This window comes from Lemur catta, chromosome 14 (assembly GCF_020740605.2).
Source record: "Lemur catta isolate mLemCat1 chromosome 14, mLemCat1.pri, whole genome shotgun sequence".
NCBI classification, from domain to species: domain Eukaryota; kingdom Metazoa; phylum Chordata; class Mammalia; order Primates; family Lemuridae; genus Lemur; species Lemur catta.
The window spans coordinates 7678925-7955384 of NC_059141.1; the positions used below are offsets into that span (position 1 = coordinate 7678925).

The window sequence follows — 276460 nt, forward strand, 5'->3', positions numbered from 1 at the left end:
GAGGCTGAGGCAGGAGGATCATGTGAGCTCCGGAGTTTAAAGTTGCAGTGAGCTATGATGATGCCACTGCACTCTAGCCCTGGCAACAGAGTGAAACCCTGTCTCAAAAAGTACAATAAAATAAAAATGTGGCATGATAAATAAGTCACTCTGAACCTTATAATTGCTTCCTTCCCTTCCAACCTCTTGTTCTGTCTGAGCCCTAGCTTCCAGGGACCATGGGCAGGTATGTTGCTCTGAGTAGCAGGCAGAGCTGCATCCTAAGAGAAGTCCTTGGTGCTCCCAGTGGGAGTCTGTTGTCACTGCTGGTGCTCCCACCAACACCTGGAGAGGGCAGAAGGTTAGGGCTGGACGCAGGGTGCTGTAGGGTTGGTAATGGCAAATGGACTCGGCTCTGGTACTTTCCACCCTCAAATGATACAAGTGTAGGCAAAAGTTCGAATAAGACCATCACTATCTAGCAAGGTCAGCTGAATACTTGAGTGTTTCCTTTCATGTTATTTTATTTTCTTTTATGCAGACCGGTGGGGAGAAATCCCATAGATTCTTCTGGAAACTGTCAAGATCCTGGGAAGATGAAAGCAAAACTTGCATATATTGGGGTGCCCACAGTTTGGATTTTCAAGGTCTAAAATATGAAACAAAACAAAGCAAATGGGACTTTTAGGATAAGAATTATCCTCTAGAGGGGGACAAGGAAGGCCTAACAATTGCAGGAGCTGGTGGTTTTCAGCTCTGCCTGCATGTCAGAATCACCTACAGACAGTATTTAAAATAAACTTTAAAAAATAGGTATAACTACAATACAATAAAGTGTACAAATCTTAAGAGTCCAGCTTGCTGAATTTTCACAAAGAGTTCCTGTGTCACCACCATCACCCTTCTCTAGATAAAAGATACTTCCAACCTGGTAGAAATCTCCTTCATGTTCCCTCTGTGTTCATATCCCAGGCCCTCCGCAAAGGAAATTGCTATTCTGATTTCTGACATCATAGAAAATAACCTGAGAAGCTTTTTAAAATACTGATACTCAGGCCTGTCCCACGGAGTATCTGGTCTGGTGATCTGGGGGTGCTCTGGCCTGGGGAGCAGTAAGGCCCCCATGGTCCTGACGAGCAGTCAGGACTGGGAACTCCTCGCTGGCTTATGGCAAAGTCCCATTCCCTGCAGGACGGCAAGGGACGCCCTCAGACCTCCTTGAATTCACAGCCTAAAGAGTTCCTCCTAGGCTTTCTGGAAACTTCTAGGTTGTGGCTGTCAAAGCCAGGCCAGGCACTGAATCACCTGGATGCTGGCACTGCCCACTGAGGTCGGTGGGCCCAGTCCTCCCGTGGGCCAGGGCAAGCAGGTGCGGGTTGTGGGTTTCAGGAGGAGTAACGGGCTGTGCACAGGCACCGGTGCAGGTGATGCAAGCACACCCCACTGAGCGCCCCCCGTGTCTGTCCACCCTCCAAATACCCTTGGAACTTGCAAAACGCATCTGGTGTGAGCCAAGTCAGGCAGTCAGATGTGGGTTATAGTTATCAGTGTCCCTGCTTTTCATTCCAGAACGTTTCTCTTCAGTATTATTTGAAGCTGTAATAATCCTTGAGAAGCTAAACAAGCTTCCCCGGTAAACTCCAGTGTCGACCACTGGAGATTAGAAGCCAGTCATCCCCCAAAGGGGATGGGGGGGAGAAAGAGCAAGAAAGGAAATAAACAAAAAGAGAAGCAAAGACCAACACTTGCGTTGCTCTTGCGGGACGACTTGGTGAGCCCAAACTTGTGTACCACCTGGTTTGTCCCGAACTCCTGCCACTTGCCGTCGACCAGGGTCTGGGCTCTGATCTCGTATCTCACCAAGCGCTCTGCTTTCAGGCTGATGGGGCCGTCCTTGTAGCCCAGGTCGGGGAATTCCAGGTCTGTGTGCCTTAGTCTCTGCAGAGAGAGTGACCATCTCAGGGGGCACTGTGCCCGAGGTGGCCCAGGGTTAGCAAAATCCGATTCCTGGCACATAGACCCTCCTGTATAATGTTTGCAGGAAGCAAGAGGGTGTTTCTGAAATGGCTCCGTTTCCCGAGAGCCACTGCTGCTGAGACAGCTGATATTTGAGCTCTCACCACACATAAACCACTGGCCGAGGGACTGGGCTGCGGCCAACCCCGAAAAATACCATTAAGTCAAGCTTCGTTATCACTTTGCCAGAATTAAAAACATAGCACTCGGATGGGCATTTTGACTGGGGATGTTACCTAGTTCATCTCTTCCACCCAGAAAAATCCACTGTGTAGGGAGATGCCTGACTCACTGGAGACCAAGAGCTGAGGCCCAAGGAGGAGAAATGACTTGCTCAAGGGCACAAGGTAGTGGCGAAGGTGAGACCCAAACCCAGGTGTCTTCATTCACGCATTCATCCACGGATCCATTCATTCCCAGTCAGCCCATCATTTAAAGCACCCCTATGTTCCAGCTACTGTGACTGGCAGTAGTAATAAACATTAATAAAAGACAGTTTCTCAAATGCTTGCGGTTTGGAGAAAAGACACTTATAAGCAAATCCTAAGGGGAGCACAGCAGTCCTTCATCATAGTTGTCATCATCGTCGTCATCATCATCATCATCATCGCTAATGCATATGGTGCTTTATGTGTCAGGCCCTTTTCCAAGCCCTTTGCACAAATTAACACATTTAATATGTGCGACAACCCGGGAGGTATGTCCTATTGCCTACTCCCTCTTAAAGGGGAGGAAACTGGACAGAGGGAGGTTCATGGGACATGCCAAGGTCATACGGTTCGCCAGGCCATTTGACTGCAGACTCTCTGCTCCTGAATGTGCTATTCTCTTACCTCTCTTAAAAGTCCAGCAAGAGCACTGGTGGGAACTCGGGCACCCTCCTGACCCCTCTGGGGTCATGCCCATGGCTCTGCTTTGCCACACTAAACAAGATCACCCCCTCTCCCACCTAAGGGCACTACCTGTTACCTTCATGGAAGAATGACCATCTGTGTACAGCATCACCCATGATGTTTGAAATGAAGATGAGCTGAGCCCCACGTGTGGAGACAGAAGCCTAGAATTTAACCCTGGCTTTCCCAGTAGAGGCTACGTGAAGATGAGGATACTCAGTTTTGAAATCCTCATCTGCTAAGTGGACTGACGGTACTAACCTTCTAAGGTTGTTACAAAAATCAAATGACATCACCTGTCTAAGCATGATTAGCACTTGCAGTATGGTTCCTATTAATCATTAATTAATGATTAATCAATTATGAACACAATATGAATTGATTCTGAATCTAAAAGACTTTCAGAGACACATCTTTCACGTGGTCTGTCCTTCTTACCTGCATATAAAAACTGTAAGAGGTAGTATCATGTCTGATTCCCTTTATCTCAAAGAAGAATCCGTACATAGCAATCGTTTGTGAATGAGTTGTGTGCTCCTAAATTGGGAAAGAGAAATAACAAAGTGAAGGGAGAAAAAATCTTTAGTATTCAAGGTCAAGAGGACATAGGGAAATAAATTATAGCAACAACAACAAAAGTCACTCATTTGGAGGCTGATTTAGCAATGAAACTATAGCAGCAATGTTAGCCTAGGAGGCACAGGAAAAGCCAAACTGTGGTGACTCCACAGATCCTTAGCAGTGAGAACTGCTGCTCACAGTTAGTACAGTCGGCAGAAGTTCCTAGTAGAGTTGGTAGTAGTTACTGAGCAGTGACAATATTATTCACTCCGCATGTTCCTTAGTAAGGAAAAGAATGGGTTAAGTATGTTCTTAGATGACCTGTGGTCTGTAGACCTTTGAAACAAAGCATTTTGTTCCAATCTAATGGGGCCTAAGAGACACTTTCTACTCATGGTACTTGCAGAAGTCCTGGCCCCTGCGGTCTATATCTGCCTACTTGGACACGTCTCTGCAACCAAGGAGCTGGGCCAGCCCACCCAGGCCTGACCCAGAGGGACTCTCTTATGATAGATTCAGGCCCTGAGTCCCTGAAACATGAACTCTTTTGAGATCGCTACTGGAGTGCCTTTAAAGAATCAAAGGGGACCAGTGATTTCTTGGAGACTTGTGCCTATCACAGGGAACCCAAGATAGAGCACAGCCACCAACCCCAGACATCCCTCTGATGACTGGGCACCAAGATGTCTTGGAATCAAGCTCCTTGACCCACCACAGTTTGATTCTGGGACCCATTAAAATATTAATAGCTGCCCAGAATGGTTCACCACTGCAACTTTAAACATGGACTTGGCAGGAAGTCTCTTGTTGAGCCAGTTGGTGGCTGTTGATGTTTGTGGGAAATGGGATGACCACCCACCCCAGGTTGCATAGGCCTTCCCTGGTTTTAGAGCCAATAGTCCCACATCCCAGGGAAAGTCCTCCATGCTGGGAAAACCAGGACAGTTGGTCACGTTAGCGGGGAAATTTGGGACACACATCAGATTACTGAATAGCTGGTCCCAGGCCCCTTCTTGTGGATTCTGTTTGCTGGGAGCTGGTGAGCACATGGGAGAGACTCCCACGACGCCCTCTTCTCCCCTGACCTTCCCACCAGAGGTCAGAAGGTGAACATGGCCCACTCTACAGAGGTCGTTAACCAAGCACAAGAAGGGTGGTTCCTCCCATTGTTCAGGCCCAGTGTTTGGTACCTGGCTGAAGAGCAGCCCGAATCTCACAGCATGGGTGTTAAGATCTTGCAGGTGGACCATGTCACCCCCATTCTCCAACTGCAAGGAAAACACACACAGGTCACCAGCAGCCTGATCTGCTGGACACGAGGGCCTCTCATCGTCTCTACGGCCGTTCCTAGATCCCCACATCTCCCACGGTGCTCGAAAGAGAAGTCGGCCTCTAGACTCTAGGTGCAGCCATTCCTGCAGTCCGCAGGTGTTCACTGACAGCCTGCTCTGTGCCAGCTACTGCGCTCAGAGCTTTCAGAGGGTGCCAAGAGGACAAAAAGTACCCAAGCAGTCTTACCTGGGAAAGAAAATGTGTACACAGTGGCCCCATCATGAGGCAGAGATGACCATGGTCACAAAGTCAAGAGCCAGTAAGGTCCCCGCATGGCAGGCCCCAAGGTGAGGGTGTGGGAGGGGTGGGAGCAGATTTTGGGAGGATGGCAGCAGGGGGAAAAGGAAAGAGGTGGGCAGGGTCAGAGGGCAGAGAGGGAGGTGGGGGGCTTCCTGAGGTGTCAGCACAGACACTGTCCCCTCTCTCTGTCACCCCTCCACCACTCTGTTAGAGCACAGTTCTGAGTGATGACCCAGAGCAGCGGCTTCCGGCTTCCGTGGAGTCATTTTCTACTGGGTGGGGAGCGCTGAGCCTGTGGTTTGCGCATTACAATAGGTATTTGTTGAGCTGGACTGAATTTTACCCAGTGACTCATACATCTTCAGAACTCACACACTGCCCCACTTCATCGCCAAAAATGCAAGATTGGAAACACAGAAGAAGTACAACAGTTTGCACAGACAATTCACAAAGGGGGAAATAGTGCATGGAAAAATATTCGTATTTAATGAGAATAAAGGAAATGCATATTAAAAAATGAGATGTGATTGTTCCCTTCTCAATTAACAAAAGTGATTTGAAATTAAAATGCTCTCCATTGCTGAGGATGTGCGAAGTGAGGCATGCTCATTTATTAGTGGGGGAAGAGCAATTTGGTCCCAATATGTATCAAAACAAAAACGCTCATTCCTTTTTGTGCCAGCATTTCTACTCTTGAGAATATCCTATTAAAAAATAATTCAAAGTATAATAAAATAAACCATTAGGTACAAATATGTTCACCATACTGTTATTTATAATATTAATAGTAAACAATTAGAAATACTATACATTTTCTACAGTAAAAGAATGACAGACTAGCATTCTCTTGGTGGAAGAGTTTAAAGCCATTAAAAATGGTGTTAGGAAGCACATTTAATTGAGTGCATTGTATATATAATATATGTAAAGATTGGAAGGCAGTAAATATGAGATATTAACAGTGGTTGTATTTGGGAGGAGGGTCTGAGGGTATTTCTTTTCTTTCTTTCAATTTCTCTGCATTTTGAAAATTTTCAATAGTAAGCACACGTTATGTTTGGGTCTGTCAGGGGTCTTGGTTTGGGGGCCCTTGTGACCGGTGCCGTTGTACCCCATCGAACCCTCCAAATCAACGTGGCAGATCCTTGAAGCACTCCGATTCCAGGGCTGGGTCTCCTCTCTCCTTCCCCAGGAGGAGGATCCAGATGTGTCCTGACCTCAAAGGCCCAGAGGTTTCAAATGTGAAACACATCTCCAGAAAAGGCAAAGTCAGAGAGGCAATAAATTTTGATAATTGTTTCCTTGCTGAGCTGGTGACTTACTGCATGGTAATGGTTGGCTGCAACCCGGACCAGCCATGACTCTGGGAAAAGGTTAATGTGCCTTAACTGCTCCAGATCCTTGCCTTGGAAGAAACACAGAGGGAACATTTTTACATTTATTTATTCATAATGGAACTTCTAACGTCTCATTTACAGAAAGAAAAAAGAAGTCAAATGCTGAGGGAAGGAAAAAAGGCGGGTGGTCTCATTTAAGGTTTGGTTGATAAAATGGGAATAAAACATCTCAGATTCACTGTGCTTGTGTTCAGAGTCAACAACTTTTGTCCTCCAAATTCACTCCTTTTTAAAAACTTATACAAATCAACTTCCAAAGGAATGAATGAATTCACTCCAAATTGGGTGGCCATTTCAACTTTAGTAGGAAATTTTCTGTACTACATATTAATGTTTAATATAAGTTTAGCTTATATTATTTTGAGTGAAATATATTCCCCACAACCCTGCAAGAAGATATCACTGCCCAGTGAACTCTGGAGGGGACCTTGGGAACTATTATTGAAGGAGAAGCCATCAGTGGCCCTCAAAGTTCAGCTTAGACCAATCAACCATACTCTTCAAAGATATTTTGGTTCTTACAATATTACAAAAAAAAAAATCACAAAGAAAAAAGGAAGAAGATATTTAGACTGCACATTGGTCCAATTAAAAGTTGCTTCTGTTGTTATTTTTTTGCTCATACTTTTTTCTAGGTCACCTTCCCAGGGCCCTGGGCATCTGTAAGTTATGCACAAGTAACTTCCTCCCCCAGCCATGTGTTCCCAGCCCCCTGGCAGAAATCCTGCCTGGAAAGGGAAGTTTGAGATCAGATATTCAGTGCTTTTGGACTGTCTAGAAGCAACGTGGACAAAACTACCTGAGTTCTAGAGCTACTTTATATCTGGATAGCTGAAATGGCTTTGAGAAGGTTCTCAGAGTTCCCTCCGGATGCGAAGATCACACCGAGTGGGCTCCTGGACTGCCCAGTATTACTCACCTCTTTCCAAGTGACAGTTGCCCTCCCCTGTGCCCAGAGCACGAGGGGCACAAGCCTGGGTCTAGGGCACAGACCTAGAGTTTTGTCCCAAACTGCCAAGCAAGAGGCCTAGGAGTGAATCCCAGGCTGAGAGGCAGGGCACACATCGTATGCCAATAAAACTGCCCTTGGCAGCGTGTGCTGCTGCACAATACATAAGCCCCTTCTCATCATCGTGTTTCATAGAATCTCTGATTTCCTTCATTCTATGGACAAGGAAACGAAGACCCAGCAGTTATATGACTTCCCCAAAGTCACACAGCTTGGAAGCTGACAATACCAGATCTCAGCTGATTCCTTTAGAAACATCTGGTGGGGCTGTCCCCCACCCCGGTGGCTGAGGGGTGGGGCAAACCCCAAGGGCTTTCTGGGGGAGGCTCTCACAGGGGCTGGGACTTACTTCTGGTGATGCTGTGCAGATGCAAGCAACGGAAGAGCGGCATCAATCTCTGTCCTACATCCCGGTCCAGAAAGCAACATTCCTTGGAAAAGCTTAGCAGGGGCACAAAGAAAAATAAAAGGCCTTCAGAAAACTGCTCTGTGGAATTAGCCTGGGCTAGTAAAAGTCATGCCGTACGGAGCCGGGTTCTCCCTGAGGGTGAGGTGTGTGGAAGCAGAGGCGGCGGCGATGCCCTTTGTGAAGTCTAACCCCAGACGCTGTACTGGGGACAAGTGGTTTTATCCCCTCAACGTCTGCCTCTGAGCTGTGCATATAGTAGGTGCCCAACAGATGTGTACTAAGTGAGATGGTAATGCACGTTACTTTACGGAGGACTTCGATGTACATTTTCTCACTTGCGTCCCACAGACTGTCTGTGGGGCAGATGGAGCAAGTGTGGTCAGCTTCAGATTTTACAGCTGGGAAACCGAGGCTCAGCCAAGGCACGAACCCTTCCAGTAAGTGCCTGCACTAGACGCTTCAAACGTGCTTTCTGCTGGAATTAAAAAGAAGAAAAGAACAGATGCGGGGGTAACTAGTTTTAGCAGCTGGTTTCACCATCATTTCTGCTGCCATCAGTGTTAATGCTAAACTCCAGTTAATTTCCCCCAGGGCTGGCGGTCAGGGGTGGCTCGGGAAGATGAGGTTTTCCTTGAGGAGACACGTGTGCACAGACAGGCACCCCCGCCCTTGTTTAGAAATAATTTTCACAAATGAGGACAATGGGGATGATTTTTCCAAGTCTGTTTGAAAATGCAGAGTCACTCCAGCTGAGGGTGCTTTTAGATTATTTTTCCGTGAATCAAGAGTGATGTCCAAGTCACGCCCTGTCCCAGCTGGATGGGCACACCATTGGCCCGTGTCCCACCTCTGTCGGAGATGCCCGCCAGCCTTCCCGGAACCACTTGCTTTCATAAGATCTCGGAATTCCTGGGTCTGCCGGGCCCCTCTCTATGGCAGTGGTCCCCAGGTCTAGGGGCACTGAGGAGCTGGGGGACAGGAGACAGGTGCAAAGGCAAGAGTCTGACTCAATGCAAGGATTATTTATGGGCACCTACCACGTGTCTGTGGCTGGAGCTGGACAGAGCAGGCATCCATAAAGCCAGGTCGATACTCCAGGAGTGCAGGGCTATTGATCTGGAACCGGCCCTCCATTACCCAGGGCAAGTGGAGCCGGGGCTAGTGGGTGCTGTGCAGGGCCCTAGGGACACGCTGTCTTAGTGGGACAAGCAGCTGCCGTGTGCTTCCTTTTCTCAGGCTGGTCTGCATGCCCCTCCCTCTCTGCCTCTCTCTCACCATTTAATGGAGGAACAGCTGAGGTGGCATCACGGCTGGGCAGCAGGTGTCGATGGGGGAGAAAGGGCCAAGCTGACGCTGTTCTGTCCTCCCCAGCCTAGCCTGGTGCCCTGGGAATGAGCCCATACCTGTGGCAAGGGCCCCCATGGCCTGGCGCTGCCCCTGAGCAGTGAGCACCTGCTGTCGCTGCCCCTCACATACAATCAGATTCCACCACAGGGAAAGGCCAGGCCTAGAGGCAAGCAGTGCCCTCCGCCCAGAAGCCACGAGGCACCGCTTCTGTCTGCTTGGAGTGCGAACGCTCCCAGGTAGTGAGAGGAACCAAGGTATGAGTCTCCCTCTGAGAGGCACTCAGGCCCGCAGGCCACTCACCTGGACCTCTCTGGACAACCCTCCTCTCCCAGAGGACTTGGAAACGACTTTGTTGAGACAGGTGGTTGGAAGTGGCAATGATGTCCACTACTGGGGCTCACTCAGAGAGGCCATGGGTCAGCTCATTGCCCAACCACGCTGGGCCCGGGGGCAGACGGACCAGGGTCCAGTCTCGGCCCAGCCAGCCATTGATCGGGCTGCCGGGCCTCTCTGAGCTTCACTCTCCTTCTCTACCAAATGGGAGCAGTAGCTACAGGTGCATCCTACGGGACATGGGAAGGGCAGAGGGGGAAGTGCTTGGAGGCATGTGGCACAGCTGCTGGGCCAATAAGTCCTCCACACCTCGTGAGAACCACCGTTGACCTCCCGTCCCAGGAAAAGTGACTGGGACTCAAGTGGGTCAAGTACAGGGAATTGTTCTTGGTGGCATTCATTGTCACTGCCACCCCTAAATCACCCAAGCCACGGTCCACCTCGAAGAAAGGAAATGGTGTCCTCAGCTTCTGATTTTCTAAAATCTCAAAGGATCTGAGGGGTGGAGTCCATTCCCTGGATCCAATTGTATAACCTGCTCCTAGAGCCTGGCGGGTCTATTGTCATGGCGCCAGCATTCTACACACCTCTCAGGCCCACACCTTTTCCATCTCACTTTTCAACACATGGCACTAGAATAAAGGAGTATCTATATGTAAAATATGAACCTTAATTCTTAACTCACACGTGTACAAAACTGAACTCAAAATTAATCTTAACTGCCAATGTGAGAGCTAAAGCTGTAAATCTCTCAGAAGAAAACAAAGAAGAAAAATCTTAGTAATCTTGGCTTTGACAAGATTATCAAATAGCACACAAAAGGCATGAACTCAAAAGAAAATAATCAATAAGCTGAACTTTATCAAAGTTTAAAACTTCCAATATTCGAAAGATGCTTATGAAAATGAAAATATGAAATATATATCCAATAAAGAACTTATATCCAGAATATATAAAGAATATTTACAATTCAACAATAAAACAACCCAATTTTTAAAAATGAGCCAGAGGTTTGAACAGACTTTTCACCACAGAAGATAAATGAATAACAAATGAGCCTATGAAAAGATGTCTAACATCAGTAGTCGCTGGGGAAATGCAAGTTAAAAATTGCAAGATACCATTAAGTGTGCATTAAATTGGCAAAAATTAAAGACTTATCCCAAATGGTAGCAAATATGTGAAGCAAATGAAACCCTCCTGTGTACTTCCAGCGGGGACGTAAAATGGTACAGCCACTCTGGAAAACAGTTTGGCGGTTTCTTAAAAAGTTAAATGTGCACTTACCATATTGCCCAGCCATTCCACCCTAGGCATTTAGTTACCTAAAAGAAATGGAAGCATGTCTCTGCCCTTCTGACAAACTTATACATGAATGTTTATAGTAGCTTTATTTATCATAGCACCAAACTGAAACCAACCCAGATGTCTGTCAAAAAGCTGAACAGGAAAACAAATTTTGGTAATCCATAAATGGAATATTGCTCAACAATAAACCAAAGACCTATTGGGACATGCAAGAATATGGATTAACCTCAAAATGATTATGCTGAATGAGAGAATCAAGACAAAAGAAGTATATACTCCATGCTTTTATCCATACACATTCTACAAATACAGTCACGTGCCACATGACAACGTTTCGGTCAACAAGGGTTTACATATGTTATGGTGATTCCAAAAGATTATAATGGAGCTGAAAAATTCCTATCACCTAGTGATGTCATAACACAATGCATTAGTTATGTGTGTATGCTGGTGTAAACACACTTACTACACTACCAGTTGTGTAAAAGTACAGCATATACAATTCCATACAGTACACAATAATTATGATTACAAACAACTGTTACTAGCTTATGTACTTACTATACTTCTTATCATTATTTTAGAATACACTCCTTCTACTTATTAAAAAAAAAGGTAACTGTAAAAAGCCTCACACAGGTCCTTCAGAAGGGACTCTAGAAAAAAACATTGTCCTAGCAGATAACACTTCCACGCACGTTATTGCCCCTGAAGACCTTGCAGTGGGACAAGATGTGGAGGTGGAAGACAGTGATGTTGATGATCCTGACCCCTGTGTAGGCCTAGGCCAGTGTGTCTTAATTTTTAACAAAAAAAATATAAAAACCAAAAGAAGTTTGAAAATGTTTAAAATAGAAGAAAGCTTATAGAATAAATATATAAAAATATTTTTGTATAGCTGTACAATGTGTTTATGTTTTAGGCCAAGTTTTATTACAGAAGAGTCAAAAAGATTCACTCATAATTAAAAACTCTAGGAATATAGAGAATTTCCCAAATTTGGTAAAGAGTATCGACACAAAGCCCGCAGCCAACGTCATACACACTTTGGGGAATTATGGAAAGCCTTTCCCTTGGGAATGGACTCCAGAAAAAGATGTTCATTATCAGCACGTCTACTCAGCATGATAGTAGATTCTACCTACTCACTATTCACGATACTGGAAGTTCACTTGCCTTAGTTAAATAAGGCAAGAAAGATAAATGAAAAACATTAAGATTCGGAAAGGAAGAGATATATCTATTATTATTCTTAAACTGGCATGATTATACATTAAAAAGAATCAATTGATTATTAGATGTAATAATTATTAGATGTAATTCCAAAAGAATCAATTGATTATTAGATGTAATAAGGAAATCTATTAATATATGGATCCAAAGTCAATATACAAAAACTGTTGTTCTTCTATATGCCTGCAACAAATAATTAAAATATAAAAATTTCAAAATGATACCATTTACAATAGAGACAACAAATATTACACATGGTTAATAAATAAGGAGATGTTCAGATCCATCAGTAGGCAGAAGTAAATTAAAAGAAAATAGGCAAACTAGCCCCACTATCCATCCATCAGAAAAGTGAAAGATTTAAAATACCAAGGTTGGCAAGGATATGGAAAAACCAGAATTCTAATATACTGCTGATTAGGGAATAAATTCACACAACCACTTTGCAAAACTGTTTGGCAGTATTTACTAACGTTGAACTCCTTCATGCCCTATGACACAGTAATTCTACTCCTAGGTTATACGCAATGGAAGCACATAATTACATGTACCAAAAGACGTGTACACGGTTGTATATGCAGCCAGCACTATTCCTAGTAGCCTAAAATGTCCATTAACATCAGAATAGATAGATGAATTGTGGTGTAATCATATAATAAAATATTTGAGAATGAACAAGCTATCGCTACATGCAACCACATGAATAGATTTTACAGATATACTGTTGAGTGAAAGAAGCCAGACATTAAAAAACGTATCCTATAGGATTCTCTTGACATAAAGTTCAAAAGCAGGACAGACACATGGATGGCAAAGCAAGTCAGGGTATTGTTTACCTTCGGGCGAGGGGGTAGTGACTGAGCTGAGCCTCTTTAAGGGGCTGGTCATGTTCCATACCTTGGTCTGGGTTCTGGTTACACTGGTGTGTTCACTTTTCGGAAATTCATTGAGCTGTTCATTTAAGGTTTTGTGCACTTTTCTTTATGTATTTTATACTTTGATTAAAAAGGTACTTTTAAAAAGTTAAAAATTTGCCTGCTAATGGACCTTTTCCAATTATGAGTTTTTACAACTTTCCTGAACTTCTCAGACCGCTAAGTGGAACGAAATGATGACTTTTCCTCCAGGGTGAAGGCAACAGCTTTGCTTACTTTTTTTGTTTTTCCTGCAAGGAGATGTTAAATTTAATTCTGGACAGCCTATTTGTTTTTCTAAAATAACCACTGCCAGGAAAACAGGCTGTGAGGTGCAGAGGGGTGTGTGTGTGTGTGTGTGTGTGTGTGTGTGTGTGTGTGCGCGCGCGCGCGTGCTAATGTGTGTGTAATTGTATATGTATTTGTGCACACACGTGTGTGCTTATGTGTTCCCTTCCTATATTGATGTTCTAAGACAGCAACAAAAATAGGCTCAAAGTTGTTCCAAAACATCTGGCCAGGTAGAGAACCTGCCCCGTCAACGTTCCATTAGTGTCTCGGGCACACAGTGTGTGTTCGATAAATATTTGTTGAATGAATGAAAGATTGAAAAAAAATCAATAAACAAAGGAAAATGGGAGAGGCTCGGATGTATGTGTTTATTTGCAGGTAGAGCTGCAGTGGGAGGAGTCAACTATTCAGCTACATTCGCTCCTGGCCTGTCTTCCAGACGCTGCCGAGACAGACAGGGACAGGGGCCGCTGACTTCCGGGTGCTGGGCAGGCCAGGGCCACGCCCTCAGCGGTAGCTCAGCCTCACTCCTCAGCCCCTGCTGCCACGTTATGAAGGTACATCCCATCTTGGAGGTCCCCATAGTGTGGTGGCCTCAACATGTCCCTCTCCCTGGAAGGTAGCTTATAGATCACTGTATCTAAATAATTAAATAATTAATAATAATTATTTCATCAGTATTTGTAACTTTAATAATTGGGCCAAATAGTCAACTTCCTCTGTTTTCATTCCTGAGGCTGTTTACTGTCTCTCTGGGGGCTAGCTCATCTCTCCCACCTTTAAATCCTTCTGGCACTTTCCAGGCAGCGACCTCTGAAACTCCCTTGATTAGCTGTTCCCCTTGCCCACTGAACGCTGTAGCTCAACTCCCTGGACCCGATGCTGGCCCAGGCTGACCCTGACTCCATGCAGGCTCCCTCGGCCTCTGTGGGGGGCAGCTCTTGCCTCAGCCAGAGCCCTCCAGCCACCGGCCAGCCAGGCCAGCAGTTACAAGGCCCCGCATGGCCGCTGGTCAGACCTGGGGCTCTTCGGGAAGGGGTGGCACACACTGGGCACAGATGCCACCAATCCCCACTCTCGGGTTCAGAGTAGACGCCACTAACCTATCACAACATTCTTCCTCACTGGGCCTAGAGAAGAGCTTAGGCTCCTTCTCGGTCTACTGCACCCACAGGCACTACCCATCATTAGCAATAGAAATTTGTCCACGGTCCCTATTAGTACAAGTGGCCATAGTCACGGTGTTCTCTGAACTTTGCATGAACATATCAAGACCCACTTCTCTGTGGGGCACCGAGCTATTGATACATAGAAATGTTTAGTGGAAGCTCATCATTCACTAAGCTATTATGTGTCCAGCAAAGTGCCAGGCAAGTTGGGGTTGTAAGATAAAGGACCATGAACTCTTTCTTTAAGCTGCTTATGATGAACCAAGGGAGGCAGGACATAAATGAGCCCAGGAGCTCATGGGGGCCGCAGAGAGGCTCTGTTGAGCTGCCCCCATCACGGGCCAACTGAGAGAGGAGGCAGAGCAGGCTAAGGGGGCTTCAGGGGCAGGATCCTGGGGCTCAGGAGTCGTGTTTGGGAGGTGGAGGCCGTTGACAAGGGCACACCTTACAGATGCCACCACTCTGGAGCAGGAAGAGTGGGCAGGACGGGAGAACCAGCTACAATCTAAAAATGGGCCACATGGTCCTCTGAGCAGGGAGGCCGAGGGCAGAGTGGGCCTGGATGGCTGCAGGGGAGAATGTCCGAGCTCCATGCTTTCCCATCTTTTCCCCCAGTCAGCCCCAAAGCTTGCTGGAGGGTGAGCCGCGAGGCAGGCAGAGGGAGAAGGAGGGGAGGGACACCGCGGGCACTGGCCGTCTGGAGCCACCCCTGCTGCGGCGAGAGGACTCGGGCCCTTTTGGAAGATACTAAGCGTTGCTTAGGTTGGAGCAGTGACAGGACTTGGGAACAAGTAAATGGTTTCTAACAAGGAAAGTCATGCAGGATCAGGGCCTTGGAGAAATGCTGCCTGGAGGTGTGAGGTTTGGAGGTCAAAATCCAGTCAGTACAGATTCAGGAGAAAATGGAAAAGCCATGGTGGTGAGAAATAGCCATGTGCCTGACCCTCCGGGGCAGAGCCCTGGAGTCCCGGCTCAGGAGTGCTGTGGAAGGCAGCGGAAGCCACACACCGTAACTCCCTCCTTCCCACTTGCTTCCTCCGCGTTAAAAACACGGCTCCAATGAATTACCACATTCTAGCTCTTTTCCTGTCTCCCAGGGCTAAGACGCTTCCAGGACGAGAGCTGCCCTGGAGCCAAATGGCAATTTCTCCTGGTGTGCATGACTCATTGGAAAAAGTGTCTCATGGGCTATTAAAAGAGTGGGGGCGGGGGTAAAACATTTGGGTTCAAAGCAAATTATATAGAAACTGAGCAAAGTACACATAATTCCGGCACTGAATACTACTTTCCTCAAATAACGAGACAGAATAAAATGGGCTCTTTAGTTAACACGGCACACAGATGTTCCAGGAATGGATTAGATGCTTCAAAACAGTACAGATGAAACTTGGCTTCAACAGGTCAGTTTGATGATTAATATGTGAAGATGTGCTTATCTGCTAACCGTCACATGTGCAGAAGAAATGGAGTGTCTTTACTTCCTTGAAGATGCCTTATCAGGCTTGGAAGCCCCCATTCCTGCTGAGGTGGGGAACAGAGACACAAACTTGACACGAACCTAATGCTCCCCGTCACTTCCAGTCCAGGGCAGACCCTCTGAGGCCACCTGGGACTGGCATCGGCTACAGGCTATCACACTCTACAGCAGCTTTGCTCAGGGGTCCTCTCCACTGCACAGACAGCAAACGTGCTCGGGCAAAGACACAGGCAGGAGGCACAAGGTGCGCTGCAAGGCAATTTCAGAAGTCCTCGCCTAACGACAACAGCACTGAATCTTGAGGCAGCCTCAGGATCTTTTCTAAACCCTGTGCCCAAAAAGCTGCTACTGAACCAACCTGCATGGGCACCAGAGAGGAATCCCATCTGCCGCACTAGGAATCGGCAGCAGAGCATCTGGGGCTTCGGCAGGTCTGGGTTCAAGTCAGGCTCCCTTCCTCACCACTTGCACAATCTCTGACAATGTATTTCATCTCTACCTTAGTTTCCTCATCTGTAAAATGGGAATAATAAAACCAGCCCCTTAGCATTATGCAGATTAAATGAGATGACGAATAGACAGGGTTTATGAGCGACTGTATTTAGCAAAGCATATTTAAATGGTGCCCACTGTTATTACTGTAATTGTTATTTTTCTTTTAGAATTTATAAGTTTAGACAGTATAAGAAACTGGATTAATGCTATGAAACCTTTGTACATTCAAGTGCTTTTTCATTTGTCAAAAAAACCCAGAATTTTTTTATGTGTGATCTGGTGAAATATAAATGAGAGTGATACGGTCTGATTTAAGTACATTTAAAAAATGAAGTTTTTAAGGCCAGTGCAGTATGGTAATTTTCCTGAAAGAAAGGAGTACCTTTTGCATCATGCCTATGACTGGACACACAACAAGTTCCCAGAAGCATGTGATCATCTCATACTGTAACACCTACATGTTATTTACTTTTCCAAGTAATTTAGTGGTTCAAAGACTTCCCACAGTCTTAGGCCCCATAAAGAAAACTGCACTCTGGATGATGCTATGAAAAATCACATGCCTGATGCCTTTCCCCCCATGATATTAGGAGCAAAAAAAAAAAAAAGAAGAACAGTGCAAGTACATTTCATCAATCAACTCTAAGTCGTCTTACCTGGTAAAAAATGACAGCACGGTCTCATGAATTGGAATTGTCTGAACTCTGTTGTTCAGTTGCAAGAAGACCCACAGGAGCATTGTTTTCAGAAGATGAAATTCACTAAAGGTGAACAGACTGCCCAAAATAAAAAATTGAGAAGAAATGTTAGGAATAGCAAAACAAAAACAAAAAAACCCCAAACCACGCCGTTGGTAAGAAAACAGAGTTAAAGTGTGTTTAGGAGTGAGGCGCCACTGTGGAGTCTGCAGGTTGCCTCAAACAAAAAGAAGTTAAATGACTTGCTCAAGGGCACTCAACTGCTGTCCGACGGAGCTGGGATCTGAATCTTAGCAGCCTGACACTGGGGCCTGTGTTTTCACCCACCTACCGTTCCCCTGCCAGAAAAGAAAAAAGAAAAAAAGGTCATCATTTAATGAGTTATTACTACGTGCCAGGTCTTCAAAGATGTTTTCTGTAGATTCTTTGGTTTAATTCCACACAAAAGCCGTGCAAAGTTGGGATATAGTCCTTACTTTTATTGATGTAAAAATAGAGACTAACCCTATGTTTATTTAAAATTTTAGTATTCTGTTCATCATGATTTTTTGTACTAATTTAGATTTTAAAATATGCACTAAAATATACTTTATCTTGACGACTGAGTTTTGTCGGTGCCCCCTTACATTTGACACCCCAGGTGAGTGCCTCCTGGCCCTGACCAAGGGGCTGAAACCCCAATAACTTGTCCAGGCTCACACCATTCGGGCTCAGGCCTGTACAGGACAGGCTAGAATCTCAGTCCTGGCCCACACTGGTTGCAGAAGCCCCTGCAAGTTGCTTAGCTGCCCTGCAGGTCCAGTTTCCTCCTCCGTGAAGAGTGATCATAGCAGCTGCTCAGAGTACAGCGTGGAAGAACGGATGAGGTGACGTTACGTGGGTTTCCTGTTGCTGCTGTAACAAATTGTCATAAACCAAGTGGCTTAAAACAACACGAATTTATTATCTCATAGTTATGGAGGTCAGAAGTACAAGATGAGCCAAGATCAAGGTGGCAGCAGGGCTGTGTTCCTTCTGGAGGCTCCAGGGAGCATCATGTCCTTGCCTTTCCCAGCAGCTAGAAGCCACCCGTATTCCTTGGCTTGAGGCCTCTTCCTCAATCAATGCTCTGCAGCACAGCGCCATCAAATCTCTCTCTGGTCTGACCCTTCTGCCTCCCTCTTCACATGTAAAGGTTGCTTGTGACCCGTTGGGCCACAATAATCCAGGATAATCTCTTTTAAAGTCATCTGATTATCGACCTTGGTTCCATCCACAACCTTACTTCTCCTTTGCTATAGAAACTGACATAATCACAGGTTGTGGGGAGTGGGACATGGACATCTCTGGGGTCATTATTGTGCTGACCACACAGAGACAAAGTACGCAGCGCAGTGCCCGGCTCCGCAAATGGCAGTCCTTGTTCACGAGGAGCCAGGCTGAGTCCTGGCTCCCGAGCCTGCATGGTGCCTGCAGCAGCCTTAGGCCTGTCCTCAGCAGACAAGGGGTGCCCAGGAGTAGCTGCTGCCCCGAAATGTCAGCTCTGCACGGTACAGATGTTTCCCACGCACCTTCTCTAACAACCGCTGATGGTTGTCTATGAAGCCATTTTGACATTTCTGAAACCTGTTGATATTTTTGGTCCCTGATCATGGACATAGCACCTTGGCTTTAAAATATGTCATAGCCTCTTCATTACCACTTTCAGTGCTTGTGGTGGGTGGAATCCAAGCCAAACTGTGACTCTGAAGGTCAGGGGAAATGTCACCCACCTCTCATGCTATTTCTGGACACAGTAGCACCATCTCTTTCCTCTAATGTGGTGTTCAGGCCATCTACAAATGCATGCGCTTTGACTCTGGCCAGACAGGACCAAGTCTGTCACTGTCTGGTCAACCACAGTTGGCGGGAAGGGGAGACCTTGCAGAGCCTTTGGTGCGATACTCCCACGGAGGGCTTCGTCAGCTGGGCTGGGAAGTGACGTGACTTCCAGTGTAGACTCCACACTTGACGTCCTCAGACGCAGAAGGTTCTCTGAGATCTCCCTACAGAGGGGCCAGCAGCAATGCAGGGGCCATCCGTGAATCAGAATCCTGGTTTTATTTATGAAGGATAAATAGTGAAGTAAAGCCCTCTGCCTTGAGGCCAATATCAATACGTGAAAGTATTAGTTCCTGCAACAAGTAACACGCCAAGGACATCCAAGCACATTTGCATTTACCTAAGAGCTCTGACGGCCTCAATCAAGAGAGAACTCACAGCAGCTCCAAACCTCCCCCCAACACAGGTGAACCCCTGCACTATCCACTCTCTGTTGAGTGGTGCTCACTAGCAACCGCTGGAACATAACTGGTCTTGTTCTTTAGGAGAAAAAAATGTTTTTCACAAGACCCTGTCCTCTACTTTTTACTGAGAAAATTGTATATAAATAACAAAAGCCCCCTTTTGAATATAGACCAATAGAGAAAGCTGTGCCTGTGTGAGTAAGACATGAACAAGGATGCCCACAGCAGCACCGTTTGTCATAGTGAAAAAACAAACAAGACAAAATAAAACAAAGGCTATTAGGAAGGGAATGAAAAAAGATTGCTGTGTATTCATTTGGTAGAAACCTGTACAATGAAATTTTAAATGCTAATTAGATATGTAAGTATCAACATGGAGAGAATGCAGCACTGGATGCTAGTGAATAAGTTGCAGAATGTTACAATCACTGAGAACAATTATTTGAAGTTTAAACATTGTACATTATTTAAGGGTGCACACATATGTATTACAGTAAGAGAATAATCACATGGACTGGAGCCAAGCAAGTTCCTAACAGTGGTTTGGTTGTCTTTAGGAAGGAAGGGAGGGAGGCGGAGAGTGAGCAAGGGGACAGGATGGAGGAAGGGAACATCGGTGATTTCTGCTTTCTTGGTAATGTTTGTTTTCTTTTTAAGACAAAATGTTACTATTTGTTCATTTGGAGAGATGAATACAATTGTATTATTCTATAATTTGTTTTACAGTAAAAAATAATATCAATATCCTTATTGATCTTGACTGTCAATGAGGAAAAAGAAGGCCTCGGGCAGAGCACACCAGTTGGGCTGGCAATGACCATGGGGTCTCAAGTCACTCAGACCGGGTTCGAATCCCAACTCTCATGTCGCATGGGGGGACCTTAGACTAACCCTTCATTTCCTGTAATCTCCACTCCACAGGCAAATGGTAGCAGTACTCACCACATTGGGTTGCCACGGGAATTCGTCTGGATGACCCACTCAGCATGCGCCGTATACAACTAGCGTCAATAATTGGTAGGTACTGTATTATTAGTAGAGAAGCTTCAGGAGCTATTACATTTGAGATGGATGCCCAGGGGTATTCCTGACAACAATGGGAACCGCGTCCCACGCTGAAGGACAAACCGTGGGACAGGCGTGACAATCGGACATGGGTAGCTCTTCTTAGGGAATTCCTGAGGCCAGAGACCCCTTGAATCATCGACAGGAAGTCAAGGAGAATTGGAAACACAAGTGACACAGAGCCCTGGTTGCCAGGTAGCCTTCTGAGTAGATAGGACCTAGATAGCCCTCTGAGGGCTCCATCCTCCTAAGTCCACAAGGAGCTTGGCGTCCAGAAAAACTGAACTTGGAATGACGATTTCTTAATATTAGCGTTAGTAGAACAGGGTAACCTAACAGTGACCTCTCAGAAGAAAATTAACTGAAAATCAAATGCCTGGGCAAATAACTTAAAACCAGAGGCCCAGCTCAGGACAGCTGTGTATATTTTACCCCAGGTTGTTTACAAAATGAAAAAAAAAAAAAAAAAACAGAGGAAGATGAAGTCAAAGGAGTTCAGACAGGGATGGCCAAATGGCCTGGAAGTGGAAGCATCTGCTAAGAAATGGATGCTGTTCGGAACACCTGTGACCACAAACCGAGGGGCCGGCCACAGTCTCTGGCTGGAAGGGCAGTGGGGTGGGGCCAAGGGATGCTCCACCCCAGACATTGGGATGTTGGGATGTTGGCATCTGGCATTTCTATGCATCCTCAGGACCACCCAGTTCTCACTGTGTTCTTCCAGTCGCTGGAAGCCTGGGCCTCCCTCACAGACGAGGAGGGTGCAGCGCAGGGGGCAGCACGTGGACTTTGGAGCCAGCAGAGGCCCCCCCCCTGGCCATTGTTAGCCCCTCTTATCTCAGGGATAGTAACTGCACCTGCAGCACGAGGCTGCGGGGATAGAAAGGCCAGTGCACACAGCACACCACACACGCCAGGCAGGGAGCTGGCCGGAAGGTGCATTCTGAATCCGGTATGGGCCGTGGCAGCCTGAAACTCAGCAAGCACCCTAAGATGAGAAGCCCTGGCCTGGTTAAACTTCTAACAAGCCCCCCTCTTTCTGCGCCGTCTCCCACCTTCCTCAAGCTGTAAAGCAGGCGGCCACTGGAGATCAGCCTCGGATGATGTGAACCTGAGTTGGGGGAGCCATCAGCGAGGGCACACAGGTGGTAACATGCCCGCAGCCATGCAGGGCTCTTCCCTCTCCAGCCAGGATAGCCCTGGACTGTCTGTGCAGACAGCTCCCGGGGAGGGGCCGGAGGAGCAGGACCCATTTTCCACATCAGTCATGTCTGCCAAGCTTCTGAGTCTAGACACTTGACACGTAATGTTCTTGACCTCTTTTCCTGCCCTGCGTTCACTTTGTCAGGCTTATCCCACCACTAACGTTCTGCTTGTGGTCAGACACTTTTTTCTCCTTTCTTGGTTAAATGCTACCAGCGTGGGACAGCTCAGCCTTTCCAAGGGAGGGACAGTGTTATGAAAAGTCTAAGGGGTGCCATGTTTATCTTTTCTTCTATGATTGCGTAACCTTTGCTCTGTTGGAGGGAGAAGTGCCCGAGTGGGGAAAAGCAGAGAGGAGCACAGTGGAATGACTCTGGATGCACCCCGCACCCTGGGCTGGGGCTTCTGGGGCCTTCCTAGGTGATACGGTCTCCCCCAACACCAGAACCCTGTTCTGCCACCCTTGCCTCTCTGTAAGCGTGAGGGCGCTGCATGCTACTTAGCAAATTCAAACCTACAGTAGAATAAATCTTTCCAGATCGAATTTCTAAAATCAGAATGCTTTCCATCACATAAACATGAGTAAACACTTATTTTCTAATATACCACTAAGATTTTTAGTAGAATTTAGTTTTCACTTTTGAAATTCCCCCAGAAGGAGTGAAATCTTGGTAACTGGCAATGGGTACCAAGAACCTTTTGAAATGAGTCCTGAAGAGACATGACAACTAAATGCAACATGTGATCCTAAACATTGCAGGGAAGCAACATGCTACAAAGGACAGTATTGGATAGACGATGTCAAAGTATTACACTGATGTTAAATTTCTTGAAGTTGATAACCACACTGTGGTTATAGTAAAAATTTCTTTTTCTTAGGAAATAAAGACTGAAGCATATGGAGTAAAGGAGCATGAGGTATAAACAACTTACCCCCAGATAGTTCAGGAAAAAAAAAAAAAGATGTGTATATGTAAATGAGATGCAAATGAGAAACACAGCAAAAATTGAATAGGGTGACTCAGGGTACAGAATATATATTAATAGGTATTCTTTATACTATTCTTGCCATTTTTCTTTAAGTTTGAAATTATTTTCAAATAAAATACTTTTTAAAAGACTAATATAAACAAACGCCAAGTCCTTCTGACTTAGTCATTTCACTTCTAGGAATTTAATGCGGGGAAATAATCTGAGATGAAGGTAAATGAACATTGAAGGATGTTCACTGAGGTGCTATTTATCTTGGTAAGACATTGGAAATGACCTAAAAAGCCCAGCATGGGGGAATGATTGGGACAGGCATTTCAGGCAGGAGGGTGGGCGTGCACAGAGGCCCCGGGCAGGTGAGGGCTCAGCACGGACATCCTGGGAAGGGCCCTGTGGCTGCCACACGGTGCGTGAGATGCCGCCAGATCACAGAGGGAAACCCCTGGCTCAACGTGTGATTGGAGCGGGGTCCAGACCAGAAGTGAGACAGAGTAGAGATCCCCGTGGTGGGCCACCTGAGACCATGGAGGTTTGGCCTCTGGCTGGGGCTGGTGCCCATGGGAAGAGGCCTAGAGAGCCAGGTTCCATCTGGAAGTAGAACTGACCTCAGGGTCGGGGGCCAGAAGGACTCTCAAGGTTCTTACTTGAGCAGCTGGTCAGATGGTCAAGGAACACTGGGGGAGGGGTGGAGGTGCAGCAAAGGTCAGGGGTCATCAAGAGTTGGGCTTTAGCCTTAATAGCCAGAGGGGTTGAGTAGGTCCCTCTGGCCATTGAATGTTTGAGTCTAGAGAGGAATTGGGGCTGGAGATGTAAACTGATCTAGGGTGAGAGGTTTTATACATATAATGAATGTGTATTAATGTCAGGATTTTTTCTAAAAATTGCTTAGGCAATAAAGTCTTTCACTTTTTGCACTCAGGGAGGCGAGAGACAGTGGGAACCCAGAAGGTCCCTACCCAGAAGGAGGGACTCGAAAGGAGCCCCTTCCCCAACTCAAGCGTTTCCCTGAGGTTGGGCCCCCAGGCAAGGCCCAACTGTCCAGGAGGGCAGGAAGTCTGGGATCAGGAAGGACTCAGCACGTCCAGCAGGGGTGTGGGTGCAGCCCCACTGGAGCACCTCCCGCCCCACGCTGGCCCCCACTTCTTCCCATGCCCACCCCAGGGCAGCACCCTGGAAGCAGCTCTGACCTGGGAGACATCAGCACTTTGTGGAGCAGGTCCTGTGGGATTTTCCGGAGGTGGATCTGTGTCCCCACCAGAGGGACCAAGTTCATCTCCAGCCACTTCTCACAGGCGGCGGTGAGCTGCTCTTCCTTGTACTGACAAGGCAAGAAAAGCCAGTTGATGAAGGAAGTCCTGAGCTCTTGGCACCCTCTGCTGGCCTGCCCTGATGCTACACGCGGGCTCCGAGAAGGAGTGTCCCACTGCAGATGTGCTCAAACCTTTTCTACAAAATACACACGTTATAGCAGATACTCTTTCCTGAGTGTTTGCTGTGCTCAAGGCACTGCATTCGGTTGATTTAAATCAATACTCATCGCAACCTTATGAAGTTGGTCCACTATTATCTATTTTACTGTTGGGGAAACTGAGGCTTCTAGGTTTCTACTCTTACCTGTGGTCACAAGTAGTTAGGGACAGAGCTGGATGCAAACCCAGGTAGCCTGACTACAAGCCTTGTATGCTGGCTAAAGTCAGTGACGGGTCACGCAAAGGCTGGAGGGGCATACCCCATGGGGAGTTCTGAGGTTTTGGGGGCACACACCCCAAAAGCAAGGATAAAAGGGCAAGGAAAGTGGAAAAGGCTTCCTGGGGCCAGGGACCTTAAGAGGGTCTTAGTACACCTCGAATGTCCTCACGGCCCGGGGCCCAAAAGTTGCCGAGAAATGCCAACAGAGTGCAGGTGCTACAGAGAGTGGCTTGCAGATGCCCATGGGCGAAGCCGAGGCCGTGACGGCAGGAACACTGCAACATGCTGGCTGTGTGCGGACCAAGTGTTAGGAGTCTGTTCACGGTGTGAGTGTCCCTCCAGGTCACTGGGGCCACACTGAGGACGCCAGAATCAGGAGGCCTGAGGTTTGGACCCAGCCCTGCCCCTCAGCAGCTGGCCCCCGGGCAAGTTGCTGTCAGCCTTGGCTCTCCATTTTCCCCTTTGTTAATGACAATTGGATTATGTCATTTAATCCCAAAGCTGGCACACTGTCTGGACCCCGGTGGGGCAAGGTCTTACAACTTCAGCAGGAATGTCCTGGAAGGTTGCCTGCTATTTTGGTGAGAAAGGCTGTGCTGCTTTTTTCCTCCCCTAAAATTAAGGTCTTTCTGCATTTTTGATGTTAAAACATCCTTTTAAAAATAAAATAATGTTTTTTTTAAAAAATAAATGTGTTCACTTGGCAAAATAAAATACTGCTACCCTTCAGTTGGTGCCTTTAAATAGATTTTTTTGGAGCTGGGCCTGGTGGATGAAATCCCAGCATCTGTGGTGCTCTCGAAGGTCCCCCAGGGGCCACGTGCCCTGCCCAGGTTGTTCTCACCTTGCAGCCTGCCAGGTAGAAGTTCTTGATGGTGGTTGGTGACAGCCCGTTCATCATCATGGCCACGCACCTGCAGAGAGAGAACTGCAGTTCCTGGAGCAGTCAGGGCTGTGCCCAGAGATGCGGGAAGCCCCAGAGGTTGTCCTTCAACTCCAGGATGGCAGCAGAGACCTCTCACGTGGAAGGGATCCCCGATTTAGGGATGTGGACATCTGTCCAAAGGACATGACCAACATGGCCTGTTACAAAGAGCTCTGGGCTGGGAGAGATGAACATTATGTCACTTGGGGTCATCCGATGAAGACACCTATGGCATTAACACCAATAGCAGCTGTGCTTCTCCCAAGTGATTTATTCTGTAAACTTTTATCTAATTCTTATTTTTATCTAATGTTACTAATCAAGTTTCCCCTTTCATCTCAGCTGCTAGGAGGTTCAGAGCTGAATGTGGCCCACCTCAGCAACAGTGTAGGCTGTTATGTGTACAATTTTAGCCTCTCCATCCTTGTTTTTATTTCTTCTTAATAAAAAAAACCAATTTGGTGTCCTATTGTTTTATTTTATGTATTTGCTTAAGCCACCTAAAACAAGGTAAGAAATAATAAATGAATAAATACTCTGGCCATGTCCAAGGCAGCTTTAGGTGTGTGTGGTTCAGACCTCAACAGTCATCTAGGCAATTCCCCACTGATTGGGAGCTCAGGTAAGATAAACTTTGGGGTCTCATCTAGGGCCTGGATGTTATGATGCTATCAGAGTGGCCCCGGGCATTTCTGTTCCACTCCACACACACACACACACACACACACACACACATACACACACGCTCATGCATGCACACACACACAGGCCTGCACGCACACATGCGCACACACTCCACACAGCCCTGCACGCATGCACAAACACACACACACACACACACACACACACACACTCTGAAGCTCGTGCTGCCATGCCCCTGCCAACTGCACCATCTCATAGGCAGGCCAGGCCCAGCCCAACTGGTGCAGCCCTCCCTGGCCTCTGCCCTGGATTCCCAGGCCCTCCACAATTATCTGTCGAATCTCAGGCAGGTCCCGTCAGACTCAGGCAGGTCTAAGTTTGCTCATCAGTGGAATGGTAGGTTTGGCTCATTATCTGCAAAGCCCTTCTGCGCTGGCGTTCAAAACAAGGTGGGGGGAGGAGAAAGGAAACCTGCCATGTTTCGTGCATCCCTAGAGAGCGAGGACAAGCATTTGGAAAGTAAGACAGGGATTCTAATCTGGGCCCGAGGTAGGGCAGCCGAGGCCCGGGAAAGAAGTGGCCGGAGGCCCTGCTTCCAGAGGAAATTGCCCTTCCGGCATACGGGCAAGGGCCAGGGATGTCTTCCTGGACAGCACCAGGAAATAGCTGCTCAGAAATGCTCTGAGTACGGAAGCTGTGGTTTAGCAGTTGTTACACATCACAAAGCTATGCTGGGCGGCAGACGGGAGATATATGCAATGGAAGGATGTGGGGAATCTCAGGAAAACCCAGACTTTCCACCCCATCATCTTCAGGGTCAAGGCCAGTTTCCTTAGATGGCTCCAAGACCCTATGCCAGCTGGCTCTGCCTATGACTGCTCATCTCCTGTCTGCCACGGCCACCCAGCCCCGCAGTTCCGCCCGTGCTGACGTGCTAAAGCGCCTTTTCAAGGCTCTGGTCCCCTCTTCAGTGTGTGTCCTCCGCAGACAGGCCCAGGCCTGGGCACTGGCATCCCCCAGCTCACGAGGCATCCATCTGCATCCTCAAAGAGGCTGCGAGATGGTCCAGGTCGAGGGCCGAGCAGGGGCAAGGAACCTGCTGCCTTAAGGCCACATGCGGCCTTCTAGGTCCTTAAGTGAGGCCTTTTGACTGAATCCAAATCATACAGAACAAATCCTTTTATTAAAAGGGGTGCAAGCAGAGAAAGATGAAGCTTTTCTTGCCTCCTCTGGAGCTTAAAAAAGAACAATCTTGAAATCAGAAGGCCACAGGTTCCCCACCCCTGCCAGGAATGAGGCTACAGCTCAAAAAATGTTTATGGGATTGAATCCGGATGTGTGGACCCTACACAAAGTGAGTTGAAACCTGTAAGGTCCCAGGAGAGGTCCTGTCTCTGCCTTCTATAGAGCAGCTAATGGCTCTCTTGGCTTGGATGGGATATTCGTTCAGTCACTCAGGTGAAGAAACTCAGGTAAGAGATAAAACAAGCCAGCCAGACAGTCAGCTCCTGCCCTAAGTCCCCTCTGCATATGGAATTACATCAGGAATTAGGAACTCTAAAGCCATGAAACGCAACCTCTGTCTTCAGGACATCAGTGCAGTAGGCTCACATTCCTGCAAAAGCCCAGGAGAAGGGAAAACAAATTCTAGAAAAATGAATCCCATTAATGATTTTCCACTTAGTTCACAAACCCTTGCACAGGCACTAATGGAATGGAGGAATATTATAGGATACACAAAAGGGGGGGAGGAGTTCCAAGAAATGTGCTTTCTTATCATAGGTGCTAGTTTTACTTGAAATCAATCACACACAGCACAACGCTGTCCATTCGGGAATCCCCACCCTTCACGCCAGCCACCTTTGCTCATTTCCGGTGTCTTGGAGACTGCTGGGCAGGAGGCCTCAGAGGGCAGGGACCCTGCCCACCTGGTCCCTCACTGTCTCCCTGACATCCTGGAGAAGTCCAAGAAATGGTCCTTGAAGGAGCAGACGAATGAATGAGAGTGTGATTGAATAAAGTGACAAGCAAGTGCCCACCTGACCAAATGCCATCAAAGGCAGGGTTAGGGCCACAAACGAGCAGGTGACAACGTTACTGCCTCATCTGAGCAAAGCAGAATAGTACAGTGTTGGGGTACAGGTTCTCGGGCCCCTTGACCTCCTTCAAGTCCTGGCTTCTCTGCTTGGAAGCTGTGTGGCCTTGGGAAAGTTTCTTACCTCTCATCTGTAAAATGAGCATAGTAACGGTACTACCTCCCAGGGCCGCAGGGAAGATGACGGGAGGTCATCCCTGCTGGGAGCAGAGAACAGTGTCTGACTGTGGCAGACTCTCCAGCCATGGAGCCCTTGTGCCAACACCCCCGAGCCCCAGCAAAGTTCTGGGAAGTAGACGGGACAGAATTATGAGCCACATTTTACCACGGAGACCGCTGAGGTACGTGGAGCCCAAGGGGCAGCTTACTGCAGGGCTGAGCACAGACCTTGCATCTCACGTGCAAGGTTGCTTTTGACTCTGCAGAAACATCCAAGCACACTGGGAGCTCTGGCCACCACCCTGCCGGGCTGCTTGGACACAGGCAGAAGCACTCAGATTCTCCCAGTCCTCACACTTTCGGCGTCCACGAGCTCGCTAGGTGCCTAGGAGCACAGGCAGCCCTTGTCAGGATGAGGACGCTTTCGCCCTGAATGCCTCCTGGTCCCTCCTGACGGGCAGCCCAGGGGAGAGGCTGTGTCCCCAAATGGGCAATGGGATTGACGGACAATTTTGATTTTGATCTTCTCGTTTTCCTCTCTTCCAAAAGATCTACAACGGCCGTGCATAACATTTGTAACAATAAAAATATTATTTATAAGAAAAAAGGCTTTATCTGAATGAGCAGGAAAAGTGAGGCCTGCCAGTGCTGGGAAAAGTCAGCGTGTCCTCCGGTGGCCAGTTTCTGTGGCTACAACTCAACGGAGACAGACTTTTCAGCCAACAGTGGAGAGAGGTGACGTTGACAGACAAGCCTGGTTGGAGGGCTACTGGGCAGTCACCCTGCGTACCCACAAAACCTCTCCCAGTGGCAGAAATCCCCCCGTTTGCAGTCCATTCCTGTGAGTGGAGAGAGGGCTCAGTTATGAGCCTGTAATGCGTTAGTGTGAATTAGCATCTCACTTCTTTTCCAGGTTTCAAAGCCATGCTTGACGCAAAGAAACCCAAGATGTATTAGCCCAGGGAAGAGGAATGTTCCATCGGATGGGCCGGGAAGCGCCCTTCTGACTTCGTCCAGGAATGGCCCCAGCCAGGCCTCACGCTGTCCCTTACCTTTGAGACAGGCTGCTGAACTGCAGGATGTGAGCGGACGCCAGAACCCCCAGCACGTCGTCCTCGTTCATCTCCACCTCGCTCAGGTAGAGGCTCTTCAGGGCCATGGAGAAGGCTGGGGAGGCAGCAGCCAGAGACCGTCAGCATAGGGCCCTGCATGCAGGACACCCCCCGGCCCTCACCCACACCTGCCGCTGGGTGGACAGAGATGCCCTTAGTTTAGGCACCGGCCCTAACCTGGGTGCAGACAGCACCCGAGACCCGACCTTCCCCAGGGAGCTGAGGACGAAGTTAAAGAGAGCAGAGCCCCTGCAGAAAGGGTCCTGCTTTAAGCCCATCCTCATCTGCGCCTTGTGGTCACCTCATGGATGACACCATCTGGGGCCCTCTCCTAACCTGGGGCCCGTGGCCTGTGCAGAAAGGTGACCGCCGCAGTACGTGCAGTGTTGTGTGCAGGTAGGTGCACTTTTGCCTCTGCAGATGACATAGAGTTTACAGCAGATTCTCCTTGGAGTTTGGGGGCTTCAAAAAAGGTTAAGGACTCTTGGAAAGAGCCAGAATAATTTGACAGTTCAGGAAGTGAACTGCCTTGGCTAGGGCCCAGAGGGACATGATCCCAGACAGTGCACTGTGACACCGCAGTGTGCTCTGAGAACAACAGCCAAACCAGCACTTAGGTGGATTATTTCCTGACCCAGCGATTCTTAAACCCATGTCGTCATGTGACATCATGCATGTTGCATACACAGAAGTCTGTTTCTGGGTGGCTGGGAAGACATGGGGGTCCCCTGGGGCGGCTTCTGCTGCTAGAAGCCAGCAGGGGTGGGCGTGGGGGTCCCTGGCAGGAAGGGGCAGTCAAGTGCTGTCTGGGAGCAAGGCTGGGCCTGGGGGCTGCCCGGGCGGGCGGTGTGAGCCCCGGGAGGGGAGTTGCTCTGTCGCTCCTCCATCTGAGAACCTGCTGTTCCCTCCCGTCTCTGCGGCCCTCACGCCCTTCCCAAGTACAAGCCCCTTCCTTAGTAGCTTCCATTTCTCCAAGTCTCCCTTGTTTTTTTACCCCATTCAGGCATTTTCGATACTAACAGGAAAGGACTGAATGAACTCTGTGTACTACGTGTTTGTTCTGTTTGCTTTTGAATCTGGGAGGACCATTTGCTCAAAGGCATTCTCAGAATTATGAAGACGGGTGCATACATTACCAGCTTTAGTGACCTGCGGGTCGTTGATCTTCAAGAAAATGATTATCTTTTTCACAGGGTCTCTTTCTTTGGTCTTCCCAGGCAACTGAGCTAGTAAAGGAAGTTGGATAAGGAGGTACGCACTTGGTAACCATCGTGACAAGACAGTGAGAAGCTCCCACTACTTTTCACATGACCTTGACCTTGGCATGCGTCACACTATATTCTGTTTGTTTAGTGGGTGCATTTTTAAAACAATTTATTTTTAAATAGCTTAAGACTCACAAGATGTTGCAAAAATAGTACGGAGTTTCCCATGTATCCCTCACCCAGCTTCCCCCAACGATCTGGCATAGCCATTGTGCACTGTCACAGCTGGGAAACTGGTGCTCACACTGCACCTCACACATTTACGACTAGCTCTCTCTGCCCTCCCCATGCCCTCGCCTTCCCCTCATTTGGCTGTGAGCGGTGTGAGGGCAGAGAGTGGGCTTCCGCCATTCCTGCACCTGGCAGGGCAGGCACGAGGTGGGAGCCCAGTGACCACCTGCTGAAGGTTGAACGTGGGACCGAGGCATCCACCCAGGGGCTCTTGGCACTCTGCCCCCCAGATCTCCAAGCTGGGGACCCCGGCACTGAGGACTTCCAGGAGGAAGGGAGGCAGCGCAATTCATGGCTCGCTAACCCCAACCCCTCAAAGCCATCTAGAACGAGAGTTGCAGCCCAGTGGAGCTCTCAGGCCCCCAGCAGCACCCCACGCCCTTGGCACATTAGCCAAGGCCCCGCCAGCAGCCCCAAGACCCACCTGCCCACCGCACTGTCCACCGTGCCCCAGCACCGCCTCCTCTCTGCTTGCTTCCCAGGACAGGGTGAGCTTCCACCCTCCCACCCTACCTCATCAGGGGCCTGCTCATGTGTCCCCACTCCAGGGGGCCTTCCCTGACCCCACAGGTAAGGTGGCACTGCCACCCCCACCTCCCGTGATAACTGGCTTTATTCGTCTTCATAGACTGACCTCACCAAGACCTGCTACCACACCGCGTCTCTGTGGGCTATTACCTACCGGGCAGCTCAGCAGAGAGGGTTTACCTGCCGCTGCACCTCCTGGCCCACCACAGCGCACACACTGGTGCTCAGTCAATACCAGCTGAACACTGGAGTGCACGGATTCCATCAACAGAGAGCCCAGGGCTCCAGGTAATGAAAGAAATGAAAGAGCCAAAACTCACCTCACTCTTTGCCACTACAAAGACTGCAGGAAAAAAGAGAACGAAGACCCTTTTCCCTCCCTCCCCGGCTATCCTCTACCCCTGGCTCGTTGGAGCCTCTCACTCGGCAAACACCCCCTGAGCACCTACTGAGCGCCAGGCTTGCTCCAGCTCCAGGTCACTGTCCCTCCTCTCTGGCATGACGGCGTGGCCTACCGTCTGCTTGGCCAGCCCCTCGTCCACCCCACTGCGGGGAGTAAATGGGAGAACGCACGCAAGTGCCCGGCACGTAGTAGGCACACAGGGGGTGGCAGTCAGTATTATCACGTGTCGTGCTGTTTATCGCGCTTTATCGGCATTTTGGCAAAGTTCCTAGCACAGAGCCTGCCATAAGCCAAGCACTCAGCGTCTGCTGGTGGAAGGAAGGAACAGCATCAGCCGGGCCAGGGTAAGTGGGAGACAGAAGCTCAACGCTGCCTCGGGTTAAGTACAGCCCCAGAATTGGATAGAAAAGCAATAATTTGATTTTACTCTCCTGAGGTTCTCCAAAGCCAAGGTGGGTAGTTTGTTTTCGGTAAGAGGGCTGTTTCCTTCTTGGATTCCTTCCTAGAGGATAAACATGTCCTGCCCAAGTACAGCTGCTCTTCGACTCTTGGCGGAGGAAACGAGGCGGCTGGGAGAGGCTGTGCCTCCGTGCAGAGCCCGGCACTCCAGGGCTTGCGCAGAAACATGGCGATGGCAGTGTTCGCAAGAACACGTGAGCAGTAACTGTGAGATACATTCTGCTTTTAAAGGCACACAAAGGACTGGGCCTGTTTGCACTGAAAGTCCCGGAGACAGAGTCCCGGGGCCTGAGCAGTCCGTGGTGCCTGCAGGGAGGCCCCGGAGAGTCGTGACCGTCGAGGGGCCTGGGGTTTCAGCTCTGCACTTTCCCCGACGTCGCCTGGCCAGGCCCAGCCTCCAGCAGGGGGCTGGCATCACAGTGGCTGTCATAGCAGGGCCAAATATTTTCCTTTAGGGAAACCATTCTAGACATGTTCAAGACCATAACATTCACAATGACTCCATTTCCCCTTCCAGTCTCTTGCTTTTCCATGAACTCACCGTCTGGTCACCACAGCCTTTCATCGATGGCCTGGTGACTGCTCTGACCTGGGCACAGGGGAGGTGCAAGAGCCCAGTCCCGCTGTCGAAAATGCCAGGACAAATGCTCAGGAAGAGCAAAGACAACCGTGAGCCAGTGCCAAGGTTGCTGTGGTCTGTGGCTGCCACGGCCCACGCAGCGCGGAGGGGCTGAGTCAGAGGCTTTGGGGCCAGCAAATCCTGCAGGTGGCGGGGTTCTCCCTCCAGCCCTGGCAAGGGCAGCGGCGGGGGCTCCGGCTTCCTGTCTGAGTCCAGAATAACAGGGCTTCGCTGCCGCATCCGGGCAGTGCGATCCCATCCTGACCGGCAGGCTAGCTGGCTGGGGGCCTTGAATTTTCCATGACACCTGCTCATGAGTCAGCCTGAGGCGATGCCAACCTGTTGCCCAAAGAAAAAGTGGGCAATATGGCCAGAGAAGACTTACAGAGCAGCCGGGGATGGTAAGGATTTAAACAGGAGACAAACAGAGAAATGACCTAAATTGATGTCGGAATGAGGTGAAGTTGGCAGGGCAGGACAATAAAATAGATGCGCACACGCAGACCTCTAACCAGCACGCTTCCGGCCAAAGAAGCCACAGATGTCAGAACTGCGCCTTCCTTCCAGAAAGCCCTTCAGAACACTCAACACAGGCCGTTTTCTCTTCTCAAAGAAGTAGGTAGAGCCCGTATGCCGCAGCTGGCCAGACGAGACCCCGTTATCATCAGTGACAACAACTGACACTGAGTGCCCGCCGTGCCAGGCGCTGTTCTAGAATGCCACGCTCTTACCTCCTCTCGTCTTCAAAGCCACATGAGAAGAACTACTACCCCCATTTCACAACTGAGGAAACTGAGGCTAGGTCATGTGATGAGGTCACACCAAGGAGCCTCGCTTGTAACTGGCAGAGGGACCGTGATCCCAGAACAGACAACCAAGGGCCAAGCTGGGGCCTCTCAAACTACAGGGCACCGGGGCCCGAGGTGCCAGCGGCAAAGTACCTCGCAGAAGCTTCTCCAGTTCCTTCAGGGGGTACGTGGCGCCCCGCACCAGGGCCGCCAGGTAAAGCTTGGTCAAGGTCTCGGACTGGAAAAGCTGGGGCTGGTGCAGTTCCCACTTGAAGCCCAGGCACTCGAGAATCACACCTGCGGAGAGAAGATGTGGAGCAGACTCTTCGGTAGCTTCCCCACCCAAAGATGCACCGGCGTCCTCTCCCCATACGCCTTTGCTCCATCGCGGTTACTAAGCAGACCGAGTGGGCAGCAGCTTCCCGGGCCTTTCCGAACACACAATGAAGCCTGGGCCTGAGGGGCTCACTGGCTTGGAGGGGGACACTGCAGCCAGTCTTACAAGGCCACACAGGAAGTGCCGAGCACCCACGCGAGCTGCCAACTAAGCTGTAGGACCTGCGAGGCTCACAGCCGCCCTCCAACAAGGGGAATTGGAAAAGGCTGGTGGGGCAGGGAGGCCGGCTGGGACCCTCTCGGGGGCCTCACCCTGCCTTCCCCTATTCCTGCGTGTCTCAGCCTCAGCATTATTGTGATTTGGGGCAGATAACCCTCTGTGGTGGGGGGCGTCCTGTGCACGGCGGAGACCCGGCCGCATCCCTGGCCTGTACCCGCTGGGTGCCAGCAGCACGCCCTCCCCAGCTGCGGCAACCAACAATGTCTCCAGACATTGCCACATGTCCCCTGTGGAGCAAAATCGCTCCCCATTGCCCTGTTGAGAACTACTGGGCTATCGGCACCTAAATATCACCCATCTGAAAGGCAACGGCAAAGTGCAACACAGGAATGCGCCCATCAGAGAGGGCAGGATTCCCGAAAGCCTCACCATCCTCAAGGGAATGGGGACCACTAGAAAGCACGTATTTCATCAGAAAGTCTGAAAGAAGATGACAGTCTGAAGAAGGCTTTTTGCAAACTATAGAAGACTTTATATGGGAGCGTCTAACCCGTGGGTGGCATAGGTGGGCAGATCCAAGGATGCCAGGGCAGGTGGGGAAAGAGGGCTCAGCACCTGTGACAGTGCAGACTGGAGGAGAGGGTGGTGCAGGGGGCGGTCTCCCCAAACCTAAATCTTGGGGCCAGACAGGACCTGGAGGACTACTGGCCCTACCTACTTATTTCTTGGCTTTACCATTAGTTTGACTGTGGGACCTTAGGTACCATTTCTTCTTCCCACTGATATTATTATTATTATTCACCAACTTTGCAGTATTGTTTGGTGCTGGGGTTCAGAACCTGGGTTCGCATCTCAAGTCTTGGATAGCCTCAGGTGTTCTGGTTATGCTGGGCCAGAAAAATCCTCACCCATTAGGATGATTATAGGCAGGAGCAGAATTGTGGATAAAGCACGGACGTCCATGTCCACTTTCAGGACGGCCAGCGCATGGCAGACACCACTAATCAATCCCAGGGCTCTTTCTCCTGCACCAGGAGATGGCTCAGGTCACCTCTCCTGTTCAATCTGAATTCAATCTACTAGCCTCTCCTTGGAAAGGAGGCTGGCTCTGATCCAGCCACACCATGGGGTGGGGTTTATCCAAAAAAAAAAAAAAGCAGCTTTAAGGAGCTGACCTGTCCAGCCTCTTCATGAGGCTCAATGAACCTTTTTCTAGCTGGAAGGACCAATTCTGATTCTTGACCCTACCTCAGAAAAGTCCTCTTGGACGAGTGAAGATGTGGACTCCAAGTCCTGACTTGTTAGAGCCCAGGGGGACAAAGAATAGCCACCCTGTGCTGGGTGGTGCCTGGTTAGCTTTCCGACCCAAAGGCTGTTCATTGACATCAACACATTTGTCTTTATTGTGGCCATTAACATATGAAAATCTGTTTGCCAAGCTTGGTTTCATTCATTGCACATTTGACAAATAGTTACAGGGCACCTGTTATATGTTAGACGCTGTGCAGTGGATAAGATTTGCAACTATAGACTAGTGTCCTGGCCTATGAGCTGGTTTCTTTCCATAAGGGTCACAAGACACCCCTGAGGTTGGCAACATTCTGACTTAATCATTGGGTGCCAAACACTCACCTGCCTCCCCAGTTGGGATGTCGTTGTGCTTGAATTTCTCACAGAAAAGTTGCTGAATTTGTGAAATGCATAACCTCAAAAATAAAAAATACAAACAAAAAATTCAGGAATGAACACTGACATTTTTCTCCAACTGCAACACACATTATTCTAGTGCAAGCCACCCCATGGCCTCCACTGATCAATCTAATCAGGTCTTGCTTCTGGAAGGGTTTCCTTGGGTCACCATTTGTCTGCTGATCTGAAAAACTGTAGGCTGTCTGCTGGCTGGCTCAGAATGTCGATTCCTGTTTTGGTTTGTGGGTAGGCCTCACAGAGGAGGTATTTGAGGCCGCACCTGGGACATCGCCTTTGGTGAGTGTCTAAAACAATATCTGGCATACAGTAGGTGCTCAATAAATATCTGCTGGAGAAAAGACTAGAGGGTTCTGCTCATTTCTGGGACATTAACTCACCAAACAATTTTATTCAGAGGTCATATGGGCCCTGGTCCCAGCATGTCCAAGAGCTAAACTCAGAATCTGCCCAAATCCCATCCTGCTCCTTACCCAGGGTCCTATTTCCAGAAAAGGCACCACCAGCCTGCAGTTGCCCAAGCCAGCATGCTGAGTGTCGGCACATCTCATCACTTGCCCAGATCCAAGGAAATGTCTTTTGAATTCATCCGTCTCTCTTTGCCCTTATTGCTACACCCTTCATCCAAGCCACCATCATCTGCCCCCAGTTGCTGCCAACACCTCCCTGCCTCCAGCCCTGGATGCACACCCTGCAAATCTGGTCTTGCCTTTCTCCTGCTGAGAATCCCCTAGTGTGCTTCTGGGGGGCAGCCCAAACTCCTCAGCACGGCCAACCAGCTCCTGCTTCTCTCTGCGGCCTTGTCCCTCAACGCTCCTGCTCCAGCCCTTTCCAACAGCCTGGAGCCCAGTTCCCACTTCCTTCTCTTGTGCGCACTGTTCCCTCTCCCAGACGCTCTCCTGCCTTCTCCCTTGCTGAGCTCCTGCTTGTGCTTCAGAATAAGCTTAGCTGTTGCTGGGGGAGGGGGTTGCTGGGGGAGGACTAGGCCAGCACCCTCCCCCCACCCAGCCTGCCATTGCCCCATTAACACTCCCGTGCAGTGCCCTGTGGCTGCCTGCTGACTCGCACGGCCTCTGTGGGACACAGGAGGTGTGTTCACTGCTGTGACCTCACAGACGCCATCACGCACATGCTCAGTAAATACTAGTTGAATGAACGAGTAACAACAGAGATAAGAGGTTTTCCCATAAACACGATGCCCTCATCATGCCGAGTAAGGAAATGAAACAAAACTTGAGTCACATATTCCCAGCTTGAAGACGGTCATCCCAAGAAAGCCAAGTGAACCAGCCAAGAGACACTCAACAACCACAGCTGGTCTGTGTCATGTGGTGTTACCTTTGCCAGGCTGTTTTCCAACGATCCCGGGAGGCCTTACCAGCCAGGGCACACGGAGGAAGCATCGCGTGGGAGCCTGTGCCCAGAATTGATATTGATGACGTGCTGCCCTTTCCAAGGGGAGGGGGTGGCCAGTGACTCAGCCAGGAAGGCCATGTGAGCGTGACTGTTTATGCAGCAGGAGGGGTGGACCTGACCCAAGTCACCCTCGCTCCCTCCCTCAATCCCCCTCGTGGCTTCGGTGACACGTCTGGGAAGAGCTGGCCAGGGTCAAGAGTTCAGAAGGTGACCTCAAAATGCAGCAGCAGACTTTGGAAAATATGGTGCAAGGCCCACGAGCCCCACCACTCTCACAAACACCACTGTCATCGCTGAGCCAGGAGGTGCCAGACAACAGAACCAGCCACACTGCCTGCCCCGGGGAGTGACGGCTGTGTGTCAAGGTTGTGGCTTATCACTCAGGCTCTGCGGGCCCCAAGGGCTGGGGGTCATTTGAGGACCACTGGAAGACCACTGGAAAAGCAACCCGAATAAGTGGCACCCACGAGCCGTCCTCTTCACCCTTTGGGACTTAATGGCCCGAGAGGAAGAGGCAGGTGAGGGGGCTGGGACTGTGCTGCAGGGCTGGAGCCCCCAGGTCATGAGCTGTGACAGAGAAAGGGACAGGAAAATTCCATAAGTTTCTCATGGGTGTGAGGACTTCCCGCAGCAAACCCCCCAAGGGCTTTGGGGTTGACACTTGGAACGCGCAAAATTCCAATTTGATTAACTGGGAAGACCCCCACGGACCCCAGTCCTGCCATTTCCTGCCATGGACCTTGGGCAGCCTGTTGGTCTCCGTGCTCGGTAAAATGGAGATGAGGGTGCCCATGCGGCAGCTGCTGGGGGGAGTGAAAGGGTGAATGTCGGGAAGGCCCGGCACGGCTCACGTGCGGTCGGCACTTGCTCTTCTGTTGCCTCTGTGAAAGTTGCCAGAATCAAACTGCAGTTATGATTATTAAAATGTATTAAACCCCTGAAAAATAGAGCCAGAAAAGGCCATAAACGGAAGGTTCTCATGCTCGAATGCCTGATAGCAAGAACTGTCACAAAAGACTCTGCAAAAGCCACAACCTTGCACCAAGGCCATGGCAACCTGACACAAAATGAGTACTTCTGGGAGGACATCTGCCCAGCAACCGCCCGTCCAGCCTCAGCTGGTGCCACCCTTGTTACCGATGCTGGCAGCCAAAGGTGATTATCTCAAAACAACCATGTAATCCTCTTCACTTTTCCTTTAAAAGCCTTCATCTTCCTCTACCTCCCTGAACACACACGTAGGTTGCGATGGCACAGGTATCCGCCTTGCAGTGCCTGCTCCCGAATAAACACCGTTTTCTTTTAGAGAGTCTCCCTGTTTGTTATTCTCTAGTTCTGTTCCCAGAACTGCTCTCTGGTGGAAGATCTCGGGCTCCGTTCTGCACATCCCCACCTGTCAGTGTGGCCTCCTCCCTCCCTCGGATGGACTTGGCATTGCCGGCATCGTGGGAGAAAAACACCAGGCGGGGGGACACCAGCTGAGGACAGGGAGGGCTCTGGACCCCTTTTCCTGGTGCCACAGCGCCCTAAGCCTTGGTGGGAGTGACTCCCACCCCTGTGCTGGATCTCTGGGTGTAGATTACCGCATGCGGCCAAACATGCTGGAGAACCCCAGGGACGGTGCTCCACCACGTTTACTGCGTATTTCTATGTGCCAGACACTGTTCTAAATCTCTACATGAATTATGTCCTGTAATTCTCATGGCACTGCTGTAGGACAGGGTTTGCAGACAAAGAAACTAACGCACCAACAGATGAGGCTGTTTGGAAGGAAGTCAGCATTGCCCATCTCCCACCCCCCCCCGACCCCCACCCCAGTCCCTGGGAAGGAAAGTAAGACAGAGACAGCCAGCAGCCCGACGATCCCCAGGCGGCATCTCTGAGTGACTGACCGGGAGTTCACTGTGTCGTGGAAACCCACAGTCAAAGTCATAGTCACAGTCACAGCTGCCGCCTGCTGGGCACCCCCAGGGCACCGGCCTCTCAGAGGCACAGTGACATATCTGAAATACAGGGGGGGCTGGAGCGAGTTGCCTCTGCTGTCCATTGTGAGTGGCCCTTTAGATAACTAGGAAAATACCGGCTGGTCCAGCTCCCGCAAAGGTAGACAGCGTCTCTCCCCACCCCTTGGGAGAAGCTGCAGTAGCGGCACTGATGGCAGGAACGCGGCCTGCCCGCTGGGTGGGCACAGCGGCCGTGGAGCACTATGGGGATGAACCTACGCTGCACGGCACAGTTCCAGAACCCCACCTGCCTTGGGAGCTGCCATCTGACAGTCGCCTGATGTCTGAAGGTATAAGAGTTACCAGATTGGGCTTCTCGCTCAGCAAACCCTGGGCAAGCAGCTGCTCCGTGCTAGAGGCTGCCCCCGGGGCACAGCCCCGTGCTAAAGTAGATTCCACTACGAGCTCACAAGGCACAGGCTGCCAGCCCGGGGAGGGTGGTAACATCAGGCCAGGCCCAAAGCACCAGGGCAAGGAAATGGTCCTTCTGCAGTAGGGTCCAGCTCTGTGTCCCCAGGAGAGGCAAGAGAGAACTCAGAATACGGGGAAGTGATGGTCTGGCCTACTGCTCAGAGTACCATGAGATCGAGGGAAATCTCAATCAGTGATTGGGTGGAACGGACATCGGTGAGGTGTCCAGACACTGAGCTGGGACTATGCTTTGTTTGTCAAAGAGGTCAGTGATCCCTGGAAGATAAACTTAGAATCCTTTTAGCATCCAAAGTTCCCAATGTGAGGGAAAATCTAGAAAAAAAATTGTCAGTCTCTCTCTCCCTGTACTTTTGTCACCACCCACAGACATTCTCAGAGGAAGTGGATACTTTGTCCCTGTCTGTGCCTGAGAGATGGTCCCAGAGGGAGTCTTGTTGGCAGCTGTGTCTGTGACAGCCCCTCTAGCCAATCACAAGGGCCCAGTGTCAGGGACCTTCCCTCCCAGGAATGAATTTTGCCCATGGGCCATTCCCAACCACAGCTTTTGGTTCTACTACCTTTCTGGGTTCTTCAGAACTTCATCGAAGTCTACGCTCAAAGCCTTGCACTTCTGGGAAAGTGCCAGCAGGTCCCCGGAGAAAGGCATTTTGGAGAAACGCCACCGGTTGGTTGAGCCAACCATCCGGCGCTCCAGCCGAGCTTTGTGCTGCTTGGGAATCAAAGAAAAAGAAAAAAAATCTTTTTTTAACCTCACATAAATGTCAGATTTTCCAAATCATACAGCAGGAAGGAAATCAAGATAAACTTTTAAATGCTCGTTAATTTTCAAACGTGGCCAACATTTCTCATGGGACACCTGAAGGCAAAGATGCTATGTTCATAGACCAAGGATCTCGAGCTACAAAGTAATTTGGAATTTAGAATCTGGGACAAGCAGTGCCAAAGCCAAAAGTTCAGGGAGAAAGATTGTTTCTTTGCAGGCAGCGCTGAAGAATCCATGAAGAGCGGTAGTATTAATATTGTGTTTCAAGTACTGTGCTTTAAGTACAGACCCTAACTTTGCATTCAGAGAGAGATTAAACTGTGGCAATCTTGGGCAGGGACTTTTTTTTTAATTGTGGTAAAATATACAAAACAAAATTGTATCCATTTTATAGCACACAATTTAGTGGCATTTAGTACATTTACAATGTTATGCAACCATCACCATTATCTGGTTCCAGAACATTTTTATTGCCCCCCAAAGAAATCTTGTACCCATTAAGTTGTTGCTCCCTGTTCCCTTCTCCTCCCCAGCGCCTGGCAACCACCAATCTGCTTTCTGACTCTATGTTTTTGCCTATTCTTGATATTATATATACGTGGAATTGCATGATATGCGGACTTTTGTGCATGGCTTCTTTCACTTAGCATAGTGTTTGTGAGGTTCATCCAAATATCAGTACTTCTTTCCTTTTTAAGGCTGAATAATATTCCACTGTGTGAATATAACACGTTTTCTTTACCCATTCCTCAGTCATTGGACCTGGGGTTGTTTCTACCTTTTCATCATTGTGAGGGGATGCTATGAATATTTGTATGTGAGTTTTTGTTTGAGTATCTGTCTTGCAGTTCTCTTGGTTATAAACCCAGGAGTGGAACTGCTGGGTCATTGGGCAGGGACTTTTACTTAGAAATTTTCTTGAAGCCCCAGGACAATTTTAGCAATTTCCTTAAGGCAGGAGGACAATACCCAATAGGAATGTAAACCTTAGACTTAGGGTTCAAAGAAACCTGGCAAGGAAAAAGGCGCCATGAGGGAACCACAGGAATGGGTGTCATTGATCCTAAGCCACCTCCTACCCACAGAGCGGCAGAGAGACCACAGAGTGGAGGATCTGAGTTCAAATCTTGTTACTGCCACTTATTACTTGTATGAGCTTGGGCAAGTCGTTTAACCTGTTGAGGCTTTCAGTCCTCGCATGTAAAATGGGAATGATGACAATGATGATGGCGATGATGATGATGATGGTGGTGATGATAATGATATCATCCTGCTTCTAAAGTTGCTAAAAGTGTAAAATAAAATAAAGTTTGGGGAACATGCCTTAGTACGGTGCTAGAATGTGGTGGGGGTGGAAAACTGCGGAATCTGGGTGCAGCTGTCGTCCTGCTGTGTGAGCGGGGTGGGCAGCGGCCGGCGCACCCAGGGGCTGCCCTCTGCTTTCTGGACAGTGCTGCCTGGACGTGCTCGTTCCGGCAGGGTGAGCCAGACACACTGGGGTCCTCAGTGCTGCAGGCCCAGCCCCTTGGGGAAACTCCGCAAAATGACCCCAACCAAGCGCTTCTCCCCTCCGTTACCCGCCCTCCCGTGACGCTGATCTACTTACCGGATTCAACATTTTCATGAATGATAGTGGAGATTATACAGGAAAAAGATAAGCACTGGAAGACAAAAGAGGTAAAGTTGAAATTTTTAATAAATTTCCAAAGGGTCTCTTCAGGGTGTTACAAAGGGCACTGGCTGAAAGGATCTATGAGTAAGCCTTGAATATGGGTTATTTATCAAATCAAGAGAATATTTAGTTTTTAAAAAATACATTAGGAGACAGACAATTCTCTGCTGTTGTTCTGGAAAAGTGGCTCAGAAAAAGCAAAACAGGAGATAACTCACGATGCTTCACCCTTTGCCAAGGTGATAAAGACCAAAAGATGGCCACAAGTAGGTTGATCGCACAATTGATCATCCAGACCAGGAGACTAAAGGGGTGGTATTAATAATTAGGCCTGCACCACGGTTATAGACGGGGGCCATCCTGGAGCTTGGTGGACTGATGGTCACCTGGCTCAGCAGGCCTCGAGAGAGGATGAGTGGAAGGATGTTCAGCTGTCTCTGAACGTTATCGGGACAGTTTGGTTGCAAGCAACAGAAGCGCATTTGATTAACAGTGTGCCAAAGACATTATGGAGTCGGGGGAAGTTGGGACTGATGGGAAGGATGGTGATGGGAGGAAGGTGCTCACAGAATCGAAGGGAAAACTAAAGATCTATCTTTGGAGGAAGACAGGAAGCATCTGTGGGGACCTGGGCGGCAGACACCAGCAGTCAACAGTTATCAATGCTGCCCCTAGGATGAACTGGCTCCCCCACAGTCAGGCTATGTGAGGTTCTGTTCAATGCAGATTGTCAGCAAAAGGGCTCAACTGGCCTGGCTTAGCTCAGGGGTCCACCCTTGGGAACTGGATGGTTCCCCAGAGCAACACCAGAAAGGGCAAGCGGAAGCAGGTGTGCAGGTCAAATCAGCAGAAGTCAAGGCACCTGTGTGACCAGAAACCTCAGCTAACTCTGCGCTTTGCTACCCAAATAGCGTCTCACCTGCATTGTAGCCATGGCAGTGGGAAGTGGCTGGCTCATTCACCGACAAGCATTTACTGTGCAGCTGCCGTAAGCAAAGAAGCGCTAGTTGTTTCTGAGAGACAGCAGTGAGCAAAATGGACACGACCCCTGCCTCGTGGAATTTCCATTCCGCCTGGGCAGACAAGCTTTCTTTTCCTTTTAATTGCCTTAATTGGATTTTTTAAATTGCAAAAGTAATATATGCTCATTATAGCAAGTGAGCCAATGCAAAGACAGGTAAAGAAAAATGTTAGCAGTAGCTACATAGTATTTCCTACTATGGATACATTATTAGTCATTAGAATATTCCACTGTTGAAAAGTCATTCAGGTTGTTTCCTATGTTTTATCTCCATAAACAAAGAGAACAATAAACATGTACTCACCACATGAGGACAGTTTGTATACACATGTGCTACATATATCTATGTATGTTACTTATATCTAAAATGTATACATATACACACATACATATACACACATATATCTATGTGTGTTACTGCTTTAGATTTTTCAAGGTGGGATTGTTATGTCAGAGATTTGTATTTTTTAATTGAAATAGATAATGGCAACTCTCCCAAAGGTTGCAGCAATTCAAATTCCCATCACCAACTTATAAGTGGTTTTTTTCCTACATCATCTCCAGTACTAGGTATTATCATTATATTTATTTTTGCCAGTTTGGTGACAGATGGTTTCAGATTGTTATTTTAATTTGAACTTCCCAGGCTACCAGTAAGGTTGAATATTCTTTTACATACTATTGGTCTTTTAATTTTCCTTTTTCGCAAATTGCTTAATCGTAGGCTTTTCCCATCTTTCCAGTGGGTTGCTGCAGTTTCCTTAGCATTTTTCGGAGCGTTCAATATAATAGGGACACCAACCTTTGTCTGCCACACGTGTTGCAGGAGTTTTCCCCAGTGTATCGTCTGTCTTTTAACTTTGTTTTTATTAAACAAGTTGTTTGATTAGGTATGAAAAACGTCAAATATATATGTATGTATGTGTGTATATGTATGTATTTCCTTTGATCATTTCTAATCTAAAAACTTTGATATAGAATCAGTCTATTCGCCTTTATGGCTGAGTTTCCACCTGGCATAAGGAGGTTCCTCCCACTCCCAGGTGCCACGCATATGCTTCTCTGATCCCTTTCCACATGGGAGTCAGAATGACCAGCTCCTCAGCTTACAGCCCTTCACGGGCTTCCCTCTGCCCTTGATATAAACCACTGAAACCTCAGCGTGGCCCAAGGGAATCTGAGAAGAGAGCAGAGGGGACATTCTGAAGCAGACCTGGTCAGCACAGCACGACCACACGCAGACAGGGCTCTCTCCACACCTGAAGGACATCTCTTCATTTAGAGAGAGGGAGGCTGGGGGTTGCACTGAGCTACCCAAACTCCCATCTCTTTGACTCAATTATCCAGGAGGGTTTTTTTTAGATGATCTTGAAATCTGGGGATATCTGAATGGCCTGGAAATGTATTTGTTCTTTTTTCTTCCCACCAGGAAATCTGCCCCTTGGTTGGTTTTGAGAGTCAGTTCCCAAGTCCCTCCGAGTGGGCAGGACCTACTTGTGATGGTCTCTTGGCTCCGAGATTCCTCCTGCGTCCTCGCCTGGACTCCCCCCAGCCCCTCCCTGCCAAGTAGACCAGACGGAGCCAAGTCCAGGCAGCACCTGTCACTAGCATGCCCTTCTTGGCCTCTGAAGTGGATGAAAGGCACCAGTCGTACTTACAGTTCTGAAGCCCTTTCGTCCACCGCAGGTGTGTTTACAGGGGAAGCTGGCCGAGTGGAGGAGCTCTCATTGCACTGGTCTCTGAATTACCGGGGAGCTGGGGGCTGGTCACCTTCTCAGCCTGAAGCCTGGGAGCTCTCATGACATCTGGGGCTCACCCTTTTCTTCTAACAGGCCAAGGTGCTTTGGCAGGGGAGCTTGCCTTTGGTTTCCACGACGGCGTTGTGGGCGCCATGGCAGCAGCAGGGAAGGTTCCGAGCACTTCCTGCGCCAGGGCCTGGCTTCAGCGCAGGCCGGGGGCTGTGTCCCAGGCTCTGGCCAGGCACCTCCCTTCCCGCCTCCCTCCCCAGGGCAGCGGGGCGGGTCCTGCTGCTCACAGCAGCTGGGGCAACCTAGAAGCATCTCCAAAGGGCCCTGGTGAGAATCAACCCCCAAATCCTCAGGCTCATCTGTAAAATGAGAAGATTAGACTAGAAGGTTCTCAGATCCCTTTGACCTCTCGCATTCTAAAGTGCTCTATTTCTGACCTTTTCTATTCAGAAATGTTTTGATAAAAATATTTCAATAAAAATCGAGTGTTTTACATTATTAAAAGCTATGCCTAATGAGTCACTCTGTTGATGATGATTTTTAATCTGCTCTCTCCGGGAGCTAAGAACTGCTTGAAAGTCAAGGACAAGACCAAGAGCTTTCATGCCGGGGGGCAGAGTGGAGCCTTGCAGTGTCCAGCAACGTGGTCTGCAAAGCCCAGGCTCTGAACTGGGGCTGAGGAGGTGGAGGCATGGGAACCCTGGCCCATCAGAGGCCTGGACCCGTCCCCCAGGGCTCACAGAAAGCCCTGGTTACAGTAATAGGACCTTGGAGTCAGCCCAGCTTCTAAGACCTGAGACCAGGCTCCCTTCGGGATCTTCATTTGCAGCCTCTCCGGAGTCAGAGATTGTGAAGTAAAACAGGAGAGTAGCTGCTCTGCCTACCTGCAGCTGTGTTCTAGAAACCACAAAACACCGTAAATGGGAGGCACTTCTGAATATACCTACTCTTCAGCCCTCAAGTCCTGTGATTCTCCTCCTCCTGGCACCCCTGTTCTGCTTTGCGGAGCAGTGGGTTACCGTGGGGTGTTCTATGAGTGGCTCACCCATCTCCGCCTCTCCAGAGCCCAGCAACCAAACGTGGCCCTTAGAAAGTGCTCAACAAACATCTCTAGAATTGGGTAGTTGGATGTGCCGGTCCATAACGACAGCTCTGCCTGTGCACGTGGATGAGCACTTCATGTGTGTGTGCACGTGAGTTTATGCATGTATGCTATACGTGTGTGTATGTCTGCTTCTGTGTGGTCGCCGTCCTGGTGTTTGTACCCAACTACCAGCATCCTTGTTTGAAATTCCATCCATACATGTGGGTTAAGAGCATCTTTGGCTGTTCAAGTAACTTCCAGAGGTGCACTTCGGTTCAGAACAATGTCTCTGGGGTGTACATTGGATTTGGGGTTTGGAAATGAAATGAGAGGGGTTTCACGGTAGCTCACAAATGACCCTAGCAGCTACATCATGGGCCAACCCGGGACGCCCTGCAGGTACCACCCCTGGGGCACAGCTGAGGCCCTTGGGCTCCCTCTAGTGGCCACTCTAGGGAAGCGTCCAGGGTTCCACACTCCCTGCTGCCTCTAAGCAGAACCCGGGCCTGATGCACACTTTCTGCAGGTCTAGCTCAAGGATCCAGGGCATTCAGCTTACCCCTAGAACCCTTAGCACGTACATCCCCCATGGAGCTCTTGGCAGCTGAGCTATTAGCCAAAGTCAAAGACAGCAAATACAAATAAATGGAAATAGCCCCCAGCATCTTCCCCTGCTTCCCCAGAGGGGGAGCGGCTGACTGTATTAGCATAGCTTTTTATTCTGGTGCTTTTCGAGATCCTGTTATTGACGTTCCAGCCCAAAGAGCTCAGAACCCTTGCCCAATTGGGCACTGTCAGCCTGGGGAGGCAGCACTGGTCCAGTGACTGCCCAAGGGAAACATGTGCTAATGAGAAAAGTGGAGCATGCATCCAAGATTCCAGCTTTCTGGGAAGCTGCTCAAGGGACCAGTTTCTGTCTCACCTGACTTGGAGCACTGATGAAGAACTGGCATATTTTGGATGGCTGGGAGTGGCTGAGAACAAAGGAGAGCTCAGTGTCATGCTGCAATGCCTGTACTACAGAGAGTAGTATGGAGAGACATCAGAGAGAACAAGAGATTACAGGCTCCTGAAAAGAAACTGGAGAACCTTTCTGATTGGGAAATTATATGTACAAGCTCAGAGAAGACACATCCCCAGAAAAGGTGTGTGAGGCCCCTAGAATCACTGGTCAGGCTGATTGGTGAAGGTTTTTCCCTGTAGGAAGCCAGTCTGTAAAGACTGGGAGAGGTGACTGTTTTTTTCAAATGAACAAATCACAGCAAAATAATAACAACGATAACAAAGCACATTGAGAAACGGGAACATACCCCAATTAAAGGGATAAAATATATCTCTAAAAACTGACCCTAAAAAATGAGGATCTATGAGTTACCTGATGAGGAATTAAAAATAATCATCTTAAAGAAGCTCAATGTGCTATAAGAGAGCACAGATAGACATCTAAACAAAATCAGGAAAACAATGCATGAACAAAATGAAAATATCAACAAAGAGACAGAAACTATAAAAAAGAACTAAAAAGAAAATTCTGGAACTGAAGAATACAATAACTGAATTGAAAAATTCACTAGATGGGTTCAACAGCATACTTGATCAAGCAAAAGAAAGAACCAGCAAACCTGAAGACAGGTCGTTCAACATTATCAAGTCAGAAGAACAAAAAGGAAAAAAAGCATGAGGAAAAGCAAAGAAACCCTAAGACACTATGTACCCCATAAGCAGAACAATACACATATTATGTGAGTTGCAGAAGGAGAAGAGAGAGAAAAAGGCACAGAGGGCTCTTTGAAAAAATAATGGCTGAAAACTTCCCAAATCTGAGGAAGGAAATAGACAATCACATTCAGGAAGCTCACTGGATTGCAACTAGGATGAAGTCAAACAGCCTCATAGCAAAGAGACATTGGAATTAAACTGTCAAAGGACAAAGAGAGAATCTTGAAAGCAGCAAGAGAAAACTCAATTAAAATCCATCACGTACAAGGGAGCTCCCATAAGATTATCAATGGATTTCTCAGCAGGAACATTACAGGCCAGAAGGGAGTGGCATAATATATTCAAAGCACTGAAAGAAAAAAAAAATAAAACCTGCTAGCCAAGAATACTATATCTGGAAAAGCTGGCTGTCAAAAATGAAGGAGAAATAAAGACCTTCTCAGATAAACAAAAGCTGAAGAAGTTCATCACTACCAGACCTGCCTTACAGGAATTGCTAAAGGGAGTCCTTCAAGTTGAAGTGAAAGGACAACAGACAGCAACGTGAAAGTGTAGGAAACAATGAAGTTCTCTGGTAAAGGTGAATGTACAATTCTGTAATACTGTAACATTGTTGCATAAATTACTTACAATTCTAGTATAGAATTTAAAAGACAAAAGCACACAAATGACAATAAAACTATAAAACTAGCTATAAAACTATACAACTAACTGTTAATGGATATAAAATATAAAAAGATGTAATTTGTGATATTGTGATATTGATAACATAAGGTGGGGGGCATCTATATTTTTAAAAAGTAAAATTTTCTGTTTACAGGTGATATGATCTTATATTTTGAAAACTCTAAAGATTCCACACAAAAATGGCAATAGAACTAATAAATGAATTCAGCTAAATTACAGGATACAAAATCAACACACAAAAATCAGTTGCATTTTCATACAATAACAATGAACAACCTAAAAAGGAAATTAAGAAAATTCCCTTTACAATAGCATCAAAAGTAATATGTGTAGGAATGAACTTGAGAAAGACATGTACACTGAAAACTACAAAACATTGTTAAAAGAATTTAAAGAAAAGACAAATAAATGAAAGATATCCCATTTCGTGGATTGGAAAACTTAATACTGCTAAAAGCAACCTATAGATTTAATGCAATCCCTATCAAAATCCCAATGGCATATTTGGCAGAAATAGGAAAAAAACTTAAAATTTGTATGATACCTCAAAGGACCCCTAGTAGCCAAAACAGTCCTCAGAAAGAATAACAAAGCTGAAGGCCTCTCATTTCCTGATTTCAAAACATATTACAAAGTTACAGAATTCAAAACAGTATGGCACTATCATAAAGACAGACCATATAGGCCAATGGAACTGAGAACCCAGAAATAAATTTACATGTATGTGGGCAAATGATCTTTAACAAGGGTCCCAAGTCTACACAACGGGGAAACAAATGGTGTTGGGAAAACTGGATATCTACATGCAAGGGAATGAAGTTGGACCTTATTTTATACTAGACACAAAAATTAATTCAGAATGGATTAAAGAACTAATGTGAGACCTGAAAGTATAAAACTAGAAGAAAACATAGGAGGAAAGCCTTCATCACATTGGAATGACAATGATTTTTTAGATATGACACCAAGAACACAGGCAACAAAATCAAGAATAGACAGACAGGACTACCCCAGACTTTAATACTCTGCAGAGCAAAGGAAACAATCAACAGAGCAAAAACATGTGGAATGCCAGAAAATATTTGCAAATCATATATCTGATAAGGAGTTAATTCCAGAATATATAAAAAAAATTGCTATAACTCAACAACAAAACCTAAATAACCTGATTTAAAAAATGGGCAAGGGACTTGAACAGACATTTCTCCAAAGATATACAAATGGCCAACAAGCATGTTAAAAAATGCTCAAGATCACTAATCATCAGAAAAATGAAAATCAAAACCACAATCAGATATCACCACATACCCATTAGGATAGCCACTAAAAAAAAAAACAGAAAAATAAGTGTTGGTGAGTATGTTGAAAAATTGGAACCCTTGTGCACTATTGGTAGGAAAACAAATTAGTGCATTTGCTATGGAAAACAGTATGGCGCTTCCTCAAAATGTTAAAAATAGAACTATTAAAAAATTTAAAATAGATCAAGTAATCCCATTTTGAGTATATATCCAAAAGAATTGAAAACAGGATCTTGAAGAGATATTTCTACTCCCATGGTCATTGTAGCATTATTTATAATAGCAATAAGTGGAAGCAACCCAAACACTCACTGACAGATGAACACATAAAGAAAATATGAGGCCAGGCGTGGTGGCTTATGTCTGTAGTCCCAGTGTTCAAGACCAGCCTGGACAACCAGATGGGCAAGATCCTGTCTTTACCCACCTTCCCCAAAATTTAAAAGAATAAAAAATTTAAAAAAGAAAGAAAATACATATTATTCAGCCTTAATTTTTAAAAAAGGAAATTTTGTCATATGCTACAACATGGCTGAACCTTGGGGACATCATGTAAGTGAAACTAAGCCAGCCTCAAAGAGACAATTACTGCTTGATTCCATGCATATAAAGCATCGGAAGTAGTGAAACTCAGACGCAGGGAATGGAAAGGCGGCTGCCAGGGAGGTGGGGGAGGTGGAAGGGGGCGCTGTTGTTCGCTGGGTGTGGAATTACAGTTTTGCAGTATGAAAACGTTCTAGAGATCGGTTGTGCAATAATGTACAGATAGTTAATACTGTATTGTACATTTAAAAATGGTTAAAATGGTAAATATTCTTACATTTAAGCCATAATAATAAAAAAGTATGACAATATTGGAAGAAACAGAAGTTGTTAAGTAAATGTTGTTCACATTTCAAAAAAGAAACTTCAGCATCTCACCAGGGCCAAAGATTAAGTTGCCAGCGAGCTGGGCAGCTCTTACTGTCCCTGGCACTTCCTTCACCTGTTCCCTGCAGAGCCCTGGTGGCTTCTTTCTTCAGGACTCCCAGCCTGGGGTGGGAGGAGTCTGGCGGGGACACTGCCTGGCATGGCCTCGGGGCCCCTCAGATCTCACGGCCAAGGGACTGAGCCCCTGGAACAGAAATCCCCAGGGGGCTCTGACGGTCGTCTGTGGCCACCTCTCTCCCATCTCCCTCCCCGTGGCATCCACTCTGTCCTCACAAGACCTTAGCATCTCAGCGACAGCACCCAGGAAATGCTGAGCCAGGAGGAAAATGTTAGAAGCTCAAGATTTCAGCTGACTTGGCAAACAAGCTCCTAAGAATGCTGAGAATCCCAAAGCTGCTGGGGGAGGAGGAGCCTCAGATGGAGGTCAGGTGTCTGCTTCTCACCCAGCAAAGCAAAATAATGTCCTCAGCAGCATCCCAAGGATGAACACATGCAGGCACGAGTGCTCGGCACAAGACAAAGTAAGTGTGGGAGGACAAGAAGCATGTCTCAACCCACATGGATCCCTGAGGCCCTGTGAGTACAGAGGGATGCTCAGCCTTGGGCCCTATGGGTACGGAGGGATGCTCAGCCTTGGGCCCAGAGAGGGTGAGTGACCTACCCTGATCACACAGCCAGAAGGTGGCAGAACTGAGATCCTACAGTCCAGCCCCTGGCGAGGTGCTGCCTCTAGGCACCGGGGGTGGGCCTTCCCCTCTGCTCCCTGCCAAGTTGCCCCCGGGGGAGTAAAGGAAGAAGAGGGTGCAATTGTCTCCAGCCCAGCCCTCTCTTGTGGGGCCCTCCCCATCTCACATCCTTGCTCTCTGACACGGCCCTACAGGTGTCCAGGGAGAGAGGGCTGGGGAGGTGCCTCCCCAGGGGCAGAGCCACAACCTGGGCAGTGCCGGCTAGTGGGGGGGGGGCAAGCACAGAGCCCGAGGCCAAGCCCTGGCTGGCGCTGCCCACACCAGGCTGGGCTGCCAGGCAGACAGAGCGGCCCAGAGCTGGGTCACACACCCCAAAGGTAGAGACTACCGAGCAGGGAGGGGAGGAGCCGTGTGTGGCACAACCTCAGCATTACGGTATTTGGCAGCGGGCTTCCCAGACTGTAAAATGTGCACGCCCTTTGAGAAAGGGGAAAGCTGCCCCGCACAGCTGGGCCTTGACCATAAACGCCTTCACGGATCATCAGCTCCAGGCAGGGCTCTCGGCCTGTGACACACGCCCGCTGCGTACAGACAGAACGTGACCGTCACGCCAGCCACACACGGGCCAGACCCAGCTCCACCCTGTCGCTTCTTACCAGTTACAGCTCACCTCACTCCAGTCCTCGCTTCTCCCGGGTGAGATGTGCTGAGACACCCGGTCTTCGAATCTCCTGCGTCCCGACAGCATCCAGCACAGAGCAGAGCCGGCGTCCTCCAGTCCTCCCCAGCCTCCTACGGAGGCCTCAGTGGCTCCTCCCGGCGTGTGCCCTGCCTCACTGCGATCAGCGACAACCCCAACTTGCTCAGCCCAGCCAGGGCCGGTGGTCTTTGGCTAGAGTGCAGTGACCTCTTCAAACCCAGGGGACCCACTCTTCAGAATTTAGTCTAAAGAAGTGCTCACGTCATAGATGAATAGATACTCACGTAGCGTGCGTGATGATAGCAAAACACTGAACGTGATATAAATGCCCGTCGGCGGGGGCTGGTTGAATACATTTTGGTACGACAGAGTGCTATGCAGCCATTCAAAAGGACGAGGAAGAGCTGTATTTATTGATATAGAAGTTTACTGTCACATGATGGTCACATTATAGTATTAACATTAGGTGAAAAGAGTTTATGAAACTTCACGTACACTGCAAATGGCTGCAGGGTATGGTACTGCATTACCGCTAGATAATTCTGCTTTTATAAATATAAATATTCAATATTTCAGACTGAGAAAAAAGGCACAAAAATACACATAAAAACATTAACAGTTTCTTGGTTTGGAGATTATAACTGTGTCTTTTCCCCCCTTACCTGCTTTTTAAATTTTTTAGCAATAGAAATGTTTTACTTAAATAATAAGAAAAATTAAAGCTTCCCAGAGACAGAGTCTGGGCTGTTCTGGGAATGCAGTCGACAGCGTCCGGAGCGAGGGCAGAGGGGTCTGGCCGAGGCAGGCGAGCCCCTGGGTCAGGGGTCATGGCTGGGCCCTGCAGGGCAGTGCGATAGCCGGGAGGATGCTGGCAGTGGGAGGGGGCGGTCCCCTGCTCTGGCTTAGGTGCCTGTCGGGTGAGGGTCTCGGTGGCACAGTGGCTGGCTTCTCTCTCAGAGGTAGGCTCTGCCAGGTGGAGCCCAAGAGTGTAGCAGAAATAAAACAATCTCAGAGCCCCAAAGATGCCACACGTCCCCACAGACCAAGCTGCCAGGCGAAAGGCAGCGTCCCTCTCTCCTCAGTGCTGCCTGGCACAGCCGAGCTTCATCCACCCTGTAAATCCCAGGAGAGGCCCCACCCCACCCAGCCCTCCCACAGCTGAGGCTGCCTAGGGCCTGTTCTGTGAGGGGTCAGGGTGGCCCTGCTGTGGGGGGAGCAGCCACTGTGCCTGGGCAGGAAGAGGGTCGGCCGAGCTCAGGGCCTTGGGTCTGCTTTGAAGCTGACGGCCCACACCACACACCCCGCCGGCACAGGTGTTCCCCCAAAAGATACATCCACATCCAATCCCTCTACTTGTGAATGTGACCTTGTTTGGAAATAGGGTCTTTGCAGATATAATTGAGGATCTTGAGTGAGATCACCCTGGATTTGAGATGGGCTCTAGATCCAAGGACTGGGCTTCTTATAAGAGAGGCGGCGGCCATGTGAGGACAGGCAGACTGGAGAGTTGCAGCTACAAGCCGAGGGACGCCAGGGAGTGCCAGCAACCAGCAGAGGCCGGGAGAGAGGCCAGGAGCAGAACTCCGCCTCGGAGCCTCCAGGTGGAACCAACCTCACCAATCCTTTGATTTGGGGCTCTGCCCTCCAGAACTGGAGAGAATCAATTTCTGCTGTTGGAACCTGCCGAGTTTGTGGTGACTTGTTGCACAGCCCTGAAAAAACAGGTGTAGATCTGCAAACCCTGCACCCCGGACCCCCGAGCAAGTCAGGAGCAATGAAGGACTCTGCACAGGCATGTTGCTAGTTTAATCTCCAGGGTGGCTCAGTTGCCCCCCAGCAATGGCTCGCCCTTCCCCCGTCCTTCAGAGGGCAAAGGACGTGTCACAGCTTAACCTTCACACACAAAGGGACTGGACAGGAAGAGTGACAGCCTGCTGCTTCCTTGACCCAATAAAAGAAAATAGATTTGCCGCCTAAAGCCAAAGAGGCTTTGTAAAAACCAAATCTAAGCTAATCCAATGCATTCACTGAATTATTTAAGCAGCAAGTCAATATTTCTCATTGGCTTCATCCTACAAACCCAGCCACGGTAACGAAGGAAATGTTATTTAAATCCCAGGCAGAGGAAAGGACAAATCTAATATTTAAAAAGGCAAGAAAAGACATAACCCTTCCCAGAAAATAAATCGTAGCCATACTTATTGCCAAGATCCAAAGAAAAAAGTTTATTTACAATAGAGAATTTTATTTGAAACATGCATTTTTTTAAAAACAAATCAGCAAATGCAGATCAAGTTTACACTCCTTAAGGCAAGAGTCCCTATGCACGCTGTACATGTTCATATTAAATCCAAAAGCTGCTCACCATGGAAACTTGTGTACAAAGGGCAAGGCCAAGGTCAGCAATTTGTCTTTTATTAGAGAATCAGACAATCTCCCTGATACAGGAACTCTGAGGTCAACTTGCTATGAATTATACTAGGAAAATGCAAACCAATAGCAAGAAGTTCTGATAGTCTCCTTAGTACTGCATACAATCAAATCAACTTTATTTAGAAAGGAAATACAGTAGTGCATACGAAAAAGTGAAAACAGAACCTGTCCACGTGATTGGAGGAACAGCAGTGTGTGCCGACGGTCATATTGCACGCAACAGTCAAGTCCAGACATTTGGTTCAGAGTTAGCTTTTCCCCATCTTGGCAATCAGTTCGTCACAAATCTTGGTGAGCTCTTCTATCTCTTTATTCTGAAAGTGAAGTTAAGATAGAAGTTGCTGATGTTTGAAAAGTCTGGCCAATCAGAATGGACATTGGGCTTTTGGGAGAGATGGGGTCACGAGGCCACTTGGTGTGCCCAAAGTTATCTAAAGCAGTGAGAGAGATGACTTGGAACCAAACAACCTGAGGATACACCCCAGCTCTGGCTGTGTGACTTCGGGCAAGTTACACAACCTCTCTGAGCCTTGGTTTCCTTATGTCTAAAATGTAGATGATGGGGGATCAAAAAATGTCCAGTATTCTGGAGACGGCACACTAACTTCACTTTACCACTATACAATTCATCCCCGTAACAAAAAAAAAAAACTTGTAGTTCCTAAATCTATTTAAAGTAAAAGTAAATAAATAAATAAGATGTGATAACATCTGTCCTTCTGATAACTAAATGAGGTAAGAAATGTAAAGTTCCCTCGCACAGGGACCAGCACAGAGGAGAGGATTAACTGGTGTGGTTCCTCTCCCTTTATTTGCCCCTGAAGGATGTAATCAGAGGTGACAGGTGACAGTGGTCTGGGGTGAGCCCTTTGGTGGCCATTTTGAGAAATGGCACAAGGAGGGTTGAGCAGTTCCACTTGGACAGGGTCACTAGCACTGTCAGGAGGATGCCAGATGGGTGGTGCTGTGGATACCAGGGTCACGGAGAGAGGCAGGAGCAGACGCAAGGTGGCTTCAAGTGATCCTCATGCCACACCCTGGTGACCAACCACCCAGGGGACTCCTAAGGCTCAGCAAATTGTCTGGAATGGGGCTGCCTGTCTGGAAATACCCCCTTCAAGAACACATGCAGGGAGGGGGAGCCCTCGCTCACGGGACACTCCTGGGCTGAAGGAGCTTCTCAACCGGACACCCGGGGAGACAGTGTGCACAGTGGATGGAGCACTGGGTCCAAAATCAGGAAACCTGGGTACGTGGTAATGAGCTCGGGAAGATGCCCCCGTCCATGACACTAGAGGACACCGGGAGGCCCCGGCACTGCCCATTTTCTGCATCAGCTGGTTGCTGCTGCCGGGGCCCTGGTGGGTTCCCCATCCACTCCCCAGTCAGCACGCTGGATGCAGAGTTCAAGCGCCACACCTGGTACACTCACTGTAGGTGCTTAATAAATGCTTGAAGAATGAATGCTGAAAATGAATGAAAATGGCAACAAACACCCTGCAGGCTGCAACTCCAGGAAAGGTGGAAGGGAAGCCAGTCTCGGGGTTAGCACTAAACTGGAGGGAGACAAGGGTATGCTCATGACCCACAAACTTGACCTTGGGAGCGGCAGTGGGCCAGGGACGCCAGGAGGCTGCCCCGTCCTGTTACCTTCTGCTCCAGCGTCCTCTCCAGGGCGTCCACCCGCAGCTGCTCCTTCCGCAGGCTGGCCTGGTGGGCGGCCTGCTCCTGCTGGGCCTTGCCTCGGACCTGGGCGATCTCAGCATTGGCCCTGGCGGGAACAGGGAGCCCCCACATTATCACCCTTCCTTGTAGGTCGTCAGAGGCCCCTGCCGCCTCCCAACTCCGGGCAGGGACAATGGTCTGGTCTGGCCCCAGCTCCCTTCAACTGGAGCCAGAGCGCAGAGGCCCAGAACCCTCACACCCAACTCCACTCCGTGATGCCAAGGTGCCTGGGCACCCTGGACATTACAACGCGCGTCCTCCACTTATCGAGATGATGACGAGAGTGTGCCCTCCGCATGAGTCTTATCAAAAACTGCATACTGATTGCATCAGCGGTGCCTGTGGAGCTCCCCGCCCGCCTGGGTAGGGGCTGCCGAGTGGCCCGAGGGAGCAGAACCCCGTGGCTTTACCTGTCCAGTTTCTCCTCTGCGTGCACCTTCAGGGCCTGGTACCTCTGCTCCTCTTTCTTCACGCGGGACAGGTACTCCTGCGCGCATCTCTTCAGCACCTCTTCATTCTGACACCAGAGAGGAGGCTGAGTCCATGAGGAGAAAGGCCCAGGAGTGCCGGGAACCCCAAGAACTCTCGGACGCAGGTTTAACCCCAGGCAGCCACATCCGCCTCCCGGCCTTCCAGGACCCCGCTTCACGGGTGGCTCACGATGGACTTCAGAACCCCTAACCCCTGCCCTGGGGCTCCCCACGATCTCTCCCAACCTGCTCCCCCGTCTCCACCCCACACGTCCAGCCTCCTGCTCTGCCCCCGGACCCACACCCACCTTGCGGAAGCCTTCCAGGACCTCCTTCATCTTCTCGTATCGCCTGAAAAGGTCGGCCAGAGACTTCTCCACGGAGTTCAGGTCAGCCAGGGCTTGCTCCTTCTCCAGGACCAGCTGCTGCACCGTCTGGTGGGAGACCGACTTCTCCCTCTGTTCGTCCTCTGGCAGAGACACAAGGAGCCAGAGGATGGAGCCCACGACGTCAGAGCTGGGTCTCTGGGGCCGGCAGAGGCCTCAGACGCAAGTCAGCCTGACCGGCAGGGGCATCACAAACCCCGGCTTTTCCTGGGGACGGACCCACGCCCCGGAGCCCTCCCAGACTGTCTCTAAAGGAACGAAACCCACGGCCCTGCATCCCAGACCCGGGCTGTGCAGTCTCACATGGGGTGGAAATTAGCCAATAGTCTTTAACCCGATCAACGTAGCCCCTTACAAATCTATAACGTAGCCCCCAGGGATTCTATGTGGTTGTTGACAGCAAACAGATGATCCGCAAACTAAAAAGGAAGACGTCATCACTGCATTTTGTGTTGGGGTGAGATTGAAGGGTGCTGGGGTCTGGGCTGGGGGGTGGGCCTGCTTACGAATTACCAAGACAGCAGGTCTTCAGAAATCCTTAAAACACCCCGGAAATCCAAAGCCCACAAAACTGTCTCCTCTGAAATTCTATTATTTCACATAGAAACTGACAGCTTCTTTAATACAGCAAGTGTCTTAATTCCAAGAAACGTGGAGCTATTCCTGTCAAAGTGAGTTTCTCCATGATGTGCGAAAGAATGCAATTTTGGCACAATTCAGAGCGGCTCTGTCCTCTACCCCACCTCTCTGGCCCTTGGCCAGCCCAAGTGAATAATCTGCCCCAAATGTCTAGAAAAATCACTTTTTTTATGGAAAAGGCTTTCTCTGACTACTCTACATAAAACAGGCCCCTACCGCATGGCACCCTCTGTGCTGATTCGTCCCGGGCCCAGGTGGGCCAGGTGAGCGAGGAATCATCTGCTCTCTTGGTGACAGCGGAGTGTGGAAGGGAGAGGCCCCGCTCAGAGCTCCTGGGGAGGGAGCTCGGCAGGCCTTTCTGTCACCTGGAGGGGGCTGCCCGCTGCCCGGTACTGACTCCGAGGGCTGGCTGCCACAGGACAGATCACATCTGGAAATCGCCGTGACAAGGACAGCAGCAGCGGTGCTCCCGGGACCCTGCCATGTGTCGGGGCCATGCTGCCCGCTCTACTCACTGTCCCTAAGCCACACCTAGCAGCCAGCCTGAGCTCCCCGAAGAGCAGAGCAGACCACCGCACTCCTGCGTGGGAACGAAATCCAAACCCTCGCCCACCTGCTTGCCCTCTACCCTCCTCCCTGGCCGCTCCGCTCCAGCCACCAAGTCCTCCAACACCCCAGGTGGTCCTGCCCCAAGGCTTCCCGGGGCTCCCTGCCATCCACTCAGGTCTCCGATCCCATGTCACCTCCCCCCCGCAAGAATGCCTCATCTTCATTCTCTCTAGTGGAGAATCTGCATCATGACAAGCTCCCCGGTGACGCAGACAGATGCTACAGGTCCAGGGACACTGCCTGGAGACCCACGGCCTGGAAGATGCCTAAAGGCCCCCCCCTCCAGCCCTGCCCCTGTGATCACAGTTCTCCCAAGAGCTCTCACTACCAGCAGCTTGGAGCTGCCCAGGGCAGTGGCTAAGAGGCACCAGAGCCCGACTGCCCTGGTTTGAATCCTGTCTCTGACACTTCCCAGCTGTGTGACACTGAGCAGGGTTTTAAACTCTGTCTCAGCGTCCTCACCTGAGATAGGGGACAACAGTATTTATATCTCACAGCATTTGGGGGAAGATTAAATGAGCCTGTATATAAAGCTCTAGACACCTAGGAAGTGCCCAACATCAGTGCCCATTATCAACAGCATCATTGTCCATAATGAACCCCAAAACAGTCACCCCTGCATCAGGATGACAGTGTGTCACAGTGACCAGTGAAGGGGAGGTTTTTAACACACAGAGAGATAAGAGTCACTAGCAATCTGCTTGCTCCACCTAGACTCCTAAAGAAACGGTGTTTCAAAGTCTCACTAGTAATCAAATGCTTGTTTTATTCTTTGCATTTTAGCTGCTTCCTCAGTTCCCAGAACGCTGCACAATGTACATTCTGGGCTGATTGGAGCCCACGTATACATTTCACTTGGCTTGGCAAAGGAGCCATTTATCAAACCAAGTTCATCTGATTTCCTGGACCCAAGACTTTGCTCAGGTTTCCTTTCCTCCTGCCCCAACCCTTTTAACAGTAGAATTGCCCAGTTCCCAGGAGACTGAGGAGGCAAGAATGCTTCACAAATCTTTTCATAAATGACAAATGCAGTTAGGTTCTTCAAACTAGGAAATCAGCCTTAAACCGAAGGCAGTCTAGACTTGACAACAAAACAATGCCCCTGAAGACTTTTCTGGCTTTTCAGGCAAAACATCATTAAATCGCATGGGAAATGCGGCAAACACACAGAAGCAAAAAGAACAAAAAAAGAAAAACAAACAAACAAACAAAGGAGGGTTGCAATGGGCAGGTGTCGGATTAAGGGAAAGCGTTTACTTACCGGGCTTGCCTGTTTGTTTTGCAAGCAAAGGGCAAGCAGCAACAGAAAATGGAAGCAAAACAGATAATCAGGGCAGTTGTTAGGAAAGCAGAAAAAAATCAATTGCAACAACCTGGAATGCAGAAAGCACAGAAGTCTCTTTTTGTTCTGAATGCTAAATAATCAGTATTTCAGCTTAATAAGACATATTCTTTTTAGTAACCCTTGATGAGAATGAACGATAATGGCAAGATGATGACACCCTGGTGAGGAGCATCTGTGAACCTCGTGTGGAAGCCCTGGGCCAGGGAGAGCTAGCAGGCGTCGGGGGGACTGGTTTTAACCTCAGGACACTATCAGGTTCACTCTGGTCCTGCCTGAGCTCTCCGGGCCGAGTTCCCCCTTCCATAAAGGCTGTTGCTTAGGTGCGTGCAAATGCGGAGAGATGCGGCCTGGTTCCACGTACGGAGAGACTCAGACCTGCCCAGAGAGAAGGCACGTCCTGCCCACAGCTACCGAGAGTCCCAGCCGTGCCTCAGCCCTCTGCTGTCTTCCACAAGGACAGGAGGACCTTGAAATCGACGGTGGCCTTAATCAATGACCTGCAACACTGACTGAGGATGACAACCACAGACCCGCCACCTTTCTGATGAGAAAAGCTCTGGAAAAGTAGATGACGAAGAGGATGATGAATGGATAAGTGAGGAACAGATGCCCAGTGAGACCCCTCCCTGTGTGACAATGCTGCCCCAGGTGTGGCTGCTGGTCCACCTACCCACCCGGAGTGCTCCCCAGGACAGGAAAATGCCCAAAGGGGCTGCACCCACACTTCCGACTGTCTAGGATGAACATGTCCCAACTGCTCTCACCTACAAATATTCTCCGAGGAAAGTCTGAGAGTCGAGTAATCTTTCTGTCACGACAAGGACAGGCCACTTATGCCAACTAGAGAGGTTCTCACGCTTTTAATTCTCAAGAGGGAACATCTGTTTGTATCAGCTTTGCCAGCTGAGCAATGACAGATGGCTCTGGGCAGCCTTCTCTCCGAGCACAAGCTCACAGCCTTTCCCTCCACTTCAACGTTTGCTGAAATGTCAGCACCAAGGGCAAAACTAACTATATACGACTCTCAGATGGAGCAGGTGGTTTCCAGATCAGCCATGGTAGGCCTGAGTGATGTTGTCACATCCCAAGACTCCAAGGAGGCCAAAAGGTTGTGCTCCACTTGCCAAATATTGCATATTGGAAGACGTAAATCCTTCATCCTGAACATTTTTATCAGCATTTTCAACTCCAAGAGTTTAAAATTTTTTTAAAAATCTCATCCATGTGTTCATAAATTTTTATAACAATTTAATAAAGAAATTTCATTTTGATGGAAAGCAGGCACCATGAAGCTGAACCTCAGAAACACCAGAATGGGCTTTATTATAATAAATCAAAACGAAAGCTCCTTTGCGTGGAAAGCACTCAACTGTTGGCCTCTTCACTGTTCTCAGCGCTACTGTTACATTTATCTCGGGACAAGCTAGAGGTGTGATATGACTCATACATCCAAACGTTTGAGAGACGGGCCACGTACGAGCACAGTGTCAAGCTTGGACACACAAACTATGGTTTGCAGTGACCTGGAGTCCTTAGGACAAAAGAATTTTTAAAAAACCGATTATCATGAACCCTAAGCAAATAAATAGACAGACAGATGGATAAACATGCAAACTTCCCTTCCAAGAATCATAATAACATCATTTCTGAATAGTGATCACTGGCATAAAACCTTGGGCTTGGAACTTCTGCAAAGATCTTTCTCATTATTAAAAAAAAGAAAGAAAGCAAAGAAAAGAAAAAGAAAAAAAAGGCCTAGGTGTGGGAAACGAATAACTTGAGACCTTTTTTTTTTTTTTTATTGTGGGCCAAAGCAATCCGTCAGTACTGGGTGCCAAGGGTGCTGTGTTAAGATGGATTCTGAGGCAGAGTCCAACCTCAGTGAGAAACAGTGCTGTGACTCGTGAATAGGGTCTGTTGCAGTCACAGGAGGAGGGGGCCGGGCAATCACCCCACGGTCCACCATCCTTGGCCTAGACCCTCACGTAAAGGCTGAGTGAAGTATTTTGTCCCTTGAGTCTAAACTAAATTAGGGACTAGGGATTTGATTCCTACTCTCATAAGCAAAAAAAGGCCCCCAAACATCCCAGGAACCTGCTCAAATCTCTTTGCCCATGAGGTGGACAGTCCCTGGCCAGCTCAAATGGTAGCTACTGAGCTCACTGCCACGGTTTCCCATGGTGTGGATAACGCCACGGCACATTCCAGCAGGTGTTCCCAGGAGGTCTAGGCTCTGTGCCCTGGAGCAAGGTCCCGTTTGCTGAGATGCTTTGGTCCCTCCCTGAAGGACGCCACGCTCCACAAGGAGCCCACCTGAGCCTCCCATCGTCCAGGGCCTCCCCACGGTCTAGAAACGTCAGGGAAGGCCTGTGGATACCCACCTATCATCTGAGCGATGGTCTTCTCATACTCGGCCACTATTTTCCTGTAAGACAAGTAAAAACACGTTGGAGCCATGACAGTAGGAGGGGTTTCAGCCTCACACAGGGGCCCCGGTGCTGGACATCAAGGGCCTGACCAGTGTCCAGCAGGACAGGCCTCATCTGTCAAGGTTGGGCTCACACTTCCAGGGTCACCTCCACCCTCAGCCCTCTCCCTGTGCACCTAAATAGGTTCATTTTCCTAGTGCGCAGCTCTGAACACACCACCCCCGGCAAGATCTTCAACATCCCCCACTGCCCACTAAGGGAAAAAATAAGGCCAAACCTACAGCCCCACAATCGAAGCCTTCTAAGTGTGTCTGGGCCCAGCCACCCTCATCAGTCTTACATCTTTCCATGCCATCTCATGAACAGAGGGGCTCAGTGAGAACAAATGATTTCGTGTTTGCGCTGGGCTTTCTCACCCCCATGTCTTTGCTCACGTTGTTCACCTCCCCTCTGTATTTCTACCTCTCATAGTCTGTTTTTCAAGGTCCACTTCAAATGCTCTCTTCTCCAGGAAGCTTTCCCTGATTTCTCCTAGGAACTCCATAACATTTTATCTTCTTCCAAAGCATCTCATACATCTGGCATCACTGAACATGAGTCTTATCTGCTACTGGAGTAGAAGCTCCTCAAGGCCCAGACGCCACTTCTCATTTGCGTTTACAAAGCAGGGGATGGGCCTGAAGTAGCACTTCTTGGGTAGCCTCAATAAACAGTAGCTGCACAAAAGCACTAAGATCTCCTGCTGGTAGTACTGCCTCACAGCTGCCCCCAAGTGAAAGGACCGACATGTGAAGAAGCCCTCCCCTCCAAGGCCAATCTTCTGGAAAAAACCTCTCAAACAGACTAAGGGTTTCATCTCCGTTATCCAATAATCATTCCCTACAAGAGAACCAAGAGCTGCTCATTGCCAGAGATCCAGGACCCTGATGACAGAGGACTACAAAGTCCCCTGGGTCAGGACGTCTGGGCTCCAGCCGATGCGCCTCTCCTAGCTGTGTGGCTCCGGGCAAGTTGTTCACAGGTGCTGGGGGCTCCACTGACTCCTTGGCACAGTGACCTGAGGCCTTGGGGCCACGTGTGGCCTTCTGGATCCTTGACTGTGGCCTTTTGACTGAATCCAAATTTTACAAAACTTATTAAAAGGCCGTAGGTTCCCCACCCCTGCGTGATGTTCAGGGCTGTAGGGGGAATTCAATGAGGGTAAAAGGGAAACAAAAGCAGAGCACTCTGCAAAGCTCTGAGGCCGCACAGACTTCTGGGTTTCTGTCCCTGGGTTCTCAAGCTTGGTCTCAAAGGCAGTGACTCACCCAAGGACAGACTCACAGCAAGAAAGGTAACCACGACATGAGCCCACTTGGGTTCTTCCCGAATCCTACACAGAACACTTCTGTGTTTTCTGTGATTAAACACCTCCCCGCATCCCATAATCACGAAACCATGATGGATCTTTGAGGATGCCCTATCTAAACCCATCACTGCCGAGGAAACAGAGGGAAGGGACGTGTTCTTTCAGAACTGGGGGGAGACCAGGGACCTGAAAGTGCTTTGGCTGTGCTGTTTTTCCACTTTACCCTCACAATGACCCTGCGAGAGGTCACTCACTGTCCCCAGCAGTACTACTGATGGGGACATTGGGGCATCAGGTGCTTCAGAAACTTTTCCAGGATCCCAGGGCTACTGAGTGGCACAGCTAGGATGTGAATCCAGGCATTGGACTCTGGAGCCTTTGTACATAAACCCTATGCTCTACTATTTACCCCCATTTTACAGACAGGGAAAGTGAGGCACACAGTTAAGTAACATGCCCAAAGCAGCTGGGAAGCAGTGTCTCACTTTCACCTGGTCTGGCTCCAGAGGCCAACAGGCTGACATTCAGGCCATCAAATACCAGTGCAGCTGAACTAGCTGGTGACATCTTGAAATTCTACCACATCCCTTGGTTCACAGCACTCCCTGGGCCCCATGGGCACAACTTCTCCCAAGGAGGATGAAGGAATCAGAGACAGAACTTCCCGCCTTCCCAGGATGGCCTACCTCATTTTCAGTGCAGGTAAAAAACTAGAGCCATCCATCCCCCCAAAAGAAGAGAGAAAAGAAAGAGGTTTAAAAATAATGCCACCACAGGGCTTCGATTTGAATGTGAACCAGCACACTGCAAGATTAACCTCCAGAGGCAGACACAGAAAGCCTCAGCAGAAAGAAGAAACTAACAAGAGAGCTTTCAGGAAGATACTACTGTGATCTAGAAAACAGGGGCTATGATCACCTAATAGTTTGCTACTTAAAATGGTAGCCAGGAATGCAACTGATTTTAGTAACAAAGCAGCACCCACCGTTATACTTAAGTGCACTATATGTGGTGGCTACTGTGTTTCTATTACAATATACAACAAATGAAAATAAACCATTCAAGCAAAAGTCAGGAAACATTCTAAACGTTCATCCACTGAGACTGGTTCAATTAATTATGTTAGATCTGTACAATGGACCGTTAAGCACCTATTAAACACAAGGAGGTAGAGATGTACGAAGTATGTCCAAGATACTCTGTTAAGTTAAAAAAGAGTATAGAATTATGTCTACTGCACTTCCTGATTCATTTGGGAGGAAAAGGGAGGCTGTAGAGATAGATACATTCACACATTTGTGACGAGAAATGGAAAATTCTTAAAAGGATCCACCAGAAACGGGACAGCAGTTACCTGTGGGTTGTGGGACAGGAAGCTGGGTGGGGAGGGATCTGTTTTGCATTGTACGTGTATTTCTTTGAACGCGTTCTTGAACTCTTGTGCATGCTATTTTAATAATAGCAATACACTAAAAACACTTTTGTAGAAATATGAGCCCATGTCATAAAGAAAAGAGAACAACTTCTACAGCAGACGCTATTCCTCGGACCACACCAGCTCCGGCATCATCCAGCCACAGGTGAGCACCCCACCCCCGCCCAGGGTGGCCGAGCACCACAACTGACCTCATTTCCATCACTTCCCGCCTGCTTTCTTCATATTTGTCTTTCCACTCTGTCACCTCTCTCTCCTTTGTTATGATCTAGTGTCGGGGAGAAGAAGAGAAAGGTTAACCCCCAAGGAGTGGATCTGGATCTGAGTGATCCACAGACCAAGACCAGGAGACAGGGAATAAATGTGGAATTAAAACTTCCCACGCCAAACCACAATTACATTCAGAGAACCTCCCTGCGCATGAGAAGGAAATAAGCCAGATACCAGACTTTCCCAGTGCCCCCTGGGGACCAAATGAAAGGAACATGCTTTTTGTTATGAATTCATTAAACAATGGTGCCTGGGAAGATCAAAGCCCAGGGTTTGCCACACATTTTTGCCTGCAGTGCTCAGAGGAGAAAGTCTGTCTGCAAAGACACTGGCTTTGTGGACCACATATATGTATTTATGTATAAGGACAGGAATAGGCTCCTTTCCCAGGGAGACCAAGCCACGTGCCACGATACCTCTGCCCGGGCCATCTGGAGTGCAGAGTCCAAGTCGGGCTGCGGGAACAGGAGGCCCGCAGGTTTCTCCACCTCAGCGGTCCCGATGCGGGAGTACAGGGCTGTTTTGGAGATGGAGACATCTGTTGGGTGAGCCGCCTCTCTCTGTGGAATGATTTTTTAATTAAAAAAAAAAAAAGGGTTAACATTAACCATAGGACAAAGAGGACAGCATTCATCTTCTCATGAATGGGTTGGTTGTATGGTTTTGAAACGGAGAACATCAAAAGTATGGGAAAATGCAGAGACTCATGAACAGGAAAATGCCAGGTTGAATCTGCGGAGATCTGTCACCCGGCACCTGTGCCGCGGACGAAGGGGCTAACGGCGGGGGCCCCTGTGAGCCTTACAGTCAGGCGCGGCCGGTGCCTGCGTATCACTGCCATTTATCACACGCCGAACCACTCAGGCGTAGCACCTAAGCACCCAGGTCGCTATCCAGAAGGCTCCACTTCCAAAACAACATCTTGATGGTGAACAATGTTGAATTCCAGTCTACGTTTGGCTAGTTTTGAATAACCACAGATTTGATCAGTTTTGTAAGACTGCCCACATTTCAATTTGGGGGGAGTTTGTTTAGCTCCATTTGAAAGGATGTGATTCACACCACGCTTAAGGCTTACTGTGGCTGTTAACCAAATGTCACCTTCAGCGAGCTGAGAGATTCTGGATGTGAAGAGTTACGTTGCCCTTAAGTCTGTTACATCAATGGAAAAGTTTAAAACTGGGTAATGACACAATATCCACATCTGCCGATCAGACCCTCAGCAAGTAGTACACAATCCACCATCCCACCCCACCCCACTGACATTGGTCTGAGGCTCTACAGCCTTTTGTAGAGGACACTAACTAGCCTCCTAGGGGTGAGGGGGTTCTGTGGTCATTCTCTCCTTTGCACAAAATGCTGAGCAATTTGCCACACAGTTGAAATGCAGTGTTAGGAGCATTGTCAACCAGCACAGCTGGGCTGTCAGTCTACTTCTACCGCAAAAGGAACATCAAACCAACCGCACTCTCAGTCCTATGCATTAACCTCGGGGCGCTGCCATGGTTGCCAAGGTGAGCCTCTACCCTCGTTACTAGAGTCAAATCAATGGGTGGCAATGGTGGTCTAACAGGCAGGGTGGGACTGCTTCCTGGGAAATCATGAGACTAAATTCCGTGGTGAACAGAACACCACAGTGTAGCAGACAGAGATTTGAGGAAGGCGTGATGAGGACTTAGAAAGGGCAGCGGCTTCAAGAGCCGACGGTAACCGGGAACGGTGTGCCTGAAGACACTCAGCAGCATTTCTCTCTTCAGTGACAGGAACAGGCATGCTGACCCTACTACTGCACCAGGGGAAATGAACTTGAGGTGGAGGTAGCTTAGGAAATGCAGGTAGAAGTTTAATGGATAGGACCAGAGATGACGGGGTTAGCAATAGTTAGTTGTATACATGCAAGGTGAACTACACGGTTTAGGTTGTCCTGGAAGAGAACTCAGATTGCTTGGATTTCACTGCCCTGCGTGGCCTTGAGCTCTCAGGCTGACCCTGAAGAGGGACCCAAATGATCGGCCAGCCAGAGACGGGAGTGCACAGCCCCCTTCAACCAGACCCGAGATTCGCTGACGTGAACACAGGGTATCACACGCTTCTCAGTCTCAGGCCCTCAAGCAGCCTCTGTTTACAGGACACTGGACCAGAAAGAACACAGGTCCGCAGCCCTGAGCAGAACGACACCACAGTCCACAGGGCCAGAGCCCCTTGCACATGACCGCTGCTGTCTGGAAATGTTTTTCACAGTTCTGCATCTCACCCAGGGAACTTCTCGGGAAGTAGCTGGAAAATTACACCGAGAGACGGAGACTCAGTATTTGTCCTTTGGAGAAAATTCATAAACACAAAATTCTGAAAAAGATTTAAAAAAAAAAAAACCTGTTCCTATCACTCTTAAAGTAAATGTGTTCTTCAAAAAGTGAGAACAAGAAAATCTCAAAATGAGAAGAAAATTAGACCCCATCAAATTCAGCCTGGTCCTTCTGAAGATGAAAAAAATGGAAGATCTGAGAGATTTGGCCAAAAGTTCTTCCAGAGTGAGATTCAGTTCTGAAGCTGGCTGCCTTAGCGCAAATGAAAACGGATTTAATTAAGACTAACTTTATCATACTGGGCAGAAACTGAATGTGACCAAGGAAGGAATTAATGCTCTTTAAGCTGCCCAGAGTCCTTTGTAAAACAAGAAAGGGAGTGAAAAAGTCAATAAAATACTGAGCCTTCTAAGTGAATGCAAGCGGACACCACCCTACAGAGTGATCCGCTGTCGCCTCCACCCAGGCCACCTGGTGTTTTCAATAAAGAAACAGATGACTTCAGAACCCACTTGAATTACTGCCTGAGTGTCTGCGTGTTAATGAAATTCATTGTACACACCCTGGTTTTTTCTTACAACCAAGAATTGTTAACTGAAATTAATAGGTTTGTCTCTCCCTGATATTTTAAGATCAGATATTTTTAGATTAAGCTTTGTTTCTCTCACATAATCCCCCACTTGCTACTTTCCAGGGGCAAGAAAAGCCACTAGAATCACAAATTGAAACGTAAAACGACCACAACCCAGAAAGCACAGGCCTTGCAACCAACTTCCAACCTCCAGCTCACTCCTTACGTCCTGGGTCCCGCCAGAGCCCCTGGCCACCATCACACCCCCTTCAGACATGCAGGCCTGTGCCTGGGGTCCTTCTGGCTGTCAGCTAGGGGCTGGGCACTGTGGCAGGATTCCTGACCCCAGGAGCCATCAGAGGCCAACTCTTGGGGGGGCACCTGCAGATCCGAGGCTGGGAGAGCAGGGCCAGGGGGCCACAGAGGGGTGAGGACCGGGAGTCTTGGTTAGCTGGGGAGACGACAGCCACCTAGGCTAAGGCCACAGGGCATGGACACAGGCTAGGTGCATGGGGGGATGCCCAAGCCATGTGCCGCCATCTGGGCAGGAGAGTGGGTGCCGCCCTGTCCCAGCATAGGTGCCCAAGCCCAGGAGCCGAAAACACGGGTAAGGTACTCAGCACTGTGCCCTCTCCGGGAAGGCCCCACCACCCACCCCCAGTCCAGACCCGGCCTCACGGTCCTCAGGGGCCTCTGGGCAATGGCCACAGATTCTCCAGACGGTCAAACATGCGGATGCTCAGGAGCTGGTCCCCTGCCACTCCTCTTGGGCTGTTGTCATGGCTTTCAGGCATCAGGTGGCCCTTGTTTTGAACCACCATTAAATGTTGGAGGGGGACAGGGAGACACAGTATGTGGTGACAGGCTGCTCGCCAACAACACAGGTTGCCCCAGACCCAACTCCTTCTCCCAGTCATGTAAAATCTAGGCGTCCGGCCCTCCTAAGCCAGGACTCGCAGAGGAGTCAGACAAGGGGGGCTGACACCAATCTCCCTCCCAGGGTGCCTGTTGCTAGGACTTGCTCCCTTCCCAAAGCTTGTTTGTGTGACCTCATGCCTCAGTCTGCGTATTGGGTCCCTGTCATCCAGAAAGGCCAGCAGCTTCAGGGATCACAACCAGCATCTGTTACACGCACGAGTTAACTGCCGTTCGGGGTCTTATCCAACCTGGAGAGGGTCAAATTCATCCAAATTCATCCTGGTTAGTCTCACCCCAGGAGGACACAAGCAACCAAACTCAGTGTGTCCAGAAGCACATGGAAGGCAAGTGACAATGAGGCTGTAGCCTGACACCCCTGCCACTGTGGACTTCTCCTCATTTCTAACGTCTAACGAGACGGAGAAAACTCCGCTGTAGTTCTTCGAAGGCCGACCGGGCTCTCTGTCAGTCTAAAGAGAAATGCAAGTAGAAGCTGCTCTAAAGAATAACGGGCAAACTCCCCCACCTCCTTTTCATGCTGGTTTTCATCCCCTCGATAGGATATTTTTCATACCAAGTGATTTCATTTTTGTGTTAGCCACAGCTTATGACCGTGCTGCCAAAAAGACTGGGCCGTGTCACCTGCAGCTGAAATACGTGGGCACAAAAATGGGCCAACTGGATACGCGGCTGCCGGTCTGTGTGAGCAGTTTCCACTGCAGCGCAGGGCAGTCAGGGTCTGTGTGGAAAAGGAACCCAAAGGAACACGGTGGGGTAAGGCCACGGCTCACCCTCGGGCTGCTGAGCTGCAGGAACAGCATCTAGTTCCCATGGGCCACAGACGTCCAATACTGTACTTTTTACAAAGCAATACAAGGTACTAAGGTAGAGAAAAATGTCCTTACTCTCCAAGATGGTTCTAGCCAACAGAACATCTCTCTGAGCGTGCACTTGTGAAGTACAGAGGGTGGCTTGCACCGTCTCTCTGATCCATGCTCGGTGGATCAATATGACATTATTTTCTAAATCAAAATTGGGACACATGGGCTGAGAACAAGTTGTGACTGGCAGAAAGTCTCTCCTGGCTGGTATTTGGGGACGGCTGTCTCTGGCAGGCTCCCAGAGGAAGGAGGCAGGTGCTCCGAGACACTCGCCACACGTCATACCCAGTCTCAACTACTCGTCAGAACATTCTCAGCTCTGCCTCAAACTTCCGGACAGGAATATACCTTATTTATAAAGGCCAAACTTCAGGCAATTCATTCTGTCTTTAAGCCACTTCCCAAGGATAGTGAGAAATAAATCTAGTAGCAGGAAAAAAAATCCTCACTGCTCAATGCTTTCTAAAAATCTCACTTTCATGGAAATTCAACCTAAGTTTAGGGTTTGGCAACAAGAACAAGGACATCACCAGTCTGTGCTTATATGCTTGCCCCTGCCCTGGGTCCCCCTGACCCCAATCTGGACATCCACAGCGTGGGCACCTTCTGTCTCTGGGAGGGGTCTCCCTTTGAGCTCCAGCCAGGGGGACAAGTGGGGCCCTCCAGGCAGGAGCAGCAGCTGGAACTCCCACTCTTGGACCAAGCACAAGAAGTGGAGACGCCACTGCCCCCTCTGCAGATGAGCTGCTTCCCGACACAGGTAGGTCGTGGCTCCCATTTATAGACCCAAGTTCTAGTCCCCACCAGGCTGGTAAACTGCCGGCACGTGGCTCCATTTCCCATCTGTAAATTGAGACCCAGATGCAACTGCTCAGGAGAGATGCTGGGAGCCTCTGACCAACAGAGGCAAGAGTGCAGTGTTAGCCAACAGCAGCAGCTTCCATTGCACACCTACTATGCGCCAGGCACAGAGCCACTCTCTGCACCCCCGCGGTCTGCAGTCGTCAAGGCAACCTGCAGACTCGCTGGTACTGGCCTCATCTCACAGATGGAAAAACTGAGAGACCCAGAGAGTTTCCCTAACTGGTTCAAAGCCACAGAACACAGGTGGGTCCAGCCCTGGTCTGACACACCAGGCTCACTGGGCTGTGCACCTCAGGTGGGGCAAGGGCCCAGGAATGACACACGTTTGCACGTCAACAGCAGCAGCCACTCAAACTGTTAAGAAAAATTACCCCAAACTTGGAAGCCAGGCAAAAAGATCTCCACATGCCCTGTCAGTATCACACCCACATTAAAGCAGGGGTTGGCAAACTCTCTCTGTCCACGGACCAAATGCGTGCTGCCCTTTTTAGTTTAAAAAAAAAAAAAAAAAAAGGTTTTACTGGAACATTGTCACACCTTTTATCTGCACACTGTCTGAGGCTGCTTTTGCACTACAGTGGCAGAACTGACTAGCTGGGACAGAGACTTCTGCCAGCAAAACCTGAAATATCTACTCTCTGCCCTTTACAGAAAGGATTGCTAAGCCCTGGTCCAGAGCATCATGTCTCGGTTTCATGTACTAGTTATTATTGATGAGGGACTACTCTCACTAAATTTACATGTTAACTTGTACAAAATAGAAAAGTTACAAATTATTTTTGTTCAGTAGAGAAGCAAATGCTATCTGTAGAGGGAAAAAAATAACCTCAAGGTTATGATCTTTTTCTCTACTCTGTTAAGTCAGCACTAACTAGTTTTCTATCTCACCTTGCAATCTCACTCTAGCCTCCTTCGCCCCACTGACTCTAAACATTGCTTTCTCATGTTCTCCTCCATCTCTAACCAGCACCACCGCCCTCCCGGTTCCCTCACTGTTGAGTTAAATAGATCCTATTAATAGATATGTGCTCAGCGTGTATTTATACAAGAGTTCCGCTTGCAGCATTTTGGAAACGGCACTTTGTCGGACACCGACAATGCCTGCCTGATGGGTGGTTAGCAAAGCAGCTTCCTGACCACAGCGGCACACACGACATTCTCAGGAGGCAGCGCACTGCAGCGGCAAACCGGTACCTTGGCGTCCTGGCGGCCGCGGGAAGCCAGCGCAATCTGCCTGGCCAGCTTCAGGGCTTCTATCCGCATGACGGCAAACTCTAACTCCTCCTGCCCGCGGGCCGGGGCACAAGCAAACCGCAGGGAAATGCATCGAGACAGACGTCAATGTTGTCCACATCCAAGAAATGAATGTGCCACGTACATGTGTCATGACAGGTACTCGGGAAAAACACACGCTCCACCTTTCTCTCACAATTAACACCTCAGCAGATCATGAAATTAAGTATTTAATTTCCTTTTCTCAAAAATCGCCCTCTTGAATGCATGTTGGGAAGTATTACGCAGTTGAATATGAAATGATTTTCACAGTGGGATCAAAATTTTTCCTGTACTGTTTTCTTTGATTTCTTTCCTCTTGTTTTGTAACGTAAGGTGGGCCAACAATTTCCATGAATGAGTCTGCGTCTCTCAAATGGCTGTGACCAATCTCTCTAGGTTTGCTCTGAACGTCCTAGTCTAGGGGATATCAAATTAAGTTGTCAAATTTAAAGCACAGAGTAGATCGTTGTTTTTGGTCCCGTATGCGAGACCGAGCCCAGATGTTATCTCAATGGGAGTCTGAGGTAGCCTCATATATACAAACGGCTTGGCTCCACGGTGATCTAATATGCTTGGTTCAGTGAATAAATCGCAGAAACTGCTTTGGGGGCTATCAATACTTCTAAAAAATGACTGTTTGGCCCAATTTCCAAAATGAAATAGAAACCGTTTGTTCGATATGTAATCGCCCAGTTTATATAATGTTGGCGTCTTGGGTAAAGAACACCACATGCATCAGCCTTCGAGGAGAAGATATTAACATTTCATTGGGAACATTCTCAGCAGTTCCTCATTAAATCTTGCCTCATTTCATTTGGGACTCAGGGGTTCATTCTCTACTGAGGTTTTGACAAACTCCCCAAAGGTCACACGTGGGCTACAAACCTGGAGTTTCTGAGCGAATACTGGGGGGTTCTTTTCTGCTAAGTCGGGCTCCAGGTAGTCAAGTGCCCCACAGAGCGAGCCGGGGCGAGCCAGCCTGCTGAGCAGGGCGTCAGCAGAGGCAAAGGTGCCCTCGGGAGCTGTCTGAACGCCGGCCGAGAGGAAAACACACAAGAGAAATAGAGGAGAACAGAGTGACATTGATTCCACGCCAGGGCCACGCACCCATTTGTTGGACATCTCTGCCTTCATGCTAAAGAGAATATCAGTTAGCTGCCAATTCTTGCGTTTTCATCTGGACAAATCCCCACATGCTGACAATGGACATCTTTTATTTTGTTTTGAGATAGAGTCTTACTCTGTTGCCCCAGCTAGAGTGCAGTGGTGTGATTATAGCTCACTGCAACCTCAAACTCCTGGGCTTAAGCGATCCTCCTGCCTGAGCCTCCCGAGTAGCTGGGACTACAGGCATGGGCCACCATGCCCGGCTAATTTTTTCTATTTTTAGTAGAAATGGGGTCTCACTTTTGCTCAGGTTGGTCTCGAACTCCTCACCTCAATCCTCTTGCCTGGGCCTCCCAGAGTGCTAGGATTGCAGGCGTGAGCCACCACGCCTGGCCAACAATGGACATCTTGAGTGGCAGGCCCACCCCCTCTCCCGCAAAGCAGGAGCCTTCCGTGTCCTTCCCCCGCCCAGGCACCTTCACTCCCTAGTCAATGGGTAGGCGCCACATGACCATGGGCTTGTTTATTTGAAAATCTCAGTGGGTGGAAGGCTAGCTAGTTGAGGGGCTTTCCAAACATAACATAACTCATCAGAAAACACCTCCACGTATAAATCTCAAAGGAAGTAAGGCTTTGGTAAAGGTAATTTTCTAAATAATGGAAAGATGACTACAAATGAAAAAGTTGTCTCCTGCTAAATCAGAAAGACTTCAAAATCAGAAGCCAGCTTTATAGAAGGTGACCCATGTGCGAGTCCTTGCTGGTATTTGACAGACTAACTCACATCTAGACCCTCTTTCTGCTCACTGTTGTTTTTCCAGCATCCACCCCAGCATCCAACTGCCAGGCATACAGTAAGAGCTCAATAAATATCTGATGCACGAGATAGTGAATGTTCTGCTAATACAGAACAGCAAAAGCAACATACTAAGTCAATAGCTTCAAACTTGCTTGGGGATTGCTAGGACGGAGATAAAAAAATAAAATAAAATTCACCTAGAAGGCTGGTCCCTTTTAGATGCGTGGAAGACCTGGCAGGTGCATCCTATACTTTAGGGAGACCACAGGCCACAGATGGACATGTGTAACGTGCAGGGAGTGTGGAGGTGGCTGAGACCTCTGCTCTATGTGTTCTGCAAGACTCCCGTGGGGGTTGGGAGGGGAGGGGTGACCGTCCTGGTCTATAAACGGAGAAGCTTCCCCTTACTAAGTCTCGGGAAAACCAACTGTTCCTCAAAAGGAGGGTGTCCCCTGTCTTTGCCATTGAGGATAGCAGAGGACTGATGACGGCTCCAAAGCATCCAGTCCTAAGGGGCTAAGAATGGAAAATAAAAAAAAAAAACCCCCAAAGGCGAGCAAAGCACGTAGGTGAGAAGGGTAAAGCCCCCTAGTGTGCATGGAGAGCCTTGCCCTCGTCCTCCGGTGTAGGGTCTCCTAGGCTGGCTTCTAAGGGGCCCACAGTAGGAGCTGGGTGAGTGTTGCTCTGAAGGCCTGGCCCCCCCTCTTGGTGACAATACCCAGGCCTCATCCCCCGTGATCTGGGGCCCCTCCACCTCCACTTACAATTTCAATTGCCTCTGAGGAGGTGCCCAAGGCCATGGCCCCCAGCTCCTTCTGGGAGGGTTTCTCTGGCACCTGCAAGTGTGGCTCCTGGTTGGGGGCCAGCCCTCGCGTGACTGGATGCTGGATTTTTGCCGCAGTATTCACAAGGGCTTCAGTCTCCTCGAAGCTTGACCTGGGGGAGCAAAGAGCATCTTTAGGGTCTTCTCATTGGAAACCCCACCGAAGCCCCAACTGAGTCATCCCAAGGGATGCTGGACTTTCAGGAGGGCGTGGACCAGGTCTTCAGGGGTCCAGCCACCCCCCTAGGGCCATGTGACAAGGGAGGGGCAGAAGCACAGATGCCACTGGCTATGGGCACGAGCTCTGCAGTTGAGCAGAGGACCCAGCGCTTGGTTGCATATGCTGGGGGGGAAGCAATTTGGGTACCGTGCCTCAGTTTCCTTTTCTATAAGATGGAGACAATGTACGTCTCTGTGAGGATTAAATGAGATGCTGCATGTCTATAAAGCACCTGACACAGTGCCTATTCTATGCCACTACTGTTGTAATAACATCACCATTAGCACCACTTTTGCACCACCCTGCAGAGTCTCTGTAAGTTAGGGAGTCAGAGAGAGAGCTTTTACTCCTGCTCAGTGAGGGGCAGGTACACAAGGACAGCAAGGTCCAAATCTCAGAGCAACACCCCACATTCACCTGATGAAACATAACACTGCTCAGAGCATGAACCCTGATGAATGCAAATATTCACACCCATATCAATAATATACGTTTATCGGGCACTTGGTGCGTGCCGGGCACGCTGACAAGAGCTTCCCATGCAGCATCTCTTTGGAAGACAGGTACCCTGTCCCCATGATACAGTCAGGGACATGCTGGAAGACTGACAGCCTGCTTTAATCTCCACAAAATCCTGACGAGGTCTGTTTTATTATTACTCTCACTCTGCACTCAGGTAAACTGAGGCATGGGATGGTCAGGTGACTCACATCGGGTCACACAACCAGAAGGGGTGGAGGCGGGATTCAGGCTCTGCGTGCTGTGCCACGCCGCCCCCATCGGACAGAGGACAGAACGAAGTGTGCATGCGCGGGGGGAGAATGGGGGCATCGCACAGTCTGCTGCTGAAGGATTTCTCCCTAGTGCCAAGGGCAGCCGTAACAAAACCAACACACTCACGTCCCTATGGACATTCGGACACTGAAACGTGGGCTGCCTGGATCTGCGCAAGCGAAACGAAGTCAGGAGAAGGGAGGGAAGGTGCTTGGAGGCAACTGGTCGCGATGGAAGGCGTACCCTGAACACGGCGTCGGGGACTCCGACATGCAGACCGGAGGAGACTTGACGGGGCTCTCCTGAGAAGTGTCAAACATAAGGTACAAGGCCTGCTTCTTCGGGGCGTCATCGTCCTGCTGCAGGGATCAAAGTCACACATCAGCTTGGGTACCGCTGGCCTGAACGTGCCCCCGAGATAAAAGCCAGAGCACTCTTCAATGGGGGAAAGTAACTCATCAGGGAAAAGGTTCATTTTCCTCGAGCCACCAGGAAGAGAGGAGGAGTGGGGCCGGGCTTGGAGCCAGGTGGGGAGGATGGGAGGGAAAGAGGAGGCAGAGAAAGCTCGACTGGGTGCAGGAGGGAATCAGCAAGGGGACAATGAGCTGATGCCATTGGTGCACTGGACCCCTTGGATCTATCAACATTTACTGGCCACCCTCATGGGGCCAGGAACCCGCCAGCCACTGAGGATGAGCAGAGGGTAAGGCAAGATCCCAGTCCAGGGATGTCCACACTTGGACAAGCCCAGGGCAGGGTCTGGGCCTGGGGAGCAGCTTGGCTGGACTAGTGCACAGGGATTGTGCCATGGAGGATGCCAGGCCCAGAAATGGGGACTGGCATCTGTCAGTGAAGGGAAGACCTCCACATGCCCTGGGGTCCCCAAAGAAGCCACGGCCAGCGAGCACACTGCTCTGCACCACCGTGAAAATCCGAGTGTCTCTGTGCTTCCTAAGCAGGGCACACTCTTCGCGAAATTCACCCATGAGGCCCGCCAATGCACCAGTCAGGGGATGGCGCCCAACAAGCAGGAGCACCCTGTGGCTTCAGTCCACTTAAATCAAAGCCATCAAAACACACGAATGCTCAGTGGTAAAATGTCTCGCCCTCAGCGTTATGTGGGTGGCCTCAACTCTCTGACCGCAGAGGTAAGCGAACACCCTTTCGGCAATGCAGGAGGGATGAGGACAAAGTCCACGCGCTTTCCTCCAGGAGCTCTGACCTCACTGACTTGGCTCTTGAGCTAAGTCTATATATGGGCACATTTTCCTGCCCAAGCTTCAGGTCCAACTTACAGCAACCTGTGGTTGAAAAGCAGCAACCCTAGAATCTACAAACGATGCAAAGAAAGATGAAGATAAAAGCAACATGCCCAGGGCTATTTAGTGTTGTGAGCAGGCCCTGCTACGATGTCTCTGAGGGCATGAGACATCGCGGGACAACAGGGAGACCTCACGCATGGAACAAAACGCCCTGGGGCAGCAGGTGTTGAGCCAGGGGAACAAAATGCCCTGGGGCAGCAGGTGTTGAGCCAGGGAAGACAGCCACCCATTGTAAACACTTAAAAATGGGACGAAAAGCTTATTGCCCAAAGGACAATATTCAGTTACTTAAAAACAATTTGTCAAAAATAGCTAATACACACATTAAAAACACCTCCCACCCTTTTCAAAGAAATCTATCACTTTCTCCCTGAAAATGCCACATGAAGTGGATTGAGCACAAACCTCTAGCCCCAGCCCATCATCACCGGGCACCCAGGACACAGTGGGGACAGAGAGTGCACGATTTGGGGCGTGGGCTCCCAGAGATGCTCCGCACAGGGGAGCAGCCCCTGCAGGCAGGAAAGTGAGTCCCCAACAGGCCCCAAGCAGAACTTACAGGTAAGGAGGTGCCGATTTTTTCCATATATTCGATTTCATAGGAGTTTCTGTAATCATCCAACTCTGCAAAAAACACAGAAAGCAAGGTTAGTGCCTGAGATAAAAAAGGGAAGATTTGAGCCGGGCAGGGTGAGGCCTGGAACAGGGTTCTGGGCAGCTGGGGGTGCCCGCTAACTAGAGACGTACAGTATAGCCAAGAGGGGGGCTCAGCTCAGCTGTTTTCAGACCACCGGTAAACTCCTTGCTGTAAAGGGGCTTCTGCCATTAGGGAGTCTGAGAGTCCCGGGACATCCAATGGTACAAACACACACAGGTCTGAGTGTGGACAGATGTGGACACTCTGCACTTTTTCCAGATCAGAGAGTGTGTGCACTTGGGGTGTGGGTGGGTCTTCTCCGTAGCTGTCATGTGCAGCATGTGAAATGATACATCCTGATGACATCTGGGAACTGGACTCATGCTGGTCCATTCAGCTATAGCCACGCTCTGAAGCGAGGGAAGAATGACATTGCTCCTTCAGTATGGCTTGTAAGAGAAGCCTCTCAAGTCCCTCAAACCTCTCCCAAAATTCCACAGTGCCTATGGGGCTAGTTCAAATCAAATTTTTGAAAGCAAAGACTACTAAAGTCCAAGTAGGTAGAGAAATGACCTATTTCAAATTGATTTGGTGACTTTAGGCTGCAAAGACTATTCCAGACAGTCAACAGAGACTAGAAACCCCACTGCCTGCTTCAGGGACCTGGGCAGTCCCATCTGGCAACAGCTCTGACACTCAGCTGAGCTTGCATACCTACTATGCATAACTACAAACTGCATACCTACTATGTTCCTGGCACACAGTGGTGAATGAGACCACAATGGACTTCTGGCCTCACGGAAGCCACAGTCTAGAGCTACCAGATGCTCCTTTTCTACTTAGAAAGAAAACCAAGATATGATGAGTGACATGCTCAGAAACCAGCTGTGAAAAAGCCTTCGTGGCAATCCGTAAAGCTGACTGCGATTTTTTTTAAATGAAAATAAGTATAAACAGCAGTTCTGGTTTAAAGTCCCTTTATTTCTCCATAGTGTTGAATGCATCACTGAAAAAAAAATGATTCTTTAATATCAGTTTAGAATGAGATATTTCTTGGAAGATTTTCTCAAATCCTTCAAGTGTGTGTGGTTGTGGCTGAATAAACTCAAGCACTTAAACATGTGGACAACTTTTCAGGAATCTCTGAGTCTCCCTGGTGAATCAAACACATCCTTCTAGTAGGGACGACCTGCTCACAGGATTAAAGATGGTTTTGTGGATTAAAGGTCAAAAAGGCCAGGTGTGGTGGCTCACGCCTGTAATGCTAGCACTTTGGGTGGCCAAGGTGGGAGGATGGCTTGAGGCCAGGCGTTCAAGACCAGCCTGAGCAAGAGTGAGACCCCATCTCTATAAAAAAATTGAAAAAAATTAGCCAGGCGTGGTGGTGTACACCTCAGGAGGCTGAGGCAGGAGGATCACTTGAGCCCAGGAGCTCGAGGTTGCAGTGAGCTATGATGGCACCACTGCACTCCAGTCTGGGTGACAGACCAAGTCTACATTCAGTTGTTCTGTCGCTTGGAAAAAGCCCAGAGACTAGCACAAACCGCACCCTCCTGGGCTAGAGTGCAGAAAGTGCGTTTGCAGCCGTCATGTAAGCTGTAGCTTGCGGTCTGTCCCCATGTAAGACTTAATCTCCTCCTCACCGTAAAAATGAGAAGTAGGGGGGAAACAGTGATGGACAAGGTGAGGTGTAGAACCCCAGGGCCATCGTTCTGTTGTTCTATAGACTGTTTGAGTGGAGAAGATAATAGTGAATCAGCTGCTTCCCCCGAGGTATCATTATTCTTGCCAAGGTATTATATACCCCTAAATTATTTAACAGAAACCTCCCAACACACTCCAGAACAGCATGGAGCTCCCAGGACAAGCAAGAGACTACTACAGAGATTCTCCGGGGACTATGGCCCCAGGTGAGTGCCCACCTCTGGCTGCCAGCTCAGCTCCATACAGTGTCCAACTTGCAACCTCAATGCTTCCTGGCAGCTGAATCCAGGGAGTTTGGGGTCACTAAGCTCCCTCACCCGCCTTCTTTCCTACCTGCCAAGAGGGTATCTCTTCGCACTGCCCTGTGTCCCCCATTCCTCCCTTCAGAAGCAGCAACTGATTGTACAACAACGGGTCTTTGACACCCAGAGAAAGGTTTCCATGTGCCTGGTTCCAGGAGGCCCACGCCCCTCCCACATCAACCCCAGGTTACAGACACCTGGAGACGCCCCTTCCGAACATGCCCTGCTCCTTCCAGTCACAGCCATTTTGTGCCCTCGTTTATAATCTACAAACTGGTCTGGAAAGAATGTAATAAAAATCAGTATCTCTTCCTGTCATCTTGGGTGATCGCCGATGTTTTGAGGAAACATCCTCCTGAAATTGGTTTTCAACACCTTATTCATATGCTTTAAATGCTAAGCCTCAAAGGGTTAGGCCTGGGGGTGATGCCACGTCCAACTTTAGCCCCATTTTCACATCATGCCACATGCAGCTGGCAGGCCTGGGTGACGTCAACGGCACCAAGTGGCACATCATCTTTGCAACTAAAGGACATGGTCACCTGCTAAAGCATGTGGCTCCTTCAAGTTGAAGAGGCCCAGAGTTATTTTTAATGGGTCCTGTCATCTGAGGGCTGCTTTTGGTAGTTATTCTACACTGGGACACTGCACGGTGAGAGGGCTTCACTGATGCTTTCATAAGTGCTGAGGTTTGCCGGGGAACCGCAAAGAGCCCTGGGCAGAAGCCGGAAGGATGCAGCAAGTCCCGGTCTTCATTCCCAGGACCGGGGAAGCCAACTCGCCAGAATTCTCCATGCCTACTGACTTATCAAACGGAGCTTGGGGTACCGACACTTTGTAGGATAAAATGAAATAATGTAAGACAAAAGCCCTATGATAGGTTATACAAATGTAAGGGATGGTGATCAGGTGTATTATTGCTTATTGCTAATATTTCTGGAACTTTTAACGTAAGTGACATTCTGTTAGGGGAGAAGAAAAGAGCCCTCTGTAAAGGGACAAGGACATTGTTGCTAACCGCCTCGCCCTCTCCCTTCTAAATGTCTATAGTGTGACGGCTACAGTGGCCCCCTTACAGAAGCCAGAAGGGATGAGGCTCCCGAGAAGGGTGCTTTCCTGTTGGAGGTGGGAAGCGGGGGCTGATGTAGCTGTCGTAGGGAGACAAGGAAACCGGGTGACCACCAAAGGGCCACCCAAGCCTGTGACTCTAAAAACAACTGCTCTCCCAGGGTCTCCTGGACAAACTTCGAAAGGAAGCTTTGTGTAGGCAGAATATAAGCATCCGAAATTCTGAAAAGCATGAGATAGACCTCACCATAAATGCACACTGGTGCCATCCTGAGACCTCATGGGCCTGACCAAGGAAAAGCCTCCGGAGGAAAGAGGTACGATCAAAACCCACCGCGCCTACACCACACCACCACCCGCCTGGTCGGGGGAGGGAGGCCGTTTAACAAGCTCAGTCCCTTTTTAGCAGCAAAGAAGTAGAGATGAGACTTTCATGGTGTGTGATCGTCCTCATAGCAATTTCTACTTAGTTTTGGAAAATTGCTAGAAATCAAGATCTTAGAAAGGAAAACTCACAACCATCACAAAAGCCGGAGTGTTGAAATGCTGACTCAACGCTAGACTCAGCAGCCTCACAAGGGGGGTTGGTGGAGGGAGGGCATCTCGAGGACTGGGAGGACAGAGAACCATCAGATTGGGAAACGGGTAATGCTTCATAAGAAAGGCTCCAGCTCTCCTATTAGCTTTCCTAATAAGGGAACTATAGGGGCACGGTGGCTCATGCCCGTAATCCCAGCACTTCAGGAGGCCAAGACTAGGCGGGAGAATCACTTGAGTCCACTAGTTCAAGACCTGCTTGAGCAACATAGCAAGACCTCGTCTCTAAAAAATAATAAATAAATAAAATTAGCCAGGCGTGGTGGTGCACACCTGTAGTCCCAGCTACTCAGGAGGCTGAGGCAAGAGAATCACTTGGGCCCAGGAGTTCGAGGCCGCAGTGAGCTATGATGATGCCACTGTACTCTAGCCCAGGCAACAGAGTGAGACACCCTGTCTCAAAACAATAAAAAAAAAAAAAAAGAAAGGAAGGAAGTGTAGAAGCCAAGATGTAGGGGGTGGGATGGGGAACTCAACCCCAGTGGAGCAATTTTTTTTTAATTTTGATTTACTCAGTCACACTGGGCCGATGTGTGAATATTTCAAACTGAATACACACAGGAGAAAGAGAGATATTAACGAGCTAAGCAAGGCACCTGGGGCAATTCCAAAGGAAGGGAACACGTCCACCTTAGCAGGCCTGGGCCGAACCTCTGGTTTGGGGCTTGACTAAAACGTGTGGCCACGTTGTCGGAACATCCCGTGGAGTCTAGGAATAACGCTGGCGCCAAGAGACGCCAGGTGGGCTGACTGGCAACGAGAGTTTGACTTGGATGACACTCCCTCAGAGCTGTGCTTAGCAAAATCAGAGAAGGGACAAAAGCCATAAGCCAAGATTGAGCAAAGCTCCAGCGAGCGAGCGCTCAGGACCCGGAATCAGAGGTTGGTGCCGTGGTGCTTAGCAAAAGGCTTGGGGTAAAGGGACAGCTGGTTTCAAGTCTCAGGCTGTTTCAAAACGCAGCCTTCGCTTAGAGCGTGGTGGGAGCCGTGCAGGCGATCTCACAGGAACGACAGCACGGTCACCGGGCCGAGAAGTTTCCTGCCTGGCCTTTCGCTCCCTAGGGGCAGCATTCACCAAGGCAGGGCGGGGGTCCGGCTGGCCCCTGGGTTGCTTACCCTCCGTGGGTGAGTTGAATTTGGTCTCGTTGACAAAGGTGGACAGGTCCGAGGGCTGCGGGTAGTCCTGTTTGTCAGCCTCCAGGTCCACCGTCATGCACGTCCACTTCTGGCTGGTGACCGCCAGCTTTTCCTCGTCCGTCGCATGGACCACCGCGGAGATGACCGGCGGCGTCTCTGGTGTGGCAGCTGGAGAGGGGTCCTGCGAGGGAAAGGGGAGCCGTCTCTCCTCTCGTGCAGACTCTCAGCCCGAAACCACACCCCCCAACTCTGGGGCCCCATGTAGCTGGGACAGGTCCCTGTCAAACCCCTCTGCATGTTCTTCTCAGACTCGGCTGCAAATGGCCCCTCTCGAGGAAACAAATTCTTTGTCCTATGACTACTCTCCATTTATGATGGTTTGTTTCGGCGAATGACCGTGGGCTTAAAAAATATATATATATATATATATCAGGATTTTGTGTCTTGGTTATTTGAAACATTTCCTGCTAGTTTTATTATGACTGTTTTATGCACATAGAGTGCTTCAGGCTCTCACCTGACAATCCTCACGCGAGTCCCCAGAAGTAGAAAAAGGGAGTGTTATCTCCACTTCCATAGGAGAGCGTGGAGCTGCACAGGGCAGGGTGGGAACCCAGACATGTCAGGGAAGAGCTGAGAATGGGACCTTAGCCCCCTATTGCTGGAGCTGGGTGCCTCCCCCCATCGCCCCAAACCTGACCAGGGCCTGCCGGCCGGGGCTTTGCTGGCTCGGACTTGGAGGGGCAGGGGGTCTGCTTGTTTTGTGATCCAGAAATAGCCCCGAATGGTATGGCCTAGTGCTTGAGGACCACCTTCCGTGGTCCATACACAGGGTAGAAGAAGTGGCATATATTTGGAGGAGGAACCAGTGAGAGAGAAACAGGGACTCATATAACGAGCCCAAGCCCCACTTCTTTAGGGGAGGGGGTTCCCTTGTCTTCCCACTCCCAATTTGGCTGCATAATTCAGTGCTCTTGACACAAAAAGTCAGACGACTTTCTCAACCTGATAGTCATATATAAGCTCACAGCAGAGGAACTGGCCAGAATGGACCAGAATGATTCCAGAGACTCCAACTAACATTTTTCCTGAGTGTCTTCCTACTCTCAGGACACACTCTGATCTTCCCCAAATCGAAGGGATCAATATATAATGCCTTGCAAATGCCGAGGGACCCCCCGTGGAGGAGGCAAGAAGTTCCTGAAAACGTGAGCAGGAGGGAGAAAAACCACAGCAGCGTGAAGTCCCCGGGTGAGCAGTGCAGTCGTAGATCAAAGGACTATGTACCTGAGAAGGTGGATCAGAGAGAGGAGACCGTTTTGGCGACTTTTTCACCCTAAAGGTGTCACTGGAAACAAAATGGAAAATGTAAACACAACAACCAGAGGTACAGAACACTCCAGAGCAGCAGAGCTACGGAAGCCACTGCCCCTACAGAGCTGTCTGGCCCGGACCACCCTCCCGTCCACGCCACGCCAGCAAAAACACATCCACACTGACAATCCCTCCTGACTTTTTAACAGCTATTATTTTTGCCCCCAAGGGAAAGATCCATCAAGCTGGAAATCTTTAAAGAGATGGCATTTTGGAGAGCTGACCCAGAAAAACGAAGCTAAATTTAACTAAATGCTCTTATTTTATAAAGCAAATTTTGGTGAGCAGATTAATCTATCTGGACTCTTCCATGAATGTCTGGACCAACTAAGGTGGGGGGAGGGGCCCTAGGCTCATGACACCAATTAATAGGATCCAATTTACAGACGGGCAAAACTACACAGCACTTAATGACACAGCACTTAAGGAACATCAGAAGGAGCCAGAGCAGAAATAGAAAGTTCTGGGTCCTCGGGGAGAATTTGCCGAATCCCTCCTACTCACAGGATCTTTGAGTTTAATGGCTTTCTGTGCTCTGAAAGCTTATGAGGGGGGGGGTCTGGCCAAAGGTAGGGCCAGGGGAGAAATGAGATGATTTTTTATGTCTTTTCCTAACCACGGCTAACAGAGAACATTCATGACTCTTTGCTCCCTTTCTTTCTGCTTCATATAAATAATGGGGGGAGGGGCTGTGAGGCTAAGGAACCATCGGCTCAGACTCCTGAAGGGCCAGTAGGCAGACAGATTCCAGGAGGAAGGGGTGACTTTTAGCACAAACAGTTCCATTCAACCCATGGGACAGTAAGGGGGTCATTTCCACATTCAAAACAGAGGTCTTCTCTGCCCTGCAGACGGGCCCCTGGCCCCCAGCCCCTCCTTGGTACCGTCCCAGCCTTGGCAAATCAACAGCTTTGGGGATGGTCCCTCCCCTTACATCCCACCACCCTCCCCTGCTTGACACATCAACAGGATGGGCAATTTGGCACTCAAGTTCCTTCCTTGTGTTCTCTCAAATAAAATGCTCCAGCAATGGCAATCATAATGAAAAAGAATACTATAAATGGCTATTTACAGCATTTATGCCATTTGCCATAAAATAATGCAATCACAGCTTGAAGCATATATTTATTCATGCATATAAATATATAACTGGATATCCTGCAGTTGCTAAATGGCTTAAAAATACTAAAGAAATCCCTTGGGCGGAAGAGAGCCTAAGAGACTCCACCCTATCCTGGGGCTGCGGATGCCTGGAACCAGGCCAGCTTCCCTTGTAAGGACAGGGAGAAGGTACATGTCTTTGGACCCCTGAGAGCCACTCACAGAACACTCCTGGCCAGGGGAGGCAAAGCGCCTGTGACCCACAGATGGCAGATGAGGCATGCTGACACCAGCCTGGTCTCGAGTGACCAAAGCCCCAGCCCAGGGCAGCCTGGCGATGGCTATCACGGCCGTGTGCTCCACTCCGAGCCGACCCTGCACTGCAGGTGTCCGTGGGCCCCCATTCGGAACAGCCCAAGCCCGTTAGCAAGAACAAGCCACGGCAGTTGCTGCTTGTGGTCAGACTGGGTGGTTATTTTAATGTGAAGCCACAGTACTACTGAAAGCAATCGCCCACTAGCCCAATTTAAAATGAAAGCATGGAATGAGGAATTAAAAAAAATGTGTGAGTTTCAGATGAAGACATCCAATATGCAAGGGGGGAAAGTTCCATTCCTGACAAGCAGGCAGATGTTGGATAACCACGTTTTCACAGCCAAGCATTCTCACGTATGCAATCACAGAAAAATAACCTCTGCTACCGGGAGCCCCATGCCCCGCCGTTCCCCGGCCCAGCACAGAAATATGTCAGTAGCAGCCACGGAGAGGAAATGAAAAGGGCTTGGAAGCAGAAACAAAAGGCAGAACGAAGCACATTTGGCATAAGAGGCAGATTCCATTAAATTTACTTACAACAGAGAACATACAGACATCACATCTTCAACCATCCTAAGACAAGAAGACAAAGAAAAAGAGAGACAGACAGAAGGAACTGACAAAAAAGATAAGTCTGCAGACAACTGGCTATTCGTGGGTTAGGATGCGGCAGCCAGCGCTGTAGCGTCTACGTCCCAGGACGGTGACACCCCAGCTTTTTGGAAAGGGGCTACTGGGGAACAGCTTCTCTTGGTTCTAATCATCCCACAGAGCACTGGTGCCCAGAGAGCTTTGTCACCCCACTGTAGGGTCTTCCAAGCCAGCACCCCCTGTCTGCACTAGAGGTGACAGCACAGATGGCTTAGTGTCCCCAACCTTTGTGGGCTCTGATGAGCAATCGAGAACGTGGCTGGGGACAGACTACGATATAGAGAGTATGTGGTGGGGAAGGAGGCGGCCGTGGCTACAAGTTGAGTCTCACTCCAGAGATGAGGGTGCCTGGCGCTGCAGTCCAGGCGTTTCAGAGTCCTCCTGTTCCACGCTTGAAATAAGTTTCCAACGTGGATTCTATGGAGTCTCTAGGAAGGGCCCAGCGGTAACTGATCTAAGAAAAGTCTACATTTTTGGCCAGGAAGGCCTCCCAGCCACCGCTAGACCGCAGCAGAGAGATCCAAGGCCAAAGCCTGCTACAGAGAACTTCTCGGGAAGCCCCGTGTTCGTCTCGGATGTTCAAGGCTTGAGGGAGCCCATATGGGGGAGACACGGGTCACCCTGCCTCATTCAGGCCAGGCAGACCCAGAGGGGCCAACACTGTGGCCTGCGCTGCTGCACTGTCCCCCACCCCCACCCCGAGACTGATCTCAGCCCTGTTAAATGATGGGCGATACTTCCCATAAGAAGTCTCCAAGCAGGGAACCACACCACACTTGGCCCAGAGTCCCGAGAATGGACCTGCAGTCACCCAAATTGGAGCCCATCTCGGAGTGAATTCTGGAGGCCTGGACACACAGGATCCAAGGGCAGTGCTCTTGGCCTGGTTAAGTGTGTGTGGACCAGACCACATTAGTAATGGCTTCCTGGGGGTTGTACAGATCGCTTGTGCCTTCAGGTTCCATTTATCTCTTCTGAACTTACGGGGCCTTTGGACTCTGGTCTATAAAAGGGGACTAGAGAGGGAAGGAGGCAAAGAAGGGTGCTTCCCCGGGGCTGGTTGGGGTACAGGGAGGGGCCAGGGCCACATTCCTCACTTATGGGCCTCCTGGAACCTCCTGCTGTGTTTGCCTCCCTGGGCTAATGTCTCAAGAATGGCCAGAAACAAATACTGTAAATTGTAACAACATTGTAAAGGACATCTCTCCTGGCTTTTCCAAAAGACAATTCACATGCTAAACAGGGGAGGAGGTCAGTCACCCACAGGGAGGTGACCGGGTCTCTAGGGGGCTGTTCCCTCTCTCTGTGGATCTCCCACACTCCCCTGGAGTTGAACGTCAGGTCTTAGGCTCTAAGTAGCTAGGCCACTGGCTTAGGAAGACAAAAAATCAAGGACTCTTGATCCCAAGGGGGCATGTGGATGGGAAAATGCTACCACCGTGGCCTCAGAGAGGAAGGAAAACATGCATCCTGCCTGGTGCCGTGGCCGCAAGCACAGTGTCATCACAGCAACCAGGGGCGAGGGTAGGGCAGCTGCAGCTCATCCAGCCATGTGACCTTGAGTCGCACCCGCCTCCGGTCCTCACACCCCCCACCCCTGAACTTACGTCTTCAGGGGCGTCTTCTTCTTCTTGGCGGGCTTGTTCAGCCCGTCCCCGTCCACTCCATTGGTTTCCATAGCACTGGCCGGGATCTCAAAGGAAGCTGGGGATTTAGAAGGTGAGCTGGGGGTCTTAGAGGATGTCTTAAAGGGGTCAACGGACTCGTCACAGGCGTCTGGGTCAAAGTTGTATGATTGTTGGGGCAGTTTGGGAGACTCCTGCATTTTTGAGGTGGAAGAAAAAGGGTTAAAATTGGGGTCATCCCACTTGTCAATATCAAACGTGTAGGTACCTTTAGCAATAGGGATGTCATTGGGTTCAGTGGGGGACCTGGGAGGTGAGGCAGGAGTGTTGTCAAGTTTCTCGGGTGTCTTTTTCATCTTTGGCCTCCTTAGGGGCATTTTGGCAACCGGCTTTTTGCCTGTCTTTTTGGTAGGAGGGGGGTTTTCCTGCTGGTTGTCCCAACTGCCCTTGTCCTCAGAATAGTCAAACTCCAGCCTCACTGACAGCCCCTTGGCTGGGGAGTCCTCCTGCCCCCCGCTCTCTGACGGGGTCACCTCCACTGCCTCCGGGGCCGTGGTAACAGGCAGCGTTTTCCTTCCGATGGGGGGTGAGTTCTGCACTCTGCCACCCCCGGAAGCCGGGGGGATGGCCCCTTCTGCACTCTCTGCGTCCAGGGGGCAGGCGGCTTTGGGCACAGCAGCAGGTTCTAGGGGTGTCTCCTCCAATAAGGCTGGGCCAGAACCTTCCGTCTTGGCTGATTCTGTTTTTGTCTCAGATGCCAGATTCTCCTCACTGGCGACAGGACTCTCCTCGGCTGGCTCCTGTGGTGTCTCTTTCACTGGGGGGGTTTCTGGGGGTTTCTTGGTGGTCTGTTTCTTTTTTAAGGAAGGTGGCCGCGGCTTTTTAGTTCGCTTAAGGGTGCTGGAAGCACTGCTGGAACCTGTGCTATATGCATCCGGAGCGAGGGCCACGGCCTCGGGATTGCCTGAGCAAGAAGCACCATCAAAGTCACTGGCTTGCAGGCTAAGAGATCGGGACAGCGTAGACTTAGAGATCGGGACAGAATCCGTGGACTTCCTCCGCGTGTTCACCTTGCACTCCTGATTCTTAGCGTCGCAGGCGCGAGGTTCCAAGGTCTGAAAGTTATCCACCAGCTCGATGTTGTCAAAGTCTAAGTTGTAAGTCCCGCTGCTGGCTATCGGCTTGTCTTCATCGAAGACGGCAGAGAAGGAATGGGACGGAGGACGGAAAGGACTTCCTTCCACCGAGTCACTCCGGGGGCCATCGGGAACGGAGACCGTCTCAGAACCACATCCTGAAGAAACAGAGGAAAAGCCATCATTTAGGGACACAGGACACTTTGCAGGATTTCTCCCCTTGCCCTAGACCATCACTCTCTAGAGCAGAGGTCAACAAACTATAGCCACAGGCCACCCTGGCCCACCACTGGACACCCTGCCTGGGTGTAGATTCTGGCCCAACCCATTATTAGCTCCAGACCCCAGACAGGCTCACCCTCAGTTCCCTCATCTGTAAAATGGGAGTGATAAGAGCTGGTTAAGGAATAGCTCAGATCATTCATTCAAAAACATTTACCAAGTGCCTAATCAAGACCAGGCTCCGTTCTAGGTGCCGGGGATTCAACCATGGACAAAACAGACAAAATCCTTGCCTTCCTGGAAGTCACATTCTTCAAGGAGAAGACAGTGAATAAACAAACAAGTAAAACATATTACAGTCAGAGGGTGATATGTACTAAGGAGAAAAATGAAGCCAGGACAGCAGAGTTGCAATTTTAAAATAAGGCAGTCAGGCAAGGTCCTCTGAGGACCTTGAGCAAAAAATGAAATCAAGGTAAAAGGCATGATCCAGGAGGATTCCTGGGGAGGAAGCAAACCAGGCAGAAGGAACAGCAAGTGCAAAGGCCCTGGGGCAGGAGCACCCCTGGTATGTTGCAGAAATAGCAAAGAGGGCAGCGTGGCTAAAGCAAGGAACAGAAGACAGAGAAATACTGCAAGTAAAGAAAGCCCAGAAAGCTTTCGCAAGTAGCTGCTGTCAGCGGCAAGCCTGTTCCTGAATACTCAGAGCCTTTGTGAGGAACAAAGGGGCCCCCAGGCAACTGTAGCAGAACTGAGCTTGTCTGCCACCTGCCACAGGCACCACCTGTGACCTCTCCCTCCAATCCTGCCTGCCTGTCCTTGGCCTGGCCTCCTGTCTGTTCTCACTCCTCTCTGCGCTGCTTACTCTCAGCTTTTCTACCTCATTAGCCACCGCCAGCCGAGGAGGTTGCCCCTTATTTCTCAACATGCTGCAGATGCTCTGAATGTCAGCCAAATGACGCTCAGGGATCTCACGATGCTCCCCCCACCACCCCCGCCACTGGCCAGCCCTGGTCTGGCTACTCTGCATTCTGCTTGCACCAGGTGGCGTCTTTCATGCATTTCTGGGTTCACAACTGTTCCAGGCAGTCAAGGATGCCAGAAAATGATTAGCCAGAAAATTAAAAATATGTCACTGGACAAAAGAGGGCAAATGCTGTAAAGTGGTCTACAGCGCTAAGTCCTGGGAGAATGCAGAACAAGGAATAAAAGGAGTTGGCACAAATATGACTTGGGACGGCGTTCCCAAAGTGTGCTTCACTGACAAGTGTTATGTCCCTCCAGCCCACCTCGCCCCACCCCCACAGAGTCGCCAGATAAAATACAGCATGCTCAGCTAATTTTGATTTCAGATAAATAAATGCTTTTTAATATAAGCATGTTCCACATCCCAATTATTCATGGATTTTCTAAGATTCAAGTTGAATGGGCACCCCATAATTTTATTTACTATATCCGGGAGTCCCATCCCTCACCCCAGCAAACAAGGCTTGGGAAATGCTTCATTAAACCCCAACTGGTCTCTCACTGCAGGTTTTCTCGGAGCAATTCACGCCCAACTGCAAACCTCCAGGTGGTGAGCATTTCCGGTGGCACTTACCAAACTTTGCTCACAAGCAAACCTTTCTGCTGGAGCACACGGCAGAGGACTGCAGTTGATGACGTAGGATATGACAACACAAGGAAGCTTCAAGCCTTTGAGTTCAGGAACTGGTCTTTGGCATCTTGGTCCCCCCTTGACTGGCCACACGTTCTCGTGCAGGCTCAGTAAACACCTCTTGGATTGAAAACACCTTCTGGAAGCATGTCTGTGAGCTAGTCCTGGCTTCAGACCTTTTCCTCCCCCTCTTCTCCCCCCAGGACCACCCCAGGCCCCACCTGGAGCGGAGTCCTAAGCACGAGCACCTTCCTGAAGGCTCTCGGTGCTGCGAGTCCCACCACGATTTCTCCATCGTCTTCCAAACACTCCTGCTTCCAATTCAGCTCAAAAGAAAAGGTGTTGTCTCCCTTCTTTCTAAAATCAACTTCCTCTTTCTTCCCTCCAGGACGGACCTAGCGCTCTCAAGCACCCACTCTTCCCAACAGCAGTGACCTTGTCCTCCTGGCCTATAGCTGCCTGTCCCTGGGCACACGTGCAGGGGACGCTGCGGAGAACCCGGTGCTTTCCAGCGGGTCCTGCCAGGAGCCTCGTTCCCAAAGCGGGGCCACACATGCCACCCTCCTGTGCCTTGGCAGCCTTCACAAGGAAGTCCTTGGAGGCCCTTCAGATGTCGGAAGTTCTCCCTGAATCACGCGGCAACGAGCAGATATTCAGCTCAACCAGATGCTCATTTTTTCCCCAGAAGAAAACGCTCCCTTCTCTGCTTCACGTGCCTTTCCTATTTAGAACCGACATTCCCTCATAAATCATCAGGGACTGAGAAACCTCACCTTGCCGCAGCATTTCCCAACCTCGGCACTGGATGTTTGGGGAAAGTCAGTTTTTTATCATTGGGGTGGGGGAGGGTGGCTGCCTGTTCACTGTAGGACGCTCAGTAGCATCCTCAGCCTCTACCCACTAGGTGCCAGCAGCACCCCCCACCCCAACCGTGCAGCCAAGAATGTTTCCAGACATTGCCACGTCCCCTTGGGGGGCGACATCCCCCCTGGCCGGGAAGCACGGCCTAATTGTGTGGTTACCAGGGGCTGCTGCTCCACAGGGTCCCCCACGGGGCTGGGAAGGCTCTGGTGGTCCAGTTGGGTTCTGAGTCCCCACCCCCCAACTGGATTTCTAAATATCCACATGTCATCTCTGTATGAAGACAATTCACTCATTCATTCCACAAATGACGTGAGTGCCTGCTACACGTGTCCAGTGGACAGAAGCCACAGCTGCTCTGCAGCCAGGCTGGGCACTGAGCTCCCTCCCGAGTCAGTTTGAGGACAATGGCCAACAAGTAGCCATTTGGAACACAATTGGGACCCGGTGACGGCCACCACTTCCAGGCGGAGACAGGAAAGGTGTCGGCACACAGGGCACGAGGCGACTCCAATCACCTCCAAAGCCCCGACCTGGCCTTTCCCCTGGCTTGGCAGTCTCCCGGCAAGAGTGAGCCAACCAGCTTCATTCTCCAGTGGAGAACAACGTCCCTGGAGGGCGGGTGGGCATCTGTCAGAAGGATACGCCTCGGTTCCCTGCCGTGCCTCCCCCACTGACCACTGACTTGCTGCCACCTTGACAGGCCTGTGCCCTAGCCTCTGACTCAGGGCTGGGCCCAGGCTGCAGCTCTCAGGACAAGCTGGCACAGAGCTGCAGAGCTGCACCTGCACACATCTGAGCATCGGCAAGCACAGTGACGGCTTTCTCCCCACACCGACTACCTACACCAGCTCACGTCACCCATGCAAAGCGCAGCCTGGTTTCCAGATGGAAGGGAGCCGGCGTGGAGGCGGAGAGGCCTGCGTTCCAATTGCAGAACCCCCTCACTTGCTGCGAGGCGGAGTGCACGTCCTGCAAGGTCCGTAACCTCCGCGTCTCAGGGGGAGGCAGGAGCTGATATCCACCGCACAGGGATGCTGTGCCCGTGACGGACGACTCTCCCTCACCTGAGTGGGAGGGGAAACACGCAAGGGACCTAGCTCACACCTGACACAGGGCAGACGCTCCAAGGGGAGCTATTATTGAATTACGTGACATTTGATTACGATTTCTAGTAACACAGCCACTGTCCACCAGCCTACTGTTCTGTTCACAGGACCATTCGTGGGAGGTCAGAGCAGGAAGGATCTGAGGGCTCACAGCCCACCCTCCTCACTTTATGGATAAGAAAACTGGGCTCAGCTGGGCAGGGTCCAGCGCAAACACGCTGGTGGGACCCAACAAGGGGTGAGCGATTGTTTTATAAAATGCAGGTTTCCAGGAGGAAAACCCGTGTCTTCACTCACAGCCAAAGGTCTTGTCTGCTGCTTCCCGTGGCTCTCAGAGGCAGTCTTTCTTCTCCTCTGGCCGCCTACACCGACCGGCAAGAACAGCTGCCCTCTCCCGTCCGATGCCCCATGCTGCTCTGTAGAATGCAGAGGGGACGCTGCAGCTGGGGGCGGAGGCGAGTTTCTAACAAGGGCAGCAAATCAAATGGATCTTTGCACAGGCCAAGCCAGGGGGGCTTTAAGCAGACAGAACCGTAAGTCTCCTTGTCGCATAATCCCCACACGGCCAGGCTCCTTGTCGCTTTCCACAGAGGAAAAGCATCAAGTCCCTGTTCAAAGACTTCAACGGGAATAATCAAACGTTCTGGGGGGCTGTGACTGGTGGTTAACGTCTCCAACCCCTTCCCTGGTGGGAGCTGTCGCCTAATCCTCTATAATCCTGGGTTTTGGGGAAACTGCCATCCAAGAAAGAGGTGGGTGTCGCACGTTTGTTTCCAAGAATGGAGATTGTTATTCGCTTTGCACAAAAGGAATCAGGCAGAAGGAAGGACAGGACCAGAGGGAAGAACAGAGTGGCCACGCACTCCCCAGAGCGGCAGGATGTCGACGGGCAGCCCCAGAAGACGCACCTATGGTCACGGAATGGCCACTTCTGAACACTCCGTGGTGTCTGGGGGTGGACACGCTGTAATATGCCATCATTTTCTTCTAAATTCTTTTCTAAAGCATCCTACACATGTTTAAGCAGGAACTTATTATACCCACAAAAAAATAATAGTTGATTCCTAATCATAGTTTGACCTAGAGGTTACAAAGTGTCATTCAGTCACTGTCCAATAAGAACTATGGGTGAATTTTTAAAAATATTAAAACATATTTTAAAGACTATTACAATATTTATTTCCTAGGCTTTATCACAGGAAATAAGGGAAGGGATGCAAATGAGCAGCCCCCTCCTGGCTCTTCTCTACCTCAAAAATCAAAGAAATACCGATCATCCTCCTGTCCGATCATCCTCCTCTCCGAGCCAGCGTCTACACTGACTCAGCAGAATCCAGACTCGGCCGCCGGCTGAGGAGCTGTCAAACAGGGGAGAACATGCAAACGGTCCTTATCAGACACCCGCAAAGGCATCTGCTCTCACGGAAACTGCCCTGTCCCCTTCCATAGCGCAGGGGGCATGTTTGCTTAGGACAAAGCCGCGGGAGTGTGTATCCTTTCTAAAACAATGGCCTGCTCGAACCCAGGGCAGACAACAAGAATTCCACCCAGTTCTTTCCAAAACCAACATCAAAGTCAAAGTGTTATTTTATTTCCCAGTTCACCTGGCTCCTGGCCAGGGCGAGAGTACGAGGGAAGCCCTCAGCCTGCCCAGCCCCTTCTCCTCACTCTCCTGGGGCAGCCTTGAGCCCCATTCTTGTCTCCTTCTCGGGCACAGCCTGCCCTCGGGAAGCCGGCCCGGGAGAAGGGGATGAGGTGGACCTGGACAGGACTCCTCCCAGGGGTCCAGTTCGTGGTCTAGAAGGGAGTTTGGCCCTGCAGACTCCTCGCCACACAGGGAAGCCTGTGGCCCAAGGTGGCCAGGGTGGGGTCCTCTAAGGTGTGGGGCCCAGAGCTGTCCAGGTCTAAGGATGGGACACCTGGCCTCCTGACCAGTCTGTGGGGCCATTTCTGGCAGGCCCCACCTCCTTCCAGGCTCATATTAAACTTTCATCCTAGAGGTGGTCCCACCCCGCTGGTGGCACCAGTAGATGCACCCAGAGAACACAGGCCACGTGGGCAGGGTAGGGGTGGGCACCAGATCTGTCCCAGCCCCCAGTAACCACCACATCTAACAGGTGCATAAAGGTGTTTCAACTCATCCTGAGGGAGACAGGCGTGGGAAAGTGATAGGGAATCAGTAACATGAGGTCAATGAGGGACAGACAAAGCCCCAGGCCTGCCAGGTGCCCACTACTCCTCGCCCCTTTACTGCCTTCCTTCCCGAGCCTACAGGCCCTGTTCTTGGAATACAAATGCAGATTCACATGGGCTGTCGAGAACCAGTATCCTCATGAGAGCCAGGGGCCAAAGGCTAGACTCCAACACTGCGCTGGGAACTTCCAAGATCCCCTGCCCCCCACCTTGCCAAACCCAATCTCCCCAGAGGCCATCCCTAAAACTCCGCGAAGCAAATGTAGAACAATCCACTGGATCTGCTCGCCCTTCGTTTTCATGAAAACCTACAAAAATCATGCAAAGCACACCCCAGAGCCAAGAGGCCGACCCAGCCGCCCAGGGTGGACATCCACCTCCAGCCACGCCCGGGAGGAGCTGCCACAATTTTCCCGCTTGCTCAGGGCCACAGGGCTGCTCCGGGGCCTCCCCAGGGAGCCCCTGCCCCTCAGTTACCTGGTTCTTCCGGGGGTGGTTGTGCGCTGACCTCGGGTTCCGGGATGACTTCGGGGGGTGGTGGGGGTGGGGCTGGCGGAGCTTTGACAGGGGTTGTTGACTCTGGGGTCTCAAATGCTTCTTCAGAGTCCGAGCTCCTGATGGAGAAAGAGGGAGAAGCGCAGGTTAGACAGGGGCCGAGGGCCAGCTCTGCCGCACAGGGTGGCCTCTGACCCGGAGCAGTGGACCCAGGCTCGCTGCTCCACTGAACTGAGGACAGATGAGAGGAACGTCAGCGTTCCCAGTCAGAATTCCCAAGGGTGAATCTTACCACCAGCTCTGACCGCGCCCGAATGATGTGTTCTTTGAACTCAGCTCTCCCGGAATGCACACGTCTCGCCTTAGTGGCAACCACAGGCACAGGCGACCCTTGAGGAACTCCGGCACACGTGCAGACAGAAAGGCATTCTGCTTGCTCCATGCCGTGGTGCCAACCCCAGTAGGATCCCACCCCATCACCCTCTCCTCTGTTCTGCCCTCTCAGCACGTCCCGTGACTTGTTAGTACACATCCATTCACTTTCTGATCATGTTTATTAATCTTTCCATCTACTGAGGATTACAGGTGAACCACTGCACCTGGCCCGGTGGCTCAATTTAAGTCAGAAGGGATTAGGCCTCCCACAGTCACCGAGCCGGCCCTGTACCCTGCAGGCCGGAAGGCAGCTCCGCATGTGCTCAAGATGCCCAGTGGTCCTCAGCCGTAGCAGCAGCAGCAGCAGCTGGGCTGAATCCCATCTCAGAATAGTCGAAACAGACCAAAATACCAATTTATTCATTTGCAGTGAGGAAGTTAATTATCAGAAGGGTGGATACTTAGGATTGCTGATTGCCACAAACAATCCCAGCAGGCGTATCTGGTGAAAAGGGATACTCAGAGGGTGACCTGGCAGGTGAGTATGGAGTGTGGCAGAGTGCACTGGGCCACACCGTGTCACTGAGCCACGCTGCCCAGCCAACACTATGAGACACTCATGCTGCTGAGTGCCCACAGGGTCAAAGGACTGGTGAGCCGAGTGCCCACGGGGTCAAAGGACTGGTGACCCCAGTAGAGGTCAGCATCTCCTAAAGACCATCAGCCCGCTGGCAGAGCATACCAGGAACCAAACCAATCCCTCCACTATCTGCTGGGACCAGGAGAGGAGCCATTTGGTGAGTTCCCCTCAGAAAATCTACATCAATTTTGCTTTTACAACATGTTTGTCAGTGACTCACTTGATTAGCATCAAAGATCCCCTTTCCTCCCTACTCTGCCCACCAAGGACCTCGGCTTCTCCAACCAGCCAGCCACAAAGTCCTCCTGGGACCCAAAGAGATAAACAGAAACATCAGAGCTGCTTTTGATGGGCTCCAATGAGCCAAAGCCTGCATACTATTAAATTTCACAAGTAAATACTTAACTCATGCAACCACAACAGGGAAGATGGTGACTTTTTACAAACACACACTAATATCAAAGGGCTTAGCTTTTGTCTATGGGCAGAACTTTAAGATCCACACTTGGACAACAGCTCAAGGTACCTGAAGTTCTGCAGAGTCTGTTTATCAGTATGAAACACACAAGGAGGTTACACAACTGAGCAGCAAAGAGGAACAAGAGTTCAGATCAGCCTGGTGGGTCCTGGGTGTAGCCTCGGGAACCCAGCTTCCTCACCCAGGCCCCCGGCACTGCATGCAGCACCAGGCAACGTTAACAAGATGCACAGAGCCAACTTGCCTCTTTCCAGAGCCTCCTTGAAGGGCCAGCAGACTGGAATTTCCACTGCTGGCCACCGCTGTCCACACCCACCGGGCCCATTCCACTGGGGACCACATCTGCCAGGAGGCAAAAGCCATCTCCACTGAAGAACAGCCTCTGTCCCCCAAATTCCCCTGCTGGTGTCTCTGAGATCGAAATCTCTTTTGATGTCATAAAAAAGTTAGCTGCATCATCAGCCACGGACGCTGTGAGCTCCTCCAGTATCCAGAGGCCCTGAGGCTGCCCCACGCAAGCTGAGATTCGGGGAGAGACCACCAAGTGCTCGCTGGTTCCCTGGCTTCTGCATCCCTGGGCACTGGTGATGAGTGGCTTTGGAGCACAAAGGGCCTGCTCTTTCCCAACAGCACAAACAAGCAGTTGGGAGAGCCGGATGCTCTTGCATCCTCCCTGCTGAATTCTAATGAGGTCTCTGCTACGGCAGCTGCCCGGCCTGTCCACCTGCTCAAAGGGACCACCACTGGCCACCACTCTGTGCAGGAGGCAGGGTGCAGGGCGGCCAGGGCACACCAAGCCCCTTTGTGGTCCCTTGCTTGTTACTATGAACTATTTCTGCAACAAAACAGCAAGGGTGGCCAGGTGTGGGGGCCACCACGGACCACTAGAATAGCATCCACTTCTGGTGCTGCCTGCCTTGTTTTCATATTTCCGCATCCTCTCCCGGGAGCAGAGAGCAAGTTAATTAGAGGAGGCGGGAGACAGCTTTTTTAATTAGCTCTTTTTTCCCTATTCAGTTTCCCAGGGGCTCAAGCACATTTCTAAGAGCAAGGATCTCTGTAGTCCACCCACAACAAGTCTGTACATAAAAATAAAGCAGCATTTTTGAGTTCCAGTGCATAAAAGCAATTCCCATAGGCCTTTGGATGGGGTTTTTCCTAGTAGAAGAAACTAAAGTACAAGACATTATTCTGTTAAGGCTCCACACAATTTAAAAATGAAAGGAAAGTAAATTAATTTGCCACAAATACGTATCAGAAGGAGAAAGGTCCCTACGATGTGCTAAAACATCTCTAAATTATAGAAAAATATATTTACCAGGATATGCAAATGTTATGTTCATGGGAGAAGTAAATATGCAAATACAATTAAAAATCTATGTTTCTATAGAGTGTAAACAGCTCTTGATGGCCAGACAAAATCTGGCAACTTTAATTCTCAGCATAAAAAATACAGTAATAGGTACCATTTGTTGAACACTTTGTTATGTGTCAGGCATGGGACTGGGCCCATTTGTACACTTATCCCTAATCTTCAAAAATGACCTGCCTGCTGAACAGCAGGCCCACTTTACAGATGAGACAACTTTGGCTTCCAGGGGCAAATTACTCCATATATTTAGTAAATGACATGAGCCAGGGCTCAAATCCAGAACTGTCTGCCTTTAAAACCTGTGCCCTTTTCACTACATCTGCAGCTCCCAAACATTTTTAGCAAGCCCCGTTTATAATACGTTTGTATTATAAAGTCTGTCATGGAGAGCAATTAAGCTATTTGGGTGAACTTGACAATCTGACAACGGGGGTTGGAGATGCCAACTACAGCACGATACCCGATTTCTCTCCTGGCTGCCCGTCATTAGGAAAAGTCCTAATACACACTGATGAGTAATTACAAACAGGTCTGTTTTTTAACAGCCTGTCCTGTGATCATGGAATATTCCCTAGTAAGGCAGACAGGGCAGGAGGGCCACCTAACCACACAAACCGAATTAATCTATCAGCACCAGGCTCTATGCGGACAGTATCCAATACCACGTGGTGTGGTGCACACAGACAAGAAGGGCAGATGGAAACGTGTAACCCCAAGTGTGGATTGACTGTTCCAGCCACTGAAACCCGAACATGCCAAGCTCCCCAACTGTGTTTTAGTACAGTTCAAAAATATTTTTTCAAGTATTTTCTTGGTTTCAGAGCATTTCTACAGAACTCTAAAGTCCCGCAGAGCATAATCTGAAAACCTCTGCTCCACACAACACTAAGCTAAACACGTCCACAGATGATGTGCTGTGTCAAAACAAAGTATGGAAGGAAACTGTCCCCAAAGCAAGAGTCAGGTCGCTAGGAAAAAAGTAGACGCTAAGGGCTTATTTCCTTACATTTGTGATTTGGTTTAAACATTTTCATATTTTTACTTCTATGAACTACAACAAAAAAGCATAAGACCAGCATCCACACACATACATCATGTAATATACACACATACATATGTGCACATATGTGTGTGTAAGTATAACTAAGACATGGGTATCTTCTAATAACTAGGCACTATAAATGCAGTTTCCAGTATATCAGTAAACAGTTACATTTGTTCAAGTTTTACTGGAGCTAATTCAAGGGCTTGGCATAATAAATTGCAGAGATCACAGAATCTTCCAACACACTCATCCCATCTTTTTAAACAGGTGAGGAAACTAAGGTCCAAAGAGCTGAAGTGACTTGCGCAGGGTCACTGGCCCATTTGCAGCAGCCACAGCTAGAAATTCCATGGTGCTGGGCCAGCCTCCGTTAAGCACCTCCTCTGAAAAAGAGCCTTTGTGCTAAAGACAATGCCCACCCTGGAAATCGAAAGCTAGCTACACTTGACTGTTACCCGATGATCAAGAAATAGTTCCTTGTTAAGCACTGCTAAAGGGGAAGAAGATACTTCCATACTTGTATTTCTTTCTAGGTCAATTCCTTAGAATTCCAGTTTGTAGTTCCCAAGAGGAAAAGTGATCCAGGGACTGGATGGAGGTTCTTGGGACCACCCACCCAGAGTGAAAGGACACAGGGTAGGGAGGCTAGAGACAGGGGCTTCCCCAAGACCCTCCCTCTCTGACCCCCTCCTGTCTCCCTTTCCCTTGAAGACCAAACCCAGGTAAAGGCCCCACTCTGGCCCAAAGCCCTGCATCAGGGAAGATCGGCCGGCATCGCCCAGGCCAAAGACCATCTGCCAGCCCTGAAGAGAGAGGGAGACCTTCCAGAAACCAAAGTGAGCCCCTGGCAGCAGATCAGACAATCTCATTCATCTCTACGTCTTGTGGAAGAGTTTGATGAATTTGTGAGTGAATGGATATTTTTGAAACTGCTGTGTACTAGATTATAGTCATATTCTGCTGAATGACAACTTTAGACAGTCTTTTCAATAAAAGCTACTCCCACTGCAACACACACACATGCACACACACTCTCTCTCAACCCTCCAGCCTAAAACACCTTAACCAGACTGGTCATTTTTTTAGGCTTTGACTGAAAAGGGTCTTTCGTTTGCCCATCCTGGATATAGAAAAGCAGTCTGCTCTGTTAATATCATCCCTCACTATTTAGGCAAAGACAAAACAAGATTTCAACACAACCGGACTCGGAGACCACCTTAGATGGCCAGATGGCTGAGGCACAGCCAGGCGGGGGCTGCTTCGGTGAACACGAAGCCGGTTCTGGCAAGCCAGGCTGCTGGAACTGTCCGGGCTGACACCTACGGTCACCTGGGGAAAATCAAAGCAGATGACCACACGTTTATCCCGAGATTCCCAGCACCTAGAATCTGCTGGGTTTAGGAGGCAGGTCCAATTTTCAGATCCAAGTGGTGATCACTTGGCAGCTATGCCGAGATGTTAGCAAGGCCCCAGGGGGCACTGGCATCATGGCACTGCCCCCCTCTAGGTCAGAGAAGTGGCATGACAAGGGGGAAAGAGCATCACAGACCCAGGACTCCCACACACCTGGTGAAAGCCAGTTGTAAATGGAATATAGTTGTAAGAAACAAGAACCTGGCTGCACATAAAGCAAGAACGGAATTTATTGAAAACCTACTGAGGCAGAGGAACCAGGTCTGAAGAATGTGGGCATTTCAGTCCTACAACCATTTGTTGGTTCTCGAGCATTTTTTTGGTTTAAATTCCAGGGAGAGAGCATCAAATTGGCCCATCTTAGGTCTCTTAGCTAAAAGAGGGTAGAGAAACTTAATAAACAAGCAACCCACCTAGACCCAACGGAATGCAGCAGACAGACTTCCCCAAAAGTCAGTCAGAAGGTGGACAGGATGACAGGCGGCCCACATGGACACAGTCCACTGCAGAATCCCTCACTCGACAACTGCGTGCACTTAGGCAAGGCCCTCGACCTCCCAGGTCCCTGGATTGTCTATAGTCTGTCCTATAGTGGGAATAATAATAACTGTAAGGGCTGGCGGCTCACACCTGGAATCCTAGCACTCTGGGAGGCCGAGGCAGGAGGACTGCTTGAGGTCAGGAGTTCGAGACCAGGCTGAGCATGAGCAAACAACATTTCTACATAAAATAGAAAAATTAGCCGGGCACAGTCGTGTCACACGCCTGTAGTCCCAGCTACGCAGAAGGCTGAGGCAGGAGGGTCGCTTGAGCCCAGGAGTTTGAGGTTGTAGTCAGCTATGATGACACCACTGCACACTAGCCTGGGTGACAGAGCAAGACCCTGTCTCTAATAATAATAATAATAATAATAACCATAAGGACAGTGCCTCCCCCTTACTACTGCAGCTCTGATCCTGCCTCCACCACGAGGATCCTGCGGAAACGTGATTTGCTATCAGGCTGACCACATCTTCTATTTGGTCAAAGCTACCGAGTTGGGCTTGAAACAGAATCTGGAGGCCACACAGTGTGGTCGCTGCCTCGCCAGGACATCTGCAACAGAAGCAGGCCCCTGAGTCACGCTGAGCTCAAACTCCTCTTTCCCTCTAGGTGCACACGGCCCAAACACCGGCGACCTAGAGCATTTCCGGATCAATGTGGCATCGTGTGCATGGGTGTGAGTATGTGTGCCCACTGAAACACCCCACCACACACACAGCTTTGAAATAGGCTTATTTGTGACAACACCAGGCACCCCGATAAAGAGAAGTGACAATCAAGTGGCTGGGGGCCCCTGCAGGAAATGCAGAACACTTGAGCTGGCCCCAGGCTCAGGATCCCACCAACTTGTCACTGGGTCCCCTTCTGCCTTCCTAGGGAAAGGCAGGATTGCGAACCAAGTCTCAGGGGAAGTTAAGAAAGAAGGGACTCAGCTGCCCTTTTATTTTCCTTGCCTTCATGCACTGATATCCCTGAACTCTCATCTTCGTAGCTGAACTCCTTGCTTGAATAACTTAAATCACAATCTTAACTTTAACTCAGATTCTTAAAAAGATCTAACTGAAAAATGAGGCATTTATGGAGACTATTGAGAAAAGAACATAACCCTACAAACTCAGGAAGACATAAGGAGGCGTTTCCGACGGGCTGTCATTAAAGTCCTTCTATTTTCTCTAGAGAGGAGAATCACAGTAACACTCTAACCAGTTGGAAGCCTCTTGAGCAAACAGGTGTCTTCCCCCGTCCGAGACACAACTTTGACCCCAGAAAACAAAAATTTCTCTGTTCTGCCAAGTCATACGCTGCAGAGCTTGCACAACAGATCCTGCCCGTGACTCCATGGAAAGCTCTTCTCGTTTTCTCTGGAAACATACTCCAGTCTAATAGGTTTGGTATCTGGTTTCTGAGCCCAGACCAAACTAGGAGGGGCAGGGAGATGTGGAGATCGGCACGTAGATACCATCGACAAAGAGTCAGTGACACAGGTGACAGGAAAACCACAAGGAGGATGCACGAACTCAAAGAGCAGTAATGTCTGGCCACCTGCTAGGGCTTCCCCACGCACCTGGCAAGTGACAAACCCCCTTTCAGTACCTCCCTCAGTATGTACCATCAGGAAGGCTCCAAGTAAAGTGGTAAGTAGAAAAAAAATCCTGCAAATAAAAGAACATACGTGCTTATTTCAGATAAAATAATTATATAAAAACATACACGAATATACATAAAAACATATGTACATTTACATACATATATGCCTATGTATATACACATATGCAACATATATGTGCTATTTTCGTAATTCAGAAAAAGACCTTTAAACATAGGTAGCAGAAATGACAAGGCTGCCTCGGTCCAAGGGAGGACGCAGGCCCTAACGGGGCAAAGTCCGACCACACTGCCGGAGACTCCAGGGCTGTTCCCAGATGTTCTCAGCAAGTTCTTCCAAATCTCATCCACATCCTGGACACAATGAATGGAGCCCGGCTGGGATCTGATTAGCTGGATTATGTCCAGGGCAACATGGATTAAGGGAAGAAGCCAACAATGAGTTTGGAAGAAACAGAGGGGTGGCAAAAATGTAGCTGACCCCTCTGCGCCACCCAGGGTGGACAGACCCACCAGGGTGGCCCCCTCCAGGCCCTTCTGTCGGGGTGCAGAAGGGGGCCCCCTTACAGGTGCTTCCCCAACCAGCAAGAAGCATCCACCCTGCATCCACGGCTCATGTTCCACACTCACAGAGCATCCTTCTGATTGTAAGAGTGGTTCCCCAGGCAGGTACCAAGTACCAGGATGGGGGTGCCCAGCCAGGGGTTGCAAACACGTCAGGAACAGGACTTGACCCCACAGCCACTCCCTTCAGCTGAAACTTCACAGTTCTTAAAGCTTCCTCATCCATCCCCTCGTCTGACCCCATACCAGGTGAGGCATGTGGATATCATCCCATGACTATTTCAGCAGGACCGTCGTGTGCAGGCACCTGGGCAGGTGAACCAGACAGATATGCTCCCAGTCTCAAGGCCCTTGAGTCCCCCTGGTTCTGAGGGTGAGAACTCAGAGCGAAGTGGCTCAGAACCAGCCCGGGCAGAGCCAGGGCAAGCACATGCGTCTCCTGTCCCTCAACGTGCCCTCCCTGTGTCTCAGAGACTCCTATAAGCAGACAGGTGAGAGTTCTTGTTTGCAAATCAGCCTGTAGAATGTTTGGCGCCCTCGGTTTTCCCACGGCATCCTCCCCACCAGGAGAAAGGATCAAGTGGTGTTTCCGCATCTAGACCCGCCTGTGTCTCCTGCCACCTGCCCTCCTCTCCCTCTTCCTTTTGGGCAACACCTTCATGAAAACACGGAGGGGCTGCCTAACAGGCCCACACCGTGCCATCCCGACGGCAGCAGCCCGAGGTTCTTGGAACCCACGGGGAGTGCCATGGGGAGGTTAATAGGCCGCCCGGACCTCTGCAGGAGAATCAGGTCAGCCCCAAGTCTGTTATCATCATTGACATCCTGGGCAAAGAGAAATGCCATCACGGGCTCACAGGGAGACTAAGAGGATGACAGATCTCAGGGCAGACTCTTGCAAAGAAGCCACAGGATTTCTGCTGTGTAGAGAGCAGGAGCAGCTCGGCCCTGGAACCCGGGCTCCTCGGCGCTTCTGTCTCAAGTGTCCCTACCTATGCGTCTGCCTCACTGTCCATGTGTCTCTGAATCTGCCTCCCACACGCCTCCCCCTCTCCCGTCCCCGCTTCTCTCAGTTTCTCCCTCCCCCCTCGTCACTCCCCCTCTAGTCAAAATGAGAAAAGGCACCTTTGGAGGCTGCCCTGCTAATGTGAATCCTGGATGTTCCATCAATAATTAAAGCCCATGTGTTTTGACTTTATAATTCATCATTTATTATTTTGCCTTTAAAGTGGCACTTCAAAGCCCTGCAAATTATTATTAATAATAGCACTGGGGAAAGGATTTGAGGGCTCTTATTGCATGGGACAATAACATTCCTACACTCATCCCTTGGTGACATCTCAGTGTAAACACATTACTGAGTCATGGTGAGAAGTCATTGTTTTTAACAAATATATACACACCTTACACCAAGATTTCAACCAGTTGGCTAAATCCGAAGCAACTCAGAAAGCACCATGAGCTCCTTGTGAAATATAAAATCAAGCATAACCTTCCTCACCGCGGGTAACGCAGGCTGGAATGAGGCCTTCAGAGACCTTGAAGCTTTGCCCAGCTCCAAGATGACATGCGTCAGAGTGGCTTTGGTTTTTGCTATATTTCACTTACAGAGAAACTGGTAGTTCTCAGACCCCTTCCCCGACTAGATGCTCCAAAGATGCCTCCCACAGGGCCTCTCGCCTGATCAGAAAGGCAAATTCTCCAGAATGACTCCTCTGCTCTGCTAAACAAACAGTAACCTGTGGTCTATCGTGTGTCTCAACATGATTTTGCACATAGCAATAAAATGTGCAAACCTAGATTTCGGATGGAGTGGCTAGTACCATTTAGTAAAAAGTCTGAAAGTCAGAGAGTTTTAAAAGCTTCTTTCCTAGAGCAGTCTGCAAACAGTGCCTTTGCGCAATAGAGAAGGAGGATTTAAATCTCGTGTCCCCTTCCTTCCACCTCCACCTCTTTACATGCTCTACAGGGAAAGAACGGCATGTAAACAGCAGGCTAATTAATGGAAGGGAGGAAGCATTGCTCAACACCTTGAAAATGTGCTTTTCTCTTAAGGCCTCTCCCGGCTCAGTGCATTTTCAGCACCATCAACTCAGTCTTTGACCCACTTGTTAAAGATTCTGAACTGATAAAGTCTAAATTAAAGCACTTTCTTTGCATATTAATAGATGAATTCTATGATTCTAACATCTTATAGAAGAAAACAGCATAACATCCACCAAATATAAAATTGAACACTGACTCGCAAATTCATGCTCTGACACTTGTGAGGTGAGTAACTTTGGACAGGTTCCTTAGCAGCCCTGGGCCTCAGTTTCCTTTCCGAGCAGTGGGCAGAAGTAGGGAGGAGATGGTAGGAGCACCTGCCCTCCACGGTTGCTTTGAGAACTGCGTTTGTATCTGTAAAGCACCTTGCATAATGCCAGGCACTTAGAAGATATTTACTCACTCCAGTCCTCAAATTGTTAAAATTCCACAACCAAAATTATTGCATCCTTCACCCTAACCTATCAGAGAAACATAAAGCCCGGCCACGCTCCCACTTTCTTTAAAGCCCTCCGTCGTCGGAGGACAGCTGTACCAATGATTCATGAGTTTACACAGTGTTGTGAAAAGAACGTGAGTTTTTGCTCTTCCCACACATCCAACAATGCCCCCCCCCACATACACACACAGACACGTAGTGCTAGAGTGGCTGTGGGCGAGGAATTGCAAAATTAAGCGATAAATTCCACTCAAATATTTGCTGAATTAATTCACAGCCACTCAGAGACACTGCAATCCGCCAAACAGAAGAAGTGCTGACACTGTTTGTTGCAGGCTCTGGGATGCATTCGGAGTATCTCCCTCTTGCATTCCAAGCCAGTCATCACAGAGCAGGGGGAAGAAGGTTCCAGGCAGAGAGAACCAAAAGATGAAGAGCCCTGAGGTGGGAAGAGGGTGACAAGTGCAAGGAATGGGCTTCAAGCAAGGAGGAGAAGGTCAGCCAGGAGGCCCTAGACGTGGGCAGCGATGACGATGACCTGGGCCTTGCTGGGACCCGTGGGGAGTCTGGGAGCCATTGAGGGTCTTACACCAGGGAAGGACTCAGCCCGAGCTGTTTTTAGGCCATTCTGACTGCTGTGAGAACAGCACAGGGGCAGGAGTGCAGGCTCCTGGGAGTCCAGGGGACGAAGATGGAGGCTGTGACTGGAGTGGCAGCTGGCAGCCACCGAGGAGGTGAGACGTGGCCGGAGATACCCGGGAGGATGGGGGTTAAAGTGACAGATGTCAAGGAGAGAGCTAAGATCCCAGGTGGTGCTTTTGAAAAGTTTTGGCTAAAATAAGCATTTTACTTGCTCTATAATTGATTACAAGGAAGAAAATAGTTTTTCTTAACTCCAACAGATTTTGAATCTCTATTCTACTGATGGATTGAAGAATAACAAAAATATTAGAGCCATAATCAGTGGATTAAGTATGTGACAAGGCAGATAAGGAACCTCAGATTTCAATTACACATAACAAAGCTCCAACGAACAGACACGATTTCCCACAGCACGTGAGCATCACTGTCTCAAGGTGAAGAGTTTTGTGACAATAGCCCAATGGAGTTAAAATAGACTCTCGGAGCTGGCCTTCTTGCCAACAGCCTACTCAGTTCTATGATAAAAGAGACAAGAGAGGGTATTGATCTGACAGCAGTCACCTGGCTATTCCTCATCCTCATGCCTTCCCGCCCTCTGACTTACAAACATATCCCGGCATCCTGTTATTCTCATGGCAACATCTTAGAGACCAGCTCCGTGCTTTGTCTTCTCAAATCTCTCGCATAAAAGCCTCAAAGCTTCCCTTTATCTCAATGTTCCTGCTACTTAAAAGGCACACTTCTGGTTTCCACTGGAATTTTAATGTAAGATGCATTAAATAATTAGGGGCTTATCCTTTTGTCTTAATTCATTACAGGATGTGTTGATCAAGCATCAGAAATAAGAAAAGGAAAGAATCGGGGATTTCGTGGCAGTTTTGGCTTTCCCAGCTGGGTGAAGGGCCCATGTGCTCTAGTGTGAATGAGGAATCTGACAGATGTTGCCAAAATTAAGATGGAAAATCTCTGACTCTTGACATTTCCACGTTGCACTTCCTTCAAAAGCCAGCAAGGGGGTGAAGGGGGGTGTCATTCGCCTAGCTCAGGTGATAATGCCGAATGAGAGCACAGAGAGACCTGGCCAGCTCCAGATGACAGTCCTTAACGACAGTTCCACCAAATCACCATGCCACAGCCTCAAATTCAATAGAAATTTTATAACAAAGACGTCAGTGATAGGGCAAAAAAGCATTTCTGCCAAAAAGTACAAAAATGCCCAGATATAGAAAAAAATAATCAGAAACTTCTTAGGTACCATTTCAAGACCAAGGTCCCACAAACACCCCGTTTCCTCCTTAGACAGCATTTTTCACCCCAGGACTTGAAGTAATGCCTCAAAATGACAGGAAGAAAGAGACAGAAAGAGTTTGTGTCACTCAAACGGGACAAACATTTGATTCTTAGCTTTTTTTTTTTTTCCACTTGCCTGAGAGACATTGCTATGGTCTGAATGTTTATGTCCCCACCTCCGCCGCTAAGTTCATATATACAAATCCTAAGCTCCAGGGTGACAGTATTAGGAAGTGGAACCTTTGGGCGATAATCAGATCAGGAGAGATTTGCGTCCCTATAAAAGAGAGACCCTAGAGAGACCCCCTCACTCCTGCCATGAGGACACAGCAAGAAGGCTCCATCTATGAGCCAGAAAGTGGGCCCTCCCCTACACCTAATCTGGCTGGAACTCAGGCTTCCTAGCTTCCGAAACTGTGAAAAAGACATTTTTGCTGTTTATAAGCCACCAAATTTATAGGATTTTGTTAGAGCAGCCCAAACAGACTAAGACATCCACAGACGAGCTCAGCCATCCCACCGCTGTGTATCAAACACTGTCCACCTTGGATCTGGGCAGACTCACTTCTTGACACCTGCACCCGTGGTTAAAGCAGGGTCTGGGGGCCTCTGGAAAGTGTGTGATGCCATTCCTGGCCAGGTGCGGGTAGCTCACAACAGTAATGCTAACACATTGGGAGGCTGAGGCAGGAAGATCACTTGAGGCCAGGAGCTCGAGACCAGCCTGGGCAATAGCAAGACCCCGTCTCTACAAAAAGAATAGAATAATTGGCTGGGCATGGTAGTGGGCGCCTGTATTCCCAGCCCCTCCTGGGCTCAAACAATCCTCCCACCTCAGCATCCCAAATAACTGGGACTACAGACGTGAGCCCCTGTGACTGATCACTATAATTTTTAAAAGGCCTTATGTACCCCCTTCCCCCTCAAACCACATCTTCCAAATGCAGTCGACTTTCTCTCTGCTCCAGCCTCCTTCCACTGCTCCTTCCAAAACGCGAGGTCCTTGTCTGAAATTCTTAAATTCCTACTGCCCTCCTTGTTTGTATTGGGGTTCAGGACACACCACTCCAAAATATGGCTGCAGGAGACAGAATATACCACCCAAAATATACTTCTTTGGCATTATCTTGAGCTGGTGACTCTCCAAAACTGCTGATGGCTTTGAAAAGCTGTCCTTTTGTAAAAGAGGTTGACATCTATAAAGGAAATCTACATTAGTAAACGTGAGAGACTCAATCTGTATAACAAGACAACTTTCTTTCCCCATAGGCTTCCTCCCCTCACCCTCACATGACTTGTCTCCGCCCCCAGCAGCCCCAGGCCCCGTCCCTTTATGCCAATAAGCATCAACCCTCTGACTCTTCCAGTCTCACGTTTTGTGGGACTCCCATGCATTTGCATGTAATTAAAATGGTTTTTCTCCTGTTAATCTGTTTAATGTCGATTTACTTCGGAGCCCAGCCAAAGAACCTACGAGGGTGGAGGAAGCCATTTCCTCTCCCCTACATTTGCTGACTTGCTGTGACTAATCTCATTCAAGCTCTGGCTTGCTGGGGCCATAGCAGGCCTCTCAGCAGCCAGAATCTGCATGGCTATCTACAAGGCCACACGTTTTTCAGAGGGAAAAAATCTATTTCCGTCTACACATATAAGAGGATATTAAATAAAATGATGTGACATTTTTTTCCTTAGCTAGGATGAGCTGTGAGCCCTGGCATCGGTCCCCTAGTCCCCTGTAGAACAATAGCCAGCCTATTCCAAACAACTGCCCTGGCAGGCAGCCTCTGATGCACAAAACCATTCTCCATCTGGGGGCGTAAGAGTCAAGGTTCTGTATTAACCAGGGAGGACCGCAAGACAGAACTTACGGAATGCCATTTTCCAAACAATCCTAAAAGACAAAGGCTGACTCTTAATTCTAAGAATAAGGACCCATATGTTAAAAGAGCCAGGCTGCCCGATCTGAGGTCACAAATGTAGAAACTTAGAATGAAAGAAAGTCAACTTGTGCAGCAGGCACACGCAGCATGGTAAAGAAACAGAGGTGGGCTGTGTTCTCCCTTTCTTTCCTTGAACACAAACCCAAATCTGATCTTGTGACTCCCCTCTGAACTCCATCAAAGGCTCTCCCTGTCATCCAAATTCCATAGCATGACTCCAAGGCTTTCAGCCATTTCCCTCTGGTTGTGCCTCCCACTCCCACATCCTGTGTGCCCAGAGTTCAAGCCAAACCCAATGCCCTGCCTGCTGAGAGCCCTCTGTCCCTGCTTTTGCTGTTCCCTTTGCCTGGCATGCCCTTCCTGCCCAGCAGAGACCTGATAGTCATTCTATAGTCTTAGTGGAAAAGCCACTTCCTCCATGCAGCCCTCCTGTCCTGCTCTCTCCATTGCTTGAACCCCCACTGAATGCTAAACCCCCATCCCGGTTGCCTACAACCCACGTGCACAGTTTGGGGGGATGGCATCAGCCCGTCCAGTACACTGTAAGCTCCTTGCAAGCTGGGGCTGTGCACCCTATGCATCACCTTGGGCCCCCCAAAGTGCATAGGGCCTGGTCCCATCCTTCACCTACGGCCACCATTCTGCCCTTTGGCCTTTTCTATCTTACAACTTAACTGCTCCAATTTTATATTCTAATATTTCTGACCAATAAAATGTTAACATTTGGATACGGAGGAGATGTTTCCCAGGACCCCTGAGATGTGGGCAATTCAGACCATCTCCAGAAAAGCCTGTACCCAGTCACCACCCCAAACACACACACACCTTTGGTTCCCTTCCATTTACCAAGTCAGGCATTAAAGCCCTGAAGTTTAGAAGGGGTGGTCACATTTGGAGAGGTGGGAAAAAGACAGTATGTGGGAAATCACAAATCCATAATCTTTTGAGCCTAGACTAGGAAATGTCATGTGGAAACCAGGAGAGGAGCACAATGACCAGAAGGTCCATTCCCGAAAGGAACCGGCGCTGAGCAAGCTGGTGACAGCAGTTCCATTCACAGGCGCAAAGGGGCTTCCTTGTCAGGAACAGTTCAGAGGAGTGATACGAATGTGCCCGTTTGCACAATGTATCAGTGTTTTTCACTGTTTCAGTGCTACAATAAAAAAATAAAATAAAACCGCGATGATCTCCCGTACATGTGGAATCTAAAATAAGGTTGAACTCAGAGAAGCAAAGAGTAGAACAACGGTGGTTACCAGGGCTGAGGGGTGGGAGGAGATGTTGGTCAAAGGATATAAAATTTCAATTAGTGGGAAGTAGTTCAAGAGATCTACTGTACAACTTGGTGACTATGTGTAGTTAATAACAACATACTGTATACTTGAAAATTGCTAAGAGAGTAGATTTTAAGTGTTCTCAACACACAAAAATTAGGTGGGGTAACACATATGTTAATTAGCTTGATTTAGCCATTCTACAATGGAATTTTTGTCACTTTAAAAAAAATGAGCATGGTATTTCATGAATGTTGCATCCATCATTTCTTCTCCTGGGTGCCCAAATACCCTCTGCATTCCCTTCTGATCTGTGGGATCCTTCAACAACAGACAGGGGGTGGGGTGTTAACCCCATTTCGTGGATGTCATAACTGAGACCCCAAATGCCAGTGGTGCCAAGTCACAGACTCAGCAGGCCCTACCACGTGCCCAGGAACCAGGGGCAAGCCTGGCAGAGCCAGTGCTGCTGTCCAGTAGCTGTTTTCTAAGGAGGGATGGCAGCGCTTTGCGTGGTTCTTAACAGTGGAGGTGGCTGGTTAGGGCTGATCTGGGCAGACTCTCCCCTCTTTAACTAGGGACCACCAGGTCGGTTTCTCAGGCACACCCTCACCTCCAGGCCACCTGCATTGCTGGGCCAGGTAAAACGTGCAGGTCACACAGATACACTGAAAATCACACCCATTGGAAAGACAAAAAGGAAACAGAGAACCTCCAGTCAGAAGAAAGAACACTCGACAGTCCACTGAGCCCACGAGCACAACCAAGGCAACAGGACGGTCCCACCCTGGGAGAGAGCGGCAGAGGCACAGAGCTCTGCAGGCCGCAGCCTCAGCTCAGCACAGCCCTCTGCACGGTCTACAGGGGCAGGTGGCTGCTGGACCAGGGTCTTGGAGTCTGGGAGTGACTCCTGAACCACTGTGCATCCAGCCAGAGGGTAAGGCCATGCCCCAGAGAGGGGGTGGTCATTGTTCATGGCGTGTGCTCCATGGTGGACTCGGATCCACTCTTCCTTCCTCTGCTACCTGAGCAGTTGGACAGGATGGACATCGCGAAGGAAGACTCTGGTTTGGCAGTCCTGCTTCTCAGCATTGAGCGGGCAGCAGGTGGAGCCAGCACCTGTGGAGCTCTCTTTCCCACCCTGCGTCTTCCTGCTGACCCCAGAGCCACCAGCAGCCAGGCGCCTGGGCAAACAGTGCCATGCAGGACCACACTCCTCTGGCCCCTCGACTGGCCCTGTGCCTCTCGTCACGTCTCTCAAGCTCTGCCCTGGCACCTGAAGATGCTCGCTATAGGTGCCAAACCTGGGAGTTGTCCCGGGAGCATGTTGGTACCCCGTGGCCCTCCAGTTAGGGCAGGGGACACGAGTTCAGCTGTTGAGGGGCTCTCGTGGACCAAGCCAAGGACCAGGGCCCCGAGCCTGGCTCTTCCCTCAGGGTCCTCACCCCAGCCTGGCTCTGGGTCCCTGCAGGCAGCACCCAGGCTGAGGCACAAACTCCCCCAGCAGCGGGAAGCCATCAGAGGCCAGGACAGGTTACTGAGAGGATAGCCTGGCCCAAAATACCCCAGTACTAAACCAGCTTGTAGATCAAAGGTGGTCATTCTAAAAGCCACAAATTCTCATGCTTTACATTTTCCAGGGGTTTTTTTGGACAAGAGTGTCCATTTTTCTAAAGTCATCCTGGTGATAACCCCTGTACAAATCCCACTGTGAGTCACAGGAAACATAATCCCTCTTTTTTGAGTTATTTTTTTCTACTTGCAACCAAAGGTGCCTTGCTGAGGCCACAGGCAAAGCCAGTCTGTGAGGAAGGGGTGTTCCGGGTACAGCTCTGCTTGGAAACGCCTTTTTAGACCCCGGGCTCCTGGTCACAAGACCTCCCCGCTTAGGGCACACAAACTCCGCCAGTCACTGGTTCAGGAGTCCAAACTCAGCGCTCACCAGCACAGGCTGGACCGCCACGGGGACCCCGGCCTCACACCCGCCCCCAGCTGCCTCTCCCTCTCGCCCTGTGCACTTTTGCCTTTTCCTCCTGCCCCAGAGACTGCTGCTGTGACCCAGACGGTCCTCACTCCCCCCAGGAGAGAGTCATGGGGCCACTGGGGCCATTCGTTCAAGGAAATGCACAGTCACAGGATCCCTTCCGAAGGAGGTTTAGCGGGGAAATTCCACGTATGACCTAAACGTGTGCAGATGTTTTCCCTAAAGTAAAGCCAGCCTCTCCTGCCTTTCCTGGAGGGAAAATACTTCCAGACCCCTCCAGGCGCCTCCCTTTCATGTAGAACAATGAACAATTAGCAATTCCATCAGGGGCCTGACGAATGGCCAAAAGGAACAGCTCCGGAGCCCGGGCCCCTGGATGTGGCTGCTTCCCGAATTCCAGAGACCTGAGACCCTAACCCTGAGCCGAGACCCTAACCATGAGCCGAACCCGAGCCACGGAAGGCATTGCTTGCACAGCAGGCGTTGCTTGTCCAGCGCTGCTGCCAAAAACACGACTCCCCCCGGGTGGGCAGCGGCAGACAGGCTGGCGGCTCTGTGATACTTCCGGCCTGCATGGTTTTCTCCCCAGCAGGGGACAGACAGCAGCCCAGGTGTTTTCTAAATTCCAAGCTTCACCCTAGATGATGTGGCCTGCTGTGGCCATGGAGCCAGAACATGAAATTCAGACTCCGGGAGTCACTGGTCACATCTCTGTGGCCTTGAGTGGTTTTAACTCAGGTGAGTCCCAACAGGTGTCAGGTACTGAAAGGTCACAAGTTTGTCCAGCCACCTCTGGGCTTGCCAGACCTCAGGAGAGACCAGCTTTCTCTTGCGAGGTCCACAGCCATGTTCCTTGTGGAATGAACAGAGGAAACGCCCACCTCCCTTGGAACTGACCTCAAGAACATCCCTAAGGAGACGGAAGGAGCCAGAAAAGAAAAAGATACTTTAGGCAAAGACACAAGCTAAGACTGAAGGGAGGGCCTGGCCCGGGGGCCCAAGATGGGTCATTTATCCTCAAATAAACTTCCACATCACTTCTTCGTGGGAGAAAGAATCTGCTAGAATCTAAGCTATTTGACTGCCTGGAAGGATGCCTCTGATTTGAGTTTACCAAATGATATAGTCCAACTAAAAATATGTATTTTTTAGCAAACCGAAAGTTAAAGGGAAAAGATTAAAATGACTACCTGAATCACTTTGAGTAATGACCTGCAGGAAAAGTCTAAGGGATATTCTACAAACGATGTGCTTATGGAATTTAAAACAAATTTCTGTTTAGAAAAAGCCCTCTGCGATTTCTAAGATCCTTATGTTTCCAGTTCTAAAATCCTCAGGCTCTGTAGCTCCCAACACCTTGGCGTAAGTGAAGCTGGAAAGTTGATGGGAAACCCGGCCCAGCAGCTGGCCTGAGCTCTCGGTCCCATAAGGACACGGAGCTACCGGGAGCTGTCGGCAGAGCTCCAGCAAACCCTGGACACAGCCCCCCACCCACCACGGCCCCCGCAGCTCTGCCCAGAGCCAGAGGCTGCTGCTGCTTCAGGCAAGAAGAGCTGTGCCCGCTTCCATTTAAGGAGAAAGCAGAGGAAAAGGCAAAAGCAGCAAACCCAGAAGAAACGAGCCCTTCTAGATACAGAGGGCTGGCAGGTACTGAAACCTGCAGGACGTCCACCACCTCAACCTCAACAGGTCATTTCTTGCAGCCCTGGGGACGCACTGCACAGAAGGCCCACCTGCCAGGTCCCAGGGGCTGTTTGCCTTTGTGAGGGCTAAGAGCTCAGGAACAAAGGTAACTTATTGCACAAAGTCCCACTCCAGCCTCCTCACAAGCCCTGCAGTGCTTGCAGCGTGGCCTGGTCTGACCAAGCAGCAACAAAGGCAGGAAGAGAGACCAGCCCAGGAAAGGGACAGAGCTGCCCGCTGAGGGAGTGCAGGAGAGTGGTGGGGTTCAAAGCATGACAGCCCAGACTCTGAGACCACCAGGCAAGGGGAGGAGGCGCAGGAGCCTGACTGGCAGGGCCTTCCTTGGAGGCCCTGGCAAGGGGTTTCGGCTTTAGACTAAAAGCAGTGGGAAGACCCATGACCTGGACTGTTCTATGAAGAAGGGAGGTGAGGGTGATGAGGAAACCCCCCATCTATTACGTAGCACAGCAGCCACCTGACACCCCCACCCCTATCAGAAGACCGGCATCAGCATAATACTAACAACACCTGGCCCATCAACTGATCTATCACCTGGCACATCAGCATAACACTAAACCTATTACCTGGCGCATCAGCATCAACTAACCTATTACCTGGCGGGCATCAGTCACCTGAGACCCCAACCCTTGGATCACCCCAACTTAATAAAAGTGGGAAAAATTGGGTAGACAGGGCTCCAAATTTGGTGGCGAGACCCCTCTGAGCCCGCCAGCGAATAAACCTTGATTCTCTGACTCTCTGTGTGCCGCTCGGTTTGTCCTCGGGACCACTCGCTGTAACACCTGCTATAACAACGGGGAAGGTGAAGACAAGCCTTGACTATCAGGTTTCTGCTTTGAGCATGGGGTGGATGAGGGGCCGCAGTGCTGAGATGACAAGGTTGGGAGTGGGGCTGAGTTCAGGAGAATGTACATTTGTTTTGGTTTTGTTTTCGAGAGGAGGATGGTCACCAGAGGTCTACCTTGGACGTGTTAAGCCTGAGCTATCCACGAGTAATCCAAGAGGAGCTACGAAATAAACACCTGGGTAAGTACGATGCTCAGACGAGAGGCAAGGATATAAAGTGGGGCATCACCAGTTCCTAATGTTATTTAAATCCATGAGCACAAACGAGACATCTTAGAGAGTGAGAACAGAGAAACAAAGAAGGTCGCCCAGGCTGAGGGCTCTCCTATGCTGGTAGATAGCCTTGAGGTCATAAGGGTGGGGACACAGGTCTGAGCCCTGCACTGACCATCTGCACAACCAGGGTCTGCAAATTACAACCCGCTGCCTATTTTTGTAAATACACTCTCATTGGAACATTGATTGACATATTGTCTATGGCTGTTTCTGTGCTGTAACAGTTGAACTGAATTGTTGCACAAAGACCAGATGGCCTGCAAAGACTAAAATGTTTACTGTCTGATCCTCTACAGAAAGAGTTTGCTGACCCCTTGACTTAAACCATCCAGCAGACTCAGCTTCCTTATCTATAAGATTTGCCAGCCTCGCAGGATTAATGGATGTGATATTTCTGTAATGAAAAATCCTGGCACAGACACGGCCCACAGGAGTTTCTGTTGAATCCAAGGCTACCCAGCAAGGCTAAGGGGAAGAGCGTTTCACTTCTGGCTTTGACACTGCAGCATCCAGCTCTGTGTCCACATTTGGCAACAACAAGCAGCACACACTTCTTCTCCAGAAACAACTGCTAAAGAGAATTTGAATTCGTAAATATAAACAGAACCAATGTCACCCAGCTATCGCCTCAAAGCAGGATGCAGGTGTGTAAGCAGTTCTGACTCAGTTCTCTGTGGTCCACCAGTCTCCCCTAGACCCTTGTCCAACCTGAAACAAAAGCATCGGTCCATAAACAATTGGTTTTCACGGAACAATTGTTCACAATGCCCAAGTCCTCATCGTTAATCTTAAGGGAAAAGGATGGAATTGTTAAACATCCTTTGCTTACCCCAGAACGCTGCACTAGCTTGGGTAATCCATCTGGCAAGAGCAGCCAATCATATTTCAGGCTAAAATGGTTTCCTAGGCAACCAAAAATATAGCCACAGAAACAGGCTATAGACAGTGGAAAGAAACACAGGGATGGGGATGGGAGGGTCGATGAGGAAGGGGACCCAGAATCCACTGACCTTGATGTGATGCTCACCTGCAGGGCCACACTCAATGGATATCTGAATCCTAGCTGCTACCCTCAGAGGGGCACCCTGCCCCAGGGTCCCAGAAGAAAGGATGGCAGGACTCCTGGGACAACTGACAGCTACCTGGAGGGCCTCAGAATGTATTTGCCTTCAGCCCACCTTAGAAAAGACAGTGAAGGGCCAGAATCCTTGGGGACATGGCACAGGGCCACAGGACCATGCTGGAGACATCCAGGAACGACGGCAGTGGAAAATGCACCCAAGAGGATCCTTTGGGACTTGAGCCCCCCCCTCCCACTCTACACATAACTTTGCAGCTTATTCGTTCAGTTTTAGGAAGGGAAAAACTCTAATTCTGTCCAACAATAATATCCAAAGTAAAATCTGCATCCAGGAACTCAGAAATTGGCTGTAGCCCACATTAGGAACTGTCATTGAAGCTAAATGACTTAGCCAAGGGTCATCTCCAGAAACAAGGTTTTGAAAAGGATCCAGTGAGGACTAAAGAGATCCCTGCTAGGAGCCCCAGCGGCCCTTTCTGGCCTCCTGAGCCACTGAGAGGCTGGCAATTCCCCGGCACAGGGTGTCCCCACTTCAGCAGCTGTCTGGCGCTTTTACCTTCTCACAGTCTTTACAGATGTGGCGTCTCACCTCTGAAAAACGCTGTGAGGCAGTGGGGCAAGATCGGAGTCATCAAACCATCTCAGTAGCTCCAAAAGACAAGGTCAGGAACCACAACCGATGGCAGGCATCAGAACCCCACTTTCTGATCTGTGACCACCGATGCCTGGAGAGCTCCAAGCCACTCCACCTCGTGAGGTGGTGCTCAAAGTCTCTCTCGTGACCTGCCCACTCTCTAGCTGCATCTGATCCCACCCACCTTCTTCTCAAATCCCGGCCCAGACTCATCAACTTTCCCCAAACTGGCTCTCAGTCCAGTTTTCTTGTCTCAGCTAATGCCACTTCTTTCTCTTAGCCACCGGACTGTGGAACCTCCACTCTGGGTTTGCCACTGTCTGTCCCCTTCCCTCTCCTGTCTCATCAACCAAAAGGCATCTCCTGTTGCTGTCTGCTTCATTTCTCTCCCATCCATCCTGTCCCTTCTATTTTGGCCCTCACGGGTCCACAGAGGCATGAGTTTCCGTATTCGTGATCTGTTTTTCTGAACTAAGACATGTGTTCTCTGAGCATGGGGCAGCAGTCCCACCAGAACCGCCACTTTCGCTGTCAGACGATAACAGCCACCCCCCACCGTAAGTGCTCAGTGGCTAAGATGTGGGGATGTGGCGGAAGCTGAGGGAGCCCCTGCAATGGGGGTCTCTGACTTCACAAAGGACAAAGTACTCAACGCTGCCTCGCTTAGCAAAAGCCGCGCCACAAGGGGCTACTGCGGAAGGAAGGGATGGAAGGGATTAGACTGCAGGTCTAATCGATAGACGCAGACCACAGTTACTTAGGGGCTTCCGCCCCTCTCGGATTCCCACTGGCCATGCCGAGAAGTGCGTGCCCTCCGTGCAGAGCTCTCCCCTCCCGGCTACCCATTCTCTACCTGGAAACAATGGCCACCCTTACTAGAGAACTTTCTTCCCAGAGAGATGGCTGGCTGTTTGTCATGAACCAGGAACGGTGAGGAGACTTAACCAGCTCAGGGCTTCTCAAATTCTGACATGCCTGCAAATCACGCGGGCGTCTCTACAAGTCCCTGGTTAAAATGGGGATTCTGATTCGGACAGTCAGCGGTGGGGCCTGCGACTCTGCATTTCTAACAAGCCCCAGAGGAAGTTGATGCTGGAATGTGGACCACCCTGGGAGTAGCAAGGGACTGGTCACCGCTTGAACCTTCATCCCCCAGCCTCAACCCCCAATCCCACATGCCTTCCTGCTGCTCCAGTCTTGGTGCTTCAAGAGTTGTTCAAAAGGGAAGGCACAGGACTACAAATGGCCCTCTCTCCCCACCCCGCTGCACTCCTGCACAGAATGAAGCTGTCAGCTGGGGCTACAAAAGCTGCCTGGAGGCCCCCTCAAACCTGCAATCTGAAGGAAAGAAATCCTAAAACTAAAATAAATAAATAAATCCTTCAGTCACTTCCAATCCACTCTTAGGCTCCGGCCCTCCTTAAGCCAACCTCTCACAGGAAACAACCAGAGAACATGAGAAACATTCACTCTAGGTTCCAGTTGTCAGGGGCAGTAACTTGGGGCAGGTGTGCACCCTCCATCGGCAGCCCTTGACAGCATCATCCTACAGCAGAAGTTCTTTCCTGCCATGGACCCCAACCCTGTTTCCTGTATTATTCACGTGCATGCATTTTTAGGAGCACGGAAATACGTACTGTCATAAAAGACTTGTGCCCATGCAGAAAAGAAGAAGCTCTCTTAATACATTATTTTAAGCCTCAAGACTGGAAAAGAGCACATCTGTAGTAGAGAAACAAGCCCTAGTTATTCAGACAGCAGAGATGGGTTTTGAAGAGGACAGATGCTAGCCATGGCACTAGCGCCAAACATTTCCTCTCTCCGTCTTTAGAACAAAATTGTTAGAAGCTGGACAGTGGAATTCTGTGAACAAGCAAATATACTATCTTAAAGATCTATATTTAGAGACATTTCAGACAGTTCTAGGGAGAGAAGCCTCAGGCGGGTACATATGGACCAACTCAACCATGAAAATATTTGATAAGCCGCTTCCATCACAATGTGGTTATTCAACCTGAAATTTTACTTAAATATCACTATCTCCATAGGGCATAACCTTAAGGAACTTTATCCAAAAAGGCACATCTACCTAACAGAAGCTCTCCAAACTCAGTGCTCAGCCAACAGAACACTGATCATTTATCAACTCAACTGGCAAAGAGGGCGGGATAGCAGGGGCTGGGGAGCTGTATTTCCAATGGCTGAGGAGCACGTTTTCCCAAACATACGGTCACATTTCTGTTTCTTAAGCTCTTTGGTAGGTCTAAGCTGTGATAGCCAGCTAAGCGCCTGTCACTGATTAACTAATTTTCAGTTTAGAGGCTTTCAAAAACTGGGTTAAACTGTACTTTTCTGCCTAGGCTCGAGGTGTATTTCCATGCACCTAGCAACACTACACAAAAAGAGAAACAGGGCAGGCATGGTGCAAGATGCGTGGCATTAAAAAAAAAACCCTCAAACACGATGCACCTCCATTGTAAGATGATGCTTTCTTGAGCCACAGGGATGAAGACAAATGATGGGTACACACTTGCCCCAAAGAATGATTCTTTGATAAAGAGCCGGAGCTTGGAAAACCATGAGGCTCAGCCTGGCATGACATCACCAAACGGAGCCAGCTCCTCACCGAAGCCCAGGTGTGGGGACCAGGGAGAAAGCCTGGCATGGGGCCCCAACCCTCCCACACACACCATCCCCTACAATCTTTTAATCTACACATCAATGACTCTTAAGAACTCACAGCCTTACCACCCGACCCCACCCCCAAGTCCCCAGGAAATACTCTTCTCTGAAATGCATTCTTCTCTTTGGAAAAGGGAGCAAGGAGGGATGAGAGGTCCACTTTGGATACAAGCCTGACTTGCTGAAATGCGACCCGGCAGGCAGACCTATTCAACAAGCACCATCCTCCAAACATGCCTGGGTAGGTAATGGAGCCGACCATAACAGAAACGGCAATTCTAATAAACACTCATCCAGCATAAAGGCCCCTTCTGAGCACATTAGCTCTGTGGTTTAGAGGAAAGATCGGGTTCCTGGATCGATGCACAGTCAAGTACTGCCTCGACCAATGACAAGACTGTTCGGCTGTTTTTACTAATAATAGCAAGGGCCTCGTCCTCCAGTGTTCACCAGAGAGTGAGTACATGGGTGATGCTTAGGCTAACCGGACTGAACATCCACCAGTGCACTCCACGCCATCTGCCCAGCCGTGCGACTGGCTGCCGGTATACTGGTCTGCCTCCATGGGCACGGTGCTGCCACACTCACGGGTTCTTCCTGCGAGGAGGCCGCCTTTGACGCCGGCTGTTCCCTTGCAGGAAATACCACTGTGCCCGGCGTGCAGAGGAAAGATGCCGATGGCCCAGGAAGCCCCCAGCCATGCATCCGCAGCTGAACAACCAAAACCACATTCCAGGGAATCATTTCCGTCTACACCAGTATCTTGGGGCTGCCAGATGCTCATCCCAGAGGGGGCACAAAATGCTAGAAAGAGCAGCCACCAGGTAAAGCCCTGCAAGGCTGCCAAGAACCCCAGGCCCGCAGGGGCACCCGCGTCAGGAGAGGCGACACTAACAAAGCCCGGCAGCTTCTCCTCCCTGGGGGTCTCCGGGCGGCCTGGGCGGAGCACTTACATTGCCTCGGAAGCCTCCTGGTTCAGGTCGCTGGCTGGGGCTGGCTGCAGGGACTGCGACCCTCCCATCGTCGCTGTGCCCTGGCGCGCAGGCTAGCTGCGAGCGGGGCCAGCGTCCTGGCGCGATCCTCCAGCCGGGAGCCCGCGGCGGGCCGGCCGGCGGCCGGGGCTGCTGCACTGCAGAGAGGACCAGCTGCGGGCATCCGTGGCGGCGGCGGCGAGGAGCTGCCCGGGCCCGGGGGGCGAGCGCCGCGGGTGTGTGCGCGCGAGGGTGGCCGGCGCGCGCCCAAGGGTGCGCGCGGCTCTGCCCGGGGCCGAGAGTGGAAGCCCGAGCACGGTGAGGTCCGATCGGCCCTTCTCCTTCTCCTCCTAAACCCCTCGGCCGCGGGCTCCTGTGTGTGACACGATGATGTCATCATCACCGAGCAGCCCCGACGCCTGCATCTTCACAAAGCTCCAGCGCTGGCTCCGGAAACAAGGCTGGGGGAGGGGGCGGGCGAAGACCCTCCCTCGGCCCCAGCCTCCTCCCGCCTCGCCGGGACCGCCCGCATTGTGTGGCTTTGAGATGCAAATGAGCCGCGGGCGGGGAGCCGGGCCCCAGAAGGAGGGGCGTAGTGGTCGGGCGGGCTGACCACCAAGAGTGGGGGGTCTCTGCTGGCTCATCCCTCCTGGAAGAAGGAAATGGTCTCTCCCGCCTGCCAGGGGATGGCTGGAGGACAGGTAAATGGGCTGCAGTGGGGACGCAGCAGCGAAGCTGTGAGACATGGGCACCCTTTCCCACCGCGCGCTTCTCTTTCTTCAGGCCCCGGGCTCTGGAGACGCCGGCCCGGCCTCCAAGGACACCACCTTTGCTCCCCACAATCTGCAGGGGGTTGGGGCAAGCTCGGGAGAAAGCCACACAGGGCCTGCAGGTCTGCAACACCATCTCTGGCCACCAGATGAGTTCCCCACAGACCCAAGCCCTGTGCAAAAGTTCACCCTAAACAAACAGAAGCCAGGCAAGCTGAGCAGCCCGACTCAGGCCCGAATGCAACAACAAGCTGTACAGGGAAGAGGCAGCTCTCCGTGACATTCAATGGCTCAGAGCTGGGCCTGCAGGACTATCCCCCAGCGCCCAGCCCCATGCCCCTGCCAGGCAGCCATGCACACCTGTCAGCAGCCAAGTCCCCATCCCTGGCTTCTGGCTGGCTCCAAATTCCTCAAGCCTGGAACAGCTGGGCCTGCTCCGCAAAGGCTATTATAGAAAGAGGTTTAGGGGCACACCCTGAGACCAGACCGTCCCCTCCTGCTCCGAGTTCAATGCAACCACTTTCTGAGCGCCAAACACAGATTCACAATGGAATCCAAATAGAACCTCTGATGGGTAAGTGGGAGATGTCTACATTTTCCCAGAATTTCTTCACCCATGAAGCAGTAAGTCTAAAATGTACCTAAAATTATGGCCAAAAGAAAAATTAAATAAAACTGTTTAAAGCATTTTAAAATCTCCTCCAATACACCTAGTGTTTTCTGGAAATGTGGCCAAGGATGTTTGGATGGGCACTTTTGGGATTTCCACTCATGATGTCAGGATAGTTCTAAAGCTTCAAGCTGGGCTGACTTTTCTCTGTTCATACTTAATATCAATGTCAAACAAAATGCCAATCAAAATTGTGTCCCAGGGTGCAACAACATGAAATTTCCAGGAAACACTGAAAAGGTTTACTTTTGCATTTATATGAAAATAGCTACTGATTATGTCAATCTCGCAGGGAAGGTAACTGTCAGGGGTGGCAGGATAAGGCTTGCTCTGGAAAGCACCTCCCGGAGAAGCTGTCATTCACTGTCAGCACTGGGTGTCATTTGGTGGCAAGGATCCTGCTACCTGTTCATACTATCACCATGCTTAACACCCTGTGGATTTGTTTCCCTGTCAGAAAACAGACGTCCTGGGCTCCATATGCCGTTGGGGGTCCAAAGAACCTTACCATGTGGAGCTGAACAATTCTAAGCACTAACCTAGACTATTAATATTTGGAGGAAAGTGACCCTTTCCCGGGCACCTAGGGAATGCCCTTCAGGCAAGCCTGGTACTAGGAAAATATGGGGAAAATACGAGGAACCATAATTAGAACTCACCTGTCAACTTTTTTCTTTTCTTTTCTTTTCTTTTGTAAAAGCACAAAACCATCCAAAGTGTTCTTACTCTCAGTACGTAGGGGTTTTGCTGCAATAACGAGAGGGCTTTGGAATGAGACCAGAGTTCAAATTCTGACTTTTCTCTCGTTATCTGTGTGGCCTTGAGCCACACATACTGAGCCTCCATTTCCTCAGCTGGCAAAAGAGAAAAAACATCTACTTGCAAGGGTATTGGAAAAATTAAATTAAATACCATCCATCTATGAATGCCTCGGACCAGGATCCCTCTTTATAAGGAACTTTTTTCCCCTAAGTATAATACCATAAAAGAAATAAGGTGGCATTAAAGTGAAGGGCTTTTACTTAGAATCCCAACAACCAAAAAGTCATGCCATAGTGACGCATTACTAATCATCTAGAACACCAGCACTAATCATCTGGAAAATCCATACGCTGGCTGCTCCTCTCTCCTTACACCCCCACCCTCACTTCCGGCCCACACTCTAGACTGCCCAGGCCACTCTGCATGGGACAGACGCCACTACAGCGGAGCATGTCCTCTCTGGATCTCACTGATGTTAAAAACACAGTCAGGAACCAGGGGAGAAACCAATAGAATTTGATACCATTGCAGTCGATGCAACTAAAACCCTATGTATGATTAGTTTGTGTAATTTACTTATGGGAGAGCCTCTCAGACCCTCATTTAAAACATTTTGGTGCTTATTTTATACACAATTTAAAACAAAGTCGCTGATCTAGTAACGTAGCCTGCAGAAAATGTAAAGCAGAAAAAAATGAGGAGGGAGAATGGTTAGAGAGGAAAAGGGCTGTGAATGTTTGTGTTCCCCCAAAATCCATCTGTTGAAAAGCCCTAATCCCAGTGGGATGGTATTTAGATTTAGAGGTAGGGCCTTTGGGAGGAAGTAATTAGGATTAGATTAGGTCATGAGAGTCCCCTCATAATGAGATCAAGCCCATATAAAGAGAGAAAGAAACACGAGATATCTCCCCAACTGCTGTCTCTGCCAAGTGAGGATGGAGCAAGAAGGTAGCCATCTGCAAACCAGGAAGTGAGCCCTCACCTTGAACCAACCACACTGGCATCCTGGTCACAGGCTTCAAGCTTCCAGAACTGTGAGAAATAAATATCTGCTATTTAAGCCACTCAGTCTATGGTATTTATGTTATAGCAGCCTGAACTAACTAAGACAGGCTACTTAAGATACATTGATAGTACCAAGAAGAACAGCTAACAAAAAGGGAAAAGACAGAGGAACTACTGAAGTCAGGCCAAGGAATGCCAAAGTGACAGCATTCCAAGGCCATTTAACACAGCTTAAACCTTCCAGACACCCTGAACACACCTCCCCTGGATTACAATTATCCACAATAACGAAATGTAACTGCTATTAACACGGAGACCACCCCCATCCCACGCCTGCCTGCTTTACAATTTCCCCTTCCTCCCTCCCTCACCTCACCCCCAAATCCTTCCACAAAAGTTAAGTCACAGAGGTGTACAATAAGGAAGCACAGATTTCATCTAAAAGTACTAAAATGCACGCAGTTAGCATTCCGGCCACTCACTCTCTCAGTTATTCAAACATGCGCTGAGCACCCACCGCGGCACCCACTGCAGCCAGGCTACAGGCCTGGGCTATAAATGGAGAATGAGTCTATTCGCAAGTTACCTACTGACACCTACCAGAAAGATCAGCAAACTTGACAAATCCCCATAACTAAGAGATAAACTGTGTGGTACAGGCTCTTAAATCCTACAGAGGTTCAGGGACTAAGTATAATTTGAAGCACCTCTGACATCCCAAGAAAAACAAACTTGAATGGCTCCACCTTTGCCTCCAGCCTCTGGGAAGTCTATAGTTGCCATAGCAGCGAGACTCTCCAAACACTGCCAGTGGACCCCTGAGCTGCTAATTAGCCCCAAGCACATTCGAGAAAGGAAAGTAGGTCAGATCACAGAAAAACCCATCTGGAGAATGCTGAGAATGTAAACACAGATGGAGAAGGGACTGGGGCAGGTCCCGTTCCTTCAAGGCCAGGCCCTCATCACTACCCCACACTCCGTGGCAGAAGTGTAGGGAGGCTGGACAAACCGCAGGGACGTCGTCTTCTAGAGGGAGCCGACCTGCAGACAGGCTCCAGGCTCTGCAGGGATTACTTGCTCCTCCACCCGAGGCCCTGCACGTCCAGCGTCACACAGCTCCGTGCCCAGGACTGTCTGAATACCCAAGCAGTGCCCTGAGCTAGACATGCTCAGGGCTGTGTCTAAAATTCTATGAGCTAGGAGGCTGTGTGGACCGAGTACAGCACCCACATGTCGTTCGACACGACCAGCCAGGCAGACCAGCAAACAGGGGGAACACCCGGTTTCGGGTCAAGAATGGCACATTGCTGGGCTTTCTCTGCCCAGGTGTTACAAACCTGGGATCAATCCTCTTTCCTGGGCGTCTGGAGACACACTTTCACATCACTCAGCCTTGGTCACAAAGTGTCCACTGCCTTCAGGAAAAAGTCCCAATTCTATCTCCTGGCTTTGATCCCCTCGGTTGCCCCATCCTGCGTTTGAGCAGGGCCAGGGTGCTCACTGCGACCTCACTGCTGAGGAGGCAACCCCTGCACGCCTTCATCTCTCTCAATTCCACCCGGCTCCTGGGACGGGTGTGCTCCATGCCCAGCCCACAGACTTCTCCCTTCCCATTCTCTCAACCACCAGCAGATTTATGCCTTGGTGCTTTCTTGCCTTGTTAAGAGTCCCAGGGTATCTGTATGTGTGTCTGCTGTCTCTGCTCTCCAGCTACGCAGTGCACCCTACACACAGACAGAACCCCACAAACACATGCTGCGTGAGCCTCAGAGGACACGGGAAAAGGTCCTGGCAAAAGTCCTCAGTCTGGGCAGGCGCAGTGGCTCACACCTGTAATCCTAGCACTCTGGGAGGCCAAGGCGGGAGGATCCCTTGAGCTCAGGAGTTTGAGACCAGCCTGAGCAAGAGCAAAACCTCTGTCTCTACAAAAAAAAAAAAAAAAAAAAAAAAAGAAAGGAAAGGAAAGGAAAGGAAAGGAAGGAAGGAAGGAAAGAAAAAAAAATAGAAAAAATTAGCCAGGCAACTAAAAAATAGAAAAAAAAAATTAGTCGGGCATGGTGGGCACCGGTAATCCCAGCTATTCAGGAGGCTGAGACAGGAGGATCGCTTGAGCCCAGGAGTTTGAGGTTGCTGTGAGCTAGGCCGATGCCACAGCACTCTATCCCAGGTGACAGAGTGAGACTCTGTCTCAAAAAGAAAAAAAAAAGAAAAAAAAGTCCTCAGTATTACATGAATAGAGAAAAGATAGAAGGTCATTAAGATCCTTTATTTCCAGGGCCACAGGTTTTCTGTTAATTTTTTACATGCCAGCACTAAATTTCACATGCTCACCCTTGGGAGTCTGAGTGATATTCTTGGGCTGAAGCACAAACTCAGGTGAAGCCCCATCTTTTCCAGAAGGTTCTCTTCCTTAGAAAGGACTGATCTATTACATCTCTTTCTTATTACCTTCACCATATTTACACACGAGGCTTTCAAAGTTCTTCTTAACCAAGGACAGCTCCAAAGACTACTCTTCATGGGGGAAAAATCCTTTCAATTCAGTTCTAATAGAAGCTGAAGATTGGGGATTTTAGTATTAGACCCAGGAAGGTAACCCAAAGTGTGCTAGAAAAAAAGCCAATAAAGAGAGATGAGATTCACTTTTATTTTAAAATTAAGAATTCAGGACACATTTTTAATCTTTGATTCCTATAGGAAGGAAGAAAGGAAGGAAGGCAGGCAGGCAGGCTGGCTCTGAAAATCCCAGGGCTATGTGAAAGTTAAGTTAGTGTTGAGAAGTCTCATCCCATATGAAAAAGAAATCAGTGACACAAATATCATGTTCAAGAAGACTCAATTCGATCCTCAAAATCCTTCTTTCTTTACCAAATTAATTCAGCTCTTTTGAGATGGAAATGGTAGAAACACTCGAGAGGTAACTTTTTAGAAAATATACCCTACCTAATGTCAAAAAGGATTTGAGCTTGCAATTCAAGAGAACAAATGGAAATACAGGTAGAAATGGTGAATAAAAGCCAGAGTGGGTAAGGTTAGCCTAGAAGTATTTACCTAAGTCCTTGTTGGAGTAGGCTGCAAGTCTGGCTCTAAGCTTCCCAACAGCCAAAGCAAAAAGGGCAATAACCATTATCAGTCACACAATTCATAAAATCCAGCAGATTAAAAAAAAATTCCAGGATGAGCAGCTTTTCTTGAGACTGACATTCTACACATGCTCTCTCCTGGGCTCTTTGCCGGATGCCCACGTGTACGTGGCCAGTGCCTTCAACGATGGCCACAAATGCAACATTCTATTCCACACAGGTACTTCAGCCAGCGCAGCAGGACCTACTCAGCTCCCCCAGCAAGCAACGAATCAGAAAACCACAAAGTTCTCAGGAGATGAATTTCTAGTTGCCCCACTCTGCACTGAGGGTCCCCACCACCCGGGTTTCCACAATTACAAGGTTACGGAGCAGGGAACAAAGGGCAGCATTAGGACTGTGTCGATCAACACAGCAACCACTTGTTACAGACTTGGTCCTCCCTCACATACTCCTCCTGGCTTCACACGTCTTTGCCGGTCAGTCTCTTGCTGACTGCAGGGGCAAATACACAATGCCACCAGCCAGAGAGCAAACTGCACGCCTGGCAGACGCAGCAACATGTCATGAGTCAACAACAGTGATCCCAGCGAACTGCTCCAAACCCACCCCGAAGCCATGGGGAACGGCAGCTGGCAGAGTCAGACCCGTGAGCAACTGAAGAAGAGAAACCGGACCAGGCTGAGGACAGGAGGTGGCTTCACACAGAAGACGTGAAGATCAAAGAACCGCGAGAAGCCGCCTCCAGAACTGTCTATGAACAAGTGACTCTGGGCTTGCAAAAGTCAAGTGTGAAGTGAAGAATATGCATCCCTGAAAATGTGGCAGGAAAATACAGCCAAAATTCTTTGTTTGTTCTAAGCATTAACATTAAAATCTACATTTTGTTAAATATAAAATAAAATCATTTTCATAATTTTTCACTTCTTTTAAAGGTAAAATCTGAAACATTTTTCCCACTACTAACCATAAAACTCTGATTCATTAAGTGGATTCATTTTAAGTGGCTTTTCTCAGTTAACAATTTTCTACAGATAATCCAGATGCCCTTCCCATAACTCCCTTTCTAAACTAGGTTTAAGATCTAGGGCAAAAGCCGAGAGGCTGGCCCGTGGCAGACATTTGGCCAAATAAAACCCCAAGCTCTAAAGTTCAGGTTCTTACTTAGAAATAAAGTTTCATTCCAAACCTGGGAAGAATGAACCAGTGGACTCACCTGGGCCAGGTAACTAACTGCTTCTGTCTAGGATCAAAAATATAACGAGTGTTACCCATCTTCCTTCTCAGGGAACTATAGCCAGGAAGAATAGAAAATTCAGTGAGCACTGTAAGAATGCTTCTGTTCTTGTTAAAAGAACTTTAATATTACATTTGGTTTGAATGTTGATGTGTTAATCCTCTGAGTTCCTCTAAAGCTTAAATTTACTGGATTTAGAGGCTACTTTGCACAGGGGATAAAAGGGCCTTTTAAGGAAAACATTCGAGTGTAAACAGAGATGGGATCTCCCAGCTGCCAAAACCGACAGCAGAGCTGGTTTCTGCAGCCAGACTGGAGGAGCAGGTTGGGAAGGGCACACCCTGCACATCCGTGGTGGAAGGAGCTTCCACCAGGAAAATAAAATGCCAAATAGCAAATTAAGAGCCTCCAAGCTTCCAGCCCTTTCCTCATGTTGCACGGACAGAGTGGGCCCTGGTGACTGCTCCCGTCCTGGAGCAGCATCTGGGGGAATTTATTGCCACGCGTGCCCAGCTGCAGCCGACACAGAGCCTGGCTCGGGGCTGCCCTGCTTGTGAGCAGGGCACAGGAACCAGGCGCAGAGGCCCAGAACTGCTGACTCAGGGCTCCATGAAGGAACAGAATCCAGAACACGGCACCGGAAATAGCCACCAAGAGCATCTACTGACAGCACGGCGGCAGAGGGAGTAAATGAGCGTGTCCCCATGGGGGAGCGTGTGTGCACAGGTGCGTGTGTGCTACCAAGCCCTGAAAATATTTCCCTTTTCCATAACCACCTGAGAGGCCCTGGTCAGTCTCTTGGCAGAGCATCCAATCACATGTGTTAGTACACATGTACCAGGCATGATGTGAAACTTCTCCTGGTGATTTGAGTGAAGCTGCTCTGGCCAGGCTGCAGGTCCTCCAACCTGTAGGACTTTCACCTTTCATTTTTGTTTGTTTATTTCTCTTTTTGTTTGATCTTCCAACCCTCTGTAAGAAACCCTTCTGCTTTTGTTCATTGGCTTCAGCTCTTACCTAATTTTGAGGAAGGCTGGCAGGACCCTCTGGCTCTGCGAAGCCCTGAGGCAGTGATGCTGGTGAGATGGGTATTCAGACACAGGGCTGGGAGGGAGGGTACTGAGGGCAGAAGGTGGGCAAGTCATCCCCAAAGAGGCAGGAGAACACACCAGGGTGGGATCGTGCAGGGAACTGCACTCCCCTGGCCTGAGCCCCAGCCTGGGGCAGCAAGGGGAGGAAATGCCCTGGGCGACTTGTCCCCGGAAGGCCCTTCCCAGAACCTGCAGTGTCACCCTCAGAAAGAGCGTGGCCCACATCTGCGGAGTCACCACTGTATCCCCAGCACCCAGTTTCCGGTCTGCACAGCACTGAGCACATGCTCAACAAATGTTTGTGAGTGAACGAATGAATGAATGAATGCAAGCCACAAAGACAGACGCAGGCCTTCTCCATACCCACGGCCACTGCCCTAGTTCAGGCCACCACTGCCTCCTGCCTGATCCACAGTAACAAACTCCACATGCTCCGCTGACCTCTGACCGTTGACCTCTCCTCTCCACCCACCCTCCTCCTCACCACCAGAGATATTCCCCCAAACCAAATTCTGTCTCGACATTCCCCTGCTTGAAAAGGAGAGCCACATTTCCTTGCACTTCCTGGTCACCAGCAAACTCCTCAGTCTGGCTACAGGCCCCTCCGAATCTGATGAGCACCTGCCGCTCTGGCTGCTAACCCTGCTGCTCTGCCCAAGACCACTGTAGCCCCCCTCCCAGCCCCTCCAGCTTCTCTCTGACCTGCTGCCTGAGTCTGCTGGGCCTTGCCACACCCCCAAGCCTTGGCATATTCAGTTCCCCCTCCCTGAAGCACCTGTCCCCTTCCTCACCCTCAGCAAGCACCTGCTGCAAAACCCAATAGAGATGCTGCCTCCTCCGGGAAGCTTTCCCAACTTCTCAGGCAGAGTTACGTGCTCTGTTCTCTTGGGTCTTTTGTTCTTAACTCTATTGGAGAGTCTGTCATGTTGTACTATGCTGTGCCTGTTTACAGAACAGCTGTCTCTGTCTCCTTGCCCCCAGCCCCCTCAGCATCCCTGGAAGTTAGAGGGAACCATGGTTGATTAAATGCCACCTACCTGTCCAGCACTGAGCCACATTCTTTGTATACATTTACTCCTCACAGTAACCCCCAAGAGGTGGGTACTACTTGGCCTCAATTTAAAGATGGGTAAACTAAATTTCAGAGTAGTCCAGCAACTTCCCAATGTCACACAGCTTGCACATGGGCCAAGGAGCGTGTCTCTCCAACTTCAGGCTCCTTCCCCGGCACATCATGCGCAGACTGTGGCATGGTATCAACCCAGGATGTTTCTGCTGAGAGGATGGATGGATGGATCAAAACTGCAAACGAAGCGGAAGAGAGCGCCGGAGAACACTACATGATTCAACTTAGACTCCAGCACTCATCACTTCCTGCTTCTGCCAGCAGCAAGCCCGTGGCTTCACCTCCTGCACTCAAGTATTACAGAGACTGACTCACCAGCAAAGGCGGCAGCACTTAGGCAGCGAGGGGTCCCGAACCAGGCATGTTCTGGTGGGAACTCCCTTTCCCCGCCATCTCCCTGGTACCCTCCCTCCGTCCAGGCTCCTCCCTTGGTTTGGGCGTCTATTTCTCCACCTCGTCTGCGGCAGTCTGTGACCGGGCCTGCTCCTGGCCACCCTCTTTCTGCACCTCCAGCTGGGTCTGAGGGCTCAAGAGCACGCACTTGGCTTGGAAGAAAAGCAGCCTCCTGAGCGCAGAAACCTAAAATTAGAAAGTGGCAGCCAACATAACACGGAGCCAAGGGCCATCACTAGGCAGCCGTGCTGGGGATAGAAGGTGGGCTCTCGGCCTCAGCTGCGCCCATTCAGGGCACGAAAGGGCCCCACACTGCCTTGGAAGCTTCTACCCAGCAAGTGCTATGCTGGGCGCTTCTAACCATGCCCTCATGGTCCTCAAAGCCCCACTGCACCAACTCCTTTGGGGTCAGATCCCTTTCCAGGCTGCTCCAGGGGCCCTGGGACTGCAGCCCAGATGGGGTCACAAAGTGGAAGCTCCGCAGCTTCTCCCATGTCCTTTCTTCTGGGTCTATCCAGATAGCCCTTGGCCCAGTCTCCAAGTTACCCATTCCTAAGGGATAGCTGTTTGCAGCAGGGAGTGGGAGGTCAGCTCTGAACAGGGACAATGTTTGCTGGGGCTCACACCCTGCCTGGCCCATGTGCCAACACACCAGGCTCTCTGCCACAAGCCCCCAGGTCAGCTGTGGCTACCCTGGTGGAGCAACAGTTTTGCACTCGCATTCCTGGGAATTCTTATCATCAGACTCCCAGCCTGGCTTCAGCCACATTCAGCTCTGCAAACAGGTCTGGAAAGTCAGGGTGACCTGCCCACCGTGCCAGGCCACGCTAGAGGAGAAGAAAAGTCCACTCACAACCTCAGCCACTGCAGCAAGTCTCCTTCCAGGCAGGGATGGTAGGCAGAGACTCAAAGCTCTCTCCCCTCCCCAAAGCCTCTCTTTTCTCCCCCTCCAAGTTGCATCTGTTCTCCCCAAGGCCTGAGGCCTAATGATTACCAACGGGCATGGGGGAAGGGAGTGTGAAAACTGGAGGAAAGCCATTTGCACTGCAAATGTGGGATTGTGTCATCGTTTCCACAGCAGCCATGAGAAGCAGGAAGAGGCAGCAGGAAGTCGCCCAGCATGTCTGCAAGAACAGAGCATCTGCAGATTCTGTAATAAGATGTGCCTTGGGCTTTCTTTGTCAAGATACCAGGTCTCACTGCCACGCTGCTTCCCACCAAGCCCAGAGAGGGAAGACAGAGCCACAGATGTGGGGGGCACAGAAGCGTGTGCCGAAGGTGTGCTGCCTCCACCCAGAGCAGCCCGCTGGCAGCGGGAACTGACGGAGGACGTATCTCCAAATCATGAGGCCAACGAGGACCTCAGACTCTGGCCCAGGCTGGGCGAAAACGACTTCCATTTCAGTGAAATGAAATGTTCACTTGTGCAGTTTTGAAACTTGCTTTGAAAACCTCCAGGGACCTGTCAGTGAGGAAAAAACATGATTTATGTGGATCCAGGCAGTGGCTAAAAGCAGCCACAGGAGAGTGAGGTTGGAGGACGCACTGAAAGCCACGGGACCATAGCTGTCACTGAGCCTCAGGGCAGGTGGCCCATCAATCCTAACCACGCCTGAGCTGGCAGGCAGCTAGTAAGATCTTTCAAAAATGTAAATCTGATCATATCACCGTCCTGCCCTGGGGCTTCTGGGTGTTCTTCAAAGAAGGCCCAAGGGGCCAACGGCCAAAGCTGCAACAATCTGATTGACAAAATAAATTAGTATTGGATTATAACCCAGAGTATAAGATAAATATCCATGAGTCTACACTGATAAAAAATAAACAATTGAATACACTAATAATGGGGGGAAAGAGACAAATCTCCTATGCGGAATAATTGTACAAAACTTATGCAGATGCTCCACCAGCGAGCACGACTCCCTTAAGTGTGGGTGGCACCTAGTGACGTCCTTCCAAAGACTACAGTATGGAAAAGGAGGAAAAAAGTAACTTCACAGTGGATGTAACCAAGGGAACGGCCTGAAAAAAGGTAAAATGTTCTATGAGTTGTCTTTTTAAAAGTTCCCCCACTCTTCTTGAGAATTAAAACCTGCATTCCTGCTCAAGGCCAGGGATCAGAGAGGGGCAGGGGAGCGTCCTTCATTCTTTGTACCATCTCCTGGCAGGAGATGAGGTCAGAAATGGGGTCAGTCAGGACCATCAATTATCCCCAGACAACAATAGCCTGAAGCTGAAAACCCTCCCTTGAAAAGCTCTGTATTTTCTGCTTAAAGGACAATGGTACCTTTAAAACGAGAGTCTCCAGCCTCCTCATTTGCTGGCAAATTAATAAACCTCCTTTTCCTTCTCCTCAAACCACTTGTCCTCGTTCTTCTGATGCAGCCTTGGGGACAAATGCAGCCCTGGGGACAAGCACCGAACATTCGGTAACATGGAGACACACAGCAAACCCAACCTGAGCCAAACAACTGAGGCCAACATCAACAGTGATGTGTCCCATGGACAGTGCGGACCCTTGAAATCATGCGAAGAGGATGGCACGCTATTTCTGTGATCTCCCTCATAAAACCCACAATTGCAGTTCAATCATGAGAAAAACATCAGGCACGTTCCAATAGTGGGGCATCCTGCCAAGTACCTAACCTGAGTCCCTCAAGACTGCCAAGGTCATCAAAAACAAGAGAAGTCTGAGAAACCGCCACAGCCGAGAGACACCTAAGGAGACTAAATAGAATGTGGTATCCGAGATAGGATACTAGAATAAAAAAAAGATATTAGGGAAACACTAAGGAAATCTGAATAAACTATTGTCTTAGCCTATTTTTTCTGCTGCTTATAACCGAGTACCTGACACTGGGTAACTTGTTTCTTATAGTGATGGAGGCTGAGAAGTCCAAGATCAAGGAACCACTCTGGTGAGGGCCTCGTGGCTGGCGGGGGACTCTGCAGAGTCCCGGGACAGCGCAGGGCATCACATGGAGAGGGGCTGAGCCACCAGTCCCACCCCATGACAACCCATTGATCAATTAATCCATGAATGGATAAACCCATTCATGACAGCAGAGCCCCTGTGACTCAATCAACTCTTAGAGGCCCCATCTCAATACCGTCGAATTGGGGATTAAATCTCAACAGGTGTTTTGGAGCAGATAAATACTCAAACCATAGCAACTATGGACTTTAGTGACTAATAATTTATCAATATTGGCTCATTAAATATACCAAATTACCTACCATTATTAAGATGTTAATAGGGGAAATTGTGTGCTTGGATAAATGGGAACTTTCTAGACTATCTTCTCAATCTTTCTGTAAATCTAAACTGTTCTTCAAAAAAAGTCTATTAATAATAAAAAATTCTTCTAAAGGAAAAAAAAGATAAAATCCTCGGTCTTTTCCAAGACCCATCATGTGCCAACTGCCTGGCCCCGCCTACTGGGCCACCCTCCTCTCCTTTCTCTCCAGGCTCCAGCCACAACCTGGTGGCTTTGGTTGGGCTCCCCAGCACACGCTCTTCCTGCCCCTGCAACATCAATTCTCTCCCCAGTGTCTTCACCAGCCCCCGAGCTCACACACAGCTAACCCCCCAGACGGAGCAATCAGTCACTTCCATGGGATCCGTCCCCAGCCACCAAAACCAAGTGAGGCTGTGGGCTGCATCTACTCAGGGCTCTGCACTTCTCCTATATCCCATCCGTGTCTGTGTCTGTCTTCTCCAGTGGGCTGTAGGCTTCCTAAAGCCAAGGTGGTGCTTATGCCCGGCGCAGAGTACCCCAAGTTCATGCTGTTGCACGCTCAGATGCATAAACAAATGAGATTCAGAAGCAACCCACAGGGTCAAGGGTGAGATCATAAGGGTTAGAGCCTCGAGTCCAGCTGACCTCAGGAAAGGAGAACCCAGAGCAACTGGGTACTGCTAGTATCTACTGGTGCCCGGAGAGCAGGATGCTCTCTGATCTCCAGATTGTCTGCATCAGGGAAAGATAGAGAGGGTGGACTTTCTCTTTTAGCTTTTATCAAAAATCTACTGTAGCCCTTGGATAAGCCGGGTTCTATTTTTTATATTGAGATATAACTTACACACCATAAAATAGTAAAATTCACTCTTTGTAAGTGTATAGTTCTATGAATTTTGACAAATAAAATCATGGTACCACCACCACAGTCAAGACATAGAACATGTCTGTCACCCCAAAAAGATCCCTCATGTCCACTTGTGGTCAACACCCTCTGCCAGCTCCAGCCCCTGGTGACCACTGATCTGCTTTCTATTCCTTATTGTTTTGCATTTTCCAAAATATCATATAAACGGAATCCTAAAAAATGGAGCCTTTTCAATCTGGCCTTTTCCACTAAGCCTAATGCATTTAAGACTCTTTGATTTTGTTACACGAATCAGCAGTTTGTTCCTTTTTATTGCTGCTTAGTACTCCACAGGGTGGACACGCCACAGTGTGCACCCTTTCACCAGTGGATGCACGTCTGGGTTGCTTCAATTTGGGGGCAATTATTAATATAAGCATACAGGTTTTTACCTGGACATATATTTTCATTTTTCATAGGTAAACACCTACAAATGGGATTGCTGAGTCATATGGAGGATCTATGTTTAACTTCATAAGAAACTGAGGGGCAGAAAATTTGAGAAGAGTAATTTTATTTCTTTCTCTAACACATTTTGATCGAGTACCTACTCTGTCCAAGGCAAACCAAGGGTGTCTCCCCAAACACCCGGGGATGTTCCTGCCCCCAACCTCTGCTCATGCTCTTGCACCACCAGAAAAGCAGACCTCCCGAGTGTGTCCACCCTCAGCCCAAAGCTGGGGTCGTAGCAGACCAGGCACTGCAGCAGAACCAAGAGGGGTGGGACGAACAGTCCTGCTCTGCCAACAGCAAGCGGAGGAGTCACAGGAAAATCCCCCACCCCCCTGGGGCTCCAGACCAACAGAGCTGCAGGGGGACCCCGGGAGAGGACAGCCAGGGAAGGTGCAAAGCTTTAATACTCCATCCGGATAGGAGACTCTGGTCGGCTCCACGCCCACCTCCTCATTAACCCGTGTTCTAGAACCACATCTGTGTGCAGGGATTCTTCCTTCCCCTGAATGCTCTGTCACTTTTGGACACTGGTTTGGCAGTTGGTCACCTATGCTTTGGGCATCCCTAACATTCTCGCCCTCTACCACGGGTTCACTTTCAGCACCGTGTGCCTCTCCAGCCCGCAAGAGCTCCCTGGGCACACAGGCCTGAACTTCTCAGCACTCCCAGGTGCACCTGGCTCTCCACAAAACACTGTCCATGGACACTCTTTATGAGGCTTTGATGGCTCAGCAGAATGGCCTATAATCAGAGCCAACTGCTTGCATAGAAATAGGAGTTTCTTGCTCTGATGGTTAATTTTATGTGTCATTGAACCCATATATTTGGTCAAACCTGTCTCAATGTCATTGTGAAAGTATTTGTTAGATGAGATTAACATTTCAATCAGTAGACTCTGAGTAAAGCAGATTACCCTCCATAATGTGGGTGGGCCTCATCCAATCAGTGGAAGAAGAAACAGACTGAGGTCCCCCAGGAAGCGGGAATTCTGCCAGAGGGTCAGCAGGTCCACTCCATCAGCTCTTCCCTAGGTCTCCAGCCTGCCCGCCCACCCTGCAGATTTCAGACTTTCCAGGCCTCACAATCACGTGAGCCAATCCCTTAAAATCAATCCCTCCTCCTACATATATACACATAGATCCAACCATCCGTCTGTCCTATTGGCTCTGTTTCTCAGGAGGACTCTAACATGCTCGCTCCCGCAGTGCAGTGTGTACCACCATCCCACGACGAGCAGGCTGGCCGGGGTGGCCCTTGATCAGCCACGGCCCACATGATCAGAGACGTGGTCTCCCGGGGCCAAACTGTCAGTGCCTTGTTGGCACCATCATAAATGCAGCTTCTCCCACCAGAAAAAGAGACCACCCAGCCCCTGCTCTCTGGGGACAGCTGCTGCAGAGGGGAAGCTTGTACAGTACCTGCTCACGTCCTTGGCCACATCTGGGTAGGAGGGAGTGGAAGCTTCTACTCCATCACCAGCTGGCTCGGGTGGCAAAGAAGCTGTGTGCTCTGTGGCTGAGGGAGCAAGACCCACACGGGTGGCAGCTGGGGAGGTGCTGGGGACACAATGGGAGAATTATTCCAGATGGGACTGAGCTCATTAATGGCACATTCATCAGGCCCTACTCACCCACCCGCCCACACATGGAATGGACTATTTAAAGACCCAGCACGCCGCCTCCCTGGCTCCCCACCGGCCTCCGCTTGCACAGGGGAGGCTGAGGCTCCAGCGCAGCGGCCCTCGGGCCCTGAGGTTCCTCCCTCGCAGATGCCTGAAGAACTGCAGTTTCTTCAACGGAGGCAGCTCAGGTGTCCAGGACACACTGTGAGTTTTCTTATTTGATCTTTGCTTAGAGAAGAGGATTTTTGTATGAAGATTTTTAATAATTTTTGATAGGCAATGAAACCATGTGCTGAGAACTAAAATACAACTTTGCAAACTCCCTGGGGTTTACTCCAAAAACCGGAGGCTGAGAAAATCCAGGTGAGAGGGCTGATCAAGGAACCTGCTCACGGACCCATTGGGATGCCTGTACCCCTTGTGGGAGGGAGGATTTCCAAAGCAGAGCACTGTCCCCCGTGCAGTGGGTGAGCGCCCCCTACTGGACAGCCACGGAGCCCCAGGGAGATCCTGGGGTGGCCCTGGGAACCCCCCTGCAAAAGCCAAAAGGCACAGGCCTGGAGCCCAGAACAGGTTCTGAGTCTCCCCATAGGCAAAAAGAGCAAGACTAGCTCTGCTGTCCACAGGCTAAAGCCTGGGAACAGCTTTCAGGGTGGCGGCTCTCCCAGCCTCTCCAGCTGTCCCTGCTGCTGTCCTCGGGGGAGCTAGGAGGGCTCAGCGTGACTCAGGGCGACAGGGCTAGAATACGGGACTCAGCACTAGGGGCCAGAAACCAGGCCTGAGGTGGCAACTGGGGTTTGAGGTGTCACAGCCCCATGGTGGAAGATCATGTCTTCCCCCTTCGGCCCCCAGACTGCAGAAGTCCAGGACACGAGGGCTTCTGGGCCACCAAGACATCTGCTCACTTCCATCTTTTCAAGCTCCGCCTGCGAGGTTGGCATGCTGGCCCGGAGGGTAGCTGCCACGGGTACCCCACCCCACCCTAGACAGAGGAGTCTCAATCGTGCTCCCAAGTCCTGTCACTTGTAGCAGGTTATGCAGGACCTGTCAGCCCCAGCCTTACCCCTCACTGCCCTCCCTCGGACCCTTGGAGGCTCTACTCCTCTGCTCCGACCAGCCGGGCCACCTTCGGTTCCCACAACACTGGCTGCCTTCTCGGCTGGTAGCCCCCTCCCCTCGCCAGGCCAGCAATTCCTCACCTTCCAGGTGTGCCCGCTGCTGTGTACCCGGCCCTGAGCGTCCTGTCCAGCCCTGTTTGCCTGGCCCCATCGTGGCCATCACGTCCACCTTCTAATGGACTGCCCTAGTACACGCCTCTAAGCCCCAACCCTTCTGGGTGACACACATCCCCACATGAAGGTATCTGTCTTGTGAACTAAAATAAAATCTTAAGCCCTACCCCCAGATGACAGAATGGATCCCCTCTTAGCCAAAGAAACCCCACAAATACCCTAAAGCTGAGTTGCTGGCCATGAGGTCAGACAGGCCTCATCATGCCCCCACCCCTCTTGGCGATGTCTTTTGTCACTCACTAACAGGCCTAAGGCTGTGCGAGATGCAAAGCTTAAACCACACCTGCAGGACACTTGAGTCTGGGTCTAGTCTGGTGGCTTGTCTCTGATTAATAGACTTTCTTATCTTTACTTAAAACATTCCAAACCTTTGGATAAAGCTTCATTTCTTTAACCAATGTGAGGCAGGGACCAAATCTGCAGGTAGCAGATACAGGCCAGGAGGGCGGTTCCTAGGGGCAGAGAAGCAGGGGAAGGGTCTGCAGGAAAATACAGCTAACAACCTCAAAGTGCAGGAACTTGAGGTTTTGAGGCAACTGTGGAGCTGCAGCTTCAAGAGCACCTGTCAATAATGTATGTCAATCATCTGGTAACATCCCACCCCCTCCTGTAAACCCTCCCTTGAATCAGGGCACTGAAAGGAAACCACCTGGGAGTCCTCAACACCTTTCTCACTCCTGGAGACTGACCAGTTCCTCTTTGAAACGTACTCTCGCTTCGTATAGCTCCCTTCTTTTCTGCAATAAAAGCTGGAATTGCTTCCTGTCCGTGGTCACTACGTCACACTGGCCCTGCTTGTGAGTTTTCCAAGCAAGGAGCCAAAGAACCAGGACAACAGTCTGCCAAGAGGCCGGACCTGACACCAATTATAAGTCAAAGAATCTTTGAACGTGCCTATAGCCTGTAATGCCTGTGAACTAAAATAAAATCTTAAGGCTGCCCGCCACTGGCTGACTGAATGGACCCCCTCCTGGCCAAGGGGATATCCTAAAACTAAATTGCCTGGCATAAGGAGAGAGGTCAGACTCATCATGCCCCCTCCCTTCCTCGAGATAGCCTTTGTAACCCATTAACAGGCCTAAGGGTATGCAAGACACACCTGCAGGTCCTCAATTTACACAACAAATACATGTCTGGTGGCTTGTCTCTGATTAACAGAGCTCCTTACCTTAAAACTTTCCAAGCCTTTAGACAAAACTTCATGTCTTTAACCGATTACAAGTCAAAGAATCTTTAAACCCACCAATAACCTGTAAGGCCCCTCCCCCTTTGAGATGGCCAAACCAAAGTATGGCTCCCACGTACTGATTTATGACTTTACCTATAATCCGTCCCCCTGAAGTGTACAAAGCCAAACTGTCACCCAGCCACAGTGAGTCCACGTGCTCAAGGCTTCCTGTGTGTGGCTCCGGGTCATGGTGCTCAAATTGGGCTCAGAATAAACCTCTTAAAATTATTTTCCAGAGTTTGGCTTCTTCTCCATTGACATGCCCCACTTAGATATGTCCTGCCTTTTCAGGCCAAACCAATCAATGTATGCCTTCCACGTATTGATTTATGACGTTACCTATAACCCGTCTCCCTGAAATGTATAAAACCAAACTAACCCAGCCATGGTGAGTCCACTTGCTCAAGGCTTCTCGGGCGTGGCTCTCCAGGCCAAGGTCACACATATTCAGCTCAGAGTAACCCTCTTTAAATTCTTATATAGAGTTTGGGTTCCTTTCCATCCACAGTCTCATGTCTGTCTTACCCCTAGGGAGCCTGAGCTGAGAATTCCAGGACAACAGGGTTATACCTGCCAGGTCCACCCAGTACTGTCAGACTAGTAGCCTTTGCCAGGCCCCTGGGAAGAGAAAGGAATGGAATACAAACAGGGAGCTTACTTTCCCTTTCCCCTTGATAAGAAGGAAGATAAACTTTATCCCTCCCTATCTCTCCTAATAAGGGACTGCAGGATGGATGTGACTGAGGCAGGGGTCCTAAAAGCTGGTTGTTTAAAAAAAAAAATTTATTACAAGCAGCTGTTCTTGCCCAGTTACTCCACCAGAAAAAACCTTCTATAAAACCCACCGCGCTCCCCTTCCTGGGGTGGGCACTTTTTTCAGCCTCCACCCAAATATTCAAACAGCATTTTACTAAACCTGAGACTTGGTGTGTCTCCCTCTCGGCTCAGGCCCTAACAAGTACCCCAGCATCTAGCCAGGCCCCCACAGCAGGCCCTCCACAAACAGACCACGGGGGAGCCCACGGGTGCTCCAGCTGGCTGCGACTGAGTGCTGGAGCGGAGCCAGCGCTGGAGCCCAAGGAAACGGGGAGAAAAAGAGAGGCCAGAGGGTGATGACCCTCACAAGCCGATCCATAGTGAACAAAAGTGACAAGTGCTTGGATGAAACCCAGCATAAACGCAAAATGGAAACACCTCCAGTGTCAAGCTGTAATATCTTAGACGGTGGCTAAAATTATACCGTAAAAGAGTGACTCACAATGAATACCGCAAACTACCAGGGGCTGTTTAAGCTCCTGAAGAGAGCCATTTTTGCACTTTGGAGGCTCACGTTTATTCATAATCAGAGAACACCACTTACAAACTCAAACCACTGGTCTAAGTTTAATGCTCTCAAGAAACTACACTGGCGGGCTCCTCCCTCCACTCACAGCCCACCCAGATTTTATTCAATTTAATACAAATAATGTGATATTGTTTGTGGTTCTGTTACTTTAAGGGCACCCTTTATCAAACTGCAAGGAAGGATCTGTCTTCACAAACACTGGCAGAGGGTCCGGGAGATGCAGCCCTACCTCGGTGGCCCCATGACAATCAGGGCAACCAGGCTGGGCTGGCAGCCTGAGGACGCCCCAAGACTACGCATCCCTAGGGACACCCGGGGGCAGCGCAATCAAGGCTCACCCCCAGGCTCCCTGGGCTGTCCTCAGGGGCCTCCTTGCAGCTCCCCCCCATTCCCTCAGTTGACCCGACTACCAGGCCACACCCTTCCTGCCCTGCCGGGTCCCATTAGCCAAAGGCACCAAACAAATGACTCAACAGCTCATTGAAGAAAGGCGCCTCCCCTCCCCCCACGGCCTGTTGGCCCAACTCCAGTGGCTGCAGAGATCTGGTCCCTACAGGGAAACGCTCAGTGAGTCACCACCCAAGTGCTGAGACACACAGACACCCCCTGGTCCCAGAACTCCTCCTCTTGCCCCTGACCCTCCTCCTCCCCCAATCTCCCCAGCTTGGGAGCGGCACAACCAGCCAGCCAGGCCTGGCACCAGAAGTTGAGATTGTCAGGACTCTCCTGGTTCTCCCATCCCTCTCCCTGCCAAGCCCCTCAGCACCCCTCCTGCTGAGTCATGTCTACCCCAATCAGTCCTCCCTCCAGGCCCCCAACCTCTCTGAGCAGGACCCCCGTTATCCTGCTGTACCTGCCTCCCGTTTTGTCTCCTTGGATCCACACCCCCACAGCCACCAGAAGAACCCTACTCAGTTCCGATCAGGTCCTTCCCTAGCCTAAAGCCCTCCCTGACTTTCCACAAATCCCTCCCATGAGCAGCGCCTTTGCTCAAGCCAGCCCTCCACCTGGAAGGCCCCTGCCTCTCTCAGAGCCCCTCCTGGCCACCCAGAATCACCCTCGTAGCTCACACCTAAGTGCCACCTAAACAAGGAAGTGCTCCCTGCACCACCAGGCTAGCTTGGGCCCCCAACCTCGGGGCATCCCGTTGTCTTCCGCTAACGTGTCCTTCTCCCCTACTGGGCCATGAGCCTGAGAGCAGGCAGGAGTCTCAGCCATCGTGGGTTCTCCAGCCCCAGCGCAGTGCCTGGCGCATAAAAACTGCACAACACATGGCACTAGGCCTCTGGCCCACTAACCTTGCAGGCCACTGACAGCGGGACAACCATTCCATCTTCTTGAAATCCTAGAGTTTGAGGCAGGACCAGCAGCAGAATGTGCAGGCAAAAAGCAATACAAATGAAAGCAAAGTGAAAACAAGGGCCCTGTGTTCCAAAACTATTAAGAATCACAAACTAGAAACAGCAGGGAATTGGACCAGGTGCAGTACCCCTCTGAATGTGCTGCACCGGGTGACTGCCCTCAAGGAAGAGCTTCAACAGGTCCCTCTAGCTCCCCTGGAGCTGCCAGAGGGCAGTGCTGCTCCAGCAGACAGGAAGCAGGTAGCAGTTGGCAGTTCAGCTTCTCATCAACAACGCTGGTCGGCTCCTGTCTTCCATTTGAGCCTTTCAGGACCAGCAGTGACTGGTCTTCAAGACACTCTCAAGAGTCGAGCCCTTTACAATCCCAGCCCTTGGTGAAACCTCCCCCAAAGCTGCCAAACCTGGCCCGGAGGGGGCAGAGCCCTGAAGTGGGGCGCCTGAATTCCGCCTTCTCATTCCACCTCTGCCTAGAATCTCCCTGTCTCCCTCAGAAGATGGGCCCGGGTTTTCTACAGCTGTACCACCCTGAACGCACCTGATCTCGTTTGATCTCAGAAGCTAAGCTGGACCAGGCCCTAGTCAGTACTTGGATGGGAGAAAATAGGCCTGGGGCTAGGGCTAGGGTATGCTTAAGGTGTTAATAAACATTTCATAAACCTTATTAGAATAACAAAGAAGCTGAGTGTTTACATTTTTGGAAGGCAAAGGCAATGTTGATTTAAATTAAACCTGTTTCTCCCCTGTCCCCCCTTTGGACAGAGCTGACAAGCAGAAAGCACATAAACCACCATACTTTTACCAGACAGACATCACTTACTGACCAAAGCATTCTTTCCTGCTAAGCCCAGTTGAACAAGACCTCAGAATCCTTCTTAACACAGATCCCTAGGAAACCACTACTAATGTATCAGAGTTTGCCATCCCTGATTTAGTACCTTGCCAGGGTCCTCACAAACAACTGGTCCCACTAAGCGTTCGGTTGCGGTCTCCAACCACACATGATGGAGAACGCCGCTCTGGTGCCTGCGTTCAGTCTGAGGCCCTATAAGACTGGCTATGGTGAGCTGCCTTCAGCAACCGTTGTCCTGTGATTCCCTGCTAGGGCTTTTGAGTCCTTCTGGGCAGATCCCTCACTGAACTGATAGCAAATTTCATTTCAGAGATCAGCTGGAGTTGCCAAGTTAAGCCCCCGTCCAAGGACAAACACCAGAGTGGCCCAGGCTGTCATGGGAGGGTGATAACGGCCCCCAGGGTGCAAGCTGAACACATCATGTCCTGTCAGGCCAGATGGGCGGCAGCATCTTATCTCCCATTTCATATCACCATCTGGAAGGCATTTAGCGCAACAGCCCTGCCTCACAGGCCTCCTGATTTTTTTCTTCCAGAATCCCCAGGCGCACGCGATCACGTCATGGGGCAAGAGGGAAGGCCAAACACGCAGCCCAGGCTGAGAGTGGGACGCAAGCTGCAAAAGGGAAAGTGTTGGAAATGGTTGGTTTGGAAAGCTAGGCTTGGTCGATACCGACACTGCACAGTCCGATGGAGGCCCCGGGCTTGACAGAACAGGTCTCAGCGATGGGCGAGAGGCCGCCACTGAAACATCCCAGAGCCCAAATCAGAAGGTGCTGAGAGATGCTTGTAAATTGGCTGGAAAGCCCCAGGCAGACACATCCAGACATTTCTAGTCGCCAGTGAGATGCACCAGCATGTGAACACCAGCCGGCCCACGTGAGAGTGGAACAGCCCGGACCAGCTGACCTGCAGGCTTCCAGCAGGCGCCGGCTCCTGGGCAGTTAACCCTGAACTGGCTGGTCCATTCTTCCCCGGCACACTCCTGTCCCCTCTCCCTTCATAGACGGAGTCTGTGCTCAGAGGAGGGAGATTATGTTTAAGCTTGGCCAAGCAAAACTTGAGCAGGAAGGAAAATTATAACCAGGAGAGAAGTCATAAACACCATCCCGAATTGCAGGAGTGGCTTTGATCTGGCCTGTATCACCCCAGTCATGAATTCTCACCTTCATCACCAGGGGCAAGATATCCAAGATTAAACTGCTGTTTCAGAAAGTCAAGATCTCGATCAACACACGTGCGCACACATGGAAATAGCATTCATCGGCAATCAAGCAGGCGGGGGAGAGGGGATGGGTAAATTCACACCTAACGGGTACCGTGCACACTATCTGGGCGATGGACATACTTACAACTTTGACTCAAATGGTACAAAAGCAATTTATGCAACTAAAATATTAGTACCCCTGTAATATTTTGGGAAAAAAAAAACCCAGAAAGTCAAAACCTACCAGCACAGATGAAGCCACTCAAGAACCAAGAAAAGCCAAAGCAAGAGCAGATCACGTGTCAATGTGAACCATATAAACTTGTCAGTCTTGACAATTGCCAATGTGGAATTCATGTGGTTCAACCTAACAGTAGCCAACTGGACATGGGAAACTCAAAGGTTGTGGAGAAATGTACATGTGCACCCCAACTTACTCAGCTCACTGGGTACTGGTTTCCTAAATTTGATTCATGGACATCAAAGTACCTATTAAATGGTATAAAGGAATTCTGTTATTCAGGGAAGACTTTTGGGTGATTTCTGTTCTAAACTAAAAAAATAATTCCTCTATCATTGTTTTTAATTAGGTGCTTACTTAGATAAAGGTTCGATTAACCTTTGTGAGGGAGGTGAACCCACAGGTGCAGACGCATAGTGGCAACACAAAAAAGTCTAACTGGGCAAACAGATAAAACTCAAACTACATGATTTGGGAGCAAGAGGAAAAACAAGCTGTTGGGTCAATATGGATTCCCTGAGCTTACAACTTCTGAAAATTTTAAACTCAGCTTCTGAATTTGGAAACTCTGTAGTACAGCGATGACACTGGGCAGGAGCCTCACACCCCACCCCACCCGGGGGCTCTTTGGTCATGATCAGAAACTTCGGCCACCAGCTGCTGGGTCAGGTGTCTCCATTCCTGAGGAGCCGTGATTAGCTGTTGACAACTGTTACTAGGCGAGAACAGCATCTGGACAACATTGCCTTGGCCCAGGCATCCTCCAAGCGTGGACCCCAAACCAGCAGCATGCACGTCACCTGGGAACGTGCTGGAAACGCAAAGTCCCCTGAATCAGAGGTGCTGGGTGAGGCAGCAACCTGGGCTGTCCGCAGGTTATTTTGCGGTGCGCTGAAGTCTGACCCAGGGACAAGAGTCAGGCAAGGGGTTTTCCAGCTGGGTCGATGGGAGTCCTCAGGGTCTCAGGAGACCCCTCTGCATGGATTCTTGAAAGCACAGAGGTTCCTGGATGTAACCAGAGTACCCCATTCCGCTATTTAATAAATGGTGGTACAGCTGGAAGGTTTCATTTGAAAATCCATTATGCTTTTTGAAAAAAAAGAGAAATGCTGAACAGATGGCCATAGGCAATCTAGTCCTTTGTTGAATGTTCTAGATCGGGGCCCAGCTTTCTGTGTCATCTACAGATGCCGAAAGCAAAACATAGAAGCACAACTGCCCCAAGCAGCTTCACAGGCTCTTCCCTGAGAAGGGAGCAAGTTTTGATGCCCGGTGGCTCCAACAACAGAGAAGAGGTGTGTCAGAATCCCTTTCATTTTATTTAAGAAATACCTCGGAGACAGAGGAGGCGCCGCTCCCTTTGTTGGCCATTCAGAAAGAGGAGCTCTTGAAATAGGAGTAGCCAAGAATTAGCTGCTCAGGGAAGAAAGGAGAGAGGCCTGCTCCGGGTTTTCCTCTCAGGTGGCTTAAAGCAAACGCTCCAGCCCCACTTCTTTTAAATGGTAATTAAAAAAAAAAATTAAAATTTTTTTTATTTAAATGTAATTTTTAAATTTAAACTACCAACCCTGCTTTTGCAAGGAGGCAAACCTCCCTCAAGGACTGTTATAGGCAACCCCCACCCCTGCCCAGCTTTCTTCCCCTCCCCGTCCCCATGCCACCCTCTCCTCTGTCCGTACTGGACGCAGGGAGTGCAGAGGGGTCCTCCAGCGGCTGGGGAGGCAGGAGGGCACTACTGAGGTTAAAACAATCCCCCCTGCACACCCCAACTGCCCTTCTTAGTTACCCCAACAGACCAGCGCAGTTAAGTACAGTCGATTCCTGCTACTCACAGAAATGTTCTATAAAGTCACCACAAACACGGACGTAGGGAGCACGGAACCATTGCTCCTAGAGGAAATAGCCAGTTAGGTTCCTGTGAGCCACTGGACACATTTTCATCCGACAATCAACCGAAACAGAACCGTGTTCTGTGTGCGTTCCTGTTTAAAGACATCTTATTTAACATATAATGTTGATTCGTTAACATTGAACTCACGGCCAGCAGCACTGGAACTCGGGCCAGCAGGGAGCTTCTCTAACACACACGTCTCCGTGAGGCCCATCTCGGCCTCGGTGCGCTTAGGACACGTCAGCACTGTGCTGGGAGGTCATTTGAGCAGGAAAATCACCAAGAAAAAGCACAAAAATACAACAAGGTGGCGCTAGATATGCCAGGGAAAGGACACCAGTGTGCAGTGAGAGCCGCAACACGGAGGCAGGGCAAGAGCATTGTCTTGTGCGACCCCAGCTGAGAACAGCACATCGGGTGACTCAGATTTCTCACCACTCTCTCTACGTGTCCGAGACTGAGAAAGAGCCACGAGTATTGTTTCTGGGGTGATAAATAAACTTTAGCGAGGAGGAAAATTCACAAATATGGAATCTGAGAATAAAAGGGATCGGCTGTATTTTGTGAAGGCACATTTGGTGACTAACATCTACCAATCCCTACTCCTATCACAACTGCCTCTTTTCCACCCAGCCAGTAAGAACAGTGAGACTGTACACCTCTGGATAAGTGCTCAGTAACAGCGGCAAGGCACCAAAGTCGCTCATTCCTCAGTAACCCCCTGCTTTCTGGCCATGCTTCATTTTAATCATGCCTGCAAGAGCCCAGGGTTCCCCCTGAGTCTCACAGGGAGAGAAAGCCAAGAAGCTGGCCAACGTCTCTGCTTGGCCACAGGCCCTTCCTGCACTCTGTGATCATTCTTGGTCACGGCGGAGGTGACACAATCTCATTACTTGACACATTTGCCTTCCTTAGACTTGAGAGAGGCCAGGGATGCAGGAAGGCCACAGAGCATGGTGTGACCAAGAAGCCTGGCTCTCCCAACGCTCTGCCGGCAGAGGGCTCAGAACGCAGGCAGCCAGCTGAGCCAGAGCTGCCGAGACCCCAGCTCTGCGCTCTCTAGTTCCGTGTCCTCAGCGTGTTAACGTCTCTGAGCCCCAGTCTGCTCATCCGTAACACGGCAGCGTGACAGCAGCTCCCACCTTCTCCGGCGGCCGTGAGCATTTACCGAGACACTCGGTGGAACACGCTCAGCACGGCGCCCGGAGTGCTGGGAACTGCCAGGGAAAAGGAGCCCTGAGAGCAGAGTCATCTACTGTGGGGCTGGGACAAGCCGTTTAAAACACACAGCCTAAAACACACAGCCTAAGGACCGGGAGGGGACTCAGAAGTGCCGACAGACCCCCGGCTGCAGTGTGCTTCTCCCAAGAGCCGTCCAGCCAGGTCCAACCTCGTCCTCCGCTCAGAGCTTCCCCGTGGCCCTCTGTGTCCCCAACTGTAAAGCGAGAGTGTCGGATGGGAGTGATAAGGGACGGGGTGCCCCGCCGGCTTCCGCCTCTACAAGCGGTCCCCGTCCCGGCCTTCCCAACACAGTGGGGGTCCGGGAGTCAAACAGGGGCACTTCCGGGTGGGGAGAGAGGTGGGGGGTGGCTGACTTCTCCCTGGAAACTTCTAGACACTCTGAGTGCAGGGGGCCTTAGTTCCCAGCTAGGGTGTCTCCTTTAAAAAGTTAACTCATACATAAGAACTGTGGCAGACTCCCACATGTAAAAGAAACATCCAGAATTCCACATCGACGTACAGCAGCCTCAGAACATCTGCTCTGGCCTGCAGCTTCCCGCCCTGTCGTCCACCCTCTCACTCCGCCTCCACCAGGCAAAGCTCTTCCCAGCTGACAGAGGCCCCTGCCTGCACCCTGAGGGAGGCAGCGAGGGTGGGGCCAGCACACGCAGCCCCCTGGCTGGGAGGTCCAGAGGCCCTCCCCGCCCTCCCCGCCAACCTGTTCAAGCCCCCAACATTCCTCCACGGCCCACCCTGTGCCAGGCCGGGTGCTGCAGTTCAAGGTTACAGGTGACCACTTCCTACCCTCCAGGAGCTCCCAGCATAGCCGAGGAGACAGAGTTAGACACGGGTCATTCACAGGTATCCACGACGGGCAGGGACACAGGGCACAGGCGGCTGCAGGAGATCAGAGGGAGGCTCCTCTCGGCGTGGGGAGAAGGCCTCCAGGGGAGGGAATGCTGGGCCACCAGCTCCAGGAGGGAAGGGACCATGTCCGTCCTATTCACTGTGGTTTCCCCAGAGCCACACATCAGGCAGAAAGATTCATATCATTTACTGACATGAATATAAACCAAAATGTATGTCTGAGTGCACGGATATATAGAGAGAACACATACGCAGACATAGACGGGTGTGCATATGTAGACACATGAGACATACGTGTGCACGTGTGTGCCCACACACACCCACGCAGGCCTCTGAGCTGACTGAGGTGGATTCTGAGCAGGCCCGGTTTAAGCACAGAGTTTGCAGGCAGAGGGAGAAGTGGAGCCCGAGTCCAGGCCGAGCACAGTGTAGACAGAGAACTGCAGTCAGCGCGGGGTTGCTGGGCGTGGAGGGCGAGGAGAAGGAGACCTGCAGGAGGTGATGAGGCAGAGGGGCAGGGCCAGGCCCCCAGGTCCCCGTGCCCCGTATGCTGCTGACACCTCTGTTCTCTGACTGCCTCCAAAAGACGAAAGAAGAAAAGCAGCTAACCCAGCTCATGCCCCAGGAGGCCAGACGACAGCTAACTAAACTGTGCCCTGAACTATAAACGGCATGTTCTCCCTCCTGGAGGACGTCTACTCAAACAGAGAGCCCCGAAGGCTGCCCAGGAACAGGTCTCTATAATGGCCATGGGGGAGGGGCTCCCTGGTATTTCCTCAAATTGTCCCTAGGTCACAGAAGAGCCCCAGCCCTGGCACATACCTGTTCAGGACAGGTAGGCGGTGAGAGGTGGGAACTGCAGGTGAGGAGATGGGAGGCTGGGGAGGGAGACAGCCTCAGAGACTGGCCCCGGGGTCCCACCGCCAGCCCCAGGCCCCGTCCCCACCGTACCTTTGGGCTATCAGATCCGTAGAGACCTGGCCGACAACGCCGCCGTGGTAGGAAGACGCAGCCAAGGGAGGGCTTTCCAAGTCTGTGGGGGCAGCTGGCTGGATGACATCATCTGCTACAGGTGACCTGGGGAGGGAAGAGGAAAAACACCAATGTTCAGGGATATTCCTACAAGTTTTAAATGTGTTCCAACAGCACATTTTATCTGGACCCTGAGCAGGGCCTCAGTTTCCCTTTCTATAAGGAGGAGCCTGGTGCTCACAGCGTGGTCCACAGTCACTGGTCCATGACATGAAGAGAACAGAAACCCAGATTTAGAAACCTTTATAGCAGTTTGATACGATAATTTTCTGTCTGTTAAATCTAGTAATAAAAAGTCCTGACTTTTTGGTCAGTGGTGCTCAACCAGGGATAATGTTTGCCCCCTCGGGGACACTGGAAATGTCTGGAGAAATTTTTGGTTGTCACAACTTCGGGACAGAGGGGTGCTACTAGCATCTAGTGGGTAGAAGCCAAGGCTGCTGCTAAACATCCTACAATGCACAGGACAGCCCCCACGACAAAGGATCATCTGGCTCAAAATATCAATAGTGCAGAGGGTAAGAAAACCTGGCCTTGAGTTTTGTTTCATTTTTCCGGTAAATCACTTAACTGTATTTTCACAAGTTTTGATCTACAATGAGTTAGAAAATAAAAAACGGGACTGGTCCCTCATGGATTGAAAAGGTCTGCACCAGACAACCCCCAAGAGAGGCTGGCGCTGGAAGCTCAGAGCCACTGTCCTTGGCCACCGTCAGTTACTCTGTGGGGAAACCCCTCTCAGGATCAGTGACGTCTGTGATGCCATCGGGGAGGTCCAGGAGTGACTTTCTTTCTGATGAACTCTGCCCTGAAGCCGTAAGTAACAGGACCATTCTTTGCACTCCTAGAGCAGATACTCACTGAAAACCACCCCTCTGCTACGAACAAGAGACGAGGTCCCTGCCCTCACGGGACCGCTAACAGTCTCGGACATTTTTAAAAATGCTTATTTATTTAGTAATAATTGTAGTGATTGCTAAGAAGGAATGTACAGATGGCTCTGAGAAAACAAACTAAGAGTTCCTGGCCCAGCGTGGGGTTCAGGGAAAACGTCCTTATGGCGTGGCAAATGTGCTGAGGCCAGCTGGCCGGCTCAGGGACAGAAACGTCTGCTGAAGCTCACTCTGCACAGAACCAGGATCTCTTCTAAGTGCTTACAGATAACACCGTATTCAATCCTTATAACAACACTGTGAAGCAAGCAGTATTATTAGCCTCCTTTTACAGATGTGGCAACTAAGGCACAGAGAGGCTGAGTAACTTGTCCACGGTTGCACAGCAGGTCAATGGCAGAACCAGGACACAAACCCAAGCCTGACCCCAGGAGCCATGCTCCGAATCACCACACATGGCTGTGTCCCAAAGGCTGAAGAGTAAGAGAAAGGAAGAGTGGCCCCCCCGCCCCCAGTGCAGGGAGCCTCATGATGGGAAGCCCTGACTCAGGAAGCAGTTAGGTGTTCTGGGGAAGCGCAAAAGGTCGCCGCAACTAGAGTGTAAAGAAAGGGGTACCATGAGGGGGCGAGGTGGGCAGGAGCCAGAGCACAAGGCCAGGCTGAGGAATTGGGACTGGATCCTCAGCCAGAGAACCAGCCCAAAGCTTCCACTGAGTGTTCCGCCACAAACAGCTGCCCTTGGTGTTGAGAGGAACGAGAGGGGAGAGGCTCAGGGTCAACGTCCCAAAACTACACTCTCAACAGGACGGGCCTAGACACGCGTGTGCCCACGCTCCCCGCTCACTCCCCATCTTCCCGCTGACCACTCCAATTCCCCAGGACAAGATCCTGGCGCCCCGTGACCACACCCAAGGAGAAGGAAGGTGCCAGCTTGGAGGAGGGAGGATGGCAGCACCTGTGTGTCTCTGTTGTCTGCTACAATTTGTAAAAGTCGAAACTACAGGCAGTAATGACTTTCCAAAGTCATAAAACCTGAGAGGAAAAGCAGAGCCCAGGAGCTTGGCAACACACATTGAAAGCCATAAAAGACTTTGTTTCCATTGTACTTCCAAGAATTTATTTTAAGGAAATGATGAAGGGTGTGGGCAGACGCTGTGATCGCGACAGCACAAAATCTGGAAACGACTGAAACGCCCACCAGCAGGGGACAGTTCACCAAATTAAGACACAGCCAGAGAACAGACCCATTTGCAGCTATTTAAAAAATAAGGTAGATCTTCAGGTATCTGCATGTAAACATGTTCATTATTAACTGAAAATAGGTTTAAAAAAAACTATGGGCAGCATGACCCAGATTTTATGTGTATGTGTGTATCAATACACATGTACATGTGTGTATATACAGTGTACACAAATACACACACGCACAGAAAGCAAGCGACAGGCTGGAAGGACACGCAAGTGACGTGGAAGAGCATGTTCCAAGGTGCTGATGGTAATTCTCTTTCAGTAGTGAAATTTGGAGTGTTTTTTTCTTCTTTGTGCAATTTATCTTTACTTTCCAGTTCCACGCTGAACATGTACTGCTTTCATAAGCAAAATAAACAAGAAAACATATTTAAGGAATATTTTAAGTGCCAGGGGACAACTTCAATTCATAACTCAGTGAAACTTTAAGAGACGGGGACAGTCAGAACAATGCCATCTTTCCCCCACTGCTGTCTTCGCGTTTTCCACTGCGAGCACCTAGACTCGTCAGCCTCGTTCCAAGGCGGGAACACAGCCACGCCTCACTCATTAGGCATTGCTGGGGAAAATGGAGTCCCAATATTTCCTATAATGGATATCTGCCAACGTATTCTACGTGACGGCATTTTTAGCTTAACTCTTCAGATGGAATTACTTTTCCCTCCCTGATTTTTTTAAACAGAGGATCTTGAATATAATTTTAAACACTTTCTCAGTGACACTCAATCATCCTAAGCAACTGTGATGTAAGTGAGGAAGTGTGCTATGGCACCAAGAACAGCACTCATGTATGAAGTCAAGGGGGCCGGATCCGAGTCCAAGCCCACTGTGGGATCTAAGCCAGGGGACTTCTCTGAGCTTTAGCTTTTCCGTCTGGAAAAGTGAAGGCACTGGACTCTATGATCCCTGAGGACTCTGACTCAGCCTGCCCCTTCCGCTCAGGCTGTCAGCTGTCACTTCTGCTCACCAACTCACCCACCTCTCCTTGCTATGTTATGCCTCCCAGTTTTCTGCTTCTAATAGACTGCAGACGAAGAAACATGGCTGAGGGTGTTAGAATAGTGTGTACATCAAGAGTCAATAAGCTCTGAATAAAGATCTATAAACCTCCCATTCCAAATAATTATAATTTTAAAATATATAGCCAGGCATGGTGGCGCATGCCTGTAGTCCCAGCTACTCGGGAGGCTGAGGCAGGAGGATTGCTTGAGCCCAGGAATTTGAGGTTGCTGTGAGTTAGGCTGACGCCACGGCACTCACTCTAGCCCAGGCAACAAAGTGAGACTCCGTCTCAAAAAAAAAAAAAAAAAGAAAGAAAAAGAAAAGAAAAAAAATATATAGAAATAATTTTAAAATATACATGTATGTAGATATATATGTGCATTAGGTTGTAATGTATATGTACATATGAAACTGACAAAAAAAGTCATCGAATTCACATTGTACCATCAGCTCCACAGCCTTTCTCGCTTCCCAGTAACCTGGTTATTTTCCAGATGGCAAAGGAGGGGAGAGGGCTGACTTCTGGGGAAGTGGACGGATTCTTATACAACAGCTCTTCTCAGAACAACTGTAAGAGGCTACAAGTGGTTTCTAAATTCTGCCGGTGGTGGTTCTGGGACTACAATGACTGAAATATTTTTCAGATTTTAACCACCAGCTGTTGCCACCAGCTGCTGGAGCCAGCCCACTATAAATTTAGTCAGGCCAGCAAAGGGTTGATTTGCCACTGGAATGTGAGGGAGGGAACGTGTACCATCATCAAGTGTTTCGCCAAAGGGCCATGAGTCACCCACTTCAGAGACTGGGACAGAACAGGCTTTGCCCAAAGAGGAAGAGGAAGACGTTCCTGTTCCAGCCTACAAAGCCCATACTTTCAGTTCTACACATGACCCCTGCCACAGGCAGAGCCCACAGCAGGCACCAGGATGCGTTACATGGCATCACACACGCCGGGGCGGACAGGCTACCGAGAGCGGGACACTGGGAAGTCTAACGCAAGAACTGTGAAGGCTGGTGTCTTTGTCCCGTTAGGTAGCTACAACCAAAGCCTATAGACCGGGCGGCTTATAAACAACAGAAATGTATCGCTCACAGTTCTGGAGGCTGGAAGTCCAAGATCAAGGCTCCGGCACTCAGTGTGTAGAGAGGACTCCTTCCTGGTTCACTGCTCCTTCTCACTGCATTCCCGAGTAGCAGAAGAGCCCAGGCAGCTCTCTGGTGCCTCTTTTATAAGGGCACTAATGCCATTCACAAGGTCTCCGCCCCGTGGCCTAATCACCTCCCAAAGGCCCCACCTCCAATACCATCCATCGCCTTGGGGGTAGGATTTCAACATATTAATTTTGGGTGGGACACAAGCATTCAGACCACAGCAGTTGACAGTGGAAGAACAAACTGCCATAGAAACACAGGATTTTTTCAGACTGGAGTGATGGGGAAGATCCCACAAGGGGAATAGCTGAAGCAAGCAAAGTGCTTCAATAGGCCAACGTGTGCAAAGGGCTTTCCAGATTAACAAAGGCTTCCCCCTCCCTCTCTCCCAGATGATTTGGCTGGAAAGCCACTAGGTCCCCCTTCCCTTCCCATGGAGGAGGTGGGCAGGGGCGGAGAGGAGGGAGGGGGCAGCAGTGGCATGGAGGTGACCAGCGTCTTAAGGACATCGTTACCTACGGGGAGATTAGCAAAAAGAATTAATAATAATAAAAGCCTTATCAAGGATAACGGGAGCCAGACTCTCACAGTCAGAGAAGGACTTGCACATATGGAAGGTGGTCGGGCTCCAAAGACCCCTCAGGGCTGGGCCGCAATCAGAAGTATCAGATAAATACAGAACTAGATAGCCTGGTGGGGTGTGTGCCCGTGTACGCACGCATGACTCCCAACGGGAGTCACTGCCAAGGGACAGCAGAACCACCACAAAGGCACTGCCACTGCTAAATCTGAGACTAATTGAGCATCAAAAAATATATATATATACAAAACTGACAGTAATGGATTATAACCCATTGAAATAAAGTAATAATCTATGAGTCCACAGAGATACAAATAAAGACATGAGCACATGAATCAGTGGGGTAGAGGGGAAAGCGCCTCCTTACAGCACAACCACCTGGTTAGTGCATTTAGGAGGAAAGACGCAAACAGAAAATCGCTGTTTAAGACCCGCCTGGGGGTGGTCATCTCAGGCAGGAGCCACCCAAGGTGCTAAGGCCGGTGGGTGGGGTGTAAGGAAGCAAAGGACGCTGGGGTGGTCTCTCAGTACCTTCCCACCGAACACCACCGATTACAAAGCAGAAAATGATGCCTTAACGTGGAGAAACCTGGCGGGCACTGACTGGGCCAGGTGTTGAACATCCTGATGGTGGCACAGTCCTGACCCTGTGTCCCCTGGGTGCAACAGCACCACTTCTGTGGAAGCCTGGCTGAAAACGGGTGCCCAGAGTCTGGTCATGAGGAAGCCACGTGAACACACGTTGAGGGACTGCTTCCAGCGTGGGAGAGCTGGACTCGTAAAGGTCATGGAAGGCAGGAAGACATGGCAGACTATCCAGAGGGATGGAGGGTCTGCAGGCACGACCCAGCTTGTGGCACAGGGTTTCAACTGGATTCTGGGTCACACGGAGGAAGGAACAGTGCTGTGAACCGGAGTGGGTTCTGAGCACTGGATGGTGACGTCCCAGTCGCTGGCTGCAGTGGCACTGCCGGACAGTGTCCTCGAGGGGGAAACACACAACTGGAGTGTGGGGGGCAGTTTTGTTTTTGTTTTCTAGGAGGGTGGCAGCTTCATGTCTGCAATTTGCTCTTAAATGATTAAAAAAAAGAGTAAGATAATAGATATATGTGTACATACCCATTTATATTTTGTATATATACAGAGAGAGAGAGGATAAATGACAGAGCACATGTGGTGAAATGTCAACAACTGGGGAATCTGGCTGAAGGGACTGTGGGAGTTTTTTGTACTATTCTTGCAACTTTTCTGTAAATTGGAATTCTGTAAATTGTATTCAGCAACAAACAAAGAAAAACTTCTAGAGCCAAGGCACGCAGGCAGAGAGCCACTCCCCAGCACCCGCAGAGCTCAACGTGGAGCTGGAGGACAGAGTGTGACACGTCCCCTTAGCACCATCGGAGCAGCGGAGAGACACACAGCTGGATAGCTGGGGCCAGGGCCAATGTGGGAAGGGCCTCAGAAGCTCAGGCCACGAGCCTGTTGTCCCGGAGCAGCAGAGATTTAGGAGCCAGTGGCAGAATATTCCGAATATAATGCTCTTGCTCCACTGGATCGTAATTAGTGGGAACAGGAAATGCAGGTGAGGGAGCTGACCCCGAACTTTGGAGCAGTTCAGGTGCCAAGGGATGCTGGACACAGTTCAGGCCATTGCAGTGGGGGCAGAGTTAGTCATCCCGGAGGCTTTGTGACGGTGACCCACACCGGGTATGGAGGGAAGGGACGTGGGCAACAATCAAAGATGATTTGGGTTTTGAACATCAAATTGGTTACAAAGCCATGTTATTAACTGCATGCCTTGCACATAAAACCTTAGACCTTCTGTGTTTTTACTTACCATTAATGAAGATTAAGGATTTACTTATCTTTAAACAAAGCCAGTTGTTCCATTTAAATAAATTGACATCATTCTAAGCAAAAACATCTATAAGTCTGTGGTTTTGATGTGCTACTTTTACTTCGTCCTAAGACAAACTGAATAATATGTAACTCTTAAAATGACCTTACAGCAACCCAACTGAGGCCGGGGCTCCCTGGAAGCCGCACGTCCCACTTGGGAACACTGACGTAGCTCTCACCCACACAGCCGGAACAGAGCCCTGTGCAGCTCACATCTGTTTGCTCCTTTTTTGAAAAGGGCAGCAAAGCCCGCCATAAATCAGCAAAGCGGAATCTTCTGAGATCTGCATCTTCACGAGCTGTGGCTGGTGCTGAGTGAGGCAAAGGTTAGAAGCCACGGCAAAGGTTAGAAGCCACAGCACAGGCACCACGACAGATGGAGCATACACTCAAGCCCTTTTCAGAGCTGCCCTTGGCATCGGAGTCAAAGCCCTCGTCCCCTGGGGTGAGGGGCGGACAGACCCCAGCTCGGCTGCTGCTTCTGCTCTGGAAGGTGGACGCACCAGCTCTGCAGCTCGGTGGCCGCCTCCCCTGCTCGGGGCACACAAGGCTGTGCTTTTTAGTTATGATGGAGAACAACTCCTCTTTTCTGGATCTGGCAAATGAGGAGGTGGGACAAACGTGGCCTGGTGTCCCTACAGGGTGGGGCTGGGTGGATAAAAGATTCCTAAGAAGAGAGGTCAACCTCTCCCAGCAGCAGAGGAGGAGCCCGAGACCCTGAACGTAGAGGAACTTCACCGAGGTCTCAAGCATGCTCATTTTGTTGCTGGTGATAAAATTTGAATATATAGGAAATACTGTCACAAATTTAAATAATTGCAATAAAAGTATTAAGGCAATAACAATAATTACAAGAACAGCTAACACTGGCAAGCGCTGGTATTAATATTTGCCAGGCGTTGTGTGAAGGGCTTCGCCCGCCCTCGCTCACGGAGCCCCTCCCCGTGGAGAGGACCAAGAACAGAGTCAAGATTTGGACCCAGGCCCAAGAGCACAGGGCCCGGGACATCCCACAGCACTCACTGCGCCAGGCTCGAGCTAAGGAACAGGAAGACATCGCCCACGGGACTCGGGGACAAGCGGCTTGTTGAAATGATCCTGGAGCCCAGGGCAGGGAAAACAGAGAGAGATTTTCCACTCGCAGATAAGAAAGTCCAGCAATTTGAAGATTTAGCCTTCAGTTTAAAAAAAAGGAATTTAAAAAATACATAGCCACTTATATTTGTATGGTCTCTTAGAGCTTTGCCAAATGCTGCCTTCTGTGCTTCCTCATCACCCCTGTGAAGGAGGCAGTCAAGTTAACTCAAGGAGTTAAGTGACACAGCAACGAGACACACGGTGAGAACACAGGCCCCCACCACTGACCCTGTCCTCGTTTGGAAACCCACGTTGCCTCCCCTGGGTCTTCCCTCCAGCAGGCATGCCACAGCTCCCTGTCCAGAGTGCATCGGCAGCCCCAGGAGGCAGGGAGGCGGTGGGGGCCTCTGGGGCAGGAAGAGGCGGCAGGGCTGGCAGGGGGATCACGACTCCCCCAACCCCCCAGCAACAGGAGAGGGGGCCTCTGCCTGCCCTGCTGAATCCTCAGCCCAGAGTCAGCAAATATTCACTACAATGAATGAATGGAGAGGTACAGCCATTGGGAGCCAATGAGCTTAATGCAACATGGTGCTTTGTAGCCACTTGAAATTACACACTTGCCCATTTCAATTATGAGCTGTGCTTTTCCCATTTTGAAACTAAACTTTTTTAAGGTCCTAAACACTTTTTGTCACTCCTGAGAAGCCCTGGAGCCTTTGCAGATGAAGAAATAAAATGCCACCCCCACCCTCCGTTAAGAGGTAGGACAGGTCAGGTGACAGGCAGCCAGAGTCTGGGGCCACAATGCCCAAGCCCAAACCCCACTCCAGCAATAAAGAGCTGTACAACCTTCGGGAAGGTCTCCCAGAGCCTCAGTTTCCCTATCTGTCAAAGATGGCAAGTCCTGCCTGGAAAGGGAGTGGAGAGGATTCATTGAGACCAGTCATGTAAATGTCACCATAGCAGGTGCCTGGCACATGGAAAGGGCTCCACAAATGACGGCATCAGTAAGACAAATACAAGAGGACGTGCTGTTTTCTGAACATGAAATACTGAATGTTCTGTTTCAAACTATACAAGCCCCTCCTTCCCGCCTCCCCTGCCCAGGTGTGCATACTCAGGTGTGCTGCTCCTCAGGCTTTATGTGAATATCAGCTGGGGCGTGGAGAAAGAATGAATACAAGTGGCAACAAGTGAAGGGAACCAATGTTATGAGCACCCAGTATGTGCTAGGCACCGTGCAATCACTGTGAGCAACGTGACAGTACAAAGTCTCTCTCCCCGAGGCCACACTGAGTTGAGCTCCATCCTGGCTGCTCCGACTCCAGCTCTCATAGCAACGGGACCCTACGGCCTCAGAGCAGCATCTGTCTCAATGACGTGCAATGAAAAGAGAGTGACACAGACAGCCAAGTGCAGTCTGCCTCCCTACAAAAAAGGGTTAGGACTAGGCAAAGACTAATTCATGCTGCCTAGCAGTTATGGTTCTCCTGGAAAGAGGCAGTTGTTTGTACTTTGAAACATTATTGGGGTCTAAGCATCCTACAACTTTGACAATGCATTCTTTCACAATTTCTACGTCACTGTATGGCTTCCCTTTTCCCCCCAAGTATATAAGCTACTTTATAAGTTGCTTCAGTGGCATTATTTCCAGGTCTTATTGCTGCTTGAAAGAATTGTCTTTGCTTTTGCTTTTCATCTTTTAATTTCTGCAATACAAACTTTTGTGCCTCTCCCCCTAATTTAAAATATTTGTGGTCCTTATGAGTGTTATAATGCTGATGAGCATTGAATTTCTTTAATGTTGATATTGCAGTATCACAAAGCAAGTAAATCATCTTGTCTTTAGCAGAAACAAGATCATATTGCAATTCCAATCTCATTAAAAAATCTGTTCTCTTCCTTCAGCGTTCTCTTGGTCTTCTATGACATAATGGGCTGTTCAGCAGACAGAATTAAAAAATAGTGTCGAGCTGTGGACTATTCACAAATTCCACTTCAAACAGAAACGCAGTGCACCGTTGTCAAAAGCTAATAACAGACTGGCATACTCAACCCCCATAAACTCTCACCAACCAGCCTTGGGATAGTGTCGCCAGTCTGGCGGGAAAGTTAGAACTAAATCATGAGCGTAGCAGTGGTCAATTTAGCCCTTATGGCTTCCTAATGTTCTAATTGTGCCAATCAATCTGGGAGGATTATTTTGTTGAAACTTATTTTAATCTTTCATATTTTAAATACCTTCATTTTAAAAATAAAATAAAAATATAAAAGACAAACAAATATGTATTAATAAAAGGATTTATTCTGTAAGATTAGGATTCAGTCAAAAGGCCGCACTTAAGGACCTGGAAGGCCACAGGTTCCCCAACCCTGGTTGGACTACTCAGTCTCTAGGGTCCCTTCTAGCCCAACGATTTCCTGATCTGAAACCCTGGGGCTCTAGGGTAAAGCCTCCCAGCCTGGCTGCAAAAAGACAGCTTGGAGGAGGCTGTGGGCAGCCTGGGCCCAACCCCTCAGCACAGGCCAGGCTCCAGCTCCCAGGAGACCTAACTGGGGGGAAGGAGGGGAACCTTCTTCCCCTCATATACAATTTAATCAGCCCTTAAAATTGGGCTACTGTTGTTCCCACATCCATCAGCATTAATGAGCCCAAGGACTGAGTTTTAAGACAAGCTCAAAGGAGAAGGAATTATTCCAGGAGGACAAGGCAGGGAGATGGCAGCCACTGTTCTAAAAAGATGAAAAAATAAACCCATCCAGATGCTGGGAGAAGGCACACAGTCTGGTGAGTGACAATGCAGTTGTCCCCGGATCAAAGCAACACAAAGTCTGCTGAATGGGCCAGCACCTCCGGGGTCAGGATCCCAGCTGAGGGCACTTACCTCTGAGGGTCCCTGGAGCCAGTGTCTCAGGGCCACAGGCGCACTGACTCCACCCAGGCACTGGGCACAGAGGGCACCAGACGCAACCTGGGAAGCCCACGTGGTAGGCGGCAGGGGCAGCAAGCACAGTACAAAGAGCTCAGCCTCCGGGCACAGATCCGACCCCAAATCCAGCTCTGCCCCCTACCAGCCAGGTACAGCCCTAGGCAAGTTCATGAAACTCTTTGAGCCACATATTTGTAAAATGGTGAAAAAATGCATTACTGGAAAAATTGTTTAAAGAAACAGGAGCAAAAAACATGTGTAAAATTCATAGAAAGTAGAACAGTAGATACTAGCGCTGGGGGAAGGGGGAAAAGGGAATTGTTTAACGGGTTCAGAGTTTCAGATTTACAAGATGAGTAAGTTCTAAAGATCTGTTTCACAGCAATGTGAAAATATACTTAACATTACTGAACTCTACACTTGAAAATGGTTATGATGGTTAAATGTTATGTTCTGTGGTTTGTTTAATCACAATTTTGAAAACATATGTACTCTGGGAGGTAGAGGTGGGAGGATCGCTTGAGCTCAGGAGTTCAAGACCAGCCTGAGCAAGAGCGAGAGCCCGTCTCTACAAAACATGGAAAAATTAGCCAAGCGAGGTGGTCTGTGCCTGTAGTCCCAGCTACTCAGGAGGCTGAGGCAGGAGGATCACTTGAGCCTAGGAGTTTGAGGTTGCTGTGAGCTTTCATTCTCACCTAGCCAGGGTGAGGGAGTGAGACTCTGTCTCCAAAAATAATAATGATAATAAAAAACATATAAAGCATAGTGTCCATCTCACTACAGATCCTCAAGAAACAGTAGGTATTCATGGAAAACAGCAGTAATAGAATGATATTAATAGCTACTGCCACCAGATGTTGTCTACCTGACACTTAATTCAGGCCAGAACCAGCTTCCCCTCAAACATTTTTAAGCTAAGAACAAGTAACTCGGCTCACAAACAACAAACTGAAGCCTGAACAAATGCCTGCAGTGTTTTTACAAAGACAAGGCAAAATTTTAGTTGTTTTTATTTTTTAACCTCATTCAGTCCTCAGTACTTAGCAAAGTCACAGATTCCCAATTCCAAAACCATACAAGCAGTAAAATTACCTCCTTACACTCTCCCTACCATGCACTGAGGTCTAGACTTTGAACAAGGAGCAAAGCCTTATATCCCCCAGTTCAAGAATGGAGATGAGGCCAGGCCCAGTTGCTCACGCCTGTAAATCCTGGCACTCTGGGAGGCCAAGGTGGGAGGATCGCTCCAGGTCAGGAGTTCGAGACCAGCCTGAGCAATAGCAAGACCCCCATTTCTACTAAAAATAGAAAGAAATGATCTGGACAGCTAAAAATATATATAGAAAAAAATTAGCCGGGCATGGTGGCACATGCCTGTAGTCCCAGCTACTCGGGAGGCTGAGGCAGGAGGATCGCTTGAGCCCAGGAGTCTGAGGTTGCTGTGAGCTAGGCTGACTCCATGACACTCTAGCCCAGGCAACAGAGTGAGACTCTGTCTCAAAAAAAAAAAAAAAAAAATGGAGACAATTCATTCACTGATCCAACAAGAAACTGCTGAAAATATGTTCTGCCAAGCACAACACTAGGCCCTGAGGATGCAGAGAGAAATGAGGAAGGGTATTGTCCGCCCTCAAACAGAGAGCCCCTGGCACATGGTTGACACAAGACAACCTGGGATCTCTAGAATAAAGATTCCTGGGCAAGGGGACTCGCTGGGGCAGACCAGCTTCAAAGTTCTGGCGATGAAAGGTAACATCTGATCTTTTCCTGTTCTGTGTGAAGCACAGAACGAGAAAGGAGGAAACCACAGGAAGCCCAAGGGTTGGAGGGAAGGGTGTCCTGGCAACAAAAGGAAGAAGGGAAAGGATGCTACTGATACCAACATGACCTGGTTTCTTACCGGCTCTTCCCAATTTGGAATGTGCCCCCACTGAGGGGACAGCCATGATGTGAAACCAACTCTCATGCCCTCAAGGAGCTTAAACACGGGAATGTTGGCCAGGAACCTTATATCCTAAATGACAGACACTGGGACAGCTCCTGGATCTCAGAGGACTGAGCGTGGACACAGCCACAAAATGAGGGGCCTCAGAGGGACTATGCATAGCCCGAAAGATGAGCCCATGGAGCAGCTGCTTTCTCTTTCCATTCATTCCAACCCAGATCTGCTCTCTGTGAGCAGAACTGACGTGAGTTCCATAGTCTTTTGTTTTTATTTTGTTTTCTAGGCAAAGGATCAATGAACAATTAAAAGGGAGGGTGAGGCCATGTACAGTGGCTCATGCCTGTAATCCTAGCACTTTGGGAGGCCGAGGCAGGAGAAGCATTTGAGGCCAGGAGTTCAAAACCAGCCTGAGCAAGAGCGAGATCCCATCTCTACCAAAAATAGAAAAAATTAGCCAGGCGTGGTGGCACACACTTGTAGTCCCAGCTGCTCGGGAGGCTGAGGCAGGAGGATTGCTTGAGCCCAGGAGTTTGAGGTTGCAGTGAGCTACGATGATGCCACTGTACTCTAGCCCAGGCAATAGAGTGAGACCCTGTCATTCATTCATAAATAAATAAATAAATAGGGAGGGTGACAAAGCAAGGGAGGATGAACAAAAATCGAACTCAGATAACCAGCTCATGGACAGCAGCGTCAAGGAGCAACTTCTAAATAAAAGAGAACTGCATTTGATAATATGTCTCCTGGTTTACATTTAAATATAATAACAATGCAAATAAGCTATAGCAGGTGTTAAGCAATCTAGCTCCCCTAATAAATCCCTTTGATTATGATGAGACCAAAAATATTAACACAACTGACTTTCCATTTACACAGCACTTTCCAGATTGTTTACCAAGTATTTTCAGGCACATGACTTCACTGGCCTCCAGAGCTTTGTGAGCCAGGGAGGCAGGAATAACTACTCCCACCATCAGTGAGAAGGAAAGTGACTCAGAGACGGTTCCTGACTTGCTCAAGGTCACACAGCTGGGAAGGGCTAAGGCAGGGACTCTGATACGGGATCTTTGTCTGTACTGTTCCTCCCCACCCCAGGAAATGTAAGTCTTGGGAACTTTGCTCTTTCTCAATTAGCAGCCCTGGGGACATTTGCTAAGTGCCAGGCAGAAACCCTGCAACATCCTGGACAGGGAAGAGGATGGAGCTGACACTCCACACATCTGACGTGAAACCTCCACTACAGCAGCTCCTGGGCTCTGTACTCCCCTAAGAATTTCACTTGCTTCTCTGCTCTATTTTCAGATGCATTGCCCTGCAAACTTGTGTTTCCCTAGGTCTTTTTCATGCCTCTTTGTTTCTCCCAAATGATTTCATAATCCTCAGGATATTTTGTCATCACAGTGAGTTGCTGTGGAAATGATTATTGAGGTTATAAACCAAGGACTGTGACCTCAGTGTGGAGAAGCAGAAAAAAACTCAGCCACCATGATGGATTTCACAGGCCTTGGTCACAACTGGAAAAACAAGGGGACCTAGCCCATCGGCCATCTCGTTGCTCCTTTGGCCAGCATTAGTCACTGACTTTATCACCAGCTTCCTAAACCTTCTCCTGATCATCTGTGCAAAAGGGGCAAGGGCCTGCTAGACCCAAACCACAGTGACTCTAAGAACTGTTTGCTTTTGGCTGTGGAATCAAATCCCAGGAGGACACATGCACGTAGGCACATGCTCACACACACTGGTGCTCTCCACCAAGCCCTCCTTCTCTCTGGCCTCATCTACACCCATAGCCTAGAGCCTGGCAAGCCCCGAGACTCCTTCCTCTCATCCTCCCAATTACACTTGCCTCTCCCCATTCCTCAAACCCTTGCAGCATCCTCTATGCAGCGGTCCCCAACCTTCTTGGCACCAGGGACCATTTTCATGGAAGACAATTTTTCCATGGATGGGGGCGGGGAATGGTTTCAGGATGATTCAAGCGCATTACATTTATTGTGCACTTTATTTCTATTATTATATTGTAATATATAATATAATTATATACCCAACCATAAGTTGGGGACCCCCGAGGGATGCTGTTGGCATTGGGTGAGGCAATTCTTGGTTGTGCAGGACTGTCCCAGGATAGCATCTCTGGCCCTCCCCCATTAGATGCCAGCAGTGCCCTTCCCAGTCACTGCGACAACCAAGAACGTCCTCCTATGTTTCCAGACATCCCCTCCTGGAGCATTATCCCCCACCGCAAAGTCTGCCCAACATGCATAAGCTCAGGCATCACACGCACAAGCACACAAACACACATACACACACACCACCTTAAAGGCAGGAGCTGTGTCTTCTTCAATTCAACCACCATCTACCCCCGGGGCCCCATGTCACTCTTGTGGACTGGCATTGTGAACCAGACACATCCTCCCTCAAGCAGTGTCTGTCTCCATAGAAGCAACAAACACAAATAACCACAACACAAAGCCAAATAAAACTAAAGAGGCGGTACAACTTAGTACAGAGAACACCAGGCCAAGTGTCTGGGGTCCTGGGCTGGAGTCCTACATTGACATTTGGCCCTGGCCAAGACCTTGGACTTCTTTGAGTCTCCCTTTGCATATCTGTAAAATGAAACCTTGATCTTTAAGTTTCCTTCCAGCTCAAATATTTTAAATGTCCAAGCACTAGGGAGACACAGGGATGGTGGCACATAGAGAGACAGGAACTAATTCTATCCAGGTTGCACGGGGGAGCAGCACCTGCCCCACAGATATCCGTAACACCTGTACAGGAACAACTATAACATGAAGCAGGTCAGACTCCACGGTCATACTCCTGAGGCTCAGGACAGAGACTAGCGAGAAGGCAAGACCAAGGACGAGGCTCTGGGTGGCTGGGTTGGCTGTGCTGTTCACACAAGGAGGGCGGCCGCTGGCCTATTTGCTGCTCCGACTCTCCCCAGAGGATGCTCGAGCCCCAGACACAGCCTGTGAGAAGGAGCCCCGTGGGAATCCACTCCCTTCCACTCGCTGCCCAGCACAAGTGGCCCCATTCTCAGGAGGCCTTCCTGCCGGGCCTGGGAAGGGAAAGCCAGCCACTCTGGGAGCGAACTCACAGTGCCATTCCCAAACAAAAACCCTTCCTGCAATTCCCATCAACCCTACAAGCACTGGGTAAGACTCAACTTTGATATCTACATGTGAGTCTGATGGATGAAAACCACCGATGAAACAGCCTCAGGTCACACAGCCCAGAGTCATTTCCAAATACAATGGAAACAGCTTTTGAAATGTGGCCTCACCAGAGAATCAGGGAAACGGAGAATGCAGATTTCTCTGCGGGCAAGAGGCACCTTCCTCTGCCACGGCACAGACAGGAAGCTGCCCTAGGAGCCTGGACTTCAGTGTGCTGTGGGCTGGGGCAGTCTAGGTGCACAGGGGCGCACACTTCCTCCGGGACGCCAAGCTGCTCCTGCACCCGGCCCAGCCGCCCCCGCCCCACAGGCTCCGCTTCCACGTCCCCTCCACAATGTCATTCTCCCGTCTTACAATTGGCAGAGCCAGAAGACAACGACAATGATAATAATGATAATGATGAAGCCATTTTAAAAAAAGAGAAGCCCTGAAGAGGAACACCCCGCATCAACCTCGTGCATCAGGCGCTCTGAGCCCGGAGGCGACTCCCCGCGTTTTGGAAGGTGCGTTTCCAGGACGCCCAGAGGATCGCTCTGCGGCGGGGCGGGGGACCAAGGACGCCCAGGGGAAGCTCGGCGGTCACGTGCTGCGCCCGATCCCCGAAGTGCGCTCGGCCTTGCTGACGTAACTATTCGAGAATTTAAAAGTCCCAAACTCGGAGGAAATCCAGCGCAGAGTTTTAGGGCTAACCCACGCGCTGCGGTGGCCCGCCGGGGATGCCCCCGCGCGCCCCAGTGAGAATGCACGAACTCGGGAGAAGCCCAATGGGGCAGGCGCGGAGGCCGCCCAGGGGCGGGGACACCCCACCCGGCACCGGAGCAGACCCAAACCACAGGCGGGGACCCCCAACCATGGGTGGGGACCCCAGCCCTGGGCGCGCCCCCCGACCACGGGCTTTGACCCCCGCAGTCTCACTCCCCCGAACCAGCCTCCTGGGCAGGCACACTCCTCTGCCAGCAGGGGACACAAATGTGTAGTTAGCCACTTTTCCACCCCTAACCCGTCCTTGTTGGGAAAAGCTGAAACGACCTTTGGCTCCCATTTCCAGCGCGCCTTTGTCTGGCAGGCGGGGTCGGGGGTGCCAGTCGCGTCCCGACCCCGCCGCCCGCGGCCGCCGGCACTTACCCGCCGGGGTGATCGGAGATGGCCCGAGCGGAGCCGCCTTCCTTCTGGGACGCAGCTGCCCAAGAGCGCCAGGGCGGCTGGGTTTTCCAAGCCTGGTGGCAGCGGCGGCACAACGCAAGGAGTCCCCACGGCCCGGTGGTCCGTCCGGGAACGCAAACTTTCCCGGGGCGACGGCGCGGGCCGGCGCGGCTCCCCAAGGGCTCGGGAAAGTTGCAGCACAAAAGGCCAATGACTGGGCGAGCGGCGGCGGCCGGGCCAGGCTCCTCCCCCAGCTCCGGGCGCTCCGAGCCGGGCCGCGCAGCCAGCTGCTCGCGGGGCGCCCGCCGCGCTCTCCTCCCCGGCCAGGAATGCGCGCCTAGGCGCACCCGGGGGCCCGCCGGAGCGCAGCCACCGGCCCGCGGCCGCACACGGCGGGCGGGAGACGCACGGACCGCCGGACACACGCGCCGCCCGGCCGCTGCTCCGGGAGGCACTGCTGATTTCTTCCAGGAGTCTTTGAGTCATGGCAACTTGTTACTGTTCTTAGTTTTTCCACGGCGCTTTCCACTACGCATGGCAACGCGGGCAAGGCATGGCGTGTGAAATGACCGAGGTCAAGCACAGGCCGGGGGCCCTCCTCCGCGGTCCAGGCTTCCTCCTCGGGGCACTGCCCGCCTGCTACCCGGGGAGCCTCAGAAGGAAGTTGGGGGTGACATGGTGCCTGGAGCCAAATTCTGGCCCCTTTTTCTTCACCTGCCTGGTCTTAATGGTGCTTAAGCACAGATCCTTAGCGCGGATTGTGCTGTACGGTCTGCAGAACTTGTCGATGTGCGTTCTCTTAGGCTGCTGCACCCTCTGAAGTAGGCAGAGGCTAAATCCAAACCACTGCCCCACGCCCGCTGCCCTGCCATATTTCTAGGGAGCATGTGTTTATATCGGTTTGTGAGTTTTGGGGTTTTCCCCACTTAGGGCCCAAAATTAACTCCTTGGTTAACATGGACCTCTCATTTAGAAGTGGTATTTACCTGCCCACACCATTGCATGTCACCTTTTCTCTGGAAATCTCTGCAGCTAGGCCCCCAAAAGAAGAGCCTGTGACTGTATGTGGACGTCAGGCTTCCTATTTTAAGTTTAGTGTCAGCCAAAGCATTGCTATAGATGACATACTCAGAGACCAAAGGGCAGGAGACTCACAAATGACACACCACTTCCTTTCCTCCTCTTAAAGAAACAGGTACACAATGACCCCAAATAAGGATTCTCTGTAGAATAAATAGAATTTTACTGCTTTCTATGAAAATACTGCTTTTTAAATAACACCATGCTTCTAAGTGTCAAGTTTCTGGTGGAAATTTAAATAGATTCTTTGTTCACATGCTTATCATGGGCTTACTGGTATAGTATTAGTGTACCCATTTCACAAAGGTGATAACTGAGACCCAAATAGACTAATTTGCTTACATGTATTGGTGAAGTAAGACTTGGAATGCTCAGTCTTGAGTGTTCTTGTGCCCTAATCCTAGGTCATACTCATTTATGGTAAAAACACACCCATTTTCCACTTTGTAAGCTCCAGCTGGGCAAAGAGCTAAGATGAATTTGAGGTGCCATCCCTTTCATGTGAAACAGCCACTCCCCAGAAGGACAGATGCACATCCTTCGTGACAGAGGAAAGTACCACTGTGCTTTGAAAGCTACTGGGAGCTTGGGGTGGTGGGCAAAATGAAGGCCCTGCCTGGAAAACAGGCTCCTGCTGGAGAGGCAGGACGCAGGAATATGAAGGGAGAATACCAGCAGACACCAGGTGTGGTCAGCATCTACAGCAGGAAGAGCCAGAGGCTATGTGTATTAGAAGTAATTTTAGGAAACTAAAGGGAGCCTCTATTCTATCCAAAAACTTACTTTTGCCCCATTGGACCAAGAGCCCCTCTGCTGGCCACTTCCCCTTCCACCCCAGATTGCCAATGCCACCATTTCATCCATGAAGAAATCCTGGGAGAGGAGGCTAGAGACCAGGAGTATGCATGGCCTCCAGGCAACTGCTAGGGAATATGTGATGCTGAAGGACAGAGGCCAAACCCTCCCCAGACAAAGAACACACTAGCTGTTTGCTGGAAGCTGGGGTCTAAATCAAAGTTCATATGTCTGATTTGCTGATGTGCTCCCAAATAGAAGCTTGGGAATGTTGGGGCCCTGAATCACAGCACCAGGTCCTCAGAGAATCGCAGGGCATCCTGTTAAGGCACCCCCATGTGCCAGACAGCCTAAACGACCCTAGACTAAAGGCGTTTTATTTAGGGATTCAAAGTCACTTATTGAGTACTATGTTCCTGGTCCTACGCAAAGCACAGGTTAAACAGTCAGGGGTAATGTGTTTCCTATGCTCACTCCTACAGTCAGATAAAGGAATGACTCTCACATGACAGACACAGAAAAGGAATAGTTAAATCGGCCTTGGAAGATGTATTTTCCAGACGAGGGAATACTTAGGCTGAGTTTTAGAGGGTAAGTAGGTGTTACTATATTAGAGTTTCTCAGATTAGAGTATTTCAATAGTTATGCATTTAAAAGCATATTAGGAAAGCTATTATTAGCACGCCAAACCCAGAACTTCATAGACATTGCCAGTAATACACTGGAATAAAGAAGAAGCCATTTAAAGAAGGATAGTACATAGATAACAACACAAGCAGTACACAGATAGAGTAAACGTCATGAAAGTGGTCCAGGAGCAATCGACACTGGAGAGACATTGAGCTGAAAAAAGACAAGAATGTGGAGGAGAAGAGAAAAAAGAAATAGAATATTCGAGGTAGTAGGAATTAAATCTTGCATATACCCTGTAACTCGTAATAAAGAAGTATATGATTAAGTCAGTCATTCGACATGTATTTCTTCAGTACCTACAATTTTTTAGGTACTTCTAGGAGCTGGAGAAGCAGCAGGGAAGAAAGAGACAAGTCCCTGCCCTCACGGAGAATACCTTCTGGGTAAGTACAAAAGGCCACCTACATTAAGTACCAAATAGAGTCAAAGCTGATTAGGGCTGTGAGCTTTTTTAATCTTTTAATATCTGTACACTGTCGAACCAGAATCTGGTCTCCTTGAGGCTCAGGAGACCAAGTCTGCCTGCAGAGCCTCCCCCCCACTTCCCTCCCCCAGCAGCTGGTAGGCTGAGCCTCCGCTGGGTTGACTCCCAGTTCAGTGCTCACTGTCTTCCCCCCATCCTTCCTCCCTCCTAGAAGACGCATCCCCTCTCCAGGACCAGCCCTGGGGCTCTGGACCTCCCTGCTGCTAGAAGCTCTACTCCAGCAGGGCAGCACCTCAGGGCTTCGCCCAGCCCGAAGGGACATTTGGGGCCCAGGAGGTTTTCCCATCATCCGCTTGCTTTGAAAAGCAGCAAAATACCATCCACATGACAACTCCGACTGTGCCTTCCCCACTTAATAACTGGAAAAACAAAACCACAAAGGCAATTGAAAACTTTTTTAAAATAACCACTATGATATTAGGTAACATTTGTGAGCATTGCCCACACAGCTGGTAACATTTGTGAGCATTGCCCACACAGCTGGTCCTCTGCTAAACGTTTCCATCTCTTCTCTGCTAAATTCTCACAGAGCCCTTGTGGTAGGTACTGCCATCGTCCTTAGCTGACCATGGAGGCTTGGAGAGGTGAAGTCACTTACCCGGAGGACACACGGAGTGGGGCCGGAGTTCACACACAGGCTGTGTCTGCAGAGCCCAAGCTCCTAACCAGTCCCCAGCAACAAAGGGCGAAACTTCGGGTTATTTTTATACACTTTGACATGTCAGGAAAGAAACATGCTGTGAGGAACCCAGGCCCAGCACCCGGCTCTATCACAGGAGCTCAGCCCTCATACCGATAATATAAGATCCATTTCACTAATGAGCTGAGGAACTTTTTTTTTTCTGGAAGGAATCACTGCTTTGGGCTTCTGAGTTAAGTCCTTACATTCCATGAAGGGCTGTACAAGCAGCAAGATACATTCCTGAACTGCAACCCAGCAAAACTTGGTTGTAGGGCAGAGAGAAATATTTGCAGGCGGGATTCAGGCCTTCTAAAAATTCAGCTATTACCTCCGCCCATGCTAAGATGAAATGTCAGCCTGAACCCAAAATACACACAAGGCAATGTGTGGGGGCCGCTTTGCACACGGCTCTCAGCCTCATCCAGTGTTTCTAGATGTGGCCTCGGGATCCTCCTTGAGGATCCAGAAAGCCCATTCACAAAGCCAGGTCTACACTGCTCAGATGTGTGTTCAGTGAGCCAAGGACCCCAGGCTCACAGGCCAAGTGCACCTGGCCCCGCCCCTCCAGGGCCCAGCGCGTTCCTACACTTGAACTTGGCCTAGTCCTGATTTTAGGTAAGTCTTTGACTAAATAGGAAGCACAGCTCTGCCTGCTATGCCTTCTTCTTTGGCAGAAAAACAACTTTCTCCAAGAGACAGAGTTAGATGTCCATGTGACATCAGGGCAAAGGCGAAAAATAAAACATTTGATGGAACAGTCGCAGTAGTGCCAGGGTCTGGCAGGGCCAGGAGCAAGAGGAGGTTACAGGGTTCAGTTTAGCCTACACAGGGGTAACGAGTATGTTTGTCTCATCTCCCACCAGGCAAATAAGCATCTAAAGGCTGGTCTTGGTTTGACTTGTTGCATTCCCTAGACCAGTGGTTCTCCGTGGTGTAGAATCACCTGGGGAGATTTTCATGTTCCCTAGACCCTGGCCACACCCCATATCAGTTAAATCATAAACTACTGGGGGAGGGGGGCACCCAGGCATCCATATTTTTTAAAGCTCCCTGGGAAATTTCAGAGCGCAGCCAAGGTTGGGACAGTGCCCTAGGACCTTGCTACTCAAGGGGTGGTTATTGAGCCTGCAGCGCTGCTCAAAATCTAATGGGTGAAGAGTCACTGGGTACCTTGTTAAAATGCAGTCATGCACCACATAACCGCATCTAGGTCAACAACAAACCACATCTAAACGGTGGTCCCATGAGATTATAATACCGTATTTTGACTGTACCTTTTCGATGTTTAGGTACACATATACTTACCATTGTTTTACAATTACCTACAGTATTCCATACAGTAACATGTTGCCCAGGTTTGTAGTCCAGGAGCAACGTACTATACCACATAGCCTAGGTGTGCAGTGGGCGATACCATCTAGGTCTGTGTACACTCTGTGACACAACAAAGGCTCACCTGGCATGGGACCTTTATGCAAGAGCCCCTCAATTTGAGTGAATGAATGAATGAGTGAATGATTTACAACCACAATAATTTCGTTCTCACATTGTTCAACTAACTTGGCCAAGAGATTTTTATTTCTTTTTTGAGGGAAGTACCAAATAGATACACCCTCTATCCATTGGACAAGACACAGTCATTCTACAAACATTTGTTGAGGACCTAATATGTGCAGCCCATTGTGCCAAGGACTAGGGACCAGGCACAGTCTTTGCCCTCAGAGGGCTCACTCTCCAACAGTGACAGACATTCACTGAGCACTGGCCCATGCCAGCCCTGGTCAAGCACTTCCCATGCACTGTCTCACTGAATGCTCATGAGGTAGGTACTAATTTTATACCCATTTTACAGATGAACAAACTGAGGCCTCAAGAGACAAGGAAATATGATCAAGGTCCTATAGTGAGTAAATTGCAGATTTGAACCCAGACCTGTCCAGCCCAAAACACCCAAGCTCTTCTGCAAAGAATGAAACCCTATTCAACAAACTGTAATACATTTGCCCCCAATCTTCAAATTGTTTTCAGGCTCCAGAAAGGAATCTCACTACTCTGGTGGGAGGTGGGGAGACTCCTGAAGAGTCAGAAGGTTGGGAAGGCTTCCCAGGCACTACATTGTCTGAGCCGCTACTGTCTCCTGAACCAGAATGTGGTCCCATCCAGAGCCACAGGAGGGGCAGGGGCAAGGCAGGCAGAGGGTCACCCAGAGACAAGGGCACGTGGACTGGCCGACATCTCTCAGCTGCACTGGAGTTCCCGCTTCTGATGCCTTTAGAGTCTGTGCCTGCCTCTGCATTACAGCTTCTCCACGTTTTTATACCAAAGGAAAAGGGATTTAGAAGACATAAAATGGCCTTTGTTAGACTTTAGAGCCAGTGGCTTCTCAGAACTCCCAGAAAGAAGCAGGAAAGAGTAGTAAGTTTCCTCCTCGGGTCAGTCATAGTTCCCAAGTGCAAAGGGAGTTTCTGAAAGCAAAAATTTCCCTCCACTGAAGGCCATTTCTGTGTTCCATTGATACAGAATCCTCTCCACCGAAGAAAAGCCATGAACCAAACAGGAGGTATACACATTGATTCAGCAGGGAGCCGGGTGGTTTCTAACAGATAAATGTCCCATCTTCATGCAAAAACAAAACTAAACCCTGTAGTGACCATTAGTAGCATTGTATCTCCCAAGGAGTCATAGCCCAACTGTTCATAAAGAAACTTGAAATGGACCATTGTACCCTCTGAGGGCTTCCTCAATAACCTGCTCACACAGACACACTGTGCTAGGAGATGGCACTCAAGTTTCAGCAGAACTTTCTCCTGTTGAACTCCAATCCGAGACTGTCCTCTCCATCAGCGTCCACACGCTCCCAAATCGTGGCAAATTTGAGAATCTGCAAGCGCTGGGCCAACTAGCTTTCCTAGTGGGTTTTCCTGCACTGCTACTGCAAATGCTACCAGCCACAGCAAAGGGAAGCCAAGGCCACACAGCACAGAAGCTGCACCTTAACTCCTCTTGCAAAAGCAAAGCTGGAGCGAGCCTGCATATGTGGCTGTCTCAGACACAGCTCAAGGGCAAGGTTACTTTAAACCACACCACCTTCAGAAAATGATCTAGAACATCAGCTTATATGGGGCTCACCCAGGGGTGTTTCCTGTGAATGGCAAAGGTGTTGCTCGTTCTGTATTGTGCCAAAAGGATTGTTGAAAATAGCACTGATTTGAGGCCAGAGAACTGCATTCAGTATGAGTCCCCCCCACCCCCCTCCGACAGGCTGCGTGGCTTTGAGAAAATCACATGCCCTCTCTGGGTTTCAGGTCTCTCATTTGTAAATTGAGGAGGCTGAAGGTGCTGAAAGTCTCTGGTTCTGACATCTCATGACTAGGGATGCCTGAGCCAGGCATGAGGTGGTAGCATCTCAAAGGTCAGCGTCCCTGCTGCCAGCCTCAGGAGCCAGGGGAGCCTCTGCCCAGCCATCCTTCCGGTGCCCCAGAAGCACAGTCTGGTCTAGGGCTGAGACTTCAAGCCCAGACTTGGCACTCCCACCCTTCCCAACATTGCCACTGTCTGCCAACTCTGGCCATGCACGTTTCAATGCTGGCTGCTTGGTCACTTGCCAGGAAGGGTCTCCTCCAGCTATTGTGCTATGGCGTCCGGCAGGCAGGCAGGGCCAGACAACTTTCCGTCCTGCCCCTCCCTCCAGGAGGTTTGGGATGGGCCAGCAGCTCAGAACATCAGGCCAAAACAGTCGGGGCTGTTTGTCCCACAAGAGGTGCTTGGCGCTTGCTTCCCACTAGCGAGGCCGCGATGCTCACCACACAGGCGCACGCTCCCTCCCACTAATGTTAGCTTGCAGCTTCTTTGCAGCCACTCCTGGCAAGAGGTTAACCCCAAAGCCCTAGTTTCCACAAGGAAGGGAATGCATTCTCCCTGGGTGCCAGATGGCTTGACCTTGCATCCAATACAATATTGCAACACCGAGGGCCACCCCCGACGGGAGGCTGGGGCCACCACAGGATGGGAGGAAGCATTATAGGGTAGTGGAACATTCCAGAGAATCCAGGGCAGAGGTACATGCACTTCAGCAAGTTTCACCTAGCCCATGGGTAAAAACACAGACATTTGTCACTAACTTACCTTAATAGTATTATTGTCATTCAAATGGTGACAGCAATAATGATAGTAATAATAAAAAAAAACCCTGATATTTAAGTGCTTACTGCAAGCCAAGCAGGCTACTCTGCTAAGCTGTTTACACATGTTATTTTTATGTGATCTCCATAGTACTACGTGGTGGGCGCCAGCATTCCATACATTTTTCAGGCGAGGAGACTGAGGCTTAGAGTGGCTAAGGAACTTGCTTAAGGTTGAAGAGTCTAACTGCAGAGCCGGACACAGCCATCTGCCGCCAAAGTACTGTCTGAACTCGTTTTCCAGGACAGGAACCCTCAAACTCACCTGATAGCTGGTTGAGTTTAATAATTCAGCAACTGTATGCAGTGCCTACTGTGCGTCAGGCATGGTATCGGGTGCCGGGGAGCAAGAGCCCTGCCCTGCAAGTCTAAGCTTCCCAAAGAAGAAAGACTGCAGCTTATTCTCATGGCCAGAGACTGAGACCAACTCTGTATCAAAATGACCACAAACACACATCCAAGCAAACATTTCTAGAAAGACAACTTAAGATCACAATGTCTAATCTCCCAATCCTATGTTGGAGGACGTTGGAACCCAGGGAGGCGAAAGGTGTGTTGTCCCTTTTAGAGGGCACTGGATGAGTAGACAGGAGCCCACAAACAACCTGACACCTCAGAAGTGTGCTGGGGCCTGGGCTGGGAACCAACAAACCATATCTGTCACTCGCCTGCAGCATATCGACCTGCCTACTTATCCGCCTAAGCATTCACCCCAAACCTCTTTCCAGCGGAGGAATCTGTGCCCAACATGTCCTAAAAGCCCATCTCAGCTCTTCCCTAATGGGAAAGCTCTTGGCTTCCCCTTCTAAGCACCCGCCTAGGGTCACATTTGCTGGGTGGCTGCTGAGCCGGCTGTGGGGATGGAGCTGCCCAGAAGACCCCCCTCCCCCCTGCAGCTCAGGGACCATGTTCATGAAGTCTGCAAAAGCCACGGCCCTGCTCTTTGACAGTCACCAGCACGGCTTCCTGAAAGCTCTACGCAGAGCACTCCATGTCATGCCTCAGCTACTTCCCATTTAAACCCTCCGCTACCCCCGGGAGATGTTGTCAGCCCCTTTTACCTGCTTGGTGCAGTCCCATGACCACCCAACATTTCCCCCATGTGAGAGCTGGGATTTAAACTCCCGTGGCTCACCACTCCCCTGCATCCAGCCTGACTTCAACCTCAGCTTCACTCTGCCCTCCTCCAGCCCACCCCCCTCACCTGGGGCAGCCTCAGAGCCCCTCTGTCCTTCCCAGAAGGGCACTCCTGGCCTGAGAGCTGGGCGCTGACCCAAGTTCACTGTGCATTGGGGTCGGCCCGCCCTGTCCACTCTCAGGGCACAGCTGTACCTCTCCCCTGCTATGTGTATTCCCAAACACCTTCTGCCAGCCTTGCAAAAGGAAAGGGCATTAAGAGTATCTATCATCAGACCTGCTCCAGTGCCTTCCCTGGAAAAAGAAACACTTCCACCGTCTATGCCCGAAGCAGCGGCTGCTAAAATATTTAACACTGGGCAACTTAACAGGCGTCAAGGAAGCAGAGAACAAAGAAGAGGCTGAAATGCCGTGAGCTGGGGCCGTTTCTCACCCTGCAGGTTTCTCTGGACAAGAACGGTGCAGAGATACTCTCTGTCCTTGAGTGAGCCACATCCCCTGTCGGAGCCTCCATTTCCTCATCTGCCACAGGGGCACACAAACAGCACCTACCCAAGGGTGGAGGTGAGGGGGAAACATGACACTGGATGTGAAAGGCCTTTGGCCCAGAGGGAGGAATAAGCACGAGGGAACTCACACTGAGTACTTGTATCCCTGCCCTTAGTAAAGTGGCTCATTCCATCCTAACATTGCTCTAAGGAGTCCTGTGTGCCCCCATCTTACAGATGAGTAAACACGTTCAGTGGGGGTGATGCCCTGAAGGTCACCGAGCTAGAACTTGACCTGGAATTTGAGCTCTGTCAACTTCCAGGCTTGTGCTTGTCCCACTCTAGACCCCAGAATCACATGGTCGTCTCTGGAAGCCTAGAAGCAGTGTTGGGGCGGCTGGCGTTGCTGGGACGAGGAGCCCGCAGGAGGGTCCAAGGTTCAGCCAGGCGTCTGGGAGCCAGAACCCAGTTCTAGCTCTGTAGCTAGTTAGCTCTCTAGTCCCTTCCCCCTTCTGAGCCTCAGTTTCCTCCTCCATAAAGTAGGGGGCTCCTTCCAGCTGTAACCGTTGGAGTGTAAGATATCCATCTCTCAAACACTGCTGCTGAAACACACCCAAATCCAGGTCTAAAGCAGCGGCTCCCACCAGCAGCAGTAATGAGGGGTTCCAAGAAGAGAAGCGAGTCATTCAGACACATTCAGTGTCTTGCTCTGGGTGCAGGTGCAGTGTGAGCAGAGGCCACGGGGCAGAGGGGCTCGAAAACCCAGAAGAGCTGGGAGCCAAGGTGGTAGCATCCCTGTCCCAGCCACCGGGGACAAGAATCCAGCCCCTGCCTCTGAGGAGGCTGCCACCCTTTGTGTAGGTGCCTCATAAACCTGCTTTCTAAAGAGATTTGGAGCCTTTCCAAATGACAGGTTCACATCTCAGGAAATTCATTTTAATTATGAGAGACAAAAGCTTCAGGACATAAAGGCTGCATTGTAAAAAGCCCCTTGACTTTTGTATGTGATTGTTCACAATGATTATAGGTGTTGATTATAACACAAATCCACATTGTTTGTAGAGACTTTAGTGCCCCAAGTACGTTTGAATCTATAATGTCATTTCATGTAATGAGCTCCTTCTGGGCCAAGCAGAGCCAGGGGAACCCCACGGGACAGACAGAAGCCCAGGCACAGAGAGGAGGAACGGCTGGAGACGCTCTCACCCAGTTCCTGCGGGGTCTGTTACCACTTCACGTGGAGATCCTGGGCATTGTCTCTCTTTACTTAATTGCCATGATGCTTTGGAAGAAATACACTATAAATTACAATAGTAGTTACCATTTTCCCCAACACTTAACTATTTACCAGGCATTATCCTGGAGGTTTTGGAAACATGACCAATTATTTCCTAACCTCAACCCTAACAGAGAGGTGTTATTTTCCCATTTTACAGATATGGAAACTGAGGATTGAAAAATCAAGCAGCTTATCCCAAGTAGCGTGGCCAGGAAGAGGCAGATGGGATGTGCACAGGTCTGTCTGACTCAACTGCCTCCCATTTAAGAAGAATATTGCTGTTAGTGACATTACCGAGTATCAATTACTAATGTCATGTAAAATCAAACCCAGAAGGATCTCATGGGTGGGATCGCTTGTCCTGGCTTTATTTGCTAAGAGAACTATGCTTGGATTTTTTTTTCTTCTCCTTAATTTATACAATTGTATCCACCCTCTAAAAGCTTATTCTTAAACTTGAAAACATGGTGTCACAGCTGGTAATTTTAGAACGGGGTGGAGAGAGAAGGAAGAAACAGAGACCAGTGGGAAGAAGGTGTGGGAGGAATGGAGAGACGCAGCTCCAAGGGGCTTTCAGGGCCGGCCAGGGCTTCCTCGGCCAGAGGCCAGCGGTGCCTCTCTTTCCGCCCTCCCTCGGCTGTTCAACCCAGTTGCCCTTGGTGAGTCGCCCAGGTCTACACAAAGACCCCAGGCATCTGCGAACAGTTTAATTCTCTCAAAATCCACTAATAATTGAAAATACATTTCCAACCATTTCCCCAAATGGGAAGAGAGAGAAACTATTTAAACAAATATCCAACAAAACAAGCTTGGTGATGTCCAAGACTGATCCAAAACTGCATATCTGAACATGAGTGGTATGTAATCAAACTGCCACCAACATGGAAGACAGTCCCGCACCTACAAAGGTGAAATCAATTCAAGCACCTTCTGTAGAACAACGTAAAACTAAAGTGAGGCTGTCTCTGGGTTCCAGACTCTTCCATGGGGAGGATCATACAATGTATAGAAATGCACAGCAAGTTGCTCAGCACCTGCTTCTCAGAGTGGGGCGTGCACAGCCCCCCACGGGTGTGGGGTGGTGGCTGGAGGTATGCAAAGCCACGGGACAACCGTGGCACATCCACCAGCAGCACCAGTTTGGCTTCACAAGTTGGGAAACAGAGCAGCCCACATACTTAATGCCACCTGCATCTACATGTGTATGAGATTGGGTTATCAAACTGTCCCATCACCAAGATAGAAAAAGACACATTTCTTAGCTATTGTATCTGATATGTGGTATTTTCTCTATTCAAGTCAGCAGAATCTCCAAAATTCAACAAATTCCATGGAAGCATGTCAATTGATAACTAACAAGAGGGTAGACACTTTGGTTTTCATTTGCTTCACTTTGCTCTTCTCGTGGCAACTTGAAACAATATTTTGATGGGGAAATACAATATAATACAGTACACAAAGAAAGATACTCTTGAAGTTTTACAAGAGGACACAATCTCAAAAATTTTAACTTACAGTAGATCACTGTGGGCTACACAGTAGGGCGTAGGAAAGAATTCACTCTCCTCAGCCACTAAGACATTTTAGCAGACAAAGAATTCAATGGTGGAAAAGAAAGATAACCAGGCTGGAACTTCAGCCTCAGGAGAATAGACCTAGATCCCGAAACAGTCTCCACACTGAAGAGAGATTGCACAAAGCAACAACGGAAAGCCTAACACCCACTGCGCGCCAGAACATGTGCGTGTGGCGCGGAATCAATGATCTCATCTGATCCTCATGGCAGTTTGACAAGGCGGGTGCAAGCGTTGTCACCCCCAGTCTACAGACAAGTAAACTAAGGTTATGCGTGCAACCAGTAAGGGGCAGACAGATACTTTCCCTACACCTTCACTGGGAATATAAAAGTTACACACCAGCAAAGGCTGCAGGAAACTGTACTCTAAGTCAGCAACAGATTAAACTCGCATCTGTTTCAGCAGCTCACGCCCGTATCCACACTGGCCCGGAGTCGTGAGTCACCCCCGAAGGGCAGCAGAGGCAGCTGGGTGTCTGTGGAAGTGCTCAGACTCGAAAAACAGGTGATCGTGCATTCTTTCCGCATGTGCGAAGTATGAGTCAAATCATTTATGAAATGCCTGCAGCTGTTTGGTACGGTACACAGGTACTAATTTAAATTCTGACTCTGCCCCACTCTTACGCGCGTGCGTGTGCACACACACACACACAAACCCCAGAACAGCCAAAGGTCTGGGGATGCTGCGAAGCTTGTTCACAGTGTGTCTGTGTATGTCCACCATATCTCCATCTCCCGAAAAGGAAGAAACGTTGGGTAGCAGCTTCTGCACAACCCTAGGAGGCACGTCACTTAGGAAGGAACAGGCAAGCACACTGTTCCCAGTCACATTTGTCATTTATCCTCCTCCAATCTCAAGACTGATCTCCGTGGAGTGTGACTGCTGCTGGTGATGAGCCAGTCTGGCTTCAGAGATTGAATCAACGAGGAACCCACTGGCCTCAGAAGGTCATAAACAAGAGAGGTGGCTCCCTCGAGCCGAGCAGGTGGGGTATGATGTCTCGGGTCTGCAGGGTTCTGCAATTCCCTGTAGCTACGGTTACACACCTCTGCGAGGGTACAGAAAGCCATTGAATTCACTCTTTAAATGAGTGAAGGGTATGGTTTATGAGTCATATGCCAATAAAAGTGTGTGTGTTTTTTTTTAAAGATAAGCTCAATTGAAAGCAACTCAATCAATCCCTTTTACAACAGAGCTTTCAGTCATCTCAGGTATTACTTTACCTGTATATAAAATGGGAATGGCTGTTTGCCTCGTTTTTTTTTTTTTTTTTTTTTTGAGACAGAGTCTTGCTCTGTCACCCCAGCTAGAGTGCAGTGGTGTCATCATAGTTCACTGCAACCTCAAACTCCTGGGCTCAAGCGCTCCTCCTGCCTCAGCCTCCCAAGTAGGTGGGACTACGGGCGTGCAACACCATGCTCTGCTAATTTTTTCTATTTTTAGTAGAGACAGGTTCTCACTCTTGCTCAGGCTGGTCTCGAACTCCTAACCTCAAGTGATCCTCCCTCCTGCCTCAGCCTCCCAGAGTACTAGGATGACAGGCGTGAGCACCCAGCCTGCTTCTTTCTTACATAAGGACTCATGTGCTGTCTTAGGTCTGCTCTCCTTTGCAGAACAGCAAGTGTGTCTGTGTCTAAGACTGGTACATTTCACTGACCTTTCTGTTCCTTCTGCACCTCTGGCCTCCTCCGAAGTGACTTCCCCTGTGACCGTTGGAGCACCCTTCTCAGGAACCGAAGGTAAGGTGGCTGGGCCAGGCCCGGGGCTACTTCTGGGATAATGAAAGAGAGCAACAGATAGGATAATGTGGATGGTATGACGGGCATTTCTATCCAGGTCCTATTGGAAGAGCAGATTTCCCAATTAAAGCTTTAAGTGGCTACTACAAAAAATCCTTACGAAGAAATGAGCTCCAGGCAGTCAATGGCTTTGAGATGCTTTTGAATCATTTAGGCTCCCTCTGCCTAAATAAATCCAGATTCAAAAGCAGATGTGTCCAGACTCCCAAGAAACACATGGCTGACTGCAACTGATCACCCAATAGCACACAGCCGGCCCGTAAACATTTCACGCTTTTCCAACAGTGTATGAATTAAAGTGTGCAAGAAAGGAACAAGACACATTAAACAGCTCCCAGCCTCCAACCATTTCTCTCACATTTTTCAGAATCTCAGGACATCCAGAGCGGGGAAGCAGGTACATTTACACAATTAATTATGGAAAACTTAGCTTTTTGAAAACCACCCATCTCTGCGATTGACTTTTAAAAATCAGGCTAGGAATGACCTTTGAAGCTGACGCACATTCTTGTGGGGATTTATTCTTTTAAGTACCTGTCAGTGTGGAGCTGTTCTGGAGCCAGGTGTTGCAGCTGCGGGTCCCGAGTTTCATCAGGTTCTGGAGGTGAGGAGACACACACCTTCCCGTCCGCAGTGGGAACAGGGCGCTCAGGCCCCGGCTGCTCCTCAGCCTGCTGGTGCCCGGCTGGGCTGTCCCTGCAAAGGGCGGCTGCACCCTCCATCACTGGGGTCCTATCAGAGCAGCCTGGGTCCTGACAGCTCCCTGGCAGTGCCGAGTCACGAGCTGCAACCAAGAACACCCTCGTAGTACCTGCTTCAGGCTGGTCACCCGATGCATGTGCCCCTGTCTCAGCTGTGCTCAATGTGACGTCACCCTCTGCTTCCCCAGCAGCTCCTGCCACCTTGTCAGGCTCCAGGGGTGTGTGTGACACCTCCCCAGCGGGTGGCTCAGGGGCACTCTGGTTTCCCGGGGCATTTTGCATTTCCAAGATGCTGGCAGCGGCTCCAGGACTCCTCTCACTCCCAAGAGTGTCAGGGGTTGAGGGCTCACTGTTGGCCTCGGGCACAATCAAAACATCCCTATGGGGAGAAGGGGCTTCCTGGGCACAGGTGGATCCTGCCACATCACCTGGACCGTCTATGTGAGCAAAGTCCCTGGTGCCACCTTCTCTCTGTGGACTGTTACAGGCAGGCGTTTCCTGGTGCTGTTTTCCAGAAGGAATTCTGTCTTGGGCCAAGGCCTCCTCTCTGCGTCTCTCCACAGGGGTCTCCTGAGTAGCCGCCCGTGGGGCAAGACCTGAAGCCGATTCCTGCCCGCCCCTGCCCTGCTGTGAGTCGGCCTGGCCGCCCAGGCCCGGCCAGGCTTCCCCAGTGCCCTCTGGCCTCTCGCCTCCCCTCACTACTGGTGGGACACCCGCCGTCTCCTCCCCCACACTGGCACCGGGCAGGCTCTGCCCTGACGCCAGCCCCACCGGAGCCGGCAGCTTGTCTGGAACTAGGTCCTGGGGAGGGAGACGGGCAACCTCAGCCTCCACAGCCAACTCTTGCTTCTTCTCCTCCCAGAGTCCAGCGGGAGGCACAGGGAGAGAGGCCACACCCACTGCTTGGGGCCCATCCAGAAGCTTCTCTGGGCTCAGTGGCACAGTGCAGTCCTTGCCCACCACACTCCTCCCAGCTCCTGCCTTTTCTCCAGGCGCACTCAGGGCTCCAAGCACAGGCTTCTCGAAGATCTTGGCGATGTGCTCCCTGAAGTCAGGGAAGCCAGCAATGGCGCCGGTCTGCTTGGAGCTGGCATCCACACCACCTGGGGCGCTGCTCCTCGGATCCTGGGGAGGCTCTCCCGTCCCCTCCCCACTGCCCTCTGTCTCTCCTGCTACATCACCCGCCAAGCCCTCCTCCCTGGCAGGGCACGCAGGAATCTCACGGGGCTTGGTGCCTGCACCCGGGGCTGTGGACGCTTCCTCCTCCCCTGTCGCCTGCGTACCCTTGGCCAGAAGTGGCATCCTGTCCAGGTAGGGCACAGAGTCCACAGGTTCCCAGGTGGTTGTGGCTTTGGGGCTTCCGCTGCTGGCTTGCACTGCAGAGATTCCCCCATCAGCAGCTCCTGACTGCAAGAGGGAGGCGAGGGGGCCGGCAGGCAGCCTCATGGAGGCAGCATTTTCTGAGGCAAGCAGGGGCTCCCCTGTGGGACAGGAGCTTTCTCCAGGAGCTCTGGGGCCTGCAGAGGAAGCAGCTTTCACACCACTGTCGCCAGCTCCTTTCCCGGCAGCATCACTGATATGCAGGTACGGGGTGTCGGGAGCAGCCTCTTCGTGGGGCCTGGATGGCAGGAGGCTCCTTGGGTCTGGGACGGCCTGCCGTGTAGAAGTATCCACGGTGCTCCTGGGAATGGCCCCCGGCTCTCCGCCCGGCAGCAAGGCACCGTGGCAGCTGGCCGCGGGCTGCTCAGCTTGGCCAGGCTCGCCTGGGGCAGAGCTAGAAGCTTCCTCCCCGGCGGTAAGGCAGCGCTCAGTCTGAGGGAAGCCACCACTAGGAGTAGCTTCTAGTTCCTCGGGAGCCTTCTGCATCCTGGGGTCTCTTTCATCAGCGTTCCCCCGAGTCTCTGCGGGCCCACCTTCGCCACCTTGCTCCCCGGCCGATGGGAAACTTCCAAGAAGCTTCGCGGCCTCCGCGCCAGCTGCTGTGGCAGGGCGCTCCGCTCTCTGCTGCGGGGCCAGCACTGGGTGCTGCCTGCCCTCCTGGCTTGCATCACATGCCCGTGTGTCTGGGGCATCCTGGGCGGGTGTGCCGCCGGGGCTGGCGGGTGCGGGGGCTGGCGGGCCGAGAGCTGCATCCAGGAGAGCTACTGAGTCAGCCGGACAAGGCGGGGCCTCCGCTGTGCTCCTACTTGTCATCTCCCTCTTACTCAAGCCCCAGAGCGGGGGCCAGGCGTCAGCTACTTCAGAACCTCCTGCGTCCCTTCGACATGCTTCTTCATGCTGGCTGCCTGCTTTCAAAGCCTCGGCCGGCTCCTGTGGGGACTTGTTCGGCTCCTGCCCAGCACAGCAAGTTTCCTTCCCGCTCAGGTTCCCTGCAGGAGGAGCATCTTTCCAGGGATCTGCTGCAGGAGGCGAGACCCTCGAGGACTGACCGTCTCTGCACACTTCCTCTTGCCCATGCTCCCCTGCTGCAGGCAAATTCTGCCTCGTTGGAGCTGACCATTCCAGATCCTCTGTCGGAGAACTTTCCAGAACTGGGTCTTTGGGAGATGAACTTGGAACGTCAGACAGGCTGTCTGTGAGGAGCTCACTTTGAAGTTCTGATCCCGAAGCCTGCTCCTGTCCTGCACAAGTGGGCAATCGCACACCCTCTGGAGGTTCCTCAGGCACTTGGACTGGGGAGGAAGCTGCCCCCTGGTCCCTACAGCCTGGATCACTTGCATAAGTCTCGTTCCCACTCTCAGGTGGCTGGGCCCTCTCCCTGAGCATCTCAAAGGCGGCTGCGTCTGGGTCTGACTGGGTTGGCTGGAGACAGTTCTCAGGAGATAGCGGGGGCCTCTCAGATGCAACGCCTCTTGTCCAGCTGTCCCCTGGGTTTTCCTGCCGATCTTGCTCCGGACTGAGCGTTGTGGGCCCACGGTCCACTGCCAAGTTCTCCCCCTCTGGGGGATGTGGCACATCAGCGTGCACTTCCCGTCCGGCTGCATCATGCCCCAGCCCACTGGGTTGAGCCGGGGGTGTCAGCAAGCCCTCCCCATCACCGCTGCCTGGACTCTTCATTTCCGAAGGGCTCTCCACCTCCTGGGCTTTGGGTACAACCTCTGCAGGAGTGGACTGGAAATCTGATTTCTCAGATTCAAAAGTAGGAAGAGCCTCTATTCTTCCCAATCCTCCCCTGCCCTGAAAGGTGTCAGGACATTTGGGCTGCAATCCCGGCCCCTCCCAGACAGCTCCTTCGAGAACAGTGGGTTCCCCGGCTTCATCCAGTACTGGGGGCAGGACGGGGTCCTCCTCGTGGAGCTTGTGTAGTGAGTGGGATGCATCGGCCATCGTCTGCCACGCTGCCTCTGCTGACGAAGAGTTGTGCCCATCCATCTGCCCGGCACCCCCATTTCTGGGTGGCTGTGCTGAGTCTGAGCTGGAAAGGACTCTGTTCTCCGTGTTGCTGCTTAGCTTTGAGCCTTCATCTTTGTCCACCTCCAGATCGGGCTTGCAGCTGAAGGCCTGAGAGTCCACTCCCTGTAGGTTCCCGAGGTCTGCACCATCAGGTGGCTCTGGGGCTTCTTCCTGTCCTCTGGGGTCATCTCCAGGTGATCTGCTTTCCTCTTTAGCCCCCACTGGGCTTTCGGCATCGTCAGGGGCCTTGGCATCATTCTTTGGCCCCAGCGACCTTCTGGCACTTTCATTTGATGCACTGGGAGTAGGAGGAGACAGTACCCCTTGTTGGGCCCCCTGGCTTTGCTCCCTGTTTGAGAGCGCTCTCTCCTCCTGGGATGCAGGGGCAGGAACCTCTCCGGGGCTGCCTTCTGGATACTCTCCTTTGCTTCCGAGATCTGATGCACACTTCTCCAGTCCCACCAACACTGCATCTGCCAGCTTTTTGGCTGGATCTACAGAAACTGGCACCTCAGCCCCAGAAACCATCTCCCTCGGTCCTTCTGTGGCAGCAGAAATCAGAACAGCTGGATGTGAAGTGAGGCTTGAAGCAGCATGCGTGCCCTCTGTCGGAGCAGGTGGGGAGGGCTCAACGTGCACAAGATGTGCCTCAGGCTGGCCATCTGCTGCCACACAGACAACTTGATTGGGCTCGATTCCTGGTGTGCCTGTCTGCAGGTGACCCTGAACATCACTGGCATCCAGAGTCCCCTTCCAAGAGCCCCTTGTCCCCGGCGCTGGGACAAGACCTGGTGTGTCCTGGGACAGCTCTGCATGTGGCCGATGTGCTCCCATGTGCTGCTGGCAGCTCTCTCCGGAAGCAGCATTCACTGCAGCTTCCTGGGCAGCCCCTGCATTGCTCCTAGTGGGACCGCAGGCCCCGAGGAATTCCAAGTCGTCAGCTAAATACTGAGGCGGTACCTCCACTTGGCGTTTTTCTCTGTCTGAGGTGCTTGGGGCTGGATCTTGTGGGATCAAGGTCTTGGGGTGGGGGTAGGACTCCTCCAGGACAGCTGAGGACTCCTTGTCCAACTGGGCTACAGCAGAGGACTCAGGGGCCACTTGTGCAGCAGCCACCCCTTGCCTGGACAGTGTCGGGGGAGAGCCACCTGCAGCCTCTTTCCCTGGGGACCCTAAATCCCCAGGCTGATCACCCTCTCCACACAGCTGCGCCATCATCGGCCCTCCAGGAGGGACTGGTAACGTTCCAGGCAACTGGTCAATGCAACTGGGGAAGGAGGAGGACTTCTGTCCCTCTTCCTTCAGCTCTTTCTCTCTGCCGGCACCGGGGACAATGGCAACCACACGGTGCTGAGTAGAGCCGTCGCCCTCGGCAGGAAACGCTGCCTTGGCATCCGCTGGGGCATTTGGAGAGGGTTCCCTACTGGGGCATTGCGTGTGAGGACCATCTTCCCGTGCCGCTACTGGGGGGCACTCCGCGAAGGGCATGGAGGATGAGAGGGACTCCTGCTCCCAGGGGGTGCTCCCAGGTGGGCTGGGCAGTGAAGAAGCTTCTGGACCTCTGGCTCCCTGTGGGCGCTTCCTTGGCTCAGTCAGCTCTGGGAACACAGTGCACGGATCCGGGCTGGCAGAACTCTCAGAAGCGGTGCAGGAGCCTCCGAGCCCAGCGCTGCCAATGATGAAAACATTTAATGTTTCATTGGTTCTCACGGACGCCAAGCACAGAGCCACATCACAGGCAGAGCCACACCCACCCTCCCCGCAAAAGACCACCAGGGGCCCCAACTGCAGGCACAACATTCCCATGCAGCTCCCTCTCCCCGAGGAGCCCCCGTTCTGCCCCACCCCTCCCATAACCATTCTGCGTGCCCGCAAACCAGTGCAGGGATCTCACACGGTCAGCTTAGGGCTGCACCGTGCCGGTAACGAGTGAAAAGGGAGGTGTGGAAACTCGTGCGCAGTAGTCCAAAATGTGGGAAACTCAGAAAGTTTTAATGAGAGTCAACCGTAATGGGGGCTTTGAATCAGTTCTGTGTAGGTTACAAGGGGGTCCCAAGCACTCCCGGGATCCTTAGAGGTTCAGAAAAAAGGCACCCATTAGCAAAGCCATGCTTTGAAATACAGAGCTGGTCCTGATAATATTAACCTGATTCTTCACATTTAACAGGTGGCACAGTGAGAGGCATAATCCAAAAACCATTTCCATTGAGCTGTGGAATTTCTGCATGTGACCTCTGTATAACTCTTGGGAGCTGAATCACCTTCATACGCATATCTGTCTTAACATGAACACACTTAGCTGGGCAATGTGTGAAAAAAACTATGAAACATGCAGGAAACTTGGAGGAACTTGCTTCAGAATTATGGACTTGCTATGGATTATTATGGACTTACTATCCAGTTATTGTAAATAGCTTATCACATGCTATACTTGGACTACATTTCTCAAGTCTATATAGTTTTAATTAAGTGCATTTTTTAATTTAAAAAATAATATATGGCTAATACAAAATGTGGCAAATGTAGAAAAAATATAAGGAAAAACACCCCCTACATGCTTGCCACTTTCAGTGTTCTAGTAAATTTCCTTTTTTATTCCTATAAAAATTTTTAGGGGGTTTGATTTTTGTTATTTTTACATAGCTGTGATTCTATATACTTGCTATGATTCTATATACTTCTAGTAACAAGAGAAATTGCTCAAGGCAAAGTTAACAGATGTATGGTTTTTCTAAGGCTTTTACCATTTTCCTTAAAGTTATTATAGGGAGAAAAATAACAAAGGAAAATTTATGGAATCTTTTTGTAGCTGTTGCATGCACACACGTTCACACACACGTAGACCCACAGTGCTCTGCATGTGGCTGAAGGAAAGATTCTGTTCCCCATGTCCACTGCCAAAACCCCAGCTTCCCATGCCAGGCGGGCACATGCACTCATCTATGGGGGACGCAAACAGTGGAAAGGTGAAGTGCATTCCTATGACAGTTAAAAGAGGTGTTCTATGAACTGTGCCCCTCACCCCTAAATCCATATGTTGAAACCCTCACCCCCAGTTTGATTGTATTTGGAGACAGGGTCTTTAAGGAGGTACTTAAGGTTAAATGAAGTCACAGTGGTGAAGGCCTAATCCGACAGGACTGGTGTCCTTACAAGAAGAGGAAGAGACACCAGGAAGGCACACATATGCAGGAAAGGCCATGTGATGACACAATGAGAAGGGGTCTTCTGCAGGCTGGGAGGGAAGGTCTCGCTGGAGACCAACCCTGCTGGCACCCTGACCTGGCTTCCATACTCCAGAGCCACGAAAAAATAAACTCCTGTTGTTGAAGGTACCCAGGCTACAGGATTCTGTTACAGGTGCCTGAGTAGACTAATAAAATAGGCATATGGGCATTTATTGTCCTATCCTTTCAACATTTTTGAAGTTCCAAATTTTCCAAAACAAAAAGTTGGGAAAATATTATAATAATAGATGAAATTCACTGGATATCAGTGCTTTGCACAAAGTATCTCATTTAACCCTGCTGAGAGCTGTGCCAGATGGCATTACTGTTGCCATTTGCAGATAAGAACCCGGGAGAACAGGGAGGCTGAGCATGGATCTCAACTAGGGCATGTGACTCCGCCGGCCAGTCCTCTTACGCACTCCGCTACGCTGCCTCCAAGAACAAAACTTCCAAGGAGGCCAGGAGGCTCTTTACCCAGCCCCACTCCAGCCTCTCTGCCTGGCCCCTCACCTCTGAAATACATGTCACGTCCTTTGACATCCTTGAAGGAGGTGTGTACACATGACCACCATGGCAGTCGTCCTTTTCTAATGCCTGTTCCTGCACAGGTGACATGGGAATGGGGCCTGGCTACTGTCTCAACCAGGTTAGCATTTTCTGGCCCAAAAGCACAGCTGACAAGGACAAAGAAGAGAAAACTCAGAGGGTCATCAAGCTCAGACAGGCCCCTGGAGAGCCCATAGTGGGCTGCAATGCAAAGCACATTGACCTGGCCTTCTGGAAGGTACCAGGCCCAGGAAGAAACCAAACCAACCAACTCCTTCAGCACCCAGAGATGTTCCTTTCAACAAGCACTTTGCATTTCTTTGTATCTACTATTGATTCATTAACCAGGGTCAAACAGTTCAGTAGGTGGTGAGGTTGATGGGGTGTAACTCAGAAGTGAAGTCCTCGGACACAGGAACCCGGGCATAGCCCCCGCCCCAGCCCTCTTTATCATGCCGGAAATAAAACAAACCAAGCCACTTCCTTGTCCCTGCCTCTGACAGTGCCACACACTTGGGGAAAGTGTGTGGCTTCCCTCAGGCTGACTGAAGTCATTGTCATCTGGGACAAGATGATAAATTCACTCTACTTTGGTGTGTTGAAAACGTGTGCGGTTTGATCAGAGACCAACCAGGAACAAACTCTCCACGGAGTCTGGGACCAACAACTCCCCCCCAATAAGAACCCAGACGCTGGTTTATTTAGCATAAGCTGAACACCAGCAATCTCTTTGATTACCCATCAGAACCAATTTTTAAAGCCAGATTAAAGCCACTCACCAGGAGCAGATTTGCCCAAGGGCAGGGAAAATTCTGAGACCTCATCTATTGAGGGCTGTGCATTAACTGACGCTTACATAATGTCCTTTTATGCTTCGACATGGAGTCCAAATGTGTGGAGTAGAGGCTCTGCTCAGAATCCACAGGCCAGTACCCTTAATGGGAGGTCAGGGTGGGCAGGAGGACTGCAGACACCTACCGCACAGCAGCGGGGAAGCATGGGGTGCAGCAGCGGCCCGGAGAGGGGTGATTTGGGGCAGCCAAGGTCTGAGCAGACGCTGGGGACACAGATGGGTTCCTAAAGCATAGTTCTGAAAACGCACAAGTGTGCAACGCTTAAAGGGAGGAAGGAAGCTGACTGCAATAAACCCAAACATGGCCCTTGCACTACGAGGCTTTCAGGAGACCAGCAAATCCGTAAAGCAAAATCATAAGGATGGAGAATTGCCACATACTGAGCATTTACTGAGGCCAGGCCCGTGCTAAGCACTTTTCGGTTATGATTGCATTTAATCTGCACGACAGCCTGGTAGAGGGGCTGCCCCCTGTCACATACATGAAGAAATCTTCCCAGAGAAGGTCAAGGCTGGATCTGTTGGTGGCAGGGTGGAGCTCTGTGGCTGCCCCCCGTTGCCTGTACTTGCTGCTTGCACCCAACTCCCACCTGGGCAGGTGCAGCAGCCCTTCTCCCACCCACTTGGGCCCCTTCATGCTGCTCTCCTTGCTGTAGCCAGAGCAATGACTTAGACATGAAAGTTTGCTCCTGTCACCCCCTGCAAAAACTCTCCACTGGTTTCGCTTTGCTGTCAGCTATGGCCCCGACCTGCCTTTCTTGTCTGGTCCCACACAGAGCTCCCCAGCCCTGCCTCTGCCGGGAGCCGGGAGCCCGGAGCCCCCTGCTTCTCCCAGAAGTTCCCAGCCCCCCTCTTCGCTTCCCAGTGACACTTCTCTGGCCTTGGCTCCCCGGGCAGATCTCCTTTCACAGGCCCACCTGGTCACAGTTGCCATCAACACGGTCAATGACCCTCCCCTCTGGTGTATAATGGAGGATGGGTCCTTGTCTCCTTCCAATACTGTATCCCCTGTGCCTGGCATATGACCAACGCTCAATAACCGTTGTTGAATATTGAAGGTATGAGTGAAAGAAAGGATGGATGGATGGAAGGAAGGACAGAAAGATGCAACTGAACCCAAATCAAGGATACTAAATATGCAGCAATGCTCCCAAATCATGGTTGTTTCACTAGAAGATTAGGACAGTTCTCTCTTCCACACAATCATAGCATCCCAGTAACGTATTAGTCCAAACCTCTCATTAGAGACGAGGAAACTGAGGCCCAGAAAGTACAGGCAAAGCTCTTTCTTCTAAATGCTTCCGTGAAACCAGTGAGGTTAAACAGCACTTCTCAAGCACAATCCCCGTGCGCGCTGGTAGGTCTGATGAGCGAGGGCATGTGTTGCAAGTAATTTGTGCCTAATTATAAAGTACACAAGTCTGTGAATGATTTGTTATCTGAAAATTACTATAATTCAAAAGATTAGACGATATCCCCACACGCCATCACGGTTACTCACTGCATTCTGACGCGCTTTCTGGGAAAGGACAGCAAGGGTGGAATGAAGCCCGTGGGTTAGTGCTGTGGTTTGAACGTCCCCTTCAAGCTCATGTTGAAACTTACTCCCCAGTATGGCAGTATTGGGGGGGGCCTTTAAGAGGTGATTGGGTCTTGAGGGCTCTGCCCTTATGAATAATCTGTTCATGCATTAATGAATTAATGGATTAACTGGTGACCACGAGGGTGAGACCAGCAGCTTTACAAGAAGAAGAGAGGCCTGAGAGCACACTCAGCCCGTCCCCACGTGATGCCCCGCGCTGCCTCGGGACTCTGCAGAGAGCCCCCGCCAGCAAGAAGGCCCTCCCCAGATGTGGCCCTTTGACCCTGGACTTAGCTTCCATAACTGCAAGAAATCAATTATTTGTCCTTATAAATTACCCAGTGTCAGGTATTCTGTTATAGCAACGGAACATGGCCTAAGACAGACTGCAGCCCCTGGGACCTAGCAACCCAAATATACATTAGCAGTGGCGACAGCTGCAGCAGAGAGGAGGGGGTTTGAGGGGTCCCCAGATTCTTGCCTTGGACCTCAAATTAGAGACTTTCCCAACTACTCTGAGCTCTCAGCAAAATATGATGCTACCGCCATGTTCTCTGCCCCTCATGGTCACTCCCACAGGAGGAGGGGAGACTTCCCTGATTGGTGAGACAAGGACAGCCAGCCTCAAGGTCCCAGCTTCCCCACAGGTGGGGTTAAGGTGTTTGAGGTTGCTGAGATGAGCCTGCGCACATGCGGCCATTTACCACCTGACGAGCTCGCTGGGGCCCGCCCTCCCGTCCTGCAGGGCGCCCTGCACCTGGCACGGGCGGGGAAGGCTGGTTCAGGGGCCATAGGAGTCGTCCAGTTTTGACATGTGCTTTAGCGCAGGCTTGCTGTGACAGTACTGGCTTCCTTGTCTCCATCTGACTCCAGCATCTAGTTCACAAAGGATTTGGAATCTGGCGGGAAGGGCTGTGATGAATTAGCTCCCTGAAGCCCACTCGCAGTTTAGGATTACTGCAGTGTTTTATTTCCCCACACGTTTTGAGGGCTTGTCGACATCTGAATTGGCCCACGGGCCACGTTTTGTGTCTGACTTTTCTTCAGGGAAGGAAGGCTGAGATCCTGTCCAAAGAAAGAAAACTAAACCCCAGAATGTTTTCAATCCTTCCTGACGAGAAGTCAAAATAAAGCCAGTTAATCCGGGACCACGTAGATCTTCACAATGACACAGCTGAACATCTGCCAGCCACCTGGTAGTTCACTGCCTTTATTCTTGCCCTTTGCTTTGCCTGGTTTTTTTTCTGTACCTTAAATCAGGTAAGCCCAGTGCTGTGTGCGGGCTATAAATGATGATGATTCTCTGAAGTACTCTGTTACCTATAATCTGCACCCCACCTCTTTTTTATCTTTTCCACCCCAAGCTGAGAAGATGGTGGAAGAAACAGTCTCCTCGAGAACCTGATAAGTGATTGGGCCAACTATGACAGACATTCTGGATCAATCCTCAGTGACTAAAAAAAGTTGCCTAGTACACGCCCTCCATTGTTTATACTCTGTGAGGGGGTTTTACAAACCAAACTTAGTGCTTTTCCGAATACGACTGATAGGTGTGCAAGAAAGAAGCTTCCTTTGTCTTTAGATAATGTGCGAAGCACTAGGTGAAGTGGGGTTCAGCAAGTTCCTTTACTGCAGGACTTCTCAGAGACTTGGAGACACCCTTGTGCATTGAAGAAGAAGATATATGCACACGATTTCTCAAGCTTATTGTTCCCCAGAAATTGTCCTCTGCGCCTTTTTTGGTAGAGCATTTTGTGGGACTGATACGCCACAGACCCCACTGTGGAAGGCACAGCCTTAAGTCAGAAGAAGAATTGGTAAGGACATTTCGGATGCCCTTTAAAAGACCACAAGGATAGTTCTCAAAACGCACTATAAAAGCACGCTCTGTGCTTACTTCTCACCTCCGTGGACAGAAACTGCTCGTAAACCAGGAGCATGTGTGCTGCTCCTCTGTGCCTCAGCGCAGGGCCAGTGCCGGCCTCTGCAGCTGGGAGTTCTCAGCCCCTCCTCCACGGGAGGGTCTCCCTTAGTCCTGTCCTCCATGGCGGGTCCCTCTTGTCCCCTCCTAGGGCTGTATGGCACTCCCCACACCCTGTGAACAGACACTCTCTTAATACCTCCCATGGTTTTCTGTTTGTTTATTCATTTGTTTCCCCCTGGGTGTGACCTCTCAGAAGTCAGAGGGAGCGCCTCTCATTTATGTTTTGTGTCTTAGTCCAGCGCTGGCCCACACCCTGGTGAGTGAAGGACTGAATGATGCATGAATAAATAAGGGAAGGAATATATGCATTTAATTGATAGTTGTATAGACACAAGAACTGCTCACTCAGCTTGACACCTGTGTTGTGGGATGCATCACCTATTCTAGAGACTTTGGAAAAGGAATTTATATTCCAACTGATTCATGCAGAAGAAAAAGTTCTCATGTTAATAGAACAATTATAACATGGTATTTCATGGCAAAAGGCACCTCCTCAAAAACTTCTTTGCGAACCTAGCAGATTAGGTCCGATCCACAGACATGGCCTTATCGTGCCCAAACAACCCTCCCTGCATAGAGGCCTGGGAGCCCACTGATCTTGGCAGTACCGCCAGGCTTGGCTTTGTGTTTTTAATCCAGTTTTGTCTCCCCTGTGATCATTCTGCCATAGAAAAAGTACATGATGCTTGAGCAACCCAGGCAATAGATGAAAGGAAAATATTTGTAGGTGCTAAAGAGTTATTGGGGAGATCAGTGTGTGCATGGGGAAAGGGTGGATTAAACTTAAAAGTATGCTTACTATTCAGCCTACAATTTGCCATTACAGGCAAGTATGAAATTTTATACAACTTGAAGGTCAAGGTGTCACTCCACTTACGAGAATCTATTATCCAACATAGAGCAGGGGATGGAGACAGGAAACTGAATTTCAAAGAAAATTTAAAAACTATCTCTGAACCGACTTTTTCAGCAACCTTCTTATGGGGTCCCAAAAGGCAGCAGAAGGACCCAATTCTGGGATCCCCAGACTGGTTGCTTGGAAGGGGCTGTGGGACTGTTGCACAGAAGCATCCGCATGGCCAGAATGAACCCTGTGTCTCCTGTATCTACCTGCCTGTCTATTGTCCTTCAAATGTATCTAGGTAGTGTCATGACAAAACACCAAGTCGTTTCAATGAATTTCTGATACAATAATTACTTCTGATCATTCAGACTTTTCATAATTGTCAAATACCAGAAATAAAACTACTGTCCCATTAGAGAAGATATCTGTTTTTATTCACAATAAAGACCTTTAAAATTTTAATAAGCCCAAATCAAGGAATTTGGTAGACTGTTTCCCTAAATATAAATATTTCCATAATTTTAAGTTAAACTTTCACTAGTGTTTCATGGCAAACAGTTTTGCTTGTAAAGTTGGGTTCTGGTGGCATTTTTATTTTATTTTGAACAAGAAATAATAGTAAGCATATTTTTATCATATCCTTTTTTTTTTTTTTTTGAGCTGGTCTCACTCTGTTGCCCAGGGTAGAGTACAGTGGCGTGATTATAGCTCACTGCAGCCTCGAACTCCTGGGCTCAAGCGATCCTCCTGCCTCAGCCTCCCAAGTACCTGAGACTACAGATGCCTGCCACCGCTCATATCCTTTCTTGGTAAGACTTCTAAAATCAATTTCCTGCCGTAGTAAACATAGTACAAAACAGGGAACATAGTAGAAATGTCCCTTGATGAATGTACATCTTTCAGAGAATTTGAGGCATCCTCTGAACAATAAGATGTCACCAGTGTCACCCATCTGAGACTGAGCTCCTGTGTATTGAGCTCAAAAATGTGATTAAATGTGTCTTTTAAGAATCGATCTCAGTTGCCAGCCTATTTTGTTGAGATTTGTCTGTCTATAATCCCACTGACCTAAATGGGGAGGGAAAAGCTGACAAGTCGGCACTACTGGAAGCCAAGCTGGTTCAATGTCAAAGACGCAAAGACCATTCGGGCCCCTTCCCAGCACTAACACAGCTGCGGTGACAAGTTGGGGAAGATTAACTGCTGTCAAAGTTGGCATCTGAGGCCATAAAAAGACAGAGGAGGACTGCAAGTGTTGGTGATACAAGAAGCTCTTGAGGAGAAAAGGGAAATAACATTTGCCCACGGCCTCCTCTCTCCTATTCTTTTCTTCTAGAAGGGTCTCCACGCCTCTCCTAAAATAAATGCCAGGTGTTTTGCTGCATTCCCAGTTAAAAGCAGAGAAGGAAACTTGATATGATGGCTTTTCAATGTTTTCAGAGGGCCTGGGCTGGAAAATGTCATAGGAAGAATTATGTACTTTAAGAAGGGTTGGAGTAGTGGGGAGTTGGCTACTAAAGGAGACAGAGGAAGGGCAGGGCAGTGGTCTCTGGAGACAGACAACAATGAGGTAAGTCCTGCTGTTGCCCAGCCAAAGGCCTGGAGAAAGTGGCACAGGGAGGGGGTTCCAAGTAGAGCCCCACAGTCTCCCTGACTGCAGGAGACAGAGCTGGGTGCTGGGGAGACAGGGGCAGTGGAGTTCCCAGGATGGAGTCCCAGAGAGAGGAGGGCTCAGCAGAGAGAACTCCAGAGACGGCAAAGTGCTGATCAGCAAGTGCATGCACAGAAACCACCTGAGACTAAGCACAGACCACCTGAAAGATTTAAGGGGAATAATCCTCACTCGAAACTCACACAGAGCTGGGAATAATTCCTGTTCTCACCAGCCAGAGTGGAAAACCTCATAACTCACGGAGGCATCTGTTAGAGTACTAAGAAGGGTCTTGCCTCAACAGTGGGGAAAACTAATCCTCACCTCTGGTCCCACCTAACAAAGCAAGAGCCAAAAGGATTAAGCTGTTCCAAATAACTTAACTGTATCCCAGAGCAAACTCCAAGGGTATTTATAGGAATACAGGAATATCCATAAGCTAAAAGCTTAAAGTCTGCAATGTCTAGCATGCAAAGACACAGGAAAATATGACCCATAATGAAAAGAAAAATCAAGTTATTTCTCCTGAACCCAGAAATCACACAGGTGATGGAATCAGCACACAACAACATTTTTTAAAGTATTATAACTGTTCCATACGTTCAGGAGGCTGGAGGAAAGACTGAGCATGTTAAACACAGATGAAAGATATAAAAAAGACCCAAATCAAACTTCTAGAGATGAAACCTGTGATGTCTAAAGTGAAAAGCACGCCAGGTGAGAGTAATGAAAGACTAGCCACTGCAGAGAAAAAGACTGGTGAACAATAAATGCTCCAAAACAAAACACAGAGGGAATAGAGACTGAAAAAAAAAAAAAAAGCAGAGCATCAGTGAGCTGTGGAACAATTTCAAGTGGCTGAATATGTATGTAATAGGAGTCCCCACAGGAAGGGGGGAGATAAAAAAATTTTGAAGAAATAATGACTGAAAAATTTCCAAATATGATATAAACTATAAACCCACATACCCAAAAATCTCATCTAACTTCAAGCATAAGAAATAGGGAGAAATATACACCAAGGCATATCATAACCAAATTGCTTAAAACCAGTGAAAAAGTGAAAAATATTAAAAGCAGCCAGAGGAAAAAACACAGAAGAACAAAAGTAAGGATGACATCAAATTTCTTTGTTGGAAACAATGCCAGCCAGAATGCATGGGACAATATGAGTAAAGTGCTGAAAGAAAAAAACTGTCAACCTAGAACTGTTTGCCTGGAGAAAATATCTTTCTAAAACATGGGTGAAAGAGATTTTTTGAGACATACAAAAAGTAAAAGGATAACCATAAGCAGACCTATACTTCAAGAAATGTTAAAGGAAGTCCTTCATGCAGAAAGAAGAGACTATCAAATGCTAATCATGATCTACACAAAAGAATAAAGAACACCAGAAATCGTGACTTTGCAGGTAAATATAGTCTTTTTTCCTTACTATTTAAATCTCTGTTAGGAGGTAATTAGATGTTTAAAGCAAAAGTAATAATATGTATTATGGGATTTGTAACTTATGTAGAAGTAAATGATAATAGCTCAAAGGCCAGAAGGGAGGAAATGGAAGTAAACTGTTGTAAGACTCTTTTAATATACATGAAATGGTATAATATCACTTGAAAGCAGATTGTAATATATTAAAAATATATATTATAGTTCCTAATGCAACCACTAAAACAACACAAATAGTTAAGCTAATAAGTCAAAAGAGAGAGAAAATAGAATAATAAAAATAATAAATTAACCCACAAAAGGCAAAAAAGAGGAAAAAACAAAAATACAGATGGACAGATAGAAAACAAATAATAAGACTACAGATTTAAACCAACCATATTAATAATCACATTAAATATAAATGTTATAAACGCTCCAACCAAAAGGCAGAAATTTTCAGAGCGGATTAATAAAACAAGATCTAACTATATGCTGCCTACAATAAAGGCACTTAATTCTTTTATGAGTATGGATACAGAAGACCTGAACAACACTATCATCCAATGTGACCTAATTAACACCTTTTAAACACCATCAAATAACAGCAAAAAAACACATTCTTTTCAAGTACAGATGGAACATTTACAAGACAGACCATATTCTGTGCATTAAAAAAGTCTCAATAAATTTAAGATGATTCAAATTATAAGAAGTATTTTATCTGGCCATAATGGAATTAAATTAGAAATCAATAACAGAATCTTTCTGGAAAATTTGTTCAACGTAGTTTCATTATAACTTTGAAGAGAGGAAAAAAATTGATTTTGTTATATATTGTTTCACTTAAAGTTGCAGTTATCAAGAACCTATCCTGGCCAGGTGCAGTGGCTCAGGTCTCTAATCCCAGCACTGTGGGAGGCCCAGGTGGGAGGACTGTTTGAGGCCAGGAGTTCAAGACCAGCCTGGGCAACATAGTGAGACCCTGTTTCTACAAAAACTTTAAAAATTAGCTGGGCATGGTGGCACATGCCTGTACTCCCAGCTACTCAGGAGGCTGAGGTGGGAGAATCACTTGAGGGTTTGAAGTTACAGTGATCTATGATCATGAGGTCTCTGCACTTTAGCCTGTTGACAGAGTAAAAGCCTGTGTCTAAACTAAAATAAAATAAAATAAAAAGAACCTATCCTATCCACAAGAAAAAGGGAAGATTTACTGTATTGACTTTGGTTAATAATATCAATATTGGCCTATTAATTAATTATAACAAATGTACCACACTAATGCAAGATGTTAACCAATAGGAAAAACTGTGGATAGAGGAGGGAGGGGTGTGTGTGTATATATATATTTTATATATATATATATATATATATCCCCCTAATATGCCATGCCATGTAAAGAAATATAGCTGTCTCACAATCAGTAAAGAAAAGAACTAGAAAGAAACACGAGTGTGATGGAAACACACTGATACTTTAAGAGCAGTTGTCTGTAGATGGTAGGGGCATTGGTGATTTTTTCTTCTCTACTTTTCACTTTTCTCTGTGTTCCAAGTTGTTACAATGAATGGGCATTATCTCATAATGGAAAAATACTCCTCTTCCCTTCTTTTTTTAAAGCTTCAAATGCTCGGTTGAAACCAGAGGAGCAGAAAGCAGACAACACACCTAATTCAGCACATGATCTTCTTTTGCAGCCAATGTCAAAAGTCAGGAGCACACGCCTTCCCTCCCTCCCACTCTCCTCCGTGTGTTTACTTCCTGCCAGGGATAAATAGTGAGTCAGAAGCAGGACAGGGAGGGTGGAGCTGCTCTCAGCTGTGCCTGACACACCCGGCTGGGCAGGAGCTGGGGAGCCCGTCCTGATCCTGGAGTCCCCTGAAGTTTGTTTGGAAGGAAGAGTGAGGCCACTTAGGAAACGTGGAGCTCAGTCTTTAAGAGCTGGCCCAGCCGCTGCTCCTAACACAGTTTTTTCTGTTTCGAAGAACTGACCCTGTTTATAGGAAAATTAAACGTTAAGGATTGACTGAGGTTTACTTTCTAATTACGGAGACCACAACACAAATATTTTCAGACACCTGTGGGAGTCAGTGCACGGTCAGGAGTCTGGGTTTGGGGTGGCACCTGTGGGACCTTGGGCAGGTCCCTTAACCTCTCTGAGCCAGGTTTCCTCCTGTGGCCCCCCCGGGTCATCTGCAGTCATCTGTCTACACAGAGCTGCCAGGGGAGGCCATGTGTGTAGACGGATTCCACAAATGGCAGCGGGAGGTGAGGTAGAAAACATCCCTGCCTTCAATTGGAAGCCCATTTCATTTTTTCAAACCACCTTTCTACCCTTCCCTATAGCTGCTGCTACCGGAACACCAAGATTTTTGTTCTAAGTAGGAGTTTGTCTTCTGAAAAAGCCAAGAGGTTGAGCTTAATAAATATGCTACTTCTCTTATCTCCTAGATGTAAAGAAGCTCTGAAATATTCTATTTAAAAAGCCAATGAGTTAGTCCTTCCTACATTCTGTTTCCTATAGATCTATAATTACAGCTGTTCCCTCTCCTGGAACTGTCCTTTCCCCACAATCCCCTATTCTACTAAGGTTTGAAGACCCAGCCCCAAGAAACCTCCCCTGGAGGACTCTCCTGGTTCCCCCAGCAGAGCCAGCCCTCCCACGCCCTGTGCTCCCAGAGACCCCACCGAGAGCATCTAGCTTGTTCTAGAACTTTTCATCTCCCTGCCTTTCTCTATGCCTGGACTGCCATGTCTTGCTCATCCTTGCACCTGTGGTCCATCCCAGAACTTGACCTGTGGGGGGCAGTAGGCCCATGTTTATTAAATGGACTAAGAAACCTAAGACACATTCTTTCTTAGGGACACCAAGGAAGGTTGGGTGTTGGGCATGTAGCAGGGAGTGAGCTGTCCCTGCAGCAGAAAGGACTCTGCTTTTCTTTCACAGGCGGCAGGCCCTCCTGGGAGGCGGGTCTGGGACGGTAGGCACACCGTCCCGCCAGGTTCACCTGGCGCCAACAGGATTTCCTCCTGGAGACGAAGTCTGTGCCTAAGGAGGGGACAGACACCTCCGACCTTAATGTTTTCCACATCTCAGCTCCTCGTCCCAGCTACCCAGTTGCTGAAGCTAAAACTTCAGGAATCTCCCTTGATTCTTTCTCCCTCCTTCTAAATCCAACTCATTAGCAAATGCTGCTGTCTCTAGCTCCAAAACATCTAAACTATTCACAGCTGCATGCACTTCACCTTCACAGGTGTCACCATGAGCATTCTCAGTGGCCGAAGATTATTGGGGGCGGGGGGGTAAAAACTGGTTCCTGAGAGGTGAAAAAAATCTTAGGTGTTAAAATCATTTGTGGCCTCAAAGGCCATAATACATAAACATATATATCCACGGTGTGGAAATTTCTTGGAGCGGGGAGGCCAATTGGGAGTGAGATGTCTCTCAAAGTTCCCCGTGGGGAGTGGGGAGTGAGTGGTAATGAGAGCAAGGTTGAGGCTCTGCCCGAGTTCACTCCACGTCTTGCCTCGGCCCCGCACGGGCCCCTTCTTGGACCTCCTGGCTCCAGTCCTGCCCCTGGCACTGTCCACTCCACTCAGCAGCCAGAGGGAAATCCACACCTCTTACCTCGGCCCTCAAGACCCCAGCCTGGCTGACCTGTCCCCCTCGCCACCTCTCGCTGACTCGCTGGTCCCCTGTTTCTCTCACACACCAAATCCGTTCTCCTTCAGTACTTTGCACTCCTGGCCCTCCACCTGGAACGCATGGTCCCCTCGATCATCCGTGCCTGCCTCCTTTTCATCAACCCAGACTCAGCTCAAGTATCACCTCCTTCCCTGACCATCTTATCCTTGGTTCTCACGCTTTGTGGGTGCCAGAATCCCCTGAGGGGCCTAACTCACAGATGAGCCGGCCCCACCCTGAATTTCTGATGCAGTGAGTCGGGGGTGGGGCCCAAGAATCTGTATCTCCAACAAGTTCCCAGGTGATGCAGGGACTGGCAGGCCAGGAACCCCGCTTTGAGAACCACGGATCTAACCTAAAGGAGCCACCTCCTCCCTGTTACTGTCTGTCACAACACCTGTCTCCTGAGGGCGTCTCTCTTCTGTTTGTTTCCTTGTTCAATGTCTGACTCCCTGATGACAATGCATTTTTGTCCACTGGAGCAGAGACCCCATGGCTTATGTCGCCAGCATCAGGCACAGATGGATGCCCAATAAGTATTTGTCTGAATGCTAATTATCCCCAAATTCTGAGCCTTAATTTTAAAGTTTACCTAAGAGCAAACAAAAGTTAGCTATCTTTATTGGCCTGGGGGTAATCCCCAGTCAGTGTTTCCCAAACTTGCTTTATCGTAAGAACCACATGGACTGCTTATCAAAAACCCAGATTGGGGGGTTTCATCCCAAATCTACTGGCTTAGACTCTTCAGTGGGGGTCAGGAAATGAGTTTTCAGCTGGTCCCCCAGGCATTCCTGGTAAGGTGCCTGGCAACAGCTCTCCATTCCACAAATTTCCCAGCTCATAAGAATCACCTGGGCTGTTTATGAAAAACACAGATTACTCCATGCAAGCCATCCGTTTCAGGACTGGGCTGGGGCTTAGGAGGGTATAGATTTCCCGAACACCCAGGTAAATCTTATGGTCAGGGGAGACTGGGAGACCACTCATGTGATTTCATTTACTCTTTTTCATCCCAACCCTGGTCTGTTCCTATACTTAAATACAGTCTTGTTTTTTGTTTTTCATTTTAGTTTTTGAGACAGGCTCTTGCTCTATCATCCAGGCTGGAGTGCCGTGGTGTCATCATAGCTCATTGCAAACCTCGAGCTCCTGGGCTCAAGTGATTCTTCTGCCTCAGCCTCCTGAGTAGCTGGGACTACAGGCGTGTACTACCACGCCTGGCTAATTTTTTCCATTTTTTTGTAGAGACTGGGTCTTGCTATGTTGCTCAGCCTGGTCTTGAACTCCTGGCCTCAAGCAGTCCTCCCACCTCAGCCTCCCAAAATGCTACAATTATAGGTGTGAGCCATCACGCCCAGCCTAAACATAAAGGCACAAAAATAAGAGCACTAGGATGAGCTGACCTAGCTGAGAATAACCTGCATACATACTTGCAACTGCCAGAAGTATATCATAGGATTTAGGGCCATAACCCACCGCAGTCATCTCATTAAACTGTCACTCCTGCCTGCTGCCAGGAGCTGCCAGAAGGCCAGCTGGGCAGGGTTCCCAGCAGGCGAGGAGGGTCTTTCCTTCAGCCTCTCTCAAACGGATCACAGTGTTCCCACAGCAGCCCTCACTCACTTTGGTTGTCCCAGTGTCTAATGTGGGATCTTTTTTGGGGTTCTTGGTCCAGAACCATAGCACCTTCTTTGACTCCACCTTTTCTGCCCACACCCAGGCAGTCACCGGGTTCCTGGCTTCTCCCTTGGGATTGCTTCCCGGCCACGTCCCTCGGTGGCAAAGACAGCCCTTCCTGCCCCTTCCGGCTTCCACCTATCCAGGGCACCAATTAGGTGTCCCTAAATTTATCTTCTGATCTCTTCCCTGGCAATGCATAAGCCCTTGTTTAAAAGCAAACAAACCAACCAACCATAAAGCACTCTCCTAGCTTCATTTTACCCACAGGACAAACTCTCAAACCCTCACCTCACCCACAAATTCTCCTCAACCTGGCCCCACTCCTCCTGCCTTGTTTCCAGGGAATGCCCACCTTGGGCCCTGCTTGCCGCCTGCTCGGCCCTCGAGGGGTCCAACTCAGGAATTCTGCCCCCACCTGGAATGGTCCCCATGGCCTGCCCCTTTCACTCAAGTTCCCCCACCTGCCAGGAGACTCTCCTTGTCCACTCCAGCCCTCAGAAAGGCCTCATCTGAACCCCAAAGCTCAGGGCCGTGGCAGTCACACAGCTGTGTGACATTAATGCAGCGGCCCCCAGAGTGTGGTCCCTAGACCACGGTACTAGTACCTGGCAACTTGTTAGAAACGCTTCATCCTCAGGTCTCGCCCCAGACCTATGGAATTGGACCCTGCAGGTGAGGCCCAGCAATCCGTGTTTTAATCAGCCTTGCAGGTGATTCTGATGCGTGCTCAAGGTTGAGAACGGCTGGATAAGGGCTAAGGCTACAGGCTGTGGGGTTTCCACTCTCCCTCCTTCAGTGACAAAAGTGCCAGGACTTGACCTAGGAATCCCTTGACCTAGGAATCCTTTTCCCCGAGAAAAGCCAGTCATCTCTGAAATACCACCCAGGGCAGGTGTGATGTCGAAGCACAGGAAATGGCCAATGTCTAACAATTTTTGACCTACAAAAACGGTAATATCCTCTAGTACAACCTAATAGTAATAGCTCCATTATTTGGGGAAAGGATGCCTGATTAAATGGCTCATGTTCTGAGGGTCTGTCTAAAAGGAAAACTCTGCCCAATCCCTGGTTGCTGGTACCCAAGGAGGGCGGAGCAGGAACCCGTCCCGACGCAGGCAGCCATGCTGGGGCGGACACTGCTGGGCAGCAGGAGGTGCTGCCTGGGCTTAAGCTTCACGCTAGGAGGCCGGGACCGTCCGCCCTCGAGAACCCGGGGCTGGACATCACGGAGTCACCTCCCAGCATCTGCGGGGGATTTGGACCATGCTGGGCTAAGTTACAACAGCGCCATCGCGTGGCACCCGGGAAGCAAGGCAGCCGAACTGATGGGACCCGCGCTCTCCCTATTAGAGGTGAAGAACTTACCCCTTTGGGGGCGCACAAACCCCACGTTCTAGTATAATTCAGGGGAAACCACGGACTTCCTCCTGCTAAGTAGATTACAGAATGCTCCAAGCTTCAGTTTCCTCATCTGTTGAGTGGAGATAACGCCAGGCAGAGGACATCTTCGGGAACGTTAACGTGTGCCTTTCTCCCTATAGCCTTCCACTGCCTCCATGCCCAGCAGGGAGCCCCTGAAGGCCCTTCTGTGCTTTCTGTCTTTGGAGTTTTTACAAGTCGAAAACGGAAACAGTTTGAGGTCACTCTCTCCTCCCACCTTTTGCAAAAACCTATGTCCTCTGAAGAAAAAAATGCTGATTGTCCGATGAGGCCAAAGGAGAAGGCAAATGCCTTTGAGGATGAGGAGAGAACAGAGAAAGGGCTCTGGACAGTGGGGAACATCTGAGAGTCCCTCCTGCTCCCAGACAGTGTCTTCAGGCCCAGGGGGGGTGAGCAGGGAGGGGCCAGCTCCAAGGGAACGGCCATGAGCTCCCAGCCTCACTAAGGATTTCCATGTGCCCACTGTGACAGGGCAGCAGCACAGTCACAGGGCCTCAGGGCAGTGTGGCCTGGGCCACCGAGCCCTGCAGCTGGGGGTACTGGCCTCAAAGCACCAGGCTCAGGAGAGGGGAGTCCCAAGGCGGGTGGCCATGGGCCGGGCAGAGTAAGGACTCAGAATTGGTACTGAATTGATTTAAAGAAAGTACAGTTTTCTATTGTACACATAGAGCATTTGGCATAGTGTCTGGCACCCATATGCCAAATCAATGTTAAACGCTATTGTTATCCTCATGGAAATGGCACACACAGGAGCCACCCTCAATTGGAAGCAAAGGACTCAGGACTGATTGTCAACCCTCGAGAGCAGGAGGCCTGTGTCCTGTTGATAGTTCTGAGTGAGGTAGCACAGGGCCCTGCACTACGGACATGCACACAGTTTTAATTGTGAACAGGAAGTTGCTTCTTTGGGCTTGTCCTTGGACGGCATCTCCTTCATGCTTGATTTGCATGCCAATGAGAGGCGACTAGAACCAGCAACAAAAGACCTTTGAACTGCTGCTGCTCTTCACTTGGGCTGTGACAAAGGCCTCCAACAATTCCCAGGCCTCCTAGGCCATCCCAGGACCTCAGGAAGATGGGAGCAAAGAGCTGGACCCTGGGTCTCAGCCAGCAGCGGCCTCCCTTGTGTGGGGTTCCAGGAAACATGCATCCATCCACTGCTTTCATGGTCATTCAGAGCCAACTTAGAGGTCCAGTTAGAACCAAATAGTAAAACCTCTGTCTTGTTACCCTGATAAAAAGTTCATGAAAGTGGAACAGCCACTGCAGTCTTGGGAGGCAAAGGAGGCACCACCGTTAGCAGAGCACAAGGAATCAAGCGTGCTGTTTGAGGCGACCTTCTGTGACGTGATCCCTCAAACACAAAAGAACACTCTGCCCCATCGGATTGCCATCTCCCTAAAGAAATCTGGAGCTCCTGCCAAGAGGTTCCCAGTGCCTCCTGGAAACACGCAGGCCAAGCCACCCAGAAAATAATGCCCCAGGCACGGAAATTCTTGCCACCAGGGGTCGCCCTTACTTACCCAAAGCACAAAATGTCACTTGGAGTCTTAAGGTTGTGAAAAACTATTATGAAGCAGGTCGTGACCCAAAGTTTCACTGTCTATGACGGGGGCCTATTGTTCAATTTTGCATTTTTGTTTCATGGAGTTCCTGTTCCTTTGCTCCGTTAAGGCCTGTAATGGTAGATTCCCGGGGTCTGGGCTTCCACGTTTGGGTTTATTGAACCAGATCCGGGGCCTGTTTGTGAGTTGAACCCAAAGCAGTTGTGAATTGTGTCCACTGTGCCCGGCCTGTGTCTTGCCGGGGGATGAGTGCGCAAGTCTGCCGGCCCTCTGCTTGCAAATGCCCCCAAACCTGTGGGTGCGCAGCACACATGGGGAGAGGACCAATAGAGAGCCCCGGTGGGGAGACCAGTGAGGACCAGTGACCGATGGGCCACCCCAGCACTGGCCACGTTCCACTGCCACAGTTAATTTCTGGAATTCATCCACCAGCCTCCCTGGGACTCAGGGCTCTGGTGGCTTTAGTAATTGTTCTCTGAATCCTGTGTCATCATGGTCCAGTGCCCATAACAGCCCCCACGCTGGGACACAGACCCACTTAGCCACAGATTATTCACCCGATAAGCCCCTTGGAATTCTTGATCTTTTCCATTTTAAGTTATAACAATGAAGATAACCTGGAGTGTGGCTGGAATGGAAGTCTATAGTTATTAATTTAATCTATGGGCAGAAAAACAGTATTAATTTTCCAATCATGCAGCCCTAGCCAGTCACAAAGAAGTCCATGAGCCACTGCCTCAAAAATCTCACCCGTGGGGACCCCAGCACGTGTTTTAGGGTCCATTTTCTAAAGCAAATGGAGCAAAGCAAAGGCGGAGCAGGCAGTGAGCTGGCCAGGCCTTGGGCTGCATCGTCCTCCAGAGCTGGCCCCTACCTGGACAAGTCCCCACGGTCAGGGCTTCCGGGTGTGTCCTGCTGCTTCCTTTTTATATTCTGACTGTCCCCAGGTGGTTGCATGGACCTTGGACTCTGAGCTGATGAAGTTCTCTAGGCCAGAAGAAAGAGAAATTGGGAAGGAAATCAGGAGTCTGAAAACACAAAACCATTTATCATAGGCCACTGACCACAGCATTCAAGGTTAAGGTTGTTCTTTTGCTTTACAATCCAGTGGAGCACCTGCTACCTTCCAGACGCTGAACCAGGCTTTGAGGATACATGGGGAGCAATGCAAGGTGGCCCCTGCTCTCCTCTGGTGGAGAAGAAACACAATTACACAAGCGGTTCCCACTGAGCGGGAAACCAAAACTGGGGACACTCCTGTACTTGGGGTCATTTGTTCCCTAGGGGATGTGGAGGTATTTAAACTAAGACCTCAAAGGGTCCAGTTTGTTTGTGGCCCCACTTAGCTGAAAACACCCTTTCCTTCCCCCACCCCAGAAGGTTTCACACACCAGAATTCAGCGGGAAACCTGAAAAAAATCAAAACCCACCGAAGGAAGAAAATGTTGAGCCTTTGGAAACCGGGACCCATCCGTTTGCTATCCTAACCGCTCTGAGAGTCGGGCACCTTTTCCTTCACAATAAGCTTATCCACGGAGTAGTTGATTTTTCAAACCAAGATGCAAAAATATGAGGCTCAGTCAAAACTTCAAATCACAGGACAGAAAGAGATGAGATTTTCAGAAACTCAATTTAAATGAAGCTCATTTTGGTGTAATATAAAACTCAGAAGAGGGGACAGCGCTTTTGTAAACCCCAAGATGTGTTTCTCAAAGCAGCGGTGGTCTTTTACCCAGCGGTGGCCCCTCGCCCCCTCCCACAAACAACACACACTCCTGTGTCGGGACCAGGTCTGCCTTCTTTTCTGGAACCTTGCACAATGCCACCGCACCAGCTGCGCTGCTACTGCCTTCTTTTAAAGAACTGTTCCACTCAGATCTCTGTCGCTGAGGTTCTTGTGCAAAATGCCAGTCGTAGTGTCCCACTGCAGTGTGCACATGACTTGCATCAAGCCAGGACCTTCCCTAGGACTCTGTGAAGAACCAGAGTGGCAGAATCTGGTGGCGGCGCTGGGGAAGGTGAATGCAGGAGTCGCCAGAGGCCTGGTTTCTAGCCATTGTGGAGGAAGCAGCCTAGGGCAGGAGAGCGGAGCCAGCAGGTGGAGAAAGGCTGAGATCAGAGGCAGAGGGGGGTCCTGGTGGGTCAAGGCCTCGCTCGGCCCAGTTGGCCCTGGGGTCTGGCCTCATTCTGCACTCTGTGTCCAGGGCAGTAGGATGAGGCCTTGAGTCTTCCTTTCTACCTTAGCTGGTACAGGCTGGATTTCTGTCACTCGCAACCAAGAGTGAATATCATAGGTCACCAGATCTTCCTGGAGGGAAATGACCATAGAAAAGTGTTCTATGGTCAAGTGAGTTTGAGAAGTGCTACCTTACTTAGCCCCCTTTTAGAAATTCACAGTGCATGTTAGCATGGTGGGGGTTCTGAGAAGTTCTATAGTAAAATAAGTTTTTGAATTTTGACTCAGTTTCCCAAAATTTTTTGATTACAGGATTCTTTGTTTATGAACTACCTGTTAACATCTCATAAAACTAGTGTTACACGTAGAACACACTTTTGAAGACGGTTAGCTCAAGACCTCATTTCCTTTTACCCTGCTGAAATCTAGCAGATCCAAATCCGTGGACCAGGACATTCCCTAGCCTGGGGGTACCTTTGTGAAAATCGGAAGGTGGCGCTCTTCTGGGCCAAGTGCAGGGCGTCTGAGCAGACAGCGTCTTTGTGTGAATTAGATAGAAATAGCTTCCCTTTCCTCCAGGGGATGCAGCTCAGACCTATGCACATGGCTTGTTGGGTGCTTGGGGGGGACCAAGACCCACGAGTTGCAGTCCCCATCCTTGAGGAGTTTTCAGTCTGACTGGGGCACCGGGAGCCAGGCCAGGAGAGCTCCCCCGCCCACCCACCCCCACCCCCCCGGCTTCACAAAGCTCCCTTTGGCTCCCAGCTCCTTGTTGCTAGAAACCTTCTCTCTCCTTTCAGGGGTGCCGTTCCCCACATGACCCCAGAGGGAGACCCACTCTGGCCCTGCCCACCATTGGGACAAGTGGAAAAGTCCTCTCCTCAACCACCCACTTCACCAGTTGGAACCGTGGGCCCTGATGCAGCCAGATTATTTGATAAATATCTCATTTCACTCAGACCTTCCAAAATAGGTTTTATTCCTTGGTTTGTTGATTCATTCCATCGTCCAGGAAACATTCATCTAAGGCCGACCACGAGGCAGAACCGGTGCTAGAAGGAGCTACAGAAACGAGCAAGACCCCATCCCTTCCACCAAGTTGCCCACAGTGGAGGGAAGCAGACCCCAGTCCTGTGACTGCAGGGCTGTGGAGACAGAAGGCACCAAGAGGGGAGACCAGGTATGGCTCCTGCCTGGGGGTGTAGCAGACAGCCCCGGGGAAAGGAGGATCTCCACCCTCCAACCTCTATCAACCTCTAACCCCGGGATTTTGTAAATTAATTTTGGAGTTTCTGCAGGACATGTGAGTGCAAATCATCTGCCCAGTCTGTAGCTGGGGTCTTCTCGAGACCTTAAATCCTCTGTCAGGTGGGCTGTAGTCCTTGGCCTTCAGATGCCAGTCTGAAGAGCAAGCTAGCTTTTAGCTGTGTTTCCCCCACCTGGCACATTTCTCTGAGTGGCTGGCTATCTGCGTTCATCCAACTGTGTCCAAAGGTAAAATATAAAAGACACCTCAACTCTCAGGGGCCCATACCTTCTAGTGCTAACATGAATACTATAATTAGAAAATCTTCCTTCCTCCTAGCAGAAAGACAGAAAGTGGGGAAAGCGAGGGAGTAAAACAAGAACAGTAACAACAACAATAATAGTTTCTGTGCATTGAGCACTTACTAAGTGCCAGGCACTGGGCCAATATTGCTTCATGCACTATCTCATCGAATCTTCACCACAATCTTATGAGGCGGATGCTATTTGTGTTCCTGTTTTAGGGTTTGAGAGGTTAAGTAACTGGCCAATGTCACACAGCAGTGGGAGTCTCTGTGTAACTGATCATCTCTGACCCCAGAGCAAGGTCAGGGCGTCTCCGTTCCATCCCTTCAACAGGAAGTGTTGGAGAAGGTGGAGAGAGCTGGGCTGAATCCTCCCCTAAGAGGGGGCAGCTGACTCTGGGCTGCCTTGACCTCCAGGCTGGCTGGACCATTCCTTTAATGAGAGCCCCTGTCGTCCCCTGAGGGGACTCCCCCTCCTGACCTGTGCCTCCAAAAAGGCAGTCACCCCTGTGGGACACCCCTGTACCAAGACAGTGCAAACTTTAAACCACCTTAAATTCAAATTCTGCAAAGTGTTCTTGACTCTTCAGAGGAAGGTGCTTTATATAATACAAATCTTTGGATGCATGATTTTCATATTTTACTATAACTCAGGAATCACAATACAGAGTGAATGGCATTTTTATATGAGGGTCCTGAATCTTTTTTTTTTTTTTTTTTTGAGACAGAGTCTCACTCTGTTGCCCAGGCTAGAGTGCCGTGGTGTCAGTCTAGCTCACAGCAACCTCAAACTCCTGGGCTCAAGCAATCCTCCTGCCTCAGCCTCCCGAGTAGCTGGGACTACAGGCATGCGCCACCATGCCCGGCTAATTTTTTCTATATATATTTTTAGTTGTCCAGATAATTTCTTTCTATTTTTACTAGAGATGGGGTCTCGCTCTTGCTCAGAATGGTCTCAAACTCCTGAGCTCAAGCAATCCTCCCACCTCGGCCTCCCAGAGTGCTAGAGGATTACAGGCATGAGCCACCACGCCCCACCAGGGTCCTGAATTCTTAACATCGTAACCAAATTCCTACTTGTCTGACTGTCACACAAACCTCAGCTCCTAACACCTGAGGCAAGGCCTCCCTTTCAATCACTGCATGATCTGTAGTAAAATATTCTGCAAATAATTTAACAGATAAATCTCCTGCCCTGTATGCCATGAGCAAAGTTTCTCTAAAGTAATTCTGGAAAGACAATGACATCTAACAATCCAGACAGATGCAACCAACAGATGGAATAAGGAGACAGATCTTTGCTCTAACTAAAGAGGAAAAAAGAGACCACGTACTGCATTTCCTCAGGCAGAGGGAGTATAACAAGGGCTCAGATTCTTCTTTGAAGAAGAAAAAAAGGCAGGCCTTTCTCCTGTTTCAGCCCCACCCCTCCTCCTAATAGAAAGCTCGTCTGCAAGAACAATACGTTCTCGCCAACAGAAACATATCTGGATGGAGGTAAAATGAAAGCAACAGTCCTATCCACATAGATGGCACATTGCACCTTTCACAGCACTTATCTAATTCTTGCAAAATCCCTATGAGCTAAACCGGCAGGTAAAATAATGTTTTTTCATTTTCCAGATAAAAAACAGAGAGTTAAGTAGCTTGTCAAGTCTGCAAGTCTCCTGGCTTGAGGTCCAATGTTCTTTCCACAAGAATAACTACACCCCACACTTACATATCACTCTTTCTGCTGCAATACTAGTAGCAAATTTATTGCTTTAAACACTTTCTAAGTGCCAAGTCCTGTTTTTTTTAAGCACTTTACATCTTCAAACTCATTCATTCCTTACAACCTTATTTTACAGATAAGAACACTGAGCACAGAGAGGGTAAGCTATTTGTTCAACGTCACACAGCTTAGAAGTGCTGGAGCCAGGGGTTGCACCCGGATGCTTTGGCTCCAGAGTCTGTGCTCTTGACCTCAGCCTTATGCTGCTTGGCCATACAGCGGAATTCATCTCTTTATGATCTCTGCCATCTTGTTGCCATGCTCCAAGTAACTAAAGCAATCGGACATTTGTGAATACAGGAGCATAGATTTGATGTCCAGAATAGCACCTGGCACAGAAGAGGCGATCCATAAACATTTGTTGAATGTATGAAAAATAGATTATTCTCGCTTAGTCTGGTGGCCACTTCTGCACATTGCGGGAAGCACACTCTGCCCTTGGAGCTCCCGCTTTTGCCACATTTCCTACGGTGTCTTTGAATCCCCCTTCTGGTTTCCCCATCCTAGCAACAGTCCTGAGCCCTACTGCTCACTGGAATCCAAGGGACTGTTGTGTCAACAAGGCATCACTGCAAAACAGCGTGCGCTTCTAAAGTTACCCTTTACGCTTCCAAATCGCAGGCTGGAAAAACAATTGGCAATCCTCATATGACACACGGCCTTGCCCAGTTGCTCCTTCAAATCTTTCCTTTGCTGCCATTGCTTCAGTAAACAAACAGCCTTTCTTTGGCTCTGGACTATTCCGGAGCCTTGAGTATATTATAAAGCAATCTTTAAACAGTTATAATTTTCCAGTCCTAAAAAAATACACTTTGTGAGGAGCTAAAGCACTTCACCGTAAAAAAAAAAAAAAAAAAAAAAAAATTCCACTGACCTTACTTCTTAAATGTGCTCCATCTCTCTAGACCACCGCTTACTGGTCATGCCAATAGGGTTAATTAAACCATGCTTAATTAGCATGGTTAGATCATCACCAGAGGGTCTGTCCAAGTCGCCCACTCTTTGAACCAGCTCCTTGGGAGCAGCGTGACTGACTGCAGGTGAATGCTGGGAAGTGGACCAAAGGTCATCCCCATGGCGTTCGGAATCGGATTTCAGAAACAACTGCCAGGCTGGCCAAATATGGAGGACGAACACATGTTCTGTGCTAGAGCCAGCAGGCTGCCCATCTTCCCTGTCAAGGGAAGGCAAATGCTCACACCAGTTCTGCTAGGTCATCCCAAATGTTTCTTCCCTCCGAGGCGAACACGAAAGATTGAAGAGGCTCACTAACACGGGCTTCAGGGGACACCCCAGCCTAACCTAGCAGGCACTGTGTCAGGTCAACAAGGGAAAGGCTGCAAGGGTGGTATTTCAGCCCCCCCAAGTGGAATGTAGCCTGACAGAGTGGAAGAAACGAACAAGCTTTGCAGTCAGAGAGAGCTGGGTTTGGGTTCTCACTCTTAAAAGAGGAAGAAAATAACATAATAGAGTTCGCTGTGTGTGTATAGTAAGGGCTGAGTCTAGGTTCTAGGTCAACACTGATGGACAAAAAAGGCACGGTGTAAAATGTTAACTTTAGGAGAAGCTCAGGGAAGCTTCTACAAGGGAATTCTCTGTACAATCTTTGCAACTTTTCTGTAAATCTGAAAATATCCTAAAATAAAAACTTTAATTAAAAAAACCAGATATGGTTCCTACTCTCATGGAACTTTGAGTTTAGTGAATGAATGGGCGATACACACCTCAATAAGTGATATCTACCTTCCCTTCCTCAAAGGCATTTAAATCACAAATGCTGGACATTACCCTAAAAGGACGCAGGAACCTCAAAGATATAAGAGGTGACATGTTCTGACACCTTTAATCTGTAGGGGAAAGGGAAACCTTTGAGGCTTCGAAAACACACCCAATAGCGACATCCTGTGTGTGTTTAATATTGTAGAAGCAACATGGCTTAAAGAGAGCTGGGTGAGGCCAGAAAACCAAAATCTAAGTGCCCTCGGTCAGATCAGTTCACTCTTTGACCCTCTCTGTCTGTCTATAAAATGGACACCACAGTCTCTACCCTTCCCTACCTCTGTGGGTGACAGGAGCACCTTGTGAATAAGAACTGTACGAATGGAAGAAAGAGCCTCTTTATTCAAAGAGCTGGGTTCATCGGGATGGCCTATACCGTGCTGTGATTTATTTTATTTTATTTTTTTTGAGACAGAGTCTCACTCTGTTGCCCAGGCTAGAGTTCCGTGGCATCAGCCTAGCTCACAGCAACCTCAAACTCCTGGGCTCAAGCGATCCTCCTGCCTCAGCCTTCCGAGTAGCTGGGACTACAGGCATGCGCCACCATGCCCGGCTAATTTTTTCTATATATATTTTTAGTTGTCCAGCTAATTTCTTTCTATTTTTAGTAGAGATGGGGTATCACTCTTGCTCAGGCTGGTCTCAAACTCTTGAGCTCGAGTAATCCTCCCACCTCGGCCTCCCAGAGTGCTAGGATTACAGGCATGAGCTACCATGCCTGGCCTGTTTACTCAGTTATACTTGAAATACAGACATAAACCTTTTTTCTTTTTTTCGCCGTTCTAGAATCTACTCATTTTCTTGCTAGAGCAGCAAGAGACTTGGCTCTAGAATGGTGGGGCAGGAAGCTGCGGGTAGTGGTCATAAACCCAAGCTTTGCTGCTTATTTGGCTGTAAGCCATTGGGGGCCACCCTCCAGTAACATATCTGTCAAATGGGGATCCTGATTACAGGGTTGTTTTGAAGGTTAAATAAAATAATACTTGTACAGCACTCAGCCCAAGGCTAGACCGTAGTAGACATCATATATGCTAGTTATTGTTATAAGGAAGAAACTGGTTCAAAAATCATTAACTAAGAGCCCCAGTGGCCACCTCAGTGCCTTGGTCTGTTTTGTGCTGCTATAAGGAAATGTCGGAGGCTGGGTAATTTATAAAGAAAAGAATTCTGCAGACTGTACAAGAAGCACCTGCCAGCATCTGCTTGTGGGGAGGGATTCAGGGAGCTTCCAATCAAGGCACAGGTGAAGGGGGAGCAGGTGTGTCACATGGCAGAAGGAGCAAAGAGAGAGAGGAGGTGCCAGGCTCTTTTAAGCCACCAGCTCTCCCGTGAACTAGTGAAGTGAGAGCCCACTGTCACCAGAGGGCAAAGCCATTCCTGAGGGATCTGGTCCCCCCCACCCCCGACCCAAACGCCTCCCACCAGGCCCCACCTCCAGCACTGGGAATCAAATTTCAACACGCAGATTTGGAGGGGCCCAGCATCCAAACCAAATCACTCAGCTTAGGACAAAAGCAGTTAATCACATCCTTCCGAAGATGCATCTGGCCAAAACCTGGGGCGCAGGCTGTTCCCACACTTGAGTAATGGTGCCAGCGGGACTCATCGGCCACCCTTCCCGCTGGGCGACCCCTGCAGCAGAGGCTGTGGGAGCTGACAGGTCACGGTAAAGCTCTCCACTGTTGTGACATTGAATTCATGCTGTTTAATTGTCTTTTTGCTCAATTTCTTTCCCGTTAAACACAGTTAAATCATCCCAGATGCCCACCTACAGCTAGTGGAATATTAGAAAATGTTGCTTATTCCAGCGCTAGCCTAATGCTGTCATGATGTTCAGTTCCTTGGGTTCCTCAGGAACAAAACGAGGTCCCTTCAAGTTAAACTTAGAGCACCAAGCATAGCTCTAAACCACACATACACATATTATACTTAGGAGCCTTTTCTCTATCAAGCAAAATAATGACAACATAGTATTGGAGCAACAGCTGACCTCAGCCTGCAGAATGTACCCATAGCCTTTCTTGGTGAGCAGACCCGAGGGATAGTTGGCGTGGCACAGACTGTCCTGTCCTCCTGGTCCTCTGTGCCTTGGATGTCGGCAGACTCACACCCCAGCCCACAGTGCCGCGGCATGTCCTTCAGGAGCAAACCTCAGCCCAGCCTGCATCTTGCACGTAGAGCAGGGACCCAGGGAGACCTGCCCAGGCGAGGGCTGGGCTGGAGGAGGCGTGCACACTGAAAGTGTCCTAGGTCCTTCTGATGTGGCTTATTTCCTGCTCATCTTCAACTCCGAGCTCGAACATGAGCTCCCCAGGGGAGCCTTACCTGACACCTGGGCCAGCTCAGGGGTCCGTGAACCGGTCTTCCTGCTTCATAGCATTGATCGTAGTTTCTATAGTTGAAAATCATGTTTTCTGAGACTCTAACTACAGAAACACCCAGACAATGGGATTGTTTGAAAGGAGTTATTTAATGATCACATATTTTTAAGTCAGGCCATTATAATAATAAGATTGAATATCTATTTCTCCTGCCCAACACTGTCAGAGCACTAAATGGGGACCATGACAGCCCCATGGCCAAGGAGAAGTCCAGAGGTGGTGACACCAGGCTGGTGTAGGGGCTGTCCTTCCCCTCTGCAATCTACATACTTGGAGCTGAGGTGCCCTCTTTAGGACTCCCTCAAAGGAATGACTGTTATGCCCACTCCACGATTTGGGGCTATGGCTGACATAGCCCTTATTTCCCCACAGAGCCTTCCATGCAAGTCACGGTGCACTGAAACCTCAGGAAAGGCTGTTAGGTGGAGGCTGCTCTAGTCACAGTGCCACCACTGCCTCTGTCCCAGAGGACTCACATAAACCAGGACCCTGACACTCCTGGGAACAGCTGAGGCTCACCCTGAGTCAGTATTAGACATTCTGCTGACTTCCCACTGGACTATGCCCTCTCACCCCCAGGCAAGTCACCCTCAGAGCCTTGGTTGTGTGTGTGGCTTTCTCTTTGTTTCCAACCAACACGTGTGCAGGAAGAAGGGTCCCTGGGCAGGAAGGGCCTGGGGCCTGGGTGTGAGTCACAGCTGTGAACTTCAGTAACCCGGCTGCCCAGCACTGCCCGAAAACAGCCTGCCAGGAGGCCAGAGTGAGCGGGAGTAACAGCCAGGAGTTAGCATTCAGCAAACGGCACCCGCGAGGGGGTCCGGGCTGAGGCCCCAAAGCCTCAGCTCAGTAAGAGGACCCTCAGTAAACAGAGCGGGTTTCAGTCTGGGCGTGGGAACTTTCCTCCGGCTATGGCTTCCCCTCCCTTGGGAACGCAGAACAGAACCCCAGGCCTTACGACTCATTTCAGAGTTTAAATAGCATTTGTGCTGATGAAACAAGAAATTACTGTGACGGGTCAGCGGGATCCCAAAGTAGGACCACTGTGATGTTATTAAACTTGACTTCTTGAGTAAGATAAATCGGTCTGTAATTAATTCAACAAATGAGTTGTTGCCAAAAACTTCAAAAGCAAAAATTGTTAAACATAATCTGCCGGCCCACTGCCAGGAGGCTCTGAGGAGAGGTCCTGCACCACTCACCGCCCTGCGTGGAGGTCCAGTCCCCGGCACTTGTCACCCACCCCAAATCCTGCACCGCTCCGTACACCTCCCATCTGATCTCATCTCCACCCCGACACACATACCTTCTCTGCAACCTGAACCCCCATATCCCAAGATCTTCATGGATCAGACCCTGGGCCTTTCCACCTGATCCCACGCCCAGCTGACCTCTGAGAACCCACCAGCTTGCAACCCTCTCGGGGTGAGGTGGGAGGGCTGGTTTTTCTTCCACATGCCCAGAACGTCACAGCTTGCAAACGGAGTCCGAAACCTTGTTGCTCCCCAGTGTTATTTCTAAGCCATTTCGCTTCCTCCCCCTGCAAAACCCAGTGCCCCTTTAACGCTACGATGCTACTAGCACACTCCTCCTCACCGGGGTATCTCCTACAAAAAGCCTCACCTGGGAGCCCCTGGCCTCTCGGGCTTCTTGCTCTCTGTTATCCAAGAACCTCAGCATCATCTAGAATAAGAAGCCAAACCCAACCTGCACTCAGCTCCTTGACCGCTGCCGAGTACATAGAAGAGAAACTAAGACTGAGGCCTGGTGAGTGCTGAGCCACAAACGACCCAGACAATCAGCTTGGCACAGTGGACCTTTACGGGCATAGATGGGTACACACCAGGGACCGGGTACACAGGAGGAACCACAGCCCCTGTGAGGACTCAGAGGACACCACCCTGAACACGTTGCCACGGTGGGACTTGTCAAGGCCAAAGACATGAAGTTTCCTACGTTGGTTGTAACAAGTCCTTGGCTTGTCAGTTTGGAAATGGCGGGTTCTGGGGGAGCTCTGCCAGCTGCTGCCTGAGCCCCACGCCTGCTAAGCCAGACAGAGCTGGTACACAAGTTCACCGCCAGTTTCCTGCCTCCTCCTCTGGGGGCCCTGACCGCTGAGGTCTCACCTCCAGGGCCTGAGCGAGCGTGTGTGTTCGAACCCCAGTGACACGCTCCTGTGTCACCCGTGGCTTTACATCACAGGTGGAATGAAGCCCGACTCCCTGCCAAGGCAGGTAAGGACCTACGAAACTCAGCCCGCACCCCACCCACCTCCCTGGCTGCACCTCTCACCATAATTTACCTTGTCTGCTTTTCTCCAGCCACACGGGCCTTCTTTGCTGATCTTAAAGCATAGCAAGCTTGTTTCTCCCAGACTTGTTGCCTTGCTATTCCCCATTCCCGAATGCTCCTTCTCCAGAACCTTGCATGGCTGCTGCCTCCTCCTCAGTACATCAAATCTCTGCAGAGAGTTCTTCCCTGACTGCCCCTAACCTCACTGAGAGACTACTTCACACCAACTAGCATGACTATAATTTTAAAAACCCAAAACCCAGAAAGTAACAAGTATTGGTGAGGACATGGAGATATTGGAACACTCTTGCATTGCCGGTGGGAATATAAACAGTGAAGCTGCTGTGGAAAAGCTCAGACGTGTGATCTAGCAATTCCTCGTCTAGGTATATACTCTGCAGGACGGAAAGCAGGGACTCAGGCAGGGACCTGTGCTCCATATTCATCACAGCATTATTCACAACAGCCAAAATATAGAAGCAACACGAGTGTCCATCAAGAGATGAATATGGATACGCACAATGTGGTCTATACACAATGAATATTATCCAGCCTCGTAGAGGAAGGAAATTCTGACACATGCCATAACATGGACCAACCTCGAAGACATTATGTTTAATGAAATAAGCCGGTCACAAAAGCGAAAGAGTAGTCAATCACAAGTGCAGTGTGACTCCACTCACATGCAACCTGCACTAGACAATTCCACAGAGACAGAACGTATAACGGTGGTTCCCAGGGGCTGGGGAGAGAAAAAATGGGGAGTTCGTGTTTCATAGCTGTGGAGTTTTGGTGTGGGAAGATGAAAGAGCTCTGGAGATGGGCGGTGGTGACAGGGGCACAGCAGTGTGAAATGTACTTAGTGCCACTGAACTGAACACTTAAAAACGGTTAACGTGATACGTTTTATGTTATATATACTTTACCACAGTAATAAAACTAAGAAGCAGCCCCTGGCCCCGGTTAGTTGGGGATTTTACGATGTGTTTATTTGCCTGCTAGCTCATTGTCTGTTTTTCCCCGTGGAAAGGAAGCTGCATTAGAGCAGATTATGGCTGAATTGTTCACTGCTGGGTCTCAAGGGCTAGAATTATGCCTGGTCAACAATAGGCACTCTATAAAATCTCAAACAAATCCTTTGTATTTACTTGTTGGTTTGTCTGTATATTCACTTTCTTGTCTGACCACCTCCCGCCCACCCCCAGCCGAGACTGGACGTAAGATCCACGGGGCAGGGACCTGGTTTGTGCGGCTGCTCTGTGGGCCCACAGCACCCAAAGCAGCACCGACCACCCAGCAGGGACGGGCTCCACCACTGTGTACCCAGCGAGTGAAAACCGCACCCGCGTCACATCACAACGTGGGAGCTCACGACTGAGCTCCGGAGCACTGCAAAGTGCCGTGGACAGTCCCGAGCCAGAAAAAGCGCTCCTCCCTCGCAGGGAACCCATAGGAGCCCTGTGCTGGGAACCCCCACGAGGGCTTCTCGCCTTGAACCTGCCGCTGATTTATTGACCTGATCCACCTCGCACAAAACTGAGAGACAGTGGATATGGACCACATCAGTGTCTATTTCCAACTCTGATTCCAAAACGTTTTCTTCCAAAAATCATCTCTCGATGTAAGGCCAGGTAAGGCAACTGCACTGGAGGAAGATGGGCGGAGTGGCACTCCGGACTCTCCCCTCTCCAGTCCCCCTTGACCCAGGGCCTGTCCTTGAATCCTTGCCGTTGGCCCCAGGATCCCCCAGCACCCAGTTAAAAACTACTGGCCCAGCCATTCTTTGTGACCCTCTGGAGACCAGGGTGCGACTTCTCACTCCTCCACTCACCGAGTGACCTGGGTGATTAACCTCCCGAGTCATCAGCCTGCGTGTGCCCACCTCATGGGATTGTGAGGACCAGATGAAATCACATGTGTGAACAGGCTTCACAACGGTTATTTCACAACCTCTGCATCACTCCTTGCTGGGATACGCAGAGAACTAAATACATCAAGCACACCTACACCTGACAGACACCCTCCGTGGTAGAGCGGCTCTTATTAAAGCAAAGAACAACACGTCACCTGGTTGACTGACGCACCTGGCTGGTGTGCAGAGGGTTTCAGCGCGTTGTATTGCCCCGCCCTGACCACGCCCACAGCACACGCTAACCTCAGTGTCCCCCTCAGGAAAAGCCACTGTGGCACGGATGCAAAGCTCCTTACTTGCCCCTTCCCCAGTGGGTGGCAAACACTTCGGGCAGAGCTGAAACCATGGAACTGGCTGCATTATTGCATGATGGCACTGACAGCTGATTCAGAATTTAATCTTTTCTTACGACAAATCAGTTTTGCCCACTGGCGGGGAAGGTGGGGCCACCACCCCATTCCCAGCATCACTCACAGACAAAGGATATCAAAGTAGAAGCCTTTGGAAGGTTAGTATTGGCTCCCAGCACCCGCATTCCATTCTGCTGACAACATAAGCCTTATTCAGCATTGCACAGCATATCAACCAAGCCAGTTCCCCGACAGGCACAACAGAATGCTATTTTAAAAAAACATAGACATGTATTGCCAATTTCTACTGTCTCACAATTTATTTGGGGTAGAAGGGAGAGGGAGGAGGAGAAAACCTAAATATACAAATGCACGTGCCACACCAAATATCTGCAACCAAGCAGAGGTTAGGAGGGGGCCCAGGCAAGCCATGCAGAATGTCACATCCCCTGTACCTGTGGGGTTTCAGGGTTTGGGGGCCATAGAATGACGTTATGCAAGCTGGAGTCCTCCTGCTGAAAGCAAAGGGTTCCTACCATTAGGATGGGCCGCAGGGAACAGGATGCCCCACAGGACCAGAGGAACAGTCTTGGCTGGTTTCTACTCCCAGGCCAAACCTATGGGGTGTGCTCCCACCCTGCCCACGATACCCGGGTGCAATGAGACAACAGAGAGAGAGAAACCCGGAGCCTGAGGGTGTACAAAGAAGACAACAGCCAGGACTGGGCAGGCCTGTCCCTCATCTTTGCCCTGGAGACTCCTCAATGCCTGGTCTTTAATCTGTGAACGCAAGGTTGCTTCAGACTTGCAGCTTTCCTTCCAAGCCTTCACCTGTAAGCAGGATGCAGGGACCGCCAAGTGCGCCTCACGGCTAGAGACCCTCCCTAGAGGACGGGGGGCCTGGGTGGGATGGGGGAGTGTGCTGGCCCGGGCAGAGATGCCAGTTCGGAGGTGTTCCCACTGATCCAGGTGTGCGGTGGTAGGGTTGTGACGATGGTGATGGAGGGGAGAAAAGCTGTTAGAAAGATCATGTAATAGATATGTGTTGCCTTTTTGTCCTTTGAGAAACTGTTCCGAGCCATGTTGATGGGGCCGCTGTTGAGCTGGGCCCACCTTTGCGGGGACAGGTGCATGATTCAGGCTGGCTATCAAAGCATCCCATGTTTTGGGCACAGTGATTGACCCCAGAGGGGGCACATGACACAATCAAGCCCAGTCAAAGTCCTTAGAGGGGGCTGTTCAGGAGGCTGGAAGAAGCATGGAAGTCTGAAATTGTTGGGGGCTTTTTTTTTTTTTAAAGAGACAGGGTCTTGCTCTGTTGCCTGGGCTAGAGTGTGGTGATCACTGCAACCTCAACTCCCAGTCTCAAGCGATCCTCTTACCTGAGCCTCCCGAGTAGCTGGGACTACAGGCACGTGTTACCATGACCCACTAATTTTTTAATTGTAGAGATGGGGTCTCACTATGTTGTCCAGGCTGGTCTTGAACTCCCAGCCTCAAGTGATCCTCCCACCTTGGCTTCCCAAAGTGCTGGGATTACAGGCATGAGCCACTGCACGTTATCAGGCTGAGGGCACATTCCTGAACACCAAGGAATTACAAAGGAAAAGAGAGCAAGATCCAGTGGCTCTCCAGTGTCATCCTTTGAACCTCTGGACTCAGCTACCATTGCACCTTAGACCCTCTCTGTGGGCTTCTCAATTCTATTGTATAAGCCAGCAATCCCCGTATAAGACCATAATTTCTGCTTATGGTCATTGGAGATAGGCTTCTGTTTCTTGCAACCCAAAACAGTCCTAATTAAATAAAAACTTGGAAGGCTAAACGGCCAGGCCATCATCAATTAATTAATTAATCACAGGGTGGTTTATTAGATGTGGAGGAGGGAGTGGGCAGAGTTAGGGATGACTCCTAGATTTCTTACTTGGATGGCCGGGTAGATCATGGTACCCAGGAGGAGGAGCATGTCGGGAGAGGGAAGCTGAGTTCAGGTGTGAGGAACTCGGGCTGGCTGAGTCATCCGGGTAGAGAATCCAGGAGACAGACGGGACCTTGAATTCTGTAGCCAAACATACCTACATTTCATTCGCACTTGTTTCTTTACAAAAACAAACCATGTGCTGGTCCTGGAATCCTAAAAACAATCCCATAAAGCCCCACTGAATCATGTCTGGCTGAGTGTGGAGATGTGAAAACTTGCAGAGCCAGGAAAACATCTGCTTGCATCTAGGGAAGACGGGTTGGGAACTGGTAGGCGGTAAGACATGATAGGTGGGAGATAGGGGGAGAGGGATGAGGGTATTTAAACCCAGAGCATTTTTACCTTTCTAATCAGTAAATATCTGAAACATTAAAATGTCCATGCAGTAAGACGGGCTCTCACACTCTGATGAGCAAGGTATAAACTGGCACCACCTTTCTGGAGAGCATTTGGCAATATATATACATAGGGAGAGCCTTTAGAAAGCATAAAACCCTTTGTTTGATGCAGCTATTCCATTTCTATGAGTCTACACTAAGTGAACAATAAGCACTCAATTCTGGACAGCATGGTTTAATAAAGGTAATGGGAAGAAAATGTAAGTTATTTTAAACTATGCCTGTATTCAGGTAGAAATTCATCTCAAATGAAAGAATTTTACCCACTTCCCCTAGGGTCCTGTTAAAGCAGTTAAGACAAAAATCCCTCTATGCTAGGGTTTCTCAGCCTAGGGACTGTTAATGTTTTGTGCTGGATAATTCTTTGTTGTGAAAGACTGTTCTGTGCATTGCAGGATATATTGCAGTGACCCTCACCTCGACCTACTAGATGCCAGTAGTATCCTATCTCTGAGTTGTGACAACCAAAAATCCCTCCAGACATTGCCAAATGTACCCTGGAGGACAAAATCGTGCCCTCATCCACTCTAAAAGAAAAGATGGAACATCCCTTTAAGTGGAGATTGCAGAGAGGCACGACCTGAGCCAATCCCAGCCCGCAGGCACATTTGTTTGGCCCACGGAGTGTTTAAAATAACTGAAATTAGTTACCGACATTTTTTTAAAATGTAAGATTTCTTTACACAATTTTTCTAGAAAATGCAACAGGGTTAAACACTTCCCAACTCATTTTGTGAGGCTAGTATCTGATACCAAAACCAGATTAAAAAAGAAAATTACAGAGCAATATTTCTTATGAGTTTAGACAGAAAAGTCTTCAACAAAATATCAGCAAGTTGAATCTATCAATATGTAAAAATAATTTACAGCATGACCAAGTGGGATTTATCTCAGGTATGGAAGGCTGATTTAACATTTGACAATCAGTGTAATACAACATGTCAAACAATCAAAGAAGAAAGATCATATGATGACATTAAGTGATGCAGAGAAAGTATTTGACAAAATCCAACACCCATTTATGTTAAAAACTCACACCAAACAAAGAATAGAGAAGAACTTCCTCAATTTGATTAAGAGTATTAATTTTTTTTTTTTTTTTTTTGAGACAGAGTCTCACTCTGTTGCCCAGGCTAGACTGCCATGGCGTCAGCCTAGCTCACAGCAACCTCAAACTCCTGGGCTCAAGCAATCCTTCTGCCTCAGCCTCGAGGAGCATTAAATGCATATTACTGAGTGAAAGAAGCCAATATGAACAGGCTACATAGTATGTGACTCCAACTATATGACATTCTGAGAAAGTAAAGACTAGGAGACAATGCAGTGATTGCCAGGGATTGGGGAGTGAAGGAGGGATGAATAGGTGGAGCATAGAGGGCTTTCAGGGCAGCGAAGCTACTCTGTGTTTGTATTATACTCTGCATGACACTATAATAGTGGAGACATGTCCTTTGTCCAAACCTACAGAATGTGCAACATCAAGTGTGAATCTTCATGTAAACTATGGACTTTGGGTAATTATGATATGTCAATGCAGGTTCATCAATCGTAACAAACGCACTGCTCTTGTGCGGGATGTTGATAATAGGGAAGCCGTGCATGTGTAGGGGCAGAGAGTATATGGGATATTCCTGAACCTGCCTCTCAATTTTGCTGTGAATCTAAAATTAAAGTCTTCAAAGGCTTTAGTCTTAAAAAAAGAAGTATTCAAAGAAAAAAATGTGAACTTCAACCTAAATCATGTATCTTCTACAAAAATTAACTCAACCTGGATTATGGACTCAAATTCAAAATGTAAAACACAGTGATTGTTTCTGGCATGCCCTCAAAGGCCCTGGCATTTGCCACCTTTTCTTTGGACAATTCCTGTTCACCTGCTTGAGAAAAGATTATAGGGAAGAAAAAGGCAGAGGGAAAATGAATCACGGTGCGCTGCTTTTAGATCCAATTTTCTCATTGAAAGAACTCAGTGTCATTAGTCCAAAATTTCCACTTTGTGTGAGATAAATGGGAAAGTGTCTCCCTCATTTTGTTCACCAAGGCATTAAGTTAAAACTTTCACATTTAAAATAGATGATGACAAAATCTGAATATATTTTAATACCCTAGCGTTACACACAATTAAGCAAAACCGACTCCTCAATTGTAAAAACCTTGCCTAACATGACAACGACAGGTCGTATTTAATCTGCCTGATATTGATAGATTTTAAAATCATGTTTTTAATGGCCATAACTTGGAAGAGAAGTGTGGAAAAGCTTTTCTGTTTTAAACTTCTGCTGAATCCACGTGAGTTGACAGGCAGGCACAATCTAGGAAAAACATGCCCAACTCTCATTATGTCATTTTCACAAGCGCAGAATAAAAAGTGAAACAAGTGTGTGTGGCTTAGAAAACTGGGGCTAGCCTTAATTGTAAGAGAATTCTGATGAAATGAAAAATGCCTGCACAGGTAGATATCCATGGGCCGTCGGGAAAGTATCCAGCCACTGTTAATCTAATGAGAACAAGTCAACTTTTCAGACAGCCCACCTACGGCCGCACACGTCTACGCATAAGCTGTGTCTTAGCTTGCTCCTTCCTGGGTGAAAAGGAGACGCTGAAAAAGAAAAAGTCTAATCAAAGTCAGGCAAGAGAGCCCGGGCATCTGAGGGAGAAGCGTCCTGACACCCACCTGGTTGTCCGCGGTGCTGTTCTCGTTGCCCATGGTGACTCAGTGCCCAGCGTCCCTCAGAGTGGTACCAGAGGCGACTGGAAGGAACAAAAGGATACAAACATCTGTAAAATGGAGGAGCTGAGGCTCTTTCTGTCTGCTCATCTCCCCAAACTCAAAAGCCAGATGAGGGGAAATGTTTATCTCTGCAGCCACATCATGGAAAATTACTTTTGAAGGCTTTTCTTTTGCGATATGCCACCCAGACTTCTTTCTCAATATGGGTTGGTGTTTTTATTCCCCACCCTAGGGTTGGCAGACGTTCCTGACAAAACGGGTTTGTTACAGAGCCTCCGAGAGCGTGCCAGCTCACGCATACACGTGTATACATACGAAGGGGTGACAAAAGGGGCTCCTTTGCCAAGGAGCCTGGGGAACGCCGCTTGTTGGAGTATTTTCTGTTTCTAATTGTGTACAGTTTGGAAATTCAAGAGTGTGGTTGGTTTCCCACTGTTGGTGACAGCAGAGCTCGGTGTCACACATTGTGGGGCGTGAAATCCACCGCTCTTCAACAACATATGGTTTTTATATTTTTCACTCTACACACTTGTTCCATCAAATCAGTTTCACTTCTGCTCATATTTCCATGAAGGCAGAATGGTTCCCTTGCTGAGGAAAATGGGTAGCTGGGGCCAGACGAGGAATAAACCATGTACCGCAGCATGCTGCTGAGTCGGCTGGAACCACTTCCTGGGGCTGACTTAGTGACATTGTTTATTAATGATCATCTTAATTGGGATGCTTCCCACATAGTTCACGGAGAAGCCCAGCACATTCGCTGGCATGATCCAACTGAGCTCCATGAGATCCTATAGCACACAAGGGGCTGGAGGTATTACCTTCACTTTTTCTGTATGGAGAAACTAAGTTACAGAAAGCTTTTAAAATCATAGAGTTCGGAGCTGGAGCCATAGAGATTAGCGGTCTAATCCGGGGGGAAACTGAGGCTGGAGAAGGTAAGGAGCTTGCCAAAGATCCAGTCTGGGGAGGCCCAAAGTTGGAAATAGACCTCAGCCTCCTGCCTTCTAATTCAAGATTTCTTCTACGGAAATACAGTTTTTACCATTTTATTTTCTCAGAAAACCTAAAATTCACCCATTGATTTGTTTATTCATTCAACCAGCATTGACTGAGTAGCCACCATGTGCTACGTGCACTGAACAATCACTGGAAAATAAAATGTAAGTATTTTGAACAGGCCCAATTAAAATGTCTCCAAACTGAGAAAATTGGGAGTGACGTCCCCCCAGCACTCAATTCTTTCACTCTTAACTCTTTAATCAAAAGGATATGTATGATTCCTTAATCCTTTTGTGCCTTTCTCTGTGAACACACACACACACACACACACACACACAATCACATGCTCATACACAGAATATAAACATCTTCATGTATTTAAAATTGATTAATTCAGGTCATTTGTATGTTCATTTGAAAGATGATTCCCCATTAGAAAATAATGTTGAAAGTTAGAATCATTATGCCCTTATGAATTATTAACTTCCTTGTATCTTCCTAGTTGAATCATATGACACTGAAATTTCATATGGTTTAATCCTGTAATATTAATTTGTGACACTCGTTCACCATATTAAATGCAATAATTTTATTAAAAACCAGGGCATCTGAATTAGCTTTTTAAACAGCCAAATAGGCTAAGGAGAATGGCAAAACTCCTGGTGAAGTGTAAATTTTAAATCCCCCAAGGGAAGGCCTGGCTGCATCTGGAATCTTCTCCTGGGGAACTCTGCCCCACCACCCTCTTGGCGTTCCCAAGGGCAGAAGGCACAGCTCTGCCTTCTACTTACGTGCAGAGATGGTCTGGACTTGGAGGCTGCGGCCCACAGAAAGTCTGCTTTTCAGCTATTGGACTTTCTCCTCCATTCAGATTTGGGTGAGGTCTAAGCAGACGCCCTGACCCACCTCAGCCAGTAGGGCAAACGGCCTGTCTCCACCCTCGCGCTGCTGCAAACCAGCTGCGCTGCATACCTGGGTAGCAGCCGTGCAGGGACTTGCAGGGCCACTGCGATTAGACAAGCGTCCCTGCCCACGGGGAATCAGCGGTTCCCAGCCCATCACTTCCAGGGCCTTTCACACAGGGATTTTCCCTGCTAGTTCATCAGCAGGGCTCCTTTCAGAAGAGGCTTAACCCAACTAAAACAGCCTCTCGATCAGATTGGCCACATGCAATAGCACAGGCCTGTCCTGCACAAGGAGCCCTTGCCAGGAACCACTCGCAGGCCCTTTATGCATTAGAGCCAGGAACAAACCTTTCTTTCTAGGAAGGAGTCAAACGCTCACAGGGCTTCCTGTTAGCACCTGGGGAAATTCCGCCGTAAATAACATGGAAAGACAGAGAAAACCTGTGGAAATAGGATGACGTGGCAATCTGGCACCTGTTTACGGAGTGTGCAGAGTGTACTTAGCCAGGCGTGGCTTGAGTTTCGACAAGTGAAGTCATAAAAAGCAGCAGGGCTTGCCCGCATCGCGGACAGGCAGGGAGGAGGAGGCCTTGGGGACCTGGGTGAGACCAAGGGCTCCCACCCAGAGATCCTCCTGCCCAGTGGCCTCTCAGCCCCCAGAATTCCTCCTGTTTTTAATATTACCAGTCAGCGATCCTTTGCATGAATGCAGCCAGTTCCTTTCTTTGGTGGTGCAGAGCCTGTCATTCAAATGAAAGCCTCTACGGAATCTCCTTACTCCTGCCACGAGATACCGCCACCCCAGGGCAACCAACTAGCATTGATTCCATTGAAGGCTTCCTTGTGACAAGGTATCTTGCCCAGCTCAGAGGAACATTAGGAGCTCCTTGGAGGTGTTTAAGAAGGCCAGGTGAGGAGAGGGAGCCCGGTGCCCCACCTCTGTTTCAAACAGAGCAGAAGTGTGTATGTTTCAACCGATGAACAAATAAACACAATGCGCCCTATCCATACAATGGAATATTATTCAGACATAGAAAGGAAGCAGGGCATGGTGGCATGTACCTGTAATCCCAGCTACTCAGGAGGCTGGGGTGGGACACTGCCTCAGTGGTGCTGTTGACATCACTGTTGCTGCCACCACTGGCCCCTGGGGACAGCTGCTAGTACCAGCACTACCATGGCTGCTGGTCACTGGGCATCACCTCTGAAACCTATCCTACCAACTCTGTTCTGGCCGCTGTTGGGCACCAGAAGCTGCCACTGCCAATGAGAAAGAGGGGAAATAAATACACGGACTTTTCTGCTTCCATCCCAGGAGCTAGGGCTCTGTCTCTTACTGTGATACACTGACCAGGCTCAAGGGTAGGATTCAGATGCTGGCACTAGACAACCCGGAGTGCTCACATGCCTCAGCCAGGACCCCCATCCCCTGGGCAGTACTTGGACAAGGCCCCCAACATCAATCTCTGTAACTTACTACGTGAGAACAGGAAGCAGACCAGCTGCCTTCCTCTAAACCAGAGGTCGTGCAGCTGGCCAGCTTTCTGTCCCTTCCATGGATGGCTAAACATGTGTGTATGCGGGTTTACTTGTTTATTTCTGATGACAGCCTCAGTTCTGAGGCAGTATAGGGTTGTGATTATGAACCAGACCCCGAGGCCAGAGTGCTACAACGCAAATACCAACTCTATCGCTTGCTTGGTGTATAAACTCTGGCAAATTAACTTCTCTGTGCTCAGTTTTGTCATCTCTAGGACAGGAGTCAATAATGCCTACTTCACATGGCTGGATGTGCGTTAATTTCTACAAAGCTCCTAGAAGAGATTAAGTACTAGATAAACTGTTGACTATCATATCATTATTGACAGTGGGTCTCTTTAAAGCCTCTAATAGGCAAATCCCTGAGTAAAATAAAGCTTATATTGCCTTCTTTCTGTCCCTACAGTAAAATCATGAAGTCAGATGCTACCAATTAGAAATAGATCACATGGACAATAAAAGCACAGCAAACTGATTTGTGCACTGGCAGAAACAAACGTTTGACTAAGAAAATTTATAACACAGGCCCGAATAGAAGAAAGTAAATGGTCAAAAAAGAAATTTTGAGCAACCCATTCAAGTTGAAATATTTGCTGGGCCAGAGACACATCATTCCAACCCAGTCTCTCTGAGTAGCTAATGCTGAGTGTCAGATGTTAACTTAGTTACTCTATGTTCTTGGGGGAATGAAACTATGCTTCTTTATAAATGATCCATGATTTCAGCTTTTAATTAATTCAAAGTGGCTTGCCACAAATAAGAATGCATTCACAAAGATTTATTCTACCCTTGTCCCATGGACAGGGTCTAAACAGCCAGGTAAAATGGAACTCTTCCCCCAACTTAATCTTAAATTAATCTTAATTTTAAGATTAAAAGATTATATTCATTTATTTCTTGTTTGAAAAGACAGTAGTTTGAGAAAAACATTATTTTCTAACTGACGTATTGGTGTCATATCATCAAAGCCACAAAAGACCCTGAATACAAGTCAGGACAGTTTTTGATTTATTCATTCACTTATTAGTGTATTCCATAAATACTGAGCTCTTTTTATGTGCCAAGCACAGCTAGGCGATCATATTCTCTTTAATACTTACAGCAAAGCTATGGGGTAGGGTTTGTTTTTGTTTTTGTTTTTTTGCTAGATGAACTGTCGAAGCCCATAAGTGCACATTAGGTGGCCCGGCCAGAGTCCAGGAGAGTCTGGGAGAGGAAGGATGGAGACCCTGCACTCAATGTACAATGCAATGCTACCTCCTGGGGAAGATTGCTGTAAGGAGTTCAAAGACAATCCCCTGTCTTTATCTCCTGTTCATTTGGTACTGAAGTAGGACATGGGTTTTCTAACTGTTGGCAGCCAAAGCTGGCTGGGAAGGTCCCAGCTTATGGGATCCCCCCTCCTTGATCAGGGGGCCAGGAGGTCTGGGTTTGGGCTTGGTGACTAAACACTGCGGCTGAGGCAGCCCAGCAGGGCTGGGAGCCAGAGCTACAGCTGAGAAGAGCCACGAGCATCACCGGGCACATGGGGCCTGGGGGCAGGACTGAAGGAAGAGAGGAGACGGACACCTGAGAACCAACACAGCAGCTGGAGTGCGCAGAAGCCGCACACAGGCAGATCGGGCGGAGGACAGTGCTGGGAACCCAGATTGTGACATCTAGGCCAGGCTGATGCCCTGTTTTACATGCTCCTGGTGGGAGGGGAGGTGCAGGGAGCTGGGGAATCCGAGTCAAGATCATGCAGGTCTCGTTTCATCGATAATAAGACGGAGGCTCAGAGAGGTTTTGCAACTTCCCCAAGGTCTTCACCCTGCCCTGCTCTGTGAGAACAGCCTAGGAGTGATCTGTTGGGATTTGTTGATATATTAGATAATCACATCAAGTTTTCTATTAGCATTGTTCTCTATTGAAAAAAATTCTCTTGTTTTGAATGTGATGGAAATGTATCTGTTTCACAAGAGTAATAAATTCTGATTTTTCTCCCGCATAGAATAATTTAGATTGTTTAGAAACTTGAAGATTATCTTCTGGAAAATCTCCTTTTACAGATAAGGAAGCTGAGGCCAAGAGGGTGGAAATGATTTGCCCACCATTGCAGAAGTCTGCTGGCTCCAGCAGGCAGCCACATCTCCACCGGGTCCCTGCAGGCTCCAGAGCTGCTTCTGCAGACCAACCCGGCAAGCTCAGTTCAGAACCACATCCCCGGCTGAGGCATCGCCCCCCAGCCCCAGAGGCCTCCAGCAGTCGGGTCCTGCGTCAGCGGAGGACGTGGTCCAGGTTACGTTTGCCCGTCGAGGGTGAGCTCAGGTTCACCTGACCCAGCAGCTCCTTTGGCTGCGTGACAAAGCCCGCGACCTAAGCCAGTTGCTATTTGCATTTGCACAGATGGCCCAATCCTCATCCCAGGGGCGACAGGTGACCTCAGCTTCTTTCTCCAGTGACTGAACTCAGCACTCTAACTCCCTACCTTGCACAGCTGAGCACGGAGCTACTTATGGCTCCGTTATCATGTTCCTGTTTTAATACAAACAGCTGTAGCCCAGGAAAGAGATTCATCAAGAGAGGTTGCTTGCTGTATGCTCTGGCGAAGGACCTTCCCGGCACCAAAGACCTGGCTGCTCTGTGGGGCTTGAGTGAAATGATGACTCACACCCTCCCTTTAGGCCCTGTCTGCTTCTTTTTCTCCAGCTCTGAGGCCACCTAGAAATTTTGATGTGAAAACTCCAATTTGTGAGAAAAACGTAAAGATCTCCTACTCTCATGACCCAGTGATCAGAAACAAGACTGACATCTCCACCCCTCTGCCCGTGAGAGGCTGGGTCAGTTACTGTGTCATCGCCCCTCAGCTCCAAACGCCCCTCGTTCAGATGCAGGGGGACTCTGCGAACCCATTTCTGCTTTGCCAGCTGCTCCTTGAGAGGCTCTGCCAGGAGGGGGCAAAGGCCAGAGGAGGGAGAAGGGTGGAGAACACTCCTTCCTGTCTGTTTCCTGTTTCCATGAGCAGCGCCCCAGACCACTGCTTCACTCCGGCAGCGGCAGTTCCCTCCCTCAGCAGCAGCGGAACCCAGTTTGCAGTTTTACCGACTCCCGCAGAGGTAGCCATAGGAGGCTCCCTCACAGACACCAGCCCGGGCCAGCTGGAGCCTTCTCCACAGAGCTCCAAAGTTCCCTTCCGTGGGGCTCCTCCTCCAAGCTTCTAAATTTTAATAATTCCAACTTCTTGTCTTTGATCTCCCAGGCTTAAGGGTGATAGCTGCTCCCTGCGGTTGCTGCCTTCCATGATACCTTAGAGTTTGCTTTGTGCCGTTGCACTTACCTAGATAACAGTTCTTCATCTTGAATCCTCTCTGTTAAAATAACTGGGAGGTTTCTGTCTCCTGATTCAGCCCTCACTGATACACTGGCAGAGCTGGGCTCCAAGCCCAGGTCTTCTTTCTCGTGGTTCGGGTCTCTTTGCACTGGAACTCAATAAATAAATGTTTGTTCCATTAAAGGAATGAGTAGAGGTGAGTTCACTCCATTCATCAGTTCTAACTTAATGGGAGGGGCTTTAACTATGGCTCTAGCACGGGGCTTCCCAACCTTTTAACATGTTGGCACACACAATAGCGGTCACATTTATATAGCCCTTGACTTGGGGAAATGCACAAGGTTGCTTGAGGTCTCATCCCTTGTCCAGGCCCCACCTGGCCACAGTAAGGGGTTAGAGCCCTGAAATTTAGGCACACCCATCATCTGTCTGCAGACCAGCGAGCCACTGACCTACTGTGGACAAGTGTTGACCTAATCAAATGTCTTCATTTTACAGACGATGAACCTAACACCCAGAGAGCTTAGGTAACTTGGCAAAGATCAAGGAGTTCTAGCATCTCAGAGCTCCATCCTGCTGCAGGCTAGCCCAGGCTTACTCACAGATCAGCACCAGAATTCCTCTTGGGAAGAAGAATTCTTTGGGAAAGGAACTTGATGTGATCTGTATAGATGTCAAGTCTTGGCATGAGCCGAAGCTCAGTAAGATGAGATGGTAACGTTGCTCCCTATGTGACAATGAGAGTAATTGAGGTTTTGTTCCTGAGGTGGAAGGTCAGAGGAGAGGACATCAGGCAGAGAAAGGCAAGGAGGAAGATAAATCTGGGAGTTTGTGTGAGAGAGAAAATGACTGGGGTGAAGGGCCAGTGGGACATCTGAAATGGGTGACTATGGACGTTTGAACACCAGAAATGCCTGATGTCATTTTGAAGTTGTTTTCTTTCATTGCAGTGCAAACCCCTCCTCTCTCCTCCCCCAGAATCTTCAGTAAAGTGTACTGCACTCAGGAATGCCTGGTGAGCATTTGTTTTGCTGTGTTTTGTTTTTGACAGAGGCTGGAGATGGGGGTAGCACTTGGGGAAGGGGCTGAGCTTTATCCACAACATGTCAGTGCATATGGAACAGAATCTGCATAAAGAAGTAGGAGCCTGAAGGCAGACAAGACCAGGGAGTCCACAAAAATCTTGGTAATTCACAAAAGTCTTGGGGTTGCCTTGGGAGATCCACTAGGCATGGACTTGAGCTTGAGTCTGAAGGGGCAGGGAGACCCTGGTTGACATCTTGAAAAACTTAAAACCCACAAAAACAAAACTGGGATCACATGCTATTTTTGAAGCTTGCTTTTTTCCCCTCATATAACAGTAACATATCAAGAACACTTCCCCACGCCTACAACATCATATTTAATAGCTGCAGTGGACACTAGACTGTTTCCAAGTTTTAGCTGTTTAAAAAAATACACCTTATTTTTTATAGTTTGTCTGTGCCTGGGATGGTTGAGGAGGTTGCAGAGTGAAATAGGTGGAGGTTGGTTTTGACCTCCCCTTGGTTCAATCAAACAGGAAAGTATTAAAACTAGGCAATTGTGAATGGGGGATGGACTTGAGGGCCAGCTCAGCTGGGCAGCGTCAGAACAGAGCAAGCAATGAGGCGGCACAAGCAGCTGGGGCATGGAGCAGAGGGCTGGGTGGACAGGGACACAGGGCTCGGTGGACAGGGACATGGGGCCAGGTGGACAGGGACAGAGAGCCAGTTAGGGACATGGGGCTAGGTAGACAGGGACACAGTGTGGCTGGAGGAGATGGGAAGGACTGCAGCCAAAGTGAAGACAGAGGATAACTCTGCAGCCGTGTGCTGCCTTTTAATGGGGAGACTAGGGTAATTATGTCCTAGGCTATTTGGGACAGTCTAAAAGGGTCTGGCTCATCAGCTGGAATGTGGTTATTTGGGGACAGTGGCCAGGTAGCTTTGGCAGTGTTGCTTTCAAAGTTATGAACCTCTAAACCAGAACCTGGGATAATCATGCAATTTCTGGGTCTGCTTGAATACTTCCAGTGATGGGAAGCTCACTACTTCCTGAGGCATATGGAGAGAGGATCTGGGTCACTGGAAAGTTATTACTATTGCTCCCCAATCTAGATCCCACCCAGGATTCTTTGATATATTCCCCAGGGCTCTGAATGGGCAATGGCCAGTCTAGTTGACTTTATGGCCCATCGTCTTAGGTTGGGCCACAGGCCTTTGCCCAAGGGCCAGCCTAAATCTGCCTTGTTCTGAGACTGCACTGAATCAGCATATTCCCTCCTTTCCACGGCTGGTTAGTGGTAGCTGACAGCCAGCCAGCCCACAGCTGACCACAGACACATGAGGGATCCCAGCTGACACCAACAGAGCCACCCAGAGGAGCAGCTGAGCCCGGCTCAAATTGCCAACCCACAGAATCAAGAGCTAAATAAATGGTTCTTGTTTTAAACCACCAAGTTTTGGGGTGGTTTGTTCCATAGCGAAAGCTTACTGACAAGATTTCCCCAGAGGTTCCATCTAACTTTCCTTCACACCGGCCTGCACCCAACTCTGGCTGGCCGTCGTGAACATCTGAGCACTGGTTCACCAAGGGTGCCACGTGAGGGAGGGTTTAGGGATGGGCCCAATCCCTCTCCACTGTGGAATGACCGTTTACAAGCACAGCCCCTTGGCTGGTGCCACCAGTGTTATCTTGGCCCATGCCTGTCATTGGCCTCAGAGAGTGCCCTCCTCCCTGGGGATGAGGACCTGAGTGTCCCACTCTGGAACAACAAAATGGAAACAGGACGTGCATATTGATATGTAGTGAAGAGTCCCGCCTGCTAAAACAGATACTCGATGACACATTTGAATATAAGGTTCGCCTTAATCACAATTTCCATACCGTCTGTCTCTGCAGACAAGATTAGCAAAAACCATACTTCTTATGAAAACAAGCTGTTGTAACCCACAAAAACTCAGACATCAGTTTGAATCCCAAAGCTGAACTGTGCTGTCATTTTTGGAAATCAAATACAGTATCAACATAATAGAGAACCGTGGGTTCAGGCAAGCAGGGAGAGAGGATGGATGAGGGGTGGGGAGGTTGTTTCAGTACAAACAGCATGACCGAGATCTTGAGAGAAGGGATGGTGTCATGCCAGCTACATCACAGCCAAAGAGATTACTACGATGAGACGTGTGTTATAGCAGAACTAAGAAACTGAAGAGATTTGCCTTCCATATGACATCATAGGACTTTGCAAATGCAATTATTAGAGCTTAGAGTTTTAGCTAACATTGGGCAATTTTATTATTTAAATAGAAAATAGCTTTTTAAAACCCCTGTTCCACAGACAAGCTTATTATAAATTTATCCTTACAAAGTTGAGGACAATGATAATTATTATATCATTTAAATATCCTTATATAGGATGTTGTTAGATACCATTTGACCATTCTATACTTCTCCCAAGCAAGAGCAAGAAAAACATCTTAATCATCTTTGCCTGTTTTTAAGGTAGCTTTTGGGGTAGCTGAAAATGATAGAGGCATCCTAGCCACCTGCCTCCCAATATTTCATCCCACAGCGATATTAAACAATGAGAACAGACAAGTAAACATGTAAAAGGCAGGCCTTCTATAACTTGAAGATGGAATAAAAACAGAATTTTGACTAGGTGTGGTGGCTCATTCCTGTAATCCTAGCACTTTGGGAGGCCGAGGCGGGAGGACCAGCCTGAGCAAGAGCAAGATCCTGTCTCTACAAAAAAATACAAAAATTAGCCGGGCATGGTGGCGCCCCCCCTATAGTCCCAGCTACTGGGGAGGCTGAGGCAGGAGGATCGCTTGAGCCCAGGAGTTCCAGGCCACAGTGAGCTACGATGACGCCATGGCACTCTAGCCTGGCCAACAAAGTGAGACCCAGTCTCAAAAAAACAAACAAAAAACCAGAGAAGTTTAAGCACTCTTCATAACAACTGTGAATAAAAAGAGGAAAGTCAGAAAAATCCCAGATTCTTCTCATGCTCCCCTCCCCACCCAACAACAGTGTTTTCAGAGAACAAAGACAGACCCAGCCCCCTAGAAACACCGGAGCCGGTGAAAGGAGACTAAGTCGGCTTAGAATTATTGTCAGATGATAAGTTGACCCAAAATAAGAAAATTCTTTAAAAACTGCCCTGAACAGGTCACAGCCAGGACTACCAGCAAAGGATTCAAAGCTCAGGGAATTTAAAGGGACAGGTACAATTTAAAGGGCAGCGATGCCAGGAGAAACCCCTGTGGCAATGGGGTGTTTGTCTCAGCTCATTGTCTGTTGCTACAACAGAATTCCACAGGCTGGGTAACTTATTATACAAAGAAATTTATTTCTTGCAGTTCTGGAGGCTGAGCAGTCCAAGGTCAAGGGGCCACACCTGGTGAGGGCCTTCTTGCTGGGGGGACTCTCTGCAGAGCCCAAGGTAGCTCCAGGCATCACATGCTGAGGGGGCTACAGCGTGCTGACTGGCTTTTATACCAGACACACTTTCTCCATAACTAACCCCTATGATGACCCATCAATCCATTGATCCATGAGTGGATTAATCCTTTCATAAGAGCAGAGCCCTCATGGCCCACTCACCTCTTAAAGGCCCCACCTCTTAGTATGGTGATGGGGATTAAGTTTCAGCATGACTTTTGGAAGGCACAAACATTCAAACCATAGCAGTGTTGAGTGGGGAAAAGAAGGAAAAAGAGAAAATTTAGAGTCCTACAAGAAGAAAAGAGAACCACAAAATGAAAAACTCTCCTGCATCCCACACAAAACACACTGCCTCTGCACAGACAGAATAGGTTATTGCTAAACTACGAATCCTGGAAAACATTTCAATCCTAGAAAAATGGGCAAGAGGAAGGTCAATCCATACAGAGCTGTTGAAAAAAACCCAGGAGACAATATTTCACACATAGCACCTGAGGAAAATCTTCCTCACACCCCAAGACCAGCTACGGGGCAGAGCAAAATTGTAAGTCAACACTGCAAACACAAATATTCTCAAATAAGCATTTGAGCATATGTAAAATACCTTGAATCGGAAACTCAAAAATGCAAATAGAAATGGACAAAAATCAGGTAGGAGACTGCCAGTTGAACTCAGGAAAGAAATATAGGAAAAAGACAAAATTTTCTCAGAAATCAATAAATCACAAGGCGCCTGGGGGAGAATAGCTTCAAATAAAAATTCAGTAAAAGACATTGAAGAAAATCACGAAGGCAATAAAGAGGATGAGAAATGACATAAAAAAATAAAAAGAGTCGGAAAGAAAGTAAGAAAATAAAAGACAGGCAAAGAAGAGTAATGGCATGTCTGAAATAAAAACAAAACAATGGAACAGAGAAAATATTTAAAACTTTGATCCAAGAAAACTTTCCAGAAACAAAAATATCTGAATCTACATATTGAAAGGACTCACTGGATACCTGGGAAAATTAACGCAGAACAATCAATGCCAAGGCATATCCTAGTAAACCGTTAGATTTCAGAGAAGAAAGATAACTTATAAAACCAAAATAATTATTAATAGACAGACATCCTATTTTTTGAAAACCAATACATAAGGCAAGATAACAAGGGAACAGTATTAAAAAACAAACAAACACAAAACTCAATGAACTAAAGTGTGAACCAAGAACACAAGCCAAGGTATTCTTCATATTTCAAGGCTAGAGAAAAACAATTTTCAACATACAATAACTTACTGAATTCTGCAACCAAAGTCCTTCTTGAGCAATCTACTAGATGATATGCTGAGAGAACTAGTAAAAGGACCAAGCTGAGGATTTTAAAATATGTAAATGTACATCTAAGACTAAAATGAGGGGAGGGGGCGAGGATGGAAGGCCAGTGCACAAACATGATTTGGTTTAACAAAGTAGAAATAATTCATGTAAAACATTGGAAGGGGAGAGAGAGAGAGAGAGAGAGAGGAAATTAGGATAAACTCATTGTTGTATAGGCAATAGATGGGTGTTAAAGGGTATTGGGGGGAAATACCCTGATAAACCAGACATTGAAAAATTAAATAAGACAATAGGGGACTAAACACATTTTAAAAAGGTGAAAGAGCAAAACCACTAGAACAAAAATAGAAACCCTGTCAACGGCCACACCACCCTGAACGTGCCCGATCTCGTCGGATTTTGGAAGCTAAGCAGGGTCGGGCCCGGTTAGTATTTGGATGGGAAAAATAGAAACCCTATTAAAAGAGAAAGAAACATAGCAAATACAACAAAACACATGTAATTATGAAATGCCATACAAAAGTTGAGACCAACACATTAGTCATATTGGTAAATGTGAATGGGCTTAAATCACCTTCTAAAAGGAAATTTTTCAATTTGGCTCAAAACACAAGGCCTAACTATATGCTGTGTACAAAAGATATACCTAAAACAAACTGATTCAGGAAGGCTAAAAATAAAGAGAGGGATAAAGATATACCAGGCAAATGGGAACTAAAAGAAAGCTGGGGCAGTGGTCCTGATATCGGACAAAGTAGAATCCAAGTCCAAAAACACTGCACATGACAAAGAAGGAAGCTTTTTTATGCTAAAAGCAAAACTCTGCAATGAATATATAGCACCTAGTAATGTATATCTACCAATAGAGCAACCATCTTTATGATGCAAAAACTAAAGAAAATGCAAGGAGAAATAGAAACACACCAATAGGTGTGGTGATGCGCATCTGTAGTCCCAGCTACTCGGGAGCCTGAGGTGGGAGGATCTCCTTGAGCCCTGCAGTTTGAGCCCAGCCTGAGCAATATGGCAAGACCTCATCTCAGAAAAAGAACCCCTATAACCGTGACAAAAATAATTTACGGGAAAAGACAGGTGTAATGGTGGAAGAGATAGGAAATTTCTGGAGGCTCTATATGGTGAAGGATATAGGAGAAATATGGACACTCTGGGGGGGAAATGGAAAAATGCTTTGAGAGATATATCAACCAAAAGGAACTTATTATGGATCTTGCTTAGGTCCTGATTTAAATAAATCAACTGTTTTTAAAAAATGAGACAATCAGAAATATTTGAACACCAACAGGATTTTTAGTATCAAGGAATTATTGTTTATTTTTTTAAGTATGATAAGGATAGTGTGGTTGTACCCATACAAAAGAGTCCTCGTCTTTTAGAGATACATATGTAAATATTACTGATCGAATGATGGAATTATTTGCTTTACAACAGTCCAGCAGTGGGGAGAGGAAGGCAGATGTTAGTGGAAAGTGGAGTAATAAATAAGATTGGCCAAAGGTAGGTAATTGTTGAAACCAGTAATGGGTGCACGAGGATGCTTACAATCTTCTCTCTACCTTTGTGTACACTTGAAAAGTCCATAATAAAATATTAAGAAAGAAAAGGAGAGAGGGTGAGAGGGCAGAAAAGAAATCCTTCCTCACGCCTTTGTGACTAGGGCTCAATCCTGGCTGAGCCAATCTCTGGCCTGTCAAACAGTGGGCTTTGGAATTGGGTCATCCCTTCCTAAGCAGACATCAAGCAATCTGCCAGTAATTTATGCTACCAAAGTAAGCTGGCTTTGGTCTGCATTTTCCAAACAGAATTTCCCTGTTGCATTTCAGACGTGGGACCCAGTGCCTCCAAGGGACCTCTAAGTTCCACTGTTGCTTCCCAGGTCCTGGCTTAGTTCTCCCTGATCCATGCTTCTTTGGTCCCTAGCACCACGTGTCTGACCACTATGCCTGGCTCCTAGAACTTCGGCCCAAGAACCGATTTTGCCATGTATGAACACATCTCTTAAAGGATAACTTCCTGAATTCCATGCTACTCAGATTGTGCCCATCTGACCAAAGCTCTGGAACTAAAGACTGATTGTCTGTGGGTGTTATTTCTTCTCTCTCTAGCTGCCTCTCCAAGGCTGGCATCTGCTTGTGTGGAAGGCCACTTCCCACACCTGTTGACCCGGCACCCTGAGTCTCTTTGTTTACACTCCATGAGGAGGAGGCATTTGCCAAAGCACTGTCAGTCCCAGAGCCATGAAGCAGGCTGGGGTTGGGGAGGGGAGGCACACCCCACAAACGTCAGACAGGGGACCTTCCACCAGGCAGTGCAAATAGTCATGTCACCAAAATGCTCTTCAAACAGCTGGAACACATGAGATGGTGATCTTGTGACCGACCCAGATCCAAGGGTTTGCTCATGTGTTTGCTATGAAATACAAGTGGCAAGATCACTTTGTCAGATTCTAACTTGAACCTCATTACCAGTCTCAGCAGAAGCGTGTTCCTAGGAATCGTTTTCTGAATAACCCAAAGTGAATACAGAATCATGTTTTTCCAGCTCAGAGAGTCATCTACAAAACTATGTCCCCTCAGAATGAAAATCTTGGCCCCACTTAGAAATGACCACACCTCCGTACCCTTCAAAGACCTTTCACATGCAAATGAGCACAACCAGGAAGAAACACACCTTCCAGCCCTGTCTTGCAACTCGGGATTTAATACGCAGTAAAGGCAGCTACTCTGAGGAGGGTACGGTTTGGATATTTCTTTGGAGCCCCAGAATACTGAGACACAACCAATTTTGTCATTCCTGAGCTTTCTGTAAGTGGCCTGACTACATTAAGTTAGCTCTCTGCTCCTACAACCTCAGCCAGTGTTGCTGGGTTTAATCTCTGCACAGTTCTGGCACGGAGCTCTGCTGAGGCTGTTCCCTGACTTGAGTGTGGAGCAGAATTTCCCCTTTTTAGGTCACAAACTCAGAGTAGTCACTCATCACAGCGCCTCTCCCCGCCGTGTCGATTTTAAACACCTTATTAATAACATTTATGAAATGTTGGCAGGGTGGCGACTATCTTGAGTTGCTCCTGCTATACACGGGCATGTCACAAGATTGAAACACAGGAACAAACTTGCCCCTGCAGGCTAGGATTGTACAAACACATTGATAGCCACCTCTTCCAAACACAGCTAAAGTAAGAACCCCAGGACAAGGGTCGCAGTGGATAGTCCGGTGACCCACACAGGGCACAGACAAGCCCCCAAGGCAGAGCCTTCCGGTGTTGGTTTCTAGGGCAGGGTCTGGCTGTGGCCTCACTGCCTCCACACCTGAAGTCTCAGTCCCATGCCCTGCCTTTGGGTGTTGGATGGGACCTCCTGTGCTGAGATGGACAAATCTCCCCTGGGCTTGTGGCCTCCTTGGGAATCAGAGCATTGGACCAGGATCAGCATCACAGTGAGTTTGGTTTCTTACTGGCCAATCCTCCACAGGCTCCTTGACTGCATTCGCCCTGGCTCTCTCCCTTCTCTGTTAGCCACTGGGGCTGTCCCCTACCCCAGCACGTCCCTGGCCACTAAGTACACACTCGTGCATGCAGCTAGGAACCCTATCATTGCAACTCAGCTTTCGCTTCTCCACTCCCATGAAACCACACACGTGAGCAGAGACTTTGGAGGGGCTGCCTTTGCTCTTTACTCTGCAAATGATTCGTCCCTCTGCCCTCCCTCCAACCCCCACCCCCAACCTCCCTACTGCTGGGTCTTGGTCCACCATACCAACCCACCTCCTAGGCACCCCCCCCAATTGAATCAGGGGTAGATTCTGGCTTAAACTGGGCCAATCAGGTTTTCTGTCTTGATATTTGATCTCAGCCCTGGAAATCGATCCAGGGAGGCCCTTATCACCCAGCAATGAGGACTAGAGGCCCTGATTGGTGGCAGAGAAGCCCAGAGCCTATGCATCCTGCTTGGGGAGGGGCCAGGCCAGGAGCCCCCGCAGAGGAGACTGGTCCACCTCCAGACAGCAGGAAGCCAGTGGTTGCTGAGAAGCAGGGGTGGGAAGAGTGGCTGCAGCCCAGAGCTATGTCTGCCCAACAAATGCCCCCATTTTGAGTGGGTTTGTTTCTTACAACCAAATGTTCCCTGATTGAAACCACGGCAGCTCTGCAGCACCTGACACTGCGCCCACCTGCCTCCTCCAGCCTCTCTCCACCTGAGACTTTCCTAACAAGTGCTGCAAAATCCTGCTCTCTTCCGCCTTCCCCAGCACTTCTTCCCACCCTCTCAGCAAAACCATCCATGAGCTTCAGGATTCGGCCTTCTAGCCTGGCCCTCTCCTTGGACATTCCATTGATTTAGTTCTACCGCTCCTTCCGTTGGGTCTAGGGGGAGGCTTTAAACCTAGAAGGTCAGCCCTGACTTCTCCCTCCTCCCCCAACTGCATTTTTAACTCTGCCTCTCCCTCTTGAAATGTAAATCCACATCCCTCCTCTCCAGCCAACCCCTTTCTTGCCTTTCTCACACTTAGAGGGCCAGGGACTCTCATTGCTACTTCTGCTCCTGGGGGTGACTGCCTGCTCAGTGTCTGTCCCCACCAGACCAGGAGCTCCACGAGGGCAGGGATTACAGCAGCGTGGAGTCCAGCCACACCCTCAGTCCCAGGGGCTGGTACATTAAGTACCTGGGGTTTCTTCAAAGTGTTTGCTTAGTGAAATGAAAAAATGAAGGTTATCTTAGATGTTTCCTTCCACTTCGTTCCTCTTGTCTCTCCATATGCAAGCACTCTCCAAGCCCTCTGCAGTCCTTCTTCGCAGTGTCTCTTCCACTGTCCCCTTCCTCTCCCTTCCCTCTGCTTTTGCCATACCCCTATCTACCCATTGCAGCAGCCACAGAAGCAAGCTGGTCTCCCTGCCTGCAGTTAAACCTGACAAGCAGAATTCTGGGAAGACGGTGGCAGCAGAGTTTTTAGATTTTCACAAGTCCCCTCGGATAAACAGCAACCAGATAGAAACCCTAAAACCTGTGAACGACATTTACAACAAAAGTAGGCCTTATTAGGTATCCCTTGAACCTGCCTAGTGCTGGCGTCTGTGCAGGAGGAAGCAACAGAGCATATCAGCTAGACCTGAGAACTGAAAAACCCCAAGTAGCCCACAGGTATTCACTGGAAAGGACGGTGGGCTGATTTGGGAACAGCAGGTAAAACTGGGAGGAATTTCGGCCCCTATACCCACGCATAAGCAGATATTACACAATAGATTATAAGTTGTGTAAGTGGGATAAACAATTTTGATCTGTGTATTTCTGTTTTATGGAACATAGTATAAAGCAGTGTAGGCACACATTCTCTCTCTGTCTCTCTTTCTCTCTCCTGTGTCCTACCAAGTCAAACTCAGAAACACAGCTTTTGTCAAGGTTGTCTGGCAGCTTGAGTTGGCAGCTGTGACATCAGAAACACGTCCTAGAAGGTACTTGTGTGACAGTCTAGAGAAATACTGACATGGCAAGGTCAACTCAATCACACGTTTTAAAATAACTTTTTCCCATAATGTTTTGGCATATTAAGGATTTCTCTCTTAATCATCATTCTGCAGAATCATAAACACTTGACAATAACAATTTGCAATGAGCAGAACCGAGACAGAGGCCAGAAGAAATCCCAGTAATCATCTAGTCCAACCCCTCATTTTACAAATGAAGAGACTAAGGTCTAGATTAATGGGGCCATATTCCACCAAAAGTGACCAGTAATGTACTAGAAAGAAAAAGTGATGCAGTTCATTTGGCTTAAGAGGCAATGGGGGGAAGGGGAGATGCAGGTGTGCCTTTAATTCACTTGGGAAGGAAGGAAGGAAGAAAGAAAAGAAAAGAGAAAGAAAGAAATGCATTCATCCCTCTAATCTCAGTAGCCAAACCGGTTTAAAGCCACAAGCTGATCAAAGGAACAAGCTATGGGTCTGAGACTGACTTACCCAGTGTCCCCCCAGCACGGACAGCAGAGAGCGGAGAGGCCCTCTCTCCCTGAGGTTACGCTTCAGCACTGCCCTCTGCCCGCGATCTGTCTTCCCCAGGATCACATGGAATTGTTCTATAAATGTGTATTGGCTTAAGGTTGGGAAGGCTGGCCTGTGAGGCAGTGGAGTGTAAGCAATCTGACCCAGGCCAGGCGGCAGCTTTCCAGAAGGCTCTGCAGCCCGGAGGGAGAGGGTAACAGGGAGCAGGGAGCCCGCAGGTACCACCGGCCTCCAGCTCTCTGCCTTTTTCTCACTCTAAGTTTATTTTATTTGGAATCCGAAGCCAGTGTCAACTACCTTAGGCTGCAATTTAATTTGCTTGGAGCAGTTCTATATTTTTGGCTGGCCACTTTTCAAAACAAAGCAGGCTTAAAAAAAGAAAAAGAGCAATAAATGAGTGGTGCTTCTAGTAACCGGGAACAGGTCATTGCCAGCCTCTGCTGACCTCACAGTACTGAGTAGTCCTTCCTGCAAAGGTCGATTTGCTCCCCTCAGAAAGGGAGAACAAGCAGTTACTGTTAGAACAATTCTAAATAAAAGTTACCTAAAATTCCATCAGTACTTAATGAATTAAAGGTGCAACGATACCGTGAAAACTAAGCAACTGTTAGGAAGGGTGTGGAGCTCTTTATATACCAACACTGAAAACTCTCCAAGATACACCAAGTGAAAAAAATTAAGGCACAGAACAGTGTATGTGGTATGCTATCATTTGTGTAAAACAAAAAAGAATAACGAAAAGGGTATACATTTAGTACGTATACTACATGTATATAGTATATAAAGGCTATGATCTAAATAAAACCATATAATATATTATGTAAATGAGTCTGGAAATTCACTCAAGAAACTAGTGACAATGGCTGGACTTGGAAACAGGGAAAGAGGACTATTGTCTCCTCTTATGTTTTTCTTTTCTAGTCTAGGAATTTTATCTCATGTGAATATAGTAATTTTTCAAGAAAATTTAAGAGTTACTCTAATTTTCATCAGAAATATTTAATTTTCAAAATTATTCTACTATTCAGAGTGCTGATTTCAACTGACTGTAACTCATTTTTTTTAAGTATTTAAAAGTTCTGATTGAGTTGTCTTCCTTAAGAAGATAAAGTTTTCTAATAACTAAAACCCTATAATGCCCACAGGCCTCCCATAGAGTTTTGAAGGAAGGGCCTAAGGTTGGATATTTAGCTCTGATTCATCGACTTTCCCGCAGTGACTTGGATCAATTGCCCAAACGCTCAACGCCTCCCACAGCCCCTTCTTCACCGGACCAGCATGACCTGAACAAGATGACTGTTTAGAAAAACCCTCCAAAAAATGGAAAAATCCCGATTCAGGAATTGACTTGTTCAGGGCAATCACATTTTATAACTTTTTTTTTAAGTTCTTGAGTGATTCAACATAAATAATTTAAGTCAAATGTTCCTGTAGGAACAAACATAAAAGTAAAGGGAATGCCTTTGAAAGCCCGTACCAACAACCATCGTGGCATACTTTCACCTTAGCACTTTCAGCTCTTAAAAACGCTAAGTGTGTTTTTTTTTTATTTTCCCAGCATCCCCTCTTGTATTGTACAGACTTTTTTCTGATGAACAGTCTGGCATGCTGTGATGGGCTGTTTGGGGGGCTCCTTCATAACTTTCTAGCATGTCTAACTCCTGTTCCCACTTTATTGATCCAGGGACGGTTTCTTCATCCTCCCGCTAGTACCAACACATAACACTTGGGTGAAATTGCTTTGAGATATAAAAAAGTTTTTAATTATGCTACAATCAACAGCCGAGGTTCTGATGCCTGTAAACAAGAGTGTGGTTCCCACAGTGCTGACGAGAACCCGCAGATGCCTCTGTTTCCCGGCTGAAGTGGTGCCCCTACATGGCGACAGTGTGTGTGGTTTCTGCCAGGCATCCAACCTCTCAGCTTTGAAACGATTCTTGACCAACACATTAATTAATTAATTAACAAAAGAAAAAGCTTTTTTTTTTAATTTGGGGAGATTTGAAATATTTCAAGATTTTCTCATAAACTCAGGTTTTATTAATATTTTTTATTTCATGTAACTTCATATTTGCCCCATTGAAATTCACATCAGCACAGCCTTGCTGAAAATTACTAGCATATGGCCGAGAACACAAGGAAAACAAAACATCTCCCAGGCAGTGCTTAGAACTGCTGATTATTTAAAAGTTCTGAGGGGAAAATAAATTCAAAGTAATCTTTAGTATGACAGTAAACAGGTGAATTTATAAAAATAAAAGGATACTGTTTAAGGTTCATTATCTCCATACACAGTGAGGGTGGGGGAAACTCCCATTGCTGAAGCAGATAGAACACACAAATTTAACTCCTTTCCTTCAAGAGACTTCTTTAAAGTGATAGCAAAGAGTTTTTTATTTTAAAAAGACAATAATGTAGGGAACTGAAGAGGAACATCCACTGACAAGAGCTGTCTCCATGTCTGTGGGTGATGGAAAGCAGGTGGGAGGGCTGGTAATTGAGGGCTCAGCCTAGAGCGGTTGGGGGAAGGGGAGATGAAGGGACTCAGCCCCAAAGACCCTGCAGACCCAGGCTGGGTTCTGAAACACCAGCAACAACGGAAGGAGCAGAACTTGGCACTGAAAATTAAAAATAGGCATAAGTGGAGCCTACCCTTTGCCCCACCCCAGTACCTGCCAACCAGGCAAAAGCAAAATCAAAACCAAAAACAAAACCTGCCCTATATTCTGAAATTTAAAAAGTCAATAGAAGGTTGAAGGTAAACTTAATAAAATATCTCAAAAAATAGAATTAAAGGAAGATTTTAAAAATGAAAAAATATTAGAGGCTTGGAGAATCAATCATCCCTGAGGTCCCCCCTCTGCGTGGCGGGAGATGCAGACTCGAAACAGAAACGTAGGAGGAAGACGGCATCAAGGAAGTGACAGAAGAATACTTCTCCAAGGTGAAAGAGGTGAATCTCCAGTTTGAAAGGGCCCCCAGGTGCCGAGCACAGTAAATAAAAGTCTCTCTCACAGTTCTGTGGGCTGGCTGGGTTCAGTGAGGCTTCTCACCTGGGGGGACAGTGCTATCATGTGGCTGCAGTCAGACAACAGGTAGAGCTGGAATTATCTGAAGGCTCCTTGGGCTGAACATCCAAAATGGCTCATGCACATGGCTGGCAGGTGATGCAGGTTTTGGCTGGGAGCTCATCTGTGAGCTACATGTGGCCTCTGTAGGTCTTGAGCTTCTTATAGCATGGTGGATGGGTTCCAAGAGTAACTGCTCCAACACAAAAAAGATTGAAGCTGCCAGTCTCGTAAGGCATGGATCTAAAAACTGGCACAGTGTCACTTCTGCTGTATTTTATTGGTCAGGCGGTCACAGGTCCCGGATTAAGAGGGAGGAGACAAAGACGCTACATTTTGATGGGAGGAGTGTCAGAGAATTCGTGGCCAATTTTAATCCACCACCTATCCTAAAGGTTTCCAGAAAACAAAACAACACAGATAATTTACAAACGGGTCCAGAATGTGCATAGTGGCATACGTATTATTTTGTGAGCTGAAGACATCTGAGAATCAACAAAAGCAGGAAAAGACTTTCTCCAAAAGCCCTTTTTCTGCCTAAAGGCAGATCCTCCAAAAAAGAACTCAACTGTTATAAATTCTCTCCCTGCAACTTTCATCAAAAAGGGAAGATTGACTCTTATCAGAGAGAAGAGATTAGAAGTTAGCACCACACCCAGACGGACAGTGCCACAAATCCCCTGGCTTCTCCTGGGGCCCATTCCTCCTTCAACACTTCATCTGCTCTACCAGAAGTGGCCTTTCTTCGCCTCCCTTTCCCCTGTTAGAATATAAGCTCTCACGATTCACCACTCTTTTGGGCATATACTTCTTTCTAGGATGCTCCTGAGCACGTAAAATTAAAAATTATTAATTTTGTATGTCTTTTTCCCCATTAATTTATCTGTTGTCAGTTTAATTCACAGGCCCCTAGCTGCTGAACCTAAAAACATACAGGAAAAGATTTTCCTACCCTACACTTGCAAAGAAATGAGACTCAGAGCCAGACTCCTTTTCTAGCGCTCTCCGGCTGTGTACCACACTCCAGCTGCATGTGCCTTCCTCACGTTTCTTGAATGTGCTAGACTTGTCTTAACCTCAGAGACTTTTCTTTGCTGTTGCCTTTGACTACAATATGATTTCCCTGTGTCTCTGCATGATTCATTCCTTCTCATGATTCAAGTGTCATCTTAAATGTCGCCTCCTCAGAAAAGGCCTGTCATATCTAAAATAATTCCCAGTCCCTGTTTGTACCCTTGGCCTTATTTAAATTCTTCATAGCACTTATAATTACCAAATCTTATTGCTTATTTTTTTTTTTTGGTTTGTTATCTCTAAGAGTAGGGACTTTGTCTTCATCATTATACAGACAGTCCTGAACTTACAATGGATTGACTTATAATTTACTGTAAGATGGTGTGAAAGCAACACACATTCAGTAGAAATTATACCTGAGTATCCATACACCCATTCTGTTTTTCACTTTCAGTACAGTATTCAGTAAGTTATATGAGATATTTGACACTTCATTATAAAATAGGCTTGGTGTTAGATGATTTTGCCCAAGTGTAGGCTAATGTAAGTGTTCTGAGCGTGTTTAAGGTAGGCTAGGCTAAGCTATTCATATGTTTGGTAGGTTAGGTGTATTAAATGCATTTTCAACTTACAATATTTTCAACTTATGCTGGGTTTATTGGGATATAACTCCATTGTAAGTTGAAAAGCACCTGTATCTCCAGTGCCTAGAGCACTCCTGGGATGTTTGTTGAGTGAATGTTGAATCAGAATCTATTTCAAGCAGACAATGAAACAATGCCTTTATATTTCTGATGAAAAGTTATTTTCAACTCAAAATTCTACATTCAGTCAAATCATCAACCAAAGGAAGGGTAGAATAAAGACATTTTTCAAACTCATACAACTTGCCTCTTTTACATCTCTTCTAAGAAAGTACCTCTGCAAAGCCTGGGCATAAAGTAGAAAGCGTTTTATATATGGCATCCAGAAAGCAACGCATTTAACTGAGGATGGCAGTGAAGGGATGCCCCATGGTGACAACTGTGCAGGTACAAACAGCATTACAGGTCAGGCAGAATATTTCTGTCTCCATTCTTCTTTTGCTTAGCGTCATGGTCCTGACATGGCTGCAGCTCCAGGACCACAGTTCCTGGCTGGTGGCCCCTTCTCCACAGCTTCAGCCCTCATGGGGTTCTGATAACATTGCTTCTTCTCTCTGACCCTCAGGCCTAGGGGTGGCAATGTCTTTCTGGGCACCTGTATTCATTTCTTATGGCCGCTGTAACAAATTACCACAAACTTGGTCTTCAATTTATCTATCTTTTTGGTTTTGGTGCTTTCAGTGACATATCTAAAAAACCATCACCCAATTCAAGGTCACAAAGCGCCTATGTTTTCTTCTAAGAACTATATAGTATTATATAATACATTTAGGTCCAAGTCATTTTGTGTTAATTTCTGTATAGGTATGAGAGAGGGGTCCAACTTCCTTTCTTTGCATGTAGATATCCAATTTCCCAGCACCTATTGTATTGTCTTGACACACTTGTGGAAAATCAACTGACTATGGGTTTATTTCTGGACTTCCAATTTTATTGCATTGATCTGTAAGTCTATGCTTACACCAGCACCACACAGTTTGATTACCGTAGCATCGCATTCAGTTTTGAAATTGAGAAATGTGAGTCCTGCCATTGTTGTCCTTCTTTTTCAAGATTGTTTTGGCTATTCTGGGTCCCTTGCATTTCCATTTGAATTTTAGAATCGGTTTCATGTCTGTCTCCTGGTGACACCCTGGGAGGCAAAGACAAGTATCTGAGCCATCTTGTGACCTGCTGTGCTTTGTAGGATGTCTGGTCCATCAATATACATCAAAAGCTTGTTTAATTGAATGGAATGTTGCAGGTATTTTTGTCTGGAGCTTGGAATGAACTTCCACCTAGAAAAATGCTAAGTATTTGTTTCAGTTACAGTGCACCGAGCTGCAAGAAATAACTACAAAACAATTAACCAGGGCTTAAACCATAGGGTATATGTATGGCTTACTTAACAAGGAGTCTGGATGGAAGCAGTTCATTCAGCAATTCAGCCATGTCTGTCCTTGCTCTCCACTGTCCCCAGCATTCTGGTCTTTCCTCATGCTTGTCACCTCATGAGTACTAGATAGCTGCCAACAAGCCAGGCACCAGGTTCTTATGCCAGCATCTCACAGGTGGCAGGGAGGGACAAGGGCTTTCTTTTCTGGAGGCTTTCTGTTCGCTCCAGATGGGAAAGCCCCTCACATCTCACTGACCTGAAGTGGATCACATGTCTGTCCCTGGCCCGGTCAGTGGGGAAGAAAGAGATTATCATGGCCCCTTTAGAGCAATCACGCTTCATCCCAGGAAGCAGGCACAGAGTCTACCTTTCCTGAAATCCAGGTAAGCAGAGGTAGGGTATCAGCTGTGGGGCAGCAATGACTAGTGCCTCCCTCCAGGTTAGTATACATGATGCACAAATGGCTATTTTTGTAGGCTTGTGTAATAACCACACTTACAATATTGCTCCTTTGAGAAAATAGAATGTGTTCTCAACACCAAAGAGAACTTTTGGGAAACAATACTTGAATACAATCCAAAGTACATGGAATGAAATTCATACATTTATCTCTCAAACTACACTGAATATAATTCCATCTTTCTTGGACCCTGCAGGAGGTGTTCTCAGAATCTTTTAGTTGGAGAATCAATTGTGAAACATAGACTGTCACGTTGTAGAAATTTAGAAGGATGGTTAACAGAGTTTACTATGAGAAAGTCAAGGAACTCTATTAATTTTCTGTTTGTTTTTTTGTCCTTACAAAAAGTGGTATTGCCAGCTGCACATAAACCCCATTTGATCCCCCCAGCCCCGCCTGCTGGCACAGGGAAACTAAGGTCACAGATGGAGAGCGGAAGAGCACGTTTCTTGTCTCCACGTCCTGCGCGCATCCTACCCCACGGGCAGGAACCGCGCTCCACAAACGTGCACTGCGTGCCCACGCCCTCGCCAGGCTGTGTCCTGGGGAGCCAAAGGGACCCGCGGAAGACGGAGGTTTAGTAGGGTGGGCCCGGTGGACCAGAAAAGCAAGACTCTAGCGACCTTACAGTGTGGAGTAGGCGGGGTCTCATTGTACCCTTGCCAAGGGAACAAGAACATCCGGGACCCGGACCCTCGGGCGCGTTCGGCGCCGCCCCGGCCCGCAGCAGCCCGTGCAGGCGCCCTGGCTCCCGCGCGCGGCCCCCGGCCCTGGAGACCCGCCCGGGCCCGTCGCCGGCCTCCCGCCACAGGCGTCGCTGTGCGCCCGCGCGGGCCAGAGAGCCGCGTTCCGCGGGGAGCAGGCGCTCGCGCCGAGCAGGGGTTTCAGTTTCTGGCGCGAACTTCCGCCGTTCGGAAGTTGCACGGCGAATTGGCGCGATGTCTGGGGACAGTAGCGGTCGTCGGCCCGAGGGCCGGGGTCGGGGTCGCGACCCGCACCGAGATCGCACCGATTCTCGCTCCCGCTCGCGGTCCCCGCTGTCGCCCATGTCCCGCCGCGGGTCCGCGCCGGAGCGCCCGAGCTTGGAGGACACAGAGCCGTCGGACTCCGGGGACGAGCTGGTGGACCCGGCCAGCTTGGAGGCGGAGACCGACCACGGCCTGTGCCGCCAGATCCGCCATCAGTACCGCGCGCTCATCAACTCCGTCCAACGTAAGGCGGCGCCTCAGGGCGGCGCTGGCCGGGTCGCCGTCCCAGCCTCGCGCCCGGCGCGGCGGGGAGGGGGCCGGGGGCAGGGGCCGCGCGGCGGGTGCGGAACGCGCGCTGGTGAGGCCCCTCGCCGCGGGCCGCGCCCTAGTTTGTTTACGGAGTGCTCCCACATCCGTTTTGTCGCTGGAGCCGCACGACCTTGGCAGGGGGCACGCAGGTCCTAGATTGGGAGGCTGGAAAAGCCGGAGGCCCGACCCGCTCGGCGACTCGCCCGAGCCCCGCCGGCCGGCAGGGCAGAGGCAGGACGGGGACCGCGAGTGCCGCCGCTGCGCCAGGCGGGTCTCAGCCCCGCAGCGTCAGCGCCGCGCGAGAACCGTCAGAAACGCACAGCCCCGGACCCCACCGCGACGCGCGGAATCTGGAACTCCGGGTGGGCCGGCCCCTCTCTGGAGTGGCCGGTCCTCCAGGGGATCCTGTAGCTCGCCGAGTTTGAGAACCACTCCGGTACGGAGCACTCCTCTGAGGCTGCGGGAGTCGAGCCCTCGGGGTTAAGGTCAGAGGGAGCCAGGGTTGCCCTTTAAAGTTCACGTCACCTTTCTCTTTCCGTGCCATTTTGGTTACAAATCTAAAGATGTTTGAAGTAATTGTCCCGGGAGCAAGGGGCTGGGGCTTGGCTTTACTATTTATTGCAGGTGCTAACTTTGTCAACTACTTATTAGTGAATGTTGAGCAAATTTCCCAAAGTTTGTATCTTTTTAAATAGAAAACCGGGAGGACATACTGAATGCCAGCGACAAATTAACAGAGGTCCTTGAAGAGGCCAACACTTTGTTCAATGGAGGTAATTGATTATTTTATACTTTTTATATGTTTTATGACATTTTAAATTAGTTTTATAGAAGAGCCAAATTATTGACATTGGGCAATTCCCACGTTTATAATAGTGCTTAACGAGTTTTGGAGCCTTTGTCATTACAGTAATGATGCTACTTATTATATACTGAGGGCTCTACATGAAATTCTGGGGGTGGTTCCCGCAATCTGTTTTAATAAGCACCCCAGGTCATCCTGTTGCCTGTTCAAGTTTGAGAACTTTGCATGTGTTACGTTTTTTTTTCTTGTATTTCTGCTGTATCCCCAGTCTACGTTTGTTGAATGGGTGAATTAAAGAACCCAGCAAGCCTCTGACAATCCTGTTTCTTTTCTTCTGCCGGTCCCAGTGTCCCCTGCCTTAGCTCCTTGCTGTTGCTCCATCTGCAACCCAGAGGAGGTGGCAAGGTCTACAAGTGGGCCTGTTGGTCTCTGGTCAGGGGGGAGGTGGTATGTGTGAGAGACAGAGAGAAAGAGAGAGAAATCTCAGAGCACTGAACTCCAGACCATGTGGGCTTTAAAAAAATAACCTTAGTTTGAATTAAAGCCAGTGGTAGTGGTAGCAGTGGTCTGTGCCATGACATGGGACAGGTGGGGGTATTCCCTGATGTGGGCACCGGGTCACAGAGCCCTAGGACAACTACCCAGACCACTGTCCCCTCCAGGCCCCTCTCTAACAGGTTTGTGGGACTAGAAAGGGAGAATCCAGACCTGGTAAAAGTCAACAGAATCGCCGATGCTCCAACACCACAATTTCTCATATGCTTTGAGGAGCAGAACATTTATTTGTAGTCATTTCCTGGTCTGGATAGTGGTTTAAATGTTGTCTCCTTTTACCACTTTATATGTGCTCTCTAATTTGTGTCTTTCATGCCCTGACCTCAGCCTCTTCACTGTTCTCCATCTTGGTGTGCTGCATTTGCTAACTCGCACCAAAACCTTCAGGGACCAGGCATGCTTCTTGCACCTGGTTAAATCCCTCTCCTGCCCTCTTATCCTTTTTCATCTCTCCCCAGCCTCAATCCCCAGTCAGTCTCCTCACTGTCACTCTTGACTCCGTCACTGCAATTAGCTCTTTCTCCACACATTATTTTTCAGCCACTTTCAGTGTTTAAAGCAAAATTTTAAGGGAAAATTATTTACTCAGTGGGGTCCTAGGAGTTGCTTAGCAAACAGAATTCTAGATGCTTGTCATCTATGGATTTGGTGGTCTCAGTTTTAACTTTTAGAGACCTTAAAGCCACCGGTGACATGATATTTGCACTTTTCTTGCGGTATGTGCCGCAGGCTGGTGGCCCGGGAGATCTAGAATAGAGCCCAGGGCCGGGCGCGGTGGCTCACGCCTGTAATCCTAGCCCTCTGGGAGGCCGAGGCGGGTGGATCGCTCGAGGTCGGGAGTTCGAGACCAGCCTGAGCGAGACCCGGTCTCCACTAAAAATAGAAATAAAAAAATTATCTGGACAACTAAAAATATATATAGAAAAATTAGCCGGGCACGGTGGCGCATGCCTGTAGTCCCAGCTACTCGGGAGGCTGAGGCAGTAGGATCGCTTAAGCCCAGGAGTCTGAGGTTGCTGTGAGCTAGGCTGATGCCACGGCACTCACTCTAGCCCGGACAACAGAGTGAGACTCTGTCTCAAAAAAAAAAAAATAAATAAATAAAATAAATAAATAAATAGAATAGAGCTCAGGGATGAGTCCACCTGGTGACTCAAAGCATCCACTTTGTTCTCTTACTCACCGGCACCTCCACAGTGACTCTGAAATGATTAAAAACTTCCTTTGAGAACAAAACTGATGGATAAGACAAAAACTGGAGTCAGCAGTTCTCTGACCAAGCCTTTGCTGTTTCTGTGAGGATTATTTAGGAAATTGGTGATTCAAATGAAATGGCCATGAGGAGCAAGCCGGGCACAGGCATGTCTGTGTTTGAACTTTGCTGTGTTTGCCTCTTCTTGGCTTCCTTTAGAATTCTCCTTTGCAGATGTTCCCAAACCACTTTTTCACCTTTCCTGTCACCTTCAGGGTCTGATTAAGGCAACCCCTCAGCACTGCTGTTTTCTCCAGTTGACCCCCTTCCTCATCCCTCTGACTTCTGATTCTCTCTCCTAGGAGCATCCTGCTTTGCCTGGCCCTTCCCTTCTCCTTTTATTTAAATCTTTTTCTCTTCCGTAGCTTATCTTAACTCCCGTGTTCTCTGTCCAACCTTTTTTGAGCATCCGTCCTCAAGGGTCACTACCCTGCCGTCCATTGGCTGTGCAGCTGGGTGGAGGCGTGAGCTTTCTGGTGCCTGGCCAGCACAGAAGCATTATTTCAGCTGAGCCTCCTTGATGACTTACCTGTTGCTGTTCCCAAAGCACCGGGCCGAGCGCAGGGCCTTCCACATAGTGGGCATGTGATTTGACTTACATCAGCAATTTGAGTCAGAGGGAAAAGCGAATGTTAGACATGATAGAGTTTGTTAAACTGGGTTATTAAAGAGATTGTGGTTCAGGAGTAATCAGGTAACGGAGTGGGGAACCAGAGAGAAAACTGGCTCTTAGGAAGACTGGTTGGCTTCGATTAGAGATTTTGGCGAGTTGGGTAGGGGACCCAGTTTGGGGAGGAGACGGATCAGTTTTCAGCCTATTGAGATTTTTTTAAGCCTAATGGGAAATCCTAGTAAGGAGGTAGAAATTTAGGGGAAATATCTGTGGATAATGTGTATTTTGTAATGTGTATATTTTCCTTCTTTTTTTAATAGTGTCCCGAGCAAGAGAAGCAGTCCTAGACGCCCATTTTCTCGTTTTGGCTTCTGATTTGGGCAAAGAGAAAGCAAAGCAGCTGCGCTCCGATCTGAACTCCTTTGATATGTTACGATATGTTGAAACTCTAGTAAGTTCAAAGCTACAGAATCTTAATAAAAATGTTTTGTCTGCCATACACTGTATAATTATCTACTTTGCCTATATCCATATGCAAATGCCACTTCCTTTTCCTTTTCCTTTTATTTTTTTGGTCTCAGATTATCTGCTAGAGCTCTCACCAGGTTACACAGATGGAAGTAGGGCTGTGTGGTTGACTTTAGGGTGGGAGCTTTGAGCGGATTGAGCATCTCTTAGAATTCTGTTTTTACACTCGGGGTGCTGTGCCCAGTTTTCCTCAGTCAGTTCTTAAGTGTTCTAGATCATTCTCAGTGACCTGGGACCTTTGTCCTGGGCCAGAGAAAAGCCCACCCTGAGGGGGCAGAGCTCAGCTGGAGATGAGTCAGGCCTGGTGAGGGGACATGTTTTGGTCTGTCTTTGAGAATATTTGAGAAACACATGAATCTGATTGGAGTTTTGCTTTTTTTTTTTTTTTTTTGGTTTTATTTTGTTTTATTTACCTTTCTTTGCCACTTAACAAGTTTAAATAGTTGTCACTTGAAATTTTGAAACTTTTCCTTGATGGATGTACCAAAAACAAAAAAGAAAGAGCACACCGAGACTGACCTTTGATCTTACTCTGTTGTCTGTTTTTCATTCTACTCTGAGCCGTCCTCTGCCCTAGCACAGACAGATGCACCTTGGTGTGAACACTGCATTTCTGACTGGCTGCTTATGTTAAATGGTTATAAAAATGATTTCATACCATGAGATCTGACTCAGATAAAGTAATTACTTTGTAAAGCCACAAGGCAAAAGATTAGTTGCAATTTGTTGTTTTTAAAACCTTAAAATTTTCTTTTTTTAAAAAACTTTTTTATTGTGAAGTATAAGGCATTTTGGAAAACGTACACTAAATGCACAGCTCACTAAAGTGACTATATATTTTTTTTAATTACTTTTATCAAGTTAAACTCTACTTTAACAGATCAAAATAAATTCTAGAAGTCGTAAAGCATTAAATATAAAACTTTAAATTAATAATTGTCTAGTCTCTGGGTGGGGAAGACCTTCCCATGTATAACATCAAATATAGACACTATAAGGAAACGATGAGTAGATTTGAACAGACCAAAAGTGAAACGTCCTCCTGCAGAGGGGTGCTGGAGCTCCGGGTGGCAAGAGAATGAAGAGAGCTGACCATGCCACTCTGACCAGGCTCTTACAGCTTTGCTTTTCTTCAAAGTGTGGTTTCTTTTAATACAGTTAATCTCCCTGATGGCTTTGTGATTATTGTTTATATGATATTAGGGTTGTAATTTGATAATTCCTAGGCATTTTATAGTATAATGTGATAGCAGTGTATTTTTATAGAAGTAAATTCAATATAATACGTTGTTGGTAATATAGTTTGAGATAAGAGAATTATTCGGCTTTTGCCAACTTTTCCTCTCGAAGGCAATTTTAAGATGAGCGATTCTGTAACTGATGCTGGGCTGCTGCTGTCTGGATATACTGAGATACGAGCTGAATATAGATTTCTAGGAGGTTGGCTAAAAATTAAAACCTGAAAGTCAGCTGAACTTCCCTGTGCTGTCATGGAGCTTTTGATTTCGGATTTATTTTTATATTTTTATGCTAGTACAGCTTTACTAATGAATGAACTACTTGTGATATAGAAATTCCCAGGGGGCTTAGTTCTTCTGGCATATCTAAACCCTCAGCCTGCCAGTGACACTGTTGGCCTTTTGGAGGGGTGTATCTTTGGTTTGGAGGCCTATACTATGTGCATTGTAGCATGTGGAGCAGCCTCCCTGGCCTCTACCCAGTAGATGCCAGTAGCACACTGGTTGTGACAACCAAAAATGTCTCTAGGTACTACCAAAAGACCCCTGGGGGCAAATTCACCCAGGTTGAGAACCACTGGTTTAAATAATTTGACTTTGTCACCCAAAGGTTCTAAGTACACTGAGGAATATTTTCTGCCAAAAAGAAGGTACCTTTGAAAATAGGAATTTATGTATAAAGTTATCTTTACAATAAGAAATTTAGCCAACATGTTAAGACGCTGAAAACAGGTTTTGCCTCTGTCCTCTTAAAGGCTTAGTGATGCAGGTTATTGGATGTGGTGAATGATTGCTTGTGGCTTAACTGGGGTTTTTTGTTTTCCTTCATTTTTGTAGCTGACACATATGGGTGTAAATCCACTAGAAGCTGAAGAACTCATCCGTGATGAAGATAGTTCTGATTTTGAATCCATAGTCTATGACTCCTGGAAAATATCAGGCAAAACAGCAGAAAACACCTTTAATAAAACCCATACATTCCACTTTCTGTAAGATTATTTTAAAATTCCAACAGACCAGCCATTTGTAAACCTTAAGTTGTTTTTTCTTGTAGGGACAGAGATTGTTTGGTATTGTAGAGGTGACAGTCATGATGCCATTGTTTGGAGACTTGTAAATTTTGATTTAAAAGTCCACAAACTCTTGATGTGGACAGAACCTTAAAGGATCCCTCATCCTGCTTTAGCAGGGAAGGCCATAGGCCAGAATCTTCTTACCAAGGCTCTCTCTTGGCTTGTTTGCTTCTATCTCTTGAAACTTTGGGTCTGTAGCATATGTCTGGTTTTGTTTTATTGTCTTTGAAATCCTTATCATGTAGGAGGATGATACCTCCTGCTGAGGGTATCTTAAGTTCTACCAATATGTCAAGTGACATTTATTATATCCTGTTTTTTGACCTCTGTTCTCTATTTGAAGACTACTTGAGTCACTGTCACATAAACTGCCCGATTCAACTCTAATTTTAAGACAAGTTTTTCTTTATATTCTGTCCTATGGAGAAACCAAGAACAGCCCTTACTGGTTCTTCCTTAAGACAGCCTTAGAGTATACTGGTTGTTTTCCCCAGTAGATACTTTCCTAGGGTAACCCTCTGAGTTTGTCAGTCCGTTATTTGTTAAGTGGTGTGGGTGGCTCCTGGGTATTTGTCTTTTCTGCTTCGCCTTTTAAATCTCCTGAGATTGGCAATGTCTCAGAAGGCTTTGAAGATGCAGATGTAGTAGATCTGTGGTGTGGGGTCGGCATCTGTTTTTAACAAGGCTTCAGGTAACTCAGGTGCCCAGAGCCATCGTATGTATAGTAGGATAAAGACTACACGTCTTTATTATAGGATACAGTCTAAATCTTTGTTTTTATTGTTGAGGGCTAAGCTCTGTTACAAATCCTGAGATCTAAAGATAAAGCCTTGAACTTTATCTCATTATCTAGCCCAATTTCCAGCCACAATGAAGTACTTACAACTCTGTCCCTGCACTTGCTGTTCCCTTGGTCTCCAACGTCCTTTTTTCCATCTTTTCCTTCTGGTGAGGTTTATTTATCACACAGGCCCCAACGTGGAAGCCAGAGTAACTTCTCTAGACAGAAATGTTGTCAGTGTAGGATCAGGTTTCCCAACCAGATTACTCCCATGTCTGCGTAGATATCTCTGTCCGAATGCTGTCATGGCACTTGAGCAATACTCTATTATGCCACTACGGGATCTGCCATGTTATGTTGAAATGGATCTATGTGCATAATATATCTATCCATCTGTACCGTATACTTTCATTTCCTCAAGTGTAGGGACCATATGGGTCTGTATTCGTGGGGCCTTGATCTCTACATGATACATCTATTACTGTAGCCCAAGTCTGCATTAGGGCTTTTGAGGGGGGAGGAGGAGAGAGTCTAAAAGGAAAAGGAATCCCATGGCCCTGGCTTAATCTAAGGTCCTAAGACCAGTGTGTTCTATAGTCCCAGACTGTGAGACTCTGCCCTGGCACCCCCAGATTAAAGGCTTTTGATCACATTGGAGATGTTCCATTCTCCTTCCCCACGTGTTCGTCCTCCCCTTCATCTCAGGAGTTGGCTTTGCAATAGGCTAGCTGGGAAGGCATTACAGGTACATTCGCTGGTTTACTGTACAGAGCAATATGAAGGTGTTTGAGGAGGTAGCTGAGGTTGAGGAAAGCTCCTAGAAGTTCTTTTAGAAATACAAAGAGAACAGAAAGTCACAGACCTCACCAAGAGTCTTGGTCTGCTCTCAGCTCACCTAGCACTGATGCCTGGTCTGAGTCTGACTATGACATGCAAACTGCTTTTAGTTAGCAAAATTAGCTTGTTTTAAAAACAAACAGAAAAAGACATGAAAGCATATTTTTCATTAGGTTGGGTTCAATACAAGGAGAGTGTCCTGTACCAAAGCCACGAGTTGAACGTCCAAAAAAAGTTAAAATGAGAGAAGAGGAGAAGAATATGCCTGTCCAGGTTTGTGTTTTTCAAATGTTGTTTTTAAAAATACCTACACTTAAAATAGCCATTAATGTAATGTATAAATAATTTGGCCATCTTTTCTAAGCTTCAGGGACTGGAACCAGGTTCTCTCACTTAATCATTTTATTTAAGTCTTTAAACAATGTATTGGATTGCCCACTTGTCTTTTTTGTAGTTTTGATCAGTTCTCTTAAACCAGATTTCTCAACCTCAGCACTATTAACATTTAGGGCTGGATAACTCTTCTTTGTGGGGACTGTCCTGGGCACAGCAGGACCCTTAGCACAGCCCAGGCCTCTACCCACTAGATGCCAGGAGTGACAGCCAAAAGTGACAACCAACTCCCCAGTTGTGACAACCAAAAATGTCTCCAGATACTGGCAAGTGTCCCCTGGGGGGAAAAAATCACTCCCAGTTGAGAAAGACTATTCTAAGCTGCCCTTTTCATATTTTGCTGTTTTATGTTCAACCTGAAAATGGTTGATTTGGTAATGCTATTCTTCTATTGAGAGATTAATACAAAAATATTACTGAAACTAGAAAATCTTTTTTTTAACTATAAATGATAAGATGGGGATAAAAACTGCTGGCAATCCCGAACAAAAGCCAGGGTTTTTAGAGGGTTTAGGATGTGCAGGAGAGAAGAAAAGGTGGTTAGCAGGCAATCAAGTGGGTCAGGTCAGTCAGCTTGATAATTATTTTTTCAGTTAAAAAGAATGGAAGAGTCTCATCAAGAAGCCACAGAGAAAGAAGTAGAAAGAATCTTGGGACTGTTGCAAACATATTTTCGGCAAGATCGTAAGTATAGCACCAAATTCAAAGTGGAACCACTTGTATTTATCAGTTTCAACAAGGTTATTTTTAGTTAAACGGCATTTTCAGCTGTATGTAATTTTTGAATCGTTTTGATTCCTTCTTGGCATGTGTTAAAAAGAAAAGGGCTGGACTGATTTACACTGCCACGGCAGGATGTGTGCTCATTGCTTTCTTCATCTCTGGCTAAAGCTAGAGAGTACTGGTCTTATTGATAAGCAAAAATCACTTTTCCTGTTTTGAAGAATTGTTTTCTCTTTTGTCTATAGCTGATACTCCGATGTCCTTCTTTGACTTTGTGGTTGATCCACATTCTTTTCCCCGTACAGTGGAGAACATCTTTCATGTTTCCTTCATTATACGGGTAAGATTTAAGATTTTTTTCTCTAATTGCTTTTATATGCTTTTAAAAGGATACATAACAAGAGCTACAGATGGGAGCTGGCGAAGGTATCTGTACTAACCAGTACGTATTTTAGACCCATTGTAACAAAGCATTTTTTTTTTTTTTTTGAGACAGTCTCACATGTTGCCCGGGCTAGAGTGCCGTGGTATCAGCCTAGCTCACAGCAACCTCAAACTCCTGGGCTCAAGTGATCCGCCTGCCTCAGCCTCCCGACTAGCTGGGACTAAAGGCATGCGCCACCATGCCCGGCTAATTTTTCCTATATATTTTTAGTTGTCCAGCTAATTTCTTTCTATTTTTAGTAGAGACAGGGTCTCACTCTTGTTCAGGCTGGTCTTGAACTCCTGAGCTCGAAGGATCCGCCCGCCTCGGCCTCCCAGAGTGCTAGGATTACAGGCATGAGCCACCATGCCCGGCTGCTTAACAAAGCATTAAGTGGCATATTAAGTAGAAGAAACTAGCTAAAAATTTGAGTCCTTGATGTTTTAGAAATTTAGAGAAAGAGCTGGCAAAATTTGAATATGGAACTATAGATTAGATAACAGTATGGGTATAAATGCTAAATTTCCTGAATTTGATAGTTGTCATGTTTTATAAGAGAATATCCTTGTTCTCAAGAAATACACACTGAAGGATTAGGGAGAAGGGGCAGGCCACCTATCATTCTTACATCATTCATAAATAATAATAACAACACAATATTTAGAAAGACAGATAAAGTAAATGTGGTAAAACTTTAACAATTGATAAATATGGGTAGAGGATATATGGGAGGTCTCTACAGGAGTCCTGTAGCATTTTTAAGCTTGAAATTATCTTGAAATAGGTTTTAAAAAGAACCCTACTCAGAATTGTACTACAAAAATTAGCTTTAGACTGCCTTTAGTCTTACATCAGTTTACATTATTGCACATGTAAGATGAATTTGATTTTAACCTTAGATAAAAGCTTGTGTTGGGCAAAGTATTTTTCTCAGAAATGATAACAAAGGCATATTTTGTCAATGGCCCCAAAATGTGGAATATTCTAAAATATGTGTAAGTCAGTTAAAGAGACAAGATAGAGTTTCACTTAAGAGATTCTCAGGATGAAGGCGGTGTCTGGGTAAAAGCTTATTAGAAACCTGAGCGATATCCTGTGTAAAGAAAGATGATAAATATGTGCAACTATTATGTATCTGTAATAATTAAAAATTTAAAAAATAAATAAAAAGGAAGTTAGAGAAGTCTCGTCTATTATCATCTCATTATTCTGGCACATTTTGATTGTATGAGATGTAGAATTTCCTAATTGAGTAATTTTTTTCATCCAGTTGATATAAGTTTGAGTCTAAATTTTAGTCTCCTAAAATCATGGTTTTGTTTTAGGATGGTTTTGCAAGAATAAGACTTGACCAAGACCGACTGCCAATAATAGGTAAATAATACTATGTTTGGGAAAATTAGTTTTAGAGAAAATATGTTATTAGAGTTTATGAAATTTATCTTCCGAAATGTAAATGAGTTTTCATTGTAGGTAACAGACTTTTACAATGTTGTTGCCTTGCTCACCTAACTGAAAATACTGAAAGCATGGTCAGAGTTTAAAACTTTGAGGGATTCATCTGTATCACTGACTAAACATCTACAGCTCTAAAGATTAACAAAGAATGATATAATTTCTCTCTGATTTTAATTGAGAAGGTTTGTAATTGCAGTCATTTTTGTGGTTTCTGTCTCTCTAACCACATTTTCTTGGATGGCAACTCCTTTTCTCCCGGGGGTTCTCTGGAACTTTCATTCTTACCTGAATATTTTCACACTCTCCATTACTCACGTTTTTCTAAGGTCTTCTGTAGAGAATGAGGTACTTTCATTGCACTTGCCACTTTCAGCGTTCTCAATCTCACGTTGGTTTGGCTCTGTGGATATTGTAGATTTGCAGAGGTTTTCAAATCCTTGGAATGTGTCACTCTACTACTTTTTTTTTTTTTTTTTTAAGTGGAATCAAATGGGATTATTTGCTACTGTAATAACAGCAACTCAATAATGCATGAAATCCTAATAAGTATGTGATATTATAAGTATTTAATATCTTCTCAATATTGCTATTATTCATCAGTTTCTGTTCAGATTACCTCTTCTGATTTGCTAACTTTTGAAAACTTTGTCTTTCAAACAGAGCCTGTTAATGAAGAAAGTGAGGGAATTGACCAAAACACCCAAGTTAGGAATCAAGGAATTATAGCTTTGAGTTACCGTGATTGGGAGGTAAAGCTCTGCCTGCTGCCCCTGCACAGTTTTGACTCTGACTTCACTTGCTGTGAGCCCAGTGCCCAGATGTTCTCTCTTCTCTGCCAGGAGATTGTGAAGACCTTTGAGATCTCAGAGCCTGTGATTACTTCGGGTCAGAGCCAGCAGCGGCTAAGTGCTTGATGCCAGCTGAAGGTAATGTTTTCTACAGGGCAGCCGCAGAGTTTTATTAAAGTTGATTTAACAATCCAAACATTCCTATTTTCCCCCATTCCAATGATATTTAGATTTTCGCCTCCCTCTAGTGCCCTATTCTTAGAACTGTGTGTAACTGGTGAGAAAAGCATAGCGGTTGTGAGGTGCTTTCTCTGGATTGATTACTTTGTTGTCATTAAGATTTGCAGTGGAAAGAGGCAGAGAAGACGCTTGTTCTTGGTTTGGCTTTTATCCCCCCTAAAAAATCAATAAATTAGATTAAGTGAAATACTGGATCCTCTCATCAGGGTTGTTCCCTGTCCCATTAGATTTGCTTGTTTCACAGGGACAAAGGAGGATTAGGACAGAACCGCCTTAGAATGATGTTAGTAAATGGGCATTTCTGAAATTGGAATTATGCTATGAAATAATTCTTCATTTTTATGAAGGGGGATAGTTCTAGAAAGAAATCTTTGTAATGATCTGGCATTCTGCACTGCCCACAGCTGTGGATGGAAACCTGCAGGTCTAGATTCTGTCGGCTCTGCCCCTTTCAAACTTTGGGCAAGCCATTTAATCTCACTCAGCTTCATTTTCCTTACCAGTAAATCTACATGAAATGGGGAGATTTTCAAACTAGATAATTGCTCAGGCTATTTTTTTTCTAGCTCAAATTTCCTATGATTTTGAGAATTGAGAATTAAAATGAGCTTTTTAGTACTTAATGTAAACTCTTAATATGCGCTCAATTACTTGAAATTCTTTTGTTCCAAGATAATTTACCGCTGTAAAAATATTTTGAGGGAAAGAGAAGTATAGACATAAGATATTAATGTGGATTAATCTGGGCCCTACTTACTGAGGAGGGGGCCAATTGTTAGATTTCATTTATGCATATTATATGAACTTTTGATTTATCATTTATAAACTGTTAACCAGCTGTCTTTTCTCCCTTTTTTTAGGACTCAAATAATAGTGAAATCCAAAAAGGAAAGCAGCATGTACTGTATATATTGTATGATTCAACATTTTTAAAGACAGATTGTTTTTAGTAAAATGTAGCTTTTGATAGTTATTTGTCATGGTTGTCTTTATGATTAAAGGAACTTCACTGCCATATTCACAAATGATTGTAATTACTCTTTACTTTCTTATGGGAGTTTCTCCTTTTTCCAGTCCTGTCGTGTTCAAAGTTTTACTTAGGTTGTTAATGCCCTATGGATCATCGTGGTTCCTTTTATGCCATTTTAGCTGTAAAGTTAGTCAAGGCAACAAATAGGTTGTACCATGTGAAATTCTTGTTTTTATAGGTAAAAAAGGTTCAACTATCAGCAGTTTCCTATGATTCAGCCTATGATTTACACACAAGAAACTATGAAGTCCTCTGACAAGCCAGGCTGGGCCGCCTTGCCTTGCCTTGCAGCCCTGGATCCCTCTGGCCAGCCCGCTGCTCCATGCCTCTGGTCCCTGCTGGGCTGTCCAGCCTGTCCTTGGTGTTTTCCGGGCTGTACGTGATTCCTTTTCCCATTCTCCACCTTTCTACTTTCATCTTTTTTCCTTCCCCCTGGTGTCAGGGGCAGAGGTGTCTCTTCTGTGGAAGGCTCTGGGCTCCAGCTCTTCCTGCTTCCCAGGAGAGTCTGTTCAGTTACCTCCACTACCCACCCATATCTGGAGTTCTCCCTGCAACCATGCTCATCTCTAATTTAAAAAAAAATTACTGTGACCCTCCTCAAGCTACTATCCTGTCTCCTCTTTAAATGAGAATCACTTGCTGTCTGCCCTTTTTCGAGTCCTCAAACTGTGGCTGTATGACACCTCCTTTCACACCACTCTACCGAGGGAATCTGTTCTGTGCCACTCATTCCTTTCCAAATTGTTAACTCCAAAGGATAAATGCTGTACATCTGATATGTGGAGATTTATGCCTTGAAACTGTGCATCCTTGATGTCTGTTGCTTTCCCTGGTTCCCCTTCCACCGTCTCACTCACGATGTTTGCTCCATTTATATCCTGAACAGTCACAAAACTTTGATGCCTAAACATCTTGAAAAAGCTACAGATACATGTGTAACCAGTGGTTTATTGGACAGAATGTGAGCTGTTCTATGCATATGTTTAAACACATGAATCAAACAGCCCCCAACATCTTCTCCCTACAATCCCTACACTGGCACTGTGACTACTTTATTTCCTCAAACAGAAACCTAGGGTTCTCCCACCACCTCCAGCCTGTACCTTAACTGGGCACTAATTCCCACTGGTCTCTGATCTCTCCATCTTGCCCACGTCACTGCCAGACTCCCATGTGCTGTCTCCTGCTTCCTGTCTGTCCTTCAGATCTTTTCCACTTCTTCAGAACCACCTGTCGTTCTCTCAGGAATTCCTCGCTGCTTCAAGACTGAAAAGAAATCTTAATTCTCCAGTCATGTCCAAAGCTTTGCATGATTGGGCCCTTTGCCGACACTTCCAGGCTCACTTCCTCCAAACTCTAGTGTTTCTTTTTGTTAAACAGCTTTATTGAGATATAATTCATGTACCATACAACTGACCCACGTAAACTATACAATTCAGTGTTTTTAAATCTATTCACGGGATTCAGCACGCATCATGGCAATCTAATTTTAGACCATTTTTGTCCCCCCAGCCCTGTGCCCACAACTGTCACTCCCCCTTCCTCACCAACCCTTCTGGCTTCTCAGCTTAAGCTGCCACTAACCTACATTCTATAAGTTTGCCTGTTCTGGTCCTTTCACATAAACGGAATCATACAACATGTGGCCTTAACACCATAATTTTTCAAGTGTGCACGTCTGGAGTTGCCTTCCTCTTCCCCTTTCATTTGCCTACTTTCTACTTATTTAAAACTCTCCTGTGAGAAACTTAAAAGTGGTTACCTTGTGCAAAACAAGGTGGAAAAGCTGTTACTTTTCATTTTGTACCTTTCTGTAACTACTGAGTTTTCTAACCTTGTACTTTTTACTATTTTTAAACATCATCAACAGAGGTTATCTAGACAGGGAGATTATGAGCCACTTTTTCTTCTATAAATTTCTGAATTGAAAAAGAGATAACATATTACCTTTAAAAAATAAAACTCTTACATTTCCAGAACCTTTTTTTTCCACCAGAATTTTGTGCTGTTTTTAATAGCACCTTGTCCCGACGTCAGTTACCCTATCTGTGCTCATTGTGTTGTTTAGCACATGTCTTTTCCAGGGAAATCCAGGGTTGGGCCTATTCTGTGCTGATGATGGCTGGCACGTCGTGGGCATCAGTGGCCACGCCTTCGTCCCGTCTGTCTGCCTAAGAAGTCAGCATCCAAGGTGCAGCCTTGGTTCCCCACAAATTGCTGCCCTGCTCTCTAGTCCATATTCTCAATAAAACCTTTTAATCTATATAATGGGACATGTGCTGTTTTATTTCTTTTACTATTTTCTTCCCTAAATAGATTGTAAACCCCTCAAGGTACAGAGGAGCTACATCCTAGAGTCATGGCAGGGTGAGGGACATGATATCCCATTAAAGTTTAGGTGAATTAGAGAGTACAAGATGATGTGTTGTCTGCATAATTTTAACAGGCTTGTATGTTCTTTGTCTATATTTAACTCTACAGAGAGGGAGCCAGGTCTCCTTAGTCACAATCAACTCAAGAGCTGTGAAATTGTAGGTTTTTTGGTCTATAGGAAAATATGTTTAGTTTTTACAAGCAGTGTTAAAAAGACACAGAAGTATAATGAAGAAAAGAGGTGTGTGATAGACTTTTCAGAGTCTTGGAGGGGCAGATTTAAAAATGGCTACACATTTTTTTGATAGAGTCTTGTTTTTCCTCCCCTTGAATTTAGGCTGGTCTTGGTGACTTTCGTGACCCACAGAATGTAGCAGAAGTGATGTCTGGGACTTCTGAGGCTAAGTCATAAGAAGCCTTTTAGCTCCCAACAGGCCTCTTGGAATACACATTCTTGGAGCCCTGAGCCACCATGTAATAAGTCCAACTACCACAAGACCTCAAACTACATGGAGAGGGGAGAGCAAGAGAGGGACCAGCTAAGCCCAGCCTTCTAGCCCTCCCTGCCAAGGGCATGTGGGGAAGCCATATTGGACCCTCCAGACTAGCCCAGTTGTCACCCAAGTATCTCCAGGAAGCTCTCGTGGTACCTCATGAGGCAGAATTCCCCAGCTGAACTCTGCCTGGTTTCCTGACATAGAATTGTGAGATACAGTAAAATGGTGGTTTTAAGTCACTAAGTTTTAGAGTAGTTATACAGCCTGCTGAAACACTTGGAGATACTGTACTTGTGGCTTAACTTTTTTTTTTTTTGCCAGTTTGATGTACTTAGAAGCAAGGGGGTATACAATTTTACTACACTCATGATTATAAAAGTATGCTAGTCTAAAAAAATAAAATACAATAATCAACAAAATAATCTGAACTTTATTTTTTTCTAGCTGACTTCTCAAAAAGGGTGGCAAACTCAAGAGCTCCCTTTGGAGTGGTTTCTTAATTTTATCCTCTTTTTTTGATTTTTCCATCAGAATAGTCACTTCTATAAGTGATTTCTGATAAGGTTGGAAAATTGGGTAAGCTGTGACCCATTCAAACTCTTTCACCTCTTTCTGCGCTTGAGATTTGAGGAAAGGCGGGACGTGGCGGGAGAGTTTCTGGGCATCTCTTTGGCCATTTCTTTGCTCTGTGAGTTCTCGCCCTCAAATCATGCGATCTTGATGTCCCTTCATCTGTTCCTTTGCCCATGCCACCTTGTGCTTTCTGGTTTCAGTTTTGTGTGTTTTCTGGATATTTCATTCTTTTCATCCTTCTCCAGGGTTAATATTTTGGGGCAAAGTATTTCACTTGAAATTCTTTGAGGGAGTAGCCGATATTTGCAGTCTCTGAGGCCTCTCGCTCGTTCCACCCGGCGTGTTTCTCTATATGATTCAGCTCCCTCTCAGACACGAGATAGTCCCATTTTTTTAGCATCTTCTGTTTTCGCACTTTGTGATCTCTTTTGCTCTATTTTAACTTCCCATTCTGGAGCCACCTTGTGTTTCCAGGGTTCTTCCATCTTCATTTCTTGATATCGCTGGTAGTAGTACACCTCTACTTTAGCAAACCGGAAGTCAAAAGACATGGCCTTGAGTTTATCAAGTGTTTCATTCTCCTTTTGAAACTTTAGGGCTAACAGTTTCCTCACTTCTGAAGAATGGACACCACCTAAACTCTTATGAAAGGGAAGTATGAGAACATATTAAGTTGTCGGTGCATGGTACACATCTCGAGCGTGCCATTAGCCCTCCCTGGCATTCCTCCACCGCGTCCCCCTGAGGGGCCCCCCAAACCATGTTCCATGCCTTCCTCTTCAAACCTCCTGCGCTCCCCTCTGCCAGTGCCCCCCCTGGCTGAAGACTGCCATAGCCTCCCTGGAGGAACCAGAAGCAGTCACACGGGAGCGTGTTCCTCTTCCCACTGCCGGACACCACCTTGCTTCCACCCTAGACTCGGCCTTCCTGCCCTTACAGAGGACGCACTGCCCCTGTGCCTGTCAAAAGCCAATTCTTCCACCTGTGCTTGTCAAGCTTCAAGACTTTCAATTTTGCAATTATCAAATTCCCTTGCCTCAACATCTCTCCTCCGCTGGAACACTCCCATCAACGTTAAAATATGCTTAAGTATTAAATTCTTCTGCTATGTCACATAGCTCTCCAGCTCTTCTCTACTACACATCCCTCTCTGGCTTTTACCGCTTTTCTGCTCCCTTCACAACTTACCTTGGGTGGTTTCCTGTGGTCCTTCTCCACTTTCTCACCTCACGTCTCCTCAGTCCACCTGGGTTTCATCCCCCACTTCTCAGTCTGCGCTCCTCTAGGTCACCAGCGGCCCCATACAGATGACTGTGGGCCCATGTCTGCTCTTGTCATCCTTGACCTCTCAGCAGCCTTTAATAGAGGTCATCACTGTCTCTTCCTTGAAACGTTGTCTCCTGGCTTCCAGGCTAGCGCCAAGAGCGTGTGAGTTGGACCCCCAGACTATCCCAGCCATTTGCTGAATATCCCCAGTGAGTGAAGATCCTGAGTCTCTTCCTACTTTATAGCCACTCCTCCTCCATCTGCTTTGCTGCTTCTGACTTTTAAATGTAATGCAGGACAATATGGCAGAGAAAATAGTCACTCGATAATGCGCAGTCACAGTTAGGCTTCCTTGGGTATGGGCAGTCTCGGTCATTAAACAAAGTGACCTACTGTGTCAGGCGCTGCTCTAGAGGGGGCATGAGGGATGACAGACAGGGCACCTGTGCTGCCCTGCGCTCACCTCTCAGCCCTGGACCTCGGACTTGACATCTCCACTTGCCTCTTCCTCCAGAGTTTTCCTTCAGTTTTTCCGTTCTCAGTCCTGTCACTTCCAACTTCAGTGTACCCCGCACATCCATGTTCCACTTCAACCCTGCTGCCCCACCCCCCCCCCCCCGCCGTGAGGCAACAGCCTAACTAGGCCACACTTCTCGCCCTCTGCCCCATGCCCATCAGACCCATCACTGCAGCCAGAGTCATCTTATTCCATAAACTAAGCATGTCACTGTTCCACCCCAAACCCTGGAATGGCACCTTTTCCTTTGAGGAGAAAATCCCAGATTCCAGGATGGCATCCATTGCCCGGCCCCAATCACCTCTCCAGACAATGTTCTTAGCTTGACTGTTTGCTCACTCTGCTCCAGCCACATGGACTTTTCTAGTCCTCAAAAGCTGTATTCTCTTTCCCATCTGAGTATTTTCATCTGCTCTTCCTTTATCTGCTGCCAACACACTGGGCTACGGTACATTACCATTTTCAGCTTACACGTCACTCCCTCAGGCCCTCCACAAACTCAGGTAAAAGCTCATCCTTTTTCATGACACTTACGACAATATGTGATAACTGTCTAACATCAGCGCCCTTTGCTAGACTAAGCCCTGTGAGGGCACGGGTGGTGTTTATCTGCAGGGCTGTCCGGCCAGCACCATTGGTGCTCACTGAACCAAATGCCGGCCTAAACCTAACAGGCAGAGCACTTTTCCCTCGAACGAGTAGGGTCCTTTACACCAGCGATGAACTTTACATGATCACATTATTGGCTCCAAAGTTAATGTAAATATATTTCCTCACCTTAATCTTCTTTTCTAGTGGGGAATGGAAACCCACTGCAACCCGAGGGTCTTGAGTATTTTTAGCCCAGGCCAATCTAGACGATCAAAAAGAGAAATTTTACTAGGATTTGGAGAAAGGTTTTAGGAAACATGTCACAGTATGGCTTGTATTTGGGACCCACTTTCCACATGTAGCAGAAGGCATTTCTCTGTGCTAACAGGCAGGACTCTATGATATGTTTAACTTCTGTCTTTCCCTAAAGCAAGGGGGGAATGTATTTTGATAAAAGTATAAACAGAGCCACATTATGTTTGAGGCTGAGGCTGTCAGAAGCGCCTTTAACAATGGAGAGGGAAGACCCAGTTACTATTTCAAATACCACAAACCACTGTTTTTGCATGTTATTGGTAGCACAAAGAACTTAGCTTTGATGAGAAAAGTTTTCAAAGTTGGCAAGTCCATTTTTAAGTGCAGTTGTGTGTAAAATTATTAGCAATAAATATAATGCAATAAATGCAATGTATAAGCTGTCATCAATTTCCAAAAACAACTATCTAACTATAACATGTTTCATGATTCTTGTCAAATTTAAATAGATAATGAAACAATTAGATGACAAGAAAGTTTTTAAAAAATTGAATGCAGAAAAATATAGCAGAGAACTTAGCACTTTAGAGCACAGTTACTTTAGGCATCCTGGGGACCGCTTATTTCTTAACCTGGTTAGCAAATACGTTCTATGTTTAGCAACCTGGGTTATAAATATTTTGTTTTCTGTGGCTTCTCTTAGCAAAAAAAAAAAAAAAAAAAAAAATTAGAGAGAGAAGGATTTTATAAGATAGAACTGGAAAAAACAAAAGAATATTTGCCTTTTAAGTAAAGCTAACTTCTTAAAACAACAGACTCAAATATCTGCTTTCATATTTTCCTTTTCTAAGAGGTTCTTATACTGCTTCCATAGCAACACTTATTGAATTTACTATACACCAGGTACTATGCTAGAACCTAAATGGATGATTTTAATCTTCCAAACAATCTTATGAGGTAGGTCCTCATAGGGCAAAGAGACCTGAGGCCACGAGAAGTTTAGTGACTTACTTGTCAAAGGCCCCAGAGTTAGCTTCAGAGGCAGGATACGTGTGTGTGTGTGTGTGTGTGTGACTCCAGAGCACATAATTTTCATCCCTGGGCTACCATGGTCCACAGACAGATGAAACTCTCTTGCCTGTATCCAAAACAGAGGAAAATAATACCTACTGTTCTTCTGCACCCAGACGCAACCATTCTGAGTCTGTCACCAAAGACTCAGATGCTGCTTGTCGGTCCTTGGCTAGTCCTCTGTCGCACCCTCTCTTCATAATACCTTTGCTCACTTCCTTCTGCTGTTTCCCTTTGGTGTCTTTTGCTTCAGCCATTGCCCTGTCAACCGCCAGCTTTACGTACAACATCTTTGCTCTCAGTGTCTACTCTCCTGAGCTGCCCTCTGGTGCTCTAGCCTCTCGCTCTCTACTCTGCAAGGTACTGCTTTCCAGCCATTCAAGTTTCTGGCCCTCTTTCAGACTTTTGGCTACCTACTGTTGATCCTTTAGGATGGCTTGGGGTGATCTCTAAGGCAACCAGAAGGAGTGATAGGCTTTTTTGTGTGTCATCACTATCCCTGATTGAGGCTACTGTGAGGTGGTATGTGAAGACATAGTCTGGTTGGGAGGGAACGGACTTCACTTAGTGTGAGCTGGGCTGAGTGGGCACAGACGGACTAGAAGGGGCTGTGTGCAGTCCGAGAAAGCATCTCTAAAGGCAATGACAGCATCGTTTTCCTTTTGGGTTTTTTTGGAATATGTATTGTGCATTGTTCATGGAAATGGAATTGGTAGAAACTCTTGGAGCAGATCCTGCACTCACACAGTAGCTGGAGGAGGCTGGACCAGTGGGCAGATGGCCCAGTCATGTGGTCACTTAGCTGGTGTGTCACTCAGCTAAAACTACTGCTATGAAGGTTTTAAGCATTAATACAGTTTAATATATTTTTAGTCACATATTATTTAAAGATTGAGCAGAAAATACACTAATGTTGAAATACAAACTAATATCTTTTCATGGCTTGAAAATGGCATTCCGGGTCTTTTTTTTAATTGCTGAACAATACTCCATCATATAGATGTGCCACCATTTATTTATACATTCACCTACTGAAGGACATCATGGTTACTTCCAAGTTTTGGCAATTACAAATAAAGCTGCTGCAAACATTTGTGTGAAGGGTTTTGTGTGGACGTAAGTTTTCAACTCCTTTGGGTGTGTACCAAGGAGTGTGATTACTGGATTTATGGTAAGAATAGTTTTGTAAGAAACTGCCAAACTGTCTTCCAAAGTGGCTGTATAACGTTGCATCACCACTAACGATGTGTCCCCATGTCCTTGCTAGCATTTGCTGTTATCAAATTTTAGCCATTCTAATAGGTGTGTAAGGGCATCTCATTTTTGATTTAATTTATAATTCCCTAATGACATATGATGCAGAGCATCTCTTCATATGTTTATCTGATGTTTATCTTCCTTAGTGAAGTGTCTGTTTAGATCTTTTGCCCATTTCTAATTGGGTCATTTTCTTAATGTTGAGTTTTAAGAATTCTTGTATATTTTAGATACTTGTCTTTTATCAAATATGCTTGGCAAAGATTTCCTCCCAGTCTGTGGCTTTTCTTTCTCTTAACAGTGTCTTTCTTTCCTTTTTAAGACAAAGTCTTTCTATGTTATCCAGGCTGGACTTGAACTCTTGGGCTCAAGTGATCTTCTGCCTCAGCCTCCCAAGTAGCTCAGACTATAGATGTGCACCATTGAACCTGGGTTAATAGTGTCTTTGCAGAGCAGTTGTACTTTAATTAAGTACAACTTAACATATTCTTTCTTGATCTAAAAAGTCATCGCTAAATCCAAGGTCACCTAGATTTTCTCCTCTGTTGTCACGTTGGAGTTTTATAGTTTTGTGTTTTACATTTAGGTTTATGATCCATTTTGAGTTAATTTTTGTAAAAGGTAAAAAGACTTTCTAGATTTTTTTTTTTTTTACATGTGGATGTTGGGTTGTTCCAGCACTATTTGTTGAGTTGAAAAGACCATCACTTTTCCATTGAAATGCTTTTGCTCCTTTGTCAAGGAGCAAGTAAAATTTCTCTTTTTGATCATCGAGATTGACTATATTTATGCAGGTCTATTTCTGGGCACTCTGTTCTGTTCATCTATTTTTCTGTTATTTCATTAATACTAGGTTGTCTTGATGAGTGTAGCTTTATAGGAAGCCTTGAAGTCCAGTAGTGTCAGTCCTTTGACTTTGTTCTTCTTCTTCAGTGTTGTTTGGCTTTCCATATAACCTTTTTGCTATTCACAAAATAACTTCCTGGGATTTTGACTGGGGCTGCATTGAATCTGCAGATCAAGTTGTAAAGAACTGACATCTTAATATCCATCTTTCTTCAAGCAACATGGACTATCTCTCCATTTATTTCATTCTTCAATTTATTTCATTTGACGTTTGTAGTTCTACAGATCTTGTACATATTTTGTCAGATTTATGCTTAAGTATTTTTTTGGTATTAATATAAATGGTATTATTTTTTATTTCAAATTCTTATTGTTCCTTTCTGATATATAGGGAAAAAATTTACTTTTGTATATTAACAAGGCTGTATCCTGCAACTTTGTTGTAACTGGTTATTAGTTTCAGGAGTTTTTTGTTGTTTCAGTTGCCTAGTTCCTTATTAAGATCAGGAGATTTAAGATCAGGTTTTCAGGAGAAACTCCCTAGTTTCTCACCATTAAGGATGATGTTACCTGTAGGGTTTCTGTAGCCATTCTTTAGCAAGTTGAGGAAGTTTCCCTGTATTCCTAGTTTGTTGAGAGTTTTTATCATGTTGGATTTTGTCAAATGTTTTTTCTGTATCTATTGATATGATCATATGATGTTTTTTCTTTAAATTGATGATGGATTATATTAATTGCTTTTCTAATCAAACCAACCTTGAATACCTGGCAAAAATCTTACTTGGTGGTGGTGTATGAGTCTTCATACACTGTTAAGTTCAATGTGCCAGTATGTTGTTGAGGATTTTTGCACCTATGTTCATGAGAGATATTAGTCTGTAGTTTTTCTTTCTTGTAATGTCTTTGGTTTTGGTAATGTTGGCTTCATAGAATGAGTTAGAAAATATTCCCTTTGCTTCTATTTTCCAGAAGAGATTATAGAGAATTGGTACAATTTCTTCCCTAAATGTTTAGTAGAATTTACCAGTGAGCCCAACTGTACCTGCTATTTCTGTTTTGGAAGGTCATTAATTATCCACTGAATTTTATCAATAGATATAGACCTGTTCAGATTATCTATTTCTTCTTGTGTGAGTTTTGGTAGATTGTATCTTTCAAGGAATTGATCCATTTCCTCTAGGTTGTCATATTTGTGGGCATAGAGCTGTTAATTATGTTCCTTTATTATACTTTTAATGTCCATTGGGATCAGTAGTGATGATCCCTCTTTCATTTCTGATATTGCCAATTTGTCTTCTCTTTTTTCCTTAATTAACCTTACTAGAGGTTTATCAATTTTATTGATCTTTTTATAGAACCAGGTTTTGGTTTCACTGATTTTCTCTATTATTTCCTGTATTCAATTTCATTGATTTCTGCTCTAATTTTTATTTTTTCTGCTTATTTTGGATTTAATTTGTTCTTTTTCTAATTTCCTAAAGCAGAAGCTTATTGATTTTAGATCTCCTTTTCTAATATATGCATTCAACGGTATAAATTTTCCCTCTTCTCTTCCCCCCAAAAAGGGGGAAACTAAACGAAGCTTGCTTTTTTTTTTTTTTTTTTTTTCTCATTTGGGCCTGGAAGATGAAAACTGCCTCTGACCCTCAGCAAAAGACACCTAGGAACCCCTGTCCCCCATAAGTCTAAACCTAGTATGTGTATCTCTTTTCTACTTTAATTTCTTTTATATTTTTATTACTTTTTCTCACTCCTATATGTCCCCTACTAGTTGTGTGACCTTGGTCAAGTTATTTAGCCCTGCTGTCCCTAGCCTCCCGGGGCTGTGGACTGGTGCCAGTCTGTGGCCTATTAGGAACTGGGCTGCACAGCAGGAGGTGAGTGGTGGGCAAGTGAGTGAAGCTTCATCTATATTTACAGCTGCTCCCCATCGCTTGCATCACCACATAAGCTCTGCCTCCTATGAGATCAGCGGCATTAGATTCTCATATGAGTGCAAACCCTACTGTAAACTTCCCATGCAAGGGATTTAGGTTGTGTGTTCCTTATGAGAATAATGCCTGATGATCTCGGGTGGAGCTGAGCAGGTGATGCTAGTGCTGGGGAGCGGCTGCAAATACAGATTTATCATTAGCAGAGAGGTTTGACTGCACAATAAATGAAATGTGGTTGAATCATCCCAAAACCATCTCCCTCCCCCGATCCCAGTCTGTGGAAACACTGTCTTCCATGAAATGGGTCCCAGGTGCCAAAAAGGTTGGGGACCACTGATTTAGCCTGTCTGGTCTACCTTTCCTATCTTGTTAAGTCGCTGTAAGGATTAAGCAAGTTAACACATGCCTAGAACTTTGGACATTCTCATTTATTCTTCAAGGCTGGTATGCCCTGGAGTGGCCTGGCTGAGGCTGGTCTAGTGCTTAGGATAAAGTTGAGCCTTCAAAGGGACAGACGTGAAGTGGGACAGGAATGTAAGAAAAGACTAAAAAGCCTCCTGGCCTCCTGCCTCTGTCCAGAACATGACCTGCTGCTCTCTTTCTGTTTCATTCCCCAGGCCCTTGCTTTCATTCACAATGACAGCCTGTCTGGGAAAGGACTCGGAATAATCAAATATTCCATAAAGAACAAGATGGATGGAGCCTGTCTGAAGAACATGAGTACTGGGATGTAGCAAGGAGGCTTCAAGTCTAAGGAGCTGGAGAAACCTAGAAGGGCCTTGAGAACCTCCTGCATACTGCGTGGCCATTTCTTAGGTTCCTTTTGTTTGTGTGAAACACAAGCGATGCCTGGCAATATACTAAGTCACCAGGCCACCACAAACTCTCTTCAACAAGGCACATATCCATCACATTGGACCTTGGGGTCACGAATGTTGAAACTGACCTCTGATTTCAAAAGTTTACTTCTGTTTTTCTGAGTATCATGTTTTTACTTTTTTAAACATTGCAAAAAAGATAATCAGCTTTATTGTTGGCTAGGAAAACTATGAGGGCAGACAGGGTTAAATTATCTGTGTGCACAAAGGAAAAGATTAAGGAATATTACTTTGTTGGAGGTACTCATTTTTATACTTTGCCCAGATTGTAATTCCCTAAGAAATCCTCTTTAAAG

General features: G+C 48.6%; 3 protein-coding genes across 7 annotated transcripts; 1 reads left to right on the top strand and 2 right to left on the bottom strand.

Moving 5' to 3' along the window:
• Window positions 1–522: 522 nt before the first annotated feature.
• Window positions 523–42033, bottom strand: BTBD16 (BTB domain containing 16). The gene is made up of 15 exons (XM_045568331.1): window positions 42022–42033; window positions 40210–40361; window positions 35727–35800; window positions 33692–33835; window positions 30382–30471; window positions 29186–29300; window positions 25157–25226; window positions 23811–23941; window positions 17060–17179; window positions 7777–7868; window positions 6344–6426; window positions 4640–4717; window positions 3327–3425; window positions 1729–1917; window positions 523–628 (listed from the first exon to the last, which is right to left on the bottom strand). The coding sequence occupies exons 1-15, from the start codon at window positions 42031–42033 to the stop codon at window positions 560–562; spliced, it is 1518 nt and encodes a 505-aa protein (XP_045424287.1). The 3' UTR covers window positions 523–559.
• Window positions 42034–54164: 12131 nt separating this feature from the next.
• Window positions 54165–226885, bottom strand: TACC2 (transforming acidic coiled-coil containing protein 2). 5 transcript variants are annotated; one of them, XM_045568332.1, is made up of 23 exons: window positions 226771–226885; window positions 224921–224997; window positions 206531–206643; window positions 181609–186837; window positions 180933–181046; window positions 149748–149873; window positions 137092–137229; window positions 95079–95215; window positions 87406–88717; window positions 83645–83705; window positions 82337–82538; window positions 77472–77536; window positions 75834–75949; window positions 74538–74709; window positions 72753–72893; window positions 71787–71876; window positions 65469–65612; window positions 64974–65050; window positions 61952–61995; window positions 56900–57060; window positions 56532–56638; window positions 56047–56167; window positions 54165–54710 (listed from the first exon to the last, which is right to left on the bottom strand). In XM_045568332.1, the coding sequence occupies exons 2-23, from the start codon at window positions 224951–224953 to the stop codon at window positions 54645–54647; spliced, it is 8769 nt and encodes a 2922-aa protein (XP_045424288.1). In that variant the 5' UTR covers window positions 224954–224997; window positions 226771–226885; the 3' UTR covers window positions 54165–54644. The 5 variants fall into 5 exon arrangements, with proteins under 5 accessions (XP_045424288.1, XP_045424289.1, XP_045424291.1 ...); XM_045568333.1 differs by lacking the exons at window positions 224921–224997; window positions 226771–226885 and adding an exon at window positions 212036–212191; XM_045568335.1 differs by lacking the exons at window positions 180933–181046; window positions 181609–186837 and having other exon boundaries at window positions 226771–226882.
• A 24040-nt stretch (window positions 226886–250925) lies between these two features.
• On the top strand, window positions 250926–264101 carry NSMCE4A (NSE4 homolog A, SMC5-SMC6 complex component). Its single transcript, XM_045568032.1, has 11 exons — window positions 250926–251303; window positions 252064–252141; window positions 254914–255044; window positions 257197–257348; window positions 259224–259323; window positions 260037–260127; window positions 260412–260506; window positions 261916–261964; window positions 262709–262797; window positions 262888–262974; window positions 263937–264101. The coding sequence occupies exons 1-10, from the start codon at window positions 251030–251032 to the stop codon at window positions 262960–262962; spliced, it is 1134 nt and encodes a 377-aa protein (XP_045423988.1). The 5' UTR covers window positions 250926–251029; the 3' UTR covers window positions 262963–262974; window positions 263937–264101.
• Window positions 264102–276460: the final 12359 nt, after the last annotated feature.

Excerpts from the sequence above, each read along its gene's own strand:
- BTBD16 (XM_045568331.1), bottom strand. Across the intron at positions 30,472-33,691 it reads ACTGGAGAAGCTTCTGCGAG|CTCAGTTGCCTGGGAAGACC; the intron begins GTACTTTGCCGC and ends TTCCTTTACTAG. Across the intron at positions 25,227-29,185 it reads TTCAGCAGCCTGTCTCAAAG|GTGCGTGGCCATGATGATGA; the intron begins GTAAGGGACAGC and ends CTCTCTCTGCAG.
- TACC2 (XM_045568332.1), bottom strand. The coding sequence starts at position 224,953 with ATGGGCAACGAGAACAGCACCGCGGACAACCAG. Across the intron at positions 88,718-95,078 it reads ACCACCCCCGGAAGAACCAG|GATGTGGTTCTGAGACGGTC; the intron begins GTAACTGAGGGG and ends CTGTTTCTTCAG. Across the intron at positions 75,950-77,471 it reads AAATCGGCACCTCCTTACCT|CAGGACGATGACGCCCCGAA; the intron begins GTAAGTTCTGCT and ends TGATCCCTGCAG.
- NSMCE4A (XM_045568032.1), top strand. The coding sequence starts at position 251,030 with ATGTCTGGGGACAGTAGCGGTCGTCGGCCCGAGGGCCGGGGTCGGGGT. Across the intron at positions 255,045-257,196 it reads TACGATATGTTGAAACTCTA|CTGACACATATGGGTGTAAA; the intron begins GTAAGTTCAAAG and ends TCATTTTTGTAG. Across the intron at positions 257,349-259,223 it reads ACCCATACATTCCACTTTCT|GTTGGGTTCAATACAAGGAG; the intron begins GTAAGATTATTT and ends ATTTTTCATTAG.